The following is a 243,782-nucleotide window of genomic DNA, read 5'->3' as shown; positions in this document are numbered from 1 at the left end:
ACTGCATGATCATATGCCACATCATGTGTTGAAAATATCACACAAGCATAGGCATAAAATACGTCAGAATAGCTCATGGCACTCAGACTGTTAAGAAGTATCCACAAAAGCTATGCAGGCAACAAGGTGTGATTGGAAAGAACAGCATCAGCCTTAGGAATGTTTGATGTCTACAAGCCACTGTATAGATTTTCTTAGGTAAACAGATAGACCCAGTAGCCCTTCTCAAATGTCTCCCTGACAGGTGTCAGCTCTATAAAAAAGGAAGATAAGAAGTCAGGTCAACACTGGTGTCTGGGGCTATGGATTCCTGCAATAGATACCCTCTCTGTAACTTGCAGGATGCCAAATCCTACCTGGGTTAAGGCAGGCTGTTTGTTCTGCCTTTTCTTTTTTCTGCAGCCAGTTCCTGGTGACTGGCAACAGTTTTGGTGCTTCAGGTATTCTGTTTTTCTGCTTTTTGTTCAACAAAATACTACTAGATGACCACCTGTGCTTTTGTTCCTGCTATTCCACAACACAGCATTGCATGGCAGTCTCATTTCACAGGCTTGCAAAAGATGCTTTCCTGTTCCGATGCAATTTTCTGTGAGCCCATGGGTCAAAAGAGCGATCAGTAGTAGTGACCAGCCTAAAGCTCTGCTTTCCTGAAAACCGTTCAAATACATCAACCATCAACCTTCAGCTGACTGTTAATAAGTTATATACGCAGCATATAATTTAAATCTATATTGCACAACCACAATTAATCTATAGTTCAAGAATAAACCTAATAAGCTGTCTAATAAAACTCACTGAATGGGATTTGAAGCTGTAAGAACAGTTTCCTATGCAAAACACTCTGCGGTCAGGAAATATGACTTTATTTGCAAAACACGAACAAACAGAAGTGCATCAAAGATATCTGAGTCCATCATCAATCTCTCCTCCTGACAGAGACAACCCACAGGATGCTGAATTTTGGTTAACCAAATAGGTCAAAAAAGCAACACAAGTGAGATATTGTGCAGGATATTTTTGGAGTTTCAAGAGATAAAAGTGGTCTGAAGTTCTCCCAAAACTGGAATGAAAAATGGAACTGGAAACCCCATGAGGTGGTGCAGACACTGCCATCATTCTGTGCTGCATATTCCCTTGGGGATGGCAGCATTGCTTTCTGCAGATGGCTTTTGTAATGTTTAATTTTAAAAGGTAAAGATATTACAGTAATGGGACCACATAAGCCACAGAAAAAGAAAAAAGTTTGTTAAAACAGAAACTTCTTTTGCGCAGCGTGGCAACTGGGAGCACACTATAGCCCTAAGCATTTAAAACTTCCTGAGCAATGTAGGCCGACTCTTGTGGGAAAGACCACAATTTGTGAAGATTATTTTAAACCTAGCTTCCAACCATGTTTGTCTTCCCCCACCTTCTGTTTCTATTTTGCACTGGTTTTGTGAAGACACATGTAGTTTAATTTGCATCTAGTCCTGAGGTCTCAGGAACTGAGAGTGGAGTGAGTCCATGTGGTCCAGCTACAGGACTCAGCCATGCTTTGAATCCATGCTGGGGAGACACCTCAGTACATGGTAAGGAACCCCCCTTCCTTATTATCTATGGAAAATAATTCTCATTTTGAGGGCTGAAGTGATATTCTTCCTTTATTTGGATACACAGTATGAATGCCTAGAAATCCGAAACTTAAGGAAGTAACACAGCACATGCTTCCTTTGTGTCTAGAGACATTCTAAAAACGTTAGCTAATTAAGAGTTCAGGTACTCAGACAAATTGTGGTTATTATACCACATCGAGTACTTCACACTTTCCCCTTTACAGTGAATAACTTGATGTAGACTGAGAACCTGAATATAAAGGTTTAATTGCTTGTGAGATTTAACTCGTATCAGCAGTATGATGGGGTTGTTCTGTGCATTTTAATAACACAGCTGCAAGATTATGCTATGATGATAATTTAAACATAGCTTCCTTTTGCTGAATGTTTATGGTTAAAGGAAAACAAAGAGTAAATCTGAGCTGACAGAAGTTGAGCAACGAGAACTCATGCAAACCTGCAGCTCTGGGTTAACATTACTTGAGGTTTAAAATGGTGCAGTTAACATTAAATCACTCCCATAACATGGTTTCTGTAATACCTGTGGGTCAGCCTGTCCAACATCTATGAAATACTATGGGTCTCTTGAATCTTTTGCTCACTAGGGTACTTGCTTCTAATTTTAGAAAGAAGAGCCAACTCATATGGTTTGCTTTTCCCTGTGCAGTTGTACAAAAACCCCATTAACAGCTTCTATATGTTTGTTCAGAGTGGTGATCTGAGCAAAGGACCTGAGCAGCAGCTGTCATTAGTTGGCAGTGGCGATTTTACCCCAGGAGATATCAGGGGTTTATCTAGTATCATTCTCACTATTCATGTATTTACCAGGTGTTCATACCTCAATATGATAGACTGTCTTTAGTCTGGCTTTCCCCATTTACAATCCACACAATTAATTTAAGCCATTTAACTGTATATTCCTGTTATAATGCCTTCAGTGATGAGAAATCACTGGAGAATATAAATTCAACTGTGTATCTATATGGATTGCAGATCTCATCTCAAGTCTATGATGATAAGGAGAACTCTCTTTCACCAACTCTGGTTTAGCTCCTAACCAGAAGTCAGAGGACATCAAAAAAACATGTCAACTTAGAAACACTCATAAAGATGTCAAATGTTTGACTAATGTTACCTAATGCACAGATTGTTTTATCACAAGCAGAACAGGATCTTTATCTTCACTTCATTGTTTCTTTCTTGTATAACGGGTCTAACCTCTAGCAAAGAATGTGGATCTGTGGTTGGTCCTTTAAAATAAGCTAACGACTGAATCCATGACAAAAGCCCTTTCATTTAGAAAAGATTAAAACGCCCTGTGCACAAACACACAAGTGGTACAGATATCGAAGCATGCAGGCAGCACTCTGTCCCGCTTTTGTGACTCCTGAACATTATTGCCATATTTGGGGAAGAGCCAAAGGAAAGAGAAAGCACTGTCTGGATGATAAATCCTTCATTATGCTGCATAATTTACTGCTTGCATCCTTTAGGAAGTCCAAACAGGAAACTAAGCAGCTGTGTCTCTAAGGAGCCACAGAAGATGGCAGAAACTAAGACTTTGTTATGTTATGATAACCAGGAAGCAGCACATTAAGTTGCTTGTTTTAACCTCATTCTCTTACGTGTCCACTGAATAACTGACTGAGAGTCTGGTTTAGGCACAGAATCATGGAATTAATACTTAATGTAGATTTTAAACCTTTTCATATATTTTTTCCACTGCCCTACCTTCCTACTTTCTTTTACATTGATGTGCACAGATAGGGCATTATCTGATCTCATGCTGATTCTGCATTTCTTTCTAGTGAAGCTAATCCTCATTTTTCCTAGCACTCACTGATAAAAATGACAGCTGTAAGAAACAGGCCAAATCACCTGCCTATATTCATTCTGCATAGCAGTTTATGGGTTAACAAAACAGAATCATCTAAAAATTGTCCCTTGCTAGAACCAGTGTGTCAGGGGCAGGCATATAAAGCCAAACCTAGGGGCCTTACTGCCCCTTAAACAGCTTCTTGTCTCTAACTCTGGCCAGCTGCAGCTACTTGTAAAAAGTATTAGCAGAACAAGGCTAATGAGAGTTTGTCTATGTTTGTTGTGCTCTTCTCTATTCCAGTAATAGCATTTCAGGTAACCCAGCAGCAAAAGGTTATGCCCTTATTCAATAGCTACTAATTAACTTTCCTCCATAGCTCTGCCTAGTCCCTTTTTAAACTTTGTATCTTTCTTGCCTCCACAGCATCTGGAAATGCCTTGAACATTAATCATTAAACACCAACTGTGATTAAAAAGGAACATTCTGATGCTTCTTTTTTTAACCTGACACTCAGTAATTTAGCTAGGCACCCTTCTCTCTGATTATGGGAGAAAGAATGAGCACATCTTTTCCTGGTTACTTTCTCCATTACTGTTTATGACTCAGAGGATCCTCTCAGCATTTCCAAGCTGAAGAGCCTCCTAGTGAAGCCACCCCACTCCACCAGCCATCTGTGGCACCCTCCTCTGTGCTGTATTTTGTTGTTAGTGGAAGAACAAGAATTAGATACTCTTTCCTAGACACTGATGTGCTTGCTTTGATGCAATCACCTAATATTATTTAATGTACCTAAACCTACAGAGAATCTGGACCTTTTTAGTGCCTTTTTGAACAATACCAGATAGACCATCTGACAGACTGCTGCTCATCACTGAGCTGATGCTTTCAGAGAACTAGTCACAGTGATATCAATGTGCCTTTCCTGAACACAGCTAATGAAGAGACAGCTGTTGGTACAGCTAGTATGGCTTTTCCGCAGGCACAGAAAGACTTTGTATTTTTCCACATCAAATTTAAATCTATTGTTTTATCAAACAAAATGTGATAAAATTCGGTCAGATATTTCCATAGCTCTTACAGCATGTTTTAATGTGTTTGACTAGCCTAAATAATTCTATAGCACACCCAGAGTCTGTCACCTCTCCCATTTGAGAGTAACAAGGCAAAAGTCCCTGATCCCAGCAAAGATGTTGGTAGAATTCCTCTGAGAACTCTCCTGGAAGGTGAGCCCCACCACTGAACCGAACCAGCATCAAGTCAGACTGTGTGATATGCCATCATTTTTTACTTAACACCACTCAAAGGAAATTGCAGACTAAAGAACTCCTATCAGCAGCGAGGGGGGGGGAAGAGGATGCCGGTGTCTTCTCTCCCTTGTAGGAGTCTGGTACTATCATTCAAGAAGAAGAAAAGTGATTCCAGGATAGAGCTGATATAGGACTTTGCAGCTTGTCTCAGATTTAGATGGAAATCAAACCCTTGCTATTCTACAGATGATGGAGGAAATTCTTGCTAGACGGGGGAGAAGAGGGGGTAACATGCAATATCAAAAGCATCACAGAAATCACATTCCCACAGCATTTCTTGAGCTCAGTGTCTGACGTGATAATTAAGCCATTCCGGTGTCAATTGCATCCATCCTGCAGCTGACTCATATATGAGTGCCAGGTCTAATGTTGCAAGAAGCACAAGTATCACACTGAAGCTGGTCATGCCAGCAGTGTTCCAGCTATTACAATCTATGAATGAATTCTCAGAATGAAGAGGCCAAGTGAGTTGCTAAAACATTGCTCTTTCTTACTGCCTTATCAGTACAGACTGAGAGAAAATCAAAATAAATCTGTGGCAAGCCACATGTTCCAGTAATTCTTTGAAAATAAACTGGAGGAGCAACTACCAGAGAATTATCTGAATTAGTTCAAAATGCCTGTGGACATGCACTCCAATATCCAAAGAATTTATGAGGAAAAAAAACCAAACATCCTTTCAATTAAGTTATCCAAAAACTGGATATTTCTTTACTTAGTACATTGGGTTGAAGACTAAATTTTTATGTGTTTTTCACCAGAAAGCCTAAAGAACATTCTAACTCCTGAAGAAAAGCCAAGATTTCAGGGGTGAGAGAGTTTCAATCTCATGCTTCACTTCCTTTAGGACAAAGAATTCAGCCTGTAAAGGTTCTTCCTGGGAATTAATTTGGCCAAAATGAATTCATTTTCTTGAGGAAGTTTTGGTTTTAGTAAATTGTTATTTTCCCATGACTGAAGTTTCAATCAAGAAAACTCCCACAGTGAATGAAAACTTGCCATCTTATTTTATAAAGATGCCTAATTAAGTAATTTCTGTCTCTCTTCTATTTTTAAAGCACTTGCAGTCAGAACATCTTTAATTTGAGCCCAACCACACCAATATTTAATCATTGCACTACATACGTAGCTAAAAATGATCCCAACTGCTTAAGTACTGATGCCGTCTTCTTCTGCCTTTGCAGAGCCTGCTAAAACCAGGAAGTTCTCTCTGTGTTTTTACCATTTATGTCATTGACGTACAAAAGAGAAAAAATGTATTGAGTGCCGACCCGCTCCTTCCAGTATGAATTATCTGGACCTTAAATGAGCCACAACAAAAGCAAAGCTCTGGTTTACAGTACACAAGTCCACGTTATGGCAGATAGAGGCTATTTGGAGCTGCCATCACCTGTCTTTAAGGAAGAAATCTCTCATTCTTTTGTATAACTGTACTTCCTATAATAGGAACTTAACAGTTAAGTACTTTAAGGGCTGGTAAGGAAAAGTGGGAAGCTGCCAAACCCACATTTATGGGAGCGTAAGTCAAGTGAAGGCTTGCTTTTCTTCACATATCCCATTCATACTCATAATCTGCCACCAGGGAAATTTTCGTTGTGCATCTGTACGCAGGATAAGAGACTGAAGTTAGTGGGAGCTTTTCCCTTATTTTGAGTGGGAATAGGATTGTACCCTGTTGTATGCCTCAAGTACCATACATCCCTAAAACCTGCATGCTTCATTCAGGTTCAATGTGACATCTGCTCACACGTCATACCAATGACTGGGAACAAGATTTGCTTTCCATTATGAATATGCTAATTATTGAGATAAGCCTTTAGACCCTTCCTACTTAAGAACTGCTTCAGCAAGCTGTTCTCCAGCATGAGTCCTGTTTGTTCTGAGCCTTTTGTGCAAGAGTTTTGGGCAAACAGATTTACTGGAAAAGGCATCTGCTCTTTAGGATGACCAAATGCTCTTTAGGATGATTTCCCCCAAAAACGTTACGTGCTTTTTCCCTTCACTTTTGAAAGTCAGGCTCATTGCAGAAATCTGCATATTAAAGTTCTATGTATCCCAGTGAAGCCTGCACCTCTTTCACACTGCTTCTGCTACTTACAGACCTGATTTACTTCTGACTAAAGTTGTTGGAAAGGCTTTCACCACTTGCAGGGCAATGTCAATGGAAAACTGGAGAACTGCTGGAGTTTTAAATAGGTTTGAAGAGACACATAAATATGCATACCTTTATAAAGTCAAATCAGTTTGTCTTTTGCTTCATATTCTGTGAAGTACAGACAGCAGCCCTCATCCTGCTTGGGGTACTAATGCAGCAGAAATAATGAGTAACTGTGAGACTGCTTGATTGCAATTACTAGTGTATACAGATTTTGTGCAAACTGCAGCCCACAGTAACAATCCACAGTTACCCCTGGGAACCTCAAGCTCAGCTGGAAACGTGCACAGTTTCTGCTAAAGATGTTTCCACTGGTTTTTGGGAAGCCACAATTCTTAGTCTTTATTTGTTGCTCTTACAAAGCCCTTTCACTTCTGGGTTCAGGCTATCCATGCAGCTCGTATCTGCACTGAGTCCTTAATCTGAAGAGAAGTGGTATTGAAGCTAGAACAGTACTAAGAAAAAAACAACCCCAAACTAGTGGGCTAACTGAACACCTATAGTTAACCCTACTCTGATCAGGCTGCTTCCAATCTGTCTTCCTTTCCTCCAGGCACTGTCTCTTTCCAGAATCAGTGCTCTGGCATAAGCTTCCAAACTTTTGGAATCACAGAATATCTCAAGTTGGAAGGGACCCATACAGATTATTGGGTCCAATTCCCTCCTCCTACTACTATTTAGTTTTAGGTACGACTACCTAAAACTAAATCATGTGACTAAAAGCATATGACACTAAATCCTGGTTTGTTTTTGGACAAGGCTGGTTTTGCTCTGCTTGGCTACATTTAGCACAGCTTGAATGGTACCATCTCACAAGTATTTAATTAGGTACTACTACCAAAGCTGTCAGAATGGCACAGCTATGTCTCAGCGCATTCAAAAGTAATGCAGCTGCTGAGAAGAAACAACCCAAGAGGCTTCTGAGCTGTGCTGGGAAGGGGTAGAGTTTATTTGAATGACAGGCACATTTTGGTTAACAGCAATCAGCAGGCTAGAGTTGAACTGAAAGGGCAGCTGTGTGCACTTTGGAATATAGGCAAGCCGTCAGAAATTAAGAATGAGCTTCTCATCTCAGTGCATTTCAAGTTTCTGCCAATTAGCCTCAGACCAAATTCCCACTGATCAGTTATTCTTCAGCCAAATTAATACTGAACAATCTTTCTGCATGATATCTTCTGTCAAAGTTCTATTTTATTTTTTTTTTTAAGAGAAAACTTGACAAAAACTCTGGGATCTTCTCCAGCACACTCCACTTCCATCTGCATCACTGGATCAAAAGCTGCTCTGTGCTCTCACACCTTGTTGTTTCCACTGCTGCTGGCGTTGATGGCATCACACCACACTCAGCTGCTAATCACTGCAAATTTCAGCCAACCTTTGACTAATCCTTACAGGCATTTTGGCCCTGTATAACCTAACCCAGCTGGATGCCAAGCTGTGTACTTGCAACTAGTACATTTATGTTATAGTCAGTGAAGATGCACAGGGAAAGTATATGCGGATGGGAGGAGGTTTTGCTCTGCCTGGAGGCTCCATCTCCTGTTTTCCTGTTACAGTGCTGCTCCAGAACATCATCTTTCAGCCCCGTAGTCTGATGTGCCAGCTGAAGACACAGCACTTCTCTCCACATGCAGGCAGCAGCTCATGCCAACCTCTATCACTTGACCCTTTACAGACTGGTGGGGGTAAGGGGAGGAAAACTTATCTCGTTGTAATTGTATTTATCCCTAACATATAACTTGAGTTTCTTCTACCTGATTTTCAACTTTATCAGGTTAAAGTCCTATAAATCAACTAAACATGACAAAAACGGGTAAAAAATGTAGAAAAATAAAGAAATTAAAGGAGTTTGCTTTACAATTAGCTTTATTAGGAAAAGTTCCTGCGATGATCTAATTAAGCAAAGGTATTTCTTATGGTGCTATAATCATTAGAAAGCTGCACACTGGCTGTGACCTTGTAGTTCTGAACTATGAATTTCAGATCTGTTGTGGGTTTTTTCCACAATTTTAAATTGTTTTTTCTTTTCAGTTTCTTCCAAGTAATATCTGGGGATTTTCACTTACCTGTAAGTGCAAAGGTGCATATTTGAAACCGGTTACAAAATTACTACAGGACAATCAGAACCAAAATTCAACAGAAAAGCCTTGAGCAATCTTTACAGGCTGCATGATCAATACAAGTGTCAATGGCAATAATCTAACCTGTTTGTTAACCAGCTGCTGACGTCCAAATTCCTGCAGGCATTGTGTAAATCACCCAAAAAACAAACAGCGAAGGAAAGCCATGTCCTGTTTCCCTGGTGAAAACAAATAATGTAGGGTGGAAGCTTATACAGAAAGAAAGAAGAAAAAAAATTGCAAATGTTAAATAAAGGTTCTTAGGTTCATTTGGAAATGAAAAATCACAAAGTTGATTATACAGTTATATCCTGCCCCTCTACTGTGCAGCTCTGTGTGCAGTATTGTGTGCAGTTCTGGTGTCCTCAACATAAAAAGGACATGGATCTGTTGGAACAAGTGCAGAGGAGGGCCACGAGGCTGATCAGGGGACTGGAGCACCTCCCATATGAAGATAGGCTGAGAAAGTTGGGGCTGTTCAGCCTGGAGAAGAGAAGGCTGCATGGAGACCTCATAGCAGCTTTCCAGTATCTGAAGGGGGCCTATAGGGATGCTGGGGAGGGACTGTCCATTAGGGACTGTAGTGATAGGACAAGGGGTAATGGGTTAAAACTTAAACAGGGGAAGTTTAGATTGGATATAGGGAGGAAGTTCTTTACTGTAAGGGTGGTGAGGCACTGGAATGGGTTGCCCAGGGAAGCTGGGAATGCTCCATCCCTGGTGGTGCTCAAGGCCAAGTTGGACAGAGCCTTGGGTGAGATGGTTTAGTGTGAGGTGTCCCTGCCCATGGTAGGGGGGTTGGAACTTGATGATGTTAAGGTCCTTTCCAACCCTAACTATTCTATGATTCTGTGATTCTAAATTGTTATTTGACCTGTAAACCTGAACTAAAATTGAATTGCATGTGTATATAAAATGTGTATTTGTATTGACAGACTTAGAAAGGTGGAAGCATGTGGAAGGAGTGCTCAGATGATTTTTGCATACTGCTATTTAAATGTCACTGAAGGCTTCCAAAGAAAAGCCTCTCAGATTTTATGCCATACATTCAACAATGAAATACAGCCTTAGAGTACCAAAAGTACACATGGTATTTCTGTGAACAGGATAAAACACACATCTGTCCCTAGCCTGAAGTCAAGGGAAAACAGGCTGCTGGAAAGATTTCCTTGCAGGTTGAGTCTGCTTTTGCCACCTAAGTTTTTCTTTTTAAGGAATGTTTCTAGCACACTCCCGGACAAGCTCTGATGTATTAAAGGATTAACAAAGAATCAAAACTGTCTCTACTTTAGATCACAGAGGGAAGAGGTTAACTCTGGAGAAGTCCACAAAAACTGATAAAGCTGTTGGAACTACAGACAGAAGACTGTTAAAGAAGGACCTGATGTGTTAAACTGATGAACAGGTACACTGCTACCTGGGAGAAGAGGGAATGACTCTATAAACCCTTGCAAAGGACCTTGGTGGAAAAAGCTGGGCTGTAGCTTGAAGGGATTTCACAAGGTCGTTTAACCTATGCTTTTGCCCTGAAGTATGGCTGATAGATCTGCAGCATCCTGATGGATATGTAACATAATCATAAAGATTTCATATTCTCCCCACCATAGTCTAGTTCTGTGCTTAAACTAAAAAAACTTGCTTCAGCTGTAGAGTTTTTCTAATGTAGAATAAGGTTTCCCTAATGGACTACATAAATGTTTATTTTTCCGTGCAAAAATGAAGAGATAATCCTAATGCTTTGAGAGAGAGAGTCATTGAGAAGAGAGTCCTAATCCCTTGAACATGTAACTCATGTTTTTGCTATCTTTTGGCCATCTTGGAAGTCTGTTAGCATGTTATCAATATTCACTTCTTTTATATGAACTAGTCTTCTTTTATATGAACAAATTCAGCTGTTTAAACTTGTTCCCAAAGAATTGTATTTTCCAAAACTCTTCTTCCTGGATCTCTGATCTGGATTCTCTCTGATTTCTGTGCATCTTTCTCAAAACGTGAATCCAAAATGCAATAAAATGTGAATGCCAAAAAATGTTTTGCTGATAAGAATAGAGTAGAATAAATACCTCTCATGTCTTATGAAAAAGATCCCTGTTAGTACGTCACTACAGGTCATATTTGTTGAAACTGCTTTGCATTACTGACTAATTCAATTTGTGGTTGACTTTGTTTTCCATCTTTCTTGCAGAGCAGCTATTGCCTAACCAGTTCCCCAAATACCACTAAATTTTTTCTCCTGATATTTTTTTCCTTGGATTTATCCTTATGTCACCCGAACATACCAGACTCACTTTGACCTTCGCTGTTCAACATGCCTCCACACTTTCTTACTGTGATGTGAAGTATAAATTCATGAAACTATTCCTAGTCCATCACCAACATTGTAACCTGCCTTAGACTAGATAAAGTCAAATCATTTCCAGTCATTAATTTTGCAACCTTGTCCTGGAATATCCCATTTCACAGAAATCCACTGTTGACTACTCCATTAGTAGAGTTTTCCATCTGGCTGAACACCAACCTTACATTTCCATCACCTCCACAACGCTTCCCTAGCTTACTTATGGCACCCCTCAAAACCCTTCCTAAATCTGAGATATACCACAGCTACTGCTCCATCTTTGACACTAAGCCAGTTATCCTGGAAAAAGAGGAAACAGAACTGATAAGGCATGTTTTATTCTTGGCAAACCCACCTTGTTTTTAATCAGCTATTTGTCTCTTACATGAGTTCTTGCTCCTTAGATACTCCTTGGAATTTCTTCCTACCTGTCTGCCTTGCATCGATTCAGGGCTTCCTTCCTTTATTTGGAATGCTATTGTTTTGTAGTTTCCTATAACTCACATTACCCTCTGACCTCTGACTGAATCAAATTTCAAACAGATTTAATTACTGTCCCTTATCTATTAATTTCCTCTACATCTACAACAATAAGCTGCTACTAACGAATTCCCAGAACTTCTGGGTAGTCTCTGTCCTCCTCTGTTTCTTTCCCAGCAGATCTCTGATTTTTCCTTTTTATTTTTAACTAAAAACTTTGAACAAGTCTGCCTTCCATCTCTTTCTGGACTTCAAAAGAATCATGTACAATCTGACTGTGCAGACAAAAGCTTCATATGTGCCTCTTTTGTCTTCTCCCACACTCTTCTAAACCAGCATCCTAATATAATCTACCTATGTTATTAACTGACCCGACTGTAATAAAATATCTCACTATATGTTGTGAAAAAGAGGGGAAATTATATGAAAAAGAATATAGGATAAAGATATAGGGATAAATCCTATCTTACATAAATATATATATATATATACTGTTTCTATAGTGCATGTGTATAATAGAATAAATTCAAAGGAAATCTTTTTCATTTGAAGTAAAGCAACTTCAAATCTTTCTTGAAAATCAGATATTAACTACTAAGGATATTTGGGGTTTTTTCAGTTTATGTTGAAAGACTTTTCTCATGTGGGACATATTTAGCTCTGACACAATCTGTGAGCAGGAAATTAACTAACACAAAGTATATTTCTCACATTTCTTTAATTTTCTCTAATCATGTCATTATGTATCAGGAATGACATAAGTAAATCAGTACCACAAGTTTCAGGAGACTGGGAAAATCTTTGATCCAAAGAAAGCAATCAGCCTAGCATCCATTTGGTAGGAAATCTGAGTCTCCTATGGCATAAAAAGGAGTATGGAAGACCTGCCAGCTGCTGCCAGAACTGACAAAATTGTCAGACAATGCCAATGCAAAGGAAGGTTTCAAGGTAGGCAGGGATCAACAAGGTTGTATAAGGCAACTCTCTTTTGAGTTGCAAAAGGAATTGTGCAAAAAGTAAGAACTAGGATCAACAGACATAGCTATAGATAAATAATCAGAATTCATAAAACACAAGAAGGTAACAAACAGAACTAGGTATGATCAGATTATTCCTTCACAGGAAGGACTGGGGAAGGAGACCTAAAAAGGGCTGCCCCTTCTCCATCCTTCCTAAATCCTCCCCATTCTAGGGATGCAGAACCACACTGCATTCTAGGAAATGGGCAAAAGCAAGCCAGAGGAAAGGGAGCCAGACAACCTCCCCAGGAAGCAGCAGTCTGGGGTGCTCCACTCCCCAACCCCTGGGATGAGCCTGCCTCTTAGATTAGCCACTCATCAGAAGAAAACACTGATAGTGCCTGGGCCAGACACAGGACCAGACAGTCCCCCTGCCTTTTCCCCCAGCTGTTTCAGGCACTGCAGTCTGGCATGCTATGGTATTCTTTTGGGGTGGAATTTCAGTGTCCCACTCTAAAAACCAGCTTAGATCTGGTCTTTCCCCTTCCCAGGGGAAGTTGTTCATCCAAAGGCAGGCGCCACTAACACCCATGGCCATGTTAAAGTCCAGCTTTTCAGGCTACCCCTTGGTAGAAGGCTGTCTTTTGGAAGACGTCTGAATATCAGCACAGCTGTAGTAGCACATCACAGCTCTAACAGCACATCACTCTACAACGCGCACTCCTGTACGCGCATCAGCATCCAACTGTAGGCACTTGGGAAATTTTCAGGACACATAGAATTAGACCTGGAGGGCTAGAAAATGCTAGAAATCAGGAGGTGGAGTTGTTGTTATCTTGGATCTACAGACCAAGCTGCAGGATGTGCAGAACTTAGACACACTGCAATTTCAGGGAATCAAAGTTCACATTTGAAGAAAAAGATAGGATTTCAGTCTATAGGTCTGGTTGGCATAGTGCAAGTCAGAACAGAGAATGACAGATGACCTCTGTCTTGAGATGTGGATGAGATAGTGCATTTCAAAGCCAAATGCAATCTCTCCTTTTCACATATGCAGAGACATGGTGTATATAGAGTGTGGAGGGACACAAGACGCAAAGAGCTTAAAAGTTTCTGAAAAAAGCAGCTCAAGAACCCAGTGACCTTAGGTATCAGCTTACAATTTTCCTAGAAAAAGTGTAGGTTTGTTCCCATGCAGGGAAAGAAAAGCACATCTTTATGGTAACCAAGGAGCCTTATTCCAGTTTAAGCAGTCATCAGCTGGCAGATGTTTGTGGAAAAGCTTTTCTTCTCAACTGATGCCAGGAAAGGAGTACAGAGATACTGAGTGAGAACATATGGCATGATTTCATACTTTATCGCCTTGTAGCCAAATTGCAAGAGACAGCTAGCCCAAAAAACAGGAAGGAGAGATGTGAAAAATGTCAGGGTGGAGACCAAGACTGGGTGCAGTCAGATGAGGATAGAGGTAGGGAGTCATGAACAGTAGAAGAAGGGTCAGGACCAGTCATGCAAGAGGCAAAAGTAGAAATAACATCATAATTCCTTATTTTGAATAGCAGTCTTTTTCTGTGTCCACCAACAAAAAAATGTGTTATATCCACTGCAGTGCTATGTCTCTAATTGATATCTTCCATCCCTTTGACTCCAGACGGGCCTTGACTAACATTCAACTCTGTAATTTTAATAAACAAAAACTATTTTAGGGAAATTTTCTCACACCAAAAAAGTGTTTGAAGAACATAAATAAGATTGCAAAGTCAAGTCTTCTGAAATTAGCCAATGTAAAAACTGAGGATTCAGACACACTAAGATACACTCTTTAAATGCTTTACATTCTTTTCTCCACCTTGCAGAACATAGGATGGACCAAGCTATGGAACCGAATTCATGAGGCTGTTTATGGTAGGATTCCTTTCTTATTCACTGCAAAAGCAGGAAGCTGGTAAGGGTTGAAACAGGGGTTGGAGAAAAAGAAAGGGAAGACTGGTTATTTATTTTAAGGATGTGAATGTTGTCTTTGAGAATCAGATTTCCTCCTTAGCTCTGCCATAAAGCTCCTGTGGAATGGTAAACAAGTCACTTATAACAAACACACGTGGGCAATTATTACAAATGCTGTGTCCACCCTTTGACAACCAGCTGGATCAGTAAACTATTTCTTGCAAATGATGCAGTAATTAAACTTTTAATATACTGGTCAAAGAAAGTTAGCTGCGTGTACTACTGATTGGACACCTGGTTTTTAATGTCCCTGATGAACGTAAAGTAATTGCAGATAAGCAATAGTTTTGAGAACATTAAGAAAGCTTTCCTGAGGTTTTCTTTTTTTTATTGTTATGCAGCAGTATATAATCAGAGTTACTGTGGTGTCAACAAAAAACCAAGCCCAAAACACACAGAAAAGTTTTCATAAGTTTCATCTAGCTGACCATTAGAACTGTTGGACACCTTTCTTTCCTTTCATCCTGCACTTGTGTGTATTCCCTGAGAGGTATAGGAAGTAGTTCCACAAACCCATAGAGCAAACAGATCTGAAAAATAGCATCTGAGACCCTGCTTTAATCTATGGAGAGCCACAAGGTCCAGGTAGTGGGTTCAAGAAACATAGGCATTTGAGATGTTCTGGAATGCTCTCTGGAGCCTGTGAGAGCACAACAAACAACTTCATTAGTTGTTCTTTTTTAAAGAATGTATTAAGCTATTGAATAGCAAGTTGCAAAGGTCTAAACTACTTCAGAGGGAAGCGTTATGTCCCTCAGGCTATTGGCATGCCAAACTATAATATCCAAGCTTTAATGCTGGGTTTAGTCTATCCTGCTATGTTCGTGAACATAAATGTAAGCAATGTCAATGAATTCTGAATGCAAGAAAGGTCAAAAAGTGAGCAAACAAATCACATGCAGCAAAATAAACTCTGCTAACTTTAAAATTGCCCCTTTCTTCAGCCAAAACATGCACACATTGACTAGTTGTCCTAAAAGCACAAGTTCAGACCAAGTAAAAAAAGCTGCAACTATGTTCGTCGCTTCTTAACAACCTACTGTGTTTCATTAGGAACCTGACATTTATTTCATAACCTAAATTTCTCTCTCTCACATGAACCTGGAGACATCGCTCTTGCAATGTTTAAATTACATGAGATATGCAGAAGTTTGAGAATACAATACTATCCACATCTGCATTTAAAAAAAACCAACAAACCAACCCCAAACCAATATTAAAATGCCTCAGCTCATATTATTTTATTGTAACACTTTATGGTCTCTGATGTTATGCATCAAAGCTTTACCTGGCTCACATGGAAAGGCTGAACAGGTTTGTGACATATTTTGGTTGGTATCTAAAAAGTTAATTATATGCCCTATTTCATGTTAGATACATAGTGAGGAGTCAAAGGCTCCCACCTCATGAGCTAATCTGAACTGCCCCAGCCCTGAGGAAAACATCCCTACATTAGGAACTGAAATCAAAGTAACTGCATCCAAACACCCCTACAGGAGAGGAACAGCCAGGCTTGACATCACCTGAGAGTTTGGCTGACCAGAGAAAATGGTCTGAAATGGATAGGGCTGTGCCACGGAGGTAGAGATGTGCCACTGGAGTAACAGGGCTTTCCTGTTTCTCACAGGAAGTAGTACAAGGGATGGGGCCTGGAGGCCAGGCCGGGTGCCCTGGCCACTGTGAGAAGTCGAATTGAGAATGGAAGGTGGGGGAGTTGTGTTTCTCCCAAATTAAAAGCCTATTTGTTTCAGGCTACAGTGACATTACGGTACAATGTGCCTATGTCAGCAGGCCACTTGTTTTTAATCCTTTTTCTCCCCCTCTGGCAATTCTTTCAATGATTGAGCAAAATGGTTTGTTTTGAGGAGGAAAATTGAGTACCCAGAAACCCAGGGGCTCCAAAGAGCTGAAGAGAGAGCCTGCAAGGCTGCCAGGGCTTGAGCTATGAGGTCCTGCCTGCACCACACCAAAACATCAAGACCCAACATCCCCACGCAGGTCTCCACCCATTCACTGTGCAGGTTGCACTGTTTGGTTTTATTCCCCATGCAGGAGGTTGGGTCCCACAGTGTGCCCCCAACCCCCCTGCTCTGACAGAGCAGAAGAAAGGAAAAGATGTGAGAAGATGCAGTGGAGGTTTCTTTCTGCCCTTCTTCCATCTTGATCCTTCCATCAACAAGATGTCCTGTGAAGAGATGAAGCAGGAGGACTACTGCTCACAGGTGAGCTGCACTGGAACTGGTCTCTTTGCTCTTCATCACCATCTCCCTACTGAAACACCCCCTAAGCAGGAAGGAAGAATTCTGCCTGCTTCCGGTGGTTTTCTGAATGGTTGTTCCTCAGTGGAAGGTTAAATGGGGATAATATCCATGCAGAAAGTGAGGCTTCATCAGCCCCATGCATGGATTTGTAACACTAGTGAAGGTGCACAGCGGAATAAAAGGAACCCATCCCACCAACCCACGTAGGCTCATTGTACAGGTGGTCCCTTTGCTGAAATATATGCTACAAACATAATAAATGAAATGAAGATGGAAAACCAGGAAGTACTGAAACTGGACCAACTGGCTGGAGAGACCTAGGGCCAAGGATAATCTCTGTAAATTATGTTCTGCCTGTGCAAACAAGCTGTGACATGTTCAAAAGCATTGCATCATCATAATTCAGTTTTCAGAACAACAAGACTAAAGTCCCATGATCCACTTTAGAAATCACTGTAAAAGCAGGATTTAATTAGTTTCCTTAATCAAAACCAAATAGAATGAATGAGAAAGAATGCTAAATTTTACAGGCACTAAATCGAAACTACAAATTGGTCGCTGACATATACTCAGTGTATATAGGCTGCCTCTGCATAGCCAGTGTGTCTCATACTTAGTAGACAGCTGATGAAAAACTGAAGTTACTGATTTAACGGGGGGTGAGGGGATTGCACTTTGGTAAATCAGCATCCTGCTTTTATAATTAAAGTTAAAAACCCCACAACATCCAGGCACAGGCAATAACCCTGAAATGTGATCCCATAAACTCTAAAGTATTTCTGTCAAGCCTCCAGTTGTGTTTCAGCAGCTGTTTTCTGTGTCCTAAAGCACTCTTCTGGGGCTGGGAAGAGTACCACTGCCGCTTGTCATTACTGTGCTCTTTGCTCCTTGTTTCTCGTGATCTGACATTGCCAACAGACTTCCCTCCTGCAACACTGTAGGTTAAAAAGAACAGAGCAGCATTGAAGGGCCTCCTTCTCCTCTTCGCTGCATAACACAGGCACTTGGGTGATATGAAGAGCTAACCATCTCTAACAACACACTCCTGTTTACAGACTGGATCACTCTCTCCATGAGGAAAGCCAAGCCTCATTAAGGGCTATTTTCCAGGAGTAACTGGCATCTCCCGACAGAGTCTAAAGCAGATTAGGACCTTGGACACGTCTACAAAGACATATCCAGCAATTGTGTTCAGTGTTTAGTTCTTTTGATCTTCCAGCCCTTACATGCTTGAAAGGGCTGTAAATACGGACACTGGAGATTTAACTGAGGAAATAATAATAATAACACAATAATTAAACTCTTAGATGGCATTTTTTATCTTCAGCTGTCCAGCACTTTTTCATTGGAAATAAAAAGCACAAAGCCAGAGGACATGATGCAGCCTTGCAGGAAGACCCCCTGCTGTCACACACATCAAATCCCTTTGATAGCTGTACCCAGCTCCAGGTTAAACGTGATTTCTTTTCCTTCCCTAAGAAACTCTTTCAGGACCTAACTGCTGCAATGATTAGTGGCCAACTTAATTTTGGTTATGCATTTTTCACCCCAATCTCCTTTATAAGTGGAAGTAACTACATGCCCTTGCTTTTTCACTCTCCTCCTGTACATGCTTACAGGCAGTTACGAAGGCCTGCCTCTTCTTTCCAGGCAGAAGATAAGCTCATAGTGCCTATTCTCACAAGTTCTCTATTCTCCAGGTGTTCTTGCAGCACTTCACAGCTTGCCCCATGGGAAGCCACCCTTTTGCACTCATCCTTACATTCTTCTGCACAATCCACGTTGTCTTAATGGCACCACATCTGTACAGTAATAAAAAAAGACATTCTTTCTTAGCCAGGAGTGATGAACTATACAGCCCTGCCACTCTTACGTGGAGACAGGAAGCTCTGATCTTTACTGTGCTTCCTCCTGCATTTTGCTGGCTTAGATTCAGCAGGTAAACTACCACCAGCTGTGATCAAAGGCAGGGCATCTGTTTCTCCGGTGAGCTGGTAGCTATTCTCTACTCACAAGAGGAGACCCTACTCTCTAGCATCCACAAGCTATCCAGGTTGCTGTCCAGGTTGCTATCCAGGTTATGATGACAAGAGCTGAGAAACCATTGTGGCTTGCCTCCAATCTCCTCTGGAGAGTTCTCAAATAAGCTGGCAACCGGCTATTGCAAGTTCCAGTAAAAAGGAAAAGAGTAGTAGCAACACAATGAGGGTACATGTAATAATAATACCCTCTAATTATTTAGTTCAGCTGTGTCCACAACTTGAAAGCCATAAGTTACTTTTGTGGGTATTTTTCTGCAAGTAAACAAACACAGTATGAACTATTTCCAGTCACAGTCTGGCCCCTCTAGCACTTATGACGAAGCATATCTGGGAGCCAAAACAAGCAAACAGCATGATTCATTCATCCCACAGCTTAGCAGACAGATAAATCCTCTATAAGCAAGGCAAAACAGGACATCTAAGTTTTTAAACAAATAGTAGCATTCAAGCCCCTTTAGACAGAAACACTGCTAATGCCTCATTATCCACAGAGAAATGGATGCATATCTGTGAAACTAAAGTACATATAAGTGATGTGCCTGTGGCATTGATCAACAGATGACAAACCATTAAAGAGAGTGAAAAAGAGAGGACCTTTGTTTTGCATCAGGATTGAGGCATTGACTGTTTGAACACACTACAAAGGAGTTTGCTGTGCATACCTGTACCTGTCGTCAGATTCTGAGACAATTTAGACTGGTGCAGAAACCTAAAACTGCCAGGAGGGACACACAGCTATGAGAGCCAAACAATACTTTGCAATTGAAGATTCAGTAATGGATGAATTTCCCAGGTTCTAACAACCGAGCTTGGATCTATGTGAGTTTTTAAAAGATTCCCTGTTATTATTAGATGCATGGAAGATACTGACACGTCCTTCTTCAAAAAATTGACTGGTGCTATATTTCATCTGCTTTACTAAGCTCTTTACATCGTATATACTATCTTATGTATAAGCTGAGACAGACTATACTTTCCAGTGCAATGAACACACTAAAGAAGACTAACGAGCTATATATAATTTTAGTGGTTTCTTATCAACAGCCTGTTTGTCCACTGGCAGCAGGCTGGTGTTAGCGATATTTCATCTGCACATAGCAGTATTTCCTTTCCACTTCTGTTACCTAATAGTGCCTGGTAAGAGCAGGCAGCCAGTGGATGCAGTGGAAGCTATCTGAGCGCTGTGAAAGGGCTGGCAGCCCCCCCTGCCTCATGCATGTCTGAGACCCCCCAGCTCACAGACTTCCTCCTGGTCCTGGGGGAGCTCTGTGTGCTTCAGCTGCATACATACAGCAGCTGGCTCTTTTCTTTCTGTAGTAGCTGTGGCACTTCACGGCCACATGGTCCATGGGCCACAGACATTTTTTCTAAGGCATCAACCAGATATTTTCAGCCTGCCTCATTTGTTGGATTCCGTAATACATACCTTTGTACCTGCCTCCCAACCTCTTACAGTACTTCAACTTAGCATGAGCCTGTGTCCTTGCTCTGCCCAAGGAACTGCCAGCATTAGAGCCATTTCCCAAGAAAACCCAGCAGCTTCAGCTATGAAAAGGATTTCTGTGGTCTTCAGTCCATTTCTTTTTATAACCTCTCTGAAAACCTGAAATCCAGTGGTCCACAAACAATTGTTTCTGTAATCCAGGATGGATTAGTCTTACTTTGTCTTAAACTGGTGGAAAAAGACAGGCACCTCTAGAGGGAAATTTATCCCATTTAGGTTAGGCACTGGAGATACCTTTTTTCCCACTGAGTGGAGGGGAAACATCAACGGCTTTCTTGGGCCAGCTGCACTCTTTTTGGCAGTGTGAAGGCTGGATGAGAAGTACCCCACCCTAGGCTATATTTAGCAGCTCTGAGGTTACAAGTGAACAGGGAGTTCTCAGTTCCAAAACTGAAGACAAATTCCTTACTTTGTTTTGCTGTTCTGGGCCTTTTGCTTTGCAGATTTGAGTCAGAATAATCATCAAACGCTTTCATCAGCTATTCTCATACTTAAAGCATTATTCCTGGCAATGGTATTCCACGTTTCTTGTCCTCCTGCACACACAGCTGCCCTCCCCAGCTACTAGAATAAAGTAAGCTTTTAAAAGTAACCTTCTTATCTTGATCTGCCAAGACCAGCTCTGTGTGTGGATCCAGTTCTTATTCCCATTTTCTCCCACGTTTATTTGGAAACCAGTAGATCTAATTATTTGGTGCTCTCCAAATTCCATGGTCCCCTTTTTTTAGGTGCTACTCTCATCAAATATTAATTACACTGCCTATTTGGATGAACAGGTGACACCAAGGTCACACATGCTGAGTAAAACAAGAAAATAGTTGTTAACTGAACTCACATTGTCTCAAGAAGCTATGGCTGCCCCATCCCTGGCAGTGTTCAAGGCCAGGTTGGACGGGGCTTTGAACAACCTGGTTTAGTGTGAGGTGTCCCTGCCTGTGGCAGGGGGTTGGAACTGGATGAGCTTTTAAGGTCCCTTCCAACCCAAACCATTCTATGGTTCTATGATTCTGTGTTGCTGGAAAAGAACTACTTCTGCAGGAGTAGCCTCTGTCCTGGATGCTAATTCATGCCAAGACCATGGGACACCAGCCTCTTCCCCTCTGTAGGTGTGCCTCTGAAGTTGTCACAGACAGATGAGCTCTCTGGGAAATGTTATAAACCCACACAGACCTAGGAAAGCAGTGGCCTCATCCTCCTTACCTCATCAATTTTTCTCAATAGAAACATTGTGATGTAGAGCCCCGAACCTTTGATGTGAGGTGGTGTTCCCTGATACTGTATTCCTTTTCAGGTCTGATTATAAACCAGTACAAGTAAGTCCTCAGTGTCAGCTTGCCTTGAGATTCAGGACATTCTCCCCTCAAAATGCATTGAGGTCAGTGACTGAACTTCCTGGGATAGACCTACCTAAAGTAAAGTGACCACTGGTGTTCTCCAATTTTGACTGAAAAAAAGGAAGAGACTAAAATTTTTCCTTTGGGAAGGTGAATAAGACAGATATCCCCGCTTGGGGAGCACATGCTCAATTCACATCCCCACAGTGATGATCTCTGTTAACTTACCGTTACAGAAGTCTCGTTGTAGAAGTCAGTGAAGGAACACAATACTTCTTCAACAGCTGGTAGGCACAGAATGATACCAGGTGCCCAGAGTGGGCCCAGATGCCCAGGGGACTGCAGAACAAGGACAGCCATGAGCGTGGTGGCAATCAGGAAGGGAGCTTGGCCCATCAGGATTCGCTCCCCCTCTGGTGTGACAAGGCACTGCCATAGGGTGAGAGCAGGAGCAGCAGAAGGACTTAAGGACAGAGCTCATCCCGCAGCCCCACAGATCCAGGGTCTCTTGTGCCCCCAGTGGAAAAGTCCCTCTGCAGCAGAGCGCTGGCAAAATCCAACCTCTCCCGGGAAGAGCTGACACCCCCAAAGAGCCATCTCACAGCTTCCTCCCCACCCAACTCACACACCAGCACTTTGGGTTTTATTTTTTTTGTCCCTTTTTCACGTCACATTTTCAAAACCAACACAGACCATGATACCCTTGTTTATAACAAACCAAATCTATGTAAAACGTTTACATTGTGTAGGTCTCTTGTTCAAGACTACCTGTAAAGCATTTACACTATGTAGTTTGCTTGAACGAGTCTTCCTATGGTGAAAGCCTGTGGAATATTACTATGCCTGTAGTCAGAGAAGCAACTATCACCTTTGCTCCTTTACATTCCCCTTGTATTCAAGATGCCCCTGAATATGTAACATCCATTCTCTGTATGCCTAATTTTTATCTCACACTCACATTTCTTTCTCCTTCTCTGGTTTGGAGGAGCATCTGAGGTATTTAACTTCCTTATGGCACTGATACTCCATATACCAAAAGTTCTGCTTCTTTTCCACAACTGAGTGAAATCCAACCCCATGCCTACAGCCAGATGCGTTACCACACTACTCTTGGGTGATACATACAGATAGGAAGAACAAATCACATTTGGGAAGGTGATAGTTACTGGCAAACCTAATTTCTTCCTTAACTAGCAATTGCTTCATAAAAATGAGCATTCCTGATGTACCTAAACCATTTTTTATGTTTCTTCCAGCAGTGGTCAGTTAATCTACAGTTTTCTTCCTTCAAAGAACAGTTATTCAAGTGGATTGACTGTTTTCCACACTTGTGGCCACCTTTTTCCCATCTGCCCATAAAATACATGCATTGCTTATCATCATCTTCCTGCACTCAAAAGGAGTAAGTACAGTGGCCTTCTTTGGCTGCCTTTGACTCAGACTGTGTCAGAAATCTAATATCTGTACCTGTATCTTCACAGCAAACATTTAGAACATTTAAAGGAAGACTTTGGCTTAAATCTCACAAAATGTGACGGTTCTTGCTAACAGATTGAAGGGTCTCTTAATTCAAGCCTCATCCTAGCATTTAACATCCTTCCAGATATTTATTCGGCTAAGCTCTGAAGCAGCTATAAGATGTGGTGGAAAGGAATTAGATCATGGTCAGTACCAGATGGGTGCAAGTTGTTCATGTCCCTAGTTTGTGGAACCACGTGTAGTCCTAACATTCTTACGTTACAGCTTGCTTCTTCAGAGCCAGCTTTTTTTATTTTTTTATTTTTTTTTTAATATACACAGACTTAGAAAAATCTCTGATTTACCTAACAAAAAGCTTTATCTTTGGTGTCTGTGAGAGGTGTCAGTTAAGGGTCTGTAAACAGACCTTATGGATGAATCCCCTCCCATACTGATGGAGATAATACACATTACATATATGATGGAATGATTTCTCAGCTATCATAAGTCTTATCTCTTGGAAGAGGAAGTAACCAAGTCATTCTACTTATTCTGATCCTCAGAGTACAGCATGGTCACTGATTATTGCTCCCTTCTGATCTACGTCAAGAGTGGAATCCAATTAGATTAACCTAACAGGCAGCATTTTACTTCATGAGTAAGTGATTTGCATGCTTCAGTTTAAAAGACAGTAAGTTCCTGAAGCTGCACCAGCTTCAGACTGGTGCAGACTCATTGTTTACGGGAATCTATGCCAGACTTTTATACTCATATCAGAGCAGAGAATCAGGCCAGTCCTGAAAAACTTAAGAGTCACAGAAGGGCAAGTACATTATTACTGGCAATCTGTCCAATTGCTTCCAGGAATAAAACTTCATATTAGTCAAATAAGTCTCAAAACACTAAAACATCCCTCCAAATTCTTTTCTTGGCAGAGATAACAACATGTTACAGCTGCCTATAAATCCCTAGCTATCAGATAGTGGTAGATAAACAGAACTGAATTCTTCAGTGTACAATTATCTGTTACGTTGATGTAATTATCTCTGGGGAGGGATATTCTGAGATAGTCCATTTAAGCAGAAATAATACAACTGCTACAAAAAAAAAAACAAACTATGACATTTTCTGTGGAAAAGTTCATAGATCTACAGTTGCCATGACAACTGTATTTGGCTCTGGAAAAGAGGGAAAAATTACCCTTCTTAGACTGAAGGAAAATAAAACAAGTTTGGATGCACAAGAAAACTGCATTTTCACTTTAGTGTGGAATTGTCCTGCAGTGAGCTTTCTTAAGCTTCTGTTTTCAGATTCTTTCAAAAATTAAGGCTACTGGAATTACAAAGGGTGAGAGCATCTCCCTTTCCCTATCCTTCCAATATCCAGGGCACATTCCGTGGTAATTTGTGTCCCATGCAAATTATGGGTATTTTGTGTCTAGGCAGCATCAAATGAAAGCTTAAAACTTCATCTGATCATAGAAGACGGAGAAGAGGAAACGAGCTGATATATATCCATCTGCTGGGAAAGCAGTCTGAAATGTCTCTCTGTGTCTCATGTGAAGGATAGCCAGGAAGATTTCTTGTTCTGTTGGTGGTTGGAGAATAAAGCAAATTTTAAACCTTTGCTGTTGTGTATCCCTTATCGGCTCTTTGCTTCCAGCACTTGTGTGTGCATATCCCCACCACAATCATGCAGGCCAATGTGATGGGAATCATTGCAACGTACCAGGACAAGCCAACAGCTGGAAAAGTAAAGAAATGGAATATTTTGAAAAAATAACCCTCCCAAGAACATAGTTCTCTAAGTTCAAGGAGGAGGAGGAGAAATCACAATAAAGAGGATGTCTGCACGTTAACCTTCCAGCAGGGCTGATCACCCTGATCAGGAAAAGAAGGGAAAGGAAGAGGTCTATTGATTGAATGCTCTGGGAAATAGCTTTTTATGAAGATGGGAGAAAGACTGGAAAATAACAGAGGGTGAGAATTTAAAGTTCAGTCCTTTTGCAGACACATGGCTCTTCCCAACTCTTATCCAGAGCAGCTGTGAGTTTTCTCTTAATTTGGTGAAAGGAGAGACACTCCAAGCAGGACATAAAAGCACCACCTGGTCCACCCTCAAGCTGCATGATTAATTTTCTCATATAGAGTGGCTTATAAATTACTAATGCTTAAGCCAGGACTCTGAGCTTTTTCCCAAAATACAGCTAATTTCCAACACCAGTGTTCGTCCAGACCGTTTTGGATTATTCCAGCCTATATTGGTTCATGGATTGCCTCCTCTGTAGTAATTCCTGTGTAACTCATGGAAGACAAGAGCAGCACATCATTTAGCAAAGTGGGCCCAAATCGCTCATCAAAGGATGCTGAAGTGAGTCATGAGTTATAACTCATAATGAAGACTGTAAATGTTCATGTGCCTTTCTAAGACAGTGAACAAGCTTGCGTGATTCATCAACGTCATGCAAAGAAACAATTAGCATTGCTTCACATTGTTTTTACAGCTGGTTCTTGGCCAGCAGTCTATCACACTGCAGCATTAATTGCACTGAGCTTAAGGCTTCTCTTCCCATCACCAGGAGCCAAAATAACACCAATCATCATTTACGCTTCTTGTTATTTTGGTGGCAGTCTGTGCATGAGGAGAAGGAACCCTCCGATCTTTATTCTGCTGTTGTCTTTTTTCCTACCTGTTGAGGAACTGGAGGGGATTTGGCTCTGCTGCATCCAGTGGGAGTCTGCCAGTAGTCTCACTGGAGCCATCATTGCACAGAGTGTACCTGAACTGGAGCCCTGTCCAGTGAACAGATATACCTGCACAGATCCTTATCCCTGCAGAAAATGTCACTGAATGACCCACAAAGACTGTATTTTGTGAACAGGTTATTTCAAAGTCTACAGGTGAAGGAGGCAGGTTTTCCTGAAGTTTTCCCCAGGCAGTAATTCATTTTGATACTAGGTCTTACAGTATAAAAGGTTTGTATGATAATTAAGCATTAGAATTATTATAATAATTATCCCAAATAAGCAGTCAAACTAGTTACCTTCCTGCTTGACCCTTGTTGGCAGTACTTGGTATCCATATCTGTTCTGGGCCAGGCATGTAAAGTCTGTGTAAAAATCCACTTCTTCAACAGAATCAAAAATCAGTGGCACTTCAATGAAGTTTTCGCCATTTTCTACCATTTCTCTGGAAGAAAAATACAAATTTAATGATAAATCCTTTTATAAGCTGGCTTTTTTGCCATTTGATGTGTTCGTTCTACCGGCACATTGCAAGAAATTGCATTAGCTATTTGCTCATTTCTGAACTAGGCCCTCAGCATTAGAGGACAACTGTGTCTTCCAAACTAGTTGTGCCAACTGATTGAGTCTCAGCAGTCAGTACCCATCCTGCACTCGTTGACTTCTCCAGGAAAAAAAAATATCTGGATTTCTCTTTCAAAAAGTGAAGAATAAGGAGACAAGAAAGGCAAGCAGAACTCTGTCTATCTTTGCACCCTCTACACAGCAATGTGGCAGTACCTAATTCTCTGACCACCTATTCATTTCTGAGATTAATTCCTGCTATCAGCTGGAAGAGGACATACGGAGAACACAAACCTGCAAAAGCTCACTCAGCAAACTGAAGCACCATCCCTGTCTATCACATGCTCAAAGCCAAGCGCATAGTGCAAGAAACTGTCTAGGAAGTTTCCAGCTTATTTCAACCTGATTGATTGTTTCATCAGTCCAACTATTTGAAAGTGGTTTTCTAGCTGCAGCCAGACATTGTCTGATGATATCTTTTAGTCATTGCTGGAGCAGTTGTACAGATGCTCTTTAATGATCTGGTCATGAGTCTGCTATGCGCTGCGGCAATGTTGTTCCCTGTGCACTCCTCCTGCGACTGTACTGCAGGAAAGAAGCAACACCGCAGTGGGTGCTTTGCCAGAGATTTCTGCAGGGAATCTGACTTCCCAGTGGCATTTGAGCTGTTTTGCCTTTCTTCCAGCAGAACTGGAGTGTCTCACGCACTGTGGGCTCCACAGGAGCCTTAGCTGCCATGGTATCTGTCCTAATGCAATTGTATAATAACGGGAAACAGTAATAATGATAGTGATAGCAATCATAAAAATGATTTTTAAACTCCAAGTAAGAAAGTACATGTGCTGCTCTATTGTAAAGCCTGCAGAGACTACAGCCACAGTAAATTTTATAGCTCATGACCACAGGTTTAAAGCACTGCCACTTTTCATGTAAACAACATTATAAATTAATGGTCTTAATGATGCTGTGGGGAATGTGAAAACACAGAAGGGCTTGGGCATACAGCTGAGTTGCCATATTACCTCTGGCTGCTCAATAAACTAAGCATGGCCAGGTTGTTATCTGGCACTGATAGACACAAATGGCCAAAACCAGCTAACCATAACTGTCCCTCATAATAGGGATGCTACATCCCCAAACTCTGTTGGCAATGGCTCCTCCCCCATGCTAAATCTTAACCAATAGCCAGGAGCAATTCCAGGAAGTTGCTAACTGGTGAGTGACCAATTTAACCATAAAGAACAGAGGCAAAGGCATCCCAGAACCAGGAACCTCCTGGGCTCTGTCCATCACTACAAGCAAAGCCACTGTGGCCCAAGTGAGGGTGATGATCTCGTGGACATGCTCAGCTTTATCAAATGAGAGATACACATGCTGACTTGGACCTCAGTGAAGAGATTTCAGTCGGTAGGTTTACCCCACATTTGCAAAGCATTAGAAGCAAGCCTGAACATAGCAAGTTAGTAGCATGTCAGTAGCATCTCAGGTAGCATGTCACAGGTACAGAAAGCAGATCTTTTTCCTCCTTTCCTAGCTGGAAAATCCTTGAGGCATATGGCTGTGAGACAGCTGAAAGAAGGCTTTTCAAGACTGGGAGAGACAATGGATCAGGGCAAAATGATGTGCGACATCCTCCCTCTCCCTCCCAGCAGCATTTCCCCTAGTGTTTCCCTGGCGCCAGCTCTAGCACTCACTGGGCATCTCTGTGAGTCAACTTAGCTCACTAATTTGGAAAAGAACAAGCCTAAGGGGAAAAACAATGATGTTAAAACAACAACAGCAAAACCCAAACCACTGAGTAGTTTTCTGTTGTTTTAGTGTGTTCAGAGAACCTCATTAATCTCAGGTACAGGATGTCACCGTTTTGCTGGTGTGAAGCAAGGAGAGAGAGAAAGAGAAGCACTGGGAAGAACCAAGTCCCATTGCTTTTCACTGCAGCCAGCTCTTCCATCAGCTCAGCTGCCCATGAAAATGTGCTTCAAGTTTAAGCCTTGCAGCTGGCCCATTTACAATATACCATGAACAAGAAACAGAGACAAAGAACTGATTTCACCCTGTGCGTGGGTTGGGTATGGGGTTTTTTTTTGCTTGCCTCCCTGTTTTTTTCTCAGCTCTCACCTTCACTTCAAATCTGTCCACATCCCATTCCAATACCTGGCATTCAGCTGCACTGAGAGCCCCTGGAACAAGGAAACACTTTAAGCCAGACTTACTGTCGCTCGCCCTCTGTAACCCTGCTTTGCTTGTAAATCACATCAATGGTGGTGTCATTCGCTAGCCATTCCACATCGGTATGGACATGGCCACTCAGTCCAACAAAGACTTTGCATGGGAGAGTCATCTTGGAGCCTGTTGGTAAAAGAAAATGGGCAAAACCCCATTTGGATAGATATGAAGAACTAGTCATTCTCATGGTGAAAACCAACCTCTCCCCTGGGAGATCAAGTTCCCAAGCACGTCAGGCACCACTACATTAAACTCTGAAGTCAAGCCACAGGTTGCTTTTGATTCCCTATTCTTGGCAGCAAGACCCTTCAGTTTGGCAGTCCTTCCCACTGCCAACCAAGTTATTTTCCCATTGCAACAATTAGCTAGTCTTGAACTAGACACATTCCTCAGGAGGCAAAGCTGCGCCACTGTGGCCTTGCTCATTCTGATGTACTGCAGCCCAAATGGCATGATGTGATTTACCACTCTGGAGCAGCTGCATTAGCCAGCAGTAGACTTCACTAAGAGATGCTGTGGGCAGGGGCATTAAACTCAAAGTTGGACCTCCAAGGATAAAGTGATCTTGCGAAAGTTCACAACTTTTGTTACAATTATTGTAACTCAGAGCCAAGGACAAAGAGCCTTTAGGTTGGTGTGTATCTATATTACATGGCTCAATAATGCATACAATTTTATTATTGCACTGGTGCAGATGGTGATAAAAGGGATATAAAACACTCCACAGAGGTCAATAAGCAAAAAAATAAAGTCACTTGGTATTCTACGCTGATGGGAAGAAAAGTGGCAGGGAAAACTAAGACATCAGAGGCCACAGCCGTGTGTATAGTACCCAAGGTAAGAAAGCTGAGTGTAAAACGTACCTGGCATTTTCAGCAGAAAGGAAACACTACATAAATTTGTTGTCATAATATAATCTTCACAGAAAAATTGAGACCCTATCAAGGTACTTTCTAATTATCAATTGCCCAGTTCAAACTGTACAAAGCAATAAATGTCTCCTCCCAAAAGAGCTGGATGTCTCATTCAAAGCCACCAGGTAACCTAGACCAATTTGAGGAAATACTGCAAAAGGAAAGATCTCACTGAAGACAGAGCTCTGGACAACTGATCTAATGGTGCAAACATGCTTTTATTGCCGTTAGTGGCTAAAGTCTACAGCAGCTCTGCAGCTTCTCCTACACGATAGATCACATCTAGTTGTAAACAGTAAGAAGCAGAGACTACTCTGGCACCAACCCTCATGCAATGTAACAGAGACCAAAAGAGCTGCAACAATTCCTGCCAACAAATTACAGCGGAAGTGGCCCTAATATGATTTTTCTCTGATTAGACATTTCCAAAAATAATGTTGGGCCTTACCCAGAGCAGCTGATGTTGTCTTTTGTGTTGGATACACAATTATTGGAGTTATTATCTTTTCTTTTTCTGGAGAGAGAAAGAGAACAGAGTCAGTGCTAGCAGAAGAGAGCATGTGGGCACTGCCCCAGAGCTGTATGTACATATAATGATATAACCATGCCACTTTGCTCAGTATCTCTCACCTCTCAGGAAAGCATTTCATTATTAAACCCACTGGCAAATGGAGACATGCCAATTGCAAGCCCAGAGATTTGTGTTCACTGAATTAGATAGGATTAAGCCTACAGCTTTATCCTGAAAGCTCCACTGCGAGGAATTTCTGGCAGATAAGCGGGCATCTTTTCGAATCAACAGTAAGGTCAGGCACTAAGCTCGGTGAGCAGCCAGCACCGATATCCTTGCACACCCATTTCATACTTGCAAAACCAGAAACGCCACACGCTTAAGCAGAGAACGGATGTGCACATGAACGAAGATCACGTCTTCCGCGCTCCTACCGACGGGCACTAGGACCCAGGCGAGGGAAGCTGCACCCTCTGGTCTGTCACCTGCCACAGCCGCCTCGCAGCTCCCGCTCGACGTGGCGAGGGGCGTGGTTATTGGTCTGACGTTCTGAAGGGGCGGGGCTAGGGGCGGGACGGCGCTGTGAGCGCCGGGGCACGCCCGCCCCCTGCTGGCCGCTCGTCGCAACCGCGCCCGGCGGGTGGAGCGAGCTTCACCCGCTTGCGGGATAGCGGCTTTACCTTGTCCTGGGGAGCGTTAGGTGTTCATTTCCTCAGCCCTCCCAGGTATCGGGAATGACACCCCCCCCGGAGACATAAATTATTGGGTTTTACAACCACATAAACTTGCAGTATGGAGTTCTGCTTTCCGCAAACCCGCGGCAAGTCAGCCAAATCATAGAATCAAGTATGTTGGAAAAGACCTTTAAGGTCATCAAGTCCAACCACTGCCCCAGGACTGCCAAGTCCACCACTAAACCATGTCATAGGGGCAATTTAAATGTTTTTTGAACACTTCCAGGGACAGTGACTCCACCACTTCCCTGGGCAGCCTGTTCCAATGCCTGAGCATCCTTTCAGTGAAGGAATTTTTCCTAATATCCAGCCTAAACCTCCCATGAAGAGGTGACCCAGCCCTGATGGGGGTCCTGGGACAACCCCCAGTGCCAAAGCAGGCACCCCTGGCATCCCCTTTCCCTTGACAGTGCTGAGAGGCCAGGTTCAAGTTCCTCCCCTTAATGCTTTGTTGCATTAACAAAGAAAAGATTTTGTTCAGCACTGTAGTGTTTGAATGGGTTGATATTTACCAACAGTCTTGAGGTGAATTGTTCTTGTGATCTCATACATCACACCTTCAAATGGAAATGACATCTTGCAGGTGTAATAGCCAGAGTCTGCTGGTAGCACAGAATTCATGATCAGAGAAGTTGAACCTTTCAGAATTATGAATTTTCCACTGTCAGCTTCCAAAGGCAAAGAATCCTGGGGAAAGGATAGGAATTGGTGTTATGGCTCAGACAGGTGTGGTTGCACCCCGTGTAACTTCCAAACAAAATCACTTATTCTGTCTCTCTTGTATTAAAGGTTCTTTTAATCACTAGGAAATGTGAGCAGTCCCACTTTCCCACCAAAGGGAAAGATTTTCAAATGTACATCCATCTCTAAAATGCTCTGAGGCACTATATGGATTGAGAAAAATCGCTATTTTAATCTATCATCTACAACGTGTGTGTACAGCTTTTCAATAAGGTGCATATCTTAAGGTGAAAAGGATATAACTGGCTCTTTCATGATTCCTCTTAATCATCTTAGACATTCTTCTAAGACAAAACCATGATGGTGACCATGATGGCCTTCACAACACTATTACTTCCCATACGTGACCTCTTAAGAGTAAAATTCTAAGGCATTCTCTGAAGACAAATACTAGTAATTGTGAAGGTTTTCACAAAACTATTGCTTACTCTACACATGATCACAGAATGGCTTGGGTTGGAAAACCATCTATTTCTAACCCTCCTGCCATCGATGAAGCCTGCCTAGTTATTATGTCCTATGGCAAGAATGACAGCTACATGAGGCAGAGCATATGCTCATAGCAGGAGTGCAAAGAAAAGATAAAGCAAGGTATTACAAAAATACAAGAAGAATCCCATGCTGTCCAGTGTGAGATTGTGCAGCTGAGGATGACCAAGTGAAGCATATTTGACCTTGCAGGCAAAGCCAAGCTTGCCTACTTGAAAAGCTAGGCACTAACAACATTAGGCAAGGAACACTAGAAGCATCGTGTGATGAATCTTGTACTTCCAGATGCTGTATTCCAGTTGATTAATGAAAGTTACCCCACCTGAGCACTTGGGAAGCATCACTGGGAGGTCCTACTTTCTGGGATTCACTAGAGAGGCCACAAAAAGAATCATAGTGCCGAAGTAGCAAACCCTGGAGTCAGGGTAGGTAATCTAGCCTTTAAAATAGTTACACTGCCTGTGAGAGGATATAACATGTGGACCCCTTCACCCAGTGCTAAGCCCACCCCAGAGAAACTTTCTTAAAATATATACATCTGCCCCCAGATTCCCAGGATATTCTGCTGTGCTTATGGCTTTAACAACATGATGTTCAGGAGAGAAAGAAAACGGAGATGTATGTGACTTTACAAACAGGTTGAGAGTAGGCTTTGCACAAAGAGGAGGTGAAAGTTGCACCTTGTACCACTTGAGCTCCAGGTTTGTCCTGTTTGGTGTAAAATCCCATAGCTCAGGGCAAACAATCTTTCCAGAGGTGAAAGTGAAAAGGACCTGGAGATAGGCAATCTCCTGAGCAGCTGTTTTCTCCATGACAGTGAGGTGGATGGAGACCTCAGTGCAGTAGGAGGAGTTCCTGTAGATAGAGTGGGGAGAGGTGAGCACCCACCAGTGGCAAAGGGAACTTGAGTGACAACCTTGAGTTTCCTCCTGGCTCCATTGCCCTCTTCAGCAGGTTCTAAGAGGCCAAGACTGAACTCCTACCAGAAGGGATCCTGGAAAATCACTGGTGCCCCTGGAGTGCTGTAAGCAGATGGACTCACACTACCGCTAGGGCTCTGGGACCTGCCATCACCTACAGGTCAGATACCAAAATCCAAAGCACTTGCTTTGCAGAAGCAGAGATCTGTGATAGTTTGCTTCTTGCATCATGTTACAGAGTGTTGAAAAAAATCTGGTGGCTTCCCTGTGGGATGACTTGCAAAGGAAAGGCAACTTCTACTTTATCAATCTTGTAATAATGCAAGCAGTGAAGCTATGTGCTTGGCTCTTGCATATCTTTCTCAGATAGGTTTCACAGCATTTTACTATAGCTCTCAGTAATACTGCCATAGTGTTGTAGGTTGAGGAACTGATGCAGAATAGCCCAAAAAGGGGGTTTAAAAACACCCCTGAAAGTCTCAAACAACTACTCTGTGCTCTAGGACAATATTTGCAACCTTTTGTTATTCTGGCCTCACTATCAAAGTCTTCTTTTCTGCTCTGCATCTGCAATCTCTCCATAGACATGTGGAAAGGACAACCTGCTGAGTATGATTTGTTAGCTTCTGCCTGTCCATCTCTTCCACTGCTGACATGTCACTCACTAGGGGTGCCTTGCCAGCAAGGAAACTGCACCCTACACAAGCAGGTCCAGTCATACAGGGGTATGTTTAACTCTACAGACCCCAGAGCAAGGTTCCAGTTGCCAGGGAACTTCTGTGAAGATGACTGGATGGAGGAGCTGGGGACAAGGACCTGGAACACCTGGAGCTCAGGCTCCAGTGGCAATGGGTGGTTTTTGCCTTCCTCAGTTCCCCACAGATGCAGATCCTGGTACCTCTTTTGAAACTATATAGCAGCCTGTCAGATTGTAAACACTCAGAAAAGCATGACTGAAAAAAGCCATGGCTCCAGTCTCAACCCACTGCAATGTCACAAGTCTGGTACCAGTGTAGTAAATACATGAGATGGTAGCCAGAGCGGCAATACTGTGTCACAATTATCTCAATTTCAGTATATATATCTATAAGAGACACACAGTGCATTGAAGAGTTCTGACATTCCACTTTTGTTTCTCTAATCTTATCCAGGCATACGCTAAACATAAGTGGAGTTTAGAATCCAGCTAATGTGGTTTTGACATAGTCATCTTGTCAGTACATTGGATTTTCTTTTAAATACCCACCTTCTGGTGCAGATATATACTCCTGAGTCTTCTATCATTGCTGGTAAAAACCAGAGTGCGTCTCCTTTTGCCAATATTCTTGGATCTTCATCTCTTCCTGATATCATGGTTTTTGAACCATTTTTATACCATGTGATATTAGGGGTCAAGGCAGAAAAATCCCAATGTTTGTATCTGGGGGAAGGGCATTTCAGAACCACAGGTTCCCCATGCAGTTCATAGTAGTGTTTGAAATACACGGTGTGATGTGGGCAGTTTTCTATATAAATCAGAGATATTTTTACATTACTATCAACCAGGCACATTAAAAAGGAGAGGGAGACAGAAGGTTAAAAAATACAAGCATGCCCTTACCTGTGCTTTTGACTTGCTGGAGTCTGAAAGCAGAGGCACCCACTGTGCACATCACGAGGATAAAGAAGAGCCCATACATTTTTTCCCAGAGGAAATCAGAAGGAGAAGATCGAGGAAAAGTGTTTTGAAATCTACATGGAAGTTTGTGACAAGACAGAATATACAATGAAAATACTAAACATTAACTTAAGAGGCATCTGCTCTTTTCCTCCCTCCGGACATGGTAAGCTTTGGTTCACCTTTGGGGAGCAGAAAGACTTCTTCATCTCTAGTTTATGGGGGCTGACTTGTGGAACAAGGGCATCTGGCTTGGCAAGAACACATCACTTCTGTCCCTTTCCTTTCATTTTGGGAGATGCAAACAACATACCACAAGATGCTGCTGTCCTCACAGCTTTTCAGTGCAACAGCTACAGGTGGAAAAATACAGCTCTGCTTATTTTGCAGTAAGATGTGACTGAGGCACAGGTCAGCTGCTTAAAGTCAGGTGTAGTGTAGTAGCTTGAGTGAACACAGGACCAAAGATGCAGTGGAATACACTTCAGCTCTTTTAAGCAGTCACTTCAGGTGTTCTATTGCCTTCATTAAATCCTGTGTCTCTTTGTCTTCTCCTCTGTGGCTACCTAGAGGAGACTGCAGGCAAACTCTGCTCTAGCCAGAGCCAAGCTTTCAAAGTCTCCAACAAATGTTTCTCTTGGAATAAAACTTTGACTCCCATGGCATGCACACCCATCTTCCTATTGGTGCACAAGTGAGTTTTCAATGCACACACTCTTTTACCATCTCTGCTAAGAAAGGTGAGGAAACACCTGAACTTGTCCCAAAATATCAGAGGCAGTGATGCTAAGGAAAAACAGAACTACCCACTGCCAGTCATACATTGATTGTCATCTGTATTGGCCTGGCACAGACAAGGCAGCTTCTGCATACATGATTGAATGCTTTCTGGTCTGCCACGAGGTCTCAGTTGCTGCTACTCAGTTGATAGATTATGTGCTATCTCAGTGTATTGCAAGAAATAATAGATAAAAGATGCTATGTACAGGCATCAGTGTATGTTCTATGTAAGGTATTTATGTGCTATACAGTACACATGCATGTTATACATACTATTTCCATTTTACACAGAGAAATGTAAATTGCCTGCATTCAGCGTCAGCCTAATACTATGATTTTCCCCTGGGATGAACAATAAATGTCTGCACAATTACTTCAAATTGTATCCAAAACAAAAAAAAATCATATTTCAACTAATATAATGCAGTCATATTTTTGGGTACTCACCTTCAGGCATCTTCTGTGTATCCCATCATGCTCATATTTATAATGTGGTTTTGATCCAAATTTCTTCCTGTTCTAGTAGCTATATTTATCTGACATCTGATAGTTTGACTATAACATACTATTTCTAGCTTATTATCATCTCTACCATACCAGAAAGCCAACCTCTTGCTCAATAGCACTGTTTCATAACCATGGGTCTTCTCCCTTATTGCTGGTTCTGCAAGAGTTTTAAGGGCACTGGCATGGAGCTGTAGCCCCTCTTGTTTATGCATGGACTAGGCTCCATCTGCGTCGTTAACAAGGCCCATAGTTCATATGTAATACCTTGTAACAGGGAAGTTTCTCTCTCATTAGATCCTTTGCCTAATGAAAATACTGGGATATTTTGTTCAGAGCTTTCTGGTCCCTTTGTTTTAGTATCTATCAGTCTCCATGAGTCCTACACAACCTGGGGGTTTAGAGAGGTTTCATTCCCAAGTTACCATCAGACTCACTTACCTGTGCTTCAGAAGCCTTTCAGCCATTAGCTTCTCATGAAAAGATGCAAGACTGAAAAGTGCTAGTGAGGACCTTATATAGGGTTTAGCTCAACACACGGCGGAAATTTGTCTCTCATTGCCCAATCAGATTTGTGTCAGAAGCAAACGGCATTTTAGACCCACCTTTTTTTCCTTCCGTAGAGTGAGGATGGGAGAGAGAGAAAATATGTATTATTTGGATTTCCCAAAAAGAGGGGAAATGAATGCTAAATATATGACTAAATTTCCCTTTTTCTGACTAATGGTAGTTCACATACACTCATGTCTTCACGTGACTATTTCGTGCTCTGCCTTAAATAAAAGAATCTCATGGGTAACAAAAGGTGTCCTGCAGCCTAGTCAGCAGCTAAATAATTGCAGTCCTTACATAATGTGGTTTAGCAAGTTCTTCATGGACAACATATATCTTTTGTGATTTCCCAGATCACTTGTGAATCACAAATGGGTTGATTACCCCTTCCTTCCACTCATCTTAGTGTCACAGCTTACATTAAGACTCTCTTTGCAATGGAGTATAAAGAATGTTGGTGGGGTGCTGGTCGATGAGAAAATGAACATGAGCCGGCAGTGTGCGCTCACAGCCCAGAAAGCCAACCGTATCCTGGGCTGCATCAAAAGGAGCGTGACCAGCAGGTCAAGGGAGGTGATCCTGCCCTCCTACTCTGCTCTCGTGAGACCTCACCTAGAGCACTGTGTGCTGTTCTGGTGTCCTCAACATAAAAAGGTCATGGATCTGTTGGAACAAGTCCAGAGGAGGGCCACGAGGATGATCAGGGAACTGGAGCACCTCCCGTATGAAGACAGGCTGAGAAAGTTGGGGCTATGTGCTTGGGTTGCACATATTCCTTTGTGCAAGCAGTATCTGCTGTATTACAGCAACTTCAGTAAATAAGTAAAAAGAAGAAAGTCACAAAACCCCATGTTTCAATGTGCAATGGTCTCTACAGTTTCTATATCCTGATCAATGCAGTCATTGCAAGGGTCTCTACAGTTATCAGCCCCACACATGGCTGTCCGGTTTTCCTTAAATAGTTCTGTTATTCACAATCCTAAAAGGCTGATAATGCAACTAAAGTTAGTTATTGCCAGGGAGCACTTCATCCTCTCAATGAAAAGAAAGAACTCATCTCCATTGATGCTAAACTCTCACATCTGGTCTACGAAACCACTGGTCTTCTGAGGAACTGACCTCATGGATTATAGACTTATTTCAGTCCATTCTTTTCCAGTTCACTATATGACACCAGACAGAAGGGCTGTCAGGCTGGGTGACCACTGTTATGTCTAAGTTCAGGCTATCAGTATGTAAGTGACTTATGCAATAGAGGTGGGAGTCTTTAATGGTAACACTGGTCACAAGAGCCAGGCCCAGCAAATAACTCAGAGGCTTACCAGACTCAAAAAGAGCAAAACTTTGGGAAGTGAGTATCGATGTCTTTGGAAAGATTGTACCTACCAGCTGCTGCAAACACATTCGTTGTGCTCACTGAGTAAAGCCATCCAACAGTGAGCTGTTCAGTGAGCAGCAGAGCTAGCATCACCTGCTCTCCTGGAGATACATGCCCCATGCTCTGACACACATAAACCCCTCCACTGCAGCCACCTCAGCTCTCCCCTCATGGCCTTTCCCTACCATGCTCCAGCCCTTTCCTTCCCCCCCCAGATAGCACCCTCTGCTCCCACCTTGCCCATGACTAGTTTGTCTAGGACAGGTGTAGCACAACCATAGGCCCACTCAATACATCCGTGATAACTGGTCATCTTGTCATTGCCCATCACCACACATAAGGACTGGGCTCTGTCTGACTTCTCCTCTTTGAGGAAATGCTTTGGGTTTCCCATTCATAGACAATAGCAGCGTCCAGTTTTCCTCACACTACTACTAACTACAACTCCAGACTCTTTGAAAACACAGCCCCTTGGAAAATGCAGCTGGAGCAGGCTAAAGGGATTAAAGTCAGTTTATGGTGCAATATCATATGCTGACCTGCCTTAGTCAAATAAACTAAACCCAAATATCTACAGAGTAGCAGTGCAGTTCCCAGATAGCAGAATGTCCTCAGATACACCTAATAAGATCAACATTTTCAATAGCCTTCCTTCAGAAGAGCTCTGTTCTAGATGATATCTTTTTCACTCAGAAAACATGCACCAGTACCAGGACTTTAAGTTAAAATAGTGTGTCTGAAGGTACAAAAGTTTGGTTTAAAATAACTCAAGAAGAAATGAAAGATAGAACAAGTATTGAATTTTTTTAGGAGCTGTCTGCTGAGAAGGACATGTCACTTTGTGGTCATTTATGTTGTATTTATAAACAGAAATATGCAAGTCTAGCAACTATATGTATAGGAAGAATTTTTAAGGGAAGCTGGTATCATTCTGTGGTTTTGCTGTGCTGATGATTCATTTATACCGCTTAAGATACTGGAGCAAGGCTGTGAAATTCCTGAATTGAAGACCAGGCTATTCCCCACATGTGTCACTCTTTGCCCATCTCACTAGATCGTTATTTCCCACACCAGGGCTACATGCAGCTCCCTTGCCACATTCAGGTGGATTTTGCTCTCTTAGGACATCCCAAAATAGCCAAAATCTTAAGTAGTATTTAGCATCCTGGTAGTTCCTTGCAACAGAAGCTTCCAAAAAGCCTCTACAAGCAAGGTGTGTCTGTTCATTATCTCTAGTCCATGGAAGGGGAAATGGAAATTCAGGCATCATGGAGTGGGGATAAGACCATTTCTATAAGGGACAGTTAAGATACCAGCTTTTTCAGCAACTCCCAGTTGCTTTCAGCAACTCCCAGTTGCTTTTTCAGCAACTGTCTGTCCTGGAGGAATTCACCAAAGTGGTTTTGTGGCTGATGATGTTTGGCATCCAGGAGCTGCACTCACATGGACTTTGCTGTTTATTCTATTACTCTGTTTGGCTGAGCCAGCTTCATGCAATTAAAAATAGGAGAAAATTTCTCTGGTTCACATCAGAATAAGGTGGTGAGACATTAAGAAATATTGAATGTTGAAAGCTAACTGGCAAGCAGATGCAAAGTAAACCACAACTATTGCACCAACACATGTTCTTGGGCTTACTGATATAGGCAAACCTGGTTTTAATAATTTATAATGTCCTTGTGCACAGTTCCCACATGGTCTCTTGGGGAGCATAAAGATGGAGAGGGAAGAAAAGAAGCTATCCAACTCTGAGAATCACCAAATAGATGGGACAGAAAGAGAAAGACTAAACAGAGGAATTAGCCCAATGCACAACAGATGTCAAGAATACAGCAATTTGCATGCTTATCCAGAGAAATAATGCTGTTATATAGCAGCTGCACATGACTGACTTGGAGAAAGAGGAGGAGATGGGCCAAGAGATATACACTTTGTCGGGGAGTGCTCGTTTGGCCAGAGTGGCAACAGCTTGATTACAGATTGCCTCCCTGCTATGGGCTCCTGGGATTTCCACAGACCCTTTCAGTGCACAAGAAACCAGGCAGGCTGTGAAAAGCAATTACACTGTCAAGAGCTGGAAGGGGCAGGGAGGGGGAGAACCTCACCATGGAAGTCAACAGGCTGCAAGGGACAAAGTAATGGCTAAAAGGCCCAGATCCAGCAGCAATGAGGCCAGAATTACATCAAGGAACAAAAAGTGCCTCACTTGCCCTCACCACAAATGGCGTTCGGGTTGACCGAAGGTACTCTCCCTTAATAGATCATCCATAATGTAAATATCACACCCAGGTTTGCATTACCTGCCTGGGACACTGGAAGGTTTTTATCTTACCCACTAATGCTGCACACAGCCAGCCAGCAACAGATGAAATAGTATGTGTGCAGACATGCAGCCATAGACTGATGAAATAAAGAAATTGTTTCTAAAACGTATGATTTGCTGGCTTTTTATTTAAGAGAGAAAATCATTCTTGGGCACAGTGTACATGATGTGATGCAATGTTCACAAGCAGTGAAAGAGGACTGTTGCAAAGCTAAGTTTGTTGAAAGTTGTAGAGGTGAAATGATATCTCTGTCCCTATACGCTGAACTGGAGAGGGTAATCTAAATTGCTAAATAGTGACAGTCTTACCATCCTCTCTAATACTACAATAAAAATGAAAAAAGGTGTCTTACTGCCCTTCTTTCTTTCATGGATAAAATTATGTATAGAAACACTGAATTTTCTTCATGGTGTGCAAGAAGTGGCTTCACCAGTGTAAAGTCTCAGATGCCGATACCATTGCATACTGCGTGTACTTCTCTGCAGCTCTGCAGATGATCTGGCAAAGTAGGTGGACCACAACTTGTAGCTCAGCTTGAGCCCTTCCCCAAGCTAGCAGCCATCCTACTGCTTGTACGGAGTAAGCCTGCAGCATATGTTCTACCATGCCTCAGTGCAGGGCTTTAGGCAAAGCTGCAGCATGGCCGTGGTCACTCACTGTGTCAGGGCTAATGGGAAGCTAAGGATGTCAGGGAGAACAGTGAGCAGACATTTCCCAGAGCTATGGCATGTTCTCAGACGGCAGGCAGTGAGTCAGTTCTGGCACTAGGGACATGCTAGAAAAAAAGTGAACCTGAGATTGCTGAGTAGCTTTTCTCCACTTCCAAAATTGCAGTGTTTGCTTGCAATCACGATCAGTCTTCTTATATATGAAGTAACACAATGTGCTCTGTGGTTTTGCATGTGAAAAGTGCATTGGGATTTGAAAACACAGCAGTGATTACAAAAAGCCCATGATAACAGTAGGCAGGGGAGGAAGTGTGTGCAGTTGAGGAGCATGAATTCGTATAGAGTTACATGAGCCAAAACAACAGGGACAACGTAAGATTTCTAAATCAGTTATGGTGCTTGGCTTAAGCAGCCAACCCATCAAACAGGCATTCCAGAAGCAAAGAGTAAAACAGATGACGAAGATTTTTGTTCACAACTGCTTTTTTGTTAGGTGAACTTAAAATTAATTGCCAATAAGTAACCTCATAGCTATGAAAAACAGTGACAAATGTATGTCCCTTGATTAGGGGAAAATGGAGCTGGTATGGATCATACATTACTGCAGGTAATATTAACCATTCACTTTTTATTACATGTTCCTGAATGAAGTTTTTGTCTCACCAAGAAGATGAAGTCATTTGTTTAATGCAGGCAGTAGATTTCCTCTTTTACCTAGGTTTTACTGTCCTTCTGATACACAAGTATATTTAATGCAATTGTTTTAAGAAGCAGGAGTATGAAATACACTTAGCAGATAGAGTTACCCATGGTATTTTTCCTACTCCATTACCTCGATGTGTAATTCATTATCACAGGAGTTGGGGAGAGGGGGTGAAGGACACAGTGCAAAACAAGTGAAAGTGGCATAGAAATCAAGACACCAAACTTTCAGTTGTATTTGGCATTCTTCCTTAGTAGTTGTCCTGTGTTTAGTGACACGATGGTCAGCAATTCCAGCTGGCATAAAGAGTTGCTAGAGAAAAAAAAGGCAAGATAGACTTGTTCTGGATTAGTGATATAATGGAAGAGGGTTACAAATAAATGAATAACAAATGAAGAGATGCAACAGATACTGCTTCTCAGTGGTGGTGGGGATAATCAGGGCATTTGAAAACAGGAATTAGGAGAAATCAAGTCAGTTCAGGAGAAAAAGAGCCAATCCTATCATCACAATCGTCTTCCTAAAGAAGAATGCAAGAGCAACACTGTAAGATCACAGTTGCTTGCAATGAAGATGAGGTAGGCTTAGTCTTTCTTTTTATATTCAATGTATCTCTTCAGTTGGTGCACATACACTGTGAAGAACTGAAGGAAGTATGATTTTGTACCATTCATTTCAGTTAATAAACACATAAGAATCAGTTACCATCAACTTAGCTTGGAGGGTTCTGTTATATTCATAATGGCTGACCACCTAACAGGCTTACAAATACACTTGGAGCAGCAAAACTTAATTTTATGAGTATTTCAGCTTTCAAGTGCACTGAGTAAAGCCTTTCTCCAACACATGATGTTCTGTACAAGCTGAAAAGGGAACTCATAATTTCAGTCAGTGGTTTTTAAAGACTTTGGGAGGATTTTACACATGATGGGAAGTCAAGGCAATATCTAATGTTTTTTGTTTAAATCATTGTTATCTTTTCTATTTTGAAAGAAAACAAGGGATTTGAACAACAGTATTGCCTTACTATGCAAATTTTCCTTAATCACAAGCTGGAAGAGCATTAAGTAGAGAGAACCCAAGATGAGGGTTTACCATTTGCAGGAAAATTTGGGTAACTTTAATGGAAGATTGCAAGAAAGTAGTGGGGTTTTTTTTTCTCCTTAAAAATATTCCTGGATTAAGAGGTTTCTTCCCAACAACTGAGATCCCTGCTGGTCTTTCTGGCTGTAGCTTCCAGAATCTGTTATCTCAGGGGCATTTATTTCACTGGGGACCCAACAGAGCCCTGCTGGGATGAAAGCAGCTCATCAAACCTGACCTTCTTATACGGACAGCTCATGGAACTTGATCTTCTCTTAAGTGCTGAGCCATTCCCCTTTTCTTCACAGAAAGCTGAAAGATCTCAAGACCTTTACAAGTTACTATTTTGATTAATGTACAAGTTCTTGTGAATAGGCTTCCTGGGGAGAGTGTTTTCGGCAGGGTGTATGAATAATTGATACTGCTCTTGGCTTGATACCATAGTTACGGGAACAAAAGAAAAAATGAGGAACTGAATTTAACCATTTAATACCATAATGATATGGCAGCATTGTCTGGAACCTTTAACCATCGTTGACTGCCTTGAAGTTGCAACTGGCCATCTCTACACATCAAGGACACAGCGATCAGCAGTAGGGTATCTTGCTGCTCTTCAGTGATTCAAAGCTGCTGCCTGTTTCATGATGTGTTTATGAAACTGACTTAAGATGAGAAGGTTGTAATTACATGTTCCATGCAGAAGTCACAGGATCTTTTGCTGGGTTTTAAATATCCAAGAATAATCCTGGAGATACATAAGACATAAGCAAACATAAGAAGGCACGTACTCCTAAAAATTACCATATTTCAGTGGTAATTTTTAGACTCATTGAAACTCTCTTTAGATATGTCGTCTGAGAAAAGAGAAAGAGAAAAGAAAATAGAGACATGTATGTATCCATACATGGAGAAATACAGAGGCTCCCACCTGCTGGGAGGGAAGAGTTGCATTCCAATTGCAAAAGTCCCCAGAAGAAGGGTGGAAATGAAAGCCTTGCAGGGTTTCCATTCCTGCTCTGCTCGCTGTTATTTCATTGCCCCATGCAAAACAGAATAGCTGCAGGATGCTGCCTGTGCTCGCCAGGGGACATGAATGTAATCTGGCCAAAACTGTTGAGTGTAAGCTGGCAAATGTTTGTGGAAACTCAAAACTATTTTACAGCAAGTCACCAGCCAGAAAAGGTTATTAATAACACAGCTAATAGCGTTCTAGTGAAGTTTGCATATATAGTGAGAACCCAAGAACTGCATTGAAAAGTATTTACTTTACATAGTTCTACAACATTAAAACATTCAGTAGCAGCAGTGGTTTGTCATTTTAAGTCAAAATCCATTAATGAGTTCGCTGGTGATACCATGTTTATTAGAGGCTGACAGCCTCTTGCAGGGACCCTGCAGCTAGGCGCTCACAGAGCCATCAGAGCTAGGATGCCACCCTCCAGCCCTTGCTCAGCCCATTTGTCTCTTCATTTTAGATAAATTTACTTCTTCACTTTCCAGAATCACAGCTGTAATAGAAGAGAATGATTTTTTTACTATATGCTCAAATCATCAAATTATTCTTATTTCTGCAGGCTTGGTGGAACAGAGCCTGAAATTTTCTGGCACTGTGGTCTGCTGAAGGGAGATAGGCAGTGTTTGCTTAATAATGTAAACAGCCACCGGTTTTAATACTCCTCTTATACGAGTGTTTCAAAACCTTGTAATGTTGTAATGAAGAAAAGTGCCTGGCAGAACTGCTCCTTGAGGCTGTGCTTTCTGAGAAGATGAAGAAACAGCACCTTGAGGAAAGGATTCTATGAACGTGCCATGTTGGATGTTTTTGAAAGAGGGGTTTTCATCAGAAGTTGAACAGGAGGAATAATGAACTAAATAGGCTGTGCTTTTAACAGGGCTTAAGCCTGACTCAGGAAGAGTAAATTCAAGTTGCTTTGGGTTCAGATGTTTTGTGTTCAATAAACAAAATGCGGGGTTTGCAAACCCTATAGTATCTTATGCATATTATCAAGTCCTACCTGCAGCAAAGTGGATATAAATTCATCTGCACACTGAGCCAAACTCTGCTGTGCCTCTGACGTCTGTTCTTGTCCAAGTCTTAAGCTGCTCTCCTCCATAATTCTCACCAATCTGTAGGACTCTGTCCTCCCAGCACCCTTATCAGTCATCCCCAGGCTGTTACAACCAGCTCACATATTTAGACGGGGGACTTTATTACCCTTTCTTACTGAAAGAAGCTTTATTTTGTACAGAGGTAAGTGACCTACTGATACACCCACAGAAAAAGGTGAATCATGAGCAGAAGTAGGGCCAAAACAAAGAAGACAAACAGTGCACAGTGGCATAAATGCAGGAGAGGCTGTTACCACAAGAACTGCACCACTGTAGAGAGGACTGGTACCTGGTTCATTCGTGAAGGCTGCCCACATCACAGCCAGCATCTCTCATGGTATGAAGATATTTCTCACAATGTTCAGCCTTAATCACAAGACCCTCTCATTACTTTTCTGTCCTGCAAATGTATGCACACATACACCTATGTACACACTGCAGCTTACTCAGGAAATAGTTAATTCTTCTGCTCTAAAACACTATATAAGCCAAGAGCAAAAGATGTTCTGGACCTTTGAGACATCAGGAGAAAAAGGAGAGAAAAAGGAGAAAAAGCAACACATATACATATGGGGTAAAGTTTCTTAATAAACAGAGTAATGGGTCTAAAGACACTGTGAAACTTCATAGACCACCCAACAGCTGGGGATCAGGGCTTGCAGCATCAGAGAGAAATATGCATGACAGCTAGGGAATCTGAAACCACAAGAATGTCAGAGCAGCCACAGTAGGGCAGACTGAAAGGCCCCATAGCCACGTATCTGATCTTGACAGTAACCTGCAGCCAATGCCTAAGGAGAAGTAAGAACATGGCACATGTAGTGTTACTTTTCCCCCTTGTATTTTCTGACAACCAGCAATTAGGGTCTTTCAGAGCCTCCAGAAAGGATTGATCCCACACCACCTGGCTTCCATGATCCTGGAGTACCTCCAGCCTCTAGCCCTGATCATATCCTCCAACTGCCAACTCTTCTCTGATCTATCAAGTATCTAACCTTGCTGTAGGGGACACAGCTCTGGAAACTGGTGTTCGTGCTGCCCGTGTGTCTATGTAATCTTATACCCCACTTGAGGTAGGAGAGCCAGAACTACACACATGTGTAATCTGAACTTCAAAAGTTCTGTAACAACATTATCTGTTGTGCCCTATATTCTCTTCCTACCAATTGAATCCAGCACCATGCAGACCCAGAAGTCCAGACTTGTCTAGTCTTGAACAACTTCCTGTTTGCCACTTGGATTTAATGCTGGGCAGAGGTGCTTTATGGTGGCATTGCAAATTCCCCTGTCCTGCACCATCACCATCTACCAAGTGGGTTAGCAAACAAAGGACAGCAAATTTGCAAAGGGCAAAGTCTACATGCAGGAGTTCTCATGTAGGCAGGCCATTCCATCAAGCTCTTTCCAGAAGCCCAAGGCAAGTGCCTTTTGATATAATGGAGGTCTTTACCTGCCATCCAATCCCTCTGACCCCCAGCACTGCATCCCTGTGCCTGCTTTCTTTTGACCCATTTCCAGAGATAGGACTAGCTGATGGCTTACATATTCCTCATTAGCTTCAGATTCAGCTACTCACTAGTCCCTTGTTTATATGCCTGACTGTAAAGACTACAAAATGCATCAAGGCTCTCTCCATGCAAGGAGGCAGAGTCCTATAAAGGCAGCTATTTGCAGGAGCAGTGGAGTTGCAGGAATGACACTGGAGGACCCAAGATACCCTGCACTTTCTAGGGCACTGTGCAGAACATGTAAAGCTTCCCTGAAAACTTCTGGGATGGCACTGGAGCAATGCTTGATGGGATGGCTGACCAGAACACACCGCAGTTATCGGCAATCTGTGTTTGTGTGGGGCATAGTGAAATGAAACCTATGGACACTGATTGCAGAACAAAATGTACTGTACGTGCACTACTCACGCAACCATATGGACCTCCAGCGCAAATGTGATGCTGAAAATGTAGGTAAGTCCCTGAAGTCAACCACATGCTTGAAGACAATTCAGCTCTTGCAGCCATTTCATGCTGAACCTCATGCTTCACATTGTGACTCATGAAGGTGTAGATCTCAGGTTTTCTAGGTGCACAAGGTAGCTGTAAGATACCCAGACTCAACTGTACAAAAAGCAACCTATTACTACTCAAGTAATAGGAAGACATGCTTGTGAAATAAGACCCCGTGACTGTGTTTACTTAAGCAACATCTCCGTGCAAGTGTTCATTGATCTGTTGTCCTCGGGGGCTGTCCCACATTGCGTGTGGCCTGCCTGTTCCGGAAGAATTGCCACACATCGAGAGGCTTCGTCTTGCTTCCTCTTTATGAATTTGATAAGTTTGCTGCTCACTTGACAACAAAAAGCTCACCCTGGTTGAGCTAGTCCAGTTTTAAACTGGAGCAAGTCAGCAGTGCTGGGGAGCCAGATGAGAGGAAGGCACATGGGAACAAGTAGAATTCACTTCTGGATATATGTCCTGGAACACACCAAGCCAAATGGCCATTATAATCACTGAAGTCTTAAAGTTTAATGTGGCCTATTGATGTGACCTGCAGGAAATCAGTTATGACTAACATTACCTGCATGTTTTCATTCCTAACAAATACGTCAAGGAGTTTGTTCCACATTGTGGAATGCTCCCAATGTACAATTCTCCAACTTTGTTGGATGTGGGAAGTGTTTTCTTTTGATGGCCTTAGTTATCGCTGCTCTCTATACCAAAGTATTAGAGTCATGACACAGAGTTAATGTGAATGGCAGGCACATCAATATTGTCCTAAACATGACCCAGACCTCTCGTTAGCTAGGCTGGTGGGTAGCATAACCTGTTCAACAGAACAAGGTATTAAGGCTGAAAGCTGTAGGCTTTAACAAAAATTATACTGTGATTTTCCTGTATAACATATCCTTCCAGCAACTGGAGTTGAAGGAATATAACATTCTGTGACTCCTTTTGGTAAGGCTGTGAATATTGAATCAGTGAATACTGCATCTGTTATACTGACTTTATGAACGCCGGTACAGCAGGGGAGGCAGATGCAGAAGTGGACACACAGTGCAATTTGTCACGTCAGTATTTCACCTACCTCTCCTTTCAGCCCTGGCTCTTCACTCTTCCAAAACAAGAATTGCTTTTTGCAATTTTTTAAATGGACTGGTCCCTCTACTTTGTCAAGTTTGAATATGTGATACAAAATTAACGTTTTCTAATGTGTGGTATTGTACTTTTCTGGTCCACTGCAAGCTTTCTTTTAGTGAAAAATTTAATCAACATTTCACCAAAAAACCCATGTATAATTTTTTGCTTGGGCCCAAAAATAACGGTTGCCTTCCCCATCTGTGATGCACAAGAAATATTCATTTTATCATGTATCCAGAGGTTTCACAACAGCACTAGAGACTGAAACAACCGGAAATATTTTCCCATTTGAATATTAAAGAAAAAACATACACTTTACACCAAACATGGCACTAGCTGTTTCAGAAACAACAACAACAACAAAAAATCCAGGTTTTGTAAAGGTTTTCACTGATCTGTTTTTATTCTACAAGTTCAGCAGTGCTCAGTTAAAGTACATTCTTCTCTCTCAGTTCATACAGAATATCTTAGTATCTACCAAAATGACAGCTGGTACCCATCTGTCTATGCACAATGGCACTTACACTGCTAACTTAAGTAGCTCTGTTTTTAGCTGCTTGTTCCCTCCTCTCCTTTCACACACCACATACTGTTCACTTCAAGGATGCCATACTTTCTTTAAATATGTCTCAAATACATCACTTTTTAAAAATAATTCCCATCAGTGAAGAAATAACTAACTTTCAGTCCACCAGTTTAATTAAGTCCCAACACAACAGCACAGATTCGGGGGCCGAAATACGTCCATTCATGTAACCATACACTCACACAACCTTCTGCAAAAAAAAATCTGTTAAATAGACATGACCTAAGTGGGAACATTTTTCTTAAACAACCTCAAACCTGAGGACTGATGAAATCTGAATATGACCCTGTCATAGGACTCACGGTCTCAGTATTGCACCAGTAAAAGGGGGAAATCTCAGCCAACCATGGCCAAACGGGTTTGTTCAAGTCCATCTGTTGGTTGTGTAGCCTAAACAATTCAGACTCATTCTCTCAAAGAGGAAGAGTCTAGGTCTCTAGACAGGGTTTATTTTGGCAGCACTTTCTTTTCCCTGCAATATCTTTTAAATATTGTAAGTAAGCTTAATACCAGTTTTCTTGCACTAAAAAAGGCAATCTAAAGCTATAAAAAGTAAAGCAATGTAGAAAGTTCAACGTATCTATGTAAAAAATACTATGTGACATTTACACTTGTGCTATTTTAGATTAACTTATGAAATGATACACTCACATTTTTACATTTGTTGAGAAATGTCATGCTGATTACTATACCTAGAGATCAAAGTCTCGATAGGCAACAAAATACAAGATCACTGTAGCTCAAGGGGACCTTTTTGCTAAGCGATAGCAAAATGGACTACAAACAATCTGCTTCAAATCATGAAGAAATCTAACTACCAATGCATTCTGCAGGAAGCAGAAAGGGTTAGCCAGTGTTTGGGTGCCATAGTATGCTGTGAATAGCACATCAAGTCAATACGTCAAGAGCTTGCCTGTTCTTCTCAGCAAAATCAGGCACCATGCCTTTCCCAACTGGATGGATATGAAGTTCAAATTGTACTCAGCTGAAGGAAGATGAAGCTTCTAAGTATACTGAAGTGAGAATTTTATTCTCTTCACAGATGAAGACACCAAGAGAGGTTCCTAACACATTTAAATGATAGCACTTAGACAACATCTTTGGGTTTTTTTCCGAAGAGACAGAAAGAAGAACTAAAGGAGCAATTAACAGGATCTCTCCAGTCTCACCCAATGTCTGGTTTTAGAGGCTGTTCCCCACCTGCTTATGCAGGCAGTATTAACCCACCAATTTCAGACAAGCATGAAGGGGAAAATAACAAGGAGCCACAAGTGAGTTTGCATGGTTAACAGCTCTCTCTATGGAAATTTTCTGCCATGATGCATCTTAAAAACACACAGTAAGGAGCTGACCACATTCCAACTAAGGGGTTAAGACTGTACATTTAAAATGTACTGTATTTCTACTGGAAAAGGACTGTTCCCTTCTATCTGTTAGTAGTTTACCTGAATTAATCATCAAAGCAGCAGTGATCTCAAAGGTCCTTCCAGGAAAACTCTTCCTACTTCAGAAAAAACACAACACAAATGCCAAGTGCTAGAGTTAACTGAACTACTTTCTGACTGAGGGTAGATGAAATTTTGTTTTTCTCGGAGGCCTTTTTAGAGCAGGCTTAAATGTTCAAGTTTTATAAATCTGAGAGTAAATAAAATCAACATAAAAACCTTCCAAGATGAGATTCACAGCCTCTTCATACCTGCATGCTATGAACACCATACAAACTGATAACAAAGCCACCAGCCCCAAGCAACTTTCAATTCTCTGCAGCCTGTGTGAAAACTCTTAATGTGAAATAGCAATGGAAACTTCTTTACCTGAGATGTGAACCTCTCTAGGCTGTGGCTTGAAGTTGGCTGTTGTAATGTGCCCATCAAAAACAATAAAAAAAAGTGAAAAAGAATTAATGTGAAATATTTGCAACAGGCAGAGAGGTCAAGATCTCATGAGAAGCAGTATTTACATATCATGATTAGAAGTATTTACATGCACAGCATCAATGTTACATACTTGAGAAAGATTCAGGCTTTTTAGGCTTTTTATCTCTGACCCATTACAATGTCAAAAATAATATTTACTGCCACTGCTTCTGCAAACTTCAGATTTTTGAGCATCTTCCAACCTATTCTCAATGCCCAAAACTTCCACAAGAACCTACCCTGTGTGCCAGCAAGCACTCAGCATCCGTGCTGAGTGATACGAGTTCAACCCAGATCTTACTGAAAGGCAACTTCACACACTTTTCTGATGGTCATCTCTTCTTGAGAATGGTGTTTCCTTGTGTGAGATTAGAACTTTCAAAACGAGCTTGCTTAATAGCACCATATTTCAAATCCAAAGGAAGTTCTAGGCCTTTGCATTTGGTGTTAGAGAAATGTTGGCACCAACACCACTTTCCAGAGTAAGTAGTGAAGACAGCTATTACAAAACTTCATTAGTCAAGCCTCAGAGTTACCACAGTCAACTTGAAACCAAGTCACGTACGTGAAATTATAGCATTTGCTGATATACATTTTGCAAACAGATGGCCAATTTAGAAGCAAGATTTGGATTCAAAACCTCTTAGAATCATGGAATCGTTTAGAGTGGAAAAGACCCTTAAGAGCATCAAGTTCAACTGTAAGCCTCATAGTGCCAAGTCCAACACTAAACCATGTCCCTAATCACCACAGCTAGATGTCTAATGCTGAGCAAATGCTCCAGCTAGTTCTGTTGGAGGGGTCCTCCTGTTTCTGCAGCACTTAATGCCTGCTGGCATCTGCAAGGTGCCTGCCAGGACAGTGCTGCATGTAAACATTCAGCCTCCAGCTGGTATGTCTTTGACCTGGATTTGGAAGAGTGACCACACTGTGAAAGTCATCAATCCATGTAAAACCAACTACATCCTTATTTATATTATCTGGTCCAATTGTCTCTGCTTCTTGCAAAAAAAAAACAACAAAACAACACGTTCCTAAGAGGACAGGTTTGAAAGCAGGCTGGTATTTAACCTACAGAATAACAACAAAACTCCTACAGAGTGGGAAACATATTCTGCAGCTTCATCCCTGTGTGAAAATACTCTGTTATCTGCACAGATTTCCGTATTAGCCCAAACCTGTGTGATTAAAAGGTAGAGTGTCTTCCCATCTTGGGACAGTTTGTACTGGGATACATGCATAGTTAGTTACTACTATCTGTGTATGCAGCTAGTAACAGTAGTTAAATGCTGCAGTGAAGAAAAGCGATTCCAGTACTGCACAGTCACATCTTTACTACAAGTAACAGTTGCTGAAATTCACTTCAAAAATCTCCAGGGTGTTGCTTCAAGCCATTACATTGTAAGAGAAACCTTGCATTGGGTGGAAACAGACATATGATGGCTCCATAGGAAAGAAAGGAAGGACAAAGAGCAGAAAAAAGGAGCAGAGAAAAGGAGGAGAGAATGGCACCAATAACACATGTCCAAATAAGACTGAATTTAAAGTTGCAATGCAATACAAGGCTCTCAAACTTAATGAGTCCTGCAGGCCCTAAGGGGATGGCTGCCAGGGGGAAGAAAGCTGCTTCTCCTGCAGCAGATGCAACCCAGTGTGGGATGATCCTAAAGGACAGGTCTCACTGAGCAGTGGGATCTGCTGCAGGGAGCTTCGCGCAGCTGGTGGCACCCAGCTTGGCAAGGGTGCAGAGCTGGGTGTAAAAAACCTTTACCAGCTTCCCCAGACTATACAGCGATGGGGCACAGCTGTGGGCAGCCTCCAACCCCAGACCCACTGACACGCAGTCCCTGGTGTCTCTGCTCCCCCTCCATGGGATATTGAGATAGCAACTTGAGCTCTTGCATATTTGCCCTCACCATGCAAACATCTCCAGACAGTGGGAAATCACGTCTTTCTCCACAAAGTGCTGTTACCAAAAAGGAATGGGAAGAAGGAAGACCTAGGAGCCATTTTAGCCAGTTCAACAACGAAAACGAGAACACAACACTCTCCATGACTAGAAATAAAACCGAAGCCAAAACGGTTGGTTCTATTTTTAGAAGTGGGGCAAAAAGAGATCAACAGTTTCACTTTGTTTACTTTCTTGGCCTCTTGCTCTTCTTCCTACTCTCTGTGGCACAGCTGCCAGGGGGAACAGCTCACTACAGCCAGCTAGGGATGCCCCTGGGGTTGTCTGCTGCCTTGCCTAGGTGAATAGAGGAGCTCAGAGATGGGTTTGGAAGTAGCTGCAATGAATGGCTCTTTAAAAGCCCCCAAGCAGAATAGGTGGAAAAAGCTATTTTGCACTTCCTTCACAAAAGAAAAGGTCAAGGCATGCACCTTGCCCTTCTAGACAGAAAATACATCTTTACAGGCAGTGAATAAATCATCCTCCAAAGACAAGCTTGAGAAACAAGCACCAGAAATCAGGGCCACATTGTAGACACTGGTTTTATAGTACAGTGCAATCACCCCTTTTTCACCCTTTTCAGCTTAAACCTCCCTTTGTTCTTCTAGGCACATGTTTCTCCTTAGGAAACAATCAGCTTGTCTCCTCTCTAACTGATAGTCACCTACCATAAGCTCTCTTTCCCCTCAGTGAGTTAGAAACATGGCTGGTTGAACTCAAAGGGTGTGTTCTCCACTTGTGTTCTGTGCACTTGAAGAAGGGTTTGTGTGCTTGGCAGAGCCTCTGACTTGCTTGTGCTTCCACCCCAAAACTTAACAAAAACTATCACTCTGAGGCACCTACCCAAAATATGTGCAACTGGCATTTGTTTGTCCATGAGTCTGATGATGAGACCTGTGGGTGCCGTGGCGTGAAAGCAGAGCACTTAGTTTCATTGATACATCTGAAATACTTCACTGGTGCCATAAGGTTTATAAAGCATTTATCTGTCAGCACCTTCTCTCACTCAGCACATGTGGTTTTCCAGATATATCCAACCCCTCAAAAAAACATAAATGTAACCTGATGCAACACACTTCCTTTGGAGAAAAACTGTGTGAGCCGGACCATGAAGGAAGTTGTCTGTTCAAAAAGCACCACGTATAGGGATGATGGATATAGGCAGCAACATGAAAATACCTTTAAAATTCAAATTACAGTTAATATCTTGGTGGTTGTTACAGCAAGCAAAATATTACAGTTATTAGAAGTGAAGGAATTAGTTTTGATCAAATACTGCAATGTTTCATTCTGACTTTTCTGAAATCAAATGCTTTTTAAATTCTCTTCATTAAAAAAGTCCAACTTTTTGTTCCTGGCTTCAAGTTAGGATTGCAGGAAAAAAAAAGATTGCTTCTAATGGAACCCTCCCTCACGTTACAGGAATGTGGAGAAGTTCATTAGTATTTGTGAACCGTGCTAAGTTGTTATAATTTATGAGAAAACGAGCACTTTGGATGACACCAAGCAAGATATACATAAGGCTCAGAACTAATTAATGAGGCTAAAGAGAGTTTTTGAACACTCCCATGAGGACCATCTGTTGTAGGAGTACAGCACTTCAAGAGAAGTCTATAAATGTAATTAAATGCTGAGCAGTAGTAAGAGGTGTCTGGGTGAAGTTTAAGTTAGGAACACCAAACCCTGGCATTTTCCAATTTTTCAGCATTTTTTTCATCCTTTTTCCGAAGGTTTGCATTGCAGCATCGACTGGTTAAGTTACGCAAGGCAGTACACAAACACACGCAACGGATGACAAGCCCTACACTGAAGAGTTTAGCGTCATAACAAACGTGTGAAAACCTCTGATGGGATTTAAGCACCTAAACCCAAGCATGTGGTTCCCTTCCAGATGTCCAAGGTATCTGAGACACCCCCATTGCCCTGGGAACCCCAAGACTTCTGGAAGCCAGCCAGGATACCGAAGGACATCAAGGTTCTAAGGATTTGGAATAATCCCTCTGCAAATGCCCCTAACTACCTTGGGTCATCCATAGAGAGACAGTGCTAGGAGCAAATCCAGAATCCATTTCCTTGCTCCTTTGTGTGGGTTACCATGCAATAGTGGCAAAACTAGCATCTGTCTGAATTTTATGTTGTCCCTTCTAACATCTAAGTTCAAGTTCCACTGGTACCAGTAAGGAGTTACTCTCCAATAGCAAAGCCTTCAGTGCCTTAAGATGCAATGGTGTCCCACTGCCTTTCTGGCTCACTGTTTGTAATACCACAGCCATCTCCTGTCTCCAATTTCATGAGCAGAACTACTACCAGTCCACACACCACACCTGCTCATGGATCAGCTGCTCCCTGACGCATTTTACAAGGGCCCTTTCAAGGCAAGGTGACACCAACGACTGTTTATCTCAATACTGTAACTGAAACTTTTCAACAGCTGGTTTCCAGGTTCAGCCAGCTCAACACTGTGGACTGAACCAAGAACGCACTTGGCCACTCCAAACTGTGCCATCCTTGCTCTGAATGCGAGCCCTGCATTACTAACTTACCAAATCACCTCATCTTGAGCATGTGAAGAACTCTATTGAACCCAATTGCTGTCTTGTGTGATTGGCAGTAGGCATGAGTTTATGCACTTCACTGAACATGAATGTGAAATAAATCACTTCATAAAAACCCCTGGTGTTTTCCCTAGGGTAAAACTGAGATCTGCCCCACTGGCACATTTTGAAAAGCACTAGAAAAATGTTTTTATCTGAATGGGAGATAACAGATGAACTCAAGCTGAACTTGCATTATTCCATTTGCAAAAAATTAGTTTAAAAAAAACCTATCACAGCAGCACAGTAATGATAATTGCAGCTTAATTACCCATAACTGATTCTTTATGTCCTGAAATAATTTATTCTCCTTTTATACTTGTCTCTGATATCCATTAGAGTCATTACAACTGTGAGTCTATAATTACATACTTTGCATTTTCACGTTCTATGCCAGCTTGTGCTCTCTTCTTATCTTCCATTAATTTCATTACCGAAACATCAAGAAAATTTCCATATGAATTTTCCAGAAGTTCTTGTGATTTGATTGGGGGTTTTGGACTTAATAAAAGCCCAGTGAGGCAGTTCTTAGGCCAGAGCTTCTGTACGGGCACACAAGTCTGGTTCTGCCAGCTGCACTGTGTAGTTTGCACCATGGTAGGAGCCATAGGATAGGGAGTCAGCCTTCAGGTTTGGGACTACATTAAGCATTAGCTGGAGCTTAGGACACAACTGTTTTGGACAATGGAGGTTAGACTATGTCTATGTTATATTTGAGGTTACAACAAATGCAGTGGGATCAACAAGGCTCTTGACAAGGCTCTTCTAGGAGCACCCAGGTCCACTTTCTTCCTCATGGCACCACCAGTAGGAGACACAGGGCTGCCAAAAGCCAGGACCCCTCCTTGCTGCAAGTAAGCATGCTCTATGCCAGTTACATGCACATGTATGCTTGGCACTGGCTGAAAATGTGGTAAAATCATTGCAACGGAACAGAAGAAAACATGAATTCCCCCTGTGCTTTGCATTCTCACAGGTCTAGTGTTGTCAACAGCTTTCTGTCCAGACTGCTAAAGGTTAATAAGTATCAGTATATGGCCCAGAAAAGTGACTGTATGAGTTACACTCCATCAAACATGATGATGCCTTTATCACAGCCAAGAGAGACACCAGTACCCCAAGTGGCTAAGATGATTTACTGCTTGAGGTAAAAGATCTCAAACTAAGCCCTGATTCTTCACTATGACTCAGTAAAAGCTCCCAAACACATAAGTTACACTATTCTGTCTTTCAGCATTGCTTGTTTGTAAGAATAGAGCCTTCCTGACCATATCAACAAGACTCCACCAAAAATCGTCTGTCATGTGCCTCTGGCAAGAGCCAAAGCAAAGAGCATTTTAAAATCCCTTCATTCCAACGCTTGTTTCACAGCCAAAAAAGCATTTTTTCCATGGATAACATGGCATGGGCAAAATTGCTTAGGAGATGCAAATATCAAAGTGGAAGTGTGGCAATGCCTTTTAATGAACAAATTACGCTGGATGACAAATATGAAGTTGTGCAATAAAAATTTCACACAGAAGGTAAGTAAAATTTGAGCAGTTGGGACAATTTTATCTGGCTTTCCCATGCTACATATTTACACCACAGAACCACAAGCACCTAAGAATGAAACATTAAAATGGATTTCCTGTTATAACTTAACAAAGGAAAACCCCCTGTCATTTCCTCAGCTGGAATAGGCATACTTCTATTGAGTCAGGGGTTTATTTTCTTAAACAACAAAATACCTTCCTCCCTCCTTCTCCCACGGTTTATTATTGTTTAGAAGACTGGGATAAACCAGAGACAAGGAGAAGGAGTAAATGGTCAGTTATTTCTAGAGCAGAGCTTTTACCCTTTATTGGACCATATGCTGTGTGGAGCCACATGATCACAGACTGAAAACTAAGTGACTTTAGTTACCTGATGTTCTCCTTTAATTCTTACAACCAGTAACCTCCAAGCAGCCCACACAGCAATATCTGTGCATGACCCTGCCTTTCCACACCTCCCCAAGCAGTACCAACACCACAGTGAGTTTAAAAAACCTCTCAAAGGGAGGAAATGTCAAAGGAACACAGTTGTTGCCAGCCTTTCCACCATTAATGGGTTGGGAATAGGCCAACAGCTGGGTGCTGGAGCTCAGCAGTGAATTTGCTCATACTGGAAGGGAGCTGAAGCCAACATTTTAACAGCTGATGGGTGCACGGCTCCTTAGACTTGCAGCCCTTGCATGCACCCAAAGGGACACCCTTCTGCAGCTGAAATCCTGGCCGTAAGGCACGCTCCTCACTGGGGAAAAGAAGTTTTCTCAGAGTTAACTTCCCAGGATTGCTTCCCTGCTTTATGCTTGGGATTTAAGGGCAAAGTAAAAGCTAGCAGCCAGTGAACCAGGCCAGCCACGACAAGTGCTTATGGAATACTGCACAAGCAACATGGCACAACTCTGTGGAGGTATGTCTTCAGTGATGCTGAAGAGAAAGAGCTTTGGAGGAGATGCTGGAGCTCACACGTGGGGAACAGACACCGAGATGGAAACACACTCACACTAGTATTAGCAAACCTACTGCCTTGGGCCATTTTGAAGCCCCAGTCCTGTGCCAAACACACCATACCAAGTCCCCTCTCCACCATAGGCTCTCTTCTTTCATTTGAAGGTGTTTCCTGCAACAACTTCAGTCTCTTTTTAGCAATATTACAGTCCTCATCCCAGACCACGATATAGATAAAACTAGAATTAACAAGCTCTCTGCAAAAGGTGGCAGCCCTCAAAATTAGACTTTTCCTCATTCGTAAGGTCCTACACAACCCTAATGTTCTAGCATACCCTATCCAGGAAAGCAACCCTCTGCAAAGGGGTGGCACTTGAACCTTTCCTAATTTGCAGGGTTTTTACTTTAATATCATGTGTCTTACTACTAATATTTGAGTTTTTAAAAGGTTTGAAAAAAAAGTTGCAAATGCTCCTTTTGATGTTTGTTTGATTACCTGATTAATTGTAGTTGGTAATTTTGAAGATGCACATGTTCTTTTGCTGCACTGTTTGTTCTCTTCTGTCCTGCACACATCCTTCCTACCCTCATACAAGGTACAAATCTGGTCCTTTCTTACTGCTACCTGCAGAAGTCCCATAGAGCAGTAAGATATGCTGCTTAGTTTTCAATGCTCTCTTATTTCCTTCTTCCTGTGAACCACTGCAGTTGTGCCTTTCTTCGCAGGAGTGTGAAGGTTCTGCATGTTCTCCATTGCCTCTGCCACCACTCACTGCGAAGCTCAGACCTGGGGTTGCCGCCTTTAGTTACTGCGTACTGTAATAAGCAACAGCTTGATTCTGTCTTCATGACTAGCTAATGTGCTCAGCTATGCTACATACATTTAACTGAGGGAAATCTTCAACCGGTCCAGAATGACTGAAGAAAATGAGCTGCTCTGGAGCAGCAAATGGGAGTGGAGCCAGCAGGAGCCTGACCAGCAGTTGGCTGCTAGTTTAAGGTTAGTATTTACACTTGCAGAAGCGGAAAAGCTGTGGGGCTCAAGGATTTCAGATAGGAAGCAAGTGAAACCCTGAAACAGTTTTTGACTTACACCACACCCCATGCGTTCTGCAGATACAAGTGTGAGGAAAGGTAGGAGCCCAGGAATGCAGACTTCCTCTCCCTCTGGCAGAGACCAGCCTGGTCGGAAGGAAATGTCTACTGCTTATCTCCGCTTCAGAAAACAGACACAGCCCATGGTGGAAAAACACAGGCAAAGGCCAACGAGAACCTGGGCTGCACAAACAGCAGTTCTGCATCAAACCTGCTGAGTACTCAGTTTATGACTTGGAAAGCCTGAAGTTTTTTGAGCCATGCTTTTATGCCATGCAAGAATCTGGCTCAGGATCCCATTCATCAAACTCACTTGGCAATAAGAAATGCCACCTCTCAAAAACCACATGACTCAAAGCAATGTGGCAGGGGGGCACGTTCACAACACATACAAGCTCTTCTTTGTGCAACTTCTTCTTTCCGAACCACCACTACTGTAATGCTCACTAATGTTTCTAAGCTTTTCAATAATTTCTCTTTAAGGGGAAAACTGTAATTCTCAAAAAAGCAAATGAACCAGGAGACAGGGCTTTAAGGCAAAAAAAAAAAAAAAAAAAAAGAGAGAAAATCAAAAAAGCCCTCAAAAGCCCACGTTTATTGTCAAAGTCTCTAGAATTACGAGATTTGACAATAAGGCTTTTGCTCTTGTGATACATGCAATTAGGCAACATGCAGCTCAATTTCTGCAGCCAGGGGATATTCAAAATACTTTCCACATACAATAGGTGTCAATTTGACTTTATTTAAGGAAAAACGGGGAAAAAACAGTAATTTCCATAATACACAGAAGACAAGTTAGATAGCACTGCAAAAAAAAGGCTGAGTGTTTTACTTGTCACCAGTCTGCTTTGCAGCTCTACGATTAGTAATTTTAATGCAGTTTGTCATTTTGTATTATTGTTTAGCATCTTTATAATCAGCAGAGTTTGGGGTTATAAATCACAAAAAGTGTACTACTACTACTATGAAAAACTAAAAAACCCACAAAAATCACTTTCAAATAAACCATAAATATGTGATGCACATTAGTGTAACAAAACCATTTTTGTAAACATTTTCTCCAACATAACATGTGCATAAGATAAAAAATAAAAACACTGCAGTCATACAAGTTAGGGTTACTTTGACTTAAAGATACAGAAAATTATTATTTATTAAAGCTTAAAACTAAACCTAGGAGCTTTTCTTTTCTTCTTTGCTTACAGAAGCACTGTTTGAAGAGTTCGGTGTTGGTATATGTAGTGGTTTTGTAATACTGTTTTTAACCTTGCCATGTTGGCACTTCTGTCGAGGCAGAAGCTGCCAGGCAGGTAGCCCACTATAGGAAGGAGGTTTCCCCTCCCTGGAGCCTCAAAACTTCAACAGCACATATCCATGACCTGGGCATCCCTACAGTACTGGAGCATCTTCTAGGTGAATAGCATCAGCTTTCAAGGACTAGATTAAATTTTGACCACATAGCGCTGGAAGATGTAAATCACGCAGACTAACATTCGATCGAATCAGCTTTGGCAAACTACACTACAGGGCAGCTGTGTGATCACACCCATGTCTACCGTCACGTTGCATTTCTGAGTCCCCTTTAGTTCATTATAGTACAAAAGGCTGATCGTTCTTCTGGCTGAAAGCACCGGGCCCGAAAAGAACACATCCTTCACCTTGAACACTATCCAAAAGTCATACAATAAAGAAAAAAATAGTTCTAGGCATTCCTCCGCCAGCAAATGTAAGGCTTCCTTGAGTTGTGATTCTTTTTTGGGGGGTGGGATAGGGTGTTGTGTGCACACACACACGCGCCGGCGGTGCGCATTTTACCACTCGCTTTTCAACCATCTACGATGCTCGAAGGAAAGTCTTCAGCAGCAACGCTGATTGGGGTTGAAGGATTTACAGCAGTCAGATTTGACACCAAAAGGGTCTGTTGAGTCTGAGCTTTGCACACTGGGTGCTCGTGGCTCTTACATTGATTGTGTGAGCAGTCGCTCGAGCCATCGGCTTGACTGAATTGAAGAATACGTGTTTAAAAAGCCCTACCTGTCATGCCGTGAAGGAAAGTTAACCGCAGCAGAAGACAAAGCCCATGAAAACACTGAGAGCCTGTTCACTGAATGAACAGCTTAAGGCAGCTGTCAACAAAGTACCCCACCAAAGGAATTAAAACAAAGCAAAAAAGGAGTGAAAACAAGAAGGAAAGTGGCTGAATTTTGAATTAAAGGAATTAAACATAAAAGTGAAAACAAGAAGGAAAGTGGCTGAATCGTGACACTGTGCATTACTACAACACCAACAGATTATTATACACTCAGGGTTTCTCAAGTAATGAACATGTAGCCATTAAACAAATTATTACTCTCAAGACATTTATTACAAATGTCAGAAACTTATTCATAAAATAAAACTGACTTAAAAAAAAAAGGAAAGAAAAAAAAAAAGCCAGACCTGGGATCTTACATCTAAACACAGGTATACGCTGTTTTTATGAATAAGCAGTATTAACTACATTCTTAAAAGTTTTAGTGCATTGCATTCTTAAAAAGAAAAACATCACCGCCCCAAAATGTTTCCTACAACATTTAACAGTTTATAGAACTAGCCTAGTTATTTTTACCTGCCTGTTACTAAGCCCATGTGTTAGCAGAGTGAAGCCTCTGGTTTTAGGCTAAATTCAGATTTCTATTAAGGATGAAACTGGTTTTAAAAAATGCTTGCTTCACCAAATTTTGTAAGCAAATTACATTGATCAGTGTCTCACTGCCACATCGCTACCACTATTGCCCCGACGGACCACTCCCTCCTCCTGCTGAAACTTGCTATGCAATAACAGTCGGAAACCTTTCAATCTGGTAGTTTTGGTATTAAGATTAAATTAGACATTAATGGTTTTCATCTAAAAACGTATAAACTAAACCACCTCTTTTATTTTATGCATTAAAAACAATGAGGTAGGCACAAAAAATAAACATATGTAGTTTGGATTTTATTTCTATTTTTTTCCTTTTTTTTTTTCTTTTTTTTTTTAGTTCTGCGAGTGCAGACTGTGGTAAAACTGTTGTTGCACTTCTAGGTTTAAACAAAAATTAAACCTTTAACTGAGGCAGTGCTAATACTGTGACATAACCAAGTTCTGGCCTAACACAGAATCATTATAGAAAATGAATTATTTTTTTAACTTTTTTTTTCCTTTTTTTCTTTTTTTTTTTTTCCTTTTTTTTTTTTTATCATCTGCACATGTTTCAGGCAATACCTGGTACACAGAAAATGACTAAAGTTATTGGCCAGGCCAAAATAAAACTGCAGAAACAAAAAAAACCCAAGAATTCCACCCCGAGCCCCTTCCCACCCTCCCTGTCCCAAGAAGAAGTTATCCTAGTCACTGTCTTTCACATTTTATAAATATTAACTTCTTAAAACCTGCACCTTCCTCTTTGACCACATATTGTCACATTACAAAAAAGAAATGTCAATTAAATACAGTTAACATCACTAGACTAGATCTGCCCTCTGTTTCAGCCAGTCTGACTCTCTACACCACTTCTCACCTTCTCTTGCCTGCCTCCTGCCCACTCAACAGCATGTTCATGGTAGTCTGTTTTATTCTCCTTTTATTTCCCCCCCTCTCTGTTTCAACACTAACAGACAGAGTCCTTCAAAGCCTAGGAATCCTGGAGCTGAAGGGAAAAGAAGACCTGTAGCTTTCTAGCGTGACCCCAAATCTCAAAGACATTGTAGCACCTGATGGCAGTATCTTTACAGCACCAGCTGCCTCGCAGCCTCAGTTGAAAAACAAAAAGAAACCTAACACCAGCGATGCCTGCACACACATTTACACAGAGTGCTGCATTAGTGCAGGTCTGTACTCCAGTTGAAAGTAATTCCGAGTTATGAAGATCTCAGACTCTGGATGTCAGCAATTCCTCGCCAAATCCCACTGCTTCTACCAGCTCAGAAGAGAAGTCCTGCCAAGGGTCATGAAATAGACTTGACTGCTTCCACCCGACCGTACGGAGGCAAAGAAAACCTGCAAAGAAGAGACACTGGTAAATTCAACAGGTAGAAAAAGCAGTGGCTCTGATCTGCCTTCGTTGTCCCTGATATTTACAACACAGTTGCAGTGCTGTGCTGGTTCAGGTGGGGGTGGAGTTGATGTTCTGCATAGCAGCCTGTATGTGGCTAAAGAGTGCGGTCAACACACCAGTGTTCTGCCCACTACTGAACAATGCCTGCACAGCATGAAGGCTGTCTCTCCAGCCCCACACCCCTCAAAGGCCAGCGGGCTGAGACAGACGACCCAAACTGACCAAAGGGATGTCCCATGACATATATAATCATGCTCAGCAATAAAAGCTCAGGGAAAGGGAGAGGACAGGGAGGTGTGGAGGACATTGTGGTGGTGAATTCTGTCTTCCCAAGCAAGGGTCGCATGTGTAGAAGTACTGCTCCCTGGGAAGCGGCTGGACATCTGCCTGCCAAGGGGAGGTTGTGAATGAATTTCTTATTTTGCTTGGCTTACATGCACATCTTTTGCTGACCTTATTAAACTGCTTTATCTTAATCTATGAGGCTTTTCACCTTCCTTTTATTTTCTCCTCATCCCATGGAAAGGGAGGTAAGAGAGAGGCTGGGTGGGTGTTTGGCTGCTGGTCAGGATTAACCCAACCCACGTAACCAGGTGAAGTACACATTCATCATCTCAGCAACAAACTGGGGGGAGGTGGGGAAGGGGGAATTATACCTTGTCATTGCGTTCACACAAGAACTTGAGTCTTTGTGCCCTTTTGTGCATGAACACACCATCCAAGTGTCCAGTTTCCACTGATCGTATTTCAATAGCTTTTTCTCCCCAGCCCATAATCTGGTTGGATCGGATGTACGCTTTGGAAAGAAAACACAATCCGTTAGGACAGGCAGAGGGTAACATGGAGGAACTGAAAAAGCAGAGGAATATCCTGACACACTCTAGTTAAAAGTATGCATGTGCATATTACAAGTACACATATGTTCAGAGTGCTATTTCTGTCCTCAGCACCTTCATGATGCCTAAAAATACCTCCTCTTTTAGAAAAAAATCCCTGTGGCTTTTCTTTGTTAGTTATATACTTCTTCCCTGAGCATTCATGACACAAAGGGAACTTCACAACCTTCAATTAAATGGAAGGAACATCGAGTCTGGCAAAGAGACAAGCTAATTAGGTGCTGACAAGGAGAAAGCAGAACTCAAGGTTTAAATACTCTAAGCCAAACCACTCCAGTATGTCACCAGCACTAGCTCTGTGTCTTACGGTGTTACTTCCCTTCCTTGAAGGAGCTTGTCAGCAAAAACAGAGAAAGAGAAGAGGGGAAGTAAAAAATGAGCTAGCCTCCTTTAACAGGAGTAATACTTCAAAAACCTAATCTCCTTGAGAAAGCCAACTGGTCTGAAAAGTATTCTGTACATCTCAAAAGAGGTTCTTGTTAAGCTCTCCAAGTGGAAATACTGTTATTTGTCATAATGCTTTCCTTTGTGCACAAAGAAAGCAAAAAATCAAGCATTTTCCTTTAGGGTGTCACTGGGGAGAAACAGATTAGTAGTAGCATGAGGAAAAAAATCTGTTCTTGATAGCAGTAAAAAAAATCAAATAAAGGGGAAAGTCACCAGCATTATGAAAAGGTATATTCAAAAAAAGCATTTTGATGGATAGTCTTAGGAACGCTGCCAGAAATAACATATGGGACCTTAGTGAAGAAGAAGCTGTTGCCTCTGATTTGCATGCATACTTAACATAAAAATAAAAATAAAATGAAGAGGAATGGCTCTTAGCTAGCAAAATTAAAACATATTTAATTTTGCAATACTTCCTTTTTATAGACTTTTTCCCTATTAATTTTCTGTGAAATTAAATCAAATGATCTACTGCAGTACAACATACACCTACAACATAGCATGTGCCATCATACTGGAAGTTTATTTATTTTTAAAAATGCCACTAGTGTTAACTGGGCCAAATAGCTTCTAAAAATTGTCAGATGAGATGTTCAGATGATGTCAGCTGCCTCAGTGCCATTTCCTTCACAGGCACTCCAGACCCAAAAGGCTCTGCCATTTGCCAGCTGATAAACCCTGCTTGCTTTTAGATTTAGTCAAAACTTAGTCTCCACAGGAGTGAACAAGCTGTGCATGAGACTTCTTTAAATTTCCTCTTCCATTATTGTTTGCATTGCTCAAACAGGTATCAGCAGTCACCTCCTAACACATGTGTCCACTCCAAAGCACATACCCTGCAATGTGCTTGGCCCAACTAAAGGAAGGCGTGACTGCAGCCCATGCTATGCTCAGCACTGAAATACGGCAGCACAGGTGGCAAGAGGTTTCCTAGTGTGTACCTGTGTCCATAACAAATCTGTGCCCATTTTAGTACACTCATTTCTCCTACTTTCAGAAGTGCCTTATTTTGAAAGGGGGAAAATGTGGAAGAATTATCATGCTAGGATAGGTATGCAATCTGCAGGTGAATTTAAACTACATGATATTGATACATTGTTAACTATATAGAAATACCCACAATAGTATCTTACCATCTGACACCTTACAGAGAATCATAGAATAGTTTGGGTTGGAAGGGACCTCTGCATGTCCTCTAGTCCAACCCCCTGCAATAAGCAGAGATACCTTCAACTAGATCAGGCTGCCCAGACCCACACCCAACCTGGCCTTGAATGTCTCCAGGGATGGCACATCTAACACCTCTCTGGGCAACCTGTTCGTGTTCAATCACCCTGATTGTAAGAAGTTTCTTCCTTACACTTAGTCTAAATTTACCTTTGTTTATTTTAAAACCATTAACCTGTGTGCTATCACAACAAGCACTGCTGAAAAGTCTGTTCCCATCTTTCTTATTATGTCCCTTTAAGTACTGAAAGGCTGCAACAAGGCCTTCTTGGAGTCTTCTCCAGGCTGAACAACCTCAATTCTCTCAGCCTTTCCTCTTAGGAGAGCTGCTTCATCCCTCTGATCAGTTTTTGTGGCCCTCCTCTGGTCTCTCCAACAGGTCCCTGTCTTTCCCGTACTGAGGACTTCAGAGCTGGACACAGTACTCCAGGGTAATGACATTATACTGAAAGGTTTCCATAACTTTGTGGCTGTCTAGCAAATATTCTGCAAGCAACCTACAGAGGCCCTGGTGAGTTTTTCACTTCTGAACTTCACATCTTGCTTGTTTGGATTTGATTCTTAAAAACGCAACACAAAACAGATCCTTATGATTACTCTCTACTTTGCACAACTGGTTTTGAGGAATTCTACAGAACCGCTGCTTCTGAATATGAAGTTACCCCCTATGTGTGTCCCTCCTGTCCACTCATGTTCCCTAACAGCACGCTATGTATGATTCACCAGAGGCACTTACCAACTGAAGTTGGCATTTCTCCCCACTGCAGAACAACATCCTTGGTTATCCTTCCATATGTGTTGACGTAAACTCCTTCATCCTCGTAGCAGACCAATAGCTCCATCCCATCCGTGTTTGGGAGAATGATGATTGCGTGAGGTTGGATACTGCTCTGGATCTACAAAGGAAAAAGAGGAGAGGAAGCCTTTTGTTTTAATGCAACAGAGCCTTTTCTGGGAGAAAGGGCTGGGTGATTTTTGATTTTGGCTGACAGCAGAGTGGGGATTCACTCATTTCAGAAGTCCTAGCTCTGCTCCCTCACAAGCTAGACATGATACACAGTGACAACAAAGACCTGTAAACCCTTGGGGCACAAACCTTCTTATTTTAAGGCAGACATCTAAAACCAGGAAAGATTAACTTCTCTGTAGGAGTGCCCATTTCTTTCTATGGGCAGGAAGAGAGCCTGGGGCAAGCAGCCCAGACGCAGAGCTCAGAAACCTGTACTGCAGTGAACAGTTCTTAGGAAGGTGCATTGCACACTGCAGGACCACCTGACACCTCTGTGTACAATGAATGGAAACCTTGGTATCTAAGGCCACCTTGGCATTTGCTAACTCTGCTGTATCTCATCAGGGGGCTGTTGTGCCATTTTTGTACTGCCACCTTCCCTGCAGCTTCTGCCAGGCATTTGCAATGCAATCCACTTAACTGCTTCCCCTGAAACAGACCTGAATAGGCAGCTCCCAATCATGGAGACATATCACAAGGAGACGACAGAGGCACAAGCCCCTTAGCACAAGTGGCCCCATCTGCTCGGACCCCTCCACCAAATCCACCACTGCCAGCATCTGGCAGTAATCCACAGGGACAGCCTGACATGTTGGTTATCTGAGGGAAAGAAGGGGCAGGAAAGGGCATAGGGAACCAGAAAGAAAGAAAAACCCCCACCCCAGCAGTAGCTCTTACATGTGTTGGTAGATATATATCATAGACCGATCCTGAATCCACATCAACGGCATGGAAGCCAGCGCAGGAACCATAGATCACTTTTAGTCTCTGACCCTCTTCTACAGTGAGATCCACCAGCAATGGCTTATGTACCAATTCTCCAAATGACTGCGAGACAACCATGAGTGAGAGTTACTTTACTGCTTAGAACCACAGTAGGTATTATGAAAACATGCTCTAATGCACATAATATTATGGGTTTATTCCTCCCACACATCCCTCTGGACCCCCATCCACCAGACTACTGAAGCTCACATGTCTCTCATGCACGAGGACAGACTACTCGGCAACCTCTTGCATCTCAATCACATAACATTGTAAGCTATTCTCTGTGGGGGTTTCTTCAGTTGGTCTGTTTGGCTTTTTAGTAAGAATTGTTTTCCCCAAAGTTCAGGGCAAACTGACACTAGTGTTCACTTAAATCTGCACAACCAACAATAACTGGCTGTCTGTAAATCAGTCTGGCAATTATACCAAGCCAGATAACTTCATTCTTTCAGTGTTCAAAAACAAAAAAAAAATTGCAATGCCAAGTACAACTTAGAAACTTGGTCTGCTCAGATGAAGACATTTAGACTCAGTTCATTTCTCTCTGCCTCATGTTTCGTTTATAGAGAGATGAAAGAAACAGCTGTGATTTTGTGTCATTTAGATTATTAGTTTACGCTCAGTTACAATTTAGAACTTTAAGTGTACTGCCTCTAGAGCTAAAAACCCTCCTAAATTAAAATATAAAGTTTGTGGAGATTTACGGAATAGCTTGGAATATGGCTATGACAGAATGACAGAACATTTTTGTAAAGGGATAACTGCAAGTGGCTATGAGAAAATCCTATGTATGGATGAAATATACTGTTACCTTAAAGGCCATAAATTTATGGTATGGCTTTGGTGCCCATGCATAGACTTCCACAGAACTCTTCAATGCAATTACCAAGAACTTGATTCTTTCATATTTTACTGGAATTAAACAGAACAAAAGAGAATTCAGCAGTAATTCCAAAGTCATGCCAAATACTTCATGAAAGCAGAAAATTACAATATTTCTCCATACTTACATACATTTGGGTTTAGTAATACTGCATTTTAGGATTGCTAATTCTTTGTAGTTAAGTATTTTGACACATTTATGCCACAAAACCCCCTTACTAGTAACTGAACCTGTCACCATGTTTCAAATTACCTAGTCAGTATACACTTACTTACACTTGGTTTTTTTCCACATTAGACAGTGCTTACTCATCATGACAAGAAAACCAATTTTCAGACAGGGATATTTCCAATAAAAGAAGGCTATGACTGTGCCAGAGTGTATTGACAGTTTCAGCCACAGCACTGGCAGCGGCATTTTGAGCTGATGGCAAAATTCCCCAGGGAAGGAGGAAAAAAGGGAACTGAAATAAAAAGTTAAGAAATAAGTCCATTTCAAAAGCAAAAGGTAAATTTTAGAGCAGCACACTTTTCTTTGTTCTTAAAGCCTGAGATAACTCATCTGAAAACAGAACACCAAAGTCCACAGAATTTATCAGAAATAAAATCTCATTACACAGCTGATCCACAAATGCACAACTGTGCCTCTGTTGCCACATTCAAACAGCTGGCTAAATCAAACATCAGAAAAAGCTATTGCTCTCAGGAGGGGACTGATGAAATCTAGAAATGACCATTCCAGAAGCGCTTCTGGATCTGCCTTTTCAGCTGCCATCTGGATTTGGGAAGGAGCAGATCATGGGACTTCCAAATGTTGGGGTTTGTTAACCTATTTCTAGCACTATTTTAGGGGGAGGAAAAAAAAAAGCATTTAGATGACAATGAGAAACCTCTGGAGGTTTCTGCAACCTCTTTACCCCAAGTCTTGGGGGAATATGCCACTTTTCCAAAACAATAACTCCGTGCATCTTCACCTTCTGCCCATTTTATCTCCAAACCTGATTTTAAAACATGGCAGAAGTGAGGATCTCAGACTTGTGAGAAGACTTCTTTAATAAATACTACTTTAATGTCTTTTAGATATCTTACTACTGTACAAGCCTGCAGTAGTTGTCTCAGGGAAACAAAGCTGCTACTTGCTCTCCTACTCTGCAAGAAGGCAAGACCACCGAACTATAAGCACTAAAGGACTTGACACTTTTTCAACAGACAAAGAAAAGCCTCTCATCCTCCACAGCTGTACTGCCTGAAAAACAGAGCTTTTGTTCAGTCTTGTCTACTTTACAAGACTTCTTGGAATTTTTTCTCAGGGAAGAGGGGGTGTTGAACAAAACCACCTTCTCTGTGAAAAAAGACCTTTGATAATCCTCGTTCTTTGTGCTGGGTGCTATCTGGGAAGTCACCCAAATCTGAAGTTTCAAAAGAGCAATTTATCATTTAGAGGAGCCAAAAGTTGCCTGAAGCAACTGAGACCCATAAATACCACTTCACCCTGACGTCCAAGACCCCCATTGCATCAAAGAGACAAGGAAGTGATCAGTGCCAGCTGCCTCGGCAGCAGCCTCCAGACCACAAGTCCAACTATTGGCAGCTCATCCTTCTTGGGAACTGCAGTGCAGCTGTCAAAGAGGCCTCTCACTACCTGAAGAAGGCTACTGTACGTCTGTGGTTCAGAGGGAAGTTCAGTGCCAGGCTGCAGCCCAGGGTAACAAACCCCTCTTCATCTGGAAGAGAATGCTCTTTGTTTCAGATGCTTCCCTGCTGGAAAGCCTCCTTTCAACAGCTGTTAATGTATTGTTAACAGGCCACTTCGTTATGCTGCTGACAGCCAGGGGTGGGAGACCAGAGGAGTGCATTATTAATTGTTTTCAGGGTCAAGCTCCTGGTTCAGCAGTCACTTACTGCCATCGTTATTGATTACACCCCACTAGCAGGTTTTTCCAAGAGCACATGCATGACAGGAGGAGAGCTGAGCTCAGCTCGACTGCTGCTGTCCCACATTGACTGACGCATCTGGAAAGGAACTGAGCTAGCTCTTAGAAGAAAACCAAATCAAAGGCAACATCCACTGTCCATTAATATGCACCATGAAAGGGAAGGAGGAGAAAGAGCTCTTGGTTCACATCCCCACCTGCAGGGCAGCAGGCTCACTGCATATTCTGCTGACTGAAGGCTACATGTCTTTCACTAGTTTTGGTGGAAGTTTCTACAGTCAAATCCATTTAAACTACTTAAAACTACTCAAAAGCCACCTGCTTAATGAAAACACACTTCATCCCATAAGTGTACTGCAGTGGATCTGAGATGGCGTTAGGAAATTCTGTAAGCTACGGGGAATCAGTGAATCATCTTGAAGTTAAACATATGTTTCTTTTCCCAGATGCCTCCCCAAAGCTCATGCACTAGCTGGGTTTGCTTTCTCCTCCCTCTTTTTTTCCTTTTCTCTTCTCCCCTCTCCCCCTCAATATTTAAAATATACATTAAAAGAAAGACTTTTTTTCACTCCATGCCAGCATGTGACTTCATCACGGTAAAACTGTGAAAAGGCAAAACTGCTGGTAAAGAGAACAGCTGCTGGTTGACAAGAGTCTCTGTTACCTAGAAGGTCTAACAGAGGTGGTGAAACATTACTGCCCTCACTGTCCATATCAGCACTCTCCTGGAAGCTGCATCCACTACAGAAAAGAGACAGATGGGGATTTGCACCCGCTTCAGTTCACAGCCTAGCATCCCACTGTGAAAACTCTTCTATATTCATTTTAACCCAATAACCTGCCATCTATGCTGGTGCTTTGCCAGAAAAGTTCACCCTGAGGGATAGGGAACACAGCTAGAAATAAAACCAAACCTTAAACCCAGCAGCTACACACACTGCAGTTCCCTTTCCAGCCAGCTTTAATCCCAACAATTTGATTACTACATTCACTACTCACCAACTTTATAGTGCACACAGCCTTCCAAGTCGCCCACCGTTGTCCAGCCCTGTTTCTTTTCTACTTCAGGGTCGTTGTGAAGGATTTTATTTCTTAACCAGGACAAATAGTAAACTCGCAACTTGTTCTTCTTACCTGGACACAAAATGAAAAAGACTGGTTTACCTCCATAGGAAGAGAAGCACAAAACCCCCTGCCAAAGCAAACAGAAAGCCCTGAAGAGCAAACCAAAATAACACTGAAGGAGAAACTGCTGTAAGCACAGAGATCTCCTTCAGTTTTTACATCCGCAACAGCTTTACTCCAGACTCCACCCAAGCACACACTTTCTTTATGATCAATGACAGAAACACATGGCAATGCCACATGAACATAAAATGACAAACTCAAGTGAACAATTCATCAGTTGTCTGATTCTTAGGACCCAAAAGAGTTCTATCAGAAAGGGTAAATACTCCCATACCAAAAGCACCAGAGAGTCATGCACTGAGGTTAAAAATCTCTATATAGCTGAGTCAGAATGGCTCTTTTTCACACAAAACTGTAGGAGAGCAGCAGGATAGAATTTGAGGCCTGAAATTATGTACACAGCTATCAGAAGAGAATAGGATGAGTTGGAAGGGAGGCAGCAAAAGTGAAGAAGAATATGGGGATGAAATGGATTTTACCCATTCTTCCCAGTTAGTGACCAGGACATTTCCATTATCATCCTAACACAAACTGGTCAAGTTTCATTAAAATTAGTCACTGTTTCCCCGGTGGAATTGTGGATTTCCTAACAGCAGCACTAAAAATTTCATCACTGAACCACTTTACACCACTTCTGTTGTTAAGGAAAAGCATACAATATCTGAAAACGCAGTGAGAGAATTTCACACAGCCCATGCAAACTTCACCCGATCGCTAAAAGCTGATGCCTGCTTCATCAGCAGCCCTTCCCTTGTGCTGCAATTGGTGTAATACTTATCAGGCTGCACACAGGAACTGCAAGAAGCGTTTCTTCTCCACAGATGAGAGAATCTACTTGCCCAGGCTGCCCTATCTTCAAGTGACAATGCATCTGCTGGTCATCAAAATACAGCTCACACTCTTAATATGAGAAGTGCTCTTTGAATGCAGAGCAAGGTTCATGATAAACTTTATCAGTGATTCTTTAACAACTAATGGCCTACAAAGCATTTGCTGAACTAGCAAGAGGGTGGCTTTACATGCACATACTCAAAGCTTGCATCCTCCTTTCTCCAGATGCTTTGCTGCCCGAAGCCATTACAGTGTCACAGATGAAGCTGAAGGCAAGGAAGAGAGATCATCCCTGCTTTGACTAGGAGCCATTTCATAAGGCTGCATGATGTTACTGCATGAGGAAGGAAAGGGGCCCCCAACACAAGAGGGACGTGAACCTGCTCAAGTGAGTCCAGAGGAGTGCCATGGAGATGGTCAGAGGGCTGTGAAGATAGGCTGAGAAAATCCGGCTAGTTCATCCTGGAGAAGAGAAGGCTCCAGGGAGACCTTATATCAGCTTTCCAGTACCTAAAAGGGCCTACAGGAAATCTGGAAAGGGACTTTTTATGAGGGCATGTAGTGATAGGAAAAGGGGGAATGGCTTTAAATTGAAAGGGTAGGTTTACATTAGACATTAGGAAGAAGGTCTTCACTATGAGGGTGGTGAGGCGCTGCATAGGTTGCACAGAGAAGCTGTGGCTGCCCCATCCCTGGCAGTGTTCAAGGCCAGGCTGGACAGGGCTTGAGGCAACCTGGTCTAGTGGAAGGTGTCCCTGCCCATGGCAGGGGGGTGGAACTGGGTGAGCCTTAAGGTCCCTTCCAACCCAAACTATTCTATGGTTCTATGAAACAGGAGATGCTGTCAGGGACCCAACTTGTCAGTGGAGTAGCTCCATGCTACTGCTTCTCCAGCCATGATGAGGCAACAAGGTGAATGTGTACTGTATTTTGCAGCCCTTAGAGCTGAGAGAAAGACAGCTGACCTGTACAGCAGTCAGTGCTGAGCTGGCCAAGTGACACTGTACTTTCTATGCAGCAGAAAGCCATGAGCTGTCAGGATGGTCCACCCAGCAACCTGCCAGCCCAATCCAGCTATAGATTTTAGCTGATGTCTTTGTCTTTGAAGTTTTCACATGATGCCTATTGATGGATCAGTTCACAGCTGACTGCTCATCTCAGGGATGAGCGCACAGGGTCCGGGGATACTGCTGCAGCAGGAGATGAAGCCCAAGCATTGAGACCATCCTGCTGTGCCCAACCAGCTCCACACCGGGGTCCTGGAGCTGGCACAGAGCCCCAGCCCTGATGGCAGAAGATCCCCTAACAGAGCTGGGATCCTTGGGAAAATCAGCTGCAGGGGTGGCACGTGGGGAAGCACAGCTTGCAAACAGGCTGGCCCCACGTTCTCCAGTGCTACAAACCATTCCATTACAAAGATGCACAGTCTGAAAGATCTTTTTACAATTACTTGGATAGAGAAGGGCAGGAGGAAAAGAGGAGGCACTTCTGAAGTCAAAAACCTGTTCACTCAGATTGAACTGAAAGTGGAACTGGAGACCCATTTTCAACTACTGGACCCGCTATTTAACTTTAAAAGCCCCTCTGTTCTCATGGCACTAAATGAAATGTGAAGTAATATTGTGCTGTCCTGTGTTTATCCCCACTACAAAAGTGACAGCAGATTTGGCAGTAAATGAGCACCCTGATTTATTGCCTGACTTCATATTTATTAAGCCGTGTTTCATAAAGGAATAAAGCCCCACCAATCCTGAAGCTTTCTAAAGATTTGGAAAAAGGACTAGAGTAGGAAACAATATTCCCAGGAGCCCCACATCTGACCAAGGAAAGGTCCTCCCCTGAACATACTGGGAACAATAGCCACAAGGGCCCTTTTAGAAACACTGAAAAACAGGGAACACAATCCAGACCAGAAGGCACTGCAGTTCTGGGCAAGGAAGAGCTCAGAGGTCTCCAGGTCAGTACAATGCACCAAATGTTTTTAAAGGCATGACGAGTCCCTGTCCACTGGGAAACAGACTGTCTCTCAGATATTTCCATGGTTTTAGCTCTCTCATTAGTTTAGTCAAACTTGAAGACTCAAAACAAACAATACACACGGGAATTTCCCAGCACATGGCTAACTTGTTGATTGGGTTTTTTTTGGTTCGTATCATGTGCACCAGGGTATTTCTCTCCAATCAGAAACATTTTCAAAACAACAGCAAAACATCTCACGTGTGTTCCCATTGTGTTTTAGTGTCTAGACCACAAGGAAAGTCACAAGACAGGAAATCCCTCTGCCTTTCAGCAGCCTGGCATGAAAAGAGAAGGACCAGTTACTGATATAAAGATGGCTGTGCGATGGACATCTTTATACCACTATACAGTGACATAAACTAGTTCTGCTGCTGTTAATGTTCATATTGGGAGTGGGGGAATTAGAGTCTTCTGCTTGTAAATCTCTGCTAGCCAGTTTAAATAGCTTTAAAAAATCTGGGTGTTGTTCTTCTCTTTTGTTTTGTGGGAACTTTCTGGTTTGTTTTTTTTTATCTTTGTCTAATTTTTATAGTATTTTTTATGAAATAAGAAACAAAAATCTGCTCCAGCCATCAAATGAACTTATCAGCCAGTGATTTCTATGAGAATTCCCAGCTCTGATTCTCCCACAGACATTATTTTGAATGTAAAGTCCCTTTTCCCATATTGAGTTTTGGGTTTTACTGTCACTGTGTTTTTTAATTATTAAGCAGGTGGATTCCAATCAGTTCTTCCACTCTGTTATCCCCTCCTACCTTCTCAAGTGCCACCATCAGCCAGTTGGGCTGGCAAAATCCTCCGTGAACCACAAGTGGAGCATGTTCTGTATACATACTGCTGCTCTCTTCTTCTGCATTTTTATGACTTTCAGCACTGTATCATTACCTGAGCAGCCAGAACTCTGTTAGCTTCTCAACAGTATGTACCGAAGAACTGATTAGCTACTCTGCTTTGACCTGCAAAGCTTTCTCATAGCAGCTCACTACCTCAGTATCACATGCTTTGCTGTCAGAAAGTTTTGTAATTCACATATAAACTGGGGAAATAATTGATTTCAGGTTTTCAGACTCAAGAGTGTATATTAAAAACAATTTCATGTGACAAACCCCTCAAATTCCTAACATGCTGCAACCTCCTTGTATAATGTGGTGACACCTTTCCAAACTTAACCACATCACTCCCCAGAACACCCATACAGCTGACTGCACCGTAGGGAACTGAACACCTCTCCCAGATAAGCAGTAGCATTCCTGGGACAAAGCTCAGGGGCAGCTCCCAGTCTGCCAGAACAGACCATTTGCAGAAACACAACCTCATTTCAGGGTTCCTAGTTTGCCTGAAGAGATGGAGCAACTCATTGCAAATAAAAAGTCACCAAGGGAAGTCCAGCATGAGGGAAGCTTCCCTTAAGAACTGCAGTGCAGAAGCCAAAATAGGGATATCAGGGGGAGCCTGGGCATAACAGCATCACAGTTTCACCAAGTATGTTCCCCCAGCCCTGCCTCTTAGTGGGCTGGGATACCTCTTCCCTGCCTTGTACTACAGCAACCTCCCATAAGACACAGGAGATGGGACAGAGATGAAGGCATAATCCAGCCAAAGATCAGCTGAGTCTTGAGGGTTAATATAGCATGTCTCTACAGAGGAAGCAACAGTTTTGAAGGAAGAAAAGAAAATGGATGTGTCAGGGTACTCGGATTGTGGCTGACACAAACGTAAATAAACTTAAAACAACGGAACCAAGATTGAATCATAGATGCTTGTCTGTGTAAGGTATGCTTCAAACCAACAGATTTTACACCAATTGGATTATACGGTATTTCTGTTTACGAGGTCTACTATAGAATAAACTGTGTATCAAAAAGCTTATATTTTAACGTACAGCACTAAACATCAAAAGGACACACAGCAGGTTGTGGGGGTTTTCTAATCCTCCTTGATTCATCCTTTCTTTTTAAAGATTTCACAGCATAACAGTAGATGAGAATGCAGCAAGCAACAAGCCAATAAAATACACTTCTTCTAGACAGAAATAAAGCCCTCTGTTGACAAAACCAGCATGGGCACAGTTCTTTGAGCCTGCAGTAGCACAATACCATTAATGCATTAAATTGCATTAAATTTTCTAGGTGTGCAACCTTTTGCACAAGGGTTGGGAGAGCCAGAGAGCTCCTCTACTGAGGGGTTCTGGAGCCTCACCAAATTTTTGGGCGGCTCTGAACAGCCTCACAGGGACCACTGTGAGAAACCTCATTTATACTTTTTGCCTGTCACACGCATGCAGCATAGCAAAAGCTGATTTCACAAACAATTCAAAACAAAAGGAAGATAAATGGCTGAATGACACCTGTGAAGAAAGATTAACAGTGCACCACATCAGGTTGCTTAACAGCAGGATAACCTTATGCAATAACAGTATGGAGCCAAAGAGTCTGGAATCTTCAGCTTCATAAAACACATTTTTCCATCAGTGCACACAAAACAAACACAACAATCACCATCACCCTTCATCTTCCATTGCTTTTCCATCTACAGTTGCACCCAGTGAGAGTAAAGCCAAACGCTGCACCAATTTGCCTTCTCACACTGGTGATTTCCACATCACGTACACACTGTACTCCCCTCTCACCAGCACACACTCACTGCACATCCTTCTTATTTCCTGACTTCATGAAAGCATTTTCCCCCCTACATTTTTTAACATGCTTTAAACCCAAGTGGCGAATCATGTTTTGGTTAGAAAGAGGCCAGGGTGAAAGTAATCATGACAGAGGGAAAGAATGCCATTTCTACAAAGTTCACAAAGCAGTAACTTCTAGCTCCCACACACTGAACAAACTAATAAATCTTGACGTTTCCCCCAACCCCATGCAGGATTTTTAAAGGCCACCCCACAGGAGGAAGAAGGGGGGCAAGCAGGCACAGGGTGTAGTGTGGAAAATGATTCATTTGCAGAAACAAACTATAGGCTCAGAGAGGTGAAATAACGGAAAACCCACTGACTTCAATCAAGTCAGGACTTCCCCTCAACACACAGGCTGCTTTCTGCCATGCCATACTAGATGGGGGGAAAAAATCATGTTGAACAGTTAACCTTACCAGAAATTGTCACCAAGACATTCAGCCCTTCAAGTACATCCATTTGCTGGAATCTTCTTCGATTGATGAGAGGATAAACCTTCCCCTGACCACTTCTGTCTAGCAGCATCAGACCACTTTCAGTGCCCACTAACAAGTTCACTCCTAGAAGAAACAAAACCAAAGATCCAAGTTAGTAGGCAGATTTTCCACATATTCTGATGAACTGATGATTGGTATATCAACTGTTCTGTTTGAAGCAGGTCTAACCACTGCTGGCTGGGTCTCAGCTGCCTGCATCCTGAAAGATCTAATGATGTAAAGGTTTTCTGTATTACCTGCCGCAGTGACTACTGTCACCAAATTGCAGTGTTCAAGAGAGTAAGAGCTTTGCAGAGCACCGGTTCCCAAAGAAAATGGCACATTAATGTTGGAAGAGAGGGGAAGGCAAAAAGTGGTACCCAAGCTTAAGTATTCCAAAGATGTATTAACTGTCAGTAATGGGGTTGGTAATAGGAGGCTCTTGAAAAGAGCCCCTTGCAAAAAAAAAGCAGTGGCAGGGCCTTGGTCCCCACTGGAGAAACAGACTGCAGTGCAGCCCTCCTGTAAACGGATAGACCCACATGGGTCCTCAGCTTCCCAACAATCTTTTCCATCTGAATGTTATAACTAGAGGAGTTACAGTAATCTTGTATTTCCACAGATTCCTCCTAAAGATAAGCAACCACAGATGAGAAAACTCAGTAGGCCCTTTTCCTTATACAGAGGTCCAAACATGCACTTGGACACTTTCCAAGAGTCCCCAAAACCTTAGTATTTAAAATCAATTCTTTTTTTTTAGGAATAAATGTATGAGTACCTATGTATGAGACTGGATTTTAAAGGTCTACTAATACACTGTCACTCTTAAATTTCTTAACTATTTATTTGCAATAGTGTTTCAGTTCAGGAGCTTACAAATTGTTCAGAGACAGGTCAGATATAGGGAATGGAAATCAAAGCAAATGCATGACTTGCTTTATTGAACTCCTGTGTTGCATTCAAAATGTAAAACTTGCCATCCTTAAGCATAAGTGGCAGCCAGAAGGAGGTAATGATGGAGAAGGGACCTGAGCTACTGGTGCTGGGGCACTGAAAAGCCTCTGGTTGGATAAAAAAAGCAGATGTAGCCTATGGACAGTCTGGAAACCATCACACATCTTCAGTTTCCTCTTTCTTGCCTTTTCAGTAAGGAAACTTCAGAGGCCTCAGCAGTCCGCAGAAACGATCACATCTTTTGCTCAGATTTGCTGCTCTGCTCCTCCTCTGCCTCCTCCAGGCAGCAGAGCACATGGATGCTGGCAGTCACAGTGCCTGCCTTGGGAGAGGTCCTGCCACACTCCCATGCTCTTCTTCAGCTGCTGACACCTCCTCCATCCCCCTTCGTGCCCTCCTCCTGCCTCTGCACCTTGCACTGGGTCAGTACTTGTTGGATCCCATCCCACAGCCCTAGGGGCATTTCACACCTACTGTCTTCCTTAATGGGAGGCATCCTTAAAATGGAAAGCAGCAAAAGGAAGCAGAGAGAGCAAGGCACATGCTCTGGGATCAACACAGGCTGCAGCACCACCAAACCAGCCAAGGAAGTGCCCAGCAGTTGGTCTCCTTCCTGCAGCTCTAGGACCCACTGAGTAAAGCTGTAAGTGATTCAGCTTCAACATGTATGTCTACAATTCAAAGCAAGCCACATACAAACTGTTTACTACGGGTCCCTTCCCCTGTCTGCACATCAGGGCTCAATCGCTCTCACCTCCACCCTCATCTCTTCCTCTGCGGCCTTTGTGGTGCAGTTGTTTCTGCTTCAAGTTTGCATGTGCACCCGTCCATGACCTCTCCCCTTAGCTATATGCATTTTGAGATTAAACTAATTGAGGTACTATGCTGGTGGCAAGCAGTCCAGGTGCTATCGTTGTTCATGGCCAGCAGAGCTCTTCTGCCACCACCTTACAATTAACCAGTTCTGGTTCTTCAAACAAATGGAAATGCTTCCTGAGAAAGTAAGGGCTCTCTGTGAAGGCTGGGTGTACAAATCTACTCTACTGAACCCGTAACATTGACTTTCACCACTAAGAACTAGAAGAAACAGCATCAGAGACATAATGAAATCAGCAACCTGCCAGACACTATGGCACTACCACTTGTAAAGGCAAGGCAAAACAAAGAAAAGCAAGTCCCACTCTTTTTGAATAAGAAATATCACCATGAAATGCTTTAATTTACTTAAGGGTAAAGGAAGGTAAACCTTATCAAGAAATAAGCATGTGTACCAGCTTGCATCACCATCAGGTTGGCCTTAAATGTTCAACAAGGAAATGCTTTGTTACAGCTGTGAAACACCTCTAGGATTTTACACCTGTACTTTAAATCACTGTAACAGCCAAATACATAGATGAAAGAAATATAAAGCCATTAACACAAATTGCTACTGGCAAAACAAGGCAGATCAGAGAAACTATGAGTCATCTTTACTGATCCTGTACGATTTCTCTTTGCCTTCTCCCTCTCTCAGCCTGAAAGTTTACATTGCACAAATCTTGATTTTATCAGAGAATTATTCATATGAATACAGGCAGAAATAGCACTGGGCTAAAAATTCTTACCAGTAAATTCTGGAAATAAAGAAAGCAGCAGATAGGAAGATAAGGTGTTGGGAGAGACAACATGGTTCAACTGACATGGTTGCCAAGAAGGACAGGGCAACAGTGCTGCTCTGAGAAACGAGAAATACTGGAAATAACCCCAAAAGACAAGTACAGCCTTAGAAAGAGCTGTGAAAATGCAGACAAGAGCAGTGCAGTGCATTACCTATGCAATCATTGTGTGACTCAGGGAAATGGCCAACCCTCTTCTTCATAATATTTAAAACGACACTTGTGCATTTACTATTAACTTTAGGTATACTAGACAAATATGTATGTAATATATGCAGTATGTATGTAACATACATTAACATCTAGATAATGAAAAACAGATCAAGTGGCCCCATGGGTTCTGGCCAAGAAAGAAATGACACAGCAGAGAAAGCCTTTTGCTGGGTGTTGCAGCAGTGATTCCACACTGTAGCAGGCAACAAGCACTGTTCTAAGACTTTCACCCATGTAGGATTCTAACTGTCTGACACTGACATAAATTATGCCTTGTGACAAGAAGGCCAGACACACTTCGTCAGCTGACACCCCATGCCCAGCTTCTCTCTGTACTAACCACTCTTAATGAAACCAAGCCAAAGCCTCACACTAGAAAATTACACCCTTACCCTTCTCTCTTCCTTCTTCCTTCCTAAATAAACCAAGGATTGAGATGGAAAGTTATCTTACAAAACACATCTTAATAAAGCTCTGCAACAATATTTAGCAAGAGGCTCAAGAAGATGATTATTTTTCGAAAGAAATACCCATGTGTACCAGGTGCACAATGCAAAGATGACTACAAGCTCCCAAAAGCTGCAAGAGATGTACTAGGAGGGGTTAGAGAGAGCTGAAAAGGACATCATGATCAGCTGAATGAAGTTCAAATTGTGCCATCAGAAGCATATATCCAGCAGCAGGAAATTATAACAAAAAGCAACATACTGTGAAAAACATAGTAATAAAGCAGCTCCTGCAACAAAATGAGGCGAACAAGCATTAAATAAATGCAGAGAAACAGCTAAAGTTTCAGAGATGCATTCTCAAAGCCTGTAAGCTCATACTGGCAAGTCTGCACTTCAGAACTGCAGGAGGCAAGGGAGGAACAGGATTGCATTACCCCATAAGGCAGCACACAGTATCTCAGAATTGAATCTCTTCTTGTATTTGCGAATCTCTGGGGTATCACTCTGTGGCCGTGTATTCGTGGGATTCACATTGACAACTGATCCTTTCCGCGTAGGGTCTTGCCTTATTGCCTCTGATCTCATTGCTTCACTAGAAAATCCTACTGGAAAAAAAGAAAAGTAAAGCGCATGTAATACCCCTCAAGTGCTAAATTCTGGCCATATGTTCTGTACACCATACTACCCAAATCAGTAACTGAGAATACTGAGCAAGTCTTTCTTTTTGTAAGAAATGTAAATGGAAAAAGAAATAAAATTATGCACTCCATTGCAAATAAAATAAAAAGCATGATGGTAACATTTGTAGTATGTTAAAGAGCCACTGAAGTCACTGAACCTTTTTTCAATTGTCGTCTCCAGCTACTTTACTTACCCACAGAAGTCACAGTTGTCCCACTAGATGGAGAAATCTGTAGTAATCTGGGGTCTATAAAAGGTGTAAAGGAGGAGGAAGATTTGTGTTTCTGGAGTGTGTTACTAGCGGACTGAGTCTGCAATGTAAATTTCAACTTTATTAATATTAATGACAATAAAAAGCACGGATAACAACAACCAACATATTTAAGTCACTACAGAATTATGCTAGAGAGCCTCCCCAAGCTTTTATACTCCCTTTATATATACACAAAGCACTGCAGGCACCACACCTGAACTAGACACATATGCACACTGCACATGTTACAGCAAAATGTAATTAGCTAAATCGTCACCCCTGTCACCTCAGCTGATAGTGAAGATTTATAGGACTGGCCCCTACAGTCAGGCAGAAAGCGAGGGAATGTCTACTTTTTAAAAAAATCTGCTTAAATGTATGTATACTATCTGATCTGCAAACTGTCCACTACCTATGTATGACTTCTGAACTTATGAAGCATCTCCTAAAGCGAGCTAGTTTAATAAATCATGAAGTTTGATCTCTTGGCTTGTGCAACAAAATTAGAACCATCTGGGATCAAGCGTTCACTTCTATGACGGATTATGTTTCTTTCAAAGTCCACTACTGTTCTTTCTCCCTATTCTGTTTAACCTGAGCCTCTTGCCAGAAAGCTGCAGCAGGTTCTTCCACCTTCATCTGACAAAGCAACATATTAAACCTGTATCGAACAAAGGGGCTCATTAGTGTGGAAGGTGTAGCAAACGGTGACATGAAGCTATGAATATGTAGTGGATAAAATCACTGGTGCTTGCTAAGTTATGTGGTCTAAACATGAAAAAACACAAAGAAAGGAAGAAGATGAGTGAAACAATGGACTGTTAAAAGTGGAAATGGAACAACTTAAAAACCCTTTGACAGTTTAGTATTAAAGTGACAACATTGCATACTGAAGCAGAATGGGACAAGTGAAAAAAAAATATATATGTAAAGGGTGCGCATGTGGGTAAGGTATATCAAGCACTACTAAGATTTTGCTCAGCTTTATGCGAACACAGGGGCACTTCTTTATCATCAACTGATCTTCAGCCTCTACCTTTCTAAGCCTCTACTCTGCAGAAAAAATAGCAATGGGTCTGAGGAGTGTATCACTCCCCTGCACAGCTCAATACCAAAAGGCTCCTTCGCCACCAGCCACCGCCACAGCCTCCACTTCCCAAGCTGAGTTAACTGAACCCTGCTTATTTATTGCTTAGATCAAAGTAATGAGCAGTCATATCTCTGGATCAATCAACTGATCTTTATAACCTACAAGAGTGTGCTTTCAGAAAGATCAAAGACCAGTGAAGCACAGCTGAAAATTAATATTATGCTAACCAAATTTCCAGGAGGAAATCCTCCCACCCACCCTACTGCTATGTGGTTCAGAAGCCTTTTTGATCCTATGGTGAACACGTGCATTGCCATCAGCCTACCCCACTCACTGTAACCTTCCCTTGTCATAGCACTTGCATGCCTACGTGGCAGTACAGCTCTACCCTAAGAAGCAGCAGCTTATTTTCACCAAGTTTTGCTTCCCCTGTACCACCACTACTTGCACACAGAAAGAAGTTCTCCCCAAAAGCCAAGCTGGCCACCGAGCTGCGAGTGGAACCACCACAACTGCTAGGGTTGGTAAGGGGTGAATGATGCCCATCATTCACGTGTGTGCATCTCCTCTGCTGAAGGGGTTACATACATGTGAAGGACTAGGCACTTGGTAAAGGAAGGCATCAGCCCAGGATCAGCCCAGGACAGCAAGAGGTAGCTTCCCCTGCAGCAAAGCCTTGCTTCTCTGCCTGGACACAAGCAGCACGGGTGGAGAACAGTCATTTCTACACAGCTGCTTTTCAGAGTACACACATACTTGGAAAAAACCCAAAGATTCTCCCCAGTTCATTATTCCAAAACAACAATACCCCAGGCTTTTACAACCCTCCTGGGTAATAACCTGATTCGTTCACCCAGCCCATGTGGCAAGCTTTAAAGAGCAAAATCCTCCATGGCTGCTTCCTCTCCCAAAGGGTGAGTTTCCACAAGCAGCTCCTCATACGTGCAGAGTTACCAGCTCAAACCTTTACTGACAAAGCCAAAATTAACTGCTAATTTTTAAGAGGCACACTGCTTGCAATTAGCCTGCTCCCAGAATAAAACAGAATTAAAAATATAATAGTATTGGCTTGGAAATGCAGTAGTCAAGTTTAGTTTAAAATGAACGCCATGCAATTAATGACTGACTAAGAGGAAGCAAAAATAGTAAACTGGCAAGTTTGGCGTGAGACTGCTCTAGAGTTAAGGGCTTCTTACACAGAACTGAAATGTGTTATTTGGGGGGTCGGAACAAAAGTGACAGGAAAAAAAAAGCAGGGGAGATTGGCTGGAGTTCCTTTGCAAACTAGCTACTAGGCAATGCTGCTATAACCCTACGAAAGCAGCCAGCTGTGGTGTAAGACATACCTCATTAGTAGTTAGCTTGTCCTGGGGTGTCTGTGGGGACATGGTGGGTGTCGGCTGGCTGGAGGATGGGGAGGAGGAGGTGGAGGAAGTGGAGGAGGAATGGCTTTGCTGTAAGAGATCTGGCAAGAGGTGAATGCGACCGGCAAAGCCATTGCTCTCATGATGGCTGGCACGCTTTTTGTCAACTGTACTCTGTAGAAAAAACAGGCACACTTGTCTTGCTCAAGTGATGCTTAAAGGTCTATAGCCCTAACAACCTCTCTCCTTCTCTCCCTCACTTTCTACCTTTTGACATTTCTTTTTTAATTTTTTTTTTAAATAAGCTGATAGTCCATGCCTTGATGCCTGGATGGAAAGGGGAAGTGGGCAGAGCTACTAGAATTCGGCTAATTCCCACCTCTTCTGGCAGGCAAAAGCTTAGTTCATGTGGCTGACTTGCACAGCCAGCTCCACTAATTAACAGAAGAGTAACTGTGCTCGAAAGTCCTCCACCACAACACAGACAAGCACATTTCTGGGGGTGGAGGGAGGATTTCTTTCCCTGTTGTTTTGTTTAAAACTAACTTAAATCCTATACAGATACGAGCTTGGACTGTCTGGCAAATGCTTTCAGCTAACTATTTAAAACAATAAGCATGAAATCTTATTTTTCAAACCAGAGGGCTCAATTAAGAAATTGGCATTCAGTTGCAAAATTCAGGAACGCGATTACTGAGGAAACTCCTATAAGCTAGCACGCTCATTAACACACGAGCTCACTTGAAAGCAGGGAATCATTATCTTTCAGAGGCACAAGAATGCAGTATTTTCAGAATCAAAGGCAACAACACAGCACTCTAGCTCTGTCCATGTTCTCTTCCTTGCCACCTACTTTGCTTCTCCATTCCCCCACAGTAACTGCTGCATGAATTTGTATGTATGTGTGTGTGTGTGTGTGTGTGTTATCTAGGTGGTCTGTATGCCCTCAGCTACAGGTTCAGAACTTTAAAAAAAATCCCTGAATGCTCCCCCCAGCCTCCTCCCAGCCCCACTCCTGAGAGCTATGCTTGGTTCTATGGTAAAACCAAACTAAGTTCTTGCTCCAGGTACTTGATCCAAACACCTGCAGCTTTTCTACCCTTCTCTCCCATAGACTTTGAGGTATTCTGCATGGTACTGCCATGGTGTCACTGGAAAGCATGCAAAACAGAAGCAAGGGGTGAAGGGCTACTCTCCTCTTTGCATGCATCAAACATCTTGCTCATCTGGAATTCACTACAGCTGTGTCTTGATAATACGAACAACAAATATAATGTAGAAACAGCATGGGTGAATGAGCGAGTGGGTTAATGAGCACAGGAAAAAGTGCAGAACTGCACAGGGAAGGAAAAGCAATACCTGTCGGACAATTAAGGTGCCCTCCTTAGAAGGAGTCAAGGCAGGTTCACTCTCCACATCGTCATGGACAATCATGGTTTTCACTGACTCTGTCTCACCATTGCTCAAGTTCAACGTTGACCTATTTACCAGACAAGAAATAACGTGAGTGAGATAAGAGTGCTTATTCCCTAGCTTTCACTGCCCCACACCAAGGCACACTCAAAATTAATTTATATTGTGCTCAGAGTGGAGTATTTACATAATCTGCCTAGGAAAGCTTCTCTATTTAAAAGGAAAAGGAGTCAGGAGTTTGTTAAACACCACTTCTCGCTTTATAACAAATAAAGGGAGAAGAGGCAAAGGCATAATATATAGAAGCCTACTTTTTGAAAAGATTACCCTCAAGTTTGAAAATGTGAACATACTACTATGTCTTGCTCACAGGTTGTTCTAAGCTGAAGGAACTAACATACAAGTCAAAATACCCAACATCCTTTTTCTTCAACCCCCTAAGAGGGAAAACAAAACACTGTTAGAAGAACTAACACTGCTCGGACATCATCTGGTCCAGAAGTAGATTCATCTGCTCCTTCTTGTTCCATATCATCATCTTCCTCATCCGTTGTCCCTGACTCCTCACTTGAGGATGAATAATCTGTTACTTTATGTGGAGGTCGCACATCCTCTACTGCTCGCAATTCCTTTGCCAATGCAGTTAAATCCTGATGGGAGAGGGAGGAAAAAACTGATGTTGTAAAGAAGAGTTTGCAAGACAAACCCACAGAATCAGTACCCAATTTGCTCACTTGTTCATTCCTGAACATTGTTCATTTCCATAGCCCCAGCAGTATTGTTTCTTTTGATTTACTCATTCTTGATAGTGAGTTACTAAAGCTCACTTTCTGATAAAGCACCAAGAAAGTCAACCTAAGGAGGCCTTGCCATATTACAGAAAAATGTATACTCTAAATCCCAGCTATCCTGATTACGACTTCAGTTTAACCCATGATACCATCTGACAGACATACACAAGCACCTGAACCCACTCTCACCCAGTGGTTGACTGTCACAGGTCATTTCCCTAAACTCTGCAGGTTAATAGCAATGACCACAAGAAATCCAAGTAGCAAGGTAGCAGAAAGATCCTAAGGCTTACTGAGCCACCCAAGGCACAGTCACAGAGAGCTGATCTCCTTGAAACCTTTTGATCCATTTCCAGTTGCATGGATCCACACTAAGGAGTTCACCTGAGATGTCAGGCTCATTAGCACTTGCTCAGTCACACACAGGTGTCAGTATGAGACATAAGATGCTCTCTGTCTGCTGCTTGGAGTGTGGGTAAACCAAGTTTACAGTCAGTGCAGTCTGCTCTCAATCATGTAGCGATGCTTTACTTAGCTGAATACAAATTCAGCCAGTACTCCACATATTGAACTATCTGAAGTGGAGGACCAAGCCCTATGTTTCTCTAAGAAAGCAGCTGTAACGGACAGATTTGGATGCTAGTGCAGTAAGTACCATGTCAAAAGCAAAATGATTTAAGGAAAGTTGGAAATACCGTGATCCCCCAGATACAACTGGATATCGAGATGTAATCAAACTGTAACAGCAGCCACATAAAGAAAATATCAGAAATCTTTCACAGAAAATAGCAGCAGTTTAAGGTCTTACCACTTCTCCCTGCACCATTCAGCCCAGCATTGGCACATTCAGGTCAAAAGCACCATCATTGGTCCAGCCCCGGGAAGGAAGCATAGGATTGAAAGAGAGAAAGGAAAAGATTAGGAAGGAAGAAGACTAGAAAGCAGAAATCAATTCCAGAAGCAGAGCAAATTCTGATGTTTCAAGTACTGTGATGTGTGGAGGCAATGGCAAAGCCCAGGACATGCTGCTAGGCCTGCAAGACAGAAACTTCAACTCCAGCTGAAGTTCACCCCCAACGGCATCATGAATGTAAGCTCACACTGTGCATTTTGTGGGCCTGCCTCAAAGAGAGGGGAGACAAGGGAAAATGGATGCAACTTACAGCAGGCTTGATAGGTCTGAAGACTTCCTTTTTCTCTTCAGGCTTTTTAGGTGCACTTTCATGACGCTGCGATGGGGAACCCTCTGATTTGGATGATGCTGCATGCGGCAAGGCCCCAGAAGGAACACAGAACAAAACAGATTAAGCAGGGAGCTAAAGTATATTTTCTTACTTCACTTTGTACTGGGGAAGAGAGATGAGAAAGTTGTCAGGCTGGGCCTGACAGGAAGACCTAAGTTTCGCTGGTTCACTACTACATTGTCCCTTAAGGACTACATAAAAAGCAATCATAAGCTGTGATCTGTACAGGTGCAGCTGGCCTATGACTGAAGCTGAAGTAAACTGTCATACAGCTGTAGATCAAAGAGAATAACTGGAGTTTAGCCACAAACTGGAGAACCTGCATCAGCATCCAACATAACCCAGCAACAAGCATCATGTGCCCCTGCACACAAAGAAGGGAGCTGTGAGAGCATAGAGACTGCGCTGTTTGCATATAGGAAAATGGAGCAGTGACTGGATGTGAATCAAAACACAATGAAACATTTCCACAATGACTTCTGCACCTACCATCTTCCCCAGGTAAGGACATACTGTCAAGTGGGGGTACTGGAAGCTAACCCAGCTTTGGTACTGCATGCTCAAAGGTCTTTCCCAATGAGGATTTTCAACCTTCATTATTGACTGTTTCATAGCTTCACAGATTTAGAAACAGTGTTACAGAGAGCAAGGAAAGGACTTACATCTCATCCGGAACCGCTCTCCAGACCCACTTTGAGAGCCAGGGTGGGAGCCAGGCTGTGAGCCTGAGTTGCTTGAACCTGAAGAACTGCCACTGCCTGGCCTTGGTACAAGCTTCTCCACCCTTTCCCACAGCAGACGAGGCTCTATATTGCTGTATCATGAAAGGAAAGACACACATTTCAGTTTCAGATTCCCATTCCTAAACTCAAATATCTGTCTTCCCCAGTGTTTTGCTAATAACTTATCTGAAAGAGCCCTTAATGCTGAGCTGAGAGCATCAGTAATGCTTCACAACCCAGGCAGTGGCTTCCTTTTAAATACTTATCCTTTTTTTAGGATATTTATTTTATTTATTTATTTATTTATCATCCTATTTATTTAGGATGGAAAGAAAAAAAAGTTAAGGTGTGTGTAAGCTATTCTTTTTACCTGGAACTGGCTACCTGCCATTCTTACGTATCTAATCTAAAGTGAATCTAAAGTTCTCTCAGCCTGCCTGCAGCAGGTTTAAAATTGGCTCAGAAGTGCCCTGGACATCCAAGCATAAGCCAAAAAGATGCAACTGCCTGTTCTTCTCAGAATACCCTCACCCCTGTGAGCCAGTATCAGTGAGGCAGTTCCAGGGTGGCCTATCCATGCTGCTCTGCTGAGCTCTGGAGGAAGCCCCTTCCACCCCCTCCCTGACCTCAGATGCTGTGTCACAGCTCATGGGACATTTCTCCCCTTCTTAAAGTCTGGTTCTGGCTGAGAGGCCAGAAAGTTTCTGAGGTTGTTTCACTTCAGATGTTACAAACACTTTTGCTGCCAGTAATCCCCACAGTACGCCCAAGACGACCTGCTGCATCAAAAGGCAAGATGTTCATGAATGGCCACATTATTTCAGAAATATTAAGGATACTTTGAAATTGTTGCTAAAGTTACAGGGCAGGCTACTTGAAGGAGGAGAAGAAAGAAGAAATTCTGCCAGTGTTTGTTGGCACACGTGCGGCACCAAGGGAAATTAGTATTAATCATTACTGAAAAGGGATCCAAATTCATCTTCCTTTCATGTCCAGCACACAATGCCAGAAGCTCTCTGGAAACGCCTGGCTTCCCATGAGACTTTCCCTTCCAATTCAAGACAGGCAATGACATGTTGGCTTACAAACCTCGTGGAGTTTCTTTGACCTGCTTGGTTGTTTTGCTGCCCACTGCCTTGCAGCGGAGAATCGCGGCGGGACAGGACTGGTGATCGGGATGTTGTTCTCACAGGTACCTTGGGGAAAAAAAGGTTGCGTTAAATCCATGAAGAGGAGAGAGAGAAGAGGAAGATTAAAACTCTCCTGCTACAGAACATAAGATTTTAACAATTCTAAGTCCAAGCTAGCATCAATGACCAAAAGCAATGAACAAACACCCACAAAACCAAGGACCTTAGCTGGACTGCTGCTCAGATTTGGAAGAGAACTCAAAAGTTTAGTTTTAACATTAAGCAGTATTTAACAGTTATCACACAAACACATATACGCCCCACTACCCTCCAACTACTGAGGCATTCTAAAAGAATATGGCACTCTGACTGAAGCAGGGAAGGCACAGAGCAATTTGCTGAAACAGCATGAGAATTAGGAGAATAAGCTCAGGGGAACCAAACAAATGCCTGGGAATGGATAAGCAGAAGGCAAAGACTGGTGGGGGGAGCAAGAATATACTCAGAAGAAGCAAATCCCAGTGGATGGGACGGGGGTTGGGAGAAGGAGAGGAGGAGGAAATATATTGAATGTTTCCTTTTTGTTCAGCTCCATCTCAATTTTAAATACGTGCATGATTCATAGTTTGGGTTGCTAACAGATGAAGAGGAAAATTAACTCTGAGCAATAACCTCAGGGATATTTTAAATTCTTTCCTGAGTATGGTAATTATTTGCTAACTTCGCATAATAAATTGTCTCTGAAATAGCTGCATTCTATAAATAATTGCCAATTTTATATGAAGCTTCAATATTGTGCTTAAGGTTGATTATCATTAACCCATTGACTAAACACCTATGTTATGATCTGCCTTCCAAAATACTGTTACCAATGCTGGCACAAGGGCACGGTCGTCCCAGTGCCCAGGTTATCACATCCTTAAGAAAATAATTAATAATAAAGAAAAATAGCACACATCTGTCTTTCTACTCCTTACCCTTGGAGGCACCTCGTCACTGTCTGATCTAGCCCAAGCCTTTTGGGTGGGGTCAGGTACCTCCGACTTAGAGTCAGAACTCTGATTTAGCACTTCACTGCGTGAAGGTGGATATGGGTCCTGGGAACGAAGATGGTGATGAGCAAATTTGGGAGAAGGGTCACTGAAGGAATGGGATCGCGAGACAGGGGAAACATTGTTCTTGAGAGATGCCAGATGGGACCACTGTACCTTACAAGAAAACAAAACATAAAACATTCAATGCGCTCAGTATAACTGGCTTTCCAATTAACACAGAATAAAGGCAGGTGGGGCGGGCAGAGACAAATTGGTTATGGCATTAGGTAAGCATGGGGTGGAATCAATGCATTTAAAAGCAAGGCAAGCGCCCAAGGAACGTAACAGACTGAAAATACAGCACATAACGCATTTTGGGTGAGGTACGCTCTCCACATACACATACACTGGTGCCCGGAAGAAAAGGGGCCCTAATATCTGCACCCTGAGCCTGAGTCCAAAGGCCACTCAAGACAGAAGTTGCCTTCCATTCCTTGGTCTCCAGTGGGCTTTGGTCAGGTCTCATGGCAGCACTGGTGGGCTGGGAAATTTGAAGCACATATCCAATTGAAGAAATGTACAAAATTAAAGAATGCTGTAAAACGTGCAAACTGACAAACATTTACATTACCTAATAAATTTAGGAACTAGATACAGTTCCAAACTTTCAGACAAAGACCATAATGCAAAAGCCTTTATTTATATATATATATACAAAAAACCCCATAATATATATTGTATATAGTATACATATGTACAATGTATATTACACTTACACCATATATGTACCATATACTGTACATATATACGTATTTATACGAAAACTAAAAACACATGTACACGAACATGTATTCAGTTACACAGACTAAGGCACAACAGTGACTCCAAGTTAAAACCCTATTGGGATTTCCAGTGAAATCCACATTCATCCTTCAGTCTAACTCCCTCCTTGTGCAAAAAAACTGTGTTTCAGAGTTAATTTCTGAAACTAAGCAGAAGAAAAGGTCATAACTGAGGAACACAGTTTTCACACTTCATAAGTAAGCAAAACTTTGCTTTCAATCCCAGTTTCAGTAGGCTGGTTGTATTTGTTTTTATGTGATTATTATTTCCTCAATTTTAATACACACAGCTGTTGAAGAGCCTGATTATCCTTAATGTAAGTGGAAGACCCAGACTTTGAAAGTAACTGGCACAGAGAGCATGAAGATACAAGTCCAATATTTTGAAATAGTCATAGAGGTTTGAATAAAAGCCAGGAATTAATGAGTAAGAGATGAAGTTCTGTCCTGATTTCTCCCACTCCTCCGTCTGTTCAAATTCGCCTGTTGCCTAAAAGAGTTGCAATACCTAGTCACAATGAGGGATGGGTTTAGCTTGCACTGTCATCAGCAGATTTAATTTGGGAGAAGAAAATTCTGCATGGAAACAGAGGAACTTAATGCAGAACTACAGAGTTTAATTTAGCATATCCAGATCCCCCTGTATTTATGGGCTATATCTAAGTTTTCTACAAAGGTTACTTTATAAATTCATGCTGTAATTCCTATGAAATGCAGATAACAAGATCTGGAGGTTTTCCATTAGAAAACAACAGAACGACAGCAGCCACACAGCTCAGTGTTTAACCTCTTTTTGATTTTTCCAGGGGTGTACAGAGCTCTATTTAGCAACTGTGGGCCTACTGACAACAAACCTGCTTTTCTTAGTCATGTTTTGTAAATCTCTCTGAAGCAGTGCTTATACTATTAAAACCCACTTGTTTAGTTAGCTTTTTCTGCAAGTACTGGAAAAACAAAGCAAGCTCAGTTCTTTCCCGAGCACCCTCTGTGGTAGTAAATATTTTGCGCAGATCAAATTCTGAATTGTAAAAAGTGTACTGCAACTTTTGCCAGTGTCTAGCCCACCACTCTGCTGTTGCACAGATAGTAATGGAACGCAACAGTTCTAAATCTAGCTGTAACATTATACAAAAACAAAACACAAAAAAAACCCAAACCCAAACTCAAACTAAAAAAAAAACCAAAAAAACAACCCACCACCAAACCCACAAATCCATCAGTTTATCAATAAGCAAAAACAGACAAGGAGCAAATGCACTGAATAAGCTGCTTTGTGTACAGTGCTACCCTTTACATAAGACTAAGTGCCAAGATCTGCAAATCTGAAAGAAACATGTTGGGACTTCTGCACTTCCTCCAGGCTCACCGAGATTTTCTTGGACACTTACCTGAGGCTCCATTGGCCTCTGCAGGGAAGGCTGAGCAGGTTCTGAGTTTCCATTAGAAAAGGACTCTGATCTTGAAGGCACTGGTGGCTCCAACACTTTGCCCATCTGTTTAGACTGTGCTTCAGGGGAGCCCTGATTAGTTTTTCTAAATCTCTCCTCCACCTAAACCGAAATAAATGGAGGTTAAGCCTGGAGTCAATAAAACCAATTACAGTAGAAATATGAAGGTGAGTACCACTTCTAGTTTACCATGAAGAAACCCAATACATTTGGCAGGATTTTTTCCCTTTCACCATAACTGTAAAACAGCTAGTGAACTACACCAAAATGGCACGTATTCCAATAGGGAATAACAGGAAGAGTGGATACAGCACACAGTAAGATGTGAAGTGATATGATTAAAGACCATTACGGAGCTTCTTTCTGCCTAGACTAGTTATTATCCATTGGTATTTTCCTCACGGACAATAAAAAGGATAGGTGAAAATAGAAACAACTTTTCAATGTAAAATGTATTTCCCTTACTGTAGTTACCTGCCTCACTCAACCAACGGCATTTGGTATCTGCTTTCTTGTGCTTATTTCTTTAGCAACGCAAGAAGAGATAGAATATGCTTCTCTACCCATTAATACTGGAGACTGTTCAGTTTTAGGTATGGAACTGTAGAGCTGGTTATCCTGCTCTTATCAGACAGTCACAGCGCAACCTCATATGCTGCAGAGAACAGCCCCAGCAGCTTGTTTCTTGTTCTCAAGGAGGTGTAGAATTGATAGTACATGGACTGTGAGAGTTAGTCAGTTCAAGTTAGAATGTGCTCAGTTCTTGACATCAAGTGAGGTCCCCATGCGGAAATGCTGCCATTTCCAAGACTGCAGCACTGTGAACAAAGTGAAAAGTACGAACAGCAAGAGGTGGAGGAAGGCTCCAGGCAAAAAGGAAATAGCCTCCTATTTCCCAAGATGGTCTGTTGCAGGAACCAGGGCAGTGTGCACATTTCTGTCTGAGCAGCTGCCTCTGAGGAACATTAAACTCCCAGCACTTTATCACATCATCAAAGAAAAATCATACTAGCATCTTGGGCTGACTTCATTTGATGAAATTCTGCTCACAGTATTTGCTATAACCCTTGTGCCTGGAGCACAAATCCAGTATTGAGGTGGTTCCCTAATCAGTTTTCCTTGCACTGATGGTCTGGAGAAGCTCATTTCTCATACAGCCATATCAGAAGACAAGGGCAAGTTTTCAGGACTCCTCAGCTGGGCTGCTTCATAAACCCAACCTGCCTCTGCTTTACAAAATTTGAGGACAGTTAACAGTTTGCCTATGGGAAACAAGCAGACAAGCTTCTGCCAGGTCTACATAAACTACACCATGTCTTGGGACAATGGGAGACACACATCTTCACTATCATTTTCACTGTTCAACTTCACAGAGCCATCCTTTAAAACAGGCCAGACTCCTTCTTATGAATAGAACAAGGAAGAGCCGCAAGTCCTTCTGTCTGAATGAACAGGCTTTCACAGTGCTAGCTGCAGATGATAGGTTTCTTCCACAAAGCACAGAAACTGCACGAACCACATGTCCTGAGAACCAGGCAAGAAGTGGGAAGGAGACAGTGATCACATTCCTGAATAAAAACAGGCCCTGTTCCAGTCATCTCACTGTTCAGACTAGAAAATGGCATTAAGCCTCACACCTTGCTCTAAGTTCTAAGCTCCTTGCTGTTTCCCAGAGCTAGTCATGGAAGTCCTTCCTCTTCCTTAAACCACCACTGCTACTGCAATGGGGGAAAAAAAAATAGATACTATGGATATACTTTTACCACAGTTTTTAAGAAGAATATTCTCTTCAATCCACAGCAATCTCTGAGAAGATCAGACTATTAACATAGTATTTCTGCACCTTCACTTTACTCCTCCTAGCTAGAGCAATCACAAAGAAAAAAACTATGACAAAAAACAGCTGAACCACTAATTCTGCTGAAAGATGTAACACTCTGGGTGTTTCGCTCCTTTTCAACTATGAAAAGAAAATGGGAGGCAAGGAGTAGATACATTTCTGTATCCCTCCAAGGCCAGCCTTCAGGCTGAACAGGAGCACCGGACGGGCACTATGCTTTCACTGAGGTGGGCAAGGAATGTGAAACAGGATGGCTGGGTCCATGCCTGCACCACCACATACCGGACAAGTCTGAACTTCTTCCGAGAGAGAGAGACGTACCAGATACTTCAACCACCAAGCAGAATGGATGAGATAGCATAAACATGGTTTATAAAGAACTTGGACAACAGTATCTACAAGAAAATGAGTTTGTGTTCACCAAGCCCAAACAGCAATACTTCAAAGGCAATAAAGTGCTGCTGGACAAAGGTGGACTGAAAGCTATTTTATCATGTTCAACAGTCCCAAGGATATTTTTTGTTCTTGTTCCAAAATGTATTTACCTAGTTCCCACATGCTAGTGATGAATGCCAGTAACAGCTTTGACCAGTATTGCCCAGCCTGGTGGTTTGTGGGCACTATGGTGCTCAAGGGAAACATAAGAATAAGACCTCTGAATGAGAGCCAAGGGTGCATCAAAGAGGCAATTACTTGCTTAACAAAGTTAACTGTGGACCAGTGAAAACAGGAGACCACTCACGGAAACAAACAGCACTCTGATGATCTCAGATCTACTTCTTAGTGCCCAAAGTCAAGGCCACACCACTGACTTTCATAAGAGCAAGGTGTGATCTCAAAAGAGAATACTTCACATTTCAAAATGAAACTGATGAAATTCAGGTTTATGTTCATGAGAAGGAAATTTCCAGGAGCATAAGCTAAAGTGCCAAATGTGTAAACAGGCACAACGATGTGCAAGCATCCCCCATAGGTTCATGCTTTCCAACTGCTTCCCAGTTTCCAATTGCCAGTACTTGCCAGAGACACAGACTGCCAACTGCACCAATGCTTCCTATGAAAACATGCCTGATGAAGTGTAGATGAAATTAAATTCCTGATGTGACGCTTCCAAAACCAGGTCCCCTCAGACTGCAGCCTTCCAGAATTTCTTTTCACCCTCAAAACTCTGAACTCCAATGATCACAGCAGAAGTACTCAGAAGTAGCCCTCAGGTCTAGAAACCAACAGGCTACATTTTAACCTTGCCCCTTATGAGTGACGCTTTGGCCTCCAACTGTACTACAGCAGAACTTTAGTCGCAATGACAGCAACAGACAGGGGCAGAGGAGCAGGCAGCACATTCCTGCCCACAAACAGGACTTACCTCACGCGCTCTTTCAGCAGGCTCATAGTGCGATTTTGGCTCAGGGGTATGATAGCTTTGTTTATTTCTTTCTTGCTGCTGCTGCTGCTGCTGCTGTTGCTGCTGCTGCTGCTGTTGTTGCTGCTGCTGCCGCCTGTGATCATGCTGCAGCGACAGGAGGTAGGCTTGCTCCTGCTGCAGCTGGCGCTGGAGTCGCTCCGCCTGTCGGTGTTCCTCCATCTCTCGCCATCTGTATTCCTTTGAAAAAACGTGTAATTCAAGACATGACATTGACCATACAGTGGACATGTCCCTATCCATCCCGATAAAAATGCACCTTTCTGGTTGTTGTTGCCTTTTTTCTTGTTTTCCTTTTTTGTTTATATCATTGTTAATGTATACTCAAGAGCTAAGTTAGACCAATATGGCACGTGTCTCATGTTGGGAAAGTTGAGTGTGTACTGCTAAGCTTGACATGACTGGAGAGTTATGCCAAAACTGATATTTACTAAAGCAAAAAAAAAAAAGTTATTTATACTAAATCCAGTGTAAAATTCATAAAACAATGATTTAGACCAACACTAGGCCATTGTATCCTGGGGTGGATTTACATATCATGTGTGCTTTTGATCTGCAACATAAGCACTCTAGTTCTTCACGGAATGCCAAGGTCTGTTCAGAAACTCGACCACCACACCAGAGCCGTTCTACTTTAACATAAAGCCTCCTCTTACAGCCCAGAAAGCAGTGTGACCATACAGCACTTCTCATATGTGCCTGTCAGCCCACGACGCTAGCATAAATGGCCTTTTAATCAAGCTCCTTTGTTGTCATACTGTCAGTGCAGCTGTGCCCGACTGAGGGAAGCCTAGGGCTGGCCGGATAAATGGATCCTATAGCTACTGAACAAAACAGATACAGTGCTTTACCAGTAACATGGCCTGCTCCTGGAGCAGCTGCTGCTGTAGAATTTCCAAGTGCCGCTGCTCCTCTTCTAGCTGTCGCCTGATATACTCCTGTCACATAGAAATTACCCAGCAATAAATTTATTCAAAAGGAATGCATCAGAACCCCCTGGGTGGAACACCACACGCTACTTCCCCAGTTCAGCTTTAACGAGAAACGCACTTCAGGATGGATTAGTGCCTGCAGAACAATTTAGGAAGCCCTGCCTCCTGAGCATCGGCTTTTGGCCCCTTCTGTTCTGAAATTTGCACTCCTGCAAATGTTGCCAGCATGGGCCAGAGCTCGTTTCCATATTTTGGAAGTGGTTTCAAGAAGCAGCAAAATGCACTTGAAGGTTTTGGAAAGTTAAAACACAGCGAGTCTTGACTCAACACAGCCAATACAAAGTCACATGCAAGTTGTATTAAACATTAGTTTGTTGCACTGGTGCGATGAACTGTTAGCAACAGCTAGAGCCAGGCATAGTGTAGGCAGACTTGGAGCAAGCTCCCCGAGAGGGGCTCTGCCAAGTGCAGTTGGGACCTGCCCTGCCATCTCCCCTGCTGCCCTCACCAGAAGCTTGTCCTGAGCAGACACTGCCAGCCTTGCTGAATTATGCGATGGTTATGACACAAACAAACATCCACCAGGAAACAGATATTAGACCAAACTTGAGATCTAGCCATCTCTTCACCTGCAGCCTCAACAGGTTGAGACCTTTACCCACTGCTTCTCCTGACCCCCTGAAGAACTCAAACTCTGAAGCACCAAACCCAAGCTGATAACATCCTATCATGCAATTAATGGAAGTATGTAACATGTGCATGCGCACACACACAAGCACACACACGCACACACACGTACAGTGTATGCATAAAGAAATTAATGGATAAGTGATACAGTGATGGGACCTATAGAAAGTCTTGTGACAGATTGATGAGATACACTATAATGTTGTTACGCACATTGGCTGTGCCACAGTTTGGGTTAACAAAAATTCTAAGCGGGGGCATGTCTTTTCTTCTGAAAAATAAACAAATTTGAAAATCCAGAGTGGTTCAGCTTGGCCACATCAATTAACCATTTGTCATTATTGGCACTGTGCGTAATTAGCATGTCAACCGTTTAAAAAGCAGCTGGGGGAATACCCGGTGTCTGCCCAAAAGCAAATTGCTGTGCTGTAATTAGAGATTTTCCATACATTTATTCCCATTGGTTAGTCTTCTCTCCTTTTGACTCCAACTTTTTTTTTTAATATATACAAACACAATAAAACTCCCCAGTAACACAACCACCGATGATCGAAAATACAGGTACTTTATGTCGGAATAAAATTAAGGTGTATCAGTCCAAAACCAGCATTCCTTAAGTTAACAGGAAATTTGCAAGTAGTTTTGGCCCTTTATTTGGCATCAGCATTTTGCAGTACATGTACAGTAATTATTACTCTGATTATCACCCTCATTCAAGTTTTTAAAGGATTTTAAAACATGCAGATTTCATGCATAAATATAGCAACTGAATTTCACAGCGTAAAGGTTTCTCACCTGTACTCTCTACGTATTAAAGACACAACTTAAAGATATACTGACACAAAGACATATTTGCTGCCTAAACTGGCATATATTATTACAGCTGATTTTAAATAGAGCAAGAGAGGGAGATAGCATAATTTTTAGGAAGGAAAACACTTGGCAGCGCAAAGCTTCCACCTCGAATTCAGAATATGCAGAACTTTATGACGAGCCTCTGACCAATTCTGGGTGCCAGAAGCTTACACACAACAGAGCTGCCATTCTCTGGGAGGCCTTTTAAACAGGGGCATGTCCTGCAAGAAGCACTGATCCAGCAAGACAAGCCTAGAAACAATTTTCAGCCCCAGTGATGATTTCACCAATTCTGATGGTTTTAGCCAAGCCCAGGGGCACGAGCTGAATTTAGAATAAGTACTGCAACAAGACTTCTTTTTTTGAGGGAATATTGAGGCTGCCAGAATTTTCCATGAAGCTCTATGATCTATGTTAGTGCATCTGCTGTCAGAGACAACAAAGATGACAGGGTCAGCATTAGGTTGCCCAAGCTGATTTAGGCTTACTAGTTTTTAAAAAATCAAATTAGAATTTAGAAGAAACAAACCTATTACACATATATCTGTGTCATGGACTCACCTGCTCCCTTTCTACTCTCCTCTTTTCCTCCTCTGCTCTTCTTCTCTCTTCCTCTTCCTTACGCCTCCTCTCCATTTCTTCCAGACGTCTTTTTTCCTCCTGTTCTCTCCGCCTTTGCTCACGCTCTTGTTGCCTTCGAGCTTCCCGTTCTCTTCTTTGTTGCTACAAAGGGGAAAAGAAACCACAAAGTTTTACTTTTGTTGTTATCAAAGAAAGAGGTGGGGTTGTTTTCTACTGTGAAGAGAGGGATTTACCAGGACTGGCAAGCTCTGCAACTGAGTGACAAAACAGTACATGCAAGCGTTCCACCAGGAAACTAACTCATACCCAGCACACAACTGTCCCTAAAAGCAGCCTCACTTATTTTTTCTGGTTTCTTCAGGCACACACAAGAAGTCACGTACCATATTCCTGACAACCAAGGTGTGGAAGCTCACTGCGGCTCTTCAAGAGAGGCTCATACTGAAACCTCAATCTTTGATCAACTGTTGAACTCAAACCTTAATCAGAGTGACAATTTTCTTGACTTCAACATATTATCTAAATGTTGCCAAAAGGGAATCATCAGTCCTACTAAATCAGCTAAAACTCAAATGACAAGTGAGCTTCTGATAAGCCTCTTCTCTCTTAACACAATTCATGCTCTGCTAAGAATTTAATGGTGTTGGCTCAACAACCAAGCCCAATTTAACGCACTGCCCAAAACTTTGACTAAGAGAAGACGAAGGCTGACCAGCAGCACCTCAGGCCCTCCCCAGACATCAAAAGCACCTATATGTGAAAGGGGAAAAACAGCTGAGGTAGGTTTTACACTCACACAGATAAGCTTCCATGCATGACCTAAATACCAACTGGTGCTGATAAGTCTAATCAAGTCTGAAAAGAACCTGGAGAACAGCTCTAGAAACCATGAACCGACTCATTTATGTCTACAAAGCACCACGAATGACTTCAGAGGAGACATTTTAAATGCCCATATAGTCGTGACCAACTCTTCCTGCACTTCTACAGAAACATCCAGTTACTCCACCTACCTTGAAATTCCAGGCAGCCTCCCACAACTGCCTAAGTGTCAAAAGACCCAGCTGTCTCCCGTTCAACCATCTACTGGGAATATTTACTTCCATCATAGATTTCTATAATATGCTAAAAAAATCATAGACGAAATTTAAACAAAAAGAAGCACACCCAAATTTAATCCCAAGAAAATGCAAATATACATTAGTTATTCCTTTTCCCATTCAGGTTAAGGTTAATACTACCATCAATTTCTGTTGAAGAAAAACTGCCACAGATTTGTAAGTCTTAAGACACTCCAAGTAGACTTGCAAGAGCACTAAGCTTTTATTTGGGTTCACAAACTCAGTTACTAGTGTCCATTTCATAGTTGTGCTCAGCTGAAGAAGCAAAGGCCAATCTACACTCCCTGTGTTACTTCACAGCTAAGTTTTTTCTGCTCAGCACATGACCCTGCATCATAGCAGCCTTCCAGTATCTGAAGGGAGCCTATAGGGACGCTGGGGATGGACTCTTCATTAGGGACTGTAGTGATAGGACAAGGGGTAACAGGTTAAAACTTAAACAGGGGAAGTTTAGACTGGATATAAGGAGGAAATTCTTTCCTGTTAGGGTAGTGAGGCACTGGAATAGGTTGCCCAGGGAGGTTGTGAATGCTTCATCCCTGGCAGTGTTCAAGGCCAGGTTGGACGAGGCCTTGGGTGATATGGTTTAGAGTGAGGTGTCCCTGCCCATGGCAGGCGGGCTGGAACTTGATGATCTTAAGGTCCTTTCCAACCCTAACTATTCTATGATTCCATAACTATAAGGTAACTGAAAGCTCAACAGCCTTTTCCATCTTCTGGAATCAATACTGACACGACAGTGGAAAAGAAACACGGGGGCGGGGGGGGGGGCGGGGGGGAATAAAGATGGTTAAGAATTAGTAGTACTTAAATAAAACAGGCTGTTTTCCGATTCTTTTTAACTAGCTGCACCACATTTTCTGTATCTTCTCAGAAACACAGCTCCCTTGCTCTTGTGCCTTCTCTCCCACCCAAATTCATCTACCAGCCTTTTCTCTCTTGCTTAAACAAGCTCTCCTCAATGAATGTAGATACAAAAATAGTAAAAGTGCTGCAAGGCAGCTACAGCACGCAGTGCATTTCATGGGTTTCTCTCCTTCATTTCTAAAGCACCATAAATGGATTAAGTAGGCACTTTTATTTCTGAATATACACATCTATGTCAAACAATTTCTATATTTAAGTCAACATATTCAGGTGCTTCTTGGCTAATCAAGTCTGACAGGCTCTTTGTTTAAGAAAACTAAGATATGAAGTACAGTAATTCTGTTGCCTTGAGGATGCAAGAGACAGCACACTGCTGACTGGTTAATATGAACATTTATCAACTCTAATGCTTCTTAAACATATGAAGCCTGTCTAACAATATTGTGATGACACTGTTAAGTGGATATATTGCAGATCTTGGGATGGCATCATTCTCACTGTAAGGAAGATGGGCAGAGTTTAGGTCTTTTGGATGAAACAAGTTCATTGCTTTTTGAATCAACATTCAACTACTCAGTAATAATTATAAATAACTGACTTAATATGAGAAAAGAAAGTTACAAATTGACCAAAAGAGCCAATTTCCCATGGCATCATGAATAAACAAAATCAGTTGTTAAAAGATAAGATTTTTAAGCAAACCTTGAGCCAGACTGCCAGCTCAGCACCAACAGTAAATATTTATCACCCAACAAAAGAAACTAAAAAAAAAAAAAAAGGATTCTCTGCCACCAGTGTGTATTTAAGTGAAATCTCCAAAGCACAAATGTGTTATTGTCTATGTGCCAAAGTACACAGCAAGATGGGGTTTCTCGGCACTGCTTCCACCTTCCTGTCAGACACCGCCTTAGCCCCTCGCCAAGCGGGTGGGAAGGGAAGCACTTGGCATTACAGAAGCCTGCACATACATCCCATACAATCCATTTATCCCAGCCCCAGCCATAACAGAAAGGTTTCGCTTCCTCTGCACATGGCCTTTGAAACCTAAGTGTTGAACTACTGGCTGCTAACAAAGTTGAATTTAAATTAACAAGCCCAGGGAAAGGAAACCTACAGCGACAAGCATCTCTTGGGTCCTTGTCTACATCTTGTCAAAGCAATGGCAAAACTGGTAGGTGGCAAGCTGACACTGACTCAAGAGGGCTTTACAAGCAGCCCATTAGCTGACTTCCTACCATCCTTCTGTTGGCACAAGGTTGCCTTCTTGACTCCTCTAGCAAGTCTTCCAGAAGGACACACCAAGGCCCTGGTCACCATGGTCCTTAGGCTTGCCCAAAGGAGGGGAGCAGGACAGGGAAAACCATTAGTTAAAATGAACATCAGTTCTGTTTGTAAAACCTGGGCTTCTGCATTTAACAAGTGTGATTGTTAGATACTATAATTTTTATCATACACTACAAAAAAGGCCTGATATAAACCACTGCTGCCCAGTAGACAGCAGGTATGGATCTGGATTCACTGAAACGATGAATGTGTATCCACTTTTTTTTTTTGTTGTTGGATCTGGTATTACCAATTTTCTTTTACATGTCAGATGAAAAACTTATTTTCAAGGAGCTATTAACCAGAAGGTGAGGGCAGGAACTCCTCAAAGAAATTTTAGAGCTGCCAAACCAGAGTTCTGACGGAGCCCAAACTGCCTCAAACTGCTGCATTTCGCAAAACTGGCATTTATTATGCCAACAACCAAAAAACCATACAGAAAAAGCAGTGTCAATACAGTAGCTCTTTGTCTTGTTTTAGGGTGCATTAATGATGATCTCATAATGGAATCCAACATCTCCACTTGGAAGACCATGCAGTACAACATGATTTACCAGGAGGGGGCAATGCAACTACACATGCAGTTGGTATATACCAACAAATTCAGGACCTTGGTCATACAGTGAAATGCTGAAGACAAAAACAGATCCTCTAATTTTGTATTAATAAAATTTTATTACCCTGTTTTATATCCAGATTAAGGTTGATAAATAGATATATTAATTATTTCTTTCACAAAGAATTAGGTAACCTGATATCAGCTTGTGAAGAGGATTGGAAAGATTAGTAGAGACTTCTGCTTTGCCCACACTAGAGATAAAGAGAAGCAGAACTTCTTACTGAGTAACAATCCAAACTGCAAGCAATTCAAATGAAGTAGATATGAATAATCTTTTCTGTAAAAGAAACAAAGCCCTGGTAAAAAATCACCTGTGGGTACACCTACATTACCACCTTGGTTCAGATCAGGATTGCTCTTTTGAAGTGACTCATCCAATCATCTCCACTTACCCAGTTTTGTTTCATATTCTGAAAATGTCTTGGTGTGCCAACCACTCCTTTTGGATGAAATTAAAAAGGCAGATGCACTCCAACCACAAGCAGGCATGCAGTCTAGACCTCAGCTAGTCCAAAGGAACTCCTCCTGTCTTTAAACATGTGAAGTCCTTAGGTCCTCAGCACTTTAATTACTGTGCTCCACAGATCTGCTTCTACAGGACTGTACTACTTGCCAATGGAGCTATAACCTACCACTTCAAAAACATCCATCTTACGTTCTCATATCCAGGGAGACACACCATTTAACGAAGTTATGGGATTCCACCACAGCTCATTCTGAATTTCTCAATAACCAGGTTCAGGTTTGCAAAGTACAAATTCAAATGCCTTTCAATACCCATCACACTGAGAACTGGTGTCTCAATGTTGCTGAACAGAAACATAGAAACAACTTAGAACAGCCAGATTTCTTAACCTAAACACTTATATGCCATATGGCTGATATTTATGCAACTACTCTTTGTATAATTTTCAAAAGGGGGGTCAGAGGGAGGATAAATAATCCCCTTCCTGGAACATTTCAGGTCATTTTCTATACTTTGACCATGCATCGTTTCCACCTCCTCAGTAAGACACAAATTCTAAGATTCCTGTAACAATGAGTTTTAGAAGTCACCTATATGCCTTTTAAAAAATAATCTTTTCTCTAATACTGCTGAGAATTACAGATTTTGGCAGATGTCCTAAACACCGTTCCTGTTGCAGTCTTGGTCAAAACTGTCCAGGCTGTGTGCCAGCATTGTAAGAACAAGCCCCCAGTTTTAATTTAGGAAGTGGGGGGGGGGGTGGGGAAGAAGGGAGGGAAGTATAAGCAACTTGCCCAGGGAGATTATTTAATGCATAAAATTCTTCCCAAAGAACGTTAAACAGGTATATCCAAACACACGCTTAACACAAGGAAACATTACAAGAAAGCAAGGCTTGGTAAAAATATCAACAAAGTGATGGAAACCCAGAGATTCAGTGTATGACACTAATCTTAACTCTCATTACCAAGCGCTTCATTGTTTACTGGCTTCATCAAAATGGGGGCGGGGGGAGAGGGTGAGTTAAGGACAAAGTGACAACATTTCAATATTTTGGCCTTCAATTGTGTCACAACACTGATGTTTATCTAAATATGTGTCTACCACCCTTCCCCCACATTAAAGAGCTCGTTTTGACTGTTTTGTTAAAAACCACTTGGGATCATACATTTTTTCCAACACAAGATCCAGTGAATTAAGTAGGGCTTTTTGAAAGCTAAACGCAAGCCTTTATTTAATTCACTTTAAGAACAATAAGACTGCCCCACCACCTGCAAAAGGAAAACTTTATAGCTCATCATTCGTATTTATGTCTCCAAGGGAACCAGGCTGAGGTTACAGACCCAATAAAAGGTAAAAGCTTTTCTCTTACAAACTTCACATGGTTCACTGTGCAATCTTACTCCGTAATGCATCAACCTACATCACATGCCGTCTTGTGGTTGTGGAAGTTTTGTTTTGTATTTTCAAAAGCAGGACTATTTAAACATAACTTTCAGGTAATTGACCTTTCTTTTTAATTGTTCATTAAATTATGATTTCTGCAACATCCCCAAGAAGTTCAACCCTGTGCAGCAGAAGGTGCATTGCTTTGTTTCCACTGCCAGCAGCATCACCTCCTTTATTTTAAAAAGAAGTTACAGATTTTAAGTGTTGCACTTTATATTAAAGTCAAATGATGTAGATAATTTAACTGTAATCCCCTTCCTCACCAAAAAAGTACTGTCGGCAGAACCTCAGAGATTAAAGGGGCATTTAAAATAAATCACTGACTCTCATACTAAGAAAAAAATTCACAGGCTAAGGAATATGTCAACTTTTGCCCGCCTTTGACAATATCAATGCCTCATTTTCATATTTTCCTAGCCTCTTTTATTATATCTCTCGCCCCTATTCCCCCCCCCAAATTGCTGAGTCAGAGCCTAAAAACGAGTTGGAAGTACTATGATGTTTATCTTGGCAATCTCAGAAGGGTGGGGAAGAAACAGAAGAGAAATGGAGTTATATGCTTCCCCCTTGTTGCTCCTCCTGGCTTCACGTGTGGCTGAGTCTTTGCTACCAGCACCTCCTTACAGCAGCACTAAACCTCCATGCATATTGAAAAAGAGGTATAAGGAGCATGATGAGAGCTGGAAAGCTATTTGGAACTTTTTATCATTTGTTATGTAAACACGTCACGGGATGCAAATCAACATTTCATCCTGGCTACATTCTCACTAAACATTACCAGGATTTGGGTGTAGCTTTTCCATCACTGCTAAGTGAAGAGCTGAAACAGAGACTCAAGCAAGAGGTCATTTAAGGACAACTGGAATGTGACCCTGCACTTCCTGAGAAGCTAGAGGACTGGTTTCACTTCAGCTCTGTGTCATACCCAGCTCTGGCCTGAAGAACTGTTTTCAAATCCTCCTACCTCTGAAGTTCACACTGCATATTCCATCTACATATATATAAACACACACGAGATCTGAGGAGGTGAAAAGTATGACAGAACAATATTGGACATGTAGATTCATTTTCTTTTATCTTCCAGCAGTGTATGCAAATTGCATACTTATCACAGAAGTATCATTTACATATTTGTAATTTTTGCAGAATTATAATTTTAACACTGATTTATATATATGATATTTAGAAATCTAGGTGGCTTTTATAGTCACATGCTACTACGCATGAGAGAATAATACATTAAAAATTAGGCTTCTACCTATCCATGAACAAGTGCCAAACACAGATGTTGGAGAAATCTTTAAAGGGAAATTTAAAGCTTGTCACGGGCCCCTAAAAAAGTAATCTTGAGAAAAATCCAGCTGAGAATAATTAACATCCCCCTTCTCTAGAGCTACCGGAAGTCTAGACATGTTGCCTCATCTCTGGAACAGAGACCAAGACAGAGCCTTCCCCCAGATACCTTCAAACAACTCAGCCCTGGCTCCTGTTGCTTCCATAGGAGCTGCTGGATATTCAAATTCTCTGGAAGGTGGTTTTCACTCAAGTAGCCAGACATGGATTTAAGTGCTTTGCTCTACATTTGCCACTGGATTTGCAGATGTTGCTTCCTTTCCCGAGATGTGCTGGGGCTACAGGGAACTCTTTACAAATGGGCATGGGAATAAGAAACATAAGTGGAAGCGGGGCTTCTGAACACCAGCCTCCTGTCTCTACCTCTTCCAGCCGTCTCCTTTGCTCCTTCTGCTGCTCAATGCGCTTCTGCCTCTCTGCCAACAGCTGCCTCTTGTACTCCTCCTGCTCGCGGAGCTGCTGCTCCTGCAGCAGCTGCTGTCTCCGAAGGGCCTCGGACCGTTCCTTGTTTTCCTGCTGCAGTCTCAGGAAATCACGTCGGAGGGTTGATTCTCCAGGCACATTGACAATGGAACTGCAACAAGAGGAAGTTAAAGGCTGCTGTACAATAAAGCCTGATGGGCCATTAAATACCTTTTTCAAAGGCAGGGGAACATTAATAAAATATAGCATGATGTTAAATTTTAATCTCGTTTCTTTCGGAGCAAAGACACTGGATGCATGTCAAATACACGCTCTCAGTGGAAGGCGTGAAATGAGGCCAAGTAAAATAAGGACCAATTCTGTCACTGTGGAGCCCCTGACCAATCATATTTGCCATAAATCTCCCTTCGTTCAGAGCTCGCTGGCTCTAAGCCATGTAAGGGGGAGCTTTAAAACATTTAGCATCACAGAATAGGTATTCAAACCCTTTGGGTGGTTTGTGTGGCTTATGTGTGCATTTAATAAGAGACAGAAATTTAGCATGCTCCTGATTTATAGTCACAGACCTTTAGACTTACTTGGCATGTCTGCTCAGAGCCCTCCCAAAAGCAATTATTACCTTGGCTCTCCTTCTTGTTCAGGCACTTCCTCCTCTTCTTCCTCACTTCCACTATATTCATACTCTGTCTCATCTACCAAGAAAGAAACAAAGGCCTAGATAGTGCTTATCTTTAGTTTTAGGACAGCAGAGAGTTGCAGTAGTGCCTTAGTGAACCAGTTCACATCCTCTTCAATAAGGAGATCTTCTGCAGACCCTACGACTTATTCTACATATACAAGGCCATCCTCCCACACTTGTAGAGCAGCATAGTGCTTTGTGGCAGACTTTCAGCGAATTCCCTGAATGACAACAGGTTGTATATGTAAGACAAGACACATGGAGAACCTCGGCACCACCTGAATAAAGAGAACAGGCTGAACATTTGCTTCATAGCTCTTGTGATGGGTTATTTCCTGCAAGTCTGATTTATGGCACCATTTCAGGAATGAACCTACCATAGATCAAAAAGGGAAAGGCCATATATGCCAATATCCTCCTAAATACTGCTTAAAGCTCGTATGGAAGAGGCTCAGAAGTGAATAAATTTAACTTATCTGAAAATAAGACACTTGAACTGATTGTCCTCTGTAGAGGACAGAACAAAAACTAAAAGTTTGCTGATAGTCAAAACATGAAATAAAAAAGAACTTTTCAAGGGTTTGGGTTCTTTGCTGCTTTTCTAGTGGTGGGAATTTAGAACGCAAAGTAGAACAAAACCACGTATTTTTAACAAGCACAATACTTAATTTTTAGAAGCTGCATACCTTTCTCTCCTCTCTTCTTCCTGGTTCTGTCTATATGATCCTTAAGCTGGATTCGGACTTGCCTTTCATTTGGTTGGTCACGTATAAATGGGTGCTTCAAGAGTTGTTCTGTAGAAGGTCGCTGCATGTAATTCTTCACTAGACAACCTTCTATAAAGCTGAAAAACTTTTTAGACCTGAGAATGCAGGAAAGAAAACAAAACAAAGCAAAGCAAGGTCAGAGGTAAAACTCAGCTCAAACATGTTTTTTTCTGTTCTTTCTCTAAGTCTAATTCCTTTCCTCAAAAAGCACTGTGTCCCAGATGATGGTACAAGTGCTGTCTGCAAGTGTGCCTCCAAACAGAGTTGAGTGCGCTCCAGCTGAGCACTGGGCTGGATGGACACAGGGTGATGCTAACATACCTGCAGTACTTAGGCACAGCCTCACAGTGATGTGCCTTCTTTACACAGGCGTAACTGCCCTGAAAGGCAGGATCTATTAGCGAAGGCAAATCATGCAAACCCAGCTCTGCTGGGTAGCATCCAGCTTGCTCAGAGCACAGGCAGGGCAGCTCTGGTGTGTCTCCACCTGCCCATGCTATCTAAGGGCATGTCTGCTTCAGAGCAGCTGTACCAAAAGCCACAAGAACTGCATCCAACATTTCCCCTGACTCAAGCAGCACTGCACTGCTTTTGTACACACTTGGATTCACTGAGATAGGGCTACAAGCATTTAAGATTATTTTATTTTTTATCCAAAGAGCCACGCATAAAATCACTGTAGAACAATAGGCAGGTGTTGAACAGTGTTATCTGTTCAACACAGGCACTTGGGGACAAATTCTCACTGACACAACTTAAGGGCATGAACTGACTGGAACTGCACATAAAGTTGACAGGGCATGGGAATTAGCTAAGCTGAAGTACCACCTTCCTAAATTTGCACTTCATCTGAGCGCTTGAAAGAGGACCTCCTGATGGAAGTCACCAAACAAGTCACCTTGCAAAATGCCAATAATGGAAATACTCAAACCCACATTTTTCATCATTGGGCCTATTTTCTCATAACCTGCCATGAGCACACTACCACAATAGCTGAGTCAGTGCAGCACTGGCTTTGGTCAGACTCACTTTTTGATTGCTAGGTGCTCCCAACCTGCTTCTGTGCTTAGGCAGCAAACACTTCCACTACCATGGTTAAGTGTAAAAACATGAGTTTCCATCCATCACTTCACCTTCCTACTAGAATCTAAGACGCTGGATTCAAGCTAACTTTGTTGTTTGTTTTGTTTTCTTTTATTCCTCACACTTTAAGTGTTATTATTCTGAATAAAAAGGTTAATGAAAGGCTTATGCAAATACTGTATATGCATCTATATTATTCTAACATATGCAGAAAGCCAAGTATGAGAGAGGAAGAGGGATGCCTTGACAGTACAAGTGCATAAATAAGTCAATCTGAGCAAAGACCAAGCCCAGCAAGCAAGCCAAGTTTATATTATGTTATTATGATATTGAATAGGCAGTCAAATCATTTCATTATTTTGACAGGATCACAGCATCCTGTGATCATATTCAATCTATATGAAACCTCTTTCTAGGGAGTACTTCTGTTTCATATGTGCCAGTGTAACCAGTAACTGGGACAAAATCCTCCGATACTAATGGATTTTTCTCAGCTGGCAAGAAGCATACACTCAATTCCACTAGTTTACAATAATTATAGTAAAAGCCTTCATTAGTTTTAATAGCTCCTTTCAACTTCGCAACTAGAACACTATAGTACTGTTCTGTTTCTGTGTTACAATACATCTGAGAAAACATACTGCATATTAAGAGCGCTGCGGGAGTTTATCTTTTAAAATATGGATCCATTTGTCACTTAAATATGGATGCTGCTTTGTCAAGAAAAAAAGCTTGGTTTTTATTTTCACACAATTCAAGACAAAATTTCTCTGGGACAAATAGAACTAAATAAACAATGTATGCTTTCTATTTCATGCTTTGATTCAGTAGCACAGAAGATAACAGAGTGATTTTTGATAACTTAAATTGCTTTATGGTTCTCTGGAAGTGGGAATAAAACAGCATGCAATGAGACACAAAAACATATCATGCTACAAAAACGGCCATGAACAAAATATAAACTAACACATACCATTTCTTGGATTTTAACCGTGGCGGAGGGTTCCTGGGTATGAGAAAGAGTGCCCTCATGGGATGCATGTCACAAAGAGCTGAAGGAAAGAAAACAAAACCAAACAGAATATACAGATGTTGGCTTAGTTGCTCTTTCAATACCATGGCTTTAGCTTCCACAACCATTCCCACTATCCTGACCACACATGCAGCAAACACAGAGAGCAACACAGCTAAACGGAATTAGCCCGAAATGACAATTCCACAGTTCAATGTGCCAAGGGTGGCCTCAAAAAGAGAAAGAGATTGAGGCATGGATTAACCTTCAGAATCAACCATGAGGGCAACATCTGTGCATGGCCCTCCTCCAGCCCCAAGTCATCTAACTTACGTTCCGGTCAATAAAATATTGGCAGATGATGATGGCAGAAGGAAAGAATGACACAGTTACTGTTTCACGCAAACTTCCCTTCTCTCCCGTTATGGACGATGCCGCATTTTTACTATCCAGACTTGGAGATTTTCTCCACTGAGGCCTGACAGTTTTGAAGCATGAGAGGGTTTATATAAAAAAAAGGATTCCCCACAGAACTGAAATGTAAACCCATTCCTTTTGTCAAAATAAGTCACATTTGTTTCAGCAGACGCTTAGTGGGAGTCTGGGTTCTCTGTCTTAAGGATTGTTCTGCTCCACAGCAAAGCACCATGGCAGAGCCAACACAGGGAAACAAGAGAGCAGGGAGAGGCTGCCCAAGAAAAGTCACTAGAAGCAAATCCTCTGGCTTTTACCATCTTCCTGTGCTTGACCTCTTTCAGCACCAGTCTCAGCCTGAAAAATCACTGGAGAAAGAGGTAACGTTTTCCACACAACAGAAATTCAGGAGAAACAGACTGGTATGAAGAGGATTCTGGATTCAGAAATAAGGGGTCACAACCTTGGCAGAGAAGTCCCTTGGATGCCTGTGGATCCCATCAGACTACCAAGCTTAGAGATGGACTCTTCAGCTGCCACGGGAGAAGGAGAGAGAGCCCACAAGCCAGAGGACAGACCAAGGCAAGAGCTGTTCAGAATTCACACTGGATCCTTGCTTACTTCTCAGAATGCCCTCTTGTGCTTTTAAACAAATTGGGCCCAAGCTCTGCTTTGGTTTGGAAATTACAAAATATTATTGTTCAATTCCAGGCTTACAAAACCCATGGACACAGCTTCTAATTGAAAGCCATCCAGGCAACCCAATGCACTAAACAAAAAGGTATGGCAAAAAAGAGGTCAAGTGGTAGCTCAAACACTATTAATACAGCGCTGGCTGAGGTGTCCAGGGAGCAGCTCTCACATGGGCATTCATGCAAATGTCCAATTAGGGATTAAAAAAACACAAATAAAACCATTACACCTCCTAAAACATGTATCAGAACAAGAGCATTGCAATTGGATTTACAAATTTCACATTAACAACAACAACAAAAAGATCAGGCAGCAGCTGTAACGAAATGTCCATGTTTTAGCTAGGAAAATATCAATACTTCATTTCAACTTGATTATTTCAAAGACAAAGGTTTCAAGCTACGCTGTTGTGTGGTGGTGGTAGTTGCTTATGCGTAGAAAAAATTAATTAACTCAATCTTAGGTTCCTTAGGCTCTTATTTTTAAATACAGAGCTCTGGCTGCAAGTGAGGGTAGCAATGGTTCAGTAAGGACTTCCATAAAAATTATCATTAAAACTTCAAAATATCATGCCTAACTTCTTTATAAATCCTTCTGCCCTCCTATCTGCTGTCTGCCTTCACATTCAGAAAGAATAAGCTATATTAGTCAGAAAATAAGCTATTGGAAGTTGTGCATTTTCGGTTTCCAGGTTTCTCTCTCAAAAATACCCCTAACAACAGACAAGGATTCTCAAGCAGGGAGCATTAAGTTCAACACTTTGTGTTGAAGGCGGATTTATGGTTTGAGTCATGTCACTGAAGATCAACACCACCCACTGACGAGTGGAAACAAAAGGAGAAGCAATGTTAGCATTACCCAGACCGACAGAAAACCGACAGAAACAATTGCTACAGATGCTTTTTTCATTAAGGTCGGTTTTCTCAAGGCCCCACTGCTCCTCTCCCTGGCTGAGGTTTCAGCATCCCAGGCCAGGTCATACAAAAATTGGGACACAACTCCAAAACACAATATACTACCCATAGGAAGGAAGTCTGACACTTGATTAGCTTCCAATGTTCCTGCTATAGAAATTAAATTACTCCAGTCTGCACTGTAAGTGCTTAAACCCAATCCTATCTTTATCGAAAGCATTGCTATTTATGGGATTTTATTTTTATATGGCAGGCAAAACCAAAGAGAACAGAAATAACATGAGGATACTTTTGGAAATCTCAAAACTAGGCTTAGATTACAACCAGCATCTCCCAAGTATATGTTTCAGTCTTAATCAGCCCACTGAAGCAGCATATGTATCACTTACGGGGAGCTCCTTCTGCCATCTCTATGGCTGTAATGCCGCATGACCAAAGGTCACTCTGCATAAAAAGAGAGACACCATATGTTAGCAGGTGGATTTACCCATTCAGACAGTACTATTTACAGAGGCCCTGTAGGTGAGACTGAAACCAAATACCACAGCTATTTAAACAATACAAGCTACATTTTTCTTGTAACAGCGTCATACTTCTCATATGATACATACATATACGCAGAAATGCCCATGCGTATCCCTATAGAGTATGCAAACAACCCTTTCAAATAACACATGAAAATACTTTCACATTATGGCACTGAAAAATATATTTGCCTGAAATCTAACTCTATGAGACAACTGATTTTTTAATTTTCCCTTGCTTACAAAGGACTGAACAAGGGCATTGTCAGGGTGTGCAGAGATGCAGTTTGAAAAGCACAAGCTCAGCTAGAATTGAAATTGGCCAGAGATGCCAAAAACGACAAGAAATGTTGGACTTGATGATCTTCAATATCTTTTCCTACCTAGTTGATTCTATGATTCAGGTACATAAATAACAAGCAGAAGCAGAAGGAAAATACTGGCCCACTGTTGAACAGACAAGGTGAATCAGTCACTAATAACACTTTAAAGACAGAGGTTCTCAGCACTTTCTTCATCTCTGTGTTTACCAGCACTGTTGGGCCCCAGGCCTTGGGAACTAAACTCCAGGCTGATGCAAACACAGATCCACCATCAGTGAAGGAAGAGTTGGTATATTAGCTATTGCAGGAGCTTGACTCCTATACACAGGAGGGCTCTGACAGTGTCTGTCCAAGGGTGTTATAACAGCTTGGTCATGTCATTGCAAGGCCACTCTCCCATAATCCTTGAGAAGTTGTGGAGACTGGAGCTCATCCCAGAAAACTGGAGAAAAGCAAATGTCACCCCCATCTACCAGAAGGGCTTAAAGGAGGATCCATGAAATTACAGGTCCATCAGTCTTACTTCAGTCTCCAGGGAAGTGATGGAGAGAAACCTCCTAGGGGCTATTACAAGTCAAATGAAGCACATGATTGGGAAAAGCCAGCATGGATACACCAGGGGCAAATCGTGCTTGACAAACCTGACTGCCTTCTATGACAAAGTAACCTGCTCAGTTGATGTGGGGTGAATGGTGGACATTGTCTACCTGCATTTCTCCAAGACTTTCTACCTGGTTTCCCACAACCTCCTACTAGAGAAATTGACACATTACAGTCCTGACAAGGAACTGGCTACCAGGCTGCATCGAGAGTGTGGTGGTGAATAGCTCCTTTCCCAGCTTGCAATCCATCACCAGTGAGGTCTCCCAGGGATCATTACTGAGCCCAGTGCTGTCTGGTAACTTCATAAGTGACCTGCCTTATTGGATCAAGTGTACCCCAATGAAGTCTGCCAATAATACCAATTGAGTAGGGAAGTGGACACTTTGGGAGGGAGAGCCACTCTGCAGGATGACCTGGATAGGCTAGAAGAGTGGGCTAACAAGAACTTTATGAAGTTCAAGAAGGACAAATAGAAGGTCTTGCACCTGGTTGTACACAATCCAGAACTGCAGCACAGCCTGTGATCTCCCTGGCTGGGGAGCAGCTCTTTGGAAAGGGCCCTTGGGGTCTTGGACAACAAGCTGTATATAAATGAACAGTGTGCTGCTTTGGCAAAGAAAGCCAACGGGGTGCTGGGTGACATCAAAAAAGGCATCACCAGCAGAGATACAGAAGTCTTTATCCCACTCGGTGTTTGTTAGGCCACACCTGGAATACCCCGTTCAGTTTTGGTCCCAGCTATACAAAAATAGATGTGGACAGGCTGACGAGGGTTCAAAGAAGGACCACAAAAATGACCAAAGGTCTGGGAGCCTGCTGTATGAGAAAAGACAATGAGCTCAGTTTGTTCAGCCTTGAGAAAAGAAGGCTCAGGGAGACCTTAGTGCCAAGTTCCAGTATTTAAAGACTCCTTTTTACAAGAGTCACATGGAACATGACAAGGGGTAATGGGCACAAGTTACTCTGGGGGAGATTCCAACTAGACACAAGAGGAAAATTTTTCACAATGAGATCAGTCAGCCATTGGAATAATCTCCCCAGGAAAGCTGCTGCTGAAAGAGAGCTGCTGTTGAGCAAAACAGTCTTCATTTCTGGTCATAATAGCGATGTTTTAAAAAATTACTCAGAACTAATAGCAAATAAGCTGTTTTACTACAAGCAGAGAAGTATTTTGCCTTTTCCAATCCAGCAAGGCACTTTTGTCTTGGTCCAATCCAGCCATTTAAGCTAAACTGCACAGACTCATGATCTTACAAAATCTTTCAATCATGAGGTTTTTAGGGGAGAGAGCCCTACAGGCCCCACCAGAAACAATAAACAGGTGCCTTCAGAGGCACAGGGAGTTATTTTTCACATCACTACTGCATTAACAAATGCTGAAGAAAGTTCTTCTCCTTTACTGGATAATTTAATAGCCACCCTTCCTACCTAATAATTCCATCTACAAAGATATAAAGCATTATCTTTAGTACAATGTCCTGATGGATGTAAAAAGTGATTAAATCAAGAGAAATAGGATCAATCTGATCACTTTCTGTCAAAAGGTACAAACACACCAATTCAAATAATCTGGCTTTTTTTAAACAGACATACACAAACATACAGATAGCTAACAGCACTATCAATCTCAGCAAATTCATTTAATTGATATTCAGCTCTAAAAGTGATTGTAAGGCCTTAATCACAGGCTGGTATCTTAGCTGCCCTTGGTTAGAAGTTGGAACAACTGCATTAGTCCAAGATCTTTTTCAGAAGTGTATTTTTACATTTCTTTTTTCCTTGTGCTTTCATTAATGCTACCTGAGAAGAATTTTTAAGATTACAATATGCTTTCACTAGAGAAATTTAACTTCAAATACACACACATAACATTCTTAATGGTGGCACACATACCATCAAGCCAATTATGGGCTTTGCTGTAACTGAATCTTTTGTTTGCAGCAAACTACATTAAAAATTATTTGCTGAGAAATATTGTGATGGATAATTTTTTTATCAACATGTATATGTATTTTGAAATGAGGCATAGGCACAGTTTAAAGAGGTCCTTCTGTACTTCACTGGCTCTCCAGACGGTGGTTCTATTTAAGGCAACACCTAAAACGCATTCTTCTGGGTTACTGCAATAACTGGGACACAGTTTAAGGTACAATCATTATACAAATTGAGAACACGATCGTTTCCAGTTAAACACTTTTGCCTTCTCTGAGTACCTACATCACACTGAAGTCCTATACTCCTTATGTCTCAAAGCTATGATAACACAAGTTACAGCAACTGTTAAAAGGCCACAATTTGACAGTACCCATACCTTGTACGCCTGTAGTAAGAATGTACCTACACAAAACAGTGTCACTCCTACCAAGCATAAGAAGTCTCAAAAGCCGCTATCATTCAAGCATGTTCATACTGCAACTGCATAGTTTCTGTATGTTAGTTTGTTGGTTTTTTTTTTTCCTGTGAACAGGACTCTCTTACTCTGTAATCATACGTAGCATCTGGATTTTCATCACAGGCAATAACTTCTGGAGCCATCCAGTATGGAGTTCCAATAAAAGTGTTTCTTCTGCCAACTGTCCTGTCCAGCTGAGCGCTCACACCGAAATCCACTGCGGGTGGGAAAAGAGTAAAATAAAATAAAATAAGAAGGGAAAAATAATGCAATGATTACTTCTGCAAGGTGAGTTGGAAATAAATCCCTGTGGATGTGCCACATGGGAGAACCATGCTGAGGAGAAATATGACAACTAATAGTGAGGCAGCCAAGCCCTTGTGGTTCACATGCAATGTGCCTGAACCACAAGCATCAAGGGACACAGCAGCATATGACCACCTCTCCTGCACCTCTCACCAGCCTCCCTGTGCAGAAGGCAGCATACAGCTGCAAAAATACTGCCTGGGAGGCTGAGGAAGGGCTAGTCCCTTCCCAGATGGTGAAGCCAAGCACTTTCACCTATACAGGAGCTTCTTCCCAGAGGCACCTCTCATCCTCTCATGCTATGAGAAAACAATATGCATGAACATATCTCCCTTTCGGCTGTCCACCTTTTCTGCTCTAAAACTGGACAGCAAAAACAATCTATAGCTCAGGGAATTCTCTCTGCTCTAATGCACAGAGCAGAAGGCGAGGCTTATTCAAGAGGTGCTAACTTTAACCACTCACACACACACACACACAGATTGCAGAATAGATGCCCGTTTCACTACAAGGCAATTACATTACAAGGGTGTTTTCTTCCTGTTCACAACCACAGTGATATATGCCTTTCTATAGTAACAACTGCTTCTGCTCTACGAGGGCCATCTCAGCTTCACTGCATCCATCAGCTGGGTGACACTGACAAACTTGTGTAGATGAGTTCAGTGGGAGCAACGGTTTGGGAGCTACCGTGCTCCGCTTTGGACCAAAAGGAGGAAAGCTCTCCTGAGAGCTTCCTCCTCCAGCAGCCAGGACATCTTCCCATGCCTTGTGCTGCAGGAAGGTGTAATACAAAACAGAAGGGATGTGGGCTGGGTGGGAGGGCTTCAGCATGGCTCTATATTTAACCAAAAAAAGTGGCTAGTGAAGTGTGATACAAACTCAGAAGGTTAAAGTGTGCAGTAACTGGAAGAGAGAGATTATGGAGGAAGAAAAAAAAGAGTATGTCCAGAGGAGGAGGCCAGGGATGAGCACAGTTTTCGGCAGGCATGTCAGAACTGGAACTGTGTTTTAAGTTTGATGCCCCTTGAGAGTGCTGTCCTGATCGTATTTTTGTGTCTAGAACCTGAACAGGAGGTGCTATTAAAGCCAAATAGAACAGATATTCCAGTGACTTCCCAAGTCCAGAATAAAGGTAATCAGAATGAACACAGGTCATGCACAGCTTGGTGGGGGAAATAAAATGATCCCCACACTGATTCTGGCATGAAAGCCAATCTCACCTAATGAAATACAACAACCTGCATTCCATCTTTCTGAAGCAGGAGGAAATACATGCAGGGCCTCAATCCACACAGGAGCAGTGACAGAGCACTCATGCTACAGAACATGTTGCAGGGCTTTTAAAAGACGAACTTGATTTGGAAACATGATAGAAGCAAAGGCTGAACTAATGAGGAAGTGGACGTGCATGCCTACTTACCAAGTTTCACTTCTGCATTCTCTGTTAACAACACATTTTGCCCTTTGATATCCCTGTGAATCACATGATGGGCATGAAGATGTGCCAACCCCTGAATTAAAGAGAAGAAAGGAAGGAGAGGCTGTTCAGATTTGGTTTCTTGTTTAGCAACAGGCTACCTATTCCCAGCACCCCCAGAGTCCATAGCATCGGGTCTTGGGCTCTTGCTCAGTGGTTGGATCAATGGGACCCACAGGAACCTTTGTAGTAGCACACCACCCGCACAGCTTTTGGTAATGGAGCAGAGACAGAGGCCCCAGGTCACACACAAGCTGTACCTAAGCACAGCCCAATATCTGCACTGTGCAAACACCTCTCAGCTGCCACACAAAGTTCAGCTCCCAGAAACACACTGACACTGTAAATGGCATCAGTGTCAGCATACGTCACTGACATCTGGCACACACAGGATCTAGTCCAGGGAAGGGGAGTAAAGGAAGAAAGGAGGCAGCATGAACATGCATATATGCACCCCCAAGAAGAGTGTGGAGAGGTGATGGACTGGCAGTTATGCTTGAGGACAAGGGACAACTGATGACAAACAAAAGCTCTGCTGCAAAGCTGCAGTTCTGGCTATGAAGCCTGATAACTGTTCCAAAACACATGTAAAGGGGATAAAAAAAAAAGAAGTATGAGCTTTCTACTTTCCAAAGGAAACAAAACCTCCTGGCATACGGTGCTTTTTGTTGAGACAGCACCTGGATGCATGCCCCAGAGCATTAGCCATGTGGAGGGAGGGCTGAGGAAGACATATGTTGCATTTTACTCTTTAATGTAATTGGGAGAACAACAGGCAACCCTCTTAGCAACTGCCTGTATTTTGGTTTCTCCTCAGCTCTCTGCTCGGAAAATTGTAGTCTCCGGTGGGATCGTCTTGCCTGTTCGTGTTGCTCTCATAGGCTTTTAATGTTTTATGAAAAATAAAGAAATAGAACCTTTACAGCTGCAAGAGGTTAAAGAGTAGTGGTTGCTGTAGAGAAATATTTCCTAACACATGTTCTTCATTAAATGATCATTTACCAGTTTGCCTACATAACCATTGGGCTATTTTCTTTTTTTAAACGAGTTAATGAGCGTGACAAAAAACCCCACCATGCTCAGCTCCTCCCCACACATGTCACGAGCAGATCAAGTGAACGGCTCATGTCCCCAAGACCCTTCGCTGGCTTCTAATGCTAAGCGTCATCTTATTTTTCACAGGAATGCAGGCTTTTCCACAGCTTCATGCAGGATACTTTTTAAGGCCTTGTGCTACACCGACCCAGCCAGAGAGATAATCGTCTGTTCTCTCCAGAGTACCATCTAGCCTTACTGAAAAACACATTTGTGTTTGCAAAGCGCTTGCAGGAGACAGAGGAGCATGTCTCTGTACTCCTGCAGCCCCCAGGCCCCTCCAACTGGGTTGACCCTCACCTCTGTCTCTACCTGCACTGATCCTTGGCACTTTAGCTCATTTTAACTTTCTGTTACACAACCTGTCTCCTCTATGACAAATTCGGTGTCGATTCAGGTTTTGCAATGCCTCATAGCAATGTGAGTTTAACATTCCTTCTTTCCAGATATTCCAGTTCCTTCTGGCAAGCAATGAAGGCTCCTTTTGCTAATCTCTCACAGGAATGAGAAAATAGCTTTCACCTAACTCTTCTCTGAGGTAAATCATTTTTTCCTCTTAGTGATCGTTAACTACTTTACATAAGGAGAACCCAGGATGAATACAACATAGCATGCAAAACCTGCAAGGTGACACAGTTCTCAAGCATAAGAGCAGTCCTGCAGAAGTTAGCTTTCCTTGTATTAAAGCATGCTATCTATTTGATTTTAAACATAACCACCATTCAACTCTTCTTTCTCCCTTATAAACAACCAGCCTGAACACCAGCAGCTGGACTCTCCTAGCATTTGGAATTGGAGCAAGAGACCAGAATCATTCATCTCCCTCCCTCACCATCTTAGAAATTGCCAAGGCAGAGCAAACGTGCAACACAGACCACAGCAGCACTGATTTATGCAAGAGCCAGTGGTGGTTTCCTTTAACATAAAGCTCTTCAGAACTTCATTTATGATGAGGCAACTGAACAAACATACTGCATAGTGGTCTGGGTACGAGGCAATTTGTTTTACAAAGAAGCACGAGGAAAACCATACCAGATTTACTTAGTGCAGCAAACAAATGACAATTCGAGAAGCACTTAAAGTCTACCAACTGGAAATTAAATGAGAAAAGTAATCAATTAAAGCTTCAGTTATAAAAAAAATGGTAAGTGGCAACCCTCTTTCTGAGAAACTTTTACAGTGCCGTCTGCTAGCATTAAACAGTGCACAGCTACGTACAACATAGCTACTTGCTCTAGATAGACTGCAGGAATCCACAGTATGAGAGCTCATAGCAGTACAGAAACCCTGACTGCTGGCCTGGGCCAACAACTCCCTCCCTCCACAGACTTGATTAGGAGCAGTGATTTATGGCTGAAAGCACATTTGGAAAAGACTATTCCACATCCTGTTGTCTTACGATGCTGTTACAACCTTAAGCTTCCCAAAACCAGTGTCTTATGGCAGCTGTTTCACAGCTTCTACAATAGGTAAGGTCACTGGTTCTTCCCCTTGACTTCTCTTGACTAAAAATTGCTATTTTCTGCAAGGCTGCTGTTACAATATAGTTCAACTCACACCGAGTTAAATGATGTGGAGCAGACATTTATCTGCTCCCCAGTACTCTCCCAGCTGACAGGATTGATCAGAAACAGCTTCTTGCAGAACCTCAAGCTAGGCTACATGTCTGTAAGAGTGTTTCTGTGTTTTCAAGTGGAGCAGATTATTTTCCTTACCCGGAGAATCTCTCTGGAGATATATGCTATCCAGTCTTCTTTCAGAGTATTCCCTTTCGTGTTCTTCACAAGGTCTGTGATAGAGCCGGCTCCACAAAACTCCATAACAAGCTGCAAAACAAATATCAGCATGCAACCAACATTAAACACAGTTCCCAGCTGTCTAGTGAAGCAAAATGATCAGGTTGCACCACTGATTTGGGAAACCCTCATGAAGCAGCGAGTACCATTTATTTTACATCTCTGCCTGGAAAACGGATTCAAACCAAATGTCTCCAGTGTGTGTCAGACGTATATGGAATATGTCTCACATTAGTTACCACATTTTCAAGGACTGATTTAATCACTGTAATTTAATGCTGGGAGTCTGGATTTGCTCAGCTATGCAAAATGCATTAGCAGCAACAGCAGTAAGAGCACATCCAATGCTGAAGGAATCAAACTGATCACACCATTGCAACACATCTTATTCTTTAACTCACATTTATTTATGGAAGAACATACACTGATGTCTATACCCTGCCATTTCAAGCCCAAACTTCAATACTCTAGAGGGTGTAGATGAAGTGGGATGAGAAACGTAATGGGTACAATTCTCAAGTGCAGCCTTTTTTTTTAACAGCCACACATTCTTACTGCTCAGTTCATCTGCCTTGTTCCCAAGAAACACATTACTATCCATCTGGGAAACAGAGGGAAAAGTTACTTAAAGAGCAAATCCATTGGTAATAGCAATGAATCTTGGTTCAGCCATCCTCTTACGGATGCATGATTAGCCTATGTGATTCAGTTATCTATGCATTCTGGCAAACACCAAATTCTATTAGTTTGTCTTTCCATAACGTGATATATCTGTCATCCTCAAACTATATCCAAAAGGGAAAGGGAAAAAATTATGAACATGCTTGAGAAATATCTGCTTACCCACAGTTGGTCATCATGTCCTGGAGGACTCTTCTTAATGAAAGCACCATAATAAGTTGCAATGTTTCTATGATGAGAATATTTCTTTAGCATATTAATCTCCAGTTTGATTTCTTCTTCTTCGTCCTTTAGGGGAAAAAGAATAAACCACAAAAAACATGTTTAACACACCACATGCATTATTTATTTCCTCTTCTCTTTCACAAAAGCTGATTTAAGTTCAATTTATACCAGCATCATGCTCAGCAGACATTCATCAAAATCCTGTTTATTGACATGGTCTAGAACAGACCTTTACTTTCCTAAGTTTTTAATAGTGGAAAAAAAAGCAATCAAGGATGCACTGGAGTTCACACAATAATGGAGCAAGACAGGATCTGTTTAAAACCCCTATGCTTGTAATACCTTAAGCAAATATAGAGCTATCAGGCTTTTATTCTACGTAACCCAGAGAACTAGGAAACCGGAAAAATCTGTGAATTTATGATAGAGGAGCATTATTTCCATCTTCCTCATTTTTTTCTCCTTGGATTTTTAAAATTGCAACCACTTCTATTTAAAAGCCAGAACAGTGCCTTAATGCAGCTGGACACCAAAGCACGCCCTCTGAGTAGAGTCCCCCCCATGGTGGGGACCTCAGGGTCGCCCCTTGGTGCCAGCATGAGGCTGGCACAGGAAAGCAGAGGTGGAGATCAGGAATTCCCCTCCCTGCACAGACAAGGCATTCACCTCGTGCACAAGTTTCCTCCTCCTGCATCTGCCTCCGTGGAGGAAGAGCAAGTGCATCAGGAAGAGAGGGCCAGGAGCCAGGGCAGTAAACAGGATGCTGGGACACAAAGGCAGAGGAAGGATTTCCCCCGGCTCCCCCCACCTCAGAGAGGTGCCAAGCAGAGAGCAGCTTGGGTGAAAGGAGGTCACCCCATCAAAGAGCTGAAATGGGCAACACTATGCAACCACTCCTTAAAAACACCCACAATCCCGTTTTGAAGTGACGGCAGGATGTGTTGCATGGAAGGATCCACACATGCTTTGAGGTGATGTCTAAACAGGCTGCCAGTGGATACCAAATAAGACAACACCATTGTACCCCCAGCGCTCTTACCACACCTAGACAGTGGAAGCCTTCACCTAGCACCTCTTTAGGCAACGAATGAAAAGGCAGCTGGGTTTACCCCTTTAGGCACAATCCTTATTTGCTCCACAGTTTTCCAGCCTTGGATATCCAGGGGGAAAATGTCTACCTTAAACTGATTCCAGGAAGAAACCGAAACCCCTGTTCCCTAGGGTTGCTGGCTGATGGAAAGGGTAGCATCAATATTTTGATTATCCTGTAATGTCAAAGCTGATTACATGAGAAAATTTTAAGCCTTAAACTTCCTTGCAATTTGTTACCATGCTAGCAATCAAATATCCTATTCATGACTTACGCAGATGTTAATACTAAGTACATGTTAACTATTTAGATACAGCAGTAGCCCTGGCTTTATCAGAAGAAAACACGCTATGCTACAAAGCAAACAGTTATTTCACATACACTAACAGTGGGATGCAGTGCTTACTCATAAATTATTATGAGAGAATTCCCAAAATGCACCAGGGATGAACTATTCTTAAATCTTCTCACGACGCATCTTTAAGTAAAATACTGTGTATTTCTGGAACACTGAACAAAATAGTAAAATAGTCTTGTAAATCAAAGTTCCCAGTGAACAGCAGCCCTGGGAGAAAGCGTTAATCAGAACAGCTTTTTGAGCCAAAAGCTAACTCAGTGCTTCCTCAGCTGCTTCTGGTGTCCTTGTTTTTGTGTGATTCTGTTAGTTATTTAGACCATATGAATACATGCTGATGCTCGAAACTACCACACTGAACTCTGAATTTAGGAAAAAAAAACCCAAACAAACTAATAACTGTAAGGGGAGCTTTATTAAACTTACTGGTTTGGGATCTAATTGCTGATGGGTTAATATGGATAATTGGATTAATCTGCTACTTTGTACTGAGATTTTCATATGAAAATGACTTCCTACCCTCAGCACATGAACACAATAGCATTTACAATACAATGGGCAGGATGTCCTAAAGGTTCTTCATGTTTACGTATTGTAACAACAGCCAAAATGGCAATGCTTAGACAGGATCTATTTCTGAAAAATAAGATAATAAAAGAAGCGCTCCCAAAAAAAACCCAAACAACAACAAAAAAAGGTGCACACAGACCCAGAAGACTGCAGGCAGTTACTGCTCTTCCAGTTTCTCCTTGTGGCTGTGTCAAAGCACCTACTCAGTCACCTGCAGCAACCCCAACAATCTTCATTAACTAAGGCTAATAATGGTTCCAAACTCCTATTTTCAGCTGTCACTGAGCATTTGTCCACAACACAAACAGAGTTTCACCTACAGTTCAAGCCAGTCCAAATTCCAGCCTACAAAAATAAATGGACTCAGTAATTCCTGCCAGGCCTTTGGAGGATGCCACTTACTTAGCGTGGATCAATATCTCCCTGGCACTGAGTCCTGAAGACTTTCTGGCGACAGGGACTATCATGAGGATTAATCAGCATGGAGAAAGTCTGCAGTACCACTGGGGTACAACAATTGGTGTAAAATTAAAAGAAAAGAAATAAAAAAAATAAAATAAAGGTGACCAGACCAAAATTGTTCTGTTACAGGTTCAGGAACAGCTTTTTTTTCCAGGATCCAACTGATTCTATCCTGATGTGGACATCTGAAAGAGACCAAACAATGCGCGCCCTACCGGCGTTTATTTCTCCCCCACTAACTACAAAAGGAGGATGAGGTCATTAGCCAAGATACAGACACCAATCCTGCAGATGTCTCGCATCAGGGTGAGATGAATCCCTCCCAAAAATCTCACCGGATAAGACCATTTCCGCACAGGTCTCCTTATGGACACGTGCTGCTAAGAGGACAGGCTGCAGCCTGTAGCAGGGATCCTACTGTGCAGGAATCCTACTGTGGAGGAGGGAGATGTGTCGGTGGCCATCCTGGGATTTGGGCATGTGAGCCAGCCTCAGAGACAGAAGGTCACTCACCTCCTCCTGACAACACACGCCCTGCACTACCATTAACAGTCCCTCCTTTTGCAGAGGTGCCAGGATCACAAAAGGAGAAAATTAAAACCAACTGAGGCGAGAGACTGTCACTCTCATGAAGTAATACAAAAGTACATCCTTTCTTCTTGGAGGAGAGAGGCAGCTGGTGAGCCCTTTCTAGTGATTTTATGCAGCTGGCATCAATTACCACTTTAAGCCATTATCTGTGGATACAAACTCCCATTGAAACCTTCTTTGTCTGGCCTGTGATGGGGCTGGTATGTTTTATACTTATACATTCACTGTCTGTTTGTGACAGCACGTCTGATTACCAGCAATTTCTGCAGCAAGCCATACTTTTGCAAGACTCACGTGGTTAAATCAAGCTTGAAGCGGCTTTCCTCTCCCATTCCGTGCGTTTCCCTTCAGAGATTAAATGGATTTGTCAGCATCTCTAGGGATTTCTAACCGCAATGCTGTTTATCAAAACAACTTTGCCTGTAAGACTAAAAACTGCACACGACGCCCGCACAGAAACCAGCCTGTGTACACGGAGATTGTTTCTAACCATTTGAATTAGCACATTAAAAATAAAACCAGGCATGTTACCTCTCAGCTTGCCACCTAGCGGCACCCCATCAGCTCACTTATGGCTATAGCACAAAATCCCAGCTCCTGTTGCTCTTCCATTCATTGCTGCACGCTAAATATCGGATTATTTTTCCTGCATGCAGATGGCAACTCAGTGATCTGTCATTTCCATTACATCACCATTTAAAAAACTTCAATGATTTAAGTATCTGAATGATTTAAATAGCTGACCATTATTGCCAGTGGAGGAGCTCCCAGACAAAAGCTACTAGAGCAGATCCATAATCTATTATATTAATATTAATTGAACAGAATATTAATCTGAACAACTCAATGATAACATGTCAGGCCGTTTTCCAAAGGTAACCCCCCTGCATCATTATTGCAAGAAAATCCTGCTTGCTTGTACAAATTCTTAGAAGATGAGGAATTCAGAAGGACTTCTGCTGGTGGTAGGGAGGAAGAAGAAGGCAACTGTAGCTCCAGAAGTGCCAGAAGCAGGGAAGACACAACCAAAGGAAAAATCACTTCATACCTGCCCCATTTTAATCTACTTCCCTAAATATCATTGTCTAGTGCCTCAGGAGACCAAGCAAAGGAGTCCTGACCTGCCCCAGTGCTGCAACTGGTATGAGACCCCTACAAGAATCTGTCTCTCAGAAATACACCTGGGGAGTAAGAGGCGGAATAACGCTGCTTCCCCAAGCTTTATAGCACAAGGAAATTATTTGAAGAAGTAAATTCAAAATAAACAAATAAATAAAAATAATCCCTCAAGGGATGGCACAGCTCAGGGAGGAGGAACTCAGAACCATTTCAGAAGCTTCTTTTACCCTAGCACTATGATGATGGGAAACATGAATGAGAAAATACAACCAAGCAAGGATAAAGCAAGACCATATTCTGTGATGAATGTAAGAGCAAGTTTACCTATCCCATCAGATGATTTCTATGCTGCCCTAAATCAGTTTGTATAAGCACACAAACTGGTCCTTTCAGCAACTTCCCTATTTGGTTTAAGAAATGAAATGGTGACAAATCTCAGGTGTCCCTCCACAAACACATCCAGTCATTTTAAGCTACTACCAAGTGCTTTCAGAATTAACACCACTCCCCAACAGTGAAAAGCCAAACACACAGGCAAAGGGAGATGAGGAAAAGAAAGCCTCCAAGTCTCCTTTCCTTTGCTTTCTGAATGCTGCTCACAAAGTTCTGCCTCCCTAATACCCAGTGAGCTGCACTGCCTGGAGAACAGCAGCTGGCAATGCTCTGCCTGGCGTCTCAGAGTAAGCTGAGCTGCTGAGGATCACAAGCTCCAGTGATGGTTAATGGAATTCAGGAATCTTTAAATCATTGGAGAGTTGGAATATATGTGGAGGGGCAGGCAACAGCCTCAGCCCAGTGCTGGGAAGGGGACTACTAACCCACAGATACCCAGAGTGGTGGAAATTAAGTTTGCCTTCAGAGGCAGCAAACTTATGATGACTTGGCCCTTCTTTCACTGTCTCCCCCTGACATGCAAGTTCAAGAAAAACAGGAGAAACCCACAAGAAATCCAGCTCATTTTCCTTTCCACTCCTTCTCAATTTCTGTTCTCCACCTACATTTAGAAAAAATAAAACATCTAAAAGGCACCAAACACAACCAAAAAATCTCCCTGGGTAAATCACGACACCAACATTTCCAAACCACCACTCTGCTTGTGTGTCACATCCTCCTTTCTCCCCCCTCCTGCAGCCCAGACCTGGCTGGCATCCATTCAGAGCAGAATATGTCTAGGCCAAGGAAAGTCTGAATAGTGCCTAGCACAATAGGTGACCTTTTCTGGTGCTGGAATCCATAATATATACACTCGTTAATAAAGTTCTCACACACGAGGGAGATGTTTTGGCGAGAAGAGCTGGGGCAGTACCGCACACAGAACTGGGAGCTGTGGCACTGCCTCCAAGCCAGGGAAGAGATTTTAGTTTTGGGAGGAACTTAACCACATGAGCAATGAGACACTAAGCACCAGGCAAGTCCTTGCCAGTGACTGCCAAGGTAGGAAGCTGGTGTAAAGCAGAGCAACTTGCAGAACAGAGAGCTCAATGTGGAGAAATGCGATCCTCCCAGTGCTACAGTGCAGTGCTGGAATTGGGAATATGACATAAAATATTTCTTAAAAAATAATAGCAAATTCAGGCTTCTTGGGAGGGAAAGAAACTGTTTAAAAGAAAAGACTTTAATCAAGACGTGCAGTAAACATTTAACAAGTCCTTATACAGTCCCTCCTAAATCTTAACATACAAGGCCCCCAACTTTCTTATTACATCCCATTTTTCTTCAGAGTCTTTTATGGAGCCTTTGAGCTTTGTTACCCTGAAGCTAAAGACCTCATGCAACTTTATTTCCCTTCTGTCTCTCTCCTCCATTACCATTTCGCCACCAGCATTCACTTGCCCTGTCCACATCATGTGCAAGGTCTCTCTTTCACAGACCCCTTACCCACAAGACTATTCCCACCCTGGCATCAACATGCTCATTTCTCTGCACCGTCCGTCAAGTCCCTTCCAAACATGCACTTCTGAAGAAGGCTTCTGGATTGTTCTCCCTCAAGAAAATGCATCCATCGTGCCACACACTCAGTGCCGATGAAGGAGCACTAAACATCCATCAAGCAGCAACACGTGTGGTGAGCACTGCCCCACCATCACTGTGTGGGTGCCTCTCAGACTTTGCCCCTTGTATACCCATGCACAGCAAGCCCTTCATGGGCTTTACCATCTGCAAGCTTTCTGGAGCCCATCTCGTCACTGCAAGCTGCCGAACAGCCTCAAAGCCGCTTCCGCTGCCGGCACAGAGCCACGCTGCCAGAAGCAGCAGACTGGCAGTGCTGCACTGATTGCAGAACACGGCTGTGACGCTTTTTCAACGGTCACAAAAAAAACCCTAGTTTCGTGAGAACTCGCTGGCAGAACAGTGCTGTCCTTATGACCACGTTTGGTTACCTTCAGTGGCAAGATTTCATCAAGCAGGTTAGAAACATACTCCCCAACACACGTGAAGAACAGAGGCTGCTTTATTTTTCCCTGGCACAACACCCTCTCTACTACACGCTAAAGGCACCATCTGAAACAAGAGAGAAAACAAGCCAAATCGTTCACAATAGTGCCATCTCTGAGACTGCAGCCATAAAGCAACAATCAAATTGCAGCAGACTAAAAAGCAAGACTAAAAAGCAAGAGGGATGGCTTAGCTCCTAAGCCGGGTCCCAGCGCTGCCTGAAGGAGCCTGTATAGCACCATTGTGCAAACACAGAAGATGGAATCACGTGCAGGCAAGAAGAAGCCAAAAACCATGCGCAGACAATACTTCTCTGTTGTCTTCCCCCAAACCACCTCCTCTGCCAATCACTCCAACAACAGTATTTTCTTTCTAGCCTGACGTGCTCCCTGTGCCTTTGCTAGTCACTGAATGAGCTGCACTGAAGGCACAGAGCCTGCACTGCTGCTGACCTCCCCCAGTAAAACCCCAGGATGCCATGGGCTTTTCCTAAGACAACCAAGAGAGAAACCTGAGGGTAAATCCCTTCAACTGTCTCCAAGGCTAGTCCCTTGATTCTGGTCATGATTACTTCAAAGAGGTTCCTGTTCAGACTGCATGTTTATCCCAGCTATACAATTCAACTGTCCATCCTCATCAAGCCTAAATTACTTACCAGTTATGCAACAAGCTAGCCTTGTACTGACATCTTCAGAGCTCTCATAAAAGAGGAAAAGTTTAGTACCCTGCTTCTATTACTACTATCCATATTAAAACTTCCTGTTGTTATACATAATTCTATATCCAGTGTCAGGGCGCTTTTTTTTTGTGATCAGAACAAGCCCTTGCTAGCAGATATGAAAAATAAGCCTGTGTGTGAACGAAATAAATTAAAACAATTTCCTTTATGCAAAACTCCATGCTCAAACAAGAGGAGATGTAGACGCTGGAGAGAAAGCAGGCTCTAAGCACAAATGCAGCAACTTGCACATCTTTTCTACTTCCAATCTCACTGTGCATTTAATGCCAAGGAAAACAGCACCTTTGGGGGCAACAGAGCCAGGGGAGGTATTTGCCCACTGCTTGGCCCCTGCTCTCCCCAGGCAGCATGAAGCTCCGCCATTCCCACCTGGACGGCAGATTTCCTCAAAACAGGTCCCTCCGTGCACGTGTAGTCCAGACACTGCTGGGAGACAGTTTGCACATGGGAGACGGAAAAGGCTCCCAAGTCCTGCAGGTCAGATGCAGCTGGAGAGATTCAACAAGAAACTACAGTTCTAGTTTGAAACTAAGCTTTGTCTTTGAGGAGGGTGAGGCAGAAAGCAAGCATCGGAGACAGGAGAGAAAACAAAAGGCTGGAATGTCTAAAGTGGATTTCCTATCTACCAAATGCCACACAAAAGCTAAATTAGCAGAAATTTAAGCCAATGTCCTGGGTTCAGCAGTAGCAGTCATTTTTTCTCCTTGGCAGCTGGTGCAGTGCTGTGTTTTGACTTTCGGGCTGGGAACAGAGCTGATAACACTGATGTTTTGGTTTGGCCAAGGACTTTGTGACCTTCATGCTCTGCCAGGGAGGAGGGGAAGCCAGGAGGAAGCAGAGACAGGACACCTGACCCAAACTGACCAAAGAGGTATTCCATACCACAGCTCGTCATGCCCAGGATGTAACTGAGAGTTACCCGGAAGGGGTGGGAGACTGCACGGTTGGAGGAGATACCGGTCGGTGCTTGGTCGGGCTGGGGGGGGCGAGTTATCGGTCAGCTGGTGGTGAGGTGTTGTATTCTCTTCCCTTGTTATTTCCTTTACCATTACTATTACTGGTGGTAGCAGTAGTGATTTGTGTTATACCTTAGTTATTAAACTGTTCTTATCTCAACCTGTGGGAGTTGCATTCTTCTTGATTCTCCTCTCCATCCCTCCAGGAGTAGGGGGAGGGCAAGAAGAGGGGAGAGTGAGTGAACAAGCTGTCTGGCTGGGGTTAAACCACGACAGCCAGGAAGGTAAAATCCATTAAAAAACAGCAGTTTGGGCATAACACGAATGTTCTACTATGCACGTCATTAAAACCTATGATCACACAAAACCACTGATTCCCTTAGAGGGCAGATTCAGTACACAGCCTCACACCCACAGTGACCAACAAGACTGTAAATGAAGAACCCCTCTTACAGTTTGTGCATTGAATGAAACCCAAATGCTAAAAATCAAGTAAAACACCCCAATACTTCACGATCACAAACCCAAATGCTGTAACCACAAACACCCAAACAGGAACAGAACAAAGGAAAGGAAGGAAAGATAACCCCACTCTGGCATTTCCTTGGGCCTGTTTCACATAGGATCCTTTATTAAAAAGAGATGGGGCTGGAGAAGTAGCTGACAAAAGAAAATCAGCAGCTCCATCACATGCTGCCATTTCTTCACCTGACAGTGACGGAGAGCTTGGCATGTCTCCATTTGTAATATTATTTGGGCCAAAAGCAAACACACGGATTTGTGAAGCAGAGCGAGCAGACTGGCAGTGGTGCTCCAAAACTAATCGTTTATTAAAAATCAAATTAAAAACAAAAATAAAAATACGGGGGAACACAAATGAGCACCACCGCAATTACCAGCACTCAGCAGCTGGCAGCCACAAAGCAAGTACCTCAACACTTCCAGCAGACACAGGCCCACCAGTGACCTTCACCTTTCTATGGGAAAAGACCAGTCTCAGGCCTGTTCCCTTATGGACGTCTTTCACAGAATCACAGAATGCTTTGGGTTGGAAGGGACCATAAAGCTCATCCAGTTCCAACCCCTCTGCCATGGGCAGGGACACAATCCACCAGACCAGGTTGCTCAAAGCCCAATCCAACCTGGCGTTGAACACTGCCAGGGATGGGGCAGCCACCGCTTCTCTGGGCAACCTGTGCCAGGGCCTCACCACCCTCAGAGTGCACAGTGAAGAATTTCTTCCTAATGTTTAACCTAAATCTCCCCTCTGTCAGTTTAAAGCCATTCCCCCTTGTCCTGTCACTACAAGCCCTTGCAAAAAGCCCTTCTCAGATTTCTTATAGGCCCCTTTTAATTAATGGAAGATTGTTTTAAGGTCGCCCCAGAGCCTTCCCTTTTCCAGGCTGAACAATCCCAACTCTCTCAGTGAGACATGCTCCAGCCCTTTGTGAACATTTCCCCCAAATGGAAATTGTGGGTGCCCAGGACAGCTATGCTCCAGGCTTCAGCACTACCGACACGTGACTAAAATTAACCAGAATGAATTCAGGCTTTGGGCACCAGGAGCATCAACGGTTAAGGCCAGTGAGCAACCAGTGGAAGACTACATGTTTTATTATGGGCTTTGGCTTCTGAACCCAAATCCACTGGTAGGTGGAAGAACAACTTCGTAACACATTGCTCAGCTGTCCACATTCCCTAAATCTTCCAGGCTTTAATTAAGCAAATCCTTACTCATTAAAATTCTGCGAGTGCCTCATTTTTTCCTTCCAAATATTTAAAATTCCGTCTGCAACACTAACAAAGCCCTGCATTTTGTCAGAAAATGAGTACCAAGAAAGCCCTGAAAACAGAATCACTGCATTTTCTTTTGCAGCCCACCAATCCACTTCTATAAAGTGACATATTTCACACAGCCCATTTACTAAGAAGAAACAGACTTAACACTTCCTTTGTGGCGTGCCTCTGTCTGAGGTACACCTGCCAGATGAAACAACATCTAACAAATAGCCATCACACCCCCAAACGTCGAAGGTAATATGCTGGCTTATGAGCTAATACCCACGTTTAACACTTGTTGTACGTGCTGCCCGTAACCTACGCTCTGTTTAACACCCACAAAAGCAAAACTTCAAATTTGGGGCTATGTTACAGCCTCCAAAAAACCTCCTTGTAAGCAAGGACTAGTGTGAGATCATGATCTGACTTATTCAACACAAGGTTTCTTTTGTGCAGCAGCCAAAATATGTAAATTAGCCAGGAATAAAAGGAAACGTCCGATCTGTACATGTGTCTTACAAACACGACTGAATGACACAGTGCAAGTGCACAAGTCCTTACAAGTTTTAATTCCAGGTAATCTTTGCCTAAAGGTTAAACACTTTAGCTTCTCTGGTCCAATATTAGTCATCACTCAACCTCTGCTGGTAATCTGCAATCTTCTCCCCTGCCTTAACCAGAGAAAGTACTGCAAATACAAAACACTGGGCATGAACAGGGAGGACCCAAGAGGTTCAAAGGCCCATTCCTCTCACCAGATGAGGGGCAGAAGGGATTGCAAATGAAGCTGCAATACCAGCCCACTGTCACATGTTCAGGAACCAGGCTGAATATATACTGTGTGCGCATACTGTGGATGGATGGGGTGAGCAGAAGAGACCTGACCAGCCCTGCAGGCTTGTAATATTCCATTTTCAACTGTAAAAATACCCCCCAAAATACCTTCATTTTTCTTCACTGGCACCACAAGCAAACTCTGTCTCAAAAGCAAGCAAGAGGAGGCTTGTTCCTTCTCCCTTTGCCACCATCTACACCTTCTCCTCCTTCTCTCTCTGGCTTGGTGAGAACTGCTCCTCCCAGCAGCAACAGAGGAGAGGATTAACATCAGGTTGGCAGATGTGAGACAGTCAGCCCTACACACACCCACTGACATACCCTGTTCAAGCCCTCCAACCACCTGCTTCTTCCTGGGCAGGAATGAGCTCCTTCTGCAAAGGGCAAACCTAGGCCCATGACCAATGCCAGATCAGACCCAGGCTCCTCCATGCTCTTCTGCAGCACTCCTGAAACCTACAACCCAACAGCAGCTTTGGGGGTGAGTAAGTGCCACCAAGCTCAGCTACTCTGTGGAAATAAACAGAAAAGAAATAACTAGAAATACAGGGACTGAGAGGAGCTTTGCTGGAGCACAGACCTCTCTTAAACTTACTTGTTCACATGACTTGTAACTCTAAGGATTTTCAAAGCAGAAACGGAATACAGATACTGTATTTTACCTCTACAATAAAATACACTTGCACTCAGAAATACAGCTCTTTTTAAAAAGGGAAATCCATTATGGAGTGATTTACAACTGACTGACAAGATGATGATGATGACTCTGTAATTATCAGGTCCAATCACTCCAATTACAATTTACCAGCAGACACACAAACTATTTGATTCACAGCTAACATTTTCTTCAGCACACACTAGGTCTTTCTTAAAACAGACAGCCTCTATCAGTAACAGACAAATGCAGCTGATGACGAGAGGAATTCAGGGATGTCTGCGAGGGGCAAATTTCCCTTTGTGTTTGTGCCAAACCCTTCCGGAGGACAGATGACAACCAGGGCTGCAACCAAAAAGGCTTTTCCTTTGCGTTCAGACAGGAACAGCTGTTACACAGGTACAAAGGTATGGACACCCCTGATAAGCTAGCTCTTCATCAAATCAGTTGCTAAGATTTTGATTTTCTTTGGTAGATTAATGCTGACTTATGCACAGCATTTAAAACAGTCCTGCACTGCCAAAGCTTTATAAAGGCTGTGCACTTTAGCGTACAAGTAAGTGCACTTGGCATTATGCCACTATGTACAAAATCATTTTCATGCAGCTGCCAGCAGAAGGGAACTGTATTCTTGGACCAGATGTTTTTGTTGTCGGCGCTGCCAAGCACGCCTGGAAACCTCACAGCTGAGCGGTGCTGAAGGAGTGAATTAACAATGAACAGAGCCACAAGATGCTCGTGTCCATCTATCAGACAGGGCGTCAGGGTCCCCTCTCTCCACTGCTCCCCTTCTCTGAGCAAGGAAGCTGCTGACAGCCAGCTAATTACTTACCTGCCTGAGAAGAAAAGGCCTTCTGCCTCCATCAAGATACAGAAAAGCAACAAATACTTACAGAAAATATTACACCCCAGCTACATGTACCCAAGCTGGGCAGGTGACAAAGAGACCATGATTAACAGCCAAGAAAATAGGACTGGAAAAAATCTAAATAGTCCGAATAGTACAGTATGTGTTTGCTTTCACTGTTGGGCTGTGAACAGGCTTGCATTTATTAAACAGCATTTCACCTCAAAAATCACAGGATCATGGCATCTCACTCTCCAGTTAAAAAACAAACAGCTCAGATCCCAGCACAAGTCTCTCACTCTTTCAACTGAAACCCTGAGAACACTGGCAGGATTTTAGGGATGTAAATCCAATTCCTAACCCCAACACTAGCTCCTGGTCAGTCTCAGCTGCTTTTTGTCCTGATGCCTCCATGCTGCAAAGCAGGGGCCCCAGCCAACCCCAACCTGCCAGGTTTTGCCTTGCCTTCCCCAACTGCACCATGATGAGCAGAGGGGACCTACGGGGCCACAGGGTAGAAATAATAAATCACAGAACCTTTTGGACTGGAAGGGACCTTAAAGATCACCTAGTTCCAACACACCTGCCATGGGAAGGGACACCATCCTCTAGACCAGGTTGCTCAAAGCCCTGTGCAACCTCCCCAGGGCCACGAAGGGCAATGCCACTCCTTCAGATTTGTGGTGAGGGGGTCACTTTTTGTTTATTCCACTCGATGGGCATTGCATGTGTTCAAAGAGAAACGTGGCAGAGAGAGGACATGTATGTGTGTTGTGAGCTTTCTGGAACTGCTTTGGGGACTCTTTTCTCAGACAGGCACAGCCTACTCCTGTACTGCAAGCCGCTGTTAAAAAGCAACACTCAGCAACTTGACTGTAAAATAAACACAGGCATGAAGTGTTCCACTAAAATCCTCCTATATGGGAATAATCTCAACTTCTTCACAATGAGCATCATTTTGGTTTCCCAGCCACCAGTTACCATCCCATCTCCTGTCCCAAACGTGGCCCCAGCTCACTTCAATACACCCAACCCACCAGCCAACATCTGCATGGGAGCTGTGCCCACCTTGAACACCCGGAGCAGTGTCTTCAAGGATAAATTCTACAGTTACATGTTTTAAAAAAGACCAGATGGCCTCTCTTGTCCAGATAAATAAATGGTTGCCTTCTCAGGGACTTTTCCCTTAAAACAAAAGTAATGTTATCACTACAGGGTCTCAGAGGAAGATGATTCATGAGCAGGAAAAGGCCTGTAATTCTGTGCTCTGGGTATTCATCCCAACAGATACTACAACTTTTTACTATGTTAGTCCCATAACATGATGAACTGACAGTCTGAAAAAAAAATCTTCTCTTAATCACACTGATTTGAAACTAAACAAAGAGCAATTAGCCCTGCCAAAGCATGGGGGCTGAAGGGAGGGGGAGGCATTTACATCTGAAGGAAGAAACCTGGATTGTTTGGAGAACTCCAAAATTCAGGGGATGTGGTTTAAGGATTTGCTTAGAGCAGTGCTGTGTGACAATGAAGCCATGCACAAAGGGACAGGCTGTAGAAACCCTGCCAGCTACAGCTCCACCACCAAGGCAAGGACCCGCTGGTTGGTTTGGAAACATTACCAAGCAGCATGGAAGCAGCAGAAATCCCACACACAGCAAATCAGACCTCTCCAATAGCTCGAGAGAGGCAGCTAAGTGAAAGACCATGTGTTGCGGAGGTCAGCTTCTGCCAAACTACAGGCAGCTGAACAAAGCCCATCACGGCTGGAGGCTCCTCTCCTGCGGTTTCCTGCAGCCTCACCCCTCCAACAAGCACATGGAGAAATCCCAAAGCCCAGTCAGAAAGGAAAGCCTCAGAAATTGCTGGTTAAATTGGCTAAGCTTGTCTTTGCTGCTTTACTAACAAATGACGCTCCGCTAGGAAAAGCCTTTAGCTGTACTCTGCCTGGCATGAGTTAAAAAGCGAGGGGCGGTGGATGCAGAATAAGAAAAAGAAGAACAGGGAGGCTATTATACAGATAGCAAACAGAATAATTAAAAAAAAAGGCAAGTTCTAAGGTTGCGGGTGCTTTTTCTTTCTTAGAAGTCACCCCAAAGCAGCTCCATCTGTAGTCTCTGAGCATCTGGGGGTTTCTGCCAAAGTGATCAGTAGCAAAGAGCTAGCATTTGTCTTTGAATCGCAGCCATTATGTGCTCCAACGTTCCCACACCATGGAGAGAAACTGGAGGCGCTCACAACTGTCCTTGGGCTAACGCCGAGCTGCTGATCCAAAGTGCAAGGGATGACAGCAGTGCATGTGCACTGCTGCATATAAAAGCAAGGCACGGTGGAAGAAATGGACATTGCTGCTTTTCATGACCTATAAAACCTGACCACTGAAAGTGGGCTTGGCTGAGGGCAGCTCTCCAACTCATTGGGAAACCTCTTCAAAGCAAGACATCCAGCTAAGGTTGTCTTTCATACAATAGAGCCCTTATTCCCTCGCACCTTTGGTTCATGAGTAGACATTTTTCCCCAGGACCCATAGTGCACACAGACGTGCAACAGTCACAACCCAGTTTTGGCCTGCAAAGCAGGCACATGCTTATATACACCAACAAATTGCATTTGCCACCTCTTTCCTTCAGAGAAGCGCTGAACACCCCAGAACCCATTATCTGCTGCTACCTGTCCACGAGCCCTTCTTGCCTCACACCTGGAGGCCCTCTTTTACCATTCCTTTTGTAAAGAGGTTTAAAAGAGAAAGCTAAAGAAGAAAAAAAAGATGAAACAAGTTCTCTGAGTGTAAGATGCTGAAAACCACTGAACACCAATAAGCTCCTACTATTTTAACTCAAAGGTCTCTGCTATGTTGCTGTGTGTCAGGTTCCAGAACAATCTTCTGGCTCTTGACATCATGTGGAAGGAAAGCAGGTTTCTCTCTTCGAAGCCCTCTACTGATGGCCAAAGATGCAGCAGTCACACAAGTACTCACTTTGAGTGCAACCAAGAGATAAAATGTAGACAAAACACTTGCACAAGAAATCACTGCTCACCAGCCACACCGGGTCAAGATGGTCATGTCTCAAGGAGTACATAAAAGCCCACAGAGCCACGCTAAGCATAGTGTTTGTGACCATTTATCCACATTCTAAGCAGCTATTTGTCCTCGATAGTTTGATGAATATGGGTATTTTGTGAACAATAATGGATTAGACCCTAATCCAAAACCAGCATCAATCCATCATGATTCTTAATTAAGATCCATGGCAGCAGGGTTGGAACCACATGATCTTAAGGCCCTTTCCAACCCAAACCATTCTATGATTTTGTGTGAAAAATTCACAAGAATGTAGGCATGATACTAAATGCCTTTTTTTCTTTTATTTTTGTTCCTATCCCAAACAATCCAACTTTTAATCTGTATTGTGCCTCAGCAATAGATGTAATTTCTGCTCTTCACTGAATATACAGCTCCTGAATACTTGAGGTTCCACAACTATATTCATCCCATGCATTACTGAGCTGCAGAGATCAGTAGAAGAAACAACTTTTTTTTTTTTCCCCTAAGAAAAATTCCTAATAACTGCCAGCCAGTTTACATCCCTCTCCAGATCCAGCACTGTGACAGGGATGCTACCGTGTCAGCAGGTCTTCCCTATGAAACTACAACACTCTGCCCAAGCCCACTTGTTTGCATTCTTCAGCTTTGTCAACCAGCTGTATGAAATTCACCTATTACAGAATCAGCTATACATTTTCATATCTCAAAGTGGCAAATCGTTAAGATGCCTCATATGCAACAACGAGCATTGTTTCCCACAATGAAGTCTGCTCAAACACCTTATTTATATTAGGATCACTTTATTGCCAAAGAAACTGCTGATTTAAATCATACCTATCTAGCATCTGGAGGAAGAAAGAGTGGTATCCAGTGAATTAGCAATGCTACCACACAAGCATATATAACAAGGGCAGGCTGGGTTTTTGATTCCAGACTTCACTTAAAGCAAACAGATGTCTTTCAGAGGTAGATCTACTTTGGCTACCTGGATTAGCCCACTCAAACCTTGCTTTCTTTAGCCATTCACTAACCAAAGCACTATTAAACTCATAATTAACACGGTTCTTTGCCTGCAAATACAGGGCAAGATCCAAAAAGTGGTTCACCTAAGCCAGTCTCCCACGTGTCACCAGATCAGGCTTCCTCAGCATAGGGTTTTTTGTATACACCACTAGAACTGAGCTTGCCACCCAGCAATTCTTTGCTCTGACATTATCCTAAAGGCTGGAATTCAGAATAACAACAAATGTTATGGAAATGGTCCAATGCAGAAAGTGAAGTAACTTCTGCAAGTGGACTAAAAATAGTCTGTTGCACAGTGGAAAGAATCAGAAGGTGGGGGAATCCCTGCAGAAGACTTTTACACTCCATCCTTTATTCCTAAATCCACAGGTGTGGAGCACTACAAACACTCCCTCAGCACCCAGGCTGTCAGAAAAGCATCAGAGCTGGCTTCCCTCTCAGATTCACGCTGCAAAGAGATGGCTTTGGGGCTAGTGTTCCCCAGGCAGCCTCACGGCTGTAACTCTAAGGAGATGCTCATGCTGCTGTGAGCCAGCTCCCAAGCCATTGCCTCTCCCACTCCCTGCCCTGCCTGGCCCCTCTTGCCCAGCCCCTGGCTAGCTTTTACTGGGGTGAAAACAACAGAAATCTAATCTGTAATAATATATATATTTATAGATATATTAATAAAAGTGTGTATATACATACACTATATATATATATATATATAAAAAAAAATAAATACACACTTTATTGCCAGTGGATCTCTCTGGATGATGGAAGCAGATAGATGGTGGTCCTAGGGGAGCTGGGAAAGGGGAGGAAGAGAGGCAGGGTTGCCCCTGAAGTAGCAGCCAGACATCAAATTCGCTCTGCTGTATTGTAAAAATCAAATCTTGAAGAAGTAAGTAGAAAATGGGGAAAACCCACAGACACCTACATAATGAGAAAGCACTGCTATCACAACAGGATGCTGTCTAAACATTTACAAACAGAAAATGCAACTGATCCTCCTTTCTTTCCTGCCAGGGGAAGAAATCCTTTCCTGAATTTACATGGGTGTTTGTTTGTTTACATTTGTAAGCACGGGAAAGAGAATGAGTTTGCATTTTCAAGCTGGTCTATCCATTTTTACAAGAACAGTGCAAACTAACGATTTGTGTTGCAAATGAAGACAAGGTTAGGTATATTTCCCCAAACTCTTTTAATGAGAATTGAGGAGCAGCAGCAATTCTGAAATAGGAACCGACATCACCCTCAGGGCCTCAAATCTGAGTGGAGACTTTGTCTGACGATGCAGCCCCCTCTGATCTATAAATCGGTGCATCTCTATCATTTTGTAATTGACTCAAGGCTTTACATTTAAACACATTGTTGTGAAGGGATATAGTGAGAGGGAAATAAAAATTCAGAGTGAAAAACTAACTAATTTATAAATAATGGGTTTGCCTTACAGGCTCAAGGAGAGGAAACACGAACAAATGCTACAGAAAAGGCTGCTGAGGTAAAATATGAAAGAGACAAATAAAATCCTCCCTAATGGTGCTGCCTTTGCCTCAGTATTTCCACAGCAGTGACTCACAGCTGCCTGGCCACCCGCAGCCCTGGCTGAGAGGACAGGTTAGTGCTGGGGGGAAGCCCAGCAGCCAGCCACAGGGATGCTGCATCTCCCTGCTGCCTCTGGTCTCTTTACTCAATTACGTTTCCATTTGGTAGAATATTCCACATTAGAAACGTGGTTTTCGGGAATTACGGACACTCTTCTTTCTTGATCTTGGATACAGAACCAAGGTGTTTTGCCAGGCCAGTAACAGTTATCCGAAGGTCTGTGGGCTGCTGCATTTACACTAGGATTTCCACTTAGTTCTTACTGGCTCTTGAATGAAAACACTAACATTCAGTTCAGTTCACGAAGGAGGAGCTACACTGGGAAATATCTTTGCCTTAGTGAAACACTGCAGAAACACCTCATACACCAACAGACATGCAAAAAAACCTGGAAGTTCATTTCTGGAACACACTCCTCTACTAAACAGAGAGGAACACTTGTAAATACCCCCATGCTGCAGACATAGGTGCAAAAGAGAGCAGGCTATTGAACTATCATCACATCCTTTGCACCAGTGATGTGCTGGGTAAAGAAACTATTTTACCAGGTGGATGTGAGGCAAAACACACCACCAATGTGCTTTCTCTCCACACAGGAACAGTAGCTGCTTCTGCTGCTAAACTCACTCGCTTCTCACAGGCACCCTTCCAGATCCAAATGCTTGAGAAATAAAAGCCTGACACAAAAAAAAGTCAGCAGGGAATCATCAGAACAAAAAGATGCCTCCTTGGCTAGACTCCCATTGGTCTAATCATGCTTGAAGCAGGTCTTAGTAAGAAGAGATAGCAAGGACAGGAGAGCAAAACTCAAACTTGTGCTTTTTATGAAGCACGAACCTTTGCAATTTAATAACAACATCTTTACACTTTTACTTATCAGTAGAAAATGCTCTCTGCCAGAGGGGATACACAAAGCAGAGTCAGTGGCTTTAATCTCTTTTGGATTAAACCTACCCAGAGGAATGTTCACAGGCTCCTTGTCCAAAAGACTTGCAATGCTTCTAGAGTCAGGAGAAAAACAGCATCTTCTGCATTGATCAACTGAACTGCTTTGCACAGCATCTTCAAGGCTCTTTTAACACTTGGCTCAGCCGTGTGCTTCCCATTGCATATTCAAGAGATAGGACACAGGGGGAGAAGAACACTTTCCTGTTAGGCACAAGGGGATCGTTTATCATGGTTACAAGTCAGCTTAGAGTACGAATTCCCAGGTCCTTCAGCATTAGCACTTGCTGCCTTTATCTCTAGATTTAGGAGCTGCGCTTTAAGACTGTACTGTAGCCAACTCCCTACATAATCACTCAAACTGCATCTTGCAAAAGGAGCACTGTCAAGAGACTTAGACCAAACATTTTTTTGTCTCATTAAATGTTGGAGAGTAACACTGCTATTTTACATTTATATCTACATATACACATGTTAAGAAAGAAAGAGAGGGACAGAGCTCACACAGGATAATCTCAAACACACAGCACAATCTGTAGGTCGGTAAGCTAAAGAAAGAACCAAAGGGAGACTTTAAGATGCTCAGAAGTAGTTTGCATGTGCTACCCTGCACACATTCCTAGCGCTGCATCACTCACTTGAAAGTCAAGCATCAGAACTTCTTCTTAAAAAAAACAAAACAAAACAAAAAAGCAAACTCAAACATCTACTTCCCCCTCCTGATTTACTGCAGAACAGTGGCCAGCTGGCTGATAATGGACAGTGGCTAAGGTCTGCCTACCATTCCCAAAGTAGAGGCTATAAATTTCAGCCCCTCCCTTCTCCACACAGCCTGCCAGCTTTCACATAGCTTGTTGGGACTTTGGAATTTCTCCTCCCCTCCTCACTAAACTTGGCTGAAGCTGGCCAGCAGATCCAAAAGATATTTGGTGGAAAAGAAGGCAGGACACACACACACTACTGCCAAGAAGCCTCATTTCCTTAGGAAGTCAAGATAAAGATGTGGAATGTCGCAGCAAAAACAGGAGGAGCCCAAAGGCAGGTGCAGTTTATGAAACTACAGTTAAACACAGTCAAGAAAGATTATATTTCAAGCAGATATATCCCCTTTAACATAAACAGAAACCCAATTCTCCTGTCTTTGATCTTAATGCCCAAGCCACATTTTGAAGTGCACTTCTGCAAGACAGCAGTTCACGCTGGGCCAGAGATCTCTTGCTTGCCTATTCACAGGCAGGGAGGAATACACCGCAGACACAAGTTCGGCCTAGATACTTGCTAAAATCAAAGCACAATGCTCTGTCATAATCCTCATTGGTTTTACTCTACCCAAACTGGCAAGAGCACACATGCTCTAGCGCCGTATTGACAGGGTTGCCTTGTTTTCCTTGAGTAGACAATATGTCTGATTCACCAGGGGTAAATTAAGCTGTGCTGTGTGTCTGACAGAAATGATACAAAACGCAGCCCTGTACTTCTTGCTATTATCTGCACACAAAACATTTCTGTTTCCCATCAGAACTGGAATCTCCTCAGACAGCTCAAACAAACAGAGCTCAGCAGTTGGGAAGGCAGCAGCAAATTGCCTGTCTTGAGGCCACCTGCATGAACGCTCCCCTCAGCTCAGAAGATATGCTCCATCACTAGAACTTGCACAGGCTACTATTGCTCAAATTTGTGTCAGTACAGGTATGACCTGTAGATTAACTATCACATTTGTGAAAGCATCCTCACACTACCCACACTGAGCCTTCACCACCGCCAGTATTAGGGTCCAGAATTCCCTAACAAAGACATATGCTAGCAGTCATTCATATACATATGAAATCACATTTGTCATTAGTGACTTCCTTGTCAGTGCTCACAGCAGGTCTCCAGATGACTGCGGGTACTAAGCTTATTACTAAAGGAAACCAGGCACAGGATTACAGTTAAATGTATGAATATTGCCTACTTGAACTGATAAACAGTGCCCAAAAGCTGGAATCCAAGCACTTGTCCTACTCATTATAAGGATAGTAACAGACGTCAGTAGCTCAACTAGATGACTTATCCTTTCCTTTGAGTGTGTCAATGCAGTTGCACCATCAGACCAAAGGAAAGAATTTTTTACAGAAGTCCAGGCTTGTCCAAAGAGCTCAAGGCTTGCAGAGAAATCTTCTTAATACACAATCCTACCCTCTCACTGATGGAAGTCAGCTGTAACCTACACAGCCTTCTAGTTTCCATTATGCTCCAGTACTAAACATGTGCTCTCACAAAGTGATGAGCGCTAACAGATTCCAGTGCCAGAGCTGAGCATTATAACCTGAGCATCATCTGTTGTGCTACAGCATTGTTATCTGGTTCTCTGACAGCCAGGTAGGCAAAATTTTAAGGCTGTCTCCTTAAAACAAGGAGATATTTCTGCACTCCAAACTACAGCAAAGTTCCCTTTATGTGGCCATAAATTCAGTTTGAGTAATCTAAACTACATTGTAACTTGCAGAGTATTGGCAAAGCATTTTTTCTGCTAGACAGGACAAAAACCTTGCACATCAGACCTGGCAAAAGCACACAGATGAGGAGAAGGCAGAGGCAACGCAGCTTTCTTTGCACTTTCATAACACAATGATCCATGATCAACCTTGAGTATGAAGCCATCTCCTGGCCTCAGCTAAAAAGCCATACAACAGCAGTACTACTAAAAGAGCACCATGAAGCTGTCGCAGTCAAAGCTCTTCTGCTGTTGACAGGTAATAGATGCTGGTGTGGTAGCAATGATGCACTCACGGATCTTAAAGGCAAAAGGAAAACATCTGTTTCTTCCAGCCTTGAAACAGTCAGGTTCCAAAACAGGCATGTTAAAATACATAGAGCAGTATATCTGCAAGGACAACTAACAATAGGCAGTGCATGCAATGCAGTCAGTCTTCCACTCAGGTAAAAATCTTGCACTGAGAAGAAACTGTATGCTGAAAAAAAAGCAAATATAAAACCAAGCATGTATTTTTCTTTCCCCGTAGCAATTTTTTTCCACCAACCACAATATCAGTGTGAAGTTGCTCTTTGCTGGGACTCAGTAATGCAGAGCCTTGGTGCTCGGCACCAGCTCTCTCCAGTCAATCCATGTTGTGTATCATATCCCAAGCTGCTGCGCTTGGCAATAGCCACAGTGTTCTGCCCTGACTCAAACTGCATGCAGAGCTCCCTATTCAACCTCCCTCTTTCAGCTGCATCAAACCTGACATCCTCTCTTTCCCAAATAAGCTCTTCTACTGATAGTCTTGCTAACCAGCCCAGGACTCAGATGAAGAGAGTGGAAGTCTGCCCTTTACCCAAACTGGTGCTAGCACTGCTCCAGGAAAGTTTACTGTATCACACCCAAAAGTTGCAGATCTGACTCAAGCTGGGTGTTAGATGTATTTGCCTTGTTGTGAGATAAGGTATGACTGTAAGGACAAAAGGCTCCCCAGAGTTAAATGTCACTCTGCTCTGTCAGGACTATGAGCAGGAAGTCTAAGCACTGCCCTGCCACCCAAGGACATGGATGTTGGCAACATGTCTGATGCTGTGAGCTCCCCCCACCATGCAGAGCCCTCACCATGAAAATGGACTGGACCCGTTCTGCCCAACCCAGGCAGCATGGACCTGATGCGCCTGCAGGGATAGCCTGGTTCCACAAGGACATCAGCCAGCACCACAAAGCTGAGCCTCCCTCCATCAGGGTCACGATAAAGCGTGGGAAGAACTGTGCCAAGTTCATGGGCAAGGGCATGCAGCAGAAGTAGTTGTGGGAGCTCAAATTAAGGAGGGAAACAGTCAATTATACAAATGCTCTGCAGCTCAAAAAAGGCTGCCCTGCTGGCTGCTAGACTAATGTAGCTCTTTTTGACCTCCCAAACCAGATGTTACAGCTTAAGGGACCACTCTGCCCAGCTCTGTTTTCCTCTGAAATGCAACAGAAAGTTCCCAGAAGACTTCTTTTTTTTCTTTCTTGACCTAATCCCTGGAAGAGATCAGAGGTTCACCAGCTTCAGGAGGGACCGGACAGCAGGGCTGTCCTCACTGTAAATACCTTTCCTATTTATTCCTTTTCTACAGAACAATTCCTTGTTTTGCCAGTTTAACCAAAGACTGCAAAATGTGGTACAGACAAGTAGCAAGCAAACTCACATCTGAGGGACAAGCAAGCAGGGTGCCAGTACTCCCCATGGGAGCAATCTAGATTTTTAGTATCCTGATCCATTCTCCCCAATTCATATCAACAGGAAAAGATATGGCAAGGGCTTTTGGTAATTCTGCTGGCTTCAGGTTTGCTTTCGCTAGCTTTGCAGTAAGCAGAGGCATGGACTGCTGTATAAGTACTTTATCAGGTAGCTGCACTAAGCCAGGTAAAGCAGTATATTCATGTCTCCGCAAGAAGGCCAGCCCATATTCAGTTTCTCTGGACTGGCTTAACCCAGTTCTGTTACACAGTGCTGTGAGGATCTGCATTTCCCAGTCTTTTCACATGAAACATCAACTTCTTAATGTCTTCATTAAGATCAAAATCCACAGACTGTCTCCAGGTTCTCATGGTGAATAAATATAAATTATAAATTATAAATATACCTCTAAATATAAATATAAATATATGTTATGGTAAACTTTTGGTGGTTATCATTTTTGTTTTCCCCTCATTTTGTCTGCCTGCATGTGTGGGAACACACACATTTTTATTTATCTGCAGTCTTTCTGCAGATTGGTACTGGATGTGTTACAGACTATGGATAGATCATCCACATGATCGCAGTTTATAACACCACGTAGGCCATAAGATACAGACTCATAAGAGTCAAAGTGACTTGCCTACTGCAACAAAAAAAAAAGCAGTCAGCAGAGTCGGGAAGACAGCAATGAATAATTCGGGTAACCTTTCCTGCCTAGGTATGGGAGATGTGCCGCGTTTCTCCGCAGGCCTGGAGGTTTTGGTTTGGGGTTGTTAATTTTTGTGCAGAGCACGTACAGAAAGGGCAATACAGGCAAGTACTAAAAGCTTCTCTGTCTTTCATAAATCAGCAGGATACAGTATCCAGTTGTTTACTTAGCATAATTTTACACAGACTAGACTGGACAAGTCATGAAACACTGGGCACAAGAGCTGAGAAATGCTGCTATTAAAAAAGGCATGTGGAAAACTTTCCCAAGGGATGCCAAGCGTGTGTGTGGGAAGAGGTAGGAGGAAGAAGCAGAAGCATCAGGGGTTATAACTAACAGAAAAGAAGCGGTTGTGTTTTTCCCCCAAAATCAGTTACTAAATCTTTCAAAGAGAAAAGCATCGCTGGAAGGGAAACACAGGAGTGACACTGGAAACCAACTGTGCACCTGCACCAAAAGCCTCCAAAAGAGTTAAGCAGAGTCGAGCCGCCTTTTTAGAGTGTAATGCAAGTTAACAGCTTAGATGCAGGCAGATTTGCCAGGTAAGCTTTGCTAAGGTTTTAAATGTTCTTTATTTCACAAGAAAATGGATTCTTCTAACTAAACAGTGACTGCCAAATCTTGCAGTGTACTTGTGTTGCATCTGATAACATCGGTCACGGCCCAGCTGGTGTGCTACAGGGCTTGTCGTGGTTTAACCCATGTGCAGCCCACGACAGGGCTGCACACCAGCACAGCAAGGAGCTCGTGGGCAAGCGAGTGGAAGGGGTCAACACAGACTGAACACCGCCTTCTCCAAAACAATGCCCCAAAAGGAACAGAGACAATAAAAGAATTAAAGACAGACTACAGCAATCTCTCAAATGATGCCTCCCTCCCTAACATGCATGCAGCCTGAGCTTCACCCTACATATATGTACATCTCAGAGAATAATTTCTGAAGCATGTATACACTGACAGTTCATATTGTTCCCCTTTTACGGTCATTGGTCTCATTCCAACAACAGAATAGCTTCCAAATTGATGAGGACTCGTGGGGTTTTTATTTGTTCTATGCTCCAGTGAAAATTTTTTCACCCTACACGCTCTCCAGCTTCGCCCTCAGAAAGTGAAAATAGGCCCTACATATGCACCGTTCTGTAGGAAGACTTACAGATCTTTAGATCTTACAGATCCTTTAGTGCCTCTGCTTTAGTGCTGCAGATGTAAAGATCTATAAAGATCCACACAATCTTTTAAGCCTTTTCTTAATTTGTTTAGAGAGGAGGAAAGTGGAAGAGACAGGAAAGTTTTATGCACATCAACACCCCCCTAACGTTTCAGGCAGCAGTACTAACTAGTCATAATATATTCAGAGATCAAGCTGATATCTTCAGCCCACCTCCTCTTTTCTCATCCTTACCACCATTCTTTTCAAAATTAAAATCCGAAGAGAAAACCACAAGAAAAGCTGGGAAGGATGAACAGCATTTCCACAACACCATGTACGTTACAGAGCTGTCATGTTTCTTCCAACGTCTCTAGTCGGAGGTTATACCACCTTGTTCTCTTCACGCCAACCAAAACTTTTTCAGGAAAGCCATCACTCCGATTTTGACATCCCTCCCATGCGGGTGATCAAAGCTGTACAGCCCAGAACTGATGTAACCTCGCTGATCCTGAGCAACGTGCGAATTGCAGAACTGGGGCTTTGAAAACTGAAAATTTGGGGTGTGCCCACAGAGCGTGCCAACGCATTAAGCTTTCTAATTTGTCAAGCGTTTGGCAAAGCAAGTACTAGATCAGAGGTATCCCAGAAGAAAGTCTTGGATCTGTTCTCAGCGCAGGTTAGACAAAACGATCTGATAACCTTCCATGGCACCGCCTGTATTTAAGCAGAAAGGCATTAACACTGCCAATGACACATGCACAGAGGTAAAAATCACCCAGAGGTTCCATAGATGCTCAACAAAAAACAAACTAACAAAAAAAATCACAATTTCAATTTTATGGAAGTTTCCACTGAAGCCTCTTTCCCCATGGACACACACACAGTGTTATCACTGGCCTACAAGAGCAGTTCACCTAATTGTAGCTCCTGAAGCAGGTGGAGAAGGTATAACTGAGGCTGTGGCCCCTTCAGCATTTCTTTCGGGGCAATGCTGACGGTGGCAGTCACTGCCCTTTCTGTCCCACATGGTCTCTCTACCACCCATAAGCCTCCATCTCCAGGATGGAGATGCGCAGTCTGCCAGCAAAAGGAGGTCTTCATGACAGCATCCCTTGAGGAACTGATGATGAAACTTCATGACATGGACATCTCTGTCGGTAACGTCAATCTGAACTACTGCCCCTTCTCTGCCATGCCTGGCAACAGCTCTTTTCCAGTCTCACACCACCTTCTACATAGCGACGGCACAACTGTTTGCAATGTCATGTGCTACACTAGGTCAGCAAACCAATCCAGGTTATAAATAACCAGGGGAAAAAGAAGAGCAAGGGTATTTTAAACCTGGAACCACAGCCTGTTCACTGATCCAGGTCACCATCTGGTCCCAGGGCAGTTGTGTTGACACAAGTGTTGGGAAACAGGCAAGGAACCAGCAAGAAAGAGTGGACAGGAATATCCTATGGCCACATCTGCCACTGAAATGGTACATGCAATGGTATCACTCATGCCTGGTGTTAGGAACAGTATCATTCGTGCCTGGTGCTAAAAACTGGAGCTGACTTAACACGACTTGGAAGAATTTACACCACATTTTTAGCCTCCGCAGGCTCACTGCCTAGAAGCAAAACCACATGAGCTCCACTGGTAGGAACGACAACACTTTCAAGCTGCATGGGGCTAACATCTCCAAACTCCTCCCTCTGATTACCCTTTAGCCCCTGAAAAAGCATGAGCTTCTGAGACGAAAGTCAGGCAATGCCAATATACAACCAGCTTTTCAAAAACAGCCGAAAATTAAGAGTTTCAAAACATAAGCCATCTCCCACAACATGAGCTCAGCCATACTACAGACAGCATTTTTCAATTGTTTTCCTTTTGCTGTGCAACCTCTCCATTACAACTGTTTGTGATTAAGATAAGGTATTAAAAACAGAGGGCGTGTGCAGTACAGCCAATCTTATGGAAGAAGCCTTCACTGCGCACCATCCAGCAAGCTGCCCCGTGTAAAACCACTGCACAAATGGAAACATTTGCTGTGCAATGAACATTCACTGTGTGTCAACACACCTTCATTCTTCTCTGGTTTGCCTGCTTGTTAACTGCAGCAAAAGAGCACTGCCTCCTCATGAAGGCAGCCTTTGAAAATCTCCAGCTGAAAACTGATTTTTATCAGGCCATCTTACAAAGCAAGAATGTCTAGCTCTTGGCAGACACAACAGCTGAAGTTAGAGAGGGGCAATCACACTGCCCATCGATAACACGCAGATTCAGAGATACAACTGAAGTCCTACCAGTTGACCTAACCCTGCCTTCTTGTTTTCCTGCCTGTTTACCCAGTACTCCCCAGCCACTCACCTAGGAGCTTGTGTCCTTTTTGCAGCCATTTTTACTTGCTGGCACCTATGCACACACCGAACTATAACACATTTTGCAGTAGGAGTTTTGCTTAATGTAATGAGCTTGCCAAAGCCCTCCTGCCCTGTACAGTGCACATGCATTAACATAATTTTTCCCCTAATACCTATAAAAGATTGAAGAATTCAGAAAAATAAGATGCTTGGTTTGAAGAGGCACAACCTCTCTTCAGAAGTGTGGTATCAGTCAAGCGTTGCAGATATCACACAGGAGGATCCCATTTGATTTTGAATCTGAATCTGTTAATTTGTGGATGTAACTCCAGAAAACACGAATGGAATCAACAGGGAAAAACCCATGCTTTTCCTGATCTGTTTTGAAGACATAATTTAAACTGATTGCTTTCTGAACAGCATAAACTTCAAGACATCTAAGGATTCAAGTACAGGCATATATTTTTTATTTCTTTGGCTGGGTTAATTTCCCGTCTTTCCCATCTAAAGCTCCACAGTAAATCCCCCGGGTCAGTTACAACTACTACTTTACACTGCTGAATTCTGCCAGCAATCTGCTCATCATTCCTGCAGATGTTTCTGCTTTCAGACTTCTTGGAACTTTATTGGACCCACTCCTTTGAATAAATATATACCCTTTGTAGGCTGCAAATGTAGCAGTGAAACTACCGTCCTCTACATCAAGCAGCCTCCTCACCTTTTTTGGTACAAACAAGATGCTACATTAAAGAGAAAAAGGTAGGAAGTGGGGAATCTGACTTTTTTCCCCTCTTCTGAGAAGTGTCTGTAAAGGGAGTGCTATGTCTGCTCGTATGTCCTGGGACCAGCCAAAGCAATCTGTGAAGAAGGCCAGAGGGCCCTGAACAGAAATCTCATAAAGGGCAGATGGGCTGGAGAGGTCAGGTTCTGCAAACAGAAAGCAAACGTCCATGTGCAAGGACTATGCCCTTCAAAATAAACACGAGGTAAGCCATATGCCATCTCTTATTATTAAATTTTACCCATATTGTTAATAAAGTAGATTGTTCTTGTGCTCACCTCCGTAACGTCCATGACTTTGATGGCTGCCAGCTGACCTGTCTTGACATGTCGACCCTGAATAAGAGAGAGAAAAGTCAGTGCCAGCATCTCACCCATCCCTTCAGCATACAGAGAGCAAAACATTCAGACAACAGGTCCAGGCACTGGGTTTTGCCCAGCTGCACTGGACCCTCCTGATATTTCGTATGAAAAACAACACTCTGGAAGGATTAAAAAAAGGGGCTTTTAAATGTTCTTATACAAATCTTAGAACCCATTTCTTTTTCTCCACATTAAAAGGATGATTACCAAGATTAAGTACAGAGAGATTACATTCACATCTTCCCTTCTGTTTACTTTAGCAAAGCACACAGTCGGTAATGATAGTTTATTAACATGCTAGAATAGTTAAACTCGCCATATTGCATCTTTTATTTCCATGCACCAGCACCTAGTACCTGGGTGACATATTACTAGGTAAATTCAAGCATGCTTAGGCGGTTGCAAAAAGGACATTTCTTTTTGTTTTGGTCTTCACTAGTGAAAGAAAATGAGTTTTCTTCAAGTGATGCATCAGACCTGCAATAGCTCTCTTCGCCTGTCTTACAATAGCTAGACAAGAACAAGACGTTGTCTCCCTTCAGCTACGCCACCATAAGGGTACGGTTTCTCAGTACAGCTGGAGCTGAATTAATAGATCACAGCTCCTGCAGCAGGGAGCTCCAACCCTTCCTTCCCCTGCCTCCCTCCAGCCTCCTGTCACATATTTCTCCTGGGAGCACTGAGCTCCTTCTGGCACTCATCAGATCATATGATAAGCTGATTGAGATCACTGAAATGGTAGAAAGTTAACACAGAAAAAGCAAACTGCAGGGTGGGGCGGGGGACTGCAGATCAGGAAATTAAACTGGTTTGCTCTGCAGTCAGCGCAGAGCCAGAGCTGGCAGGAGGTGGACTGCACGGCTGGGAGGCAGGCAGCACCACGGGCCCCTCCAGCTCCAGCCATGGTTGGGCTCTAACTGGCCTCAGCTGACTCTGACAAAACCCTTTCTTTCTCCAGTATATTTTTACACAAGGTGGGGCCATACCAATTAGCTGTGCTGTATTTTTATTCCAAACACGCACTCAGAAATGGCCCTAGGATTGGTGTTATCCTGCTCTCCACATAACACCCAGCAGGCTGCCCTGAGACCTCCAGACAAACAGCCTGGTCTCGCAACGCCTTTCCAAAGCATCGTCCTCAAAGGCTCCTCTCTGAATCAGTCATGCTTGCCAGGAAGAGGTGTGCCCACTACACTTCTTCACTTTTATCACAAATAATGATAAAAACCACAACAAAACACTGCATTAAAGTCACAGTTCCTTTACCTTTCTTCTCACCAATTTTTAAGTTTCCTAGGCAGAAACATATACATAGCACCCAGTATAGCTGATGGACATCAACAGTGTATTTTTTCTTGGACTGAATGCTTTATCTCTTTACAGATTCTTTCAAGACTGGCACCCCAGAACTGAAGCAACACAAACCACCAGCCTCTTTGGAGAAATCCTAACCCTCCATGAAGCCAATGGCCAGGCATACTGCTGGTGCAGTAGAGAGGATGGAATACTGCAGAATTCACAGCCTCCGCTTTCTTTCACAACTCTCATTGCGCTTCTCTCTCCCCTTATTAACCAATCCACATGCTTTCTATAAATAAATCACTGTACTCAGGCTTCTGCCGGCTCTGTAAACTCCCTTTATTGCATGCATTTCTTTTTACAGCTTGGTCTCAAGCTGGTTTCGATTCTAAAACAAAGTTAGGGTCGTAACGTGTACAGTAGCCAAGACTGACCTCACCTTGACCTTACTACTTCTTGAACCAAAGCCTTCCAGCAAGCCCAGGAGAGATGCAGCTCCAATTTCCCACCCTGGACCTCTGCCTAATGACAAAAGCCTGCGGTCTTCTTCTCAGGATTTAACATCCCACCAAGGGCAGAGGGGGAAATGTTTTACACCGAGGTGGAAGAACACCTTCTCTCAGCACTGCTCCTATTATCCACAGCCCTGTGGAAGGAAGTAAAGGGCCCAAGGAGATGGGGAAGCACAGTCTGAGGTACAAGAGGAATATGCTAAAGATAAGAGAGGAACAAGGACATCTCAGAGGAAAAAAGATCACAACACTAATGAGGAAGAACACTGAGGAAGAAGAAACATTTAAGAAAACAGTGAAATATGGTTCACCATTAATTCTGCAGCAAAGGAGGGGTGTCAAAACGGTGACAGAACATACGCCTATCAGAGAAAGGGACACAGAGAATGAAGCAGCAAGACATCCACAGGATACCACATATCTTATGGAGAGTTTGCTCTATTTGTCTTTTTAAATCTACAAACTACTGGTGGGCTTGTTATTTCCAGAAAGAAGCCTCAAGCTTTCCAGGGCTCAGCTTCACAGCTATTCTCAAGACGATGTTCCTCCCCGTGAGACTGGCCCACTCAGGATGACTAACATGCACCAGCCCAACCATCCTTCCCCTGCAGCTTTATGAGATCCTGCTGGTCCCTCCACTAGACCCTATGAGAACCTGGGCCATGACAGCTACAGCACAGCGCAGCGATTGCTCATGTTTCACTTTGCTTTTTCTGCAGCAGGGATGGGAAAAGCTTCTCCATAACACTCCTAAGGGACTGGAAAGCAAGGGAACTGCAGACTGTGGGAAGTGTGGGCTGCTCAGTATCCCAGGCCAAATTTAAACCCTGGTCATTTCAGAATATTGTTTAAAATTACTCCAAATACCCTTTTCATAATGTATGGAGCATTCATACTCTAAGCATCTACAACACATATGTGGGGGGTTGCATGACATTGATTTATATGAGAGAAGTAAGAGGACATTCTGAAGCCACACTCTTTTCATCAAAAACATTTTTAGAGGGAGGGAGAAAGCAAACATCACAAGCACAACATGTAAGCATGAGCAGAGATTTTTTGTTTATCTGCTTAACAGCTCAAGAACAGACTTGTCAAACTATTAGCATGCTGCTGTGATTTTGCTTGCAACATGAAATGGCTAAGCATTCCCATTTCAGAAACTGATCTTCAGATTTTCATAGCCAGCTTTCGCCTTGGAAAATTCTGCCTGCATTAAAAACAGTAACAAAATCACAAAGCGGCTCAATGCAACAAAGGAGCTACGGGAGTTGTAGATAGGAGAAACCTTCTGAACTCAGCCTCCTGGGATAAAAATTTATTCAAGTCCAACACCCAGGACACTTCATAAATGTGGTAACCATCAAGGCCCCATCCAGACACCATCTCAGCAACACCACTGGCCAACACTCCAGCAGGACAGCATTTTTCTTGCAGAATGAAGCCTCTGCTTTAGCACTGTCTGGAGTTGCGGCCCCTTGGGGTGTCCCGGGCTCACCCATCCCCAGGGCACAGCAGAGATTCTTGCTGCTGTGTTTCTGGCAATTACCACTGGAGTATCTGAACAATGTCACCACCAGATTGCAAAACACGACCCATGCTAACTGAAAACAGCAGCTTCTTAAAATACTGCTAGATACCAAATACCAGAGGCTGGGGATCACAGGGTAAGTGTCCCCTGGCCAGAAAGTTAAATGTGGATATGAAATATTCAATGAAGTTGAGAGCAACCTAGAAGCATCTCGTTAAGCTTAAGATGACTGTTTCCAGAGCCAATGGACTGAGGAGGCTCCAGAGGTTGTGCTGCATAGTAACAGCAACAAGTAGTAAAGGTTATGTCACCCAGAGAGCGACAGTCTGCCCTTTACCAAGTCTCAGGGTAGGGGCAACAACAAACCACTGCTACTGTCACCTAAGTCTGGCTCCCACCACCATGAAAAAGAGCTAACACGTTCCCTTCATTTAGACCATGTTAAGATTCTATCAGTAAGATTTCCAAACTACTTGTAATTTCTTTTGCATCCTCCCTGCCTTTCTTTCCCTCTTTTCATTAATCTAGTCATATTAAAGCATTTGATAATTCTCCTAAGGAAGCAACATAATATATAAGACTGCTACTGCAACATTCTATTTTTAAATGGCCTGTTGGGATGAGCATGTCAACGTAGATGAGCCTGCTGACCCCAAATCTTGTCCTGTTTCTTCTCATGAGGATGACAGAAAGTTCATGTACATACGGAGTGGTTTAAAATACAGCTATTCTCATCAACACAGCAACACCACAGCATTTAACTGGCTCTTAAACTGAATGCACTACTTAAGCATATTCCCAGTCATGTCTGATAGCAAGATGCTGTTTATTTCTCATCTCAGTGGGCTTTAAGCATGTTGAAAAGCAGAGGGACAAGGGGAATCCTTGGTAGACTGCCAAGATCTGCAGAACATTATAGATTTCAAACCTACCCACGCTCTCCAAGTCAGTTAATACACCTACTTCTCGCCTCTTTCTTTCTCTGCACACGTTATTACCGTAAAATTTTTGCTTTGGAAAGGTTCAAAGGCAAGCAGTGTTACATGCTGTTTTTCACAGTGGTTTTTTCCCCCCTAAGATGCCTTAATGTTATCAAAGAACTATGCAAATTAAGTGCAAAAGAAATCCTATCAGCTCATTTACCTCCTACCCCCGATTACCCAAGATATGTATTCCACAGTAATGTAGTTCTCCTACCAGCACAGTTTCCGGCCTGTGTATTAACGTGTCTTTTGGGGGACTCTTCCTGGAAGCTTGCTATCCACCTAAATGCCATGGAAGCAGAACATGGGGCAACATCACACATTAAGGAAGGAAAGCAGCTTGTATGACTCATGGGCTTGCAAGCTCGGATTATCCGGTGCACTGTACACAATTAAGTCTTTGGAAAAATTCTCTAACCTCCCAAAATCCTATGCTGACAGTTGTAGAAGGAAGAGCAACTAAGTCGAAAAAATAATCTACAAAGTCCCATTTCAGTTTCTACAACATACAAAGAAGCAGCAGGCTTGCCACATTTAAATATTTAAACATGCTATGGCGTGAAAACTCACCATGGTGAGTACAGCACTTAGTAGTGCTGTACAGTGCCCCATGCCAAAATTAACTTCTCAGTTTCCATCTTATTTAGTTGACTCTAAACTCTTACGAGCCTAAGGCAATAGGCCATGGAGCAATACTCTGCTATTAAGTTGCACACACCAGTGCAACAAACGATACCTTATTATTCCAATGCATGTTTACCATCAGCTCTTTTTGTCACTCGCCAACACAGAAAGCTGCAGACCAACCAACTTTGCACTGTGAACACTTGGACTCTACAAGACATTTCTTCCAACTCCCCAGAAACAGTAGGTCTACCCTATGAAAAACAGGAGTAGCACTTGTGGAGGAAACAGAAGATGCCTTTTTGACAGGCAAAAAGACAGACTGGCACAAAGTGAGAGCAACCTCCCCAGTTAAAAACAAAATTTATATTTTAGACATTTTTACCTAGTTGCATTTGTAGCCAAAATAATGCTGCTCCCACTGGTAACAGCGTTCTGTAAGCTAAATCATAGGCTCCAGTGATGGAGATAAATTTGTAAAAAGGGATAATGTTCATCTGGCATGGAAGCTCCTTCTGGAATAAAAATCAGCAAAAAACCTCAGAACAAAAGCCTAGCAAATCACCACAGAAACACATGAGAAGAAAAAAAGGTCAACATTAATGTTCTTTCTTCCTGTTAGATGATTTCTAAACCCAAACCAACCAGAAGCTATTAAAGACTCCCACTGTTTAAGACAAAGGACAGGATTCTGTGTTTTCCCTCTGTCTAACTCTTGACATCAAATGCCTGGAAAGCAGAACAGAAAACAACGTACTCTCTTATCCTGCTTTAGATATCCACAAGCTCACTAGCTGTCTATTGAAGAAATAATAATGACAATTTATTCATGCATAGTACTGCATTCTGTAAAGTATGAAAGACGCAGTTATTATCAGTCCTGTACTTCCAGGAACAGAGTGAAAAGATGTTACCCACTAGTAAGAACAAAGAGTTCCATGCACTGATTTTTTTACTTCAATTGCTAGTTTTGTGGTAGCCTTCCCACTCCGAAAGATGCTGGCTATACATTATCAGAGGTGTTTCCTTCTCTCAAAGAGCTCATTGCCTAAATAGGAAAAAGGAAAGGAAGAGAAGTAAAAAAAAAAAAAGGATGGGGGGGAAAACCATGGCAGAAAGCCACAACCAAAGTTCCCCAGGATCGCAACAGGTCAATGACAGAACTCAAGAGTGAGGAGGCATCTCTGCCAACTCCCAGCACCCTGACCAGCAGTCCACCTCACCCCACCAATTAGCAGATGTTTTTGACTAACGGGAGAGGACAGGAAGAGAACTGCAATGGCACACAGGTCTGCCCCTCCATCAGACACCCTAGCCATCAAGCTAGGCTCATGCATCAAGCTTTGTTGCTCTGCAAGCAGCCGTCAAGAGCTTCCTGCCCCAGATTCAATGCTGTTCCTACAAGGACACTCAGGCCAACCGGCTTGAGTCCCCAGCCTGGAACACACCCTCTTCAAGACCCATCCTTTCAGCCACCACCAGGCTATGTGCACATTTAGTGATTTTTACTAAACACATAGTCACTCATTTTCTTTTATAAAAGAGTCCCGATCCTGAGCTCTCTCCAAGAGGAGAAGGGCCTCTTAACCTTATTATTGCTTTTTTCTGCTTTTAAACATACATACAAAATTTAGTTGGGACACTACGAAAAGACACCAAAAAAACCCAAACTAAAACAAAAATAAAAGAATAAAACCAGAGCAGAGGCACACCTCCCATGTGGACACAGCTGGCTCAGACTAAATTGGGCTGCCTCTGTACACATCAGCTAAAATCTGCTGTGTCCAGCTCTCATTCAAATCAGTTCTTCACCCTACCATAATGGCTTTACCAGTCACTAAATCCACTCCTCCTGACACTGATTTGTCTCTTTGGACCTCCAGCAGTGGTCTCTTATGCAGAAACATTTCTTTCTGGCAACTATAAACAAAAACAAGCCAGATGGAGAACATGAAGAGAAGAATTTAGACCAAAATGATTAAACATATACTTACGGATATAAAATGACTACAGATATAGGTGACTTTTTACTGTACACCTCAGAAGCCACTTTCGTCACCAAACACCCTCTGTTGGATCTCGGCCACCAACTGAATGAGAGGCAGGTCTGGCTTGGTGGCACAGCCATAGCGAGTCCTGGTATTTATCAGGTTGCAAGGGACACCAAGCTACCACCACAACCACACAGTGCCACTTCAGATGCTTCTACCTTGGACCAAGCATGGTCCAAACTGACCTGCCATGGATGATAAGGGCTTTGAAACAACACATGTGCCTCCTTAGCTGGGAGAGACAGCAGATAAAGGGCAGAGTCTCACGATCGCTTCGCCAGAGTGACACTGAAATAAACCTGGATAAAAGAAGCTCAATGCTGCTTCTCTGTTTGTTTGCTTTTTAAATGAATTCATACTGACATTTAACTCATCACCCCTGGATGTGCAAATCTGAGCTCTCTGACCAAAAGGAGCAATTTAGACCTTGTGGCCAAGGCCCTTTGCAAACCCAGGCAAGCCTGGACCCATTTCACTCAGGTCACCACCAACAAGCTGCTGAGAAACCACCTAAATGTTTTCTGAAAGAGGAGAGTTTTTTCCTGGCAAATTTAAGTATTTAAGCATTGGGGATACAGAAGTGCCACAAAAGACATACTTCTCTTTGGGGAAAATAAAATCAAAACCATAGTTAGTCCCTGCCTCTCCATACACAAATGCTGTTGTAAGCAGCCTGCACTCTCCTGGAAGACACTGTCAAGAGGTTATACACCACAAGAGAAGGAAAACAGAGCCCACACACACCCTACCAGTCTTGTTGCATTCGATCTACTGCCAAAAAGCACAGCTCTGAAAGACAGGCAATATCCACCCCAAGGTAGCAAGGGAACAGTACCCATCACCAGGTGGCATCCAGCAGGTACAGACGTCATGCATTTAGGTACACTGCTTCAGGGACCTGGCTGCCCTAAGCAGCATCCCGAAATGTCCACCAGTCTCCCAGAGTGCACCAGGAGGGGTATTACATAGAAATCAACAACTTCTTTAATTTCAAGTACACTAAACCGACGGGGGAACTAACCTTATTGTAAATGCAAAACACCTGGTGGGAGGGGAAGGGGAATGGGAGAAAAATTGGCTCCACTGCTTTTATTTCCCTTTTTTACATGTTTTGGGTTTTGCTGTTGTTGATTCAACCCACTGGACAAGGAAGAGCCCAACACACACACTACTGCATTCAGCTGATCCCACCAAGACAGTCTCGCCTTTTGTCTAGCTGCGCCATGAGACACTAACAAACCTACTGTGTGGGAAGGACCTGAAGCTATCATTGGACTGCTTCATGTTAATGAGGGGCAAAGGGAAGGAGAGCTATCTTCATCTGTACACCATTCCACCAGAACAACACAGGGAAGGCAGGCTGTGCAAGGAGTTTTATTTCAACATGGTTAAAAGTGAAGATTTCACATCCACAACCTTTAAAGTATTACAGAACATTGGGAGTAAAGAAAAGTTAAAGAAGTGTTAAATATACATTTTATATATGTGTGTGTATATATAAAAATATATAAATTCCAGTCCAACTGTCAGTACTCCTCCAGTGCTACAACATGCAACAAAGAAGGGCTGGAACAGTGTGGTTTATGGCTTTCTGCTTTTCCTGCTGAGGGCAGACACTGATTGACAGCCTCTTTCCTTACAAACATGAGCAGTGCTGCTTCCAGTTAGTCACATCTTCTCGCCATTATGGACTAGGGAGCTATAATTTACAAGGAGGCAACTGCTGAAGATATGCTGAGAGGGTGCTACAAGAGGAGGCACTCTTACAAAGAATGGGGACCATGTTTTATGCTGTGACCCATCTGTAAGAGCAAATTAAGAAATAGTTTACCAACTTGCTTGCAAGATGCAAAACACACATTTAGCCTGGAGTTGTGTGTATTTTTATTAAACAAGGGCTTGCACCAGGAGACTCTTTCCAACATTTTTATCTTCTGATACCCTGCCAAGTACATCTGTGATTCTAAAGAAAGAAAAACCCACCTTGTCCTTGAGAAACTGGCACGTGGCCAGCGAGTGATCCGTAAACAGCTTTGTGTCCACACAAAACTATTTTCAAATGCTCAGGCGGTATTTTCAGACCTCAAACTATTTCTGCTTCGTCAGCACAGGAGCCTGACTCAGAAATCCAAGCCTGTACTAACAACCCTTTCTGTCCCACAGTCGCAGCAACAAAACCCCAACCTCAGAGGTCGCTGGGCCCTTTGTTTTTTTACTTAGCAGAAAAAGGTCCAAGCTGAACACAGTTGCCTCTCAGTTGCTTCCTGGGTAGTATTTAAGCTGTGCTTCCAAAGCCTGCAGCCAACGTGTTTATTATATGAAAGGGCCACACGACAGAAAAGCCATTATGCAACGTACTCGACTCGCAGGTTAATCCAGGGAGAAGGACGGCATTCATTAAGGAAATGGAGCCTGTGCGTTCTCTGATTATTACTTTTTACCAAGTACTCAAGAACACACCAAGTGCCTCGCAAAAGCCAGTCAAAACACGTTCACCAGTCTTAAATAACACACCACGGGCTTTCATAGACCTAGCTGTGGCAAACAAAAAAGGAAAGAAATTCCTTTGGAGGACCTGCAAAGCAGGCCCAAGGTGCTGCTGCCATTGCTGCCGGTCCCCACCTGCCCTGCTGTGTGCTCACTGTACAGATATAATGTAGATTAAGCAAAAGTTATTTTGGTGCAAAGGATCTGTCAGGTATCTTTCTACAGGAAGAGTCATCAGGTCAATACCTGGCTACGAGCCTGGTGTCGCCAGCAGAATTCTGAGGTTCTGATCATGGGTCAATTTGCACAACACCAGGCCTGATGGTGATGGTGAAGGATGGGGTACACCTACCTCAAAGGGTGGACATGATCGTTAAACAAGAGTTTGCAGGGCCCACAGAAACAGCTTTAAACTGGATTTGAAGGAGGAAAGGGATAAAAACAGGCTCACTAGAGATAAGCCTGGGGGCACCACACCAATGTTTAAGGGACAATGTGCTAGCGAGGTCCTTTGGACTGCTGTCTCCATGGAGGTAGGGGATGGAGAGCCATGTGACAGCAAAGACACAAGGGTTATTGATGTGTCAGAAACCACGGAAGCACCCGAGAACAGTCACATGGGAATTACAGTTTTCTCGCACCAACTGAAGTACATCTAAACCAATGCACACAGCATAGACAACAAACAGGAGGAGCTGGAAGTCATTGTGCAGCTGGGGAAAACTAGGGCTTAGATGCCATCGCAGAAACATGGCAGGATAACTTGTACAGCTGGAGTGCTGCAATGAATGGCTATGAACTCTTCAGACGGGACAGGCAAGGAGGGAGAGGCAGTGAGGTAGCCATGTACGGTAGGGACTATTTTGATTGTCTAGAGCTTAATGATGGTGATGACAGGATTGAGTGTTTGTAGGTAAGAATCAGAGGGAAGGCCAGTAAGACAGACATCATGGTGGGAATCTGTTACAGACCACCCAACCAGGATGAAGAGGCAGATGAAATATTCCATGACCAGTTAGGAGAAGTCCCTTGTTCTTATGGGGCGACTTCTGGAAACAGAACACAGCAGATGGGAAACAGTCCAGGAGGCTCCTGGAGTGTGTGTAAGGTAACTCCCTGACGCAGCTGGTGTGGGAGCCAACTAGGGAAGGCACCCACTGGACCCGCTGTTTGTGAACTGAGAAGCACCTGTGGATGTTGCAAAGACTGGAGGCCATCTTGGGCATGGAGATCACAAAATGATAAAGAGTTCTTGGAGACAAGAGGGTCAGCAGAACTGCTGCCTTGGGCTTCCAGAGGGCAGCCTTTGGCCTGTTGAAGATCCTGGTTGACAGAGTCCTTTGGGAAGCAGTCCTGAAGGGCAGAGGAGTCCAGGACAGCCGGACATTCAAGAAGGAAATCTCAAAGGCACAGAAGCAGGCTGTCACTGTCCTCATGTGCAGAAAGATGAGCCAGTGGGGAAGACTGGTCTGGCTGAACAGAGAGCTGGGGCTGGAACTCAGGGAAAAAAGAGTTATGACCATTGGAAGAAGGGGCATTGAGCTGACGGAGCAGGTCCAGAAAAAGGCAACAAAGCTGGTGAAGGGCCTAAGGCACAAGCCCTGTGAGGAACGGCTGGGGGAACTGGGGCTGTTCAGTCCGGAGAAGAGAATCCCCAGGGGGGCCTTGGGGTGCACCACAAGAGGTTTAGGTTGGATATTAGGAAAGATTTCTTCACAGAGAGGGTAATCAGGCATTGGAACAGGCTGCCCAAGGAAGTGGTGGAAAAACTGTTCCTGAAGGTATTTAAAAGACCTGTAGATGTACTTAGGGACATGGTTTGGTGGTGGACTTGGCAGTGCTAGGTTAATGGTTGACTCAGTGATCTTAAAGGTCTTTTCCAGCCTTAACAATTCTCTTGATTCTATGATCTCAGTCCCCAGTACACATCCTCTGTAACTGTAGGTAGGGTATACACTGTGGACTTTTTTTTAGGTTTTCTACTAACAACTGCACTTGGGGAAAACAAAACAAAACCCCACACTATTTTCTCATGACACTACACAAAAGTATTGTTATCCTGCTTATGGTCCAACACCAGTTATTCCTGCAGACCACAAGTCACGACTCTGGAGCACAACTGCCATTAGACGTAATATAAAAATTGTTAGTTGGAAAGGCCAAGCTTTTGGTTGTAAATCATTCAGCAAACTGGAACAAATAAGACAACTTAGTATGCTCCAGGACTGCAGAAAATGAGCAAGGACCAAAATTCAGCTTTGGAGGACCACTAATAGGTTTTGTAACCACTTACAGCCAGGCAGCTAATCACAGCATCACCATCTATGAAACCTCCCCAACACTGCACAGCTTCCCAGACAGCAAAGGGGAAGAAATAAGGGGGTGGTAAAGTGCTTCAACCCCAGACAATCTCACAGTACAAGCAGCAAGGCATCCCTTTGGCCCTGCAAGCATTATGGCAGCCATGCAGACATGGAGGAAAGAGGCTGCAGCATATGGTATGAGCCTGGACAGGGTACTGTCTCACTGAGGGCAGATGCACAACATAAAGGAAGCAGGCAATAGGCCAGCCCTGCCAATGACTACAGGAGGCTGACCATCTCCTGGCCTATCAGCTCATCTCCCCTAAATACAGACATGGAAATGAGAGCCTGTAAACACTTTGGACTGAAGTCCCAGCCCCTGGCAAACCAAAAAAGCAATCATTCAGCCCAAGCTCAGGAGTGTCCTACACACCCAAAGTTTCCGTCCTTGGCTGGGTGGTTTCCAAAGAGGCAGTTGTGAAAGATCCCATGTATCTGCCCATACTCTGGTGTATCCAAGAGCAGACACTGCTGACTGTGAGGGATGCACCCAGCCACATCTGGATGGCAGCACAGCTGGAGCAAGCACACCGCCTCCTGCTGCCTGGGTCTGCAAAATAACTGGTTGCCTCAGCTGCTGTGGCTCAGAGACGGACCCAGGTGGGGAACTACTCAGAAACCCCAGTGAAAGGGAAGTTTCTGGCCAAGGATTCACAAATGAAAACACTTAATTCCACACAGAATTTAAACTTCAAAATTTGTAGTCTGCAAACACAGATATACATAATGTTAAAGCTGTACCCAAATTTAATCTCTTACCACCCTTTTCCACTACTTCCAACCTTACTAAGAGGAGTGGAGAGGGTAGCTGTACACAAATTTTTAAAGAAGTAGAGACCTTATACCTGTTTTAAGGTATTTTCTCAGTCACACTTTCCTAGGATGTATGCAAGCCTATCTACAGAGGAAAGTTTGAGCAATGCTGCCTCAGAAGCTACCTACCACTTACACAAATCACTGTTTGAATCTGGAAAACAGTCGCATTCAACACAATCAGGTACTCTGACCAAACGCTACAGCCATGACCTAAATACATTATGTGGTATGGTGGTGCAGAACAACAGTTCCCAGAATTAAGCAATCTTCCAATTAAGCGTCATGCACTGAAAACAAAATTAAATCAGCTGTGATGCTCCACATCAGGGAAAGAAAACAAAATCCTTTCCACCAGTCTGAATGCTGTATCACCAGCAGGACTGGACTTCCGAGATGCTGGGGAGGGGTCTGCATACGCAGCTGTGCCTGTCCCAAATTACAGCACTCTGAGGAGAGCTAAAACAAAGTAATTATTTTTTAAATTGTAATAAAACTGGATTTCTGAAAGTCCCAACGCTTTTAAAGTTTGCCTTTTAAATTTACAACCACTTGTCTAATTACTGAAAGAGCATTACAGTTTCTTATAATCATGTGTCTGCACTGAAAACATCAAGATAGTACGCTGGAATTGATTGCTCAATTACACAATGCACAGCTATCGCAACTGCTGTCGAAGTAGAATTCATAACAAGTCCAAGGGCTTGTCTTTCAAAACACGAGCAAGAGTAATGCTTAACACTTGATGCAATTTCACTGAACCAATGGATCACCAGGAGAAGCACATGCAAGACAAGATTTAGCGCAACGTGCTGGCAATTATGGGCCATGTTTCAAGACACGCACAAGCACAGATTCGTATTTATGCCAAGTGTGAGGCAGCCCCATCAAATACATGACTGAACTAAGGGCTGGCTATGGCACCATGCTCTAAACCTGAGCACTAATAACCACTCCACCACACATATCACCTACCCTGGGTGACAAAACCCTAACAGAAGTCAGAATCCCATCCCAGCCACCAGCCCAGTAGGCAACGGTTCTTCATCACCCAGGGCAGCTACCCACATTCAGAAAGGACAGTCAAGGGCGGCCATCAAAGTGCAGCCCCAGCATTGGCAACAGTGTGCTGAAATGCTGCTCCACTATCACCAAAGGTGAACACCACACAGACACACATGCATATACCTCAAAAACCATTTTCTATTGGCACTCACCTCTGCCTATAGCAGGGAGGCAGGTCCCTACGCCTGGCTCTTTCCACGGGAAGCTGAGCGCTTTCTGATCCTCCCAAAGGTACCACTGCAGCTATAGCCAGCCTGATGGAGGGCAATCAGATCCTTATAGAAACACAGGTCTGTCCCAAAGGTCTTATTCTACAGGGCCTGGGCAAATGCTTTAGTCAAAACCAAGTGAAAACCACAGGCTTCTTGTGCTTCTCTTCTTGTCTAGCTACAGCACATCTCAAACAGAGATGCCTGGAAAGAAAATAAACAAAACTAGGCTCAAAGCCTCCAATGAATTTCATCTGAAACATCAAGAAAACCCCAAAAGCTTAACTTGGTGTTGCACTGGGCTTGACTTCAAATGCACACAAGAATTCAAAGCCGGAAGTGTGAAAGATGACCAGTACAGGAGAAAGAAGGGAAGGAGTTCATACCTGCCACCAGTGGAAAGCTACAGGAGCTTACTTTTCTGACTTTTGCCACAAACCTTCTGTGCAACCAAGAAAGAAGCAGAGCTAAGAGGATCAGAGTTTAAATCATCCAAGATCTGGAAAATTAAAACTGAGGAGCTGTAACATCCAAAGTTTCTGCAGAAGAACAGAGCAAAGGTTCCTCAGTATGTAACTCAGTGGTTGGGGAAGAGCAAACAAGCAAATGCAGGTTACTGGCAGCACTCCATTTTAGCAAAATTAGCAAGTACCTGATTTTATTTTAATTGATCTTGATGACTCTGCTTTTTAATTTTTTAACTACTGCTCACAAGCCATCCTCTGTCCACACTGAAGAATGGATAATGCACAGCTTCCATTTAGTCTGTTCATTGCTTTAAGAATTTCAGGAGACACTATTCCAGAGCAAAAGGAAAAAAAAAAAAAAAAAAACAACCAACTTTCTCCATTAATAATTATCCATGAATAAGCCTGTAGCCAAGAGAGATTTAATCTACTTAATTATACTGTTTGCTACTTGCATTTATGGTTAGCATTGAAATCAGTGGGTGAAATTCAACAAGAAGTGGCAAGCGAGAAAAAGTGAGAGAACCAGTCAAGTTGACTACTTCGTCTCGCTAAAAGCAATTGGAAATTATCAGGAAATCCTACTAGTGTGAATTCAAAGTAGATCACCCCAGCCTTTAGGTCTTTGTTTTCATGTTCATTGCAGGCAGTTCATTTGTTTTACTTTTACAACTCCCATGAATGTGTCACACACTCAATGATAAGTACACACTTACTAATGACAAGCTTTAGGTCTGCCTAGAGACAGAAATCATTCAAAGCATGGGCGAGTCTGTGCCAGTATGATCCAAGCAAACAAAAGTAGAAGATACACGATATGCTTAAATCAAGTCTGATTTCTTCAAGGAAATCCACTTAAAAAGGAGGGCCCTGGGGCTACATTTCTCCAGGCTGCCCTATGGAAGAGACCCAAGAGCAGAGAGAGAGCCCCAGTGAGGGACCAGGATGGTCTGCATGTCCAGCTTGGCACAGCCACCCTGGGGAACCATGCCATGCTACAGCTTTAGCAGAGCCCTGGGAGACAGGAGTTAACAACTCCAAACAAATAAGAGTATTTTTACTGTATGGCTCAATGGCGAGGGAGCAGAAGATATGGCATGTAGGTGCAAGTACAGCCTTATCTTTCATCTCTTCCTCCTCATCAGATCTTCAGCCCTCCCAGGGATGACGATTCCATTCATCTCAAAGAACAGGTTCTCAAAGGGAGAATACCTAATAAATTCAAGTATTGTTAGGATTTAATTTCCCCCAGGTAGAATCACCTCATGAATGACGAGCAAAGCCTTTCTTTCTTCAATCAAGATTACTTGATATTGGATCACCTATGACACACGTGGCAATGCCCAGGCAAAAGAGACAAGCAATCAAAAATCAGCTGGGGGTAAGGGGGACAGGACAGGAACAGAACAACAATAGAGCTTCTTTCCTAACATCTCCGATTGCTTTACACATCCAAACTCAGGCAAAGAAACCTGTCTCATGGATATACCATGACATAAAGAGGTGGCATCCACTCCAGACAGCTGGAAGAAAGAGGAAAAGTAAGGGGAAGGAAGAGAAAGGGGCTGCTTCCAGCACCAGTAGCCTTGCAAGGGATCCCGGCCTACCCATTACTAGGAAGACAACTCATGACGGCAAGCCATTAGAGCAGACAAGCCCAGGAAACAAGTGTGCACACAAGAGATTATAAAGATGAGGGAATTCCAGCATTTAGTAATCCCAGTTACCACCACTGCAACCTGCCCCTGTGCTCTTCACACAGGAGTTTTCCTTCAGAGCGCCAAATTTCATTCCTAAAGGAAAAAAAAAAAATCCCTGAACAGTGTCCGTGATTTATTGCCAATACAAGATTAAGAGACTTTGGTTCCTCCAAGGTGGATTTAAAGAAGGCTTATCCATTTAATGATGCTGTTAATGAGAGTTAACAATGCTTCTTTTCACCACAGCTAGAGGCAGGCACTTCCAGGACTAGACTCTACTTGTCCTTCCCACCACTTCAGCAGTGACTAAAATGTCAATATTCAAATATAGGTACCTCAGTTTCACAGGGGTGAAAAAAAAAAATGGCCTGATGTGCAAGCACAGGAAAAAGAGAAAAAAACACCAACATCCTGTATTGTTTGTCTGCTGCAACAGTCAAAACATGCAAGGGGCTTCCCAAATCTACAAAACCAAGACAGTTAAGACCCCTGAAATGAAAAGGCAGAATAACATTAAATTCTAAAACTTTGGCCATAAACTCTCAGCCAAAGCACTTCTGAAACAAGCAGCTGTGCCTGAGGACCTCAATACAAATTATTTGTGGAGAAACTTCTATATGCATTTAGATGTTAGCATTGCTACCCTTTTTCCTTCAATTCACGCATGCAGTGACAGTCTGACCCAAACAGCACTTGTATTTCTAACCTTACCAACACTTTCCCAAATCTTCTCAGGTTGCAAATGTTTCTTTCTACTCTTTTCAAGCGACATCCTGCAAAGTCTACTGCTACAGAAAGTAAGCAATGATTTTCTTATCCCACATACCACTTCCTCAGAGGAAACAGCCTTAGCATTCAGGAGATAAAGAGCATGCACTTGCATCTTTGTCTTTGTTCTGAAAGATAAAAACGTGCTAACCATCTCTTCTTCCTGTTAAACCCAGTACGTAGCTCTAACCGCCTGTTTACAAGAGGACACGGAAATATGAGGAAGGTTCTCATATTGACAATGGGTTAGGGGCTGGAAGACAGTGCGGAGATGGACACATGCCAGGATCCAAGAAAGAGCCAGTTCCCAGGATAAACTCCAGATGCTGAGCTCCCAATTTACCCAGCTCTAGTTTTCCAGCTTTGCCATGAAAACTACCGAAACTTCAAAATTACGTTCACAAGGGGATTATTATCTTGAGCAACTTGAGGCACACTGAAGGAGACTCATGAACACACACAAATCTGAAGCGTTTGTTACCACGAGATGGTGTGAGATGGGAAAACACATGTCAGGAAGAGATGTCTGGAAGGAGGTAACAGATTTTCACTCAAGCCACAGACCTCCTTTCCAATTTTGAATGTGTAACGCTATTTCCCCTGGGTTTTGTTTGTTTGGGTTTTTTTTAAATCCATAGAAATACTAACTTTATAGTTGTGTTGTCAGACATAACCCATTAATGCTTATTTTTAAAAGTGCTTTGATGTTCCTCACTAAAAGGTGCTACCAATAGATCAGTATTAAAGAAGAGTTAAATATTACCAGGACTGGTGCCTTACACAAGTATATGCAGTTCCTCTGTACCGAGCAGCCATCTGAGACCAGGAAACGGCAGCCGACACTTCCAGCAGAAGCGCCAGGCACATTCGGTGCTTCACCAGATCCGGAGGAGAGCAGCCGACACCATAAAAGCAAAGCAACAAGATCATGGGTGCTGAGGGAAAACTGAGGAAACAGAGTCAGACTTCCCCTTCCTCCAGCAAGCAGCTGAGCCCGGACTGCCGGCATCCTGAGGCTCCATTTGTGCAGTCTAAATGCCTTGTGGGACACCCCAGGGCAGGCAGAACACAGCAAGAGACCTATGTCACAGTCATAGAACAGTCTGGGTTGGAAGGGACCTTCAAAGGTCACCTCATCCAACCCCCCCTGCAATGAGCAGGGGCATCTTCAACTACATCAGGTTGCCCAGAACCACATCCAGCCTGGCCCTGAAAGTCTCCAGGGATGGTGCATCCACCACCTCTCTGGGCAACCCATGCCAGTGTTTTACCACTCTCATTGTAAAATATTTCTTCCTCACATCCAGCCTGAATCTCTTCTCTTTTAAACCATTACCCCTTGTCCCAGGTTTTGAAGGTAGCTGGGCTTGTGGACCCTGGAAGTGGGATGAACCCCTCTGACTTTGAGGAAGTGCCTCAGCATGGCTGGAACAAAGCACACATGAGCAGCTTAACAGCAGGCACAGCTTCCCAGCCTGCACAAACAGGCATGCTGCTAACAGCGCAGGCAGGATGAGAAAAAGAGGAGTGCATATTCAAAAAGGCTAGTTTACTATTCCTGAAAAGGTTGTGTGAGTTGTTCAAGCAGTATATGCATTATAACTTTCAGCTTCTGAGTATTAGAAGCTTTCCATCTTAAATTTGGAAAGGAAGAATGGGGTTAGGGGAAGGATTATTCTTAATTCTTTCACTGCACTTCAGTACAGCAAAAGGGAATTGAGCAGGTTAAGGCAGTGTCTTGAAAAAGTAGCTATTCTATTACAGAAAGATCTGTTGAACAAACATTAACAGTTATCATTTGGATATCTTCGAGAGGCTGTAAACCCAAGATCTGCTGATGTAGAGGAAATGCAGATCTTTATCTGTAAGCCTTAAAGCAAAGCAAATTGTAATAAATTTCTGAATTCCCTCTCTGTAGAGACATTTTGTCCTTCAGGACAGAACTCCACTGCTTCAGTGCTGTCACTTCTGCACCCTTCCCGCTCGGAGCTGCTGATGATGTACTTTCAAATCTAAGGTGCTCTTGTTTCCAAAATTAAAAAGTCACTGGATCCTCCAAAGGCTCTGTGTTTCAGGGTGGTGAGAAAAGACTGCCTTTAACGCAGGCCAACTCCTCCCACACTTCTCAACTGATGGCTCACTCTATGCCAAATTATGTTAAAATTCTGCAAATCCAAGGAAGAAGGCTCCAGAAACAAGGAGCAGCCTGGGGCTGTGCAGCACCCTCCACCCACAGGGACCCTTCTCCTGCACCCCACAACCTACCCAGCTTTCGCTGCTGGTTTAACCCCCCCCTTAAATGGCAATTTTTGCATGGCAAGGTGGCACCCCCAAGGAACTCCTCAAAAGCAAAAGATCCTCAAACCCCTAGGTCATGATTTATTAGTTATTGTGATGGAGGAGCACCAAGCAGCTTGGTGTAGCTGACCACTCCCATGACCCCTCAGTAGGAACACATCCTCATCCTCCTTCCCCGCTCAGATGTAGGAGTTACAGCTATTTAAAGAAACTGCACCACACATCCAACACTGAGGACTTGTCACCCACCTCCTCTAGGGGAGGCAGACATTCAGTTCATCATTAATTAGTCCTAACTTCACCCTCTGCCTGGTGCTTTTGTGTGCCTCTAATTCATTAGAATATTACCAAGGTACAGTTGGAGATAATCATGCTGCTAGCAGCTTTAGCAGGGCAGTTTACAAGATTACATATAATGAGCATCAGTTAGAGGGAAGTGCATTATGAATTTAACAGAACAGTTGAAAAAAAGAGAGCAACAGTCCAATTATCTTCTCCCTATGCCAAGTTTCAAATAAAGCCCTCTGCGAGGCCAACACTATAGCACAGTAGGGAGCAGCACAGTGGGCTAAAATTGTGTTATTCTTCTCTTTGTTGGAATAGGAGGACTAACAACTTAGACTGGAAGGAATTTAGCTATATATTTCATTAGTCATTTAACAAAACGATGAAGGTCACCGAAGTACCATCCACCGCAAATGCATACCTGACCTCTCATCACATGCAAATGTGAAGACCAAGTGTGATTTCTCCCCATGCTCCTCCTCTTGTCTCTTTCCGAAACTGGGTTTGATACCAACAACCAGCTTTATCCCACTTCTCTTAAGCTAGTAGTTTTCCTGCATTTGAAGGCCAAGCTCACAGCAAGATGTTGTGGGGAATGCTGAAGTTGCGTGTGCAGTATTTATAAATACCTATTTTACACCCCCCACCCCAGGTCATCTGTTTGATATTAGTACATCCAAACACCAACAGTTAAAGCAGAGCAAGGGGGAAATTCATGGCAAAATAAAGCTATTTAAAACAATTAAATTAAGCTGTCTAGGCAGAGACACAGATGGGAGAAACTTCATAGCTGGTGTCTCAACCATGAGTAAATACACCCCTGCACGCAGATGTTCTGCAGGTTATTTCCAACGTACAAGCCGTCCATGGAAATAAATGAATAAGGCTGAGTTTGCCTGGCAGTTTTTCTGCATCACACATGATACCAGCAACTCCCAAGGGGAAACAGCCGAAACCAGACAGTGACAGTGTTATCCAGGCAGTGGGGAGGTAGGATGCCTGCGGCCCACACAACTCCCCCACTAGCCATGTCCTGAGGACCCGACCTCGCATGAAGCACAGGAAGACGAAGCCCTTCCCTAAGGAGCCATTATCCAGGCAGATTAAAGGAACTCGTGGTATCCCCAGACCTCAGGCAGACATACACTGATGCGTTGCAGGGGTAGCACATAGGGACCAAGCACAATGGAACTCAAGGGGTACTCTTCAATTAGGAGGACCAAGGAACCAGAGAGCTAATTCTGCAAAGAAAGTGGGAAGAGGTAAGCCTCTCCACCAGCCACTGACATGGTCTGGGTACTGGGGAAAACTCACGCCAAATGCTAATTAAAGTTGGAACAACAGCCTCTTGGGACTGAATGGATTTACACAGGCTCAGCGTGGGAGTGCGGCTCAGTGACAATTTATTTCTTATTTATACTGCAGTACCACTCGGTGGCCTCAAATCATGACCAAAGCAGCATTGTGTTAGATACTGTTCAACCACCCACATCAGCAAAGCGCTTAACCCAAATGGCTCAGAAGCCAATGTCCTCATTCAGGAAAACATGTGCACCCAAGCTATCCCAGAGAGCAAATACTCCAAGAGTTTAATCCTGTCCCGGTTATGGCAGAAATGCCAGTCTGCAAAAGGCCTGGCCGAGCAACTGTGCAGCAAATTCATCTCTTTTGCCTGGCTGTGCTGTGTCCAATGCTCAGGCCCTCTAAGATCCCGGATCCGTGGTAAGATGGAAGGGAAAACCCTGGGGTGCTGCTGAGGATTTCTAAGAAATTCTCTAAGTGGTCAAAATGCAGCCGTGGTATTAAAAAGAGGACATGCAATTAAAAAGAACATTAAAACCCACAAAATATACACAGCCAGAGTATAACAAACTCCCCCAAAAAAATCGCGTCTTGCACAGAAATTTCCTGCTCGAAACAACTCAACCTGCATTTACCTTGAAGTTTGCTTAAAGGAGGTTTTCTGTGCCCAAATTTGGCACTGTTTACCAACTATGAAATGTCTCCCTGTAAATGTGAATTACCACAGTTCTAACCTATAGGGTCTGTGATACTATTTACACTCTTGGTTTTAAGAAAATATTGGAAGGACCTGTTGGAGGCAGCTTCTCAGTGCACTCTTCCACTGAAGGACTGCTCTACAAATTCAGAACATTTCCCTATCTCAAGAGCCATCAAAATCTCCCTAATGCCAATTTCTTCTCTAGTTTAAAACACCTGCTATAATTCACTTTAAAAGAAAGGTTAGCATTTAATCAGATGAAGGGAACTAATTCCTCCCATCACCCTTCGGATTTCCAAGGCCAATACAAAACTAGAGCACAAACATCCAAAGCAATCTCCAGGGAGAACAAGCCAGATGCAAAGTTTCAGCCAAAACAGGAAAGAAAAGAAACAAATCAGTTAGAGGGTCTCCAATCCAAGGCTTATAATGGAAACTGTTTTACAACTTGAATTACAACTTACACTAGACCCTGAATTTGTAGTATTTTCTTAGCATTTGTACATATGCCTAAATCAAACCAATAATTAAGCTTTGGGCTTATAGGATTTACTTTGTTATAGTGTTCTATCTGGCAAGGTTATTTTACAGCAGCAAGTTTACATAGCAGTTTATCCATAGCCATGATTTACTTCACTTTCATTAGCTTGAAGACTAAAATCAGAAGACATTTAATTCATGTAATTTAATATTTATAAATTAAGGAAGTAGGATCATAAGAACTGATTGTTAAAAGCCACTTCCATGCCAAAGGGTTCAATGAGAAAAACTCACCACTGCCAAGAACACCACTTTCAGCACAGCTTCACAATACCACTGTGCTGTGTGACTGGAGCTGTGATAAACCCTACCAGAAGGAGAAAAACAGCTACCTTTCCCCAGCCATATCTTAGGGGTTATTCATTAAGGTGTCAAAGAGCTGAGAAGTAATTTAGAAAGGCTGAGGCAGACTCCTGATCCCATTACTTTTGTTACTACATCTGCAGACTTCAAAGATGGATGGATGGATGGATGGATGGATGGATGGATGGATGGATGGATGGATGGATGGATGGATTAACTGGAACTCGAAGGGAACTCTTCAGTTAGGAGGACCAAGGAACCAGAGAGCTAATTCTGCAAAGAAAGTAGGAAGAGGTAAGTCTGCAGTGGGAAGAGACGAGTCCAGATGGATGGATGGATGATCTTGTAACATGATAAGGGAGAAGAAAACCATGTCACCAAGACGCGTGAGCACACACAGGCTGCTAATAAAGACCATGAGCTCACCAGCAAAGTGGAGCTCCTCCAGCTCTTGTCCCTTTCTTAGAGAACATGCAATACGCACTTTGCTTCTTTGCTGTGCTCATGCAATGACAATGCCTTATGCTACCTCTCAACCAGTAAAAAAAAAGAGATAATAAAATAAAATGTTATCTCAGCTGCAGACAATTTTATTACTACTCTACTCCCCACATTCTTACTAAAAATACTGTCATTTAAAGAAATCCATTTATTCTGTCCTCAGCTATGAAAACAAATTCTGTTTTCTGAGGACAACATAAGAGTAACTTAATTCTTTTCAAAACATGCCTCTATGAAAGCAGGCTCTCTCACACCAGCCAGATGAATGCAGGACTAGTTTTCCTAGCTTCACTTCATACTTTCAGCTAAAGCTGGGGAAATAGAAAGGTTAGTTTCTGTTTATGGGAAGAGCAAGTCACCTCTTTTTAATGCATAGGGAAACCAAAAGGTCCAGTTTGCCAGGAGTTACAGCTCTAAATGTACAGGATCACTTGCAAAAAGACATGGGTGATTTGATCACTTTCAGTACTTAGCCAAAGTAGATTTGGAAAAAGAGATATCGATCCCCAGAGAGGAAAGCAGAAGTGCCGAAAATGCTCTTTCAAACAGGTTTACTGCCTGCCCAACAAAAAAAAAGTGGGTGCTCAAGAAAAGGCTGTTTTGTTTGCAGTTTCAGCTAAACTGCATGAAGTTAGTTCCCATCCTCATTTGGAGGTAAAGGAGGCAAAGCAGGGAAGCTGCTACGTGAGCAAGAGGGAACAGGCAAAAAATGGGCAAAAGCCAAGAGTAAGAAAGCATGTGAGGATGTAAGTAGAAAGCAGAGTGTGGAAGCAGCTGGGTCAGGAAGCCTGCATATGTGCACCAATACCTTGTGAGTCCCTTGCTGTCGAAATGAGCCCATGTACCTTGGGCAGACCACACTGCTATAAGCCACAGCTTATACCTGCATTTTGCCCCACCACCAATGTGCCACGGTTAAGACTGCACTCAGCAGAGACGTGAGCAGATGCCTGTGTGTCTGATTTGGGGATATGGCTTGGGTGAGCTGCTGCTGCCATGAGCACTGCTCAGAGGCAAAACTGGTGCTGCTGCGCTGGGAGGCTGATCGCTTGCTGTCAGCAAGCAAGAGGGCATGGCTTTCTGAAAAGAGGGTGGCATTTGCTACCAAAAACAGTGCCTCTTCTGAGGATAAGACACAAACTGCTACTGATTTTCACTTATCAGCTGGAAATCGGGGGGCCTGCTGCTGCAGGCTACAGGGTCCTCCTTACTGACAACGGGTAACTCCAGAAATCAGGGACTGACCAGGAGAGATACAGGTTTGGCAATACGAAAACCATCACCTATGAGAACCAGTGGGACACGGAAATACGTTGTCTAAGAACGCTGCTCCATGATACTATAGGCTACACAAAAAACCCATCAGGAACAGCCTAAAAGACCAAAGTGATCCAGTCTCGGGACATAGGACTGGGTAAACTCTTTGAGACTCTTCTATACATCAATGAATTATGTATCAATACCTGCATATATGTGTACATATATACATATACATATATATATATATGTATGTATGCGTGTGTGTGTGTATATATATACATACCATCCCTGGCAGTGCTCAAGGCCAGGCTGGACAGGGCTTTGAGCAACTTGGCCTAGTGAAGGTATTCCTGTCCATGGCAGGGGGTTAGAATCATATGAGCTTTAAAGTCTCTTCCAACCCAAACCACTCTATGATTCCACAATATATGCAAACATGTACATATGAATTATTGATTTGGGGGCATGGGAAGATGTGACACTTACCTCCCTTAATACAGTTTGCAGCTGTGACTGATCTTGCCTGGGAAAAAAAAAGGAAAACAGCCCAAAACCCCTTCTCAAATGATTCACACTTTAAAAAATCCCAGTGACAGAAGACAGTGCTAGGCATCCCATACCCAAGAACTGTGGTCAACCAGCACCTCTGGTCTCTTACGTAACGCTTGAGTCCCCTGTTCAGGGAGAAAAGAACAGACTTCCCCCTCAAGCCTAAGGAAATCTTCCTAAGGTTAATCTGCTGGTTGTTAAGTAACTTAGGCCAGACACCGAAAGGAGACCGGATCACATGCATTAGATTAGCACGCTGCATACGCATGGATGTGACGTCTTGTGCTGCCCAGGCAAAGGCGCCAGGGGGACATGTGCTCAAACATCCCTTATATCCTACTATGCCTGACGGGCTCCATGGGGCACTCCAGAGAGAGGTGGAAGCAAAGGGGGCAATGAATCCTGTTTTGTCTCCCTCCAAAAACATGCCTGTTCTGCGCTCCCTTCTCCCCCTTCCCTTCCCAGTGGAGGCCCGGGGCTTTCGTTACCAGCAGGGTCATGGTGGCGTCAGGGATCTGAGCTACCAACTTTCCTGAGGAAATGCCACTGAGATGGTATCATCAGATCCTTTTGAGACCAGAGCACAGATAAGACCACACTCTGGGAGATAACTACCCATTTGTGCTACAAACATATTTTCTTTTGCAATAGCCAGACTTTTACTCTTAAACCACTAGGCAATTTTTTTCCCTCAGGAAGGTTAACCTGCTATTATAAAAAACACTTATGGAAAGTGCCTGCTGAAAGCACAGGATGACACAGATGAATACAGATTATTCCTGCCCCGGCTTGTGCCCAGCACTGTGAATCATTCCACCCTGCAATGCTGAAGCCCCTCTTCTCCCTCCTCCTGCCTCTTCTCCATCAACTCACACCTCATCTCCAAAGCCTCCTTGTCCCCAAAGGGAGGCAGGGCATCCCTTTGCAGCCTTCGATGGTGCAGGAGCCCAGCAGGCTGAAGAGAGGAGAGGTTCACATGTGGCTGTGGCCAACCCACGTTGTAACGCAGGTCAGTCTGGCCAAGCGTCCCCGTCTCTGCCACAGCTCTCCCTCATCTCGAAGCATGTTTATTCAGACAGCCCTGACACCAGTTGGCTCCCACCACAATCCTGGCAGAAGCATGCTGTAATTTTGCTCAGCCGTAAGAATTTTAAACCGTGCTTAAGCATGCTTGCTAACCACACTTGAAAGACCTACCAAAGTGCGGCCAAAAATGACTGAAGCCCTTCAGCCGGCCAAAGGGCACCCTGGATAAGTAAGAAAGTAAATAAACACGCTGCCACAGACAATGAGAGCCTATCTGAAATATTTCAAAACCAAATAACAGCATAAGGAGCTCCAATGGCATTTCTAAGTCAGTGCATGGGAGTACCATGTTTACAGGAATGAGAATTCAAGCGTTGATCTACTTCTTAAGGCTAGCACAGGGACTTCTCACAGGAAGAGTAGGAGGGAAAAAACAGAAGAAAAAACTGATTAGGAACAAGGCCTGACATTTGCTCGAGTCAGGAGAGGAAGTCTGGTATTTTCAAGAAGGAGCTGTGACTGCGAGTGCAATGGGAGAGGTGTTGATTCCACAAGCACCACCAGTAACCTTGCTGGGGGCAATGCCAGAGCACCATGGGGCTCCAGGGCCCTGTGACTACCAGGCAGGCACCCAGGAGCAAACCCTGCTTGTCTGCTTTGGGCTACCTACCCCTCCAGGCTTCTGCTGCCCTCCAGGGCATCCCAAAACGTCTGCCACCTTCTTAACAGCCTACAACAAAGGGGCCTCTGCATGGCAGGAGGGATAAAGTCCAGAAGGACAAGCCATGTGCCCCAGCAAGAGCACAGTGGGACGGGTGGGAAGCCAAGACAGCAAGCTGCTGCCCTCACCTCAAGCACCCCCCAACACCTCACTGTCTCTGCAGACAGCAGTGCAAACGGTATAACAGCAATGGCATTTCATTAGCATCAGCACTGAGGAAGACTGAGTAGTAGCAATGGGACTTATAAAGTAAAAACTTAAATAAAATAAAATAAACAAGGAATAAGAAGCAGCCAGTGATTTTTGGAAGACTGTGTGCACTGCAAAATGCAAGTTTGTTTAAGCCATCCCAAAGAATGAGGGCCCGTGAATAGTCACATTTCTCACATGTGAAGGTTTGAGCTGCGGGACCCACACCTCCCAGGAATTCATTTAGAAACCTGTGTGAGAGACTCAAAGATTTATTGTCCAAGCCACGCGCACACAGACAGAAAACCCCTTCCTTCGGTCTGTCTCCTCCACGCCCCTCCAAACAGAGGTAAGGTTTATTATCTGGCAAGAGATAATAATGTGCAGTATTTGTAACAACTGGCAGTATCAGATGCTAATGATTACATAGAGGATGTTCTGATGGCACCCACAAAACATTCAGGGGTGGTTGCCTGCTTTCTTCCCCCAAACATAAAAAACCTTCCCATAAGAACTAAAAGCTTTGAAAGCCTAAGCTGCGAGCAGTTGTGGCTGAACTTCAGTATATAAAGCTGTGGAAGTGGCCCATTTTCTTCAAAACCCATGTCAGGGTTGTGAGGATCCCCAGAGCAGTGTGAGCTCAGGATCCCCCTGAAGCCCAGTCACCTGGAGAAGGGGATGGATGCACTGAGCAAAATAACAATACTCCACGAGGGAGCACAGCAGTTAAGTTCAACTCATACCTGAAACAGTGCTACCTTTCAAATGTCTGGAAAACTCGTCAGCCAGGGGTAGGAGAGGCTGAATCTCGCATCTGGATAAAAAGGACAGTAACAGGAGCTTTACATAATAGCTGGTTAAGTACGCAAGACAGGAAAGACTCATCACTGATGCCTACTCATTTTTTCCTTAAAACAAAGCAAAGACATGTCCTAATCTCCCAGAAAAGGGATTAAAAAAAAAACAACCCATGCATAACCTAAAGCATGTGTTCCTGTAGCTGTCTGAAGCTGCTGTAAGCTCTGCCAATCACCAGCCTGAGACTAGCAATGCCAAGGATTCACATTCCCTTTGTGTACTATTCTAACCTTCAAAAGAGTAACAGGTAACTCTGTGTCACCCCCCATTTCTTTCCTGATGTCCCCACAAAGCAAAGAGTCCTGCACTAAACACGAGTTAAGTTGTATTTTACCTCCTCTTCCTTTCATCAGATACAGGGAACAAAGGTCAAAAATGTGCAGTTGTCCAGCTCCTTCTGTAAAGATTAATGATGGGGCTCAGAGAATTAATACCTGCTGCACTTCTGAAATGGCCATGTGGCTTTACATCCCTTAAAAACAGTTCTGCTAAGTTTAAAGTGCTAGTGAGCTCAGGTTTGAATAGGTCCAGCCACCTTGTGTCATGCATTTGGTAGCTGGGACTTAAAAGTGAGCTTGAAAAAAAGAGAAGGAGAAGCAGGAAAGGCTAAAACTGCAGAGGCAGCAGTTGAGCCTTAGCCCAGGAGAGCGGCTTCACTCTGCTCCTTACAGCTGGCACAAGGTGGTCAGAAAAAAGGCCAATAAAAGGAGAAACCAGCTGAGAGGATTTGTAATGTGAAACCAACAGGCACAATACTGAAAATTTTCCTGTCTGACGAGAAGGGAAAAACCACACAAAACCCCAACCCCGCTGGAGAGGTCATTAAAGACAGATGGCTCACGTGGAGCATTGGTAGAGCATGCTCCTCTGAAACACAGGCACCAGCCTCCATCACCCAGGTATCTGCTGGCACGGTAAGTCCGCACCAGCAGCAAGCAGGGCTGCCAGCATGGACTGGTGTGCAGCATCTTGTCAGGACAGAAAAGCCAGGTCCCATCAACCAGTACCCACAGCACCAGTGAGCACAGCTGGACCCGGGGAGACAGAGGACAATGACAGCAGTACAGCCACAAATGATTATTGCATCTGGGTTTCCTGGATGGGTATCAGCAATCTGTCCAAAATAAAAAAAAAAAGGAAAGAAAAGCCCCAGCCGAACCATCAGCTACGCTCATTAAAACCCTAAAGACGTCTGGAGAACTGCCCTTTCTGCAGCACTAAGTCATTGGCAGCTTCGTCTTAACTCGGACGGAGATTTCCCCCTTCTCTATTTAACTGCACAGGAGAGAACTGGATCATGCTCAACAACAAAAATCAGCCAAGGGCCTGCAGCAGGGTTGAGGATAGGGGAGATGGGGAGGGTGGGGGCTGTAAAGATAAGTAAATCCTTTGCTTTGCACATGTCTTGTCATTATTTATCCCTTTGCTGCCATCACGTGAGCCTGCACACTGAACAAAGGCCCTTTGCTGGGCTATCCACAAGGAGCTCTTTAAGCATTTCTGCACAGCAGACAAGTATCCTTCCAATTAGCCTTTAAACTGTGACACTAAAGTAAAAAAAAAAAACAACCCTTTTATACAACAATGTTACCCCTTCACGATGCCACACAAAGTGACATGGCTGGGGCACATGCACCCCCAACCGCCTGGGGAGAAAATTCCTCAATTTAGGCATGCTGTCTGACCCCCTGTATCCATTCACATGAAGATCAAAATCTTCATTTTTCCAAGTGTTAGGCTAACTTGCTAACTTAAGGGGTGAAACCTCTCCTGCATGGTACCTGGAAGAAGACAGTTAGTTATTTTAGATACCCACTGCAGTGAAAAACAACTTACTCTCCTCAGCCCAATGCTAACCAGAAGCAATGCTCTAAAGGCAAGTACAACCTCAGCCCAAAGTTAAGAGTCAAGAGGTGCATGGCAGATTTTTGCCCAAGGATCATTGCAAGGCCTGAACCCTTCTGGCTCAAAATGCAACACCCTGATGGTGATCACACACGTCTATCCGTGTGTCCGTGCATCCATGTGTGCTAGCAAGCCCTGCAGCACAACAGGAGGGTCCGCACAGGAGCCAAACTGGTCCTGAGGAGCAAAACCTTGCAAGATGCTCGAGCAACCCCTGCCTCGCTTGAGCCAAGTCACCTGATTTCAGAACTACAAAATGAGTCAAAATGTGCAGAATCAGACTCCAACATAAAAAAATCAGCTCCTCTGCTTCAACCACAGCAATCCTTGCCTGCCAGTTCTTTTTAATCGCTAGACTGACAGCCATGTGGTGAAGCTGACATCGCCAAGTACTTGTCATTTCATCGGTGCTGCCAATTCCCATCTTGCTGAGACAATGACACATCAAAAATAGCTTTCATCTGTTTATATACTGCATGCTCGGCAAACTATGTCACCAACTGCTGGTGTGGAAAGGAAAAAAAAAAGCCTTTTTTTAATAATCTCCATCCTGGAAAAAAAAATATTACATACTCTCTGAAAAATATGAAAAATGTACTCCATGCTTTGGGAAACCTTCAATGCATCCCATACTTCATTTCAGATTATTACATCCTGAAAATATTTATTACAGTAAAACATAATAATTCTCACTCTTTGCTAACAAAGAATTCATAATCCAAACTTTTTTTCAGCAAAATGCTGGTTTCTGAGGCTGCTGAAAATATTTAGGAGACAGAAGCAGATACCCGAAAGCGTTTTTCATCATAAAAATGGGAGGGGTTTGCAGGCCCAAAGAGATGCCAAAAACAACGTACACAAAATTTCAGTCTTTCTTCACATTTTCATTGGTCTCTCTGGAAGACACACTGCATGAGTCACATCCTTTTGTTCCTGTCTTCCTAGGCTATTCAAATCTGCTGAGCTATTTCTCGATGGACACCCTAACTGGAAAAAGTCCTGCTCCCTACTGATGTGATGAACATCTGAGCTTGTGAACATAAGAATATACCATGGAATGTTTATTTATGCAGTTTTTGCTTTGTTCTGTCCTCTTTCTACGTGTAACACAAAGGTTAAGAACAGTTTAAAGGACCAAACTCCATACATGAACATTTTAATGTGTATCTATGAGTAAATCCATAAATTTAGAACACAGGCTGGAGAGCCAAATTAGAAAATTACAGCAGATAAACCCTACAGCTGAGAAACTACAGCCAACAAACACCATGTGGCAAGCAATGCCTAAAACTTGCTTTGATTCTTCATAAAACTCCTCCTGTACGTTGCTGAGAAGTGTGAAAGGAACTGCAGAAATTCAGGAACAAGATCTCTTTCACAGCTAAAAGGAACATTTTCAAAGCTGAAATAGCTTCTTTATTTAAGTCTCAAATTCACTGTTAACAGACAAATTTTCATCTGAAGTGCTCTTCATCTAACTGCAGAACACATCTAAGTGTTTCAGCAAAAATGGGATTTGTAGCAGTTTTGGAAGGGAGTCCCAGCTGAGACTGCAGGAGACTGCAGGCTGCTGGCCTGACTTATGGAGCCCTCCTGACAGCCTAATAAATCAGAAAAACATATTTTTCCCACTTGTAGATTAAAATAAAAAACCCCAATTTGGCGATAGCATGCTTCTGAGCAGCCGTGTTTCCAAAGGAAAAAGGACTGTTTACACAAGCCTGATACTCTAATAGACAGACACACACATATCATTAATAACGCCTGGCAGATGGAAGAGGGCTGCGTGCGCCTGCAATGCAACCCACAGGTCATCAAGCTGCCGAGGTGTAGGTGTAATTCTGCTATCTCGCAATGAGGGGGGATGAAAAGCAGAAAGATGAGGCTGTGCCAGCTGCAGACGACTCTTAGGTGCTCCTCCCCAGGCGGAGAAATCCACCCCGAAGAGCCATGCCACCATGCTTCTACCACTGTTTATACAGCAGCGAGTTCAACCAGTACTTTTTTACACAGCCGGAATCCTTCCCACAGGATGCCACTGAAGCCAAAGGTGGAAACATGGTTTATACCATAAAGGCTATTAAGCATGGATGAACTGGGTGCAACCTTGGTCAAAAAACAAAGAAAGCACCCACCCCGCACCCCCACCATCAGCTGCCAAAGGTTGACATAGCCTATGGGAGTTCTCTCTCTGTATATGTATTTTTAATCCTTTTCTCCATCACTGGCAAGTAGTAGAGACAGCAGCCTACACATTACAGACCTGTAGTCTGATCCCACATGGAAGCTCTTAGGCTAGTCCAAATACACTTAGATTTTTGTGTAGAAAAAGCTTAAGTTCTTGGAAGCAGGCTTTTACATCAAGAGTGGCAGTTCACTGGCATCTCAAGAAGCAGTATCCAGCACTAAGTGCAGCTGAGGAGATGTAATGCTGACATTAAGCAATAAGCGAAGGAGAAACCTCCTGTTTTCTCTTTATCGGGATTTAATATCAAGTTGGCTAAGTGGAGCTGTACAGCTCAATGGGAAAAGCAGATGGTTTCTTTTCCCCTACTCCTCTCCATTTTTTTGGGTATCTTCTTCCTTATGGAAGAAGCAGCAGGTAAATTAAAATGGTCCTCTGCTTCCCTGAGGACCAGCCAGCCTGGGAGCAGAGCTTAGAGAAGTTCTTTTGAAACTCTGCTCTGAAAGCAAAATCTCTCCCCTGAGGAGGTAGTGGTGTGGAAGAGGGTATTGATAAACATGGACATCAGCTGCTGGTCTGTTCTCACAGTCCAAATTAAACAAGTAGAAATAGGAAAGAATTATGTACGCATTAAGACTGAATTCGCATTCTAAAATACTATTAGAAAAAGATTGGTAGGAGATCAAATGCAGTGCCCCTGTGTAACTGCTGGATTCCTTTGGGTTTTATTTTCTTGGGGTTTTTTTTAAGTAAACATATTCCGTAAGAGGAAAGACATTCACATATGGTTAGATTTTAATTTGGTTAGTTATATAAACTACATGCCACTATAAAAATTCTCACCAGTAGTTTCAATTCCATAATCACAAGCTGTTATTCACTTGCCATGATTACACGTTCTGCCCTGCGCAGAAGTTTCTCCTTCCACTTCAAACATGGGTTAAGCAACTAACAGACGCATTTAAGTCAGACTGTAAAAAAGAACTTAGCGAACTTTCCGAGTACAAAATACACTAAAATTAAGCCTGACTTTGCCGTCATACTTCATTAACCCATCATCAACTTCATCACGTACCCAAAGGTAACATTGTTCAAAACTGAGGCAGGGCATAAGAACGCCGCATGAAAAAAAGACAAGGCAAATTATCTCTCAGTTTATTGTTTCTTACATTAGACTACAAATACTGATTCTATTTGTTTTTTGTAAAAATATAAGAGCAGAGCTTCTATAGAAAAAATTCCTCATTAAAAAGCATCCTAAAATGCCACACAGCAATCAGCCAAAATGCAGTCTTGCCATGAAATCAGAAAACACGCTCTTAGCATAAAAATAAAGATCTTCCTGAGAGAGACTTTTATTCCAAATTTAAAAGTAATTAAAATGTATTATATGCCAGTGTTGGAAGGGGTTGAGTATATGACTCAGTTTTCATGTCATCTTCAATCACAGTGACGAATCTGCTCTTCAAGACAAAGTCCGAGAGCTACGGGTAAAACTGCTAGCTCTAATTAATCCAAACCCAACCGCTTCTAGTTCTTTGATAAGTAAAATAAACTAGATGCAGGTTTTTCCCATTTGTGACAAATCTAATTCAAACAGGAAACTTTTCAAATCCAGGATTACAGAAATTTAATGAATAAATTGGAATAATTTGCCCCTTTAGGCCCCTAGTCAATGAAATCATTTGTGAACTGAAACTTGACACCACGTCACTGTTTTCCTCGGTATCAATGCCCTGGCGCATCCATCCAAAACTAAAGATAACTTTTTATATAGCAGCCTTCTACATACATGAGTCTAAAGGCATACTTCCAAGCAATCAAGCTGAACAAACATTGGGAGGAGAAATATAAGGGAGAAAGAATAAGAGATGAAAATTGCCACTTTTTAACGGAGATTATAGTTATTTACTGAGTAGTGCCTGCCACAAGAAGGTGTTTCCAAAGACTGGTTAATGTGTGCATGCAGTTCCCAAGAACACAGGCTGGGATAAAAATATTTATTTTTATTTATTTTTAAGCTACAAAGGCACCCCAAATAATACACTTTACTGACAGCCTTAACTTGTGGCAATCAGAATAGCTTAAACTGCTATAAATAATCTCCAAGGAGAGCAATAATGTACAATCATCTCCAAAACAGCGAGCAGGGGTCGGGGAGGGGGCAAAGAGCTTACTGACATTAAGCACAAGCATCTCAAAAAGAGCAGCTTCCAGCTCCATCCAATATATGGCACGTTTACACATGACCTGTAACCCACTGCTGAATCCCAGGGCTGGGATTCTGATCTCATTCAATCTGGGAATTATTTAGGATTTGGCCAGTAGAACCCAGAGCAGAGTTGGATAGTAAATGCATACCTATCCTTCAGAGAGCAAGATTAGCCTGAAGAATTATTCCTTCTAAAAGACCCAGAAGAAAACTGAAGTGTATGACAGCTACATTGTGAAAAAACCGGTACTTTTTAAGGAGTGCCAAAACCAGACAGATTTACAATTGCTGAAAAATGAAAAACCTTTACCATCCCTTTCCCTAAACCTATGGCAGAAACTTTTTTCTTTGTGCTGGAGCTACCCAATATTCATATGCAGTTTCTGGGCCCTCTGAGACTATTCTTTCATCCCTACAAACTGGCATTGTGATAAAGTACCATCACACACCGCTTGTGCATGTTTTAACTACACAAAGCAGGGATGTCAGAAAGAAGCTGCTGCAAGAATAGCTCTGCATCTACCAATCTATTACTCCTGAGCAAAGATACTCAACATAGTAACTTGGCGTTTGTGCATTTTCGGGGGGTGGAGGATAACATCTCATTTCTGCCAACGTGACCCAAACACAGTTATTAATGGAGCCAAAACAGATGAGCTCTGGCTGGTTGTTCTATGGTAGCTGAAGGTCTGCTTGTCCAGGTGTCTGCTCACAGCTTACCTGCAAGCACTCATGGAGGTGCCTGGCTGTCCCCTCGTACCTCAGTTAGCTTGTGCAGTTAAGTGAATTAAAAAGGCAGTCACAAATGCTAGCTCAGTTAGTTGCTTTGCCAATGACTTTAAGCGCAGGAATTTAGTCAGAAATCCAAAGGTCATTATCCTGCAACTCTGGACCAGCCATCACAACCAACCACCAGCAGCTCAGCACACCAGCAACTGCTTGTTTCACATTGAATATGGGAAGCAAATTAATTTTACTACCAGAACAGAGCATACGGGCCGCATGTTCCCTCTTCATGCAATTAATCAGGAGGTGTTTTGAATTTAAATAGAACTATTGCAGAAATTCCCTTGTATCATTCAAATCTCACCAGAAAAAAAGCAAATTCTGTTTTGCTGCAGGCAAAGGATGCAAATATCCTTAAAGAACATTAAGGAGAGGCAGTCAAAGAAAAGATAGGCTAAAAAGGCCAATGCCATCTGCACTCCTTTATATATGTGGATGAGACAAAGAACTGGAGGGTCGTGGTTATGCCGACTTGCCTTCCCATTGTCTTTTCAACCGTATTTCCTCACAGAAAAATAACTTCATGCTAGCAGGTCTGAGAGGGTTTTTTGTTTGTTTTTTTCAACCTATAATACAGCTACAGCAGTTCTTCATCTACGAGGCATCTAATCCTTAGTTCCCCTTCTGAATTCTGTAAGCAAGCAGACCTTGACAGAGCTATTAACACCCACATGATTCATGGCACCAGACAGAAAGCAGAGTGAAACCATCATTAGAAAGATAAAAGAGAGAAGCTGAGTTCCCTAAAAAAGGATTTATTAAGGAGCTGCTTTATTAATGTAATTTATAATCACAGAATGATTTGGGTTGGAAGGGACCGTAAAGCTTATCTAGTTCCAACCCCCTGCCACAGGCAGGAACACCTTGCACTAGGCCAGGTTGCCCCAAGCCCCATCCAACACTTTCAAGTAATATAATGCAGGACACTACACTGGAAAACCACTTGCATGGTGGACAGTTCCACAGCAGTGAACAAAAAAGGCAAAAAAGAAAAGTGAACTCCACAAGTTGGGGAAAATCAATTTCTAAGACCCACTGCCAGCCAGTATAAACAATGCTGCTTCACAGCCCTTGTTTTACTCGTTTGTTTGTAACTAAACGCTTGTATTAGCCCTTTTTTCCTTATTTTAGAGAAACCCACAAAGCACCCAGTCAAACACAAAGAGAACAGGTTTGCTATGCACTGGGACGCCTGGTGCTTTGAAGCAGGCTGCTCAGAAACAAGCATCCCAGCACATGCCCAGCAACTTGGGCCAGTCTTCGCGCCCCTGAGCAGGGGCTTTCCTGAGGATATGCTTGGAAAGCAGGGTGGAAAGAGGGTACCAGAGGGAAGAATGACTTAGCAGCCAGGCCTTTGCATCCCGCAGCTGGGCTTTGGAAAGGGCAGCAGCCTCCTGCCCTTTTAAGCTCTGCTTTTAATGGCAAACCCAACATCACTAACAGCAGCAGGCCACTATTTTTAATTACACAAGTGGGATCATCTGCTCCCTGAAGAATTCTTTAATTGCTCTTTGCCTGACAACCCCATTCCCCTTTCAAAGCAATCAGGTCTTGAGCATCTCACCACAACAGCCCTGAGGTCCCTGAAACACAAGCATGCAATTTCTGGAGTCTTTTACTCTGGGTTTTTTCCAGCATCAAGAAAGTCTAGACATATAAGTGCTGAACAAGTCATGAGAGACACCCAAAAACTAAATCAGAACATCGAATATGCACACCTTCCACCCAAAAGTCTGTGTTATTTTAATACTACCCTGCTGCAGTACGGCAAGGAGAGGCAGGGAAGCCACGCTAGCACCAGCACAACCTAGACCCTCTGCTCACCTATTCCTGCCTACTTGTGGGAAAAAGAGAAGGGACACGCTACATCTGAGAAAGCACCAAAACATTTTAAACACTAATACTTTAGCCTTAACATGCTCCCTATGAAAACCAAAAGTGCAGACACCTTCACAAGGAAAGAGGTATTTCGAAGAGGATCCCTCCTTGGCAGTCACAGAAGCGGGAAGCTGCCCATCCCATAGGGTAACCCTGCATCAGGGAGGTGGCAGGGTGGGCATCATGCCCACACTGCCAGCAGCTCAGCCCAGACTTCCACAGCAGGTCACACCACGGCCTCCCACCACAAATGCCTGTTCCTCCAAAGCCTGCAAAAACTGGGATCACAACCCCTAAGAGCTAATCCTCCGCAAGAGGTAGCATTGGTAAAGCACTCAGAGGAAAATGAAGTGCTGAGGAGGAAGAAAATAAATATTTGGCAAACACCACTCGGGTTTATAGAAGAGTAAGTTTATAAACCTTGTGAAATAAACTTTTTTGTTTGTTTTTTTTCCCATTAAAACACCCACTCAGGCACTCACTGAACAATCCATGAAAATCACTCTTCCTCCCTCTCCCTCTGCCCCCAGCCCTTTTCCACTGGCTGTGGAGGTAAGAAATGAAACATATGAAGAAAGTTTCCACTGTAAGTTTTGGTTTCTGCCTTCACTTAAAATTTCATCATGCCCCAGCTATTTCAAACATCCCCAGCCAGTCCAGAGCTGCAAATGACACCCATCCATAATGGGAAAATTGAGTGCTTAAAATTAAGTACCTCTCAGTCAGGGCAATGAAAACAAGAAGTCCCAACAGTTTGGCATGTTCTTTCTCACTCTGTGCTTCTATAGCTTCTTACTTTCAATGAAACTTAGGGAGAGACTGATGCTTATTAGCACCCTCTGCCCTAACATTAATTATTCTCCTATTACACACCCACTTTGGTGCAAGCACCTTCCTCTATTATATGAACACTGTTGAAGCAGTTTAGCTACCCTCTGGTCCACCCTGCTGCCTATGATGTTACTGGGAATATAAGGACAACCCAACAGTCCCAACTTTGATCTCCCTCACTACCTTGAGGAGCTGCTAAGTCCCCTTCAAAAATGTGGCTGCACACGAGATGCAGACAGAATATTCCTGCTTGGAAAATCACTTACAGCTGCACCTTCAGGGGACACGGGTTTTCACAGCCATATCAAAATAAGAGTTTGCACCTCAGTCATGCAAGAATCCCAGAAATACATAGTCTATACTGACAAGCACACGTATTCACCACGTACTGGGTAGGAAAGGGAGCACAAAAGCATCTTGCCCCACTGCTGCAAGCAGAAAGCAGTTCAGGTTTACACAACCCTATTTTCACCAACGTACTGCAGGAATATTAATGCATAAATACCAAGACCAGAAATACTAATGAGTACAAAAGCCATGTAATCATTTTCCCAGATTAAATCCATCTGTCCAACAGAATCCATCTGTCCAAGGAGCTTATTAAGGCTGGAATAAGTCCTTTATTAGTCGGGTTACTAGGATCCAAGCCTTATCTCTGTCACCTTCAAGTCCTCCCTCCATGCAGAGCTGCCCGACCCCCACACAGTGAGGCTTTGCCACGGCTGCTGCTCCACATCTCCTGCACCTCCAAGCTACATGCAGAGGGTCCTACTTTCCTTCTCTTGTCCTGCTTACTTGTGTTCAGGTGTTCGATGCTCAAAGGGAAGAAGTGATGCTCCGAATAACTCTTCCCACCCATAAAAAACAAGGAGGACCCCAGTGCAAGCACCCTAACCTCAGCGGAGCCTGAGCTTTCAGCCACAGCACAATCCCACAGCTGTGCCCCACCAGCTATAAAGGGAGTCACTCAAACCCAAACCCAGGCTAAAAGAAGGCGAGTAATGTCTTTATAAGCCCAGGAGGGCACGGTCCCAGTGGGCAGCCTTGCCTTGCCAAAGAGCAGCAAAGCGGGAGGGAGGTGAACAGTGCCCCATCAGTCTCCCCAGCCACTATTCGGAAGCTGGCAGGCGACTGGAAAGCCAAGAGACTGCTAAAGTTCAGCTTTGTTCACTGCTTGGCACGGCCAGGAGCGGCGGCCCAGGGAAGCCAGCACTGGGAACGTTTATAGGAGAAGGGTCTCCCAAAAATGGAAAGGAGAGGAGGAGGGGCTAAACAGAGACATATTCCCACCGCAGATGCCAGAAAAGAAAGGAAATGACCAGACGGATTTAAAAAAAGAAACCAAAAATTGCTCAAAGCAATTTAAGTGAGGTTACATCAGGCAAGAGAAAAGGCCATAGATCAGTTGAATTTGGAAGGGAAATTGCAGCACCTACCAGCTTGCAATGCCTTTTTTTTGTTGGTTTTGGGGTTGGGGTTTTTTTTATTGTTTAAATAAAATCCATCAACAATATGCTACAATTACAGTATAAGCCACAACTCCTGCTCCTTTTCAGAGATTTGTTGAGGGCTGGTTTATTCTTCCTGAACCCGACAGGAACTTTTTCCTGTGTTTTATAAACTCTCTATAAAATAAAGAAATACATGTTTACAGGCTGACAAACCACCAGCTGATATACTGCAGCAGACAAGAAACAGTGCCAGGAAGAATAAAGTCAAAACACCCCAAAGTGGTGGCATACCCACATTTACAGCTCCTGATCTCTGATACATGAGGCCAAAGCAAGCTTCAGAAACTCGGGGCTGCATCAGCCACGACATCAAGCAGAAATCACCACTGTAATTTCTGTGCTTTAAAGACAAACTACATCAGTAACAACACCGACTCCATCGTAAAAAGGTTGATATAATTGCTTTGATTTCAAGCACTGTACCAAGAGGGATGGGGAAGATGAGCAACACACATCCCCTGTAGCAATGCCTCTAGGCTATTACAAGGGTGGACCGTTAAGACAGTGGTGGACCATTAAGACAGCATGGATGAGACCTGTGGGGAGGATCTGCAACACATAGCCAAGCCCCGAACCCAGCCTAAGTTTTCTATAGTTCAGTGAGTGTTTGTGCGCATCCTTAAAACAAGATCTCCTAACCAAGACAGCCCTGGCATTTCTCTTTCACCTCCCAACTGCTCATTCTCCTTCACATTTGGGAGCACTGGATGAAAGGGGTTGTATCCAGTATGACAACATGTGCATGAATTGTATGTGAGTACTCATGTACCGGAGAGATTAAAAAGGGAAGAGCCTGTACCTTCCCTCCTCATCAGGGCTGGGGCAGACAAGTTGGAAGAGTTTTCTGTGAAACTCCACCATGAACCAGGATACACATCCGAAGAGCCAGGACGGCATAACACTGTACCTGACCCATTTCACCAGGCTTATTTTAGCACAGTGAGATGAGCTGAAAAGGAGTGGCTTGTTTTCACACATGTGTAACCCTGCCTTCTCGCCCTCCCAACTAAGAGGAAGAAAGACCAATTCTCATTCCATCGATTAGGTCACCAAAGTCAGAACCACCTATTTCGCCAAAATCTAGACTGGAAAAGATCAGTTAAGACAGCCACAATTCCATACGCTGCCCTGTACCTAAAAACCAGAACAACTGAGGGCTTTACATTTTGTACCAGATCATACAATTTTCCTTCTCATGTTTCCTGCCTCCCAAGAGGAAATGAACTGAGATAATAGGCAGTGAGATGTGATGAGGGAAATAATCATCAGCAAGTACAACCTATAAAAAAATTAATTTGTTTCCACAGCACTAATCTACCCCGGTATCTCAGGGATCAGTAAGAGAATTACTGCCTCTACTTGTTTAAGAATTTTTTTATGGGATCTCTAACTGCTGAAGATGAAACATATTTAATAATAAATCTACAAAACCTACAGTTTCATGCATAAATAGCTCCTCATCTTCTAAGCAAGAGGAAGCACACTCCTCCAAATCATGATGCTTTCTAGCTTTTGGTTATGCTGTTTTGGCACAGTCAAACCCACCTTATGCTTTGGAGGACATGCCCCTTTCAGCATCTGGTCCAGGAACAGTTTACACTTGCATGTGACACCCCTTCAGGCCTCCCTCTGAAGTCATTCCCTCCTTCCCCCCAAATTTATACATACAGAGAGCCTTCACCAGGATGACAAAGCCCCAGTAACATTTAATCTGCACTGATGAGAGAAAAGAGAAGAAAGAAAAAGGGAGGAGAGGAAGAAAGAAATAAAAAAGGGGGAAAAGAAAAAAGAATTCAAACCACACCTCTGAACAAGGACATTTTAGCCTACACTTACTAAGGGCTTGTCTACATGGGAAAGTCAGGGTGGAGGAAGCGACAGTGTGAATTTTCAGCACACTTTCTCTCAGCGGACTAAATTAACCTGCACAACAGGCGCTCTTAGTGCACACTCAGCATCCACAGGGGGAGTTAGTGCAGAGCAGCTAGCGTGCTGTAAATTCACACCCTAGCTTACTGCGCACTAACTTCCCCATGTAGACAAGCACTAAGATGCTGAAGCCTTCATTTGCCTAAACACTTCCTTTTTTTTTCCTCTCAGTGGACTAGTTCTGAAAAACTTGATGTCACTATACTAAAAGGAAAAACAATTAGCAGGCTAAAATGGCTCAACACTTAATCTTTTGGAAACGCAAATTACAACCACACACGCAATTGCTTTAAGGAGCACACAGGCTGATTCAATTTGTCTTCCCTAGGTCATATCAGAGCTCCAAAACCCATGCAGACAAAAGCCACAAGCACACATGGCACCAGCAAGATCTCACAGGCCAACAACCGGTTTTCAACCTACCCCAGGTTCTGCCCCTTACCCCAATACAGAAAAACCTGAGAGCAACAGGAAAATGGATTGCACCCCATCAGTGAGATACAATCCCCCAGTGCCAGCAGGCTGAGCTGCCAGTACCTGAGAAAAGGTCTGCATGCCATGGATGCAGGTCAGAACCAGTTGCTTCTCTAATAGTTAATGATGGTTTTTCCTGACTCTGGCTGACTACAGGCAACCTTGTCAGTCTTTCCTTCCTAACTGCTGCCTCTAACGTTGTCACATAAGCCTTCTCTTGCCTCTTCTCAAAGGGAGCATGTTCTACGTCAGTAAGATACTGACGCAGCCCTGACCAGGCACTGCCACCCTGATGCCACTGTCTCAAAGGAGAGGCTTTCCTGCTTCAGACCCATTTTGCTCTAGCCCTGCTGCCTGGGGATCCATGCAAATACTCTGTACCCTGTCCTGGGGGACACCCAGGCACCCCACAGCAGTGACTGATCAACCAGGCATCGCTCTCCAGGAAACCAAAGCAGCTTAGCAAACCCCGGCTCTGTCCCCTTGTCTGTCATTCTTTCCAACCACGGATTTGGCTAAAGCGATCAGACTCCTGAACCGTTCCCAGCAATTGTTTATCCAAAAGACCATTACAAGGTTAATATTGCACTGGAAGGAACAGAGAACCTCACTGAATCACAACTCTTAACTTTACTCGGCACTTACTTTTTGTGCCTTGCTTCCACCTTGATAGTGAGAAGAATAAGCAAAAAAGACATGGTGTGAATTTAAGGTGCTAACATTTCAAAGTGCATATGCATTTGGAGTTAGGTGATCTGTAATCTGAACAGGAAGTAGCTGGTGTCTTCTTTGGCCTCCCACATCATGAAGAATCACCCTGATTATTTAGTATTGGCAGAACAGAGCTAGAACAGAGACTAGAGCAAAGCTATAGGGCATATGGAGCCCTACATGGAGTGTTCTTCATCTTAAGGTCCACTGCCAGGGTCTTAGTCCCACCAGGCGACCACCTCTAGGTAGGACACCACGGGGCACAGGCCACCAGTGAGGAGGTGGAAGTACCATTGGAGAGGATTGGTTACACTTTCACCTCTTAAACCTTTAAAAGTTAAAACCTTCTTTCGAACAAACAGTACCAGGGAAGCCAATCTGTTGACTTCACGTTTACGTCTTCATTGAGAGTTCAGTGATTTTTAGGGCATGAACTGAAAAGGCAGGAAAGGCAGGAATCCTCTGGATAAGCAAAAAAACAAACCTCAAGCGACTGAAGCCCATGTTTTTCACACAGTTTTGCTGTCTTCTCCCTGCAATACCCTTAGCTCTAAATGACCTGCAAATTAACCAAAACATGAAATCTGACTCCAGGCCTCTGCTCTGCAGAATACAATCAGCCTGCCAGGAAGGCCAACAATGACAAAGAGGTTTCAAGGAAAGTTGTTTAAATCTATTACAGCCTGTCAGGGTTAGATTTTCTACAAACACCTCACCAAACCCGTCCCTTTCTAAAGGGGGCAGGGAAGGGTGCCCAATAAACTCCAAGAAAAAACAACAGTATTTTGAAGCAATCAAGGAAAACAAAGAATGGCAAAGAGGCTTTCAGACAGTTTTCTGCTCTTCCACCTCAAGCTATAATCAAGCTAATCAGATCAAAACCAGATCTGGTCGTTGCATGCAACACAGACTGACAGAGAACTCTCAGTGCACAAATCAATACCAACAATTGCTCTTTTACAGTCTTCTCTGGAGCTAACAGAATCCTGATGGTCTGCAACAGTACTGCCACATACAGTAGCATCAGAAGGGCATAGGAAACAACCGAAAACATAGTATGGATCAGTACCAATCTCATCTTGGCTTTAGAAATAAAATAAAAGCACAGCAAGGAGAACAATAATCTCAGCATTTTGACCCAATGCCGAATGTTTCTGGTCCCCTCCAGTCTTTAAAGCAAAACTCCAGAAGAAACTCTGCACTATTAGTTGGAGAGTTGTGTGAGGCACTCTGACATCTCTATCCATAAAAGCCCGTTCCCACTGACACACCTCTCCTGGGTGCCTGGGAGACACAGCATCTCACTGGTACAGACGTCCTCATCTGGAGCAAACTGCACTTAGAGAAATTAGCACCACCTCTTGAGGAACCATTTTCTTTGCAAGAGGTTTCTCCCCTAGAGCCCACTACATGATTCCCTGTTCAGCCTCAGGCAAACAAATCTGGACCAGTCCAAATTCACCATGTCATTTCTTACTTTCTTAGGTAGTTATAATGGTTGGTGAATGGTCTAAAGACAAGGGCTAACACTCTTTCAAGGCAGAGAAAGAAAGGAGAGGAAAGCTGAACAGCACCTAGAAACATGCAAGAAGCTACCAACTCAGTATCCTTGAATCTCATATTTTTCCCATCTTGAAGCTTCCTGGAGGAGATGCACACACATGGAATAAAATGTAGATATTTTGGCTTCTACTCCAGAGCTACAAGCCTGTCCCTCCATCCATCAGTGAAAAGGAAGGCATTCAGGCAAACACATCAGGTCACCTAAACAAGTCTTCCATTTATTTCCACAGCTAAGAAGGAAGGTGGGAGCTCTAACACGAAGGAAGCCTTCCAGTTCTCCCTTAGCAGTCTACTGGAGTTCTCAAATTTTACTTCAAACTAAGGCTTCCCAAGAAAGCAAGGGCTGGGGCATGGGTTTGAGCTACCAAGTGGGAGAGCAAACATCCCACTCATTGTGGGGATACACAAAAACACAAAAGAAAAAAAATATATGTGGAATTTAGGAGGAAGAAAGGAATATAAGCAATTATAGGAGCAGAGGAGTTTCATTTCTGGTTTGTTTTCTGGTTGAAACTTTAAACTTAAAATGTGTCCTATGAAAGGCTTTCGATGATACAGGCTAGCATTGCAAAGGCTACAAAACAGACCGGGAAAATGCAAACAAGAGAAGGATTTTGTTTATGCTGACAGACCAAAACCTATCTTCAAATATTTATTTTCACATTGCAAGCGGGTAAGGTACAGTGTGAATGCACAAACCAAGGTCAAACACATCCCTCCAAGGTTTCATTTGGCTAGATACCACTGAAGGACTTATTTGTGCAAGCTTGGAGATAAGTAATCGAGCAGAGATTCCTGAGAATCTGGAAGGGAAAAAGGGAGGGGAAGAGAGGAGGGTGTATTTATTATTGTACATCCATTATATTGTACATTACATTAATATATATTATTTCACCATTATAAATGGTGAAAGATTAATCGTTAAAACAATAAAGGGGCCAGAGCCCAGAGGAGGTCCACAAGTGCCTGTGCAGCAGGATTCTCCCCTAAAGCACAGCCACACACACACACACAAACATGCCCTGACCTCCCAGCCAAAGGAGGGAGGGCAGGCTTGAGTAATGAAGGGGCAAAATAAATATCTGAGGCATTTAAGCTGTATTTTTTCTATCCTTCAATTTCTTCCATGGAAGCAGGGCTGTAAAACAAGACCTTTCTGGCTTGAGCACACCATTCTCCAGAAGGCTTTCAAGGAACATAATTTCAGAGTGGGTTTTGCAGTCTAACCTCTGCAAGGCAAACAAATAGCCATCAGAAGTGCAGGCTTGCACTTTTCCACAGCAGGATGGGGGGGAAGAGGGAAGGATCAATCGAATGATTTTTCAGCAGAGAACCCATGTTCATGCCTTCCCACCACGTGGATTTCTGCACACCAAAGGATCCCAACAGCTAAACTGCCAGTGCTGCCAGAATGCAAAGAATCCAAGTGCAATGGCTGGACCATGGCTACACTGTCTGGAAGCACAGAGCAACCTACCAGCATCCTAATTGCTACAACTGACTTACATAGAACTAATTTTCATTTAACTTACATAGAACTACTTTTTTTTTTTTTTTTAATGTTTCCTAAAAATATAAAAAAAGACACAAGCATACGCAGCGCTTGCCCTTGTTTAAAATCTGTCCATCACAAAATGAAAGAATTTGGTTCCTGGAGGAGCTCAACTTCAGTATTAGAGTATTAGAAACTCACATTCAATATTAGAGTCTTCTAGTAATGCTTCCAATTAGACACCTGTGCTGCTAAACTTGATCTTAAGCAGAAGCATAAGCAAGCAGAGGTGTAAAATACGAAGACAGAAATTTGCACATTGTGGATTTCTTTTGTAGTTCTGTTTTATGTGGGTCAATCTACAGAGAGCACAGGTCTCACATGTCCCAACTGCTCCCTACATGACACCGATTATGCTTTGAGGTGTACCATTCCAGGATACTTCTAATTACACACAATATCTTAGCCAGATGGCTAAGCAGGCAAGGCACAGGCAAGAAGCAGCCGGGATGCTCCTCAGTATTTGCTGGTCCATATGAAACAGCATTTAATAAGTCAGATAGGGGAGTGCAGCACCAACCAAATCCAGATCTGTGCAACTGGGAGCAGAAACTGCACAATAACCTGCACAAGAGGTCGGCTGTACAAGAGGCACGGTACAACACGTGGATGCAAGTCAAGACACGCAGTGATAGAAACTCAACATACAAAAAAACCACACTCACAATGACACAGCACAGGAGAAACCCAGCTCACATGGTGACACTTCTGATGGTTTTCCTTTTGCTTGTATTGTCATGACATCAGCTCCTGTGTTGTGAAACAATCCCCTCTCAAAGGTGTTCCTGAGTGGTGCCAAGGCTGCCTTAAGCTAACTAAGTACAACAGATCAGAAACCCTGACTTTAAAGGAAACATGAAGGCTGTGTTTCTAGGAATGTAAATGAGACACCTGCACGCCCAGAAAATCAGAACATTACAAAAGTATGGAGAATGTATGAACCTCCCACACTGGACTTTATGTTTTTTTAATGAATATGCAATGCGATATCCAGTGAAATAGTAACCTTGTGGTGGAAAACAAGTCTTAGTTAGCTATAAGATTTCTATTCAGAGCACTCTACAGCCACCTTTCAAGGTGAGCGTCAAGTACCTCATGCAGTCTAGAACTCAACTAACAGACCTAGGCTGTACTACAAAGCCCTTCTAGGACCAAACAGATGCTATACTGATCCAGATGAGAAATGAAGCCATCTAAGATTGCAGCCTGAGGGTCCAGGCAGCACAGTATGGTGCACGGACCACCCTGAAGGGCTTCTACCCCTTTTAACAGCAGAATGAGCATGTTTTCATGTACTGATGGGATTTGGGCTGTAGAACAGTTGGGTTCTGATTTTTGTTGGCGCTTTTTCCACTGAGTGAGCAACCTCATGCAAGGGTTGAAACCTCATGCTTCAACCTGCATGCAAGGTTAAAAGCTGAGTTAAACTGCACAGTATTTATGAAACACTGCAGGGAAGAAAATCAATAGCATCACATTTCGAGCCATTGTTCATGGCCTCATACACAAAACCTTTAACACTGCAAGGTTGGGTGACTGTGCCAGCACGCTCCAGTTCTGCCTTGTGTTCCCAAAGCACTACATACTTATAACTTAGACCTACAAGACCACGTTATGATTTTCTGATAGCCTCATACCCAGACAGTACACAAGTACCCTCACCTCCTGTGCAATGATTATACAATCGCTTTCCACAGACAATCCCATATTTGACATTTGGCTACACATCACCTTTCCAGAAAGAGAAAAATTGTAGCGTAGTTTGTAAAGTTTTTTCCAACACCATCAAAAAACAGCCCACAACTTTTTCTGCAACATTGTGGCTCAACTCTTTAGACCTTAATAACAAAAAGGCACACAGCTCTCAGGAAGGGAAAAGGGATGCAAGCTAAAACTGTGTCTGTAAATCTCCTGTTTTGCTTTATCCTCCAGCGATTACTCATCTCCACAGCAGGAATCTAGAATATGTCTTTTCCTGCATACACTTGTCCTCCTCTTGCCTTCTGTCCCACCCACCCAAGGCTGGCTCAGCTGCACACCTGAGGGATGTTCAGCTTGCAAAGGGAAGAAAGAGCAAACATAAGGAGAGAGCATCCCTGGTTCACACAAATAAAAGGACTGCACAGCCAAAATGCAATCTCAGGGGAAAACCTATCAAGAAATATGCACACCTTTACTACAGCCTCCGGGTAAATGATTTATCAGTTTTCTGATGTGGGGCTTTTGCATCTTGATTTGACCTCCCATCAAGAAACAACAATAACCGAAAGTGAATTTGGTATTGCACTGGCCAGTACATCTGTTATCCTGCAGAAGCAGGGGCTGGGAGGAGGAGGGAAGAGAAAGGGCACAGGTTTTCCTATGGCTTTTTGTGATGTTTCTTCAAGAGCAGTAACACAGAACTGAAACTTCTCAAGACAAAGCTGCACACGTCTGTAAGCGTAGCCCTGTGGGCCTGCTCGAGGGAAACAAGAAGCTGTGGGGTGTTTGTGATCAGCAGTATTACAACCATTCACTTGGGCCAAGTTGTACTCTGGAGGAAGAGACCTACACGATTGTCTTCACAGTGCAGGTGTGACCTGAGGGACCTCCCTTCAGGGCTCCACCCCGACATTTTTAATCCAGGTTTTGTGTGTTTCCGAGGGTTCCGACTCCAAAGCTAACAGTTTCCAGCTGATGCAGAGCTCTAGTGAGCACCAGCATGGCAGAGGCGGAAAGCCCAGCTCTCCCAGCTGATGATTCTGCTCAAGGGAATGCCTGAGAAACAGCCACATTTAAATTCTGGGGTTTCAAATTAAAGAGAGTCCCATCCAGGAACAGTGTAAGGGTGGCAGTGTCCCCTTACTTCGTGACTTGAAGCCTGCAAGGGTAAAACCCTGGAAGAGAGCAAGTAAAGCCAACCTCCTTGTACAACAAATCCTCAAACTGAATTATTCCCTGCACTCCGCCCCTTCTCTAAGCTTGCTTAGGCTGTAATTATTTGCAAGGTAAGTGCCAGCTCTGCTCCACAGACACACCTCGCACGTCACGGGGCTGTGTCACCCAGTGCTCCCAGACACAAGGCAGCAGAGCGCTGCTTCTTACGAATGCGTTAATAATTTCCTCCTCACTAGATCACGTTCTGCGCGTCCCTTTATTATCATTTTTTACATGTGTGAAAACTTCTGCTGTTTCCAAGGAGGGGAAAGCTGGAACGACTGGAATACAAAGATGGCAAGAGGGCAGGAAGCTGTGGATGGCACGTAGGCTCTCGAGTGGAGCAGATGATCATGGCAGAGGGCACACTGTTTGTGAAATAACCATGCCATCTATTATTGTAATTATACTGGGAATTTATAATGTTGAAAACCCCATGCAGATAAACAAACAACCTCATCATGAGGAGATGCAGACACCCAGCTCTCCCAGACAAATCAGAGGGAGCAGATTTGCATATCTAAGAAACATCTGAGTACTCGAGAGCCAGCACTGTACCATACTTCCAAAAGCCACTTGGTCTGAACCATCACCTCCCATACACAGTTCCCCTCCAAACCCACCTAATAACTGTGCACTTGGTTCGGGAATTACTAGGGGTAAACCAAAGCCACCCTCCTCATCCTCACAAGCGATCTGAGTTTGGGAAATTATGGAGATGCAGGGACGGAACACATCTGTTCTAATTCAGGGCACCTATCTGCTAGTTTCAGCTAGTCAGGGTCTCAAGATGGGTCAGATGAATCTCCTGGAAGCACCTGTTCCTCTCTCAGCCATAGATGCAACCAAGGTAAGCTACAAATACACCAGGCAGATAGGATATTTTTCCTCCCAACATTCATTATTTTTCCCTTTCTTTCTGCCCTAAGTGCAAACACACTGGAAAATTTCCAAATTTCACTGTGACTTCTACAAACACTGTTCCTCTATTCAGCTATGTTTCAGTGGGTCAACACTCTTTATCCATGGTTCACATCAGGCTCAGCGCGTATCATGAAAACAGCCACTTAAATAAACACAGTTGTGTAACACTATGCAATAAAGTTTCAATATAACCTGGTTTATTCTTGCTAGCCTACATCGAAGAGACAGGTTATAATTACATTAGGAAACCGGTTCTTTAACCCTGATAGAGATGTAAAGAAGATAAGCCTTGTCGACATTTGGGCTTTCTGTTCTGGTTTTCTGTTTTGCTTCTGCAGTCAATTTAAGGCAGAAATGTGTACCGCAGCACTTAAGCCAACCCATAATTCATGGCAGCATCCAGAGCTGATTAGTCCTGTTGTATAATCAGGTCTCCCTGATGCATCAGGGGACTGCTGTTCATGCAGGAGGAACTTACAGTGCCACTTTCACCATAAGCTGTATTAGACAAGATCCTCTTCTGCCTTTCATCAACCTGATCAAGACCTGCATAAAGCTACTAATTGATAAAGGAACTAAAAATTAATACACAAACATACATCCAAGGGACAGCTGTCACAGCTCATACATTGAGGGAAGGGCACTGATCCAGAAGTCCTGGTTCTCAAGATGCTAGCAGCCAACTAGAACAGTTAGCATTATCTCTTTAGTATGTTAACATGCATGATTTATACTATTCTGATGTGCAGTACACACACAGTTCTCTCATACACTGAAAAATTCATGGTTAACGACACAGAGGAGACCAAGAAACAACACAGCAGTGGGAGCTCTTGGTCAGAAGTTGCATGAAACGCTTGAGTAAGAATATTCCACATATGGCTTTAACTCAGTATACTAATTCAACCTCTTTGCATTATGTCCACCCTTCTAGTCATCTTCCTTTTGTCATCTCACCTTTTGAGTCAAAATTAGCACTTCATGTGATTTCTCCATCAAGCCCTGGTCAAGGTCTAGCTCAACGTTTCCAGTTAAAAAAAAAGCTAAAAGCAGAGCACAAGCAACAAGAGCATTTCAGCAAGCTTCTATTTTTTTTTTTTTTTGGCTTTTATTTGTAGCCTATGTGAATATTTCACCCCAGACCTAGAAAGAAACCATTCTAGGGCCAATTTAATTTTTTAAAAGGAGTACTGAACAGAGAGAGAGAGAGAACTATTTTCTAAAGATACAGCAAGGAACTGAAGTGTACAGCATCGCCCTGAAAAATGCTACTCTGTGCACTGCGGTACTTCAGTATTGTCAAGTGAATTACTTTGGGCCTCATCTCATAAATACACTCACAAGCCATCAAATCTTTCTCTGTCCCAGTCCTCAACCTTTCTGAACCAAACATTCAAGCCCAGAGCTTGGCTCCCAAATGAAGGTTCAGCAGCAGCTGAAGGTCATATTGGTTTACAGCTGGGTTCAGTAAAGCAAACCTTGAAAAAGAGCTGAAATAAAAAGGGTGACAATCACCTGAAACAATTTTTGATCCTCATTCAATCCATCTTTCCAGCAATGACCTCAGACAGACAACAACTAACAGTTTTGTGCTCCCAATGCATCATTGACAAAAAGCTACACCAGGACAAGCATCAGCCTCCTTAGGAAAGCAGTTACAAAGCCTTCTCCCAGTTAGCATTTTTAATTTCTGCTTAAGTTGATTAGATTTGTGATTTGGGAGTGGGAAGAATCCAAAATGAAAAGGCAAATGCTACACTCCAGGTCAGGATTAACCGCAATGGCAGCATGGCAAGGGAAAGAGTTAATTTCCAAAGTAGCAGTGTTCTTTGGAGCAGGCAGTTTAAAATCACTGCCTGGCACTTCTGCTTTCTCATCATCAAGGGAAAAAGAAACAAAGCCAACACTTTATCACAGGAAAGTAGAGAAACATTATTAATAGTTACCACACTGCTCCTTGGTTTTTCCTCTAGCCTGTGAAAGGAAATGGTTTGTTCCTAGCTGATAGGCAAGAGATGGCTTGGACTCACAAACCACTGGGGACATACAGGCCTGATAAAGGAGGGAGCTTTCTGCTCCCATTGAGCGCAGTATCTACAGAGGTATTCGACTTCCTCTGTTGCTTGATGGTAAAACTGGTCCTATCAACAGCAACTCCTCAGTTCAGCCTGGCCTCCCCTCTCATCCTCAGCAGTACTGACACACTCTTTTTTTTCCTGCAAATATATCATGGGAAAGGGGCATCCCGTTTTTCACCCACACAGTATTCCAACACTTTTAGACATGCAGATTTGGGACTCGCAACACTGTCTGTGATGACATATGACACAGAGCCACCTGAATCGTATCATCTCCTTCCCAAACCAATCATTTGTTCTTGCAAAGTGTAACAATTTCAGTAAGAGAGAGGGATCAATTCTACCAAGACTTTCCTACAGCACAGCATATGGATTAGCCTTTGGGGGTAGGAGGCAAGGAATGACATTCCAGAGAAAGAGCTTGAATCCTAGCTAGGTCCTAGCTAACCACGTGCTCTTACTAACACAGTACAGAAACAACACCAGCATTCCCTACATTTTGTGATGCAGGTGGTCATGTTGCTGTTTTCATGGCTACAGACTCATCACAGAGAGTGTTTTCCTGTTGCCAGAAGGTACATCTTAAACTCCAGTTACAATCCTGTGCACATAACTCTCACTGGTACTTTCCCTGCCTGCATACATGGCTCTCTGGTCAGTAGTCTGGTTTTGTTAGATCCATCTTTAAGGCATCTGCTCCCCCAGAGCCTTGAGGGGGTGCACAATTTGTGCTGACGATTTCCCATGATAGCAAGACTCTGTTCACAATCTTGTCTAGTCTCCTTGGGGTATAACCCAAACACAAAGCAGATATTACAAATGTAACAATAGGAAAAGGGCAGGGAAAGAATTATGAGGGCTTATGCTGCCAAATCACTGCCCCCCAAAAACATGCCATGTTTTCTATGTCATGATTTGGCAGTGCTATGTTAATAGTTGGACTCAATCTTAAAGGTCTTTTCCAATTACAGTGACTCTATGACTCCATAATTTGTAGAAAACTGACACCTTCCCTACCATTAGATGGACTTTTCTGCTACTCCTAGCCCAGGCTGGGACAGGGTCAAGCAGGGAACCCATTCATGGGTCACCAAACCATACTTCACTCCATTTGCCTCACAACTGGAAATTCCACCCAGACTTCCGAATTTATCAAATCACTGGCTACCGTGCTTTACATGCCCACAGTGAAGTCAGTACACACAGACAGAGGTAGACTCTGATAAGCAAAAAGAACCAACATCCTACTTTCCAGTTCCCCTTTTTCAATCGGTGTGTTTTCCAGCCCAACTCCCAGCGACGGCAGCCCTCTTCAGAGTAGAAATCCCCTAGACGAGCAGAATAAACCAACCAGGCAGCACGTTTTGCAGCCCAGGTCCAGGAAGCTTGCAGGACTTTGGCAGAAAGGCACATAGCACAGGAAGTCCTATAAACTCGGGATCAGAGTCTGCAGAGGCACAGCTATGACCTTAAAACTGGATTTCATGAGTAAATTAACCTTGACTGGTTGCACGCCTGCACATGGGCTTGGCACCGGGTGTTCAAAGCAGTTACTGGGTGACTATTATCAAGATGAAATTGGCACCAGTAAACTCTGCCTCTAAGCAAGGGCAACAATCAGCTTGTACAGATATCATTTATCACTGCTTTCATGCATTAAAGTTAACTACACCACACTTGCAGGCACCAAAGCACAAAGAAAGATTTGCAAAGACCACCTCAAAAAAAAGCAGTTCATATTGATGCATATATCTGTGTTAATATAAAGAAAAAACCCAACTTAATCCCACAAGCACAAGTCAGACAACGTGCAAACAGCTGGACACTGCATTTTAGAAGGGCATTAAGCAAGTGTTGCTAAATTGATGGGGCCCCTGCGGAAGGATGCTGTGCTTGTTAGGGGTATACCTATGAGGTTGGGTTGACATTGCCTTCTCAGAGGAAAGGAGAGCTTGCTTGAACAATTTGCCCAATGCTGCATCTATTTTAAGAGCAGTGACCCAGATCTCTGTTTTGTCAGCAGATGACTTGTATAAGCGATGAACTGACAAGGAGTTAAACCGGCACTGGGCAACGCCAAGGTGCTGACAAGCACTGGCAGAGACAGGTGATAGAAGAAAAGACGGCACCACGAGGCTCTCCCACCTGAACTTAAGCTTTCAAATCTGCAGTCAGCCAGAGAGTCACCCAGGGCTAACATAAGCCCCAATGCAGATCCACCCTAATCAGTTATTTGACCATGTCCCTATGACCATACCCATGCTGGCAGCATCTTTACCATGGGTGTCCATAGCAGCAGAGTCCTGTTAGAACACGTGGTCTCAGAGTAAGGAGTAGAATGAGCCAGAGCTCTTCAGCTGAAGTTTCACCAGCACACAGCAAACACATCCTCTATCCAATCATACACAACCTGCTAGTTCTTTCCTGAGAAACACGGATCCCACTGATACCTGTCAGGAGGTAAGAGGGAAATGGACGAGCCAGTGCCCGCAAGTGAGCACTGCAGCTGAGGGGGATGAATCACTCCATCCACACACTCCATATGCCGGAAAGAGCTGCAGAGACAGAGGAGACACGTAGCCTGGACAAGTATCTTTAGACACTCGGCTGATCTTAAGCCTGCTTTTTATTACTGGTGATTAACATGCAACTGAGCACTTGGCAAATCCGGAGGGGAGTGACTTCAGGGAGGCCTTGAGGCTGAGGGAATAGGAGGGTTGCCTGCAGGAGGATGGAGAAGACCAACTTATTAAGATGGCTTGTATTGTATTTTTTTGTCTGGGAAGGTCTTTTGTTTTAACTGTCTCCAGCATTTCCTTAATACCTACAACCTTCTGGAAAACATACCAAAGAAAGATTAATTTCCCAAATCTGTAACATTCTGAAGGATGGAAAGTGAGAGACCAAGAAGACTGCATAGGGGGTGATCACAAGAAACATCTCCAGAAAGGGCTTCTCAAGACACAAACAGCTGCAGACCTGGTCAAAATAAGGAGAAACAAGGAGACTGTCAACTTAACCCCCAACCTGCATGCTCCCCTAGCCAGGTGAAAGTACTTTTAACAGCTCTGCTTTGCACAGGAATGTGTTGACTCCTCACAACAAAATATCACAACTGCTCACATGGGACCAGTGCTTTTCCCTTAAAATTGATGCTCTTGCTAAGAAAGATACCCATACTGTGACTAAGCAAACTAAGTTCTCTCTAGAGTGGATCTATTTATTACTTCCTTACCCTCTGCAGTCCAGAGTCTGCCAGTCCAAAACACGTGAGTGATAAAGCAGCAGCAAGAATAGACTGTCTGAAACAGCTACAAGCAACTGCTTATGCTAGGTTTTGGTTGGGTTTCAACTGCTTATGCTAGGTTTTGGTTGGGTTTCTTTTCCCCTTGACCTCCGTGTGCATTCAGTGTTTTGAGACCACCACCATACTACCTAGCATAAATCACAGGAGATAACGCGGGTGCATCTGCCCTGCAGAAATGCCTGTGTCTGTGGTTCCCTGGCAAGGCAAGTTTATCCAAACACTGGCAATGCAAAGAGGGGAGCAGGTGAAAGGTCCGACCTTTGCTCAGCTCAGAGTGGGGGGAAGAAAGCAAACAGGCAAAGCTGCCAGTGGCACCAACATGCTTATGGTCCAAAGACAGGCAAATATCCTCCAAATAAAACTCAATGGGAAAGGAAGATCCAGAACTGCTTTAAAATGCACAGGGAGAAACAGACCCTCTCCAGCCTAAAAAAACAAAAACCAAAAAAAATATTTTTATATAAAATAAAATAAAATACCTCAAATAAAACAGTAGAAGTGAATGCCTCCCTACCACTCCTTCCTCCCCACTCCACCATCCCTGGAAGCACTGGCTGCTAACAACACTATAGCAAATTGCTGCCAATAGCACAGAAAGGGGGAGTACATTAGCAGCAAACATACAGGTCTGCGCTTTTAATAACAGATTTTTATTAACGCATTGGAAGTAGCAATAAGCCCAATCACAGTAAACCAATGAAGTCAATCAAGTATTTCTGAAGCAACAGATTTCAGGACCAGGGCTTTCTGGATATCCAAGAGCTGGAGATGTAGCCTTATGGCCAGCTCTGCAGGGATGACTGCCCATCACAAGGCCAATTATACCCAAGTGCTCATTCCACAATGAAACAGGATAACGATGAAGAAAAATGTCAGAATCCCACAGGCTTAGAAATCAAAAGTAATTAAAACCACACAGAATTCAAGTCTAGTAGAGATTTATCAAATATTTAATACAGAAAACCCTTAAGCGTGCTGCTGTCAACTCAGCTTGAGAGAAATGTGCTCCTTTCCTAACATATGGCTTAATCTGTTCCCAGGATGCATTTCTTTACTCAGTAATTTCAGTTTAAACACAAATGAACTGTGGATGTATATTTCAGCTAAACGACTGCCTTTCTTTAAACAGACCTGGGTAAAAGGGGCATTAACCTCCTGTTCCTGCGCCTGTTCCGTGCCACTTATCAGTGAGAGAAGGAGTATCTTTTCAAAGTGCACCCTTTCATCCTTCTGGTGCCTACACATGACACCCCCCCCCAGTGCACTGCCCCAGAGTGGGACGTGTGTGTAGTGTCCCCCTGGCTCTAATCTTTAATCAGTTCCAGCACAGAGAGCATGAAAGGCAGCAGGTTAAATTCAGCAGAGCAGGACAAACAGGATCTGTGTCCAAGGGCAAGAGTGTCTCTCTCCTGAGTTTGTTCTAGCAATCCAAACACTTCAAGGGGTCAAGTTGGAAATCTGCTGCAATTTAAACTCTTACCAAGAACATAACCTGCTTTCAGCAATTCCTGCATGGGTTGGGCCTAGATCAATGGAGGGAAGTAAGCGATTCCTAAGTGCTCAGGCATCTACACTGTTATTGAATTTGCCATATAGAAGTAATGACTAGAGCCTTTTGCCCACCCAGTGCATTACAGAGGTCAGGACCAATCCCTTCAAGAAACAGATATGCCCACTTTTCTGGCCTACCTGCTATTTATTACCCAGTTAAATCTTTAAGAAACTGTCCTCAAGTAACCATACAGCAGTCCATACCTTCCCCTTACTGCCTTTTCAGCCTGCTAGTACCATACACACTGTATCGGAACAGATTTCCCCTGGAACCAGTGCAGCTCCTCAGCAAACAAGTCTCTGGCCAGATGGTAGGCTCAACAGAAACTCCTCTAAGTACCTCCTAATACCTAAAAAACAGATTTGGCTCAATCCTCCCACAACTGTCACCTCCTTGCAGATCAAAGGGTGGGAGGGGAGGAGGGAACCTTAAAAAACAGCTTGAGCAATAGATGTGATCATGGTTTTCCTGGGGGAAAAAAAAGAGGCTATGTGAGTACATTCAAAATTGCAGCTGAGTGGGAGAGTTTTGATCTTTAGAATTTGTTGCCTGCTGCTACCAGAGGGACCACTGCATTATAACCCAGCACCTGAAAGACTGAATAAGGATACAGCAGCAACCAGCATGCATAACGCTGGAGAGGAGATGTACATGAGCTTCTTCATCCGCCGCTGCTCACAATATGGCACAAGGCCACAGACACCCTTACACACGCTTCAGTTCATTCACAAGGTGAGAAAAATCTGAATAGACAACCAGTTTTACTTCACCTGGTGAACATGGCAGCCTGGGAAACTGTGGGTACAATAAGCCTGGTGTGTCCCACAGCTCCCACACACACTCCGCTTCTTTGGAAAGCGGTTCCTGGGCACTACAGCCTGAATCAAAGCACAGGGGCAGGTGGCTCCCAAGGGGAAAGCGTCACTCCAGCACAGGGAGCGGACAGCCCCAGCCACATCCAGGAAGGAGAAGCACAACCAGCAAGGAAAACAGTGACTAAGCTCCGGGTTCCAAGGGCAGCCACTCCACATTTAAAGCTTCCCCCACCAAATGTTATTAGCATCCCAATGAATTAAATGAACCATTTCTTAAGGCCGTGATGCCCACACAGTCTCAGGGGTATGACTGCAGTGGCTAACCAGCAGAACTAGAGACGGGATGCGGTGGCAGTCCACGTGGAAGCTGCAAGCCAACAAGATGAACTCAAGACCCTTGGGGATGACCCGCTCTCGTCCCTCAAATCGCCTGCCCCCTCCCTACCAGGTGTCTCATGCATACAGTCTTACACACTGCCATTCAGCATTTACACAGCCACTGGGCACCTCCTTATACCTAAAAGACCGGGAAACAGAATTCATGTATACTAAATGTGCTACAGTGAATTGCACTAAAAGTCACATCAAATTTTGAACAGCCAGAAGCATTACAACAAAGCAGTTGAAGTGGGGTGGCAGGGAGCAATGGCTCTCTCCCGGACAGCAATGCTGTTAAAATAAGTTGCAGAAGCAGAAAATTTCAGGAAAGGTTGTTAAAAATTAGACGTATTTAAACTAGTCCTTTTATCTTTCTGACAGGATGTCTTTTTTACCTGCCACCAGCCTCAGAGTATCAGCTAAACTACGGTTTATCCAGATCAGTGCTACATTTTCCCCTCCTGAATACATTTACCAGCCACCTCCAGTTTAAAAAGAGATTCCTTAAACTAACAGCTGCATCAGAAGCAGCACTGAAATGCCTTGAGAACTTTTGCTTTTAAAAGTCATGAAGGAGTTCATTTTCCCAAGTCTGAAGCTAGCAGGAAGTGAAACATTCTGCCAAAATTTGTTCTGCGTATGTGTAAGAAAGCTCCTCTCTGGAAATGCAGTTTCCAAAATCATGTGGGGAAATGGCATGAAACCACTGTCCTTGTAAAAGAGCAAATTGATTTGCAGAGGTTGGGTTTGAGGCTTAAAAGGGCAATTCAGAGGTAAGAAGGCACTTAATTTTGTTTCCCAGAACTCTGTAAGGCACTTGTCCTAAACACATCCACACACTGGTTAAAACCTTTGCTTTGTTTCCACTCTGCACCCACACTGGCATCAAAAAACTTTGCCCAGGGGGATGAGCTGAGACCCGGTGCTTCATCCATCCCCAGCTATGAGGAGCTGCAACCCCTTCCTTAAAACAAATTTGCCATCACAGGCACAGAGCAAAGACTGGGTTTTTATCCAGTGTCTTTTGGGAAGGATAATAATGCATCCCACTCCTCCCCTCTCTGACCATCCTTCCCATATCAAATAAGTCTGCTGTGCCCCATTTATTTCCTCCTCCCCCAACAGGGAGAAACAAAGGGCAGCAGTATCTAATGGCTTGAGAGCAAGGGATCTGGGGCTTGGTTTATTACATGCTTAACAGAGCACTGAATTACTGGTGGTTATTGCCTAGTTTAACTGCTTTCCTTAAAAGAGAAACATGAGCAAACAAGTACGTGCCATGAAAAAAACCCTATTCAGACAGGATCTGACAAGAGCAAAAGCATCCAGAGTTTACAATTGTTTATTAGCAGTCCTGCATTCAGGCACCGGCTGAGATTGAAGCAAAGACTAAAGCAAAGAAATCCCCACCTTGTCCACCACCTCCTCAGGGGGCTTGTCTACCCCTGGATTTACCACCCGAGGTTAGCATACACACTAAGTACCTGAGGCTTTAACTTCACAGACTTAGCATGTGTCAAGGGCAGTGTGCCTTGTCTAGACAAAGGCTTTCAATGCACTTTAGTTAGCATATACAAACCTCACACCTTCAGTCCTGGCAGAGAGAGGAGCTCTTGGGAGAGAGCATCCCCACAGAGCTCCTCCGACTGCCACCTCCACCGGCCGTGATCCCCCCTAACTTTAGGAGATAGCACCACAGTTTTGTCCGAAAGACAATGGGGGGGGGAAACAATAAGTTAACCCAGTGGAGCAGAAGACAGACCTCAGCAAACAGCCAGTGATGCAAGCAGAGATAGACCCGAGGCCTTCATCTCAGGTACGCATCTTCCCAGTGCCCAATAAAAAGGGGGGCTAATAGGCTTTCTCCACAGGGAAGCAGCGGATTGAAGAGAGAAGAGGCTCTCTTGCTCCCATCTATGTAGTCATCTTTTTTCATGAAACTTGAGAGGATTTTAGATTAGACCCATACCCCAAACCAAAATACAGCTGAAGTCAAGCCCTGAGGTTGAAAAAGTGCTGAGGAGAGGCTGAAAACGGATGGAGCCTCATTTCTTTGGAAGGCCAGGGTAAAAAGAGACCACAAAAAAAAAAAAGATCTAAAGAAGGTACAGAATGCATGTGGAGAAACACATTAATGAAAATACAAACAAACCTCACTCATCTTGGCAGAACTACAGCCAATACCAGAGGTCATGCGGATTTAACTATATCCTTTCTATGTGCTACTTACTTTTATACCAAGAAAAAAAGCCACAGACAAGCCTAGAGGAAGAAATGCAAAGGATGATGAGTGTCAAGTTTAGAGGAAGGGAGAGCAGCAGGAGGAATTCACCCACATCAGATGAGTATGAGGGAAGAGAGCAAGGACGACAAAACAAACCACAGAAAGGGGGAGAAACCTACCACTGCTAAAAAAAAGGGCAAAAATAGAAAATTCATTCTATGGGAAAAGATTAAAGAGTAAGTCAAAGACGTTTCAGTCATGAGGCACTTCTCAAAAATGCCTCATGTTCCAAAACGATTTCTAGAAATAATACCTTTTTCTCTCAAGCCTGATGAGGGAACATCGTCTCGAACCAAAACGTGCAAGCCTCTGCCCACACAGCTCTAACCCCTAGCTGCAATGAGGCAGATACCCAGTATAGTTCCACTGACTTCAGCAGATAGGGCCTGACCCTGGACAGCTGAAGTACTTATAGCTTTAGGAAAGCAATCTGAACTAAACCAATATATACCTGAACACTGCAGAAGAAAGACTACCTCTACCACCTTCTTATTCCAACACACTTCTTTTTCTCTCAAGCGACATTGATGCCTCTTGAATTATAAATACACAGGTAGCCTGCATGATCCATAAAAGATATTATTACTGCCGCCCTAAGACAGCAGAGACATTCAAAAACTTTCCCCTCAAAACATTCAAATCATGAAACCACACATTTGTTGAAGAGAACTTTGGCTCGGGTGCTCACAAGACTTTCTGCCGTCACGCAGAGCAGATCCCGAAACTAGGTGGTTTTGCTGACGGCTGTGATTCAGACGCAAGTCCCTAGTCATTTCAGCGTGCTGGGTTTATCATCTTTCAAAGCTGTCCGTAGTCACTATTAAAAGAAACCCACAGAATTCAGCACAGCAGAGGCGAACCCAATCTGCGCCTTGCAAAGAAACTCAGGACTGAGCATCCTTGAACAGCCCCATCTCTTGGGAAGAACAGCATCTCAAGGTCAGGTTATAAACACGGCTCTCTGGGAAACACTCTGTACCACTGCTGGGTGTGCAGTCTGCAAAGGATAAAAAAGGAATGGCCTTTGAAGGCGGACAAGCTATTAAATTTTTACTAGGTGAAATGTTTACTGAAATAAATCTAGTCCTTTCCACTCTTGGTTATTATCGTAACACATATGGTAACTGACATACAATTAATGGCGCTTTAAAGCAAGAGTTCTTGGAAGAAAAACGCACTCCCAACTTTCCAGCTAACCCTGACAAAAAGCCAGGTATGGTAAAGCTCAGCAACACAAGTAGCTTTATGAGAAACCCCATTTATTGGGCACCTCTCACTCTCACAAGAACACCAGCTCCAAGCAGAGATGAGTCGCAGCCACGTCAGCACCACCCACCACCACTGACACAGACCCACTAGCAGCCAAAGCTCAGTAGGCCAAATCCCCACCTCAGCAGTACTGTACCACCCACACCTCTTCAGTGGGTTTTCGTGTACACGTGCTATTTCACATCTGTCAACAGTTCAGACAATGGCACCCACAGAGATTTCATCTCTTCTCTGAAGCGTATTGACCCTGGAGGGTGAATGGGTATTAACAGTAACGTGACACTTTAATACCCAAGCCTACTGGCTTTGTTTCCAAACTCCCAAGGATCTACAAACTAAGTTGTTGCCATCTCTGCAGATCTGAAATGCTGTCCACATTCCCTTTTCCCATCTTCTCCTATCTGAGTTACAGAGAAAGATTATGCTGCTACTGGGTCAGTATATTCTTCACTGAGAATGAGATATCTCCAAGACCCGGCACCTTTAGCACAGTTCTGTACCGTGTCAGCAAGTGGGATTCCTCTCCCTGCTGGAATAAAGTAACAAGATACCACCCAGGGTGTTTCAGATGTCTGCTTCACCTTCCCCTCTCCTTTCCACAATCGGAAATCCTACTGGTGGGGAATACAAAAGAAAACCTTCCCCCCTTTCCCACACAGCCCAGTGCAAACACACCGTATGTATACAAAACATATTGCCTCACAACAACAGCACACACTGACTACATGCTTTGTTATCAAAAACTTAAGAGACGCAGAGCAGCAGCAGGAGGGGATGCTCCAAAGTCAAATCCCAATCACAGCAGGGACTTGATCTACGACTGAAGTGGCAGTGTCAATGACAGTGGTTTCATTGCCCATGTCTCTTCCTCTCCCAAAACCCAATGCAAGCGCTGCCACAACACTTGACCCATGAGGAGGCACCTCCAAACTCAGCAACTGAACCAGAAAGAAGCCTGCTCAGTAACAAATAGATTTTTATTCCTGAAGAGGAAACCAGAGAGCTCTTCCATTACCTCAGAGGAAACATAAGGAAAGGTAGCACTGCTCAGGACTGATTTACTGCCTCAAGCCATTCAGAAAACCATAAAGCCAGTGACATGTAAGACAAGCAACTCATTCACAAGAGCTCTTTGATCTTAAATACAAATAAAATTAGGTCAATATTAAAGATTTTCATTCCTTGCCGTATAAGTCTTCCATAAAGCCTAGGAAAAGCTTTTCCCATCCCTTCTTTTAACACTCAAGTTACTTAGCAAGTAACATTTCTTTCACATGACTTGAAACATTTTCCCCATATTCACTTGTCATCACTCCAGAATTTAACTCTTGGCGAGAACCTAAAATACACAGAGGGAGCCGTGTAAAGCATTTTCCATAGCGCCCGAGGACAAGTCAGATCAGAGGATTTTGTTGCGCTTCACATGGGGGAAAGTAAGGAGCAAAGCACACCTCCCATTGCTCAGATAGGGGAAAAAAAAAAAAAAAAAAAAAAGGATTTTTGGTAATTTGTTATTCAAAGCATTCCAGTGATTTTTAACAGATGAAGAGGAGAAAGCCTGTGCTGTCACTATTAATAGCCTGACATTCTTTCTTCCCCCACAAGACCACACCAGAAACACAGGCAAAGGCGACAACCTAAGGGAGCCTGGAGGTGTGCCAGCCCTGCCAAAGCCCCAACCCCTGCAGTGCAGGGTCTCCTCTAAACTTGCCCTGGGACGAGAGCACCATGCGTGAGGTATGGTGCTGGTGTACCGAACACATGCCGTGAAATCAGGGGGGCCCTTCACATGCGAGACTTCCCCACAGCTCCCAATGCTGCGCCTTTTGTTCCTTCTCCTGCAACAGTGCATCATTAACTTAATCTGCTGAAATAACAGCGGATTGCTGGATAAGCTAAGGATATAGCATCACTCTGCATTTTCGGTTTAACGTGCTCCATTGTGTTAGGGTGGATTTTATATTTTATTTATTTGCTTTCTAAACCAACCAAGAGCTCTCATACGCAGCAGAAGGCCCCTGAAGCTACTGCTGTAATGTGGTATCTGCTCGTAACATCAATATACCCATTTTAGAGGTATTAACGCTGCTGTTTAGTCATAGTAAAATATCCTAATACCCGCCTCACCTCTGTTAAAGACACCAATACAGTTCAGTGTGAGCAACAGTTCAGGCCTTTCTGCGAAACCCATTTATAAACAGAACCCCCACCAACTGCAACACGGCACATAACAATTCCACCACAAAGACAAGTAAAACAAGCAGGGGCACCATGAGGCTCACTCAGCTGCCCAAGAACATTCAGTCCCTTCCTCTGAACAGCTCTTACAAGACCAGAGGGTCAACATGCAAAGTGTTCCCTCTCTTTGGCATGGGTAAGCGTGAAGACTGATCCCAGCTATCACTAAGGCAACAAAGGGATCTCTTCTCGTCAAAGCACAGTACTTTGCATCCACAGATTTGGACTGTACCTCTGTCACATATTCCCTGGTTGGCTGGGAATAAATTACATCAGTTCCCCACTGTACTTCCCTCACACATCCTCACCCAAGGGGGGTGTAAAGCAAAGTGGATAACTGGAGCATCAGAGAAGCACAAAAGAGCTCCACTCCCTTCTGTGTTTACACAGGAGACTACCATGCAACTGATAGTTCGGTTTAACAACTGGAGCAGAATACGAAACTTCAAGTACTTCGGGAATGTCCACTCTAGCTCCTGAAGGAACACACACGATATTGCCTCAAAAAAAAAAACAAGTGCTAATTAGAGAAAAATTAGGGTTGCATTTACAACTGGTTGAAATTTACAAATAAGATCCCAACCAGACTGAATTTATTATCTGAGCTCACAGCTACAGAGAAGCAATATGATGACACGGCTGGGGAAAAATAAATAACAAAAACCCACTCAGGTTTGATGGGAAAAGGTACCTTGTAGAGAAGCACACCTTTGAAAAAAACAGCTTGAACGTCAGATGTTTCATTATGACCCCTATCAAGATCATCAGGAGTTTAAAAGTATTTCTGTAATTCTCTCCTGAAAAACAGTAACCTAGAACAAATGAATTCTCTGTAGACGTAGAATTTATTTTAACAGGGAAGACCTCAGCACTTATTGCAGAGAGCACAAGAGAGGAGACACAAGGCATTGGCTTCTCACACTGATAGTTCTTCTCAATCGGATCCCTCAGAAGTTCTGCAGAAATAAACCCGTCAAATTTTAAGTTCCCAGCCTCCATATAAATGTGCAGAGATACTGAGGGAAAGTACATTCACGTCTGGGTAAATGCATGCAAAAGCCAGTCACTTATTTATGAGTCTTCTGGGTAAAGGGATGCTTCTCTTCCCAGTGATGGGCAAGAGGGGTTTTACATGCTATGCACTTTTGCATATTCATGTATAGAGGCACCTTCACTCCTACTATATATCTCACAAAGATAACAGACTGTAGGAGCTACTACATGCATGGTATGGGGGGACAAAGGGGGATGTCAACCTGCCAACCTTAGACATCCAGAAGACATACAACTGAGACATTCACCATAAGCTTCCATTAGAATTAAGGCTCAGGTAAAGAGCAACTGAACTCATCCTTAGGGCAGTTATCTCCAGAGGCCATTCCCCTGTCCTCTTTCTCTCCACCCAGCTCAGATTTAGTCAGCAGAGAGGCAATAGGCCTATAGCAGACCTTTCGAAAGTACTGACCAAGTCCAGTGCACAGAAACAGGCTGTAAACTACTGACCACATGTTCTATCTGCAGCTCTCGCTACAAAATGCAAAGAATACTTGTACCCAAGTTATAAACCCTCGCAAGTAAAGGGTGCATAAAGAAACTCGAAATGCTGATGGACCCTAAGATGTAGTCCACTAACAAGTGCTACTGCAATAGTCATAATAATTCTTGAGGGAACTGGTGCACAAGTATTCCCTCTTGACAACAGCCTTGCAAAATGGGTACAGCTGTGCTTCCTTTTAGCTATTCTATTGAATTTTCCTTGTGAAGAGCAAAAATGAAGAATGATGAACTGCAATAATGCTGGGAGGTCCTGGACTTCAAGACACATAAATCCAAATACACCATAGTATACTTTGCTGTAACACATTAAGGCCCATTGACATTAAGCTTTTATTTCCTGGGTTTGAAAACAAAACAACCCAATACCATTAGATAGCTTGAAGTGCAGGGGGCAAGTTTTGAGACAAGTTTATTTTGGTTTGGGCTTACTGTTTAAATTAGAATCATGAACTCTTGCTCACTGTCATCCCCTACAGCTACTTTCACAAAATCCTGGGAAGAAACCATTGAAACCTACCAGAGCTTAACTGAAATTGACTGTTGTGGTTTTAAGACTTAAAGTAACTTTTAACTGCTGCAAAAAATCCCAAACAAAGCACATCAGCCTTGAGGTAAACCAGCGGGAGTGAACTATTGCCTTGGTAGTCCTCTGGAAGTTAGTAAAACTCAGATTTGGTGCAACTGAGTATTTCAAGCTGCTGCCATTCCTTTACCTGCCTGAGTAAAGTCCTCCCATTTCACCTCTGTCCCCTGATAAAGCTGCCAGGTGCAGGAACCAGAGCCAACAAGTCCGTACCATGGGCTGGTACAACATAAAAAGATGGTAACACAAACATTCAAACCTAAACCAGCCCAACTTTGAGAGCCCTAAAATGTCCAGTGAAGTGAAGGTGACTCCAGAAGCATACTGAAAGCCAAAGCCACATTTAGGAATAGTACATTACAGAGTGAGAGTCAAAGCCAAGCAGACGGGTGTTATGTATGGACACGAAGACCAGCATTTACATGTGGATAGTGGCACTAGAAGAAGGAAAGCCTTCAGAGGCAGGTGGAGAGCAGGGCAGCACCCATGACCCTAAAGTTGCAAACACAACATTCCCAAAGGGACTGTAGAATGGTTTGGGTTGGAAGGGACCCTAAAGATCATCAACCATGAGCAAGGACACCTTCCACTAGACCAGGTCGCTCAAAGCCGCGTCCCACCTGGATATTTTAGGACTTCCCTGGCCAGGGTGGTGGAAAGAGCATTAGGCAAGTGGGCCACCCCAGCAGCCTGGAGTCAGGGAGACATTGGGGCACTGGAGGCACAGATGGGCAGAGGAAGAAGCTGACAAACAGCCACAATGCACCACCAACAGCCCCAGTAGCCATGCTCCTGACCCCAGCCCACAGCACACCTTCTCCAGGGGCAGTGCTGCCTTGCTCCAGGAAGCATGTGCCTACAGCCCATGCAGCTCCTTCAGCTGCAGGTACCATGAGTCACTGTGATCCCTGCACACAGAGCAGGGATTATCAACACGCCGTGGGACAGCTCCAAAGGGAGGTGACGGAGACATACCAGATAAGCACTACAATACCAGTAGAACTGCATCCACGTTAGGAGTTTTACCACATTAGCTGTTTTATTACTAGACAGGCTGATCAGGACCTGCTGGCACTTGCAGTGTCCTGTTTGTACAGCAGTAACGACAGCTACAGCAGCAGAGCAGCCCAGGGAGGTGCAGCTTTAGTGGGAAAGATGGATTTTGCCAGGAGTGTTGAACAATCTCCCCCAGAAGACATCAATTATTCCGGCACATGGTCACAACACCGCTAGGTGGGCTGAGGAAGGTATCCTCAGCCTGGGCCATGCTGAAATCAGCACAAAAATCTGCGTCAATAAACATTCCCCTGGTCTGCATAAGCCCAAAGCCTGGTGGTTAGTGACCTGCCATGGGTTAAAGCTAATCTCGATCATAACATATATGGGTTTTAATATGGAATTGTATATGCTAATGTGGTTATTACTGACAGTTAAGCTGTCCCTCACTTTTTCTTGTATTAAGCACTCCCCTGACTCCACACTACTTTTTGTTTCCCTCAACTATGAATCAAGTCACTCTTACTATTTAAGCAGCTTCTCCTTCCGCTCCCTCTTCTTTCCTCTGTACATTCACCTTCAGTAGGCCGATTCTCTCTGAGCTGTCCCACTATCTCTTCCTAACTCCACATTTTCCCATAGAGTTGCTCCTTCACTTACGAGTATGATGCAAGATCAAACAAGAGGAGGACATGGGAGAACCCCAGGCAGGTGTCAACACCCTTCATGCCTGCTACAGGGTACTCGAGTCAGGAGTTAGCTGCACCAATTTCCAAATGAAGTGGACAAAAGCCTACTCTATCCATACATCTGTTTGTTCCCCATGTGCCTCGGAAGTGCAAGTCCCCTGCAAGGGTGAGCGTCTGCAGTCCCCAGTCTCTGGGATTTCATCCTTCCTCAGCAGCAAATTAAAACCAACACCACTGGGGTCAAATTGTAGTTATTCATTACATTCGGAGCAGCAGATTTCACTCTGCTGCAGGACAGCAAAGCGCAGGAGAGCAAGGGACTGCTTTGCCTGCAGGACTATCGTGTCTCCTGTCTGTACTCGTTTCTCCTTCAGAAAGCTGCCCTGCCCTTTCTCTAACACTGAAATCAATACCGCAGAAGTTAAGACTGCTGAGCCCTTGGCCACCCAGGAGGAGACACATCAAGCCTTTCTCAGGACAGGACAGGGGACTAGGAATGAGGGCTTCATGGAGGCATCATGAACTTCCCAACAGTGTACTGACCATTTGGCAGGACTCTGCAGTTTGTAATCACTGCTGTATTTTGTACCTCTGCGCAAGTGTTTCACACTGCATCCAAGGCAGAAAACACACTTTGGAAGTAATACAAAGATGTAACGTCAAGATCTCCAAGTCCTCTACATTCAAAGCTACCTCAAAGTTCCCAAGAAGCATGAACAGTTGCGGGTTTTTTCCTCCCCCTTCCCACAGCAGCCTGATTTTAGAGCCAACAGTATCCTTCCTTGAGCCTGTGCCGGCCTGAGAAACAATCGGGGACCCATAATGCTACAAACGTAAGGTATTTGATAACAAAACTCTTGTGCAAAGCTATGAGATCCCCTCCCAAATCCACCTCTCGTTCAAGCAAGCCAAATTCTTTCCACCACTTTCTTTGGACTGGGACCTAAAATAACGCCACAGATAAGGATCTGACTGTAACTTTTGACTACAGTAAAGCTCACATTGTGCAAGTCAATGCTATTGAGCTTGAATATGAACGTCATCGAAAGGCAGGGAGAAACACTTCTGGTGGAGCCAGTGTACAGTCAGAAATGTAAAATGGGAAAAACAAAAATACCACTTTCCTCCAAGGAAAACAGGTCTCAAGAAGGGAGGTACATAACCTACTCGGCTGAAATCACTCCTGCAACAAAAAGCAGCATTTGAAAAGAGGATGACTAGAACATAATGTGTATACAAAAAACACACGCTAGGCCACATGAGAAAAGTCAGCTGGCATTCTAGTTCAGAAACTTATACTAAAAAATGTATACGCTGCAGGCAGGGAAATGCAAAGGGTGAACACCTCTTGTAATGCTGGATTCCCTTTGGGGACATTCCTCTGTATCACCCCCTAGGGTGGGAGGCGCAGACCTGCCATCATCACAGAGGCCAAAAAAAAGCACTTCTGCACCCTACCACTGATGCTCTGGTACCTGGAAGTTGACACGCCATCAAAATTTCCATTACCAGGAGAGAGCAAAACCAAAGCAAGGCACGGAAGGTGTACATTCTGTTTTTCCTCCCCTTCTTTCTTCAGTACGCCTAAACTAAACACAATCCCTACCCTCAGCCTTCACGAACAAAGCTCACCTCTCCATGCCCAGAGCGAGGTGCAGAGAGCTTTATGGGTAAAACCATCCACCTTTGCAGACCTGGGGAAATGACCCCTACCATTGCCAACAGGGAGCGAGCACACACACACATAAAAAGCAAGGAGAAGAGGACAAGACTATTTCAACTGAAATTTTATCCTCTTCAATAAAAAAAATCTCCCTACAGAAAGCAAAGAAAATTTCCTAGGAGTCAGCATACGGCTGTCTTCTGTCATATCCACCACCCCAAAGCCCTGCACAGAGCCAGGTCCCAGAGTGCCTCTTACAATGACTCCAGGAATAAGAAGTCCCTGCCCAGGAGTCTGCAATTTGATTTAAGACAAGATACAAAAGAAAAGATGTTTTGACAAACAGACAGATGGACTGGGGGAGGAAGAACAAGAGGGACACGCAGTTACCCACAACTAGCAGGTTGCTTTCTTTTTTTCTTTTTCAATAAAAATAAATATCAGTAATCCCCACTGGCCACCTGCCTAGCTTTTGTATACTTAATTAGGAAGGATTTGGGTGATAGAGAACTGCTCAAAAGTTGAGCCAATTTGGGGGAGAACAGGGGCACAAACATCTAGCTGCAGGACCCAGAGAAATGCCAGTATTGTCCAGCCACTGCCTGGTCCTTCCTGGTTCCTCCAGCAGCAAACTCTCCCATTGCAATACAACCTGCAAAAAGTCCGAGGAGGAAGGCAAGAAGGGCAGTTCATACTTAAGAGAGCTGGTCTGAACCAGTTCCTGGAAGCCAGTGACCTCACTGATCCCCAGCACAGTTTGTCTTTATAGCGATAAGACTGGAATTGTATTTGTGTTAACAAAATCATCTGAATCCACAATGATGTCCCTTTAGGAGTGAAAGAAGGAAAAGGGGGGAGGGCTAAAAAATAAATCCAACTGAGTTAGTACAGAATACCAAGAACTGTCCTCTTTTCCTACCCCCCAACAGTTACCTTCTAAGATAGAAAATCCATTAAGACAAAAATAGAGTATCCTTAGCGTGGGAAAACATTTACCCAAGTTTTAATTTCTTTTCAAATCAGCATTTAAACGATCACATCTTACATCATTTCCTTTTACGAGCCAGCAGTTAGACAATACACATCATTTACATGCAGTTTTGGAAGGCTGCAACATAAATCAACAAAAGAAGCCTTCACTATGAATTAACTATTACAAGGCTCTTCCAAAGCCACACCAGCCTGTGCTGAGGGCAATTAGGAATATCATCCCTAATTCTCCTCTTCCTGGTGCACTCCTGTGATGCCTCAGAACTCACACAAAACCAGCCTTCCCCCCAGACATCGCTGCTACAAGAGAATTAGGATGTCTATCTACAAGATATAACAGCACACTCGCAACAGCTATTTCAACGTGTTAACTGTCTTTAAAAACACATACGCACACCCCGGAATAAACTGACCCAGCAGCTTCACCCAGTTCAGTCTCAATAACAGAATTAATACTTGTGCCTCCACAAACAATCAGGAGATAGAGATTTTAATATGTGCAAAGTATTAACCAATCCCTTTAGCTCACAGGTCATTTCTGCATTTAGAAAAAAAACAGAAGAGAAGCAAACACCCAGTTTGAATCTTATCTCGAGGCAAATTTTGGGAGTGTTTTCACTTTGTGTAAGCCAAATTTCAAATGAAGCTTACCGCTGGAAGTGAAAAACTAAAATCTGACCACAGCAATGCTAAAAATGCTCCTCTACGATTTGAAGATCAGATATAAAGTCCTGAAGGCAGCTGATCATTCGGTAAGCTGGCTACAAGTTCCAGCTACACCGAAGAGCTCAGGTGAAGCAGGACAGAGCTCAGGAGGGACTGGAGGCACAGCCACCCCACAGGACAGCAGCATGCACACAAAAGCACAGTTACAGACTATCACCGTTTTTCTGTTGAATTCTGTGCACACTGGCATCATCCCCTGCTTGCATCTCACTGCTTAAAGGTGGCACATCACTATTCTGCTGGTTAAAAGAGGGCTCAGGGCTCGGGCCCCAGGCAGGTGAGCTCCAGTGCCAGCTCTGACTGCTGCAGGCAGGCAGGCAGGGACAAGCCCGCACATGCCTCTCGCTCCCATCAGCTGATACCAACCTGTTGCAGGGCAATTTCTCCTCTCCAAACTTCAGCAGAGGCGCAGGGCTCCTTAAAAGTGTTGAAGGACTCAGGGGGTTCCGCAGCCAGCAGCCAGTGTTTTCGGAGGGAACTCTGCTCTGCAACGCTTAACCCTTTGCTTTCTAACTTCCAAGTGATACAATTTGCAGAAGTTTCCTTCTTTCTTCTGTGCCATTATTCTCAGATTTTGAACTGACTACAGAAGGGCAAACAACTTCCAGGCTGGCTTTTCATTCCCCAGGATTTTGGATGAGCTCTGCTTTGCCCCAAGATGAATAAAACACTCGTGCCACAGCCCCTTCCCCTGCACAAAGATTTCCCCAGAACAACCCATGTCTTTTGGGCACCCAGGCCTGGGGAACTCAGGTTTCCCCCATTCACAGCTGTGTAACAAGCTCCTCTTGAAACACAAGGCTCCTTCACATAGGAAAAGTGTAAGCCAGGTTATGAAGATGGAAACAACATAAACTCTATAGACTTCAACACAGCAGCTGAAAACTTAGTATTTTTAAAACCTCACCACCAAGGTCCCAGGCCTACAGTACACTCCACATAAGCCAACCCATTTAATGGCATAAAATCCCAGGAGGATCCACACTGCTCCATGACAGGGTGTAATTCCACTTGCGTTTAGATGCCAAACAAACAAGGCCTGTCCTTGTATTTCATGTTCCAATATACATCAACACACCTATATATAGCTAAATAAATAGCTATGGTAGAACTATGTATAGAAATATCTTTAGCTTGGCAAAGCTGAGCTATTTCCAGCAAACCCAGCTGAGGCAAAGAGAACAGGACTATTTTCTGCTTTTCAACAGGTCCGTGCAGTGCTCTTCCCACCCGGGCTGGAAAGCAGACTCCCCAGCACGGCACACGACCTACGGTATCATCGCCGGGGTGTATGAGCTAGACAAAGAGATAACGTCATGCCCTCTCCCGCTCCCTCCGTCCTCCCGCAGTGGCAGGTAGCCAGCCAATCCCGCTCCCGGGTGACATCATCGCCGATGCCGATACACCAGCGTGGAAGTACATCAAACTAACACTGACCCGCACATCTGGGGGCACGCACACCACCACAGACAACCTACCTATCCATCCCTCCCCCCCCCCATCAGTCTCTTGGGATGACAGCCTGCTGGAAAGGGAAATAAGACCATCTGGGAAGAGGGATTCCGAGGAGAGGTTGCTGGGTAGGAGGAAAGCGGAAGGCAACAAGCAAACACAGCGTAACCACGTTTTTTCCCTCAGTTATGCAGTTCCTCCGAAAGCCCTCACCACACACACGGTTTCATCTCTGGGTGTCCCTGGCGCATTTTTCCTAACAAAAGAGTGGCTGAGAAAAGCTAAATCCTACTGCACTGACCTATGGGGTTTTTATATAGCTGCATTATTTTAAGAAGAAAGCCCAGGTTTAATCACAACAAGGAAGTTTGTTGTTTTGGTGTTTTTTGTTTACATACAACCCTGTTAGGTGTCCACATGTCAAGACTCTGTACACAAAGGTGGACAAATGCCTAAGAAGCAGCAGTGCCAATCCAAACTTACACAGCTGACAATCCGTTACTGTCCAACAGGCTCCATAGCAAAGCAGTATTTACCTACTTCTTTTATCCCTGGCACCCAAAGCACCATGCCCTCAGTCACCAGGCAAGAGGAAACCATGAGGAAGGGCAGGGGAAACCTCACATCAGACACACATTTAAACTAACGCCCTGACAGAAACCGCCTCCTGCTCCCCCTGTTATCAGAGTGACACGGATGCCCCTCAGACCTTAGGTGTCATTTACTCTTCCAAGTGAATAAATGCATATGCTGAGTTTCATTTCTAATGCTGACTATTCCAGGAGGGTTCTAGGGTACCCAGGAAAATGAAATTTAAGATTCTTGTCGTCAAGGCTGTTAAATCACCCAGGACTTCGCTCATTAAGTCAAAGTATTAACAAGTAAGCCGAGAAACAATGCACCAAATTGCAATAATTAACAGGAGAGTTTCAAGTCACACATTCACGCCCTACTTTTTTTTCTTTATGTAAGAAGGGTTCAGGTGATGCAAGCTCTGGGAGCAGGACTACAGAAAACACACAAACGGTGCCATTTCATTTGGCAGAAATGAAATACTAGGGGGAAAAATATGGTCAGGTTTGAGCAACCTGGTCTAGTGGAAGGTGTCCCTGCTTGTGGTGGGGGGGCTGGAACTAGATGAGCTTTAAGGTCCCTTCCAACCCAAACCATTCTATGATTCTATGAAGTGCAGCTTCTCACCCATCTCCCCCCTCGCTCTCTGGCCCTCTGAGCCACATCCTTTTCCCCAGCCTTCTGCCAACAGCAGCAGCCTGGTTATTCCACCTCCACTCTTCACATGCAACTCTTGCGGCGCAGGCAGACTACCTCTCCATCAGTACTAAGGCTGAGGTTCACGCCCTCAAAACAAACTGACATGTGTTTTGTTTGCCGAAGAGGCACCAAAGTGCTTTATTTAGTTACTGGAGCTGCAAGCGGCAGTATCTCCCCATCAGGGAAACTCACCAATTATTTGCTTTGTTTACAAGCAAAAGAATAAATAAATATAATAGAAAATGAAATAAAAACAAAGCAGATAGGCACGATCGGTCACATCCAGTTACCTCTCCTTCCCCCTGCAAATGTGCCTTTCATTTCTACACAGCTTAAGGCCGGAGCCATCAGCCTTTTGGCAAGTATTAGGACTGTGTGAACAATTAGTCATCCTGGTAGCCAGCACTCACTGCAAAGTCATGGAATCTCAAGATTTGTTTGTTCCACTGACTGCACACTGGAGGGGAAGAAAAAAAGGCAGGCTCATTTCACACCCATATGGGCACCCTCCGATTTCTATTTTTTAAAGCCATACACTTGTCAAACAGGTTATTCTGGGAATTCTGATTTTCACAAAATAAGCCTCCCTGCTTCGACTGCTTATCATTGTCACCCTGGCCCCCCCAAAACCATGCAGGGTTGGCTGTGGCACCACTCACTCCCGACTCCACAGCTTCAGCACTCTGAAGGTTTTCCAACAAGGAAACCCGGTGACAATCTTAACGACGGCCAATGTCTTTGTCTAAAGTCACCGCAGCAGCAGCAGCAACTTCCATGAGGACGTCCAGCAGCTATTGTAAATAAGCCCACGGACCTATTTGTACAGCCACAACACACTCCGACAGTGTTCACCCCGTTCGGTTATTTCTTTGGGGAGAACGCGGGGGGGAATAAGGACAATAAAGGACTATTTCACCATTTCAGGATGTGCGCTCGGCAGAGTAATTCCTGCCCCGCTGTAAACGCTGAAGCCGAGAGGGTGCCAAACTTGTCACGGGCAGTAACAATGACAAGGACAACATTTTCATCACCCCCAACCACAGCGGGCGGCTCGCCTTCCGCGAGCGCTCAGCACGGCACAGCCACCGGGTACCCTTCTCGACAAACGGCAATAATAAAAGGAGAAGAAACGCTGCCACAAACCTTGTAGACTTGCCCGTACGTGCCATTGCCAACCACTTCCACCAGCTCAAAAATCCCAGCGGGGTCCTGGGGGGCAGAAGGGGCAGAGAGGGGTGGGGGAGAAGAGAAGCGGGGTTACACTTTGTCAGGCGATGGCTGCTGGCGGCGTGCAGCTGTTGCGCCCTGTTTTTCCACGCACATGCCAATACATGCAAACAAAGGAAAAGCAGCCCAGGGCCTCGCTCCCCCCGCGGGGCTCCCCGCACGCCGCCACCACCGCCGGCCCCCCGCGCCCCGACACCGGACCCGCACCCAGCCCCGGACTCGGCCGCTCCCACCACCACCGCCGGCCCGGCAGCCCCGGCCAGGGGAGCGCCGGCCCCGGGGGAATCCCCACCCCTGCACTCACCCGCAGGGAGGAAAGGTCGATATCCACCAGACTTTTTGCAGGAGAATCGTTCGCCATTTTCCCGTCTCTTCCTTTATATATGTATTTTTTTCCTTCTTATTTTTTTCTTCTCTGTTAAATAATAGCGAGGCCGCCGCTCCCCCCTCCCCGGAGCAGCTGTGAATTGCGCGGAGCTCCTCTCCTCCCTTCCGCCCTTCCCTTCTTCACTCCAGCCCCGCCGGGTTGAAACTCTTCAGCATTGGGAGGGGTTGGCGGGGGGGATGATGGATAGATAGATGGATGGTGGGAGGAGGAGGGGGGAGAGGGAGGTGAAGGAAAGGAAGGAGGGAGGGAGGAAGGAAGGAGAGGGGGTGCTGCGGTCCGTCTGTCTCCCCGCGGTGCACTGCGGGGCTGGGTCCCTCCTAGGCGGGCGGCGGTGCTCGGGCCGGTCGCTCGCTCGGTGTGTCGGTCGGTGCGTGCCCGGCGGCAGCGGGCTCACACCATGTCGCGGCGGCGGCGGCAGGAGCGGCGCCGGGGCCGGCAGCCTCTGGTAGCTTCACGGTGCACCCTTTGCCCGGGCATGGCACGGCTCGGCTCGGCCCGGCCGGGGCGGCGGCGCTCACGCCGGGAGCCGGCAGCCGCGGCCCCGCTCTTGCATGGGGGGGTTGGGGAGAGCTCACGCCCAGCGTCGCGGCGGAGCCCCCGCCGCCTCCGAGCCCTTCCCGCTGCGCTGCCCTCGCATGAAACGGCGCCGGGCACCGACGGGCAGCGGCTGCGCGTCCCGGCGGCGGCGGGGCACGGGCGCGCGGATGGAGCTGGGTGCTGCGAGCCAGACAAAGATAGCCGGGGAGGAGGAGGAGGAGGAGAGGGAGGAGGAAGAGGAGGAGGAGGAGAAAAGGGATACAAAATATACTGCGAGCGGGGAGGGAGGGAGAGAAAGAAAACAGCTCCCCCTTCCCTTCTCCAACAGGAAAAACCGGCGGAAACGCGCCCGCACCAAAGCACTGCTGGGTAAACTCGCGGGGAGAGAAAGAGAAGGAGGACGGGGAGGAGGGCGGCCGTGGCAACGGTGCGCCTGCCACAGCCGCTGTCCGCAGTCCAACGATAGCCCCTGTGGGGCGGATGGGGGTGTGTGTCCGCGGCAGGGCCGTGGGGTGAGGCGGCAGAACGGGGCGGGACGGGACGGGCCCAGCCGGGCTGGCTGCTCTGGGCCCCCCAGCCTGCCGCTGCCCCGAGGCCTGGGCAAGGAAGGGGGCCGTTTGCCAGCCGGCCCCCGGCGGTTTTGGAGGGGGACAGCAGGGTCAATGTTAGGCTGTCGCGACAGGCATTGCCCTTGGGGTGGGGCGTGGGGGTATTTTCCATTCCCACCTCTTCCTCCCCACACACAAAGCCGTGTGTTTTCTCATTTTGTGCCCCCTACCCCGAGACTCTAGGCCTACGGGAAGAAAGTTCCTGCCCCATCAAGAGACCTCGCAGACACAGAGGCAAACGCTAGCCTCCAGAACCAGGTCCAGCACTGCTAAGATGGTGCTGTGATTTTAACACACCACTTACTGGCAGCCAGAATTGTCTTAGGCCCCATTCCCACCCAGAAGCATCCTCCAGCAGCATCTGAATCATGGAAAAGTCTCATTAACCCCTCTGAAGCTAATCACATCAGGCAGTTGCGCGCAGGTGTAAACCTTGGCAGGATTTGTCTCTCATTGAAGTTCTTTATCGCACCGATATGGCAAAAGTGTTACCTGCTTGCAAGAGGTCGAGTTACATTTCCTGTGGGAACCAAGGTTTTCCTGTCTCTTCTACTTTAACCACAAACTTACATACACATAGCTATAAGTATCACAGAAACATACTTTTAAAACAAAGCAAACCTGTTGAGCAGAAAGTGTAAGGATAAATTACCATAACAGTTTAATGGTGTACTTCATTTTCACTTAAACTGCAGCTACAAAGAAAGGAAACCGAGGGCTGGACCAGACAACTGTTTTCCTCTGTGCAGCAACCCATAAGCATAAGAAGGCAACTGATCTGCAATGGACTCATTGCTGGGTCCATCTGAGTGCATGCACACAGTAGTAGGATCAGGTCTACAGATGCAGTAAGTTTTGAAAAGTGGATTTCCACAAAGGTTTGTTATCATCGGCCTGGTTTGCAATACATGGCTGATTTAACTCTGTCTTCTTATGCATGAGAGCAGCCTTGCTAGGTCAGCCCCATTGCCTGTCTAGCCCAGCGTCCTGCTGTCTCCAGAAGTAGCCAGTGGTGGATGCTGAGGGATAGGTTAACCATCCAGTGATACTTCTCTAGGGCATCCTCCCAGTTCTCTGCAGCCCAGGGAGTTCTTTGGCAGTGTTTGGTGTCACCGCATTTCATAGTCTTTGATGATTTTTGCCTTCCATTAGATTGCCCATTTACTTTGTAGATTCATACATGATTCTGGCTTTTAAATTGCCCTCTGGCAGGGAGTTCCAAAGATGAACTAGCTGCTTGTGGAGACCACCTTTGTTCATTGGCTTTGAACCATCATCTGCTAGATTGAAAGGATCCATGGCTGCCTCTTGTGTTGGATGGGACAACAGTCATTTCCTACTAATTTTTTCTGTTAATTTGATTTTTTTTAATAGACTTCTGTTGTGTTCCCCCTCATTTTTTGCCAGCTAGCAAGTTCTGATCTTTTAGTGATACCATGAATGGAAGCTATTCCATACTTGCCCTTCATTGGACCATTTCTAGTTCTGATTCCTTCTTTTTTAATGCAAGGGAAGAATTTTCGGTATCATTTTCATGATGGGTTCCCCATGCAGCATCATGGTGATGTCCTGGTTTCCAGTCCTCTCCTGGTACTCCCTTTTTTCACTGTTGTTGAGTATAAAAATGACATTCCTGTGGAACTTGTCTATGATGATGCCACAATCCCTTTCCATACTACCTCAAAGACTGTTGCGGTGTCCTTCAGGATGAAACAAGGATTTTCAAGCCCAGGCTCTGGACTCAAGTTGTCCATACTCAGTATGTAACACCTTTCTTGTGCCCCTGAAAATACAGTCTTGAGTTTTTTTAGAGCTGGGGCTGGAAGCCCAAATACACATTTTCACCCTTATAGCTCTGATGTGGCTCCACCATAGTGTCCCAGTTCATCTTTGAGCTTATATTTTACTACAGTGAGTTTTGTTCTTTGGTTTGTTTTAGTATCATATCAAATACTGAAAGAAGCTAGAAGACCACTAGAAGCAAAAGTGCTAACAAGGTTGACACATCCCTTGTGTCAATCCTTGAAAATTGGCGCATCCCCTAACTTTAAGGGAAAAAAAAAACAGTTTTCATAAAGCAGTAAATGCCACACTAGCTTTGTGCTAGTTCCCGAGGTGAAGCACTGCACTACCTCACCTTCCTTTTCCTTCCTACACAAGCAGAAGGATGAAAGGGTTGCTTTCTCCAGGAAGAAGTCTCTCTGGCTGCGGCCAAAACCACTCTGTTCACATGTTCATCATGCTCTTCACCAGCACAGCATACTTACCCAAGTATGGAAAGTCTAAAGGTTAAAAGCCCAAACCTAAAACCACTGGAAAGAAGATGAGCGGTCTGTTTGGGCTTCCTCATGGAGTGAAACCAGCACCCCTGAAGGAGACAGAGTGAGACATCCATTGAAAATCATAATGCAAATGAAATGCAAGGACAGGCAATTTCAGCCCTGTGGATAGTCACCCCACAGACAGAGCAGCAAATGACTCGGCCTTCTAATGACAAACTAAGTAGAAGCATCAAAAACTCTGAGTCAGCTCCATCTGTTTGGGAACAAAGCAAGAGAAAGCCGCAGGGTCAGTGTGCTGCTTTCTATCACCCTTGGACACAGTCGGACCCGTTCCTGTTCCCTGGGCTTGCAGCAGCTGATGGAACAGAGGAGATGAACTTCCCTGAGCAGTTTCAGCATCCCTGAAGGAGGGAGGCTGAGGCTCCCTTTCTCCAGCCTTTTGTTCCTCTCATCTGGCACCTCATCCCTTGTGTCAGCATAAGCTTTCGTACAGCTGTGCAGTGATAGTCCAAGAGAAAGGAAAAGACTTTGATGTTACAATTGATCAGAATCCTGGGTTGGTTCCTCTTATGCCTGCTGGAGCAGTTGTGTTGGCGAGAGGGAAGGGGGGGCAGAAACTATGTGCAGGGGAGGAAGTGTAACCATAGCATTGCCTCTTGGTGGTAGCTGTGGCTTAAGCCGATTTCAAATCTCGGTGGACCCACAGGGGTAGAACTAGAGCAACTTCCTTCCTTACTGGAAGAGGCACTGTGGGAATAATGGGAACCCAACATTTATGTTGCAGCCACAAAAGAAATTCCTTGTTCTCTGTGTTTTTCCTCCCAGTTCTTTGAAACTGTGCTTATTCTTTTCCACATTTAATATGCTGGGGCCCTAATCACTGACCAGAGATGTAGAGGTCATCAACTGCGTTAACTTTTTAAGAGCTTAATCATCAACAGTGTTCAAGGAGATGAGTAAAGAGACAGGAAGTTCTGAGTTTTCATTTTGCTTCTGCTACTGATTCATCCCGTAGCCCTGGGGCATCTCATTTCCTGCCTCCACTCCTTTTCCCTGTGTGGAAAATGGGAGTGACCTCCTTGATACTGTGAAGTGTTAGACATGTGCTCCATTGTACTGTCTAGGGAAATGGTTCTCGCCTTGGCCAGGGAAGTCTATGAGGAAGTCTCAGGCTAGGGTGAGGAATAGCAGAGGACAGATTAGCAACCAAGGCTGGGTCAGGCTTTGCACAGTGCAGCTCTCCTGCTGCAAGTGGGCTTCCAAGACCAGAGGGAGGTTGAGAGGCTTTAAAGACTGCTTGTTCTCCTCATGCTGTGTGAGGTCTCCCCGTGCTGGTGATTACAAGGCACACGGGGAGCAGAGCACATACAGAAGGGTGCCACACAATCAGCTGTCTTCCAGCTTATGCTCCTCTGCTGCTTCCACCACCACTATCTCACACCTCCATGTGTGGGGCTGTTCTGTGTGAGCACTGCTGGCACACCCAGGTTCTTACATGTTACATCTGAATGTCATAAGGACGTGGGACATGTCCCTGCAGCTAGGTTGCCCAGTTGTGCCCTCACTGCTGCTGCTGGCATCCTGCTGCTTCCCCCACCCCCACAGCACTTCCCTGCCTCCCAGACTGATACCCTCATACTGGCATGGAGGCAAGGCTCAGGCACGTAGCTGGATCCAAGGACAGGGAAGCACATGTAGATTACACTATAGGTGACACTGAGCTGCACAGGGCCCAAAAGGGGCAGCTTTCCACCAGCTGTATGCTTTGGGGCCATCCACCAGCTTCCTGTCCACCCCCTGGCTTCCTCTGTTAGCGTTTCAGGGACTGGATTGACAGGACTCCTGGAACACAGGGGTTGCCTAAATATAGCACTCATGCTAGCACGGGAAGAGTAGCAAAGCGAGGCAGAGCACTTCCCACGGCTGCTCAGTGCGGGGCAGGAAGGCACAGCACTGTAAGCACTGTCAGGAATTCTGAGGTACCCACCTTTCCCCATCCTCTCTGCCAGGCTCCACATCTGTGCTGTTCTTTCAGCTGTGCCAGTACAGCTCACCTGTGTTATGGTCGGGTACTGGGCTGATCCTAGCAAAAAAAGAAAACACCTTTTTCCTCCATTTTTTGCAGGCTTTGCTTTACCTCTTATTAACACCCTGCTTTGAAGGAGTGGTGGGCAGTAATGTGAAAGCAGGAATTCCTCAAGTTGTTGCACAGAGATGTAGGTACCACAAAATTATGTCCTAAAAGTCATTTTGGAATGAGTTACCTCAAATGGCATTGCAGTATAGCCTAGGGAGACAAGTTAACATTAGTCCTGTTCTATCACACCTGTGCAGTACTGGAACACCTAGCAGTTCTAACTCGATCCAGATCTGAAGTGAGCGTATGACAGTGTCCTTATGAAAATAATGTGATAGGGTGTTTATATCTTCCTTACGCTTTTACACTGAGTGTGGTGAAGACACATGGAACCTGGTCCATCAAAAGCCTTAGGATGTGAGAATAGCTGAAATGGTATGAGGTTTGCCAGGACAATGTGCTCCCAGGAAAATCTGTGAACAAATCCAGACCAGCAAAGTTCAGCCGTTTGCATCACCTAGCTGGGGCATTTTGAATCTGGTTCTGAACATGCCCGCACAGAATTTACATCTGCAGAGCCACAGCCTCCGCAAGGAAGCTGCTCCCGTCCCTGGAACAGAACAGGACAAGGAGGGGTGAATTCACACTGCTATGTCTTTCTGTGACTCCAGACCCCTAATAGATCTACCCAGACTGAATTCACAGCACAGCGTGGGACCTCACACTGCACATCACACTGGGAATTGTCAGTCATGCACACAGGCTTAAAGCTGGCATAAAAAAAGTGCATAAACCCCACATAAAAACACTGGTGCATGCTTGGGGTAATTGGTGATTACAAGGGTATCCTTGTAATCCTGGGTATATTTTTGGACACTGCCCATGCCCTAAGTTTTAATAAGTTATCTGTTTCTGATCCTGCTATCTATCACACAAAGCATGCAATTACCAAGTGTGGCTGGCTGTCACAAGCTATCTCTGCTTGTAGCTAAGCTGGCTTGTAGTTATCTTCTCGTGACCCAACTGTGACACTTATTTCACCTCTTATACAGGGCCCTGAGCCATATCTGTAGCTGCTGGGAGCAAACTTTTTTCCTCCCTGTCTGCGCCAGAACTCCTCTGGGCGAGTTAGCCCTCCTCATGTTCATCTTGATGTGCCTTATCTCACCCAGGGGCACCTGGGAATGCTCACCCAGAGTTTTTGAGATCCGTGCTTCAGGACAATGAACAAGGCAGAGAGACAACCTGTTCATTTCACATTTGTGCCCTTGCATAAGAAAAGCTGCTCTACCAGCGTGATGGTGGCTGGGGCTCTGTAGGCATTTCTCTACAGGCAGTGCTTGTGTAAGGATTTCCCAAGCCTTCTCCACCAAGCACATGGGCACGTATCCTGTGCTTTTCCTCCTGCTCTTTTGTTCCTGTCATGGCACTGCCCTTGTTTTGCCAGTGCCTTTACTTTTACAGCCATGTGATCAAACACATCATTGGAAATAACCCTTGCTTTCGGATTTCGTTTTATCCAGCTCAGTTGTGCTCACAGTGTGGGGAAAGAGCAGAAACAAGCAAAGAAGTGAGCATGGAGGTGGCTGGGCTGCTGTTTCATAGGCAAGCACTGTGTATAAACACAGTTCAAGTCGAGTCTGCAAGCCTAACAGGCTCCTGAGGGGACTGGTGGGGATTACGTCTCAAGAACTTCAGCCTTGTTTTGACATGGCCCTGAACATAGTCTTGATGTGCCACATACTGAGTCAGATATAGCACAACAACATGATGCAAAGCACTGAACCTGTATAGAGTCACTCTGTCAATTCACATGGGTTCAAATACTTCTGAAGGAGTCATTTTATCCCAGAACATCTGATGGAGCAGGTACTGTAGCCAGCTTAAACCTGATATAAAAGCATAAAGCTGGCACAGAAATATTTCTGTATACTTGGGCTATCTGAACAGAAAGAAGATAACTGTGTGCTTGTATCTGATCCAGAGCAAGCTGATCCCCAAAAGCCCATAGATCCGGTAATAACCGACCTGTAACCATGGCCAGAGCTGGTACAGAAGTTACCACATTGCCAGAATGAAGCCAATGCACTTCTTCCAACAGTGGGCTTCTGCAAGAAGGCTGTGAGAGTATAAATTCTCACAGTGCCCTGGTCTGAGTACAGCTGCCTTCAATCCTGCACATTTATCCTTGCATTGAACTTCATGCGTTGTGCGAACTCCCTGAGAATTCATAAATCTTTGAGGACTGTGGCTTAAGCGAGGTAAATTGTAGAAATCAAAATTAAAGTGTAAAGCATATATTTTAAACAAACATTAAGGCTACTGAAGTCTGCCCTTTGAAAGCTTTCTTCTTCAGTTTCCAAGTGACTTTTATTTGAATATTGAAGGTATTTTCATTTTGTGTTATATTTTACACTGAGTAGGCAGTTATGTTTTGAAAGACATTCTAAAAATAAAGAGTAAATTATCAGCAAAATGCAAAAAAAAAAAAAAAAGGGGGAGAAAAAAAGCAGAGGTAAAAATTAACTGTCCTTTCAAATGAAAAAATAAAAACCCTGAGCTGTGGAAGGAAATGTAAGGTTTTCCACAATTAATACACAGGCTTAATTGGTTTAAGTTTCCCTTTCATTTTATACAACGTGAGGTCCGCAGAAGCCATAATTGCAGGAAACTCTGGCTTTGTTAGTGAAGCTAATTTAAAATGTTCCCTCTCCTCCCTTCCCCAGCACCTGGTACCTGTCTTCACACTGCAGAGCACAGCTCTCTCGGTGGGCAGCTCTGTTTCCATAACCAGACTTTGCAGGGCTGAACAGCAAGAATAACACTGTCCCAGAAGAAGTGAATCTGTTCTGATTTCTGGCAGTGGCATCACCGAGAAGGCCATGACAGCAAAGAGGGGCATTTGGGAGACTGAAATGGTGAACTGGTGTTGGCAACTTCTTAAGTTAGCTCCAACAGCAAAGCTAAGATCTCATGGAACTGCTGCTAACATGTCAATAGAAGTGCCAGGGAAAGGTCCGTGGGAAGAGACAAAGCCTTTAGGCATCACCATGAAGTATATAATTTAACAAAAGACACCTATTGGTCATAATAGATGGTTGAAATGAAAAGTATTAGTCACCCTTGGGCCAGTGATTGACACAACGTAATCCTCCAGGTACTGTTGGTTCTGTTGTTTTGGGTTTTTTTAAACAAAACATTGTTATTAAAACATAGTAAAAGGTTGAATGTTATGGGGCATTGCTGGGTTTTGATGCGAGGCAAAGTATTTTAGCTACAGTTTGGCTTGAATGGGCATTCTGTGTTCTAGGTCTTGCTGATTTACCAGATGGCTCTTCAATATGATACTCTGTGATCTGATTTTAGGCAAACCAAATCTCAGGGCTTCTGTGACACAGCAGTTTGGTAAAGGTCCTCAGTGTAACTGTTAGTGAAGAACTTCCTAATGAACAGAATTATTGTATCTTCTGGAACGTGAAGGCTTTTAGGGGTCTTCTGGACATAATAGAAACTCTGAATAAAGAGGTTCTCCAGGTAAAACACATGGGATTCACCTTTCCATTTTGCATGGCTATGTCTAAGATGATCACCTAAGCTTCCTTTAACAGTTGACTGAAAGAAGGAAGCAGCTCCAAGGTACAGTTCATCTCACCCTGAAACAGACAGATGAAGTAGCTCAGAGAAACGGTGTCTTAGCACTGTCTTTGAAGAAGGCATGGTGAGTTTGGATGCAGAAGACATCTGAGGCTGGTGCGATGAATCCCATGCAGCTGGTCAGTGCGCTTTCATGCCATGCTAGCTTTTAAGATTTTCAGCTGTGAAGTCCTGTGTATTTTGGAAGCTATTTACCGATTTGACTAGCAAAGTGAAGTCAAGGGGACAGGTATTTAACTGCTGTGAATTAGCATAGCCCTTCTTGTGAAACTGCAGGGATGCTCCGTTGACCAACTCCACCCATTTAAGACTGGTGTACTTACTATAAGCAGTCATCATCAGAAACAATGTGTTGTTAGGCAGTGGTGAATAGGCAATTTGCCCTTAGCTCAATTAGCTCTGAAATGGAAAAATCTGGAAAATTTATACAAAGAACAGAAAAACAGCACATGATTTCCCAACAGCACTTGAAAACTTGTGCTGCTGCTTTGATCATTATTGTTCCCGCCTCTCACAAGCCCAGACTGGAGCCGTTATTTGAGCTAGGTGTAAATACATAAGGACAAGTGATGAGATGAAGGCATACACCACAGGAGGAAGTCCCAGTTCAGAAGGCAGCTTAAGTACTGAAAGTGGTGGGATGTTAATGGCATGCAAATGTGTGTTTCTGAATAAGGGCGTTCCCCCAGATCAGATCCTAAGTACTTTGCAAAAGCACTTTGCAGTGTTCCCCAGGACATTGCCAGATGTACTCAAACACTGCTTGCAGTTCCCTTTCTGATCAAGTCCTTGATTTCTTCCAGGAGAGAAAGACTTAACTTTACACTGTGTCAGGAGCTGAAATTCTGCTCATTGAGGATGAATGTGAGCTCACCAAAATTGTTTCTCCTTGTGTCTGAATCTTGAAAATGTTGGGGGGCAAAAAGCCCTGCAGCCGAAATGTTCTTGACCTCCATGGAATCGTACTGGTGCAAGGAGTGATGGAGATCATGCATTTCCAACAAGGCGGACACTTGTGGAGCAGGAGAAAAAAAGGCCTTGTCTTGGTGTTGTGCACCCAGCTCTGCTGTGAAATAACATCTAGATATATTTTCATACCATTGAAACTGAAATACCAAGTGGGTGAAATTACTGAGTTTTAAATAAGGGCCAGTTACATTAGTGTCAGGTATTCCAAGCATTTTGTAAGTTAGTCACTTTCACTATGAAAGTAACATAGGATAGGAACACTTTATGATTTTTTGATGATGAAATTTTACACTGGTAAGGTGTAAGGTTATATTTAAATATCAACCTTATCCCTGCATCACACAGCAGAGATGAACTATTTTCATTCACATTTTGCATGTCATTCTTTTTGGCAGTTGACTTCATATACTCTTTCTCAATCCTTTCTTTTTCTGCAATTCTAACATCCCAGAAAATCATGCAGATCTCTAAAAGTTGTGGCTTGCCTTGAAAAATCCCTGGGCTAAGCATCTTGCCCCAAAATTACCTGCCTGATGAAATCTGGAGCTGTATTGCCTTTTCACAGAATCCTTGCTGCAACATTAAGGTTGAGCTCCTAAACTGGTTGTCTAAGGCACCCAGGACCACGCTGTACCCCTGCACCCATACCACCATAGTGTGTTTATGCAATCTGGCTTCCTGTAGCATGTGCAGGCATCATTCTTCATAGCCAAACCACCTCTGCCAAGTTTGACCAGTCTTCTGTCCAGATGCTGTCCAGATGCTATCTAGATAAATGCCAGCCAATGCAGAAAGAGATGCTACGTTGCCTCATCATATTACAAAAAACAAAACAAGTTGTGTCATCTTGCAGTGCTCTTCAAGCATTTGATGCTCCAGCATAGGGCCTGTCATGCCAAGGATGTGCGTTACCTCTTTGCTGCTTGTCATTGCAGACCAAGTGTAGTTTATGAGTAAGAAAGTTCAGTCAATAGTGTGACAAGGTAATCTTCTGCCACAGTAAGAGTCTCTTGATGGATGTATGCAAAGGAATCTGGACTAACAATTGCAAAGGAGGGTCTAAGGTATCTCTTTACTGAGCCATCATGTCCACAGTTCTCCTCTATTCACCCCAGAGATGATAACATGGACTGATCAAGTAACCAGTTCTCTAGGTTCCCCTGGACTCAAGGCTGAGGAGCCCAGCCACACAAGGAATCCCTAGGATTGTCTTTGGGGCCCTTGATTTTGGCATAATGTAGTAGATGAGGTCCCATCACTCAAAATCCCTTTGAGCTGTACCCCTAAAATACTCATTCTTGGAAGAATAAAGCAAGGTTCCAGCCTGCTCCTAGATTCCTTGTATGAATTTTTAATCTGCAGTGCTCTGGGGTTTGCCTGTCCTTTTTGGTTGTCTGTTTAGTCCTATTTGTAGGTGAAGAGACGTACATCAATTTTGACTGCATTTTATGGTGTGTAAAAATTTACTCCAGGCAATAACAGATAGACTTCTGCGCAAGTATCAGGGTAGGAATCATTCTAAATGCCATAAGATGTCTGCAGTGTCAAAGTCCAAACCTGACCTCTTCACATCTCTTTCTCTTCATAATTGTCTGCAGAGAAAGAAAAGCAGGTTTTGGGCATGATTCATCTTATGTAAAATAGGTCACATGAATCACTTTCTAGAAATGGCTATTTCTCTGTATTGACTCAAAAGGGAGCCTAGATACGTAACTCAGGCATAAATGATTACACTGCAAATGTCTAGGTTTAGATGGGATGAATCCCACACACTTGTCTGGACTTAACACCATATAGAAAGACTTTTTTCCTCATCTACTGCTCTATTAGGTATGCATATGTCAGCTGGCCAGGTGTCTCTGAGTATCTGCTGCAGAAGAGCTTATTTGTCCCTTCACCCGGGAGTGTCAAACATTGCTCCACCAAGGTGGTTGAGGGAAAATACAAGTAAGGGTAGTGGGACCTGACTGCAGGACATGAGGGCCAGCAAGCAGGATCACAGAATGGTTGAGGCTGGGAATTGTCTAGTCCAGCCCCTGCTCAGAGCAGGGCCAGCTAGTGCAGGTTGCTCAGAGTCACGATACAGTTGGATTTTGAGTATCTCCAAGGATGGAGACTCCACATCCTGTCTGGGTGGTCATCCTTTAAGTAGAGAAGTATGGGGCAGTTTATGCTGAAATTATATTCTTGTATTTCCATTCATGCCAATTGCCTCTTGACCTTTTACTGGCCACCAGTTAGAGACTTCATCTTCTGTAGCTGTCCCATTGGGTATTCATACACCTGGATCAGTTCCTCCTGAAGCCTTTTCTGAGCTGAATAATCCCAGCTTTCAGCTTTTCCTTATGTGTCAGATGCTCCAGTCCCTTTGTCATCTTCATGGCCCTTCACTTACTTGCTGCAGAAAGTTCCTGTCTGTGTTGTACTGGGGAGCCCAGAACTAGACCCAGCACCCCGATACATTTACCAGTGCTGAACAGATGTGAGTAATTATCTCCCTCGACTGCTGGCAAGCCTTTTCCTAATGCAGCATAGGGGCTGCTGGGATCATCTTGAGCTATTTCAATAGACAGGGGCAGAGAGCAGCTGCCATCGTGACTCTAATTTCACTTCCCTAGAATGCCAGCAGCCTGTCTTCTAGTTAAAGGGGGGCAGCCTTTATGCAAACCAAGCACAGTGCGTTAGGGAGGATGCTTCATAGGAAAACAGTATGTGGGGAGGGCAGGTAGAGAGTTTGTAGGGAGAACCACTGTTTTGGTACCAGCCTTCATACAAAAGGAGATTTGCCCTCTTGCTGGCAGATGGTGTAAAATTAAAAAAAGAAGAGAGGTTAGGTGTGGAGAGAGGAAAAAGTGGTGGCCAGGCGCAAGCGGATGTGTCCACAGGTATAGGGTATCCAAGGGAATGAAACCTCTGACATTTATGCAGATGGCTTGCATGTGGTCCTTCTTGCCCCAGAACTGTATTTCTCAAGGCTATTGCCATGCCTGTTTGCAGGTGGATGGACTGTCCTTTCAAGCATAGGATCTTGACAGAGCCACTTGTGTTGGAAGGCATCTTCCCAGGCCTGTTAGGAACAAAAATTTACCATGTTTTGAAGGGTGTTCTCCATTCAGGCTTTGAAGTGATACTGCGCACAATAGTAGCAAGCCTTCAGCCTCTCTTAAAGACCTTTAGGACAGATAAAGACAAAGCACTTACTCCGTCAAGGATTCTCAGGGAAAAAATGCAGAAAACAAAGGATCAATGGCCATGACAGAAACTAATCTCCACTCTCTGAAACACACTCCTTTGCCCTGTGAGTGAATCACAGTGCAGAGGGGCCAAGCTGTGCATTATCTAAAGCATAGGATTATCTAAACAAATATAGCATACAAGTAATTTTTTGGTGTTTTGGTACAACGCACTAGCAAAACTTGTGAGAGAAGTTACGTTTGTTGTATTATGACCTTTGGCAGGTGATTTCACCTCCCTTGGGCCTCTATTTCTTATCTCTCTCAAAATGGTGCTGTGAAAGAGAATGTGTGGCTGCTGAGTGGCACTGGCACATGAGCCCAGGCTGCTGCTGCTCGATGCTGATCTAACACCTTCCAACCAGGTGGACCTATCTCCTCCCTCATGGCCTGGTTAGTGTTGGGCCAAAGCACTAGCAGAAAACAGCTCTATGTTTCCACCCAGTCATAGCGATGGAATGGCTGCGGGAGTATGTGGGGAGCACCAAAGCTGGCATCAAGGCAGAGCCAAGGGCCTGGGCAGGGAAGGGCTGGGTGGTGGCAACTTACACATGGAGTACCCAAGGCTCTTGCAGAAGAGCCTCAGCAAAACACCATGTTAATTCTTCTGCACACAAGCTGCTTGCCAGTGTCCTGTTAGCTATGAGGGGGCATTTGTGACAGCTTTATCCACCTGAATGAGTCACTGAAGAATGCTGCTGGGAACTTTTTTGTTCTGTTCCTGGTTTGCCCAGTGCACTGAAATGAGTCAGTTACTAGTGGAGGTAACAAGAAGTGTTTGCTGCAATAAAAAATGCCAGCATTCAGCAGGGTGGCACCCCTGCTTAATGCGTACTGCAAAATTCCAGCAGGCAAGCAAGGCTGCTTGGCTCTTGTTCAGGAACCAGCAGGAAACAGCCCCCACTAAGCTGTGATTCAACACTAAGAGGGGAAAAAAAAACATCCTTTCCTCTGTAACAGGGAGCATGGGTGAACGCAGCTGGGTTAATAAAGCAATGCTGCCTGTCACATCTGGAAACACAGGTTGGGTGGGGAGCAATCCAATTAGCTCCAACTGTCCTTGCTATAGTGGCCCTAAATCAGTCCCTGGGGAGCCGTTGCATCAGATAGCTGCATCCCGCAGTGAGTGACTACCCGCTCTGCAGCGTCTGCCACAGATGGCAGCCACCAGCCAGGAGAGGGATGCCCATTAGCAGAGCAGCAGAACTCAGCGAAGGGTGCCTCCCCCAGCCTCAGAAAGGTGGTAATGGCATGAAACAGAGCTGCTTGCTAGCAGATGCCCCTCCCATGCAAAAGAGCTTGCTGGCCTTAAAAAAAAAAGAAAAGAAAAAAGAAAGAAAGAGCAAAGACCCTACAAAATATTCTCTTTTTTTTTGTTTTTTTTTTTTTTTCCTTCTTCATCATCTTCTTTTTCCCCTTCTTGTTTTTCTTTCCCTTCTTTTTTCCCCCTCCATGGTAAAGCACCCAGGCAGAGCTTGCAACCTTCTCCTATTCCAGGTGCTAAAGCTCACTGTGTGCACCGTGAGAGCCTGGCTGGATTCTCTCAGCTAGCAGGTGTTGGAAGCCTGCAGGGATCTGCAGGTTAATTAATCCTGATTTACCAGGGCTGGGGAGGCTTATTAGCCTCCACCCTAAAAACGAGGAAGACAGGAGGAGCCCTCTGGGGGGAGGCAGGTAGTGTTTGTGGGGAGAGGAGCTGAGGCTGAGCCAACTTTGGGGAAGAGTCTTTAGGTGAGGCTTATGAATTCATTTTCCATCCCTTTTCTCTCAATAAAAGCAAAGTTCAGCAGAAGTATATTTTTACGCTTTAAAACAAGCACCTAATTTGTCAATGGTTAGCGGGAGCTCCAGTAGTTGCCGTGCAGAAGCCAAATGAAATCTTCCCCACGCTCCACCGCAAAGCTCTTTGGTGTTGCTCACCTTTGCTGTCTCAGTCCCTACATGAGGAATTTAGAGGGGTTGAGGGGAGATACTTGACTTGCTGTCAGGGCTTGTGAGACCACACGCTTGACTTGATGGCGTTTCTGTGCTCGCCCGCCTGCGTGTCATAGGATATATGCTGCTTTCTAATCAAATCCGAAATGTCAGGGAAGGTATCTCTGGTCAAAACCTTGTTGACTGTGGGGGAGAGAGGGAAAGGGGAATGGAAACACCACAGGAGGGGGATGGGCCGACTCCTTAGCATAGCTACAGCTTCCAGCATCTCTGCAATTGTTTATAGTTCAAACAACTGGCTGATGGCACCCACTTGCACCTTCTTGCTCAACAATGCCTCTATCTCCTCATCCCCCTCCTCCTCCTTGCCTTTGAGGTGTTGACACCCTGAGAAGCTCAGCCCTGGCCTCCCCAGGTAGCAGGGCGAGGCTTTCCAGGGAAGGCTGAGCTCTGCATCCCGGCTTCCCTGCTCCTCCCAGCCCTTCCCCACAGCATCCTCTCACACCTCTCCCGGGGCAGGTGGAGAAGCTCGGGTAGGACAGAGCAGTGGGAGATGCCACCACCATCATCACAGGGGGTGTGCAAAGAAACCCTCGGGTTTGATGCCTGGACAGATGATCAATGAGGAAAAGGGGGAGAGACAGAGTCCTCCTGGGATGTGGAATTTCACTCTGTGGGAGAGGAGGGAAGGAGATGCCCGCAGAGCTCCTGCTACAGGAAAACACACAAAGCCCCATGCATGGAGAGAAAGGCAACTCAAGGAGCACCCTGGAGTAAGAGTGAATAGAAATGGGCCGAAAACACAGAGGTTTGGCGTGGAGGGAAATGAGAAATGGGGAATAATCAATTCCTTCAGAGCACTCCTGTGAAAGAGGTTAGAAAGGGGCAGTCATAAAAGTGATCCTTGTGGAGACCACACTTGTCATGTGCTGAGCGTGTGAAAGCCCTCCTCTCCTCCAGTACATTGGACTCAGACCTCCCATGCATGGTGTGTTCTCAAGGCAAACTCAGGTCAAAATAAGCCCTTGATGGTGGTAAGTTGCCTTTGATAAAGCTTAAAAGAGAAGAATAACACACATTTTTCTTTAGCGGGGGGGGGGGGGGAAGCGTGACTGGTATTCCAGGGAGGACTACTAGGCTCCAGGCTATCATTTGTCCCGATTCTCAGGGAATAAATCAAAAGAAAACTGCCGGTGTTTCATTTCACATGAGAAATAAGAATGAGCTCGTTCCCATTTCAGCGGGTTTGCTGGGATGCCCCTTTCCCTCCTCTACATCTCCCATCTACAACCAAGATCTCAAAATTACAGAAGCGATGAGGGTGGTGCTCACCGCCCAAGGATAATTCCCAAATTCCTCCCCCACACACACGCACGTCCCCCTGAAAGCTGCCGCCCGCAGCATGTTCAATCTTGAGCCACCTAGTGGCATTGGCTAGAAATCGGCATCACAGGCAGCAGCAGGCTACAGAGCCCCCCAGGAAAGCAAGGAGACCGAGAAAGAGGTTTAGTGGCAGCGTTATGGTCTATCCACGCCTTGCCTAAGTTGCACTGAAAGCTCTTTTTGTTGCTGGCTCGCCACTCTGCTCCTAAAGGATCCTGTGGGGTATGGACAAAATGCAGAGTGTCTCGATGGGAGGTAGCAGGGGGTGCAAAGCCATGCCCTTTCCCAAGACTCAGCTTCTGTTGGTTTCCTGATCTGGCTTGTGTTGGTTTCCTCTGCATTGGTTTCCTTTGCTCCAAGCTGAAAGTACGTCTTGCAATTGCCTTGGATGAGCAGAAAGCCCTCTCTCCTGTATGGTGGATGTACATGGGATGCCATAGAGGCCCTCTTGCAGCTCTGGGCAAAGGAATGAGAATAATAATAATAATAGTTAAAAAAAAATGCTTGTTGTCCAAGGAGAGGTTTGTCTGGTGCCATATCCCTCCAGGCACTGCTGGGGGGAAAGGGGAAGTCAGCAGAAAGGAAGCCCAGGCAGCCCCAGGGTATTTCTTAGGGTGATAAACTGCTGTGGAATGGACATCTGTGTCTGGAAGTAGCCAGCCTGCATTACTAAGTTTTGAAACATGTGAAGCAAAATTAAACTGGTCAATCTGACCGCTACTCATTGTGTCATGTCAGAGAGTAGCTCAAGTAGTTGTTTTTCTTTCCTGCTTTCTCAAGAGGGAAACCCAAATCTGCAGAAATCATCATTCATTCCCCCTGAAATCAGCACACCCCCCCAAAAAGGCAGCTCTTTAACTTTGCTTTTGTGTTTTAAAGTTCCATAGCTGGGAAGCTTCAAACAATGCATACACTTGCTTTGCATGAGAAGATGCTAAGATTCTTCAAAGTCATCACTTGCCTGAGTCAGGGGTTAATAAAATACCAAATGTCACAACAGTAAAATCACAGAGGTTCACAGTATCAGTGTATGCAACTTTGTCTTTTGGGTTAATTTCAGATTTCTGAAAGCTAAAGATTCCTTTTATTTTTTATTTTATTTTATTTTTTAGAATGTAACCCAAAATATCAAGAAGCCAAGTGAGAGAGTCTGGTTTAAAGAGCAAGGTGCATAATATGTAGAGGCAAGGGTATGGTGAGAATGCTGGGATTGGACATATCAATCATTTCTATGGCAACAGAGGAGGATATAACAATACTATAGAAGAGCAGAAGAGACTGGGCAAAAAGAGATCATTGTTATACACTACCAATATTTTCATTTACTCCTTGTAGAGATTGTATCACAAAATGCAGGAAACCATATGCAAAATATCCAAAACTATTATTTATAGTTCCACATTTATAGTTTACAGAAGCAAAAGTATATTATATACAATGAGTGTATTCTTGTTCTTCCAGGGAGTGTTTGTAAATCCATGTGACTATAAACAAAGGATATGTTTTGTGAGAGTGTATATCATATAATATACTGGGAGTGCGTGATTGCATGTTCAGACACAGCAACTGAACCTTAAATATCCTCAAAGCGTTTGCCTTTCTATACTTATTGGATGAAAATCATAATGTTTAACACAAAGTGATAATTTTATATTTTTCTCATAAATGTATTTATTTCTTCTCTTTTTGGTCACCATGGGTGGGATTTAGATTGCCTAAATTATAGTGCTTGGATGTGAGATACAGCCTAAATTCCCATGGCAGCCAAGGAAGATTGAGATCACTTAGTCAGTGGACCCTAGCAAGCTACTTTCCTTCTTCTGAGGCAGACCCCAGGATTTGGTCATCCAGATTGCTTTCCAGACTATGCTAACTATATGGTCTAGATCCTTACTGACTGTACCAAGAGGGGTGCAGCCCCATACTGTGGAGCCTTCCTATCCTTTCACAGGCATTACCTCTATCATAATAATGGAGGCAATATTAACATAAATTTTTTAGATTAAATACTGATGATGTAATGAAAATGTTTACTGTTGGCTGAGCCCTTAAAGATTATTCCATTTCCCATCCAGAGGACAGGGAAGGTATGTACTGCCCCTCACAGCTGTTCCCTATGGATCCATCCTTGCTGTTAACTCCTTTTAGTTGCCTCCGCTTGGCAAGGTCATCTTGAAATACTGTTACAGATTTCTGATATCTTCAATGTTAGAGCCGGGGCATGGGGGAACAAATGACAAACTTGCACACAAAATGGAGATGTGTATTGGAAGTGATGAACAGTAGACTGACAGCTCTGTCCTGGAGCCCTTGCTCTGTTGGATAGCACAAGCTCCCTCCCATTGCTCGAACAGCTTCCACACTCAACTTTGTAAGAGGGCAATACAGCCCCATATTCCTTTTCTGAAATAGGTAGTAATTTGGCCTGCACACAGTGGTAACTTTGGTGATCCAGATGTGGGAACAAAAACATCAGCTCTCAGAAGGTTGTCTCTTCTCTCAGAGAAAGCTAGACATGATTGTTTTGAGTTAAGGTACAAAACAGCCTCCCACACAAGGCCAGAGATGGTGCTCAAAGCCTCCTGCACACCTACGTGTTAACACATACACCACAGAATAGAGCATAGAATAATTCAGTTTTGAAGGAACCTGTCTGGGTGCCTCCCATCCATCTGATCCATCCCTTCACTGGGACAGGGCTCTCGCAGATCAGGTTGCTCAGGGCCTTGCTTGGGTTGCTGTGTTGTGGACATCTCCAAGAACAAGATGTTCCAGAGTCTTACCAGGCAACCAACCCACCGTGAGGCTGGGTTTTCCTTTTATCTGATCAGGATTTCCTTTGTTGCAGCCTGTGCTGGTTGAGTCTTGACTTGACCTTGGCCTTTACTGTAACCTCTCATCGTATTCTTGGAGCCAAACTG

General features: G+C 43.6%; 2 protein-coding genes across 11 annotated transcripts; both read right to left on the bottom strand.

The window, feature by feature from the left end:
* Positions 1 to 22,787: 22,787 nt before the first annotated feature.
* On the bottom strand, positions 22,788 to 36,720 carry IL1R2 (interleukin 1 receptor type 2). 2 transcript variants are annotated; one of them, XM_061377689.1, is made up of 9 exons: positions 36,599 to 36,720; positions 34,817 to 34,947; positions 34,463 to 34,721; positions 32,977 to 33,151; positions 31,579 to 31,753; positions 30,270 to 30,335; positions 28,895 to 29,030; positions 26,417 to 26,562; positions 22,788 to 25,117 (listed from the first exon to the last, which is right to left on the bottom strand). In XM_061377689.1, the coding sequence occupies exons 1-9, from the start codon at positions 36,622 to 36,624 to the stop codon at positions 24,990 to 24,992; spliced, it is 1,242 nt and encodes a 413-aa protein (XP_061233673.1). In that variant the 5' UTR covers positions 36,625 to 36,720; the 3' UTR covers positions 22,788 to 24,989. The 2 variants fall into 2 exon arrangements, with proteins under 2 accessions (XP_061233673.1, XP_061233674.1); XM_061377690.1 differs by lacking the exon at positions 36,599 to 36,720 and adding an exon at positions 35,056 to 35,333.
* Positions 36,721 to 59,438: 22,718 nt separating this feature from the next.
* On the bottom strand, positions 59,439 to 224,894 carry MAP4K4 (mitogen-activated protein kinase kinase kinase kinase 4). Of its 9 annotated transcripts, none has more exons than XM_061377633.1 (32): positions 224,100 to 224,894; positions 223,712 to 223,777; positions 149,855 to 149,911; positions 121,302 to 121,427; positions 120,378 to 120,488; positions 117,511 to 117,601; positions 115,868 to 115,998; positions 112,329 to 112,383; positions 109,880 to 109,958; positions 107,743 to 107,918; positions 106,997 to 107,069; positions 106,318 to 106,528; positions 98,736 to 98,897; positions 96,552 to 96,638; positions 95,644 to 95,880; positions 92,378 to 92,539; positions 90,091 to 90,321; positions 89,073 to 89,179; positions 87,924 to 88,075; positions 87,181 to 87,278; positions 85,701 to 85,876; positions 85,173 to 85,293; positions 83,796 to 83,987; positions 81,300 to 81,417; positions 80,860 to 81,027; positions 77,095 to 77,238; positions 70,957 to 71,091; positions 67,953 to 68,053; positions 67,052 to 67,201; positions 66,101 to 66,260; positions 63,451 to 63,590; positions 59,439 to 62,736 (listed from the first exon to the last, which is right to left on the bottom strand). In XM_061377633.1, exons 1-32 carry the CDS (start codon positions 224,154 to 224,156, stop codon positions 62,653 to 62,655), a joined length of 4,158 nt encoding a protein of 1,385 aa, XP_061233617.1. In that variant the 5' UTR covers positions 224,157 to 224,894; the 3' UTR covers positions 59,439 to 62,652. The 9 variants fall into 9 exon arrangements, with proteins under 9 accessions (XP_061233617.1, XP_061233619.1, XP_061233616.1 ...); XM_061377635.1 differs by having other exon boundaries at positions 80,860 to 81,030; positions 90,091 to 90,315; positions 224,100 to 224,893; XM_061377632.1 differs by having other exon boundaries at positions 80,860 to 81,030; positions 224,100 to 224,892.
* Positions 224,895 to 243,782: the final 18,888 nt, after the last annotated feature.

The sequence above is a fragment of the Neopsephotus bourkii genome, unplaced genomic scaffold (assembly GCF_033783945.1).
Source record: "Neopsephotus bourkii isolate Nb327-2 ecotype Australia unplaced genomic scaffold, CSIRO-AGI_Nbou_v1 NB_1760, whole genome shotgun sequence".
Taxonomy (NCBI): domain Eukaryota; kingdom Metazoa; phylum Chordata; class Aves; order Psittaciformes; family Psittacidae; genus Neopsephotus; species Neopsephotus bourkii.
The sequence above is the reverse complement of the archived record's forward strand: the minus strand, read 5'-3'. Positions and strand labels throughout refer to the sequence as shown.

Excerpts from the sequence above, each read along its gene's own strand:
- IL1R2 (XM_061377689.1), bottom strand. The coding sequence starts at position 36,624 with ATGGCTGAAAGGCTTCTGAAGCACAG. Across the intron at positions 33,152-34,462 it reads GTATATATCTGCACCAGAAG|GAACTCCTCCTACTGCACTG; the intron begins GTGGGTATTTAA and ends CTCTATCTACAG. Across the intron at positions 26,563-28,894 it reads GTTACAGAGGGCGAGCGACA|AGAAATGGTAGAAAATGGCG; the intron begins GTAAGTCTGGCT and ends TTTTTCTTCCAG.
- MAP4K4 (XM_061377632.1), bottom strand. The coding sequence starts at position 224,156 with ATGGCGAACGATTCTCCTGCAAAAAGTCTGGTGGATATCGACCTTTCC. Across the intron at positions 120,489-121,301 it reads GACATGATGACCAACTGTGG|CTTGTTATGGAGTTTTGTGG; the intron begins GTAAGCAGATAT and ends TTTGTTTTGCAG. Across the intron at positions 62,737-63,450 it reads TGTGTGAACGCAATGACAAG|GTTTTCTTTGCCTCCGTACG; the intron begins GTATAATTCCCC and ends TCTTCTTTGCAG.